The sequence below is a fragment of the Natator depressus genome, chromosome 3 (assembly GCF_965152275.1).
Source record: "Natator depressus isolate rNatDep1 chromosome 3, rNatDep2.hap1, whole genome shotgun sequence".
In the NCBI taxonomy this organism is placed as follows: domain Eukaryota; kingdom Metazoa; phylum Chordata; order Testudines; family Cheloniidae; genus Natator; species Natator depressus.
The window spans coordinates 206,372,663-206,655,156 of record NC_134236.1 but is presented as its reverse complement, the minus strand read 5'-3'; the positions used below and the strand labels follow the sequence as shown (position 1 = coordinate 206,655,156).

The 282,494-nt window shown below is 52.9% G+C and overlaps 3 protein-coding genes across 5 annotated transcripts; all 3 read left to right on the top strand.

The window, feature by feature from the left end:
* The first annotated feature begins 5,410 nt into the window (after positions 1–5,410).
* On the top strand, positions 5,411–40,923 carry SRF (serum response factor). The gene is made up of 8 exons (XM_074949771.1): positions 5,411–5,935; positions 12,254–12,520; positions 23,236–23,497; positions 23,830–24,009; positions 27,056–27,175; positions 37,079–37,270; positions 38,498–38,574; positions 39,150–40,923. Exons 1-8 carry the CDS (start codon positions 5,411–5,413, stop codon positions 39,246–39,248), a joined length of 1,722 nt encoding a protein of 573 aa, XP_074805872.1. The 3' UTR covers positions 39,249–40,923.
* A 7,051-nt stretch (positions 40,924–47,974) lies between these two features.
* Positions 47,975–112,804, top strand: LOC141985543 (cullin-9-like). The gene is made up of 41 exons (XM_074949770.1): positions 47,975–48,075; positions 51,053–51,659; positions 56,481–56,635; positions 57,250–57,783; positions 67,641–67,779; positions 72,734–72,924; positions 73,492–73,852; positions 74,086–74,275; positions 75,499–75,706; positions 75,899–76,092; positions 76,276–76,502; positions 76,904–77,138; positions 77,707–77,812; positions 78,302–78,529; positions 80,210–80,300; positions 80,399–80,570; positions 81,223–81,328; positions 82,973–83,068; positions 84,385–84,560; positions 84,832–84,965; positions 85,048–85,233; positions 86,013–86,128; positions 87,230–87,412; positions 87,883–88,040; positions 88,365–88,578; positions 88,831–89,002; positions 89,476–89,624; positions 90,275–90,392; positions 90,859–91,055; positions 91,134–91,393; positions 91,477–91,840; positions 92,141–92,281; positions 98,752–98,916; positions 99,011–99,174; positions 103,977–104,070; positions 104,272–104,346; positions 105,137–105,247; positions 109,076–109,193; positions 109,812–109,945; positions 110,138–110,229; positions 111,571–112,804. Exons 2-41 carry the CDS (start codon positions 51,065–51,067, stop codon positions 111,779–111,781), a joined length of 7,560 nt encoding a protein of 2,519 aa, XP_074805871.1. The 5' UTR covers positions 47,975–48,075; positions 51,053–51,064; the 3' UTR covers positions 111,782–112,804.
* Positions 112,805–161,017: 48,213 nt separating this feature from the next.
* TTBK1 (tau tubulin kinase 1) lies at positions 161,018–282,056 on the top strand. Of its 3 annotated transcripts, none has more exons than XM_074949767.1 (14): positions 161,018–161,176; positions 184,017–184,164; positions 197,864–197,937; positions 204,148–204,288; positions 206,300–206,440; positions 222,406–222,471; positions 225,717–225,809; positions 226,802–226,927; positions 230,528–230,682; positions 232,261–232,480; positions 237,143–237,318; positions 244,539–245,097; positions 277,283–278,874; positions 281,298–282,056. In XM_074949767.1, the coding sequence occupies exons 1-14, from the start codon at positions 161,069–161,071 to the stop codon at positions 281,686–281,688; spliced, it is 3,990 nt and encodes a 1,329-aa protein (XP_074805868.1). In that variant the 5' UTR covers positions 161,018–161,068; the 3' UTR covers positions 281,689–282,056. The 3 variants fall into 3 exon arrangements, with proteins under 3 accessions (XP_074805868.1, XP_074805869.1, XP_074805870.1); XM_074949768.1 differs by having other exon boundaries at positions 161,019–161,176; positions 206,300–206,404; positions 281,298–282,054; XM_074949769.1 differs by lacking the exons at positions 161,018–161,176; positions 184,017–184,164; positions 197,864–197,937; positions 204,148–204,288; positions 206,300–206,440 and adding an exon at positions 215,795–215,817 and having other exon boundaries at positions 281,298–282,049.
* Positions 282,057–282,494: the final 438 nt, after the last annotated feature.

Below are 282,494 nucleotides of genomic sequence, written 5' to 3'. Positions count from 1 at the left end.
GCTCAGGGCAGGAGGGCTGGGTGTGTTACTGCTGGCCCAGAGGCCAGCCTTGGCTCCCGGGCAGAGGGCCTGGGGAATGGGAGCCAGCAAAGAAGTCTGGGGGAAGTGTGTGTGTGTCCTGGTGAGTGTGATGGAGCTCAGCCAGCCTCCCTCCGAAAACAAGGGTGGTGGGTGCTGTGATTCCCTCTGATGTTATTGGGGTGGCAGCAGCAGGGTCAGATGCTGGAGCAGGTAAGAGCCTGTTACAAGCTCAAACTAGGGAGTCGGACAGTCCATCCTCTCTCTGTGTCCCCCGCCCCCATTGAACTCTCCTGGCCTCTCTTGGGAAGCAGCATCTCTGTTGCAGTCTCTCTTGTATCTGACCTGTTCCCTGTGGCCCACCCCTGGGGGAGGGCTGGCTTGTTCCCTTCCTCTGGTCTCTGTACCCTCTGCAGTCCCAGCCCTTGTCCCTAGAGTGGCTGAGAGTTATCCCACTCCTGCTCCTAGCATGAATGATACATATGCTGGCTGTCCCCTCCCACTGGGGCCCCTAGCTTAGGTTCTGTTGTGGAGCTTCCCATCCTATAGCACCTCTCCCTTGGGATACCCCTCCTCTCCCTGCCCCCCTCCCCTGACTGACCGTGGGAAGCCAGCCCCTCCTATTCTTCCCCTTCCTGTGCTAGAAAAAGGATGCAATATGGGGGTGACTGGTTCTGCTGAGTGGGGGAGGAATGGGACAGAGAGTTGGGGCCCCTACTTCCCCACCCCAAAGATAGCTGCCATCCTTGAGGATGCTGGGGGAAAGGGAACGGGGCCCCTTTTTTTGCTGTCTTTAGCTGGTTGTAGGGTAACCACTTAAGTCTCAAAGAAATAAAAGGACCTTGTGTGAAACACATGGGATACGTGGGTTCTAGCTCCCCACTATTTTTAGGCAGGATATGAAGCCAGACTTTTGTATCTAGCTGTATAAGCCTTGGCATAGGAACTGCCAGGCTGGGTCAGAGCCAGGGCCCAGCTACTCTGATAGCCTGTCTCCACCAGTGGTCAGGATCAGCTGCTTCACAGGAAGGTGGGAGAACCCTGAGAGTGGACAGCTTCAGAATAAGCTGCCCACCCGGGGAATTTCTCCCGGCCCCCATCAGTTTGTGGCTGCCTTCTGCCCTGAAATGAGCGTTTATGGCCCTTATTTTCATGTTGTCTATGGTGACTGTGGATGTTCCTGTGCATATTAATGTCCAGTTCTTTGCTGAACCCGTGTATGCTCCTGGCCTTAGTGATATCTTGTGGTACTGAGTTCCACAGGCTAATCAAACATTAAACCTTGGCATGACTTGGTGAAACAGGGATGTGAGAGATTGCTGGACAATCGGAAGAGGAGGGCAGTGGCTGCTTTCAGCTCCGCTGATGGGCTCATGGCAGGTCTTTAGTACTGGAAAGTGCTGGCCCAACCCCCTAGGCATCCACTGGGATGGAGGCAGTGTTTTCCCCAAGAATGGAAATTGGGGGAGGGTGTTCAAATTTACAGGGGGGCGGTCAGGGCCGATGAGGGGTGAGACCGTGAGAGTGAAGATGGGCTGTATGGCACCATAGTAAAAACTGAAAAATGTTTCATGACCATTTTATTAGATTTTAAAATCATCACACAAATTAAAGTTGGCTACTCAAGCCTTCTATGAAGCACGACATCTTCATCCTTCTTGGTTTCTTGTTATAATTTTGCACAAGTTGTTAATAAACTTCTTGAATGCAATGCGTTCACCTTTGGTGGCTTCTCGTGTGTCCGGTACTTCCAGTCCTTCAACTGATCTGCCTGATCATGTGAATGAACTAATGGGCATAAAACGACTTCTTTCAAAACACAAAATTCTATTCAATGATGAAAAAGAACGCTCGACTATAGCTGTTGTGACTGGGAGCAGCGAGAGATGAATTCCTACTTCTGTCAGCCCAGGAAACAGAGCACAAAGATCGGGTCGAGCCACTAGCGATGATAAAAAAAAAAAAAGAAGTTGAAGTCAAATCTTCATTCATTCGTCGTATGATATTCCACTCTGAGTTCAAATTCTCTATTCTGGCCCGAGCACACGGCAGCCCCATGGCTGCTCGTGCCTCACTCCACTCAACTGTCGGTGTTTTATAGGACAGGGGTCTGTAAAAGCTACGTAGCGGTTGAGTAGAATCTAGAAGTTGCTGCTGTAGATTTTTAAGAATCAAGTCGGTGTACTTTTTCAGTTGTCTTAACAAACACTTCTTGTCCTCTTCACTTAAGGATTCAATATAAATGCCTTCATTAGTCAACTTCTGGGCTGAAGTCTTTGCTTCTTCCAGTACTTTTTCAATGGATAGCTCTCGGATTGATCCAAATGTAGCTTCTGGACAAGCTTTGCTGGACAGAGATCTACTACTGTTGTAGCAGATGCCCGGATGGCATTGTTTAATGACCCAAGTGGTTTCAACAGTAGACTTACAAGAGAGAGAACGGCAATAGTCTTCTCTGAATGTAGTAGCAAAAGTAATCCACCAGCCTCACTACTTAGATCCATCCCATCTTGGTAGATACTTTCCAAAGCCAGTAATAATGGCTGGAGTAATTTTTAGACAACAGCCAAGGATGGCTCATGAGAAAGCCAGAGGGTTTTTCCAGGTAGGACTAATTTGAACTTCAGTCCCAGTGTATCTTCGATGTTTTCGAAGATATTCAGTCTTTTTGGACTCTCTTTGAAAAAAGAACATAATGAAGACATTACATTTATAGCTTTTTAAATGTCTTTTGAAGAGTCTGTGGCTCGTACTAGCGCTAGTTGGAGTAGATGGCCTCTGCAGTGTGTATAGGAGAGATTAGGGTTACACTTTTCTCTGAGCAAAGCTTGTACTCCACCATGTCTTCCAGAGAAGTCTGCAGCTCCATCAAATGCACAAGCAGCCATCTCTTTGGGATCCAACTGACAAGCATTTAACTCTTCTAAGATGTGGGTTGTCACAGATGCAGCCAATCCATCTTCTATAACTTGAACATCTAGAAATGCATCTACTGGCCTACCCCTGACATCAAGATAACGTACACAATGATTGAGTACTTGGTGACCATTTGCATTGGTGCATTCATCAGCCACGTATGCAATTTTTTTGAATGTGGTGAGAGAGTTATTCACTTTTTCAATTGTTGAGTCTTTCACTGTTGCACCGCATGTGTCTAGCCAGTCAGTTGAGTTTCTTGCAGAAAGACGGTGAGCATTTGCTGGTCTTGTTTGGAACCAGTGTTCAACTTCAGGATGAACAAGTGACAATGCACTTACCATTGGCCTCCAGTTCGTAGTGTGTGGTGTCTCTTGCTGAAACAGAAAGTAGGATGCCACAGCCATGTTTATTTGCATGAACTGTGTTGTGTCTCCAGCATTCTTAACAGCCCCATTAACACCCACCGGTGTTGTCCTTGGTCAGTGGAGACTCAGAGTTCAGAGGTGCTTTCACGTGCGTTCACCTCCCAGGTGGGGGCAAGAAGGCCCCTTGCTCGTTCCTCCAGCTGCTCACTGTTCACTCTGGCCACTGCTGTTCGTTGTGCCACCGTTCACTCCACTGCTCTGTTGCCAATGGCCCTGCGCCGTCACCTTCTGCTGCCACTGTGCCCCCTGTGAGCTGGTCTCTTGAGGCTCTACCCAGCTCTCAGTGATTTCAGCTGAGCTCTCCGTGGGGGAACCGCGCTGCTAGTGCAGACTGGGCCGTCGCTTCCACAGAAACCCTGTCCCACAGCAGGTCTAAGCGCTTAGACCTGATCATCAGTGATTTCAGCTGTAGTGGTCACTTAAAACCAAGACGATCTATGGAGCCTAATCAGCGCTGTCTTTAAACAGAAAAAAGAAAAGGAGTACTTGTGGCACCTTAGAGACTAACCAGTTTATTTGAGCATGAGCTTTCGTGAGCTACAGCTCACTTCATCGGATGCATAGCTATGCATCCGATGAAGTGAGCTGTAGCTCACGAAAGCTCATGCTCAAATAAACTGGTTAGTCTCTAAGGTGCCACAAGTACTCCTTTTCTTTTTTCTTTTTACGAATACAGACTAACACGGCTGTTACTCTGAAACCTGTCTTTAAACAGTGGAGACTCAGGTAGACTATCAAGCAAAACACTCTGTCCCCACCCTCTCTCTTGATGCCTTCAATCAGCAGAGGCTAAGTACAGTTCTACTGCCCTTACTCCAACAATAAGACCAACAACATTTCATTATGCCCCCTTCCCCCCACGTTCAAGTAATTTGTAACCCAACCCTAGCCAAAATCTATCACTTGGGCAACACAGCTCTGTTTGCTGGATACCTAGGTAGATTACGTGTGAATGTAAATACAACCTGGCCCTGAAGCCTTTCCGGTCCCTCACTAGCAGTTCGGGAGAGCTCCTTTAGACTTTGCTTACAAATTATAATTTGAAATTATTAGGGTGGCCAACATCACTGAAATGAATGCACTGACATGGTCATAAACAGCGGTACAAGGAAGCTAGTCTATGTTTCAAATCTATGATACTTTTTCAGATACACGTATGTTATCATACCCTGTATATGCTTTTAAAGTTTGTATTAATGTTTCAATTCAAATGTACAAACAATCACTAAATTGGCAACACTGCATGTAACTAGTTCACAAAACTGGGGGGGGGTGTTAGGGAAATTTGGGGGGTTTAAACACCCCCATAGTGGGGGTGTAGGGAAATCCCTGGGGGGAAGTGTGAGCGGGGTGGCTCCCAAGGCCAGAAGCCTTCACCAACCACTGGTGAGGCTGGGCAATAAACGGGGCCAAATCCCCTGCTGTCCGGATCCCGGGCCAGGGACTAGGAATAACCCAGGGCAGAGGCCTCCAGCCCCATTGCGCCTGGCCTGAGCTCCCCCCGCCCCCTCCTGCGCGACCCCAGCCTCTCCTCGCTCCGTTTCCGGCCTGGCCCGGCTCTGTCCCAGGCCAGGCCCGCGCTACCGCCCCGCATGCGTTCATGGGGCTCTGGCCCTTTAAGAGCCTCCCTCTGTCCTCGGCCCCTCCGGCTGACGTCGAGCGTGAGCACAGCTCCCCAGGAATGTATGCAAATCAAGCCCCGCCCCCCTGGGCCAATGGGCAGCGCCGCGCGGCCCCCCCGCCCTCGCCCAATGCCGAGCGAGGCCCGCCAGAGGGCGGCCAATGGGCGGGAGGCGCCGGCGCGCGCCATATAAGGAGCGGCTTCGCCATAAAAGGCAACATTGTATCGCTTTATATGGGGGGCCAGCGGCGCGCGGGCGGCGGGCCGGAGCGGATCCCTCTGTAGCGGGAGCGAGCGAGCGAGCGGGGCCAGGCCGGGAGGCGGAGGCGGAGGCGGGGGCCGGGCCGGAGCAGCCGGCGCGGGGCCCATGGCAGCGCCGGCCTGACCCGCCCTCGCTGTCCCTGCGCGGCTCGCTCTCCGCGGCACCATGTTACCCAGCCAGGCCGGGGCCGGCAACGGCGCGGCCGCCCTGGCCCGCGGCTCCGGCATGGCCCTGGCCCGGGCCGCCTCGGGCCGGCCGGGGGCCGGGGCGCCGCGCGGCGCGAACGGCGGCGGCGGCGGCGGGGCGGGGGGCCGCGGCCCTGGCAACGGCGCGGGGCTGGCGGGGGCCCGCTTCGAGCGGGAGCGGGACCGGGACGCGGCGGCGGCGGGGGCCGGGCCGCTCTACAGCGGCAGCGAGGGCGACTCGGAGTCGGCGGAAGAGGACGAGCTGGGCAGCGGCGAGCGGCGCGGCCTGAAGCGGAGCCTGGGGGACGTGGAGCTGGGGGTGGTGGTGGGGCCCGAGGCGGCGGCGGCGGCGGCCGCGGGCTACGGTGGGGTGAGCGGGGCCGTGAGCGGGGCCAAGCCCGGCAAGAAGACCCGGGGCCGGGTCAAGATCAAGATGGAATTTATCGACAACAAGCTGCGGCGCTACACCACGTTCAGCAAGCGGAAGACCGGCATCATGAAGAAGGTACCGGGCCGGGGGGCTCGGGGGGGCCGGGATCCGGGGGCCGGGGCGCGCCCGCAGCTCCCAGGCGGAAGGTGGGGCCGGGCGAGGAGGCCCGGGCCTTTGCGGAAGAAGGGGCTCCCGCAGCCGCCGGGGGGGAGAGGCTGGGGGTGAGGGGGGTCCCCTCGTGGGGTCACAGCGGAGGGTGGGGTCGGGGGCGGCTCGGGACACGGGGGGGGGCTGTGCGCCCCCTACCTGGCGTGCGAAGGCGTGTCTGGAGGAAGGTGGGGGCCCCGAGGGACCCCGTTGCGAGCCCCCGGGCCTGGAGCTGCGGCTTGTAAAGGTGCTGAGGGGGATCCCCTGGGAGTATCGCCCCCCGCACCCCAGGGAGCCGGCCCCCGGGGTCAGATCGGGTTCCGGGCTAGGGAGCCCCCCGGGGAGGAGTGGGAAAGGGGCACCGGGGTGGCTGTCTTCAGTGACAGCTGGGACTTGTTACCTCTCCCCCTTCTGAAGCAGGGACCAGAAAATGACTTCCCCTCTAAGGCTTTGCTGAGCGGGGTCTGTTGGGCCAGATAAGGTCCTGGCATGGCTTTAAACCTGCGTGGGAGCTAGACTGAGGCTGGCACGCTGGTTGGTGGGGTGGAAGGGGGTGCAGAGTCACCCTTGTGGGATGGAGGCTAAGCCCAGTGTAGGGTTAATAGGAGGGGGTGGCTTTAGTGTGCTGAGATGGGACCACTGAAAATACTTAGAGAGATACTTGGGTGACCAGATATACTGATGAGCCAGCTTGGGTGGCCCTTAGGCCCTACTGTAGTCGACATGATTGATGATGATAGTCTCTTGCCTCAAGGAGACCAGTCATATCACAGCTGGGCCAAGTATTGGCCGGGTATTAAACTGCCAACGTGCAGCGCCTAGGGAAACGTGTGTTAACTGTTGGTGATGTTTCAGGGCTTTCCCCAGATCATGAGGAAGGAAGATGTTTTTAAAGGTGTCTAAATCCTGCTTACACACAAGGGGCTAAGTAATATTCAAAACATTGTCTAAGAAGGATTTGCGAACAGGATGTAAATCCTCACCAATTTTCCTATTCTAGACTAGCTGTGCGCATGGGGTTCAGTGCTAACTGAAACCTTCTGAGAAAGGGAGGGTCTGTATCCCGTGAGAGGGGGTATGCTTGCCATACACACCCTAGTGCTCTACCCAATGTAAACGCTGACTGACCCAGCTGGGGAGAGCATTCTAGAGTCCTGACCATTGCAGAGTTCATCTCGATATTTGGCCCAACTGGTCTCTTAGCATGTCCCTAGGAGTGACCGGATGGAGTTTTGTACTGTCCTAATAGATCCCCTCCCTCTGAGTTCGCACCCCCCACCACACTGACTTATGCTTTGCTGCCCCCCCCCCCCCACACACACACACACAAGTTTTCGCCTAGCCACACTGGGCACATCTCTAGCTCCCTTCCTTGGAAGTCAGTCCCTCTTGCCCATGAATCCGCTTGCCGGTTTCCAAACTCTTGACGTATTTTTGGTACTGAAGTCCAGAACAGAACATGTTGTTCCAGATGCGTTTCTACCAGAGCTGCAGGAGCAGGTCTGTTATTGTCTTGCCTTCACTTGATGCTCTTACATGTGATCTGTCCTACTCAGCAGACTTGCTTCCTCGCCTCGAGATCTTGACAGTAGCGAGACGGGGGAGAACAACCCAAAAACGCAGTATTGGTACTAAGGCGGTGGCCTGGCCTCTCTTGGAGAGGTACAGGGCAGACTTGGGAAGATGGGCTGTTGCTCTGAACATAATGGTGTGACCTAAGGGATTTAGGAGCTGTTCATCCAAACTGAGGAGTGAAGCACAGAGTGGGTCCCCCTCCATCAGCTGTCTAGCATATCCACTTGTGCACGTGAAGGTGTGGCCAGCCAAGAGTTAGAGAAGCCTTAGGAGCTGGGATGAGAAGCTCTACACCAACCCTGGTTGGCTAGCGACTCAAGGGCTCTGCTTAATGCAGGTCTGTGGCCAGCCCCAGGAAGGTCGTTGGTGAGCTGGTGTTACTGAATGGGTGTAAGGTATCACCTGAGCATAGCCATCTCAGCCAGTCGGGCAGACAGTGTGCCGAGGGGCTGTGCTCATCAGGACTCCAGTGTGAATCCCAATTTACAGACGATACTGGGAAACATCAGCTTGGATCAAGGGCTCTTTGGCATCATCTCCTCTATCTCAAGGGCTGAGCTGAGCCAGTTGGGGTTTGAACGATTATTGATTTGAGCTGGGAAAGGGGGGTGAGCAGGGATGTCGCAGGTTTGCAGAGGAGACCCAGTTATTTAGGCTAGTCGGGACCAGAGGAGCTTCAGAGAGCCTGTGGCAGGCTGGGAGAACGGGCAAACAGACTCCAGTGTCAGGAAATGCGAAGTCCTGGACGTTAGAGGGGGAAACTTGACCTGTTCGTACAGGTTACTGGGCTCTCCTATCAAGTGAGGAGCGGGACCTGGGCATCGTTGTGGGGAGCTCTCAAAACAGTCTAAAAATCGGACCAGATAGCTGAGGAAAGGGATGGAAGATGATGCCATTGTATAGGTCAGTGGTGCAGCCCCACATGGGCTGCGTCTCACCCGGGAGGTCACAGGACGGAGCAGTTTAGAGAATGGTCAAGGGCCAGGAGGGCTCCTCTCTGAAGAGTGATTTGTTACTGCAGGGAGATGATGAATTAGAGAGGGTGTGATAAAAGTCGATAAACAATGAGTGGGGCAGAGAAGGGAGACCCTTGGCTTACCCAGGTTCAAAAGGGGATTGGGCATCTCTCTGGCTACCGCGAATACCCAGGGTTGTCCCGATAGATCCCTTCCAGAACTTTAAACCTTCTGCCTCAGGGCTTATGCCAGTCTCTGGATGTGACTGTTCCCTGCTGTGTGCCGATGTGTCCTGAGAAACGCTGTCTGTGCAGGGCGCCTCTGGGCCAGTACAGTGTGATTCCCCCCTGGGTAGAGGGGGAAGCTGCTGGAAGAGGGTCCTGGCAGTGGATGGGGGCAGAGAGCTGCCTGTGAGGGGCTGCCGTGCTGTGCCGTGGGTGTTGGGGGGTGTCTGGGAAACCTCTGCCGGGCCTGTAACAAACCGGGAAGAATCTGGAGCTGTGGCAGGTTGCCCCTGAGAACAGGGCGGTACCTTGCTGGGTGAGGAGAGTGGCCGGGGGCTGTACCTTCGGAAGGCAGCTGCTTTGATTCTGTAACCCTGATGCATGCGATGATGATGCTGGGGATGGTCTGGGGTGGTGCACCTGACCTCTGAGTACCTTCTGACAGCACCCCCTTCTCTTCCCTGGCTGTGGCCAGTGCCAGCAGGTGCTCCTCCCTGCATGTCACCATGCAGGGCACACGGGCAGGTGATGCCATCAGAGGGGTGGGGAAGGCAGAGTTGGCAGGGTCAGTGGAAGCAGAGCCAGCTGCTGATGTGACCTCCTTGAAGTGCTGCTGAACTGTGCTTTGCCCCCATGGGTGCCTTGCCGGGACCCCGGCATGGTCTCCTCCAGCTGGGGCTGCTCTGCACGGCTGGGGCTGTGCCGTATGTTGCTCTGTACTTGGCAGTGTCCGGGGGGGGCTACCTCCTGCAGCACGGTGTTTCTTCCCCGCTAGCCTGGTGTGGCAGTCGCGCCGGTGTAACTGATCTGCCTGGCATGGATTTGTCGCTGCTCCCTGTGAGGCTGCACCAGGGATTGCCCTGGTTTGACCTGTTCTGAAGGCTGGGCAGCGGCTGCCTCTGGCTTATGGGCTGGGCTGCCCCCTGGATCCTTGGGTGCTTGTGGGCCTGAGACAGCGCTGCTGCCCCCGGGGCGCTCTGGCGGGGCGGGCTGCTCCCCTCTGCAGGCTGTGGGTGCTGGGGGTGGGACAGGCCCTGTTCCTCTGGCCGTGACTGCGCGAGTGGCTTTCTGTCCCCTTCCCCGCTCTTGCCTGAGTGCTCTGAGCACGGTGGGGAAGGCCAGTGGCCAGCCTGTGCTCCCACCGGCTGGGTCCAGGCTAGCGCAAAGGCAGAGCATAGGGCCGGCCGCTGCAGTCCCTCTGGGGAAAGCTCTGCCTGCCCGAGTGTTGCCAAAGCACCAGGAGCAGCAATCTGCCGGTTCACCCGGGGGTCAGTGTGCCCACTAGACCAGGTGGGCACCTGTCTGGTCCTTGCTCCGCATGCTGGGGCGGTGAGTTGAACTGTCCCTTGTCTGTCTCGCCCACTCCCTTCGCCCACTTCGGAGGCCGCCTGGGGGAGCAGGGGTCAATGCTGGGCCTGGCCTGACGCTTCCGTGCCCTGGCAGGGTGCTGGTGCCAGGAGCCGATAAGATCGACCGGGGAGCTGCAAACCCCAGCTAGGTCAGGGGAGTAACACAGGCCCCTGCCCGCGTGGCTGGGAATGGGGACATGCAGCTAGTGTGTTCGGATGGTGTTCCCTGGATCCTCTGCGGCAGGGAGGTGCTATTGGCCAGGTGACGAGTGCTGTACCCAGAGCAGCTGGGCAGCGAGGGGGCGGTGGTCAGCAAACGACATGGGGCTCTGTGCTGTTTCTGCTCTGGCCTGCTGACCTGGAGGAGGGATGGGCCCCAGCAGCTGTGTCTGGCTTGTGCTGGGTTTGGTGCGACAGTCTCTGCCTATAAACGCTTACTGTCCGGGATTAGTGTTGGGAGCTCATTTGTGTGTACGCCGATGCACTTGCTCGTGGGACACTAGCTGAGAACTGCTCTGTCCCGCTGGCCCCTCGGCCGTGCCCTTGCCCCGCTGACTGACTTCCATGGCAGCAGGATTTGAGGTGCAGGGCATGGCGGGAAGTTGTCTTGGCCCCAGGGTGGCAGGACTGCATACCTGCTCGCTCTTGGGCCCCTTGTTACCAGAGACAATCCCACCCTCGGCCAGGAGAGATGCAGGCCAGACCCCCGCAGGTCACTGTAGGCCAGAACCCTGCTCGCCTCCATCCCTGGAGAAGTGAAGGGCAAGAAGATTGATAGCAGACATCCCTGGCAGCCCCGGCCCCGTGCTGTTGGGCTTTGGGAGTTTCCCAGGGGAAGTGCAGGGAGCCTGTGCCCCGTGTGCTGAAAAATCAGACAGGACCCGCCCTGGGTGCGGGTCCTGCCCTGGGGGACAAGGGGCTGTCTCTCCCGGGAGTGTTGGTGCTGGCCCTCACAGCGGGGCAGCCCGCTTCCTGCCTGAGCGGGGCTGACTGCCCTGCTCCCTCTCTGAGGCTGCCGGAGCTCTGGCTTTGCTGGGCAGGGCGGATCCCCCGGCGGCCAGCTGCAGCAGGAGGATTGGCTGGGGGCACTTGCGGCCTGGGGGGGGTCTGGCTGGCTCGCGCGGTGTGGGTGGAGGGGAGGGTTTGAAGCCAGGCAGCTCTGGTGGAGCCTAGTTCTCTGTTGCTGGGGCTGTGCGCAGCCATGGGCAGGGGGCATTGGCTTGTTGCTGGTTAGGGCTGTGTGGGGGAGCCCAGAGGCCTCATAGGGCTGGTGCTGTTCAAACCCAGGGAGAGACGGGCACTGCCCAAGATCCTGGTAGCAATCTGGCAGTGGGGAAGAAATGGGGGCGAGGTTTGGACGAGCTCTGCCCATGGCCAAGCCTCAGGCTGGGGGGGGGGGGGGGGGGGCGTGTAGAACACTGCGAAGGCTTTGGCAGGAGCAGACAAGCAGTCGAGGCTGGTTGGGGATGCTGTGACAAGAGAGATAAGCGTGGTGGGGCGGTGCTGGGAAGGGTCCTGATACAGAGGAAGCCAGTAGGGTGGTTAGGGTGGAACAGCTGGCCTGAGCGATGGTTTGGGGGGCAGTACCGACATCCATGTGGCCTGGAGGGGGGCGAGGTGGGGCTGTCCAGCTGAGTTCAGCAGTGTATGGCTCGCAGGCGTGGGAGGAAGCAGTGGGGCAGGCTGGAGTTGGCCAAGGACTGGTCATGGCAGTGAGGACAAAGGGGACATGGTGGAGGGTTCGGGGGTTTCAGTGGCACCTCAAGACCTGGACCCTGGTGGGGACCCCGTTGTGCCGGGTGCCATGCAGGGACATAGCTCCAAGGAGCTGGAAGGGGGCATGGGGATGGAGAGGAAGTGACCTGCCCAAGCTCACCCTGCAGCCCCATGGCAGGGCTGGGTCTCCAGTGTCCCAGTCCTGTGCCCTGCCCATTAGCCAGGCTGCCTGCCTGGGCTCGGGGGAAGCTCTGGGAGAGGGTGAGGGTGCCTAGAAGGGGCAGAGAAGGCCAAGGCGTGGGATGCAGGGGGAAGGCAGAGGCAAGTAACGCTGGCGTCCCCAGTGGGGGCAGCGCTAGCCCCGGCCTGTGGCTGGGCCCCACGTCGGGTGTCCATGACTGACCGGTGCTCTCTGCTGCCTTGCAGGCCTATGAGCTCTCCACGCTGACGGGCACTCAGGTACTGCTGCTGGTTGCCAGCGAGACGGGCCACGTGTACACGTTTGCCACGCGGAAGCTGCAGCCCATGATCACCAGCGAGACTGGGAAGGCGCTGATCCAGACGTGCCTGAACTCCCCGGACTCGCCCCCCAGGTCCGACCCCACCACCGACCAGCGCATGAGTGCCACGGGCTTTGAGGAGACCGACCTCACCTACCAGGTGTCGGAGTCCGACAGCAGCGGCGAGACAAAGGTAGCCCACTCTCCTCTGCGCCCCCGGGCAGGGCCTGCCTGTTCTCTGCCCGGCACAGGGACCACCCTACTGCAGGGGTCAGCTCGAAGGCTCCTCCCCGGCCACCCAGACTGGAGAGCTTGCAGGGCCAACATGGGGCTGCCTGCTAGATCTTGCGGGGAGGCTCACCCCTGCAGTTCCCTGGCATAGTATCCTAGGCCCTAGTCTGCTGGCCTGGGTGCTGGACCCCCTCCTTCACTCCCCGGCCTGGGCTGCCGCTGGCCCTGCCCCTGTGAGCTGGGTCCCCCTCCCTGTGGTGGGGCTGTGCCTCAGTTTACCTGGGAGCAGGAGCACCAGGCTCCAGAGGGTAGTTTCCTGGCCTGGGCTGTGTTAAGCTCAGTGCTGCGGTCCCCTGCCCACCTGGGGCTCACTGGCTAGGAGCTACAGAGCCACTCTCATCTCAGTGGGGGTGGGGGCAGCTCGGAGAGGGCGGGGGGTGGGTGACAGGTGTCACTGCCCCTGCAGGCCCCCCCGCTCCCCCTCAGCCCCTCGCCCTGTTATCTCTCCTTCGGCGTCTCCATGCTCTCACTCTCATTGATAAAAATTTGATTCTGCCTCCATGGCCATATAAGGCCTGGTTTCCCTCGCCAGAGTCCCTGGCAGGGCCCCTCACATTCCTTATAAGCTGCAGCTGTCTCTTGCTTTGGTGCCGGTTTGGAAGGGGGCAGGGAGGACATGGGGAATGGAAACATTTGGCTGCCCGGGCTGCTCCTGCTCTGCTGGCTCGGGCTCTCGCTAGCCCTGCTGCTGGTGGTGTGCCGAGAACGTGGGGCCGTTGCTTTGCCCCTGGGGGCTCCGAGGGGCCTGCTTGCTGGCTGTCTCCCTCCTGGCTTCACGCGCTCCCCTGTGCCGTCCCCGTCTCCCTGCTGGGAAAGGCTCTGTTGTGGGGGGTTGCAGCACGGGGAGATGAGACATCTGGGGACATAGGCCCCAAGCAAGGGACCACGTGGTGTGGGCGGGGAGGGGGCTGGGCAGGCTGTGGCGGCGGCTGCCAGACCCTGTTGCAGGGAGATTGCCACCCTCTCTTTGGCCCCAGTGTCCCCACTCCTCCAGTACTGGTGGGGGTCTCGGGTCTGTGGTGTCTCTGCCAGCGGATCAGACCCCAGTGAGACCAGCAGCGGGGCGTTCGTCACACCCAAATGGCTGCGCCCTGGGCTCGGTGGCCTCCAGCTCCATGGTGGGAAGGAGCAGGCAGGCTGTGAGGGCCCAGTGGGGTGCTGCAGATGGACAGGCTCTTATGCTGAAAGGACCTGGGGGGCGGGGGCGTAGCTACCCCCTGCTGTGCACTGGCTGAGCCCCAGGGGGGCGGTGGGTTCGGTGGGGAAGCTCTGTGCTGCATTGGGAGACTCCTGGCCCCCTCTCTGTGGCACTGGGGGGTTGGGGGCAGCACACAGGGCTCGCTGGCCCCGGAGCCTTGGGCATCCTCTGCTGGGGTGGGAGGGGCTATTGGCACCGTCCTGAGCCGCGGCCACCCCGTTTCCAGCTGTCCCGTCTGCTCCCCTGGAGTCGGTGGCTTCCTGGCTCTACCAGCCACCCATGGGGGGTTCCAGGGCTCTCTGGACACTACAGCCTGGAAAGTCGGAGGAATGGGGCAGCAGAAGGGGGGACCCTGCAGCTGAGCCCCTAGTGTGGGTGGCCTGGGCCCTTGCTTGGCTGGCAGGCTGAGGTGGGAAGGAAATGGAGCATCCGCTGGGATCTGCTAGCACTGGCAGAAAGGGGGGCTGCTGCAGCACCCCGGCTCGGGGTTGGGGCAGAACACAGCCTGTTGGCGTGCCGACCCACCATCTGCGGCACGGGGCAGCCCCCGCGCACCCCAGTGCTTGCTTCGTCTCACGCCTCGTGTTCTGCAGCCTGGGATCCTTCCCCGCTTGTCTCTCGGCCCCTGCCCCTGCCGGCAGGGTGCCCCGCGCATGGCAGGCAGGGTGACGGAGCCGCACAGCGTGCCCAGCACGACTCCCCAGGAAGCTGAGCTGGGACCGGAGTCCTGACGCCCTGCACCGCTGCCTCAGGGCTGAGTCTCAATGGCCTTACGGTCCCTCGGCAGCTGAACTGCTGGCGCCAGAGGGGTACTGGCAAGCTGCAGCTGCCCAGCCCTGGAAAAGCAGAAGCGCGTCTGTTGCGAGCGCTCGCGCTGCAGAGCTCGCGCAGTTCCGAGAGCCCAAGGCCAGAAGGGCCAATTGTGCTCATCCCTCCTGACCACCTGTAAAGCACAGGCCAGGCAGCCTCCCCCAGCGACTCTGGCGTGCGGCCCAGAACGTCTGTTGGCGCTCGAGCCGGTCTCTGCCGAAGAGATCCAGTCGCGATGTAAAGTCTCCAAGTGTCGGAGAATCCACGTGCCCAGGGTTAATGATCTTCGCTGTTAGAAGTTGACGTCTTTTTTTCCGATCTGAATGTGTCTAGTGTCCGCTTCCAGCTGTGGGATCTTTTCTGCTGGCAGGGTGGTCCAATCCCGCAAACACAGGCATCTCTTCCCCATCTGCACACTTGTAGATAAACTACCTAGCTGGGCCTCCTTCAGTCTCTGGCTGTGAGAGGTGTTTTCAGACCACTCTCCTCCATGCGCCGTGTTGCAGAACCCCCTCCAATTTGTCCACATCTTTTTTTTCATTTGACGGGTGGACCCAGCATCCGGTAACAATCTCCCCAGTGCTGTACATGGTGATGACCCCCATGCTTCCTCCTTCTGCTTGATATTCCCCTGCTTTGCAGCCAAGGATCTGTCACCCTCTTTCCTACAGCGTCCTGGCAGTGGGAGCTGGCGTTCAGCCGATTACCAGCCGTGACCCACCCATAAGTCCCGTTCAGAGGCGCTGCATTCTGGAATAAAAGCCTCCATCCTGGGGCTTTGCTCCTCACACGTCTGACCTGGTGTTGGGCTGCATTAACATCCATGTCAATGGAGTCGCTTTACCAAGCGATCCCGAACGCCGAGTATGCCATTGCCGATTACCACCCACCAAGTTCTGTCGACTGCCACGTGTTTCCGACAAGGACGTCGGATTTTCTTCCGGACTATTGATAAAGACGTAGAATAGCGCTGAGCTGGGTACAGAGCCCCATGGGTCCCACTGGGAACATCCCCAGCTAGTTATTTTCTGAGCGCCATCAGGAAGCTGGGTCTGTGGGCTGCATGGAGGGTTGCGTTGGCTTCTGCCAGTCGTGTGGCGCTGGGTCTGCGGACGGGATGTTCGCTTATCACCTGGCCTTGTGATCTCATCGGAAACGACAGCTGGCTTGTTTCCCACATGATCCTGTTGACTGGCATTAATTAAGCTGCCCCCCTTCAATTCTCTGCTGATTGCTCCCAGCTCCAGCTTTGCAAGGAGTTTGCCCAGGATTGATGCCAGGCTAACCAGCTTTATAGAGCCCTGGGTTCACCCAGTTTGCCCTGGTATAATGTTGGCGCCAATTCTCTGGCACACCCCAGAGTTCCTGACCAGTCAGCGTTCCTGGGTGCAGCGCAGGCCAGCCTCCAGCGGCAAGCGTGGGGGAGATTTGTGTGCTCTTTTAGTCTCCAGCCCCTCACTGCCCCCAGCGGTGGGCCAGCTTGAGTGCAGGTCGCAGCGGAGGCTGAGATGCTCCCAGGAGGCAGGGATGCTCTGTGGCAGCCAGCTCCATGCTTGTGGCTACACAGACCCTGGGGGGGCTGATGGAAAGCCCCAGCCTGGAGTGCGTCCTGGGGCTCTCTGCAGTCACAGGCCCTCCGGGGAGCTTGGCTCCTTCTCAGCACCTTTCTGTGCTGTTGCTGGTGTGGCAGCGCCCTGGGAGTGGCGGTGGGGACAGGCGCTGCAGTACAGCGCAGGGAATGGCCGAGCCCTCGCAAGCACTGGGCTGGCGTATTCATGCCAAAGCGAAGCAGGGAGTGGGGTCGGTTAGTGTGGCAGAGGTCGGAGAGGGGGGCAGGGGCAGTGCCCTGGGGTGCTCGGGCTGTGGGGAGGGTGCTGGGACTCCTAGCCGGGGGCCGCTCAGGCAGCTCCAGGAGTCTCTGGCTATCGGCTGACTGACCGGGGAGGCCAGTCTCTGCAGCCTGACCACTCCCTCCACCGGGTGCCCGGCTGCACTGAGGGGTGGTGGGTCCCTGCTGCTCTCCCCCTTCGCCAGCCTCCACTGCCTCTGGCAGTGGGCAGACTGGAGAGAGTCCACCAGAGAACGGTTAGAAACCCTGAGCAAGGAGGGAAGGTTACCGAACTGGGCAGGTACTGAGCCTCAAGAAGAGAAGGCTGCGGGGGGACCTGATAAAGACAGGAGGGTGATCTTGTTCTCTCTGCCCACTGAAGGGAGGACATGCAGTAACCAGCTTCATGCACCACAGGGAGATTTAGGCGAGATATTAGGAAAACTTCTTGTCGGGGTGGTTAAGCTCTGGGCCAGGCTGCCCAGGGAAGCAGTGCAATCCCCGTCACTGGGGGGGGTCTCTAAGCCCAGCATGGGCAACCCCTTGGCAGGCATGATCTGGGGTTACTTGGCCCTGCCTCAGTGCAATCTCCCAAGCCTCTTCCTGGCCATGGGGAGCGTCTGGCCCAGCAGGGGCGTGTACCCGGGCATGTCTCCAAGCCCTGTGTGCTGGCTAGGACCACACTACTTTTTGGGGGGAGCGGGGCGTCTGGGTTTATTTCCTACCTGCGTCCCTCGCCTCTCTCCCAGCGCTGCTGTGCGTACAGCATGTCCCAGCCGGTGCTGTGGGTTATGTTCTCCTTAGATCTCCTAAATTAAGCCTGATGGGGCCTGGCCGGCGCTTGGCTGGGGAGCGGGGGAGTCGTCCTGCTTGTGTATCTTTTCTTACCTGGCTGATCCCTGGGCTGGCCCGTCTGAGAGGCCTGGAGCCAGGCACCGAGCCATGTGCTGCAGCCTGGTGTGCCCCTGGACGCTGTCCGGGCTGCCAGCTGTTTGATGAGGGCTCTGCTGCGTGGGAGCTGGCTGAGAGCAGCTGCTAGAGGGGGGCCGCCAGGCTATTGCTGAGCCCTGGGTGTTTGGGGCTGCCAGCGCCTGCAGCAGAGAGGGAAGGTCTGGCGTGGGCAGCCCTTTCCCCACCAGGAACACCTAGCCTTAGGCAGCACCATGGGGTTGAGGAGCTCCAGCAGCATGTCAAGTCCTGTCCCTTGTGTCCCGCACCCGGCCACCGCTGCCTGGGGGTGAGCTGAGAGCGCCCGTGCTTTGACCAGGGCAGTGTAAATGCGGCCCTGGCTGTGGGAGGGACTGTGCTAGGCAGCAGGCTGTTAGCGGCTCGCTACCGGCTTCTAGGAACGGTGGCCAGGAGCCAGGCTGTGTCCTGTGTTCCTGGTGTACAGATGCTGGAGTGAAGATTCCCATGGCATTTGGGGGGCTGCGAGCAGGCCTGAGAACCTCCCCGAGTCCTGCATGCAAACATGTCACGGGCGGCCGTCCAGGAATCCCCAGCCGCAGGTGGGTTGGGAAGAGTCCCCCGGTTAGTTCCCCTGGCTGTTAGCAATGGGCGTCATGTCTCTGGCATGCAGCATGCGACCTGCAGCGTGGCATGTGGCGCATGCAGGGGGTAGGTGCTGGGCGGGCTGGACCATCTCTCCTGGGGCGCTGTCCAGCATGGTGCCCCAGGCAGAGCATTTGATCCCTGCAGCAGTGGCAGGCAGCTGGTGATGGGGCTGGGGCTCGGCCTGGCCGGGGCGTGGGTGGCCTGGCCGGGTGCTTAGCCCAGCAGGGCCTGCATGGTGAAGCTGCTGAGGTTCGCAATGTGAGGCCTGCTCCTCACTGATGTGGCCAGGGACCAGCTTGGTGCCTTGAGCTACGCAGGCCCCCGCAGGTGCCTCCCACCCTTGCTAGAGGGCTGTCTGTGCGCAGGTCCTGGTGCAGCTCAGTGGCAGGAGATTTGGCTTGATTCAGCCACGCCTGATGCCGGCACACCCCACTGCACGGTCACCTGGGGCAGACAGTGGCACTGAGCTCTGCCTTGGCCCTTCTCCTCCCCCATAGCTCTGTCCCTCTGGGCTTGGCTCAGCTTGCCACAGGGCCCCCCTTCCTCTCCTGCAGCCTGGCGCCCGCCAGCGAGGGCTGCGCTGGGGTATGTGTGGGCAGGAGGCTCCTGGTCACTGCCGGCCCAAGGGAAGGACACTGGCCTAGGGGACAGTACAGCTGCACCCCCAGGGAGGGTAGGCAGCTGGGAGCGGGAGGTGGCGTGAGCCTCCCTGCTCTTGTCACCCCCCCTGACAGAGCGGGTGGCTGCAGCCAGGGGCAGGGAGGCAGCCCCCCATCCCAGCCAGCCTCCTGCGAGCACTGGGGGCTGGGTCAGCCTGCGGGTTCCCTTAGAGCAGGTGGGAGCTGAGTGCTCTGCTCTATGCCGCTGGCCTGATTCCTCCTGGGCCTGGCACGGGCAAGCCAGCCGTCTCACGTCTGTCCAGGCCAGGCTGCCAGTACCCCATAACTTCTCTGGGCCTCCGGCCCCACCTGCTCAGTGGGCATGACAGCCCTCTCCTGCCCCACGGGGTTAGGAGGGGAAATAGGGTAACGGTTGTGAGGCCTGATAATTCCCTGCTAGCTATGGCTCTGCTTCACCCTGCCCTGGGAAAGGGGGCACGGGGGCGGGGAGTGCTGAGCCTACTGCAAATGGGTGTGGGATGTGACCCTCCTCGCCCAGCTGCCCCACTGTCCCTGACCTGGGTGCATGTTGCCCCCCAGGGACCCTGCTGCAGAGCAGGGCGGGCACGCTCCAGCTGGGAGCTCCCCCACTGCTCCCCGTGCAGGGGGTGCCTGGGAGGCTCGCTAGCCATTGCTCCAGGCTCTGTGTCAGCAGCTGGCGGGGCTCCCCTGCGGGATGGGCCTGGCCTGGGAGAGCTGTAAGTTGGCTGTGGAGAGCAAGGGGGCAGAGAAGAGGCCTCTGGGTGAGCCCCAGGGGAGGGAGCTGATGGTTTCCTGGTTCTCTGCTGCTCTGGGGGGAGGTTGGCTCCCTGTGGTGGTGAGTGGGGCCAGGATGGGCCTGGCCCCCTTCCTCCTGCTCTGGCCGGCCAGGCGCCACTTGTGTGCTGACAAAGGGAACAGCTGCAGTGGCCGAGGGGCTGGAATGTGGCTGGGCAGCAGGTGTGGGGGAGAGGCCGGACATCCCGGAAGTGGCATTGGTTTGGGGCGGCCCCTCCCCTGCTTTGCAACTGACCCGGGGCTCACATCTCTCACCTGCCGTGTGGGGACGTCAGATTTTGGATCTCCGGCGCCCCTTCTCCGGGACACTTCCAGAGCGCACTGCTGGCAGGGGGCAGGCGGGCCGTGCCCGGCACACGGCTGTGGGAGCCTTCCCAGAGACACAAGGACAAGCTGGCCCCTTCCTCTGTAGCGTGGGGGGCTGCTCACTTGCCTGGGTAGAGCTCACTTAAATGTCTCCCCTCCATTTCAGCGGGCGGGGCCCTGGTGCACCTGGGTCCCTCCTGTTCTCTGCCAAGGGCACGTGCCGGGTTCTAGGCAGGTCAGGCTGGCACGAGGAGTTGCTGCTTCCTTCTGGCCTTGGACTCCATGATTCTCCAGTGCGGCAGGGACCTCAGGGTGATTGTGCAGAGCTCTGCCCCCCTCAGAATAACATGGGGCCTGGCCCATTGCTCATTCATCCCTGGTCGCTCCAAACAGCCCCAGCTGCTGCCCGGTTCCCCTGCCGCGCGGGTTGGTGACGTGCAGCATGCTGCCAGTGGGCCAACGTGCCCCGCCGGGGCGGAGAGTGAGCCTAGGGAATGGGGGCTGCTCTGACTTGAGCTGTTCTGCTGTGGGCCCCCAGGGGCTGTGCATCTGCTGGGGTAAGTGGCATGCAGCACATGCCAGCTGTGTGCCCCGGGGACTGCAGCGGGGGTAGAAGAGCCAGGGACACTCCCCGCAGAAGGTAGCGGGAGGCGCACGGGTTGTGAAGGGAAGGGTTTGGAGTTAGCACCGGAAGTTGATCTGTGTGCACGGGGCTGGAAAGCTAGCCGCAGTGGCAGGCTCTTAGCAAAGCAGGGAACCTGCCCCCAGAGCCTCGCGTGGCCCACAACCTCTCTTTGGAAATAAATTTGCTTGGCCCCTGGATTCCCCTGCCCAAGAGGGCTGGGAACCACTGACCTGTGCCCAGCTGGGGTCCCTGCAGAGCTGGCTTTTGGGGGCGGGGGCTGCCTTGGCCCGGATTCCCCTCACAGCACCTGCAGTGGGCAGCAGGGGATTGTGGGAATGAGGCTGCCCAGGCCAGCAGGGATAGCCCTGCCCCAGGGAGCTGCCAGGCTGGGCAGGGGGACACCTGGGCTTGCCTGCCCCAATGGGTCGAAATCCTGAGGCCAGCCCCTCCCGCTTGAGACTTCAAATAATAAAGGTTGAGTTTTCTCACTTTGTCCTCTGGGGGGGTGGGTGGGTGTGTAAGGGAATCAGTGCTGGCACCTCTGGGTGTGTGCTTGCGGGGGGGGGGGGGGGCACTCGCAGCTCAGTGTGCGCACGCTTGCTGGGGGGGCACTGGCAGGGGGGTGGGGGCGCTGGCAGCTCTGTGTGCACACGTAATGTCTATGCAGTACCATAAGTCTAGGTTACTAGGACTCGAGTCAGCTGACCCATGTCAGGGAGCCCTGGGCTTGAGCATCTGCCCTGCATTTGAACCCCGGTGAAGGATTTTCTGGCCTGTGCTTGGACCTAGGGCTCCTCGTGTCCACGCTGCCAGGCCTGGGCCTGAGTGAAACCCACCGTATCCCCAGTGCCTAGCACCCCCCATCCTCCGCCCCGTCCACTCCTGCCCTAGGAGCGTGGGGCAGCATGGACAAACTCTGCTCCCCACCCTGGTCCCCGCCCATAGGCGCGGCTGCTGCTGGCACTCTGGAGCCCAGACGCCGTGTGCCGAGCTGCTCTGGGGGCTGTTGCGGCCGCGGGGCTGCGCTGAGGAGCCCTGGGCTCTGGCCCGCTGGCAGGACCATGTCCAGGGGCCCCATGCGGAGCATAAACAGGACACGAGTCTCCAGGGCCGTCCAACTATTCAAATGAAACTTGGCAACTCTCAGTGTTTTGAAACAAGGGGGGGGCTGGTGGGCTGGGTTTTTTGTTTTGTTTTTGGGTTTTTTGGTCCGTTTGTTTTGAAGTTTAGTTTCGGAGAGAAAACACACCTCTCTCCTCTTCTTCCCCGCCCAAGCTTGGGCGCTGCAGAGCGGTGACGTACATCCCCACGGCTTGGGGTGCAGTGTGCCCTGCCCCTGCCGCATCCCAGGAGACAGACGGGTAGGGGATCCCCAGAAGACGGTGGGGGAGTTTTGGGGCTGGCTCTCACTGCCCTGACAGAGCAGAGTGGGGACCGAGCCCGGGGGGGGGCTGAGATGTGCCGTGGGAGCGGGTGGAGGGGAAGCCCCCTGGGTGGCGTGAGTTGTGGGCGTTGCTGACAGCGAGCGCCCGGGGGGTGCGATACCCAGGGTGCACTGCTGTCAGTGTCAGGCAGTGGGGACGGCCCGCCCAGCCAGCTGCTATTGAATCGCTGGCTGATCCCCTGGGAGTATCAGCAGCAGCAAGGCGGGCTGGGTGGCTGGGGTCACTCTCTCTTGCCCTCCCAGTGAGGGGCTGGGGCCAGTGACTTTCTGTGAGTGCCGCACGCCCCCACTCCCAGCCCCTACACGTGGGGACAGGAGACTGCCGCTGAGATAATGGAAAGTGAATTTGCCTGGCTCCGCTCCGTTATCACATGCTCGTTCTAATTCCGACTGCAGGGAATCTCAGTGCCCCGGCAAGCGGGGATCTGCCACCCAGCCCTCCCCTCCCCTGGGGGAGACAGGCAGGGCGCTCTGGATTGGCTGGGCCTGTCCAAAATGGGCTGCCTTCCCTTTTTTAGCAGTTAGGCAGGCTGTGAATTCCTGCTTTTTGGCAGCATGACAGGGTGGCCGCAGCACGTGGGAGCTCTGGGCCTGCCAGGCTGCCCTCGCTGTGCAGTCCTCCAAACACAAGCTCTGTAATCCTTGGCAGCTGGGTGGCGCTGTCAGTCCAAGGAGGCTGGCGCCCTGAGGGCGGGGGCCCCCGCTGGCGTGTGGCTCGCTGCTCCTCCCGACCTGTGCACGGGTCGGTTTGTTCCGGAGCAAGCTGTGATCCATGCTGGGGCCAAGGCAGACAGACAGGATCTCTTTCTGCCCAGCGTGGGTCCCTGTCAGGTCTGGCTAATTTCCGTCCCCATCTTTGGTGCAGCTGATCTCAAGGTTCCTGTGTAGCAGTGATTCCTTTGCCTCCTGCCCGGGGCTGGCCCCCTGTCCGTCCCTTGTACTGGGCGGTCACGCATCTCTGGAACAAGAGCAGGATAGTTGGTGTTTCCTTTGAGTGTGGTTTGGTTGGTGATTGATTCCCTCTCTGCAGGCTGGCCGCTAAGTACCCGGCCATAGAACAAAGCTGGGTGTGGGGGGAGAACCCTGTGCGTGCTGAGGCAGGGTGTGCCCGGAGCCCCGGGGGTATGCCCAGAGCAGCGGGGTGTGGCAGCATAGTGTGGATTTTTGGTCAGTGTGTTTCAGGGAGTTTGGTCCAATCCCCAGTTCTCACATGGGCCTGCCCCTGGCTCCCAGCAGCTCCCTTTCACCCAGGGGTTTGGCCGATCCCCGACATCTGGTTGGGGGTGGGGTGTGGATGGGGCTCAAGACCTGGTTTGGTTTGGGGGTTTAGTAGAGCCCTGAGGTCTGGTTGGGGGTGGGGCACGGATGGGGCCCAGGACCTGGTTTGGCTCTCCCTCACCTGCCCGTCTCTCGTAGGACTCGCTGAAGCCTGCGTTCACAGTTACCAATTTGCCGGGGACGACGTCGACCATCCAGACCGTGCCCACCACCTCCACGTCCATGCAGGTCAGCAGTGGCCCCTCCTTCCCGATCACCAACTACCTAGCGCCAGTCTCTGCCAGCGTCAGCCCCAACACTGTCACCAGCGCCAATGGGACTGTGCTCAAAACCACGGGCACCAGTGCCGTGGCCTCCGGAGGGCTCATGCAGCTCCCCAGCGGCTTCACTCTCATGCCAGGTGAGTGCACGCCAGGGGTGGGGGGCTCTCGGGGACTGGCACCAGGCCGATGGGTTGTGGGTGAAGTGAACAGGGCTGCCTTGCCCACAGCGATGCTGGCTGGGCCTGCTCTCTGCCCACTATCCCTGCTGCCAGGCCCTTGCCTCGGGGGCGAGCGGGGATGGGCTCTTGCTGCCTCCATGCCTGTGGTGGGGAGTGCAGGGATCCAAGCTGGGTCCGTGCGGCTGTGTCCAGGCCTGCCCCTGGGAGGAAGCTCAGCACAAGCTCTGGGGCTGGAGGAGGTAAAAAGAGCTGATCGTGATGAAGCCTTTCTTTCCCCCTCCTTTCGGCAGGTGCTTCGCTCCCTCCTGGGACCCCTACCATTCCTCTCACTCAGTTACAGTCGCACTCGCTGGCCCTCTCCAGCCAGCAGGGCCAGGCGGTTGCGGGCACAGCTGGACAGCTGCAGCAGACACAGCAGACAGTCTTCCGCTTCCCTGCCACAGCCGGAGGGCAGATTGTGTCTCTGACAGGTCAGCGCTCGCTACTCCTCGGCTTGCTCGTGGGAGGGGGGAGGCATGGCCCATGCCAGGCTGAAGGGCAGGAGAGGCTAAGCCTAGGGCGCTCTGGAGGGCAGCGCTTGCCTGCTGGCTGGCAGGGGGGCGGTATCCTAGACAAGGGCGGCGCGGGCTGCAGGGACGCTGTGGTCCGTGCTGAATTGATCCGTCCAGCTGGGCTCACGCCGCTCTGCAAGGCCTCCCCAGGCAGGGGGCTGGGCACAGCCCCCTGGCTGGAGGGGGACGTCAGCCTGGCAGACTGTGTAGGCTGAGTTTGACCGTGGAGACGGGGCCCTGGCAGCTGTGGAAGTTGGTGCAGGAGGAAGGGTGTCTCGGCAGATTGCTGGCCACCCAGGTGCCTCTCTCCAGCCTTGGCGGCGGAGCTGTGTTGATTTCGGGGAGCTGGGAGCTGTGGAGGGGAAGCCAATTGTCTCACTGGGGTGACTGAACCCTTTTTAAAAGAACAGAGACAGCTGCCCCACCAAAGGGGCGTTACAGGAGGTGATCTGCTAATAGGGCGTCAGGTTAGAGGCAGTGGAGGGTCCCTGAACTCCCCTCAGCAGGTAATAGAGGTGAGGCGGGGTCCGAAGTGGAGCAGGAATATACTGAGGGTTACAGAGCAGTGAGGCCACTGGACATGCCTGGACATTGGTCTCGTTCCAGATCAGCAGCCGAGAGCAGAAGGCTCCGGAACCTACCGGGCAGGGGCAGAAGGAGCTCCCCGGCTGGGCGCTGGAGTTGAGGAGTTCAAACTGGCAATAGGGTTTACTTGTCAGCAGCCAGGGGGATTTGCCATTAGGAGTCAAGGTGGGGCGTCCAGCTAAAAGCCATGCTCCGGTGTCCAGGCGGGATGCAGGAATGCCCGGGCGATGTCCTCGGGCCTGGGCTGTGCGTTTACAGTTGTCCTTTGAGCTGTTCTAGCACCTCTGTGCTTTGAAACAGGGACAAGGGAGTAGTCCTGGGGCTGGAGAGGTGCCTTTTGCTGCCCCTGTGACCATTCGCCCAGATTCAGTGGAGTTGTAGTTCTCTGAAAATTCCCTTTGCACCTGCTCCGGACAGATTTGTTAGAGGCTCAACAACAACCATCTCCAAACACTCTGTCTGCTCTGAACATGCTCCAGCCCCAGGCCACAGGCTGAGCCGGGCTTTCCCTGGAATTGCTGGGGACCAGACTGAGCAGAGCCGGTCTCTCCTGTGCCCTCAGTGCCCCCCCGCTGGTGCCCAGGAAGTCCGGAGAGGGAAGAGGAAGCAATTGCATTGCATTGACCCACATGCAATTGGGGGAGGATGGGAATAGAGCAAGTTAGGAGGAGAAGGGGACATGCTGTAGAAATGGTTGGGCAGGGACAGGAAAGGTCTGTGCCCACATGAGCACACGTCCCTCCAGAGCCTGGTACCGGTCCCAGGATCCCTAAGTCCCATCACTCCTCTGCTGTCAGCCCCGCTGGCAAAGCGTGACTCTCCCTGGCGTAGAAGATAGCTTCAGTTACTCCGTGTGCTGGAGGTCTGTGCTGTGGATCGAAGGTTCTGCCCCTGGAGATGACCCAGGCAGGGCTCAGCGAGGTTCCTGTTGTTTGTGTTTGCTTTTTAAAAACACTGGAAGTCACATAAAACCCGGCGTGAAAAGAATGGGAGCGAAGCAGAGTCGCGCACTCCAGCCCTGCCGAGTGCACTGCGGCACGTGCTGTGTGGGGCCACACGTCGAATGATGAGGACACAAGGAAATCGTGAATCGATTCACCCCTTCCCAGGACGCACAAGGGCCGAGTTCGGGTTGCGTAGGCAGCTGGAGAGCTGGCATTTCCCAGCGTCTTGACTTGGCAAGCGGAACGTTCTGCCAGGGTTGGTGTGTGCAAGGGGCCATGTGTGTCCTCGTGGTTCCAGGTAGAAGCCAGTCGCTAACTGGCAGGGTTCAGAACATCCGTACCTGCCCGTTTTTGGTGTCCTGCCCTCTCTCTGGACTAGCTGGTCCTGGCTCGTGTCAGAGATGGGACCCTGGGCTGCTCTGAGCTGCTCTGAGTGTGTATCTTGCACAAACCGCACATGGCTCCCTTGGGGCCCTGCAGGTTAGACTGGAGGCCTTGTGCTGTGTCACACGGCTGCTCCCAGGAGCATCGGGCATCTCCTTTAGCATCCGGAGGAGCTACGGGGAGAGCCGGCTTCGTAGCTCTGTCCCCCTCACGTCCAGGGCTGCAGCGAGCTTCTCCAGGCTCTCTGCGCTCCAGTGGGGGAAGCTCGCTGCGTGAGGCTCGCCTGTGGCCCTCGCCTGGCTTAGGTCAGATGTGGCACCTGCGTGTTGTTCGGCTAGCGCGTCTCTGGGTGGTGGGTTTCGGCTCCGGCTCAGCACACCCCGGGCTGTGGCCCGTGGCAGGAGGTTCCTACCCCCACCCCAGCTCGTTTCCTGATTGAGGCAGGGGCTGGGATTGCTGCCATGGGGGCCTGGACCAGGAGCCTTTGAGGTAGCCTAGAGAGTAGAGTCCCAGTTGTGAGGGGGTCTTCCAAATCCTGCCGGGGTGGGCAGGGCAGGGGGCAGAGCACACGGCTGCTGGCTAGGCTCCCTCTTGGCCTCTCTGTTGTCTGGGGTAGGCAAGGGCTGCATGCCAAGTGGGGAGGGCAGTGAAGGAGAGGCCCTGACGCGCCCCGTCTGCGTGGCTGGCTCCAGGCTGTAATGCCTTGGGGGGGTCGCTGACATCAGTCTCCAGGGCTGCTGAGCCCAGCCAGGGAGCGGGCAGAAATCCAGTCAGGAGGTCGGCCTTTCCTCCGGCGGGCAGGCGCTATCAGGTGCATGCAGAGAGCAGCCTCTGCCACTCCCCGTCTGGGGGCAGGTCTCCTCCCTTTACTGTGTGAACATGCCCCGGCCCACCGAGTGGGGCCTAAACGCTCTGCTCCCCTTTCCTCCTGCCCTAGGCCTGCAGGCGCAGGGGGGCGGGGGTGTGACGCGGGGCTGGCAGGTCCCTGCGTTGCCTTTGGATGGCAGCGGCCGGGTGAGCGGGCGGTGAAGGGCTCTCCTCTCTCCTCCCAGGAGGCACTGTGACGCAGCAGGTTCCCGTGCAGGCCATCCAGGTGCATCAGGCCCCACAGCAAACGTCTCCATCCAGCGACAGCAGCACCGACCTTGTCCAGACCTCTTCCAGTGGAACAGGTAACCTGCTCCTCGGCGGCTGGCTCGCCGCTCCCAGCCACTAGGCCTGGCTGTGGTTCCCTAGCCATGGAGGGCTGGTCTGCACCCTTCTCAGGGTGTGAGGAAGTATGTCACAAAAAGTGTTGTAGCCAACACGAGGGAGTTCTTTATTATTCTTTGTCCTAACACAGAGAGGTACTGATCACAGAACTAAAAATGAAGGGTCTCTTAAGTCCAAGTGATCGTCACTTAATCACATTTATAATGTGCAAGCAGAATAAAATACAGACCAGTAATATATATTCTGGGTGCTTTAAAAGAGCCAACTTTACAAAGCTGTTTACGATCCACATCAGCTGGTCGGAAGAATTTTATTGGACCCATGTGAATGATCATTGGGAATCATTTAAGAACGCATTACTAGATGCCCAAAAAGTCTCTGTTCTTTTTCAAGTGCTTGTTCATGTCCATTCCAATCAGGTGTGTGCGTGCAGCTGGAAGATTTTTCCCCTAGCAGCATCCGGAGGGTCAGCCTGGGCGCCCCCTGGAGTCACGACTTCATGGCGCCCAATATAGGGCCCTGCTGAACCCCCACCCCCTCAGTTCCTTCTTACCACCGGTGACGGCTAGCTGGAACGTCCCTCGCTCTTGTTTCTGCAAGTGCCTTTAGCAGTGAACTATATACAAAATACCACAGTAGTTTTTGTCTTAAGGTAGTAGTAGGCTAAGTTTTCGTTGTGGGGGTTTCCCCCACTGCCGGGGCATGCCTCGGTCGCTGGGGTTCAAACTATGTGAAGTCTGCAGAAAGTTGATGCCAAAAAGTGACTCACACACTTCTTGTTTGAAGTACCTTGGCGAGAGTCCCCAAAAGGACAAGTGCCGCGTTTGTAAAGGGTTTTGGCCAAGGACCCTTAAGGATTGCGAGCAGAGACTGAGGCTTAGCCTCATGCAGGTAGCCCTCCGCCCGCAATCTGATCTCCGCCTGCAATCGGCGGAGCCTGTGCCAAGCGCCGGCTCCTAGAAAGGAGACTAAGGACTCCCGGCACCGACACGGTGCTGAACAGAAGACTCTTGGCAGGTGCTGATCTGTATCCCCAATGCCCCAGAATTGAGAGACAGGTGAGGGAGCGCTGCCCCCCTTCTAAGCCTAAGGAGACAGTGGCAGGGAGACCTCAGCCTACTTCGGGCCCAGCGCCTCCCAGGGGCTCGTCGACTCCTGCCCCACAAAGGGTCCAGTCGAGTCTGGCCCACTGTCATGGCTGGGACATTCAACCGCCCTCCACTCCGGAGACTTTTGAGGCGGCACGGGACCTTATTCGCCTGACGGCTTCGCCTTCCCCAAGGAGGGATGAGGCACCGATGTCAGCCAGGCCACCTGTTCCATCTAGGGGCAAGCCAGCGATGATGTCACGCTGGTCCCCATCTCCAGCGCACCACTCGCCGGTGCCGACCACCCATGGGTGGGGTGGGGAACCACATCAGTCCCCAGAGGCCTGGCAGCGCTCTTCGGCACCGGCCAGTATTGCTCCTCCGTGGTCTACTTTTTCGGCGTCTGAGGCAGAGTCCTATCACTCGGACAGGTCCAGCAGCAGGAGGTCTAGATCTAGGTGACACTGCCAGCCCCCTTCAGCGCCGTGGCCACCTCAATGGCAACCCCACCAACTCAGGTCCCGGGAGTTTGAAAGGGCCACTATCGTCAGGCCCAGGGTCCAAGCCAGGCGTCGAGATCCAGATTGGCATCAATCACACTGGCATCCGTCCCCCCCTTTGCAGCAAATGGCACTGGGTCTATCTCCGGCGACAAATCCCACACTCCTGCCTGCCACTTTGAGCTCCTCACTGACGATCCCAGTGCCATCGGCACACTAGCCCCACGAGCGCTGCGACCCCCTGGGTGCCAAGGGCAGTGACCAGGGCCATGGGCCGGTGTTTTCGTCCTCGTCCTCCCCAGATGAGGCTGTTGCGGGCATGTCAACGGCTCCAGCCTTGGAGGGGAGTAGGGTCCTGCAACGGTTGTTGTGCACGGTGGCCCAGAACATGGAGATCCAGGCAGAGGCGGTGGTAGAGGATGCGGATCCCATGGTGGACGTCCTCTCCCCATCTGGACCCTTGCGTATCGTGCTGCCACTTATTAAAACTATAAATGAAACCACAAATGCTTTGTGGCAGACTCCAGCCTCCTTGCCTCCCACAGCGAGGAGAAATGAAAAACACTATTTCGTCCCCTCCAAGGGGTATGAGTACTTGTACATTCACTCCCCACCCAACTCCCTGGTGGTGGGTGCTGTGAACCAAAGGGAGCGCCAGGGGTTCCAGGGACCCTCCCCTAAAAACCAGGAGGCCAAAAAGCTTGACTTATTCGGGAGGAAAGTCTACTCCACCAGTGGTCTGCAGCTCCAGATTGCAAACTAACAGGCCATTGTAAGCAGATACTCCTTTAACACCTGCGGAGTGATGGCCAAGTCTGTTGAGCTGATGCCACCAGACTCCCGTTCCAAATTTAAGGCCTTGGTGGAGGAAGGCAAATTCATTTCTAGGCCCTCCTTGCAGGCGGCTCTTGAGGGTGTGGATGGTGCTGCCCGTACCATGGCTACGGGGGTGGCCATGAGGAGGTCCTCTTGGCTTCAGGTCTCTGGACTACCTCATGAAGTCCAACAGACCATCCAGGACCTACCCTTTGAAGATCAGGCATTGTTTTCTGAAAAGACAGAAGACTGCACAGTTTAAAAAACTCGAGGGCTTCCGTCAAGTCCCTGGGTATACACATCCGCCACACAACGCAGGCATTTAAGGATGCAACCTGCTCCGTGATTTTATCAGCAAAACTGACAGGATGGCTCCCAGAGGAGGAATAAGAGTGGCAGGAAGAGGCCACACCCATCCTTAGGCCAGGGCTCTGGCCAGACCAAGCCTTCTGGGGGCCAGAAACAGGCCTTTTGGAGGTGCGCACAAGGACAGCGTACCAGATCAAGAACTGGATCTACCCCACCTTACTTTCTCGTCCCGACTATCCCCTTTCTACCGTGCATGGTCCCGTATCACTTCAGACCGCTGAGTGCGCCACACAGTAGAAAGGGGATATTCCGTCCAATTGTGTGCCCTCCCACTCTTCCATCCCCCTTCCCCTTCCCCCTCCCTCTTCAGGGACCCCTCTCACGAGCAACTCCTTACCCAGGAGGTACACTTACCCCTCTGAGTAGGGGCATTGGAAGAGGTTCCTCAGGACTAGAAGGGTAAGGGCTTCTACTCCCAGTATTTCCTAATACTGAAAGCCAAGGGTGGGCTCAGACCCATCCTAGGCTTGTGAGAACACAACAAGTTTGTGAAGAAACTCAAACTCGTCGGCCTCCATCATCCCTTCATTGGTACGCCACCCTCAACTTGAAGGACACGTACTTTCACATAATGATAACTGTCCCACAGAAAATACCTCAGGTTTGTGGTGAACAGCACCCACTATCAGTTCACGGTCCTCCCGACTGGCCTGTCAACGGCACCTCAAGTATTCACCAAGTGCCTGGCATGGTGGCCGCATTCCTGTGCACGCAGCAGGTACGGGTGTTTCCGTACCTCGACGACTGGCTGATCAAGGGCTGATCCAGGGCTCAGGTAGAGAGGAAGTTGCCTTCATAAGAGCATCTTTCGATGAACTGGGACTGCTACCGAATGAGGGGAAATCAAAGCTGTCCCTGGTTCAGAGGATAGGATTTGTAGGGGTGGTACTGGATTCGACACATGCCAGGGCGTTCCTTCCAGAAGCGAGATTTCTCGCCCTGGGTTACATTGTTCAAGGTCTCAGACAATTCCCCACCACCACAGCACGGAACTGCCTGAAACTTCAAGGACGCATGGTTGCATGTACCTACGTAATACAGTATGCCAGACTCAGACTTTGACCCCTTCAGTCATGGCTAGCGTCAGTGTATCTGCAAGTCTGGGACAGTTTGGACAGGATTGTAACCCTGCCTCGGCCGGTACTCAACTCCCTCCTGTGGTGGCTCGACCCGCAGGTAGTAGGTGCAGGGTCCCCTTCACCAGCCCTCAGCCGTCCCTCTCGCTAGTGACAGACGTGTCAGACTTAGGCTGGGGGGCACATTTGGGAGACCTCAGAACCCAAGGCCTCTGGTCCCAGGCGGATCTTGCTCTACACATCAGTGTCAGAAAGCTGAGAGCGGTGCACCTGGCATGCCAGACTTTCCGAGCCCACCTAGCAGAGAGCTGTGTATCAGTCAGGACAGACAACCCCACGGTGATGTTTTATATCAGTGAACGGGGGGTGCACGCTCCTCTCCCCTGTGCCAGGAAGCCCTCATGCTGTGGGACGTCTGTGTAGAGCACTCGCTACACCTGCAAGCGTCGTACCTCCCTGGAGTACTGAACGAGCTGGCGGACCATCTCAGCAGGGTGTTCCACGGCCACGAGTGGTCCCTTCACCCGGACGTCGTGACCTCAATCTTCCATCGGTGGGGCTTTCCCCCCATAGACCTGTTCGCCACGCAACGCAACAGGAAGTGTCAGCGATTCTGCTCCTTCCTGAGTGACAGCCTGGGCTCCATCGCGAATGCGTTCCTCCTCCCATGGAGAGACCATCTCCTGTACGCGTTTCTGCCTACCCCTCTCACTCACAAGGTGCTCCTCAAGTTTCGGAGGGAAGAAGCTTCAGTTATATTGATAGCTCCAGCTTGGACCCGCCAGCACTAGTACACATCACTCCTGGAAATGTCCGTGAAAACCCCAGTCACCCTGCCGCTCTTCCCGGACTTACTAACTCAGGATCACGGCTGTCTCCAACATCTGAACCTCGAGTCACTCCACTTCACAGCGTGGAAGCTCCATGACTGAACCTGATGGAGCTTTCTTGCTCTGGTGAAGGCAGACAAGTTCTCCTTGGCAGCAGGAAACCCTCCAGGAGAGTCACCTACCTTGCCAAGTGGAAGAGATTTTCAGTCTGGTTGGTGCAGCACCATTTGTCCCCGACACTCGCCTTTATGCCACTTTATACTGGATTATCTTCTCCACCTCAAGCAGCAGGGACAGTCTAAGTCGTCAATAAGAGTTCACTTGGCCGCCATCTCCGCCTTCCATCCAGGCGCAGAGGGACGGTCGGTCTTTGCCAACCTGTTGGTCAGCCGTTTCCCTAAAGGTCTCGACAGGCTATATCCACAGGTCCGACAGCCAGCCCTGTCTTGGGACCAAATTGAGGTCCCATCCAGACTTATGGGGCCGCCATTAGAGCAGGGAGCATGTCACCAAGGGCTCAATCTCTTATACAAGGTGGCGTTTCTGATAGGGCCCTCCTACCTGAGGTTATCGCTAACATCAGAGCCTCCTTACGCTGTGTTCCATAAGGACAAGGTTTAGCTCAGGCCTCATCCTGCTCTCCTCCCGAAGGTCGTCTCCCAGTTTCACATCAACCAAGGATATCATCGTCCTTCCTGTATGCTACTCTAAGCCTCATTCCAGTGTCAGGGAGCAGAAGCTTCACTCATTGGATGTCCGCAGGGCACTAGCCTTCTATATCGAGAAAATGAAGCCATTCCGAAAGTCCGTCCAGTTATTCGTGGCAGTGGTGGACAGAATGAAAGGTCTTCCTGTCTCCTCTCAATGGATTTTGTCATGGATCACGTCCTGCAGCCGGGAGTGCTACAACTGGACGGGGTGCCTGCTCCTTTGATCACTGCACACTCTACCAGGGCTCAGGCCTCTTCAACTGCATTCCTGGCACAGGTTCCCACCCAGGAAATCTGCAGAGCAGTGACATGGTCCTCCATACGCACTTTCACTGCACATTATGCAATCACCCAGCGGGCCAGAGACGCTGCGACCTTTGGAAGAGCAGTGCTCCAATCGGTGGACGACCCCAGCTCCTGAATTTGGGTTTGGGAGTCAGTCACCTGATTGGATTTGACATGAACAAACCCTTGAAGAAAAACCAGTTACTCACCTTCTCGTGACTATTGTTCTGCGAGATGTGGTGTTCACGTCCATTCCAGTACCTGCCTTCCTCCCTCTCTGTCGGAGTAGCCAGTAAGAAGGAAGTGGGGGGTGGAGGGTCGGCAGGGCCCTATGTGGGGTGCCATGAAGGTGCAACTCCAGGGGGCACCCAGACCGACCCAACAGATGCTGCTAGGGGAAAAATCTTCCAGCTGTCGTGCATGCGACATGCACGCACCTGATTGGAATGGACATGAACAACAGTTAAAAGAAGGCGAGTAACCGTTTTTTCCCCAATCGGGGGAAAAGGGCCAGACTGGTTAAAAAAAACTGATCTGACTTAGATGGGAATGAAGGCAGCTGGTTTTTTTTTTTTTTTTTTTTTTTTTTTTAATTATATTTGACACGTTTGGTCACAGAGATCCCCTTGGGACCGTCACCTGATGTGCTGAAATTACTTCTGAGCCCCTTTTCCCTGCCAGCCTGGGACTTCAGTACCCTGCCTGCTGCAACACAGACCTGCCAGCCTGCTGCAACACAGACCCAGGGTCTGGGCCACGCCCCCAAAGCTGCAGACTTGAACTAAAAACAGCTCAGCAGGTCACCTATCTCCAGCACCCAGATACTCAGCTCCCAATGGGATCCAAACCCCAAATAAATCCATTTTACTCTGTATAAAGCTTATATAGGGTAAATTAGTAAATTATCCGTCCTCTATATCACTGCTAGAGAGAGATGCACAGCTGTTTGCTCCCCTAGGTATTAATCACTTACTCTTGGTTTAAGTATAAAAAGTAGGATTTAAGTGGTTTCATAGAATATCAGGGTTAGAAGGGACCTCAGGAGATCATTTAGTCCAATCCCCTGCTCAAAGCAGGACTAATCCCCAATTTTTGCCCCAAATCCCTAAATGGCTTCCTCAAGGGTTGAACTCATAACCCTGGGTTTAGCAGGCCAATGCTCAAACCACTGAGCTATCCCTTCAAGTAATACCAGACAGAACAAAGTAAGGCACCAAGCAAAATAAAGCAAAAATACACAAGTCTAAGTCTAGTACATTTAAAACACTGATTGCAGATAATATCTCACCCTCAAAGATGTTCCAATAAGCTGCTTTCACAGACTAGACTCCTTCCTAGTTTGGGCCCAGTCCTTTCCCCGGTACAGTCTGTTAGATCCAGCAGACATCTCAGGTGGCAAGCAGGGGTTTTCTGATGACTGGCGGCCCCCATTGTCCTGCTCCACCCCCTTTTATAGCTTTGGCACAAGGCAGGAATCTTTTGTCTCTCCTGGTCCCCACCCTTCCTGCTAAATGGAAAAGTACCAGATTTAAGATGGATTCTATTATCCTGTGCCGTGGTCACATGTCACTGTAAGACCCCGAGTCTCCATTCCCCATGGGCTGGCCCACAGGTACACAGGAAGGTTTGCAGGTAAATAAACCATTTACAACCAATTGTCCTAGTCAGTGGGAGCCATCACGATTCTAAACCACCATTAATGGCCTACACTTTGCATAATTACAATAGGATCTCAGAGTTATACTTCATATTTCTAGCTTCAGATACAGAATGATACATGCATACAAGTAGGAGGAACGTAGTCAGTAGGTTATAACCTTTGTTATGATACCTTACAAGAGACTTTTTGCATAAAGCATATTCCAGTTACATCCTATTTACACTCATCAGCATATTTCCATAAAACATATGGAATGCAACATCACGTGTATATTTTCATTTATAAAAAAAATAAATGGAAGAAAGGGGAAGTTGATAGAAATGTATATAAATGAGGAATTATAGAAAATTGGTAAGGGAAGCAAAGGGACGCAGAAATCTGTAGCAGAGATAAGGACAATAAGGAGTTTTTAAAATATATTAGAAACAAAAGGAATCCTGATAATGGTATTGGTCTGTTACTAGATGGAAATGGTACAGTTATCAAAAAATAACACAGAAGCCAGAAGTGCTCAATAAATATTTGTTCAGTATTTGGGGAATAAACAGATGATATAGTCTCATCATCTAGGGATAACACACTTTCCATTTCACTAGTATCTCTGGAGGTATTAAATAAAAAACTACTAAACTCAAGACATTTTGAAATCAGCAGGTCCAGATAACTTGCATTCAAGAGTTTTAAAAGAGCTGGCGGAGAAGCTTGCTGGACCATTAATGTTAATTTCCAATAAGTCTTGCAGCTCTGCGAAATTTCCAGAAGACTGGAAGAAAGCTAATGTTGTGCCAGTTTTTAATAAGGGTAAATGGGATGACCCTGATAATTATAGGCCTGTCAGCCTGACTTCTATTCCAAGCAAGATAATGGAGCAGCTGATATGGGACTTGATTAATAAAGAACTAAAGGAGGGTAATGTAATTAGTGCAAATCAGCATGGGTTATGGAAAGTAGATCCTGTCAAACTAACTTGATATATATATATAAGATTTCAAGTTTGATTGATAAATGTAATCGTGTTGATATAATGTACATAGACTTCTGTCAGGGGGTTGACTTGGTATCTCATGGCATTTTGATTAAAAAACTAAGAATGATATAAAATGAACATGGCATACATGACATGGACTAAAAACTGGCTAACTGATAGGTCACAAAAATAACTGTAAACAGGGACTCCTCGAGTGGGTGTGTTTCCAATGGGGCCCACAGGGATTGGTTCTTGGCCCTAGGTTATTTAACATTTTTATCCATGACCTGAAAGAAAACATAAAATCAGTCCTGATAGAGTCTGCGGATAACACAAAGCTTGGGGGAGGGGTAAATAATGAAAAGGAAGGTTATTGACTCGGCATGATCTGGATCACTTGGTAAGCTGGGCGGCAGCAAACTGTATGTGTTTTGATATGGCTAATCATAAATGCATATCTCTGGGAACAAAGAATGCAGGCCACACTTCCAGGATAGGGGCCTCTATCCTGGGAAGCTGCGACTCTGAAAAAGATGTGGGGTGGGGTGGGTAATCAGCTGACCATGAACTCCTTGAGTGACGCTCTGGCCAAAAGAGCAAACGGGAACTGGGGATGCATAGACGGGAATCCTGCGTAGGAGCAGAGAGGTTGTTTTATCTCTGTCTGGCACTGGTGTGACCGCTGCTGGAATCCGGTGTCCAGTTCTGGTGCCTACAGTTCAGTAAGGATTTGATAAATTGGGGAGGATCAGAGAAGAGCCACAAGAACGATTAAAGGATTAGAAAACCTGCCTTAGAGTGATAGACTCAAGGAGCTCAATCTGTTTAGCTTAAAGAGAAAGTTAAGGGGTGACTTGATGACAATCTACAAGAACCTTCATGGGGAACAAATATTTAACAGTGGGCTCTTCAGCCTAGCAGGCAAAGATCTAACATGATCCGATGGCTGGAAGTTGAAGCTAGACAAATTCAGACTGGAAATGAGGCGAACGACTCACCTAGGGTCGTGCTAGATTCCCCAGCACTGGTGATTCTTCAGTCAAGTTTGGGTGTTTTTCTAAAAGCTCTGCTCCGGGAATGATTGGGGCCGGTCTCTGGCCTGTGCTCTCCAGGGGGTCAGACAAGGTGATCCCAGTAGGCCCTCCTGGCCCTGGAATCCAGGATCCCCAAACCCGCAAACACCAAGCGAAGGTCACACGTAGAAGAAATCCCAGCCTGGGAACGCCCGACTGATGCACCCAGCCAACCTGCCCTCTGCTCCGGAGTGACAGCAGGAGCAGATTGTGAAGTCTCTTAGAAATCCCTGAAATCTAATGCAGGCAATTCACAGCTGGGCATGAATCCTCATGGGCCAGCTACTCCAGGGGTGCAGGGTAGGCCCTGCTGGGGCAGGGGGCGTGGGGGCTCTGGGGTGCAGTGCTTGTCCTGCTTAAGGAGTGCTGTGGAGGGACACTGTTGGTGCAGTGCAGTGTGGGGGCCCTGTGGGGACAGTGCGGGGGGGCTGCAGTTCATGGTCTCCTCTCCCGTTCCCCTGACTAGCACTTGCTCTGTTTTCCTGCCAGTGACGCTGCCAGCAACGATCATGACTTCGTCTGTGCCAACCACGGTGGGAGGCCACATGATGTACCCCAGCCCTCACGCCGTGATGTATGCGCCCACCTCAGGCCTGGCGGACGGGGGGCTGACCGTCCTCAATGCCTTCTCCCAGGCATCCTCGGCGATGCAGGTTTCCCACGGGCAGGTCCAGGATCAGGGTAAGAGGGTTGCTCCATGTGGTGCGCTCAGCTTCCCTTGTGCATGGCCCCCCACCCCCTCCCCCGTGCATCCAGCCCCCGCCCTGGGGGCACAGAGGGGCGTTCCTGAGAACTTTCTGGGAAATGTGGTCTCTTGATTCTGGGTTTAAATGAATTAAAAAGCAGGACCATAAAGCAGCATCTCGAGATGATCCTCTAGGCGGGCATTGTCTGGCTACGTGTGGCTTGGCAGAGCTGGGCATTTCCTGCAGAGACACATGGACGTGAATGGGCCGTTTCCTTGTATGCGTCCCAACCAAAGGGTGCCCTGCAGAGAGACACCAAGAACTGCCCCTTTTAAAAATGGCCACCTTCCCCATTGCTCCCACGGGGAGGCAGGCTGCCCTTAGCAAACATGGCCCCTGTCTCCATTGCCCTGTTCCTTTCTGCCTGCTGGCAGCAGCGGGATCGCCCTCTTCCCTAGCGGTGGGGGCTGGATGTGCCAAGAGCCACCTGTGACCCCAGGGCCATTGAGAAGGGTTGGGGAGGGCAGCCATTTTGAAAGAGGGCAGCTGTTGAGTGGGGTTGGGTGAAGATTTTTTTACCTCAGCCTCTGCTGCAGGAGCAACGTTCAGGCAGGCAGAGCAACAGCAAAAACTGACCCTCAGCCCTAAGAGACATTGTCAGAACCGACCCATTGCCCCAGGCCTGCTCAGCAGGGATGGGAGGTGGGGGTGGGAACGCGGGGGGCAGGAGCGGGATTTGGGGAGAACACGGGGGGCAGGCAGGAGGGGGAGGGAGACTTGAGGGATGCATGCCGTGGCACAGGAGGGGCATTTGGGGGGTGCGTGTGGGGGCAGGAGGGAGAGGGATTTTGGGGAGCGCATTTGGGGGTGGGAAGGGGATTCAGGGAGGGTGCGCAGGTGACATGGGGAACAGGAAAGGAGGGGGGATTTGGGGGTGTATGTGGGGGGAGGTGAGAAACAGGAGGGAAGAGAGTTTGGGGGGGCACAGGCGACTTGGGGTGGACACTGGCTCCTTTGTGCTGCCTTGGCGATGGAGAGCAGCAGGAAGCCCTGCTGAGCTGGCCTGTGTGTTGTGGCCACTTGGTCTGGTGTGGAGCGGGGTGACGCAGCCGGTGTGCGTGGCCGAACCGCCTCTCAAAGGCTCGACGGCTGGTGTTCCATGTGGCCCAGCCTGCCACGGCATCCTGGGGCGGAGGATCTAAGCGCTGACTCTGTGTGGCAGGTGCTGTCCCCCAGGTGTTCCTGACGGCCCCATCGGGCACCGTTCAGATTCCGGTCTCAGCCGTCCAGCTTCACCAGGTAGGCACAGAGCAGTTCGGTGGGTACCTCGCCCGCGCCTCCCACCCGGCCTCTTCCCCACACCAGCCCTGTGGATGCGTGCAGGCTGCTTCCCCTCCCCCCGGCCGCAGGGATCCCCAGGGGTCACTGGTAACGGGGTGTCCCAGCCCTGCCCTGCTGGAGGGAGGACATGAGAGAAGGCACTGTGCCTGGTGAGCTCTGACCCTGGGACGGCAGGTGCTCTGAACGCAGTCAGCCTCTGCTCTGCAGCGCCCCCAGCCTGTGGGGGAGACGGCCGCAGCCTAGGTGCCAGGCCGCAGAGGCAGAGGACCACAGCCTGGGCCGCTTGGTGGCAGCAGGGGTGGGGGAGTTGCTCTTTCTCCCTGCTGTTCGCAGCCAGGGTTCCCCATCCCAGCCCCGAAGCATTGCTCTGCCTCCTGGGGAGGCCTGGCATTGGCCCCCGGTGCAGTGGGTGGAGCTGGCAGGCTGGCTCTCCGGGTTGGCCTGTCCCCCAGGGCCCTGGCTGCATTCTGGGGTGACCCTAGAGCCGCAGGCCCCGTGACGCTCCCCGGTGCTCTCCTCCCTTCTCTCTCCAGATGGCCGTCATTGGCCAGCAGTCCAGCAGCAGCAGCAGTAACTTGACAGAGCTGCAGGTGGTGAACTTGGACACGTCACACAGCGCCAAGAGTGACTGAGAGGCCCTGTGGTGCCCCGGCCTGGGAACTGCGGCAGCTGCTGCCCGCCGGGTGCCGTCTCTGGCCTGTGGGCTGCGGAGCGTCTCGCCGGCCCCGGGATCGGCAGCGATTCCCTCTCGTATGGACTGCGTCACTTATTTATTGTTGCCTTTTCACGTTTCCTTCACACACACACACGCACGCACACACGGGGCGCGGGGTGGAACTGAGCCGGGGCTGGGCTGCGTTCGGACGCTGCGTTTCCTGTGCTTTTCTCACTCCAGCCAAAGAAACTCGCCTCTCGAGGGGAGGGCTCGCCCCGCCATGTCAATAAACAGCCTGCTGTCTGCCCTGGCTCCTTGCTGTCCAACCGGGCGTCTCCAGCTGCTGTTTGCCGGGAGTATTAGCACCGAGCTAGGCACCGGCCCAGCGACGTGACGGGAGCAGCCCCCACCGAAGGAGCTCTCTTCCTAGGTCCAGTTCTCACTCCCCTCTGCCCAGATGCCAGGGAGGGGTAGGGCAGGTCCAGGCAGCTTGCCTTCAGCATGGCCCAGCAGCAGGCTCCCTCCTGTAGACGGCAAGCTGCTCCAGGGGGTGCCCCAGGCTGAGCCTGCTCCCCTGCCAAGAGGGATGCAGGGGCATCAGCATCTTCCCCAGCTGCTCTCCTGCTGGCAGGGTGGGCTGGCCAGGACCTTCCCTGGCCCAGGTGGCAGCCCCAGGCCCGGCCTGCGTGGCAGAAAGCCCCCCAGCGGCGGTAGTGCCACGTCGTGGGCAAGATACTGCCCTTGCCTGTAGCCCTGGCACTGCTGGGACACAGGAAAGTGAGCTCTTGGCGCAGTCACTACAGCCCCACCGGCCCCGTGCAATGCCTCCTTGGCCTGGCGGGTGTCCCCGGGGGCCAGGGCGCTGTCCCAGCACCGTCCGCGAGGAGTGGGGCTGGAGGGGCGCTGCTTGGGGTTGATGCTGAGAGGAACCGAGCTGGAAGCAAATGGCGGTTTGCATTTCCCGTGATAAATGTCTCTTGTTCCACCTGGCCAAGGCAGTTGCTTTTGTGCCCCCTGGACACTAGCGAGCTGCCTGGGAGCAAGGTAACCTGGGCGTGGGTCCCTGCCCTTCCTTCTCAGAAAGCCCTGCAGCCCGTGGACGTAAATCATCTCTGCTGGCTCAGCCGGGGGCCAGCATGTGCTCTCGTTCGGGTGCCAGGGCTGGGAAGACCCAGGGATGTGGCGGCAGGATTGCTGTCTGTGCACCGCAGTGCTGCCTTGCTTTGGCCGGGGGCGCTGTCTGTGGCCGGGCACCGTTCCTGCCGTGGTTAGTGCTTTCCAAAGCACCATTTCAACAGGAGATGGAGAAACCAACTGGAACGTTAAAGGGAAAAACAGGGCCCCGGAGCTGCCGCGCAGCCTGGCCCAGGAGGCAAAAAGGGGGCGGCGCGGATTCCTTCAGGCCTCCGGGAGGGGATGTGGGGCGCCCCAGAGGGAGGTGCTTGGGTGGTGTGGACGCCGCAGGAGGGGGGCGGCTTCGCTCGGAGGGAGCGTCCTGTCCTGCTGGGGAGCAGAGAACGTAGGTTGCAGTGAGCGGCTCTTTGGGGCGAGAGGAGGCTGCTGACTCCTTCGGGAACCAAGCCGCTACTGTAACTTTTTTAAATTAAAGACAAGAAGCCTTGAAAAAAAAAAAGACTTTATTTTTCTAAGTGTTAAACTCAGTATTTATGTAATTCTCCAAGGAATTAAAGTCCAGCTCCTGTACAGTTTTCATGGGGTTTGTACCACGGTGGGGGGTGGGGGGTAGGGACAGGAAGGGGCCTTGCTTTTTAATTTGTATTGTAACCTTGGACATGGTTCCTCCAGCATTAGCGTTTAAGCTGCCCCCGCGACGTGCCCACCGGTGCTAGGCGTTGAATGGGGGCCAGCTCAGCCATTCCTGCCGGGTCTGAGCGCGCCTGCGTCCTTTGTACCAGTCTGGCCACGCTGCTGCCCTGGCGTGGCCTGCGTGGCGGGCAACAGTCTAGCCTCTGGCCCCCAGAGAGCAGGGAGGGGCTGCCGGGCTGGCTCCTGCTGAGATGGGTGCAGGGAGGTGGGGGAGGACGGGGCAGAGAGTTCACACCCCAGTGGGGGAAAAGGGGAGAGGCTGGTGTGAGGCGCCCCAGCCCTTGAGGGCCCTGTCTGGTGTCGGCTGGGGCATGCCTCGCTGCACAGCTGGAATTGGAACGGTGCCCTCAGAGCTGAGGAGGGGACAGGGCCTAAGGGGGTGTCTGCCCCTGGCACCCCACTCCCTAAAGCTGCTGTCAGTCTGGGAAACAAGTGCCTCCAGCAATGTGTTTTGAGACCGCTCTGGGAGAAGTTTCCAATGTCCCTGCGAAGCCTTAATTCTCCCTGAGCTGGGCAAGAGGCCAGCACCCAGGCCTGGGTGGGCAAGACGCCTGAGTTTCAGGCTGCTGGCTCTCCTGTGCCCCCGGGGCCGTTCTCTGCCCCTGGCACCCCTCCCGGTAACACTGGCAGATATGGCTCTCTCTCCCTCTCGCCTGCCGCTTTGAGGAGTGGGGTCGGCCTCTCGCCAGCTCTCTCCTCGTGCTGTTCCCTGGTGAGCAGGGCAGGTCCCCTGGGCAGTGTGGACATGCTAGGACCAGTCATTCCTCTTAGCGCTGGGGAGCTCCCCGGAGCCTTTCCTCTGATCCAGGCTCTCCGCTCCCCTCTGTCTGCACAGCTCCTGGCTCCAAGCAGCGCCTGACCCATTGTGGGGCCGTGTAACGGGGCGGGGGGTGCACAGAGCCCAGCCATGGCTTAGGAGGATATGCCCAGGTCTCTCTGTGGTACAGGGCCACTTTTCCAGGCAGCAGCTTCCCCCTGGTGTTGCTAACCAGGAGTCAGCACAGGGCAGGGAGGGAGTCTGGAGCTGTTGTCTGGCCTTTCCCCCCTGTTTTTCTCGGGCTGGCGCTGTGAAACTGACCCCCTGGCCAGAGCTGGAATGAGTTGGATTAAAGCCCCCGTGCAAGGTCAGGAAATGCTCCCCCTGCCCTCCAAAGGAAATGCAGGTTAAACGCTAATGTTGCATTTTATTTAAAGTGCGGACTTGTCAGAACACTTGTGTATCAGGGATGAAATGGCATTTATTGTGTGGTGACCTTTTTAGTTCCTTTTATTGATTGTTTTGGGGTTTGTGTGTGCAAGCGTGTGCTTGGTTGTGTGTGTGTGTGTGCGTGCGTCCGTGTGTGTGGTGGTTGTGGGGTTTTTTTTTGTTTTGTTTTTTTTAAAATGTTTCCAGGGTTGTGTTTCTGGAAGGATGTGGAAGTAATCACAGTACTATGTACAGAGCTTTCTTTTGTATTAAAAAATACTCTTTCAATAAATGTATCATTTGTGCACAGATTGGGTGGTCGTGAGTCTGCTTCTAGGCACTGGGTGCTTAAAGGAGAACAACCCAGGGGAGGGGCTGAGACGTGCATGGTGTATGTCGTTCCCAGTTGTAAGTGACTTCACACAAGCAGAAATGGCTTGATTATAAGTTAAAGAAACAAACTGGGTGCCCAGGCCAGATGGCAAAGGCTGACTCGCTAACACAGCTCTCTGAAAGCCAATCAGCCAACCACAGATTCAACGCCAGCCTCTTCCACGTGTTCTGCTGACCTGACCTGACAAGTGAACATCTGGGGGGGAAAAAGGTTTAGGGTTGGTTGCCAATGATTTGAAGGTCTGCTCTATGTCCCTTGGGAGCATGATCTTGGGGTTTCTTGGGTAGGGCTTTTGTGTAGAATTTTTAATAACAAAGCAAGGACGTTCCAAGACACACAACCTCCTTGAAATGGAGTGAAGGCTGGGCGTATTAGTAACGTAAGAGTAAACCGGGAGGTTGTAATTCATACTAACCCAAGCACTATGCACCCAGGAAACTCAGAGATGAGGCTGCAGACTTTTTAACTCAAACTTGTAATGCTCTGGGAAGGCACCCAAACAACCTGGACTCTGCCCCCAAGTCAGGCCATTCAATAACTGCCATTGTGATTAAGCTTTTTCGTGACTGAGGTTCCAAGTTAGACTAAACTGATTTTTATGGTGACAGTAGAGTTTTTTTCCTGCCATGAGATCACTGCAGGGCAGAGTTGTAAATTTGGCATTTCCTGACTTTTGAGTGCTGGCCTTTGCTCCACATTCTGAACGGAGCAGTTTTTTGTATATAATTTCCAAGGGTCTTTTAAAAGAAACTCTAATGCCCTCACCCCACCATGATCCTGATTAAACCCAGGCCCTTCAACGTGGCAGCACAGCCCCTGCCCACGTGAGTGAAAGATTAGGTGTAGTAGCTGCCGGCGCGTGTCGGCTGTTACTCTCGGTGGCCCAGCCACGGGGGAGCGTCTAGCACGCTGAAACAGCAAGGTACAGCGGCAGGAGGAGCCTTGTTTTAAAGACAGCAAAGCTGGGTCTGTAGCCACACTACCTCTCAGAAAGACGCTGCCACAGCTAAGTGGTTGTCTCACCCATATTAATCACCTGGGGTCTGTTCCCACTGTGGCCAAGTGTGAGGGCTACGAGCGACAGACGTTACCTCAGGTTTACGCTAGGCCAAGACCACTGAGTAGGAAAGTTCAGGAATAAATAATTACCGATGCAGTCAGAAGACATGAGCTGTGAAACCGTAGTCCCCCGTCTGGTGCACTGTTCCTGAACCCCACGGGTAGCTAAGTGGCTGAGGAGCCATTTTGTCTGTGTCCTGACTGGAAGAGAGCCATGTGGGCTGGTGCTTGTGAAGTACTCATTGAATGTTCAGGGTTTTTGACAGCAGGCTGCAGTCAGCAAGTCACAGATGGGAAATGAGAATTTCCAGCTGCTCCTAATTGCCAGATCTGAACTGAGTTACATGGGGCCGGCAAAAGGCTTTTCCCTGACCCCAGTACGTCCCTCTTGCTAAACTATGGAGTCCTGCCGCATATTGTGGAGGAACTAGAGGTCTTCAAAAAGCAGTCTGAAGAATGGTAATGGAAAGCGTACGGTAACTTAATATAGCAGTCTCTACCACCCTACCGTTCTCTGGGTGGAGAACTAGAACAAATTCCTGAGCGTGGCTTGTGGTACAGTGATTACACACACACTTTCTCAGCATGCTAACAGATACGACAATTGCTACTCTCACGTAAAGACCATGGCTCAGACCTCGTGTGTGACAGCGTTACGTTATGTACATGTGCTAGATGTTAGGTCTTCTGTTTCTAACTGGGTGTGTAGAATTATTTTGTTCATTGGGAAGATTGCTATTTGGATGTGCTTGCGCACTACAGTGAGGAATGCAAGACACCGCTCACTGGGTAGCTAGATGGGCTGGATGCTATTTAGAGCCCTGAGGAACCTCCAGAAGAGGAGTGGACAAAAGGCACATGAGGACTGGTCACAGAGGTAAGATGAAAACCAGAAAAGAGGGTATGAAATCAAGGGGTAAATAGAATTGTAGAGAGCAATCAAGGGTAGTGGAGAAGTCAAGGTGGATGAGGACAAAGTGAAGGCTCTGAGATTTAGACAAGTCTCTGGAGACTTTGGGAAGAGCAGTTCCGGTGGAGACCGCATTGGCTGAATCGAAATGTAAATAGAGGGGAGGAAGGCAATGGCCAGTCCTCTATGCGGCCAGAGGGTGGAGGGAGACAGTTGGGTAGATGGAGAGACAAGCAAGGTTAAGGGTAGGTTTTTCAGGATGGGGGGAAACGGAGCAGACAGAGCTGGACAGGCCAGGGCCCAGGTGGAGTACTGAAAGTGGAGAATAGGCCATTAACCTGTGTCAGACCCCGTCAATAGCCTCTCTGAAGAGCAAGGTCTCCCAAGTGCCCATGAACAGCATGATGCCTTCAAACGCTGTTGTCCAACAACTTTCCACCCGTTCCCTATTTTCTGTTGTGTTACACTGCCCTGAATCAGGGACCCCAGGGAGCTCAGTTCAGTCCCCATCCAGGCCCATGGGGGCTGAGATGTTAGTGGGAGTGTGAACTGTACACTTCAGTGTTTGCAGGATGGGGGATGACTTACAGAAATAAGGAGATTTAATACATTTTCAATTACGGAAGGGAGTAGGGGAGGGGGGAAATCACATGTTACCAAAAGATCAAACTGAATGCTACAGGAGTGTACAAGCATTTTAGGTATAGGATTCTTTGAGAGGGCTGAACCCTAAAGGCTCAGAAACTAACATAGCAAATTAAAAAAAAAAATTTTTCTTAATGTAATGACTTTTGGGTGAATAACTAATGATTTTTGAATGCTTGTCCTTGTCAGTCTATCTTGGGTTGAATATCTGTATTTAGCAAAAATTACAGTATGACTTTGTGCCCTTAAGGCCAGTTTTGTTAAAGGTATTAATTTAGGCAGCTAGTGGGATTTCAAAACCACCTAGTTACATTCAATCTTTAACTCCTGTGAGCCCACAGAATAAACTGGTTTCTTTTTTTCATAACAGAGAGCAACCACTGACCATTGGAAAACTAAGTTGTGATAGTGCAGTACAACCAGGAAGTGTTACACTAGGAGTGACAGCAGAAGGCTGGTGTGCAGTGTGTGTGTGTGTGTGTGGGGGGTCCTAACGTGTCTCGTGACATTCCCAGCAACTGTACATATTTTCAATAATTACAGACTATTAAACTAGACATGAAACAGCACACCGCCATCCAGCTGCACACTGTTAACACGGGTCAGTGACGAAGTGCTAAAAGGAATAAAAACAGTGTAAAAGTAAACAACGTAAAGGTGTGAAATGCAGTTATGGTGGCATACCACAAAAAAACAGGCCCAATCAGGCAGCCAGAATCCCCCTAAGTCTCAGCGACTTGCTATGAGGCTTTATGCAGACATACACGCTGACAAGGGATTCTGCATGCATCCGATGCAGTGAGCTGTAGCCCATGACAGCTTATACTCAAATAAATGTGTTAGTCTCTAAGGGGCCACAAGTCCTCCTGTTCTTTTTGCAGGCAGTGTTGTTGTAACCAGGTCAGTCCCGCGATATTAGAAAGATGCGGGGAGAGGGAATATATTTTATTGGACCAGCTTCTGCTGGGGAGAGAGACAAGCTTTCCAGATGACACAGATTCTTTGAAACAGTACAAAGCACAGGTGCTGGAACTAGGGGTGCTTGAGGTGGGCGGCTGCCGCACCCCCCTGGCTTGAAATGGTTTCTATCATACACAGGGTTTCCAGTTTGGTTCAATGGCTCTCAGCACCCCACTATAAAAATTGTTCCAGCCCCCCTGCTACAAAAATGAATGACTATGGTAATGGGGGGGGCTGTATGGGGAAGATTGGGGTCTGCACGGGATATGTTGGGGGGCTGTATGGGAAATGGGGGGCTGTATGGAGAAGATTGGGGTCTGCACAGGAACTTTTGGGGGGCTGTATGGGAAATGGGGCTGTATGGGGAAGATTGGGATCTGCAGGGGAACTGTTGGAGGCTATAAGAGAGTGGGGTCTGCTTGGGAACTGTTGGGGGGCTGTGTGGGGAAGATTGGGGGGCTGTATGGGGAAGATTGGGGTCTGCACGGGAACTGTTGGGGGGCCATGTGGGGAAGATTGGTGGCTGTATGGGGAAGATTGGGGTCTGCTTGGGAACTGTTGGGGGGCTGTGTGGGGAAGATTGGGGGGCGGTATGGGGAAGATTGGGGTCTGCACGGGAACTGTTGGGGGGCCATATGGGGAAGATTGGGGTGTGTGTGGGGAAGATTGGGGGCTGCACAGGAACTGTTGGGGGGCTGTGTGGGAAATGGGGGGCTGTATGAGGAAGATTGGGGGCTGCATGGGAACTGTTGGGGGGCTGTGTGGGGAAGATTGGGGTGTGTGTGGGGAAGATGGGGGTCTCCACGGGAACTGTTGGGGGGCTGTATGGGGAAGATGGGGGGCTGCACGGCAACTGTTGGGGGGCCGTGTGGGGAAGATTGGGAGTGTGTGGGGAAGATTGGGGGCTGCATGGGAACAGTTGGGGGGCTGTGTGGGGAAGATTGGGGGCTGCACGGGAACTGTTGGGGGGCTGTGTGGGGAAGATGGGGGGCTGCACGGGAACTGTTGGGGGGCAGATTAGGGGCTGCACGGGAATTGTTGGGGGGCTGTATGGGGAAGATTGGGGGTGTGTGGGGAAGATGGGGGGCTGCACGGGACCTGTTGGGGGGCTGTATGGGGAAGATTGGGGGGGTGTGGGGAAGATGGGGGTCTCCACGGGAACTGTTGGGGGGCTGTGTGGGGAAGATTGGGGGTGTGTGGGGAAGATGGGGGTCTCCACGGGAACTGTTGGGGGGCTGTGTGGGGAAGATTGGGGGTGTGTGGGGAAGATGGGGGTCTCCACGGGAACTGTTGGGGGGCTGTGTGGGGAAGATTGGGGGTGTGTGGGGAAGATGGGGGTCTGCACGGGACCTGTTGGGGGGCTGTATGGGGAAGATTGGGGGGTGTGTGGGGAAGATGGGGGTCTCCACGGGAACTGTTGGGGGCCTGTGTGGGAAATGGGGGGCTGTGTGGGGAAGATTGGGGGTGTGTGGGGAAGGTGGGGGGCTGCACGGGACCTGTTGGGGGGCTGTGTGGGGAAGATGGGGGGGTGTACGGGGAAGATTTCTCTGCAGCTGCAGGCACGCAGTCGGCCTGGGGCTGCCCTCCCCGGGCAGAGCACGGTCCCGGGCGGGGCTGGCCCGAGCCGCCCCCTGCAGGCAGAGGGGACCAGCCCCTCGCCTCCCCACCCGCGGCAAGCAGCAGCCCCGGCTACCCAAGCGCCCCCGCGCTCGCCTTGTCCCTCGCTCCGACCCGTAAGCTCGGCGCGCGCCGCGCATGCGCTGCCCTACCCGGAAGCGGGGAGCGGCCGAGGCGAGGACGGGAGCGCGGCGCTGACTGGACAGGTGCCGGGCTCGGGACGCGCCCCTCCCCCCGCGCGGCTGGGTCCGGCCCGAGGGCTGCGGGGGGCGGGTCCGGCCGGGCCGCGCGCTCTGGGGTGTCCGGGCCGGGAGCCCGGCTGCGGCGGGGAGGGGCCGGAGGGAGGCCGAGGCCGGGCCCCCGCCGGCCGCAGCGCCGGCCGGGCACCGCACAGGGCCTGGGCTGCGGCCCGGGGGCGGGATCGCGGGGGGCGGGGCCGCCGGGACCGGCCCGCGGCAGAGCCTGGAGCTGGGTGGCGAGCCCGGGGGCGGGGCCGCGGCCCCGAGGTGCTTCTCGGGGGGGGGCCGCCCCGGGAATGCCGGGGGTGATTTATCTCCGGGGGGAGACGGGCGGCAGCAGGCGCGCTCGCCCGGCTCCCCGCAGGGAGAAGCCCTGCGCCGCTGCCGCTGGGGAAGGTCCCGGGTGCGGTTCCCAGCTTGCGGGGAGAGGGGCAGGCTGGGTCTCTGAACCTCTCTCCGGCAGGGGTTTCTGTGGGCTCCCTCGTGCGGTGTCGGAAGCACCCTGGAAGGTCTAACTGATTTATTTGGTTTCAGAGTAACAGCCGTGTTAGTCTGTATTCGCAAAAAGAAAAGGAGGACTTGTGGCACCTTAGAGACTAACCAATTTATTTGGGCATGAGCTTTCGTGGGTATCTGTATGAAGCGGGTTTATAGCCCACGGAAGCTTATGCTCAAATACATTGGTTAGTCTCTAAACCTGGAAGGTCTGTTGCTGATCAGTGAACTTAGGGTACTTCAGGAGCGGGGAGGTGGATGTTAATAGGGACAGTTGGCTAAAGCAGCAGGTGGGAGCGAATTGGTAATGGACTTGGAGGGGCACATGTCAAATTGGATTGAAAACAATTTGGTTGGAGAGTCCAGTGAGCCGAGGGTGGTGCGGCAGGCTTGCTTCCTGAAGGGCGCAGCAGCGTGGCGTTGTGCTCTCCACAGCTGCAGAGTCCGCGCTTTGGCTCGGAGCTGTGCACCGGGTTCTAAGTGCTCATTACAGTAAGAGTCACTGTGTGTTTGTGAAGACATCCTTGCAAATGTGAACTGAGTGTAACCAGTGCAATGGTTTGAGTCCATAGACGGCCTGAGGAGCTGCCCTGTTCATCTCACTGCCCCGTTACTCTGAAACCTCATGGTATTTCCTATTTCACTGCTGAGACCTGCAGTAAACCACTCAGCTATTGAACTTATCACACAACCCTAAAATGCCTGCTGAGGTGCCTAAACCCCCAGCTGTTCCCTACCCAGCTGCCAAAACATCCAGCTTCACCTGACAACTTTTGTGAGGCAGTTACCCATTGCCCGCACAAAACTCGGTGGCACATTGTGAATGCTGAAAATGTGAGGACAGTGAAGTGAGTGCAATGTAAGATCAGAGTAAATGACATGGGAGCTGTTGTGTATGATTTCTTTCCCTGTTTCATTCAGTTTCTATTCTGTGTAAGCTATTTGGGGCTAGCGCCTTCTTTTTGTTGTGTATTTATACAGTATGAGGCACAAGGGGATCCTGGCCCAGGCCTGGAGCTCCTGGGTGCTACCACAATATATGTATAGAATATGTAGTGTCATCCACTGTTTAATTCAGAGGAAGCACCCACAGAATCCCAGCTCTTCTGTACCAGAGTGCTGTGGAATCCAGGGACCGTGCTACAGGATTTGGGTCTGGCTGTGCCCTCCCTCTGCATCTAGAGAGGAGTCGTGTCTCAGTGTAGCCCTCCTTTGCATGCAGAGGCCTCCCTCTAGTTGTAGAAAGGGTGATCATTTCCTTGTGTGATGTCTGCTTGTTGACAGTGACTCAGAGAACTGATCCAGATCAAGCTTAAGCTGCACAATGTTTCTCCTTATTACCAGCTCCCTTGGCCATGAGGGTAAATGATTCAGGCATCATCTATTCATTTCTCCCCATTGTCTGCCACGTGGACTCCATTAACCGTTCTCTCAGTGTAAATAATGTAACTTAACACCATGAGTAGTATAGATAGGTGCTTTACATGCAGCCTAGTCACCAGGATCTTTGAGAACAGTGCTATGCACAGCGCATGTCCTTAGAACCTCTGTTCATACTGATAGGAAGTTTCCTGCTGACAGGCTGGTCGCTGGCCCCCAGCCATAAATAAGGCTGCAAGCCGGAGAGGAGCTTGAAATGCAGAAATGGCAACAGAAAAGCAAACTGAGTTTCTTGGTCTGCATGTGCCAAGGTTTCATGTCCATGGTACCTGCCTCAATGTGAGGTGATAGTTTCTTAGTCTCGCTCTGGTGAACCTTCCTGTTCAGTACCAGGAAAACTCAGACTCGCATGCAGTTTAGGGAATGACTGGGTCAGTGGGAATTGATTTATTCAATGAGATTAATTTACTGTATGTGTATTGAACCTAGGAAATTCTGTTAATGACTTTTCCCCTTGGGAAATGATGGCAGATGTTGAGCTATTTGCTGTACAAACACACACTGAGTGGCAATCTCTGCCCTGAAGAACTTACAGTCCAAACGCACAAGACAGATCAAGTGTGGGAGGGAAAACAGAGGTGGTGACTTGCCTAAGGTGACACAGTGAGTCGGTGGCAGGGCTGGGGGCAGAACCCGGTCTCCTAAGTCTCAGGCCAGTGCCCTGTCCATTTGACTGTGCTGCTTCCTGTGGGATGGCCTAGCTGGGCTTTTCCATCCACCGGGATGGCTTTGCCAGCGATCTGGCACCCTCTGGCTCTCCCAGTAACCCGGGGCCCAGCCCTCATAGGAGATTTAGGTTTGCATGTGGAGCTCTTGCTCATCTCCTGGCGGGGATGTTGTCTACAGAGCTCTGATCTGGGGTGCAGAATACCAGGAGGCCTGACATGCAGAGATCTCCATCTCTAGCTCCCTCTCCTACCAGCTAGGTCCCAGAGGCTCTTCCCTGGAGGGCTCTCAACTGGGGTTCCTAGGTAGCTCATAACCTGCTCCTGCCTCTCTCTCTGCGCAGACGTTCCCCGTCATGGTGGGCGAGAGGAGGAACGGAAACCTGCTCGTGCACCTGGGGCCCAAGCTGCAGGCCCACCCCGAGGAGCTGATCCGGCAGCGCCGGGGCCACGATGGCCACACCGAGTACCTGATTCGCTGGAGCATCGTCAGCTTGGAGGAGGGCCCAGGGAGCAGCGCCAATGCCTCTTCGGCGGAGAGCAAAGCGGAGAACATCCTGATGTGGATGTCGGCAGAGGAGGTTTATGCCAACTGCCCGACGCTGCTGGGCAAGAGGAAGCCCGAGGGGCAACGGGTAAAGGAAGAGAAGGCACCCAGCACGTTCCCTCCGGATGTCACGCTGGACGAGGCCTCGCTGCTGGAGATGAAGGCTGACGTCAGGAACCTGGTGCAGCGGGCTGGCCGGCAGATGGCTGGGCCCACAGGCCCGGAGTCCTCCATCCTCAACACCATCCACGTGCTGAGCGCCTACGCCAGCATTGGCTCGCTGACGGGCGTCTTCAAGGAGACCGGGGCCCTGGACCTGCTGATGAAGATGCTGTGTAATGAGGAGAAGCAAATCCGCCGCAGCGCTGGCAAGATGCTGAGGGCCCTGGCTTCCCACGATGCAGGTGAGATCTTCTGGCCAGGAGCCCCAGAGAAGGGCTGGGCCAGGCCCAGCTGCTGAGCATGGTGTACTGGGGGGATCCTGGAGCTCTCCGGGAAGGGGAAAAGATTGGAGCTGGGTTCCCCCAGGCAGCAGGATCTTCTTGGGGACCCTGTTCTCTTCTGCATGCCTGGGGAGGAGTTGGGACTGGGTACTGTTTCTAGTATGTGGGCTCGAGTACTCTGACAATCTGACTGGCTGATGAGGGCCTGACTTGCTCATCTCATGGTTGCTCAGCAGAATGTAGAAATCAAAGGCCTGAATGTGTTTCAAGGTGCCTCCTAGGGAGGGAGAAGTCCTGTAATTGATCTCCACACGCTTCCAAGGCCAGCAAACTCAGCAGAATTTCTTGGGAGGAATGAGGCCAAGCAGTGAGCAGAGTGAGATGCTGAGGACAAGGCATTGGGACTGCACTGCTGTGGGAGACCTGGGTTTAGTTCCAGTCTTCTTTCGTCTGCTGGGGGTACTGAAGAGGTCAGACCACATGCTCATCTACGGTGCTGCCCCGGGCAGACTAGAGCAGCATTCTGGACTCTGAAGCCCATGTTGCTGTGTTATCTGGTGCTCCTTGGAGAATCCCAGTGGAATTTGGGAGCTTACAGAGAATCTTCATTTCCTGCTTGCTATTGTATCCTATTTTATAAGATAAAACTTGGTGCTAAAAACATTTCCAAGCCTCTTGTTAGCGCGTGGCTCAGGGACGTGGATTTTCTGTGTGCTCCTTGGAAGAGCCTGGTGGTTTCCCCATCTGCCCCTCTTCCTTGGAAGGATTTTTTGGCTCATCCTGCCTCCCTTTCCCCGAGGACAGTTGTTCTTGCTGGCAGTGACTAAGGCCAGGTCTACACTGTAGACCTACGTCCACACCCTGGAGCGACTTTATACCGACCTAACCCCCGTGTAGACAGCGCTATGTCGATGGGGCAGCTACTGCCTCTAGGGGAGGTGGATTACACTGACGGGAGCGTTCTCTCCTGTCGGTGTAGAAGAGTCTTCACTTAAACACTGCAGTGGCACGGCAGCATTGGTGCAGCTGTGCTGATGCAGCATTTTAAGTGCAGACCTGCCCTCGGGCTGTGTGGGATTGTTAACCCAGCAGCAGAGCTTCCTTCATGCCCCGCCCCAGCTCTGTCCGAAGAGCTCCGGTGTTCCTAACAAAGCATCAAGCAGCAGGAGAGCTCCCACCCTACAGAGTTCCTTACCTTTCGTTCCTCCTGCCTGTTTTCCTTCCCCTTCTTTCCATAGACTTTAATTTTTGTGGCACATTTGGTCTGTCTCTGGGCATGAGAACAGCTAATAAACTGGTCCAATCAAAGATACTATCTCACCCACTTAGCAGCTAATATGTCTGGCTTGGCTCCAGAAGGACTGAGGGAGGAGGTGTCCTTCAGGCCAGGAGATCTTGCAGTCCTGGCTAGAGGGAGAGCTGGGCCCTGTTTCCAGATGTCCTCCCCTCCACTTCTCTTCAGTTCACTTGCAGCCACCCCTATTTTGTCAGGAGATAGCAGAGCCTTCCCATCTGTCCATCCCTACGTCCTCTCAGTGGCTTGCTTGAGCTGCAGTGTGGCACCACCTTTCCAGCCGCAGTCCCTTGAGAACTCAGCCCTGGCAAGTGGACCTGTTCTTGTAGCCACAGCCAGCCTGTCACTGTCTCTCTCTCCCATTCTTCTGTGACCCCTCCAGCCAAGTGGGGGAGACAGTTAGCTCCGTGGGAGGACAATGTCTGGTCCTGTGCAGTTTGATCTGGCCAGGGTACAGTAATAGTACTGAACAGGCAGGTGGAGAAAGACTCTGACCCTCTCACACAGGGTTCACGGGCGATAAGAGCTTAAGCAGCTACACTGCAGCAAAACAAGCCCCTTCTCCTAGTTCTGAGTGATCCTCCCAAGAGGGGAGGGCAGGCTGGTTCTGAGCAGGAGACCCAGGAGAGGCTGCTGCCGCGTGAGGGCTTTGAGCCGAAAGCTCTGGAATTAGACTGAGCAGGGGAAACCTCCTAGGCTACAAGACAAGTGTTTCCCCAGAGATGCTCAGGCGGAGCTGGTTAAATGGAAATTCCACATGCAGGGCAGGAGTTTAAGTAGACCAGCTCTGATGGGTTACCCAAGACAAGCTGCAGTACGTCCAGGTCCTAGAACTAGACGGTCTCTTTCCAAAGGGTCAGGGATGCAAAAGATCAGAGTCTCCAAGCAAAAATTTTGAAGCACTGACCTCATCCATACAAACCTCTCTCTCTTCAGAGCTATCACAGCCTGGTGCAGTGTCATCATGGATGGGCTGAAGTTAAATCCACTGTAAAGTTAAATCCACTGTAAAAACTGTAAAGACAGTTTTCCTAACGGCTCACTGATGGCTGCAGTAAAATTCTCAGTGAGGTCTCTGCCTCCCAAAGCTGTAGTTTGCGGCCAGCTGTGGCTCTGTGAACGGGAAGGGGGCTCCTACATCAGGTCAGCTGTGACCTCTAAAATCTCAGGGCAATAAACTGTCCGAGGTCACCTTTGTGAGCTGGAGCAGACCTGCAGAGCAGGTGAAATGCCTGCTTCTAGCACCCAAGCCCCCACAAAAGAGAGAGGGCTCCTTTCCCAGAGGGAATAATTTCTCCTGCCCTACAACTAGTAGCAGGTGTTGTAGGCACAGGATGGGCAGGGCACCCATTGACGTGGTATCTGGACACCAATGCATAGGCACAGAAAAGAGGTAGGTGGCTGGCATGGTAATGCAGTGGGTATTGACAGTACTGTTTCAAGGGGATGCTTCAGAACTAGCCAAGGTTTCCCACTTTTGCTTCATCCCAGTCTCCAGCTTCCAGGGGTCCCCGAAGGCAAATGAACATAGTGGGGAGCAATCTTCCACCTACTCCATCTCGGTGCCGGTCAATATATCTGTGAAACTCCATCAGAGCTGTGCCCGATGCTCTAAAGACAATGAAGCAGTAAGAGTTCCCTGCCCAATGAGTTTCCAGTCTGATGTGCTGACTAGATGTACAAAGACGTGGCACTATGCAGGGCCATGTGTGGTGCGGGTGAGAGCTGCTTGGCTGTGGCTACAAATATATTGGTACAGATCTATGCAAATTCTGTAGAGCAGCTCTCCAGGATATGCTTGTTTATACCACCACTCCCACTAACCCTACCCTCTTGATATACAGGTCTGTGTCTCGCTTCTGTGTCTGGGAGGCAACCTTGCAGCTGCCTGGTTAGCAGCAGGGAGTGGTGGTGCTCATAGCTGGGACAGAACCGAGTGGACACAGCCTTGATGAGGTTGTTCCGGGGCTTGCAACTGCATGACAGGGAATGGGCCTGGTATGGAGAGGCCAAGGGTGGTGAGTGATGGAGTTGGGGAAAAGCCACACGGGTGTCCTTCAGCTCAGTTCAGTGAGAGTTTATTAGCGTAACAAGCTCTGTCAGTGTAAGATATAGCCAGACCCCTCAGATCTAACCTGGCTCCCACTGATATCAGTGGAAACAAGTGTGGCTCTTTAATTAGCCACTTTGGGGGGATTTTGCAGTGTGCTTCAATTGGGATCCCCCCTCCGTCCTGCGCTATCCAGGGGCAGTGGAGACCCCAGTTGTGCAGGCAGGGAGCAATACTGGTGCTGCATCAGACCATCTCGAATCCTTACGTCTGCCAAGATGATATCTGGATAGCTTAAACCAGTCTGACTTTTCTACCATGCCAAAGGGGCGACCCCACAAGAGGGGTCACACCTGTAATCTGCCTTTTCTGTCTTGGGTTATTAGTGAGAAAAGACAACCTGCATGTGCTGAGCCCTTCCTCACCAGCTGCAGGAAGTGCCAAGCGTGGCACGCGGCCGCTCCAAAGGAGACTGGTCAGAAAGTTACAGGCCTATCAATATAGGGTGATAAAATCCCAACATCACCTGCAAGGTGACCTGCAAAGGGTTTTAAAAAGTGCTTGTGCCTTTTTGGTTGTGTCTCATGTCAAAAGAGGCCTGAAAGGGCTTTTTCCAAAACCAGGGGTTTCCTGTGGCTTGTTTTATTTTCTCCTTACCATGCGAGGAGTGTACATTTTGTTTTTTCCAGAGGAGCTGCTGGGGGTCTGAGAGCTTGTGGAGGGTGAGCTCTCTCAATGGAGAGGCAGGGACGTTGAATCTTTAGCAGGCAGGGTTCTCCACAATGCTCCTCGTCATGCATGTGAAACTTTTCAGGGAGCTTGAATAGCAATGCTGTTTCCCTCTCTCGACCACTCCCGAGTCCCCATTTCACTCATTCTCCAGTCAGCCCCGCAGCTGACAGGGCCGGGCTCCCTCATGCCAAACCTGAGGGGGACAGGCTGTTTTGGGAGAGAGGAGCGGAAGGGTCAGGCTTCTTTCGCTGTCAGAAAGCAGCAAAATAAAAGCCCAAGTTTTTTATTTGACTTGGCAAGGTCACCGGCAGGATGGGCAGGTGCTCCCGGCTCGTGGGTGCAGTCTCGCTTTTGTTGATGGCTTTTTGTTTCGTTGGTGGTTTCGCTTTGGCGGGTGGGGAGCAGTAAACTCCATGGCTCTCACTGACTCTTCTCCATGGGCGGGGACTTGGGAAAAGCCTGGAGTACTGCAGGCCTTGGGATCTCTACCGGGCAGTGATAGCCCCACATGTTGGTTGGTTGGTTAGTGGCCAGGTAGTGGTTGGAAGGTCCGTGGAGGGTGTCAGATTTGAGTCGTCCAAGGGGGATAGGTGGTCATAGGGGTGTTGTTCATCCTTGTGTGGATGATTCCCCTTTCTGGGGCAGAGACGCTCCTGAGGGGCAGGTGGGAGGGAAAGCATTCAGCTGGTGTGTGTCGCGGCTGCAGGGAGTCGGGCCTACGTTCTCCTGTCCCTGAGCCAGCAGGACGGCATTGAGCAGCACATGGACTTCGACAGTCGCTACACCCTCCTGGAGCTGTTTGCGGAGACCACGTCCTCCGAAGAGCACTGCATGTCCTTCGAGGGGATCCACCTGCCCCAGGTACCCGCGGGGCTGGCTAGCTCGGGGGGAGGGGCACAGGAGCAGGGGGCTTCACTGGGCCGGGGGCTTGGAGGCCTGTCTGGTATGGAGATGGACGGTGTGGTGACAGGATAGAGCTCAGAGGCCTATTGGGGATGGGAGGGATGGCTCAGGGTGGGCAGGATGAGGGGAAGTTGGGGGGAGGGTTGGCTCAGAGGCCTGTTAGGGATGGGGGAGGGGAGGGTTGGCTCAGGATGGACAGGATGTGGGGAGGGTTGGCTCAGGGTGGATGGGCAGGCTGGTGGAGGCCTGTTGGGGGTGGGTGGCGATGCCCCAGGACGGCCAGGCGGCCTATCCAGGACAGCGGGGCGAGTGGGGGTGGCTCAGGGTGGGCAGGACGGGGGAGAGGGTTGGTAGAATGCCAGGGGGTAGGTGGCGATGCCCCAGGATGGGTGGGCAGGCAGGGGTGGGGGTGGCTCGGGGTGGGCAGGCTGGTGGAGGCCTGTTAGGAGCGGGAAGCGATGCCCCAGGATGGCCAGGTGGCCTATCCAGGGTGGGTGTGGGTGGCTCAGGGCAGGCTGGGGGTCTGGCTGGGGAGCTCTCGTACCGTGGCTCTGATGCCGTGTCTGTTGCAGATCCCCGGGAAGCTGCTGTTCTCGCTGGTGAAGCGGTATCTGTGCGTCACCTCTCTCGTGGACAAGCTCAACAGCAGCACGGAGCTGGGCGGGGAGCGGCAGGACTGCGCCGTGCCCTGCGCCCACATCGGGGAGAGGAGTCGCATGCAGCGGGAGTTCGAGTTCAGCATGGCCATGGCCAATCTCATCTCCGAGCTGGTGCGGGTGATGGGCTGGGACCGCAGCCAGAGGATGGAGCTGCTGTCCCTGCAGGAGGGGCAGCCGCGGGTCGTCCGCTCCATCTTCCAGCCCAAGGCTCCCGCCTGCGCCGCCGTCCAGGTCCCTCTGGTCACGCCAAAGCCCTCGCCGCGCAAAAAGCAGGGCCCCGGGTTCTTGACTTTGTCCGACTTTGCCAGGCGCAGCAGCTACGTGGAGTACGTTCAGGAGAGCCTCAAGCCGGGGATGATGGTGCGGATGATGGAAGACTACGAGGAGATCAGTGCTGGGGATGAGGGCGAGTTCCGCCAGAGCAATAACGGGATGCCCCCCGTGCAGGTGAGTGCCTGAGGAACAGAGGAGAGTGGGACTGGCAGGGAGGAGGGTGAAACACTGCGAGTGGCGTTGGTTCCCATCCTTCCTGGTAAAACGTCCCTGCCCCTGAGAGCTCGGGTCCCAGGTGTGTTTGGCTTGGACTCTCTGTAGCTGGCTTCCTTTGATCCACAAACAGGCTGTGCTCCTCTGGCCAGGGGTGAACAGGTTCTTCATCCACACTCTTCCCCTTTAGGAGAGCCGGCTGCAAGTGAGAGTCCGGTCTGAGGGGCTCCCTTCGCACTATGCGTGTGCGGAGCAGCATGGGCTTGGTGCAAGGTCAGAGCTGCAGACAGCCCACCTGGAAGAGGGGCCCATGGCCTGGTTTACCTTCTGCACCGCCAGAGTTGCTTGCTAAATTCCAGTTACGTACCCTCAGTGCCTTCAGCTCCTGCCCTGACACCTGTGCCCGTTCAGCACAGGCTAATCGTGTTGCACAGGAGTCCTTACGGAGGGCATTGTTTGAAGACAATGTTTGGGTCCCCTGGTTACACGTCCACCCAGGGGACCTATGACCACAAAGGCCTGTTCCCTTGAGTGGTCGGCTGGGCTGGGCTGGGCCGGGCCCACCACCTCTGCTCTTTGGGTGGGCTCAGCCCCCCCGCTCCTTGTCTTCAGCCAGGTCCAAAGGGAGCACTTGGTTCTTCTCTGCTCGCGGCTGAATCTTTGTTTTGAGGGACCTGCTGTTGATACTGCCCCAGCAGAGTGTGGATGGTGGGACAGCAGCAAGGGCCTTCCGGAGTCCCTGTGGGGATGCAGTTGGCAGAGAGACCCCAGAGCGGTGGGTTTTAGAGGACAGCCTATTAGGATGAATGAGAGGACTCTCACCTCTAGAGCCAGGACTGGATTGAGGCATTCCATGGCCATATGCGTGTCATGATGTGAGGGGGGAGCAGGGGCAGGCACGGCTCCTCCCCTGCACTGTGGCCCTGTCCTCCAAGTTGAGTAGCAAGGAACCCCTTCGTCCCCCTGAAGAGGCAGGGGCAGCAGCACAGGGTCCCTTCTCTCCCTGCCCGCTGGACTGGCAGGGGTGGCAGCTAGGGTGCCTCTGCAGGAGTGGGTGAACTGGGTTCATTGCACTCTGCTTCCCCCTCTGCTTGGAGCTTGCTGCTGGGGTCATGTTGGGGGCAGGGGGAGAGCAGTGGGGCTGGCGTTTTCCCCCCTTAGGATGTGTGGAGCAAGCTCTCTGCAGATGCAGGCAGGTGTTGCTGCATCAGTCCCACTCAGGTCACGTTTTTAAACTTTGCCTCGCATCCATGAAGGCTGGAAAGATTTTAAAAGGAGAGCTGAGGATTGTGCTTTAATCACATCACTCCTGGATCTGGTGCCCTCGGCATGAGCTTACAGTGCCTCTGCCTTATTCTGTCCCTGCTTGGAGCTTTTGTTTCAGGCTGTCCCTGCACTGATTACTCAAGCCATGTCTTTGAGCTTTTCTTCCCAACCCCAAGGGCTAGTGCTAACTTTTTTCCAGATCAGGGTTTGACTGTGCTGTCGTTGTGTGGTCCATGAGCCAGGGATCTAGGCACTTGCTTGTTGTGTTTCTGCCTTAATGGAGTCCAGGATTGCACAGCTTATACCTGAGGGCGTAACGGTGGTGATGCATAAATTCGAAATTCTGTCTTGGCTGTTGGATGCCCAAAGGAAGAGTGTGCAACTGTCCTTTAGAAAAATAACATATGAACAAACTGAGCACAGTTGATCCTGAAATCAGATGCAAATATGAAGTCTTGGGGCTAGTTTAGTCACTTCAGGTTTGAATGGTCTCTTTGGTCTGGGCTGGACGCATGGGGGCCTTGCCCACGTGAGGCTCCCTTCTGTAACTGTATAGGCCTCTGGCTGTCTCTGGTCACACAGTCTGCAGCCTTTGGGGAAATGCCCTTTGTCAGTTACTGTGCCATGGGGTGTTTTAGTGGCTCACGTTACTGAGCTGTCTCCTGAAGCATCCCCATTTACCTCTTCCTATCGTTACATTTCCCCTGGCCTCCTGGGGTCTGACTTACATTTTCTGTAAGGCTTGTCTTGCAGCTTTATGAATTATTTCCTTTTCTGTCAGTAACGATGGTTCCCTCTTTTGTGATGCCCTGAGCTGGATGAGTGAGTTCCAGGTGCTGATGGCTAATCCATCACTTCCTGGATAAAATGGCACCTCATCTGCCCTTGCAGATTCACCCCAAAACTGTCAGTGGCATGGTCATCGGTTTCCCTTCTATGTGCTTCCGGTATGGCAACTTACGCCAGTTAAGGACAAAACCTTCTCGGTTGCTGTCTTGCCTCTTGTCGCCCAAGGGACTCTGTTGTTGTGCACAGGTGGCTGAAGTGTTTAGTGCTTTGAAGCCTGCTGCAAGGAGGGTCAGGTTGGGGCCTATTCCACGACTTCGTTGTCGCTGTGTAAAGGCCTGATCTGTGCCCTAAGGGAGCTTGCAGTCTGACTTGGACACCTGGGGTCCTTAGTGGATGCCACACCTAGCGTTGGTGGGAGGCTTTGAAAAAGGGTGTTTTGGAAGTGTGTCTGATTCTGAAACCTGCCGTGCGGTTTCTGGTGCTCCTTGTGTCCCTTATAAGCAAGGCTCTGTGCACTCTGGTGTGAGCTGGACACACAATCTGTAGTCAGACCTCCGCGCTGTGTGATGCGTCGGTGCAGCACGTTGGATGTTCTGTGGCAGCCTCAGAGAAATTCCATCATGAACGGTTTCACTGAATGGAAGATTCACAGATTCAGAGTATCTGCCTTACTTAATTTCCTCTTTGGGGACTGTCACCTTGTTGTGTTGAAGGGGCTTGCATGTTCCAGTGATCCTCAGAGCTAAGTTGTCGGGAGCTTCATGTTCCTGGTAGAGTCTCTCAAGACGAACAGGTCTGAGAGGAGGTCCCAGACAAAGCACAGTCCAATCCCCTAAGTCCTCAATGGTGGATCAGGCGTAAGAGGGTCCTCGGATCTCAACAGGTGTGAAAGCAGATGAAGGCTGCAACAAGTTGGAGATCTCCAGTCATCTCGGACTTTCCCTGCCACTGAGCCCTAGACCTCCAGCTTGTCATGATCATGAGGTTGCTGTAGGCCCACCAGCCTCCCCATGTTAAAAGAAATCAGATGCAGGCTTCTATCACGGGAAATAACATCTTTCCAACTTTCCAAGCCCTGCGGTGACGGACTAATGGTGACGGAGACAGTATTAGTGAATCTGGCAGTCCCTAGCCATGAATCTGCACATAGGCGGTGGTAGTTAAATGGTCGTCTGGCACCTGGACTGAGACGGATGCAATTCAGCAGCTACTAACGTGACTGAGCAGTCCTCTTTAGGATCCCCTCTGCTCACCCCGCATGGTTAGAAAAGGTGCCCTAAACTTAGGCTGTCTTATATGCTCCTGGTTGGATTACTGCAGCAGGTGGGATCACTCTGCCTGTGTTCGAAGCTATAAAAAGACAGTGACTTTTTCAACATGGAATGTTCACACCTTGACGGATAACAAAGATAATGTGTGGCCGGAAGAAGAACTGCTATTGTCGCCATGGAACCTGCAAGATACACCATCGACGTCGCAGCCCTGAGTGAGACAAGGTGCCCAGGTGAAGGTCAACTGAGAGAAGGTGAAGGCTACACCTTTTCTGGAAAGGGAAATCTGCAGAGGGCAGGCACATTCATGGTGTCGATTTTGCAGGTAGGAATAAATGTGTCAGTCAGCTTACAGAGTTTCCTGTAGGAATCAATAAATGTCTTGTGACTCTTCGTCTTGAGCTCAGCAACAACCAGTCTGCTGCTGTCATCAGTGCATATGCCCCAACACTTGATTCTATGGAGGATATCAAGGAACAATTCTATACAGATCTTAACAGAGTCTTGACCAGCATTCCCAAGGAGGACAAGATCATTCTCCTCAAAGATTTTAACGCTAGAGTCGGGCTGGAGTCAGATCTTTGGAATGGCACTATCGGAAAAGGAGTAGGAAAGGCTATCTCCAACGGCATCTCTTCCTGAGCAAATGCATAGAACATGGCCTGGTCATCACAGACACCCTCTTTAGACAAAGTGAGAAATATAAGACCACCTGAAGACACCCTCGCTCCAGGCATTGGCACCTTCTTGACTATGTTATTGTTAGAGCTTGAGATCGGAAGGATGTCCGCATCACAAGAGCCATTCATGGAACCGATGACTGTTGAACAGATGTTAGATCAATCATGAATTTCCAGATCGCCTCAAGGCATCACAAGCTGGCAAAATCAGTACGAAAGAAATGCAATGTTAAGTCCCTTGAAGATATAGTGACTCAGAAGAAACTTAAGCAGTGTCTCCAAGAGAAGTTTGCCACTATGCCTACAGCTGCTGCTGCTGATGAAAATTTCTGGGATTCAAGACTGCCATTTTCTCGGCATGTGCTGAGTCCACTGGCTATGTCACCCACCATCACCAAGATTGGTTTGATGAGAACTATGCTGAGATTCAGGGCCTGCTTGATGAGAAGAGAAAAGCTCATTGCATGTGGCAAAACGACATATTACACCAGCAGAAGAAAGTCATACAAGCAACTCCAGGCTGAAGCTCTAAGGAAAATCCGTGTCATCAAAAATACATGGTAGTGAGAAAAGGCCAAGGAGATTGAGCTTTACACTGATAAACATGACATGAGGAGTTTTTTTCAGGCAGTAAGGGCCATGTATGGTCCATGCTCCCATGGACCCACACCACTCCGAGGCCAAGACGGGTCAACATATTTTAAGGAGATCAAAGCCAAATGAAAGGAGCATTTTGAGTTACTCCTGAACCATGAGTCAACTGTCTCTGATGCCACTATCGAATCTATACCTCAAAGACATGAAAGAGACTCTCTTGCTGATCCTCCCTCTCCCCCCGAAGAAGTAATATGAGCCATCATGCAAACTAAGAACAACAAGGCAGCAGGGCCTGAAGTCTACAAGTTTGGAGGTGAAGAACTGGTAGGGAAGCTCCACAAACTTTTTCTTCATAAGTGGTATAATGAGAAGATTCCAGAAGACTTGAGAAACGCTAACATTGTTACAATCTTTAAGAAAGGAGATAAGTTGGAGTGTGGAAACTATCGAGGCATTGTCTTGCTATCTACAGCAGGGAAAATTCTTGTCTGTATCCTCTTAAACCCATTACTTTCCCTTGCTGAGGAAATATTGCCAGAATCTCAGTGTGGTTTTAGACCATCCTGCGGGACAACCGACATGATCTTTGTTGCCTGCCAAATCCAGGAAAAGTCTCAAGAGCAAAATCAGAACTTGTACATGGCTTTCATCAATTTGACAAAGGCCTTTGACTCTGTCAATCGCGAAGCCCTATGAAAGGTGCTGGCCAGATTTGGCTGCCCTCCAAAATTTATTAAGGTTGTAAGGCTTCTCCGTGATCAAATGACTGCCACAGTTCTCTGTTATGGCCTTGAGACGGAACCTTTCGTCATCAAAACTGGAGTTAAGCAAGGTTGCATTATTACCCCAACCCTGTTCTCCATCTATTTAGCGGTCATTTTGGTTAAAGATCACCTCCCCAATGGAGCTGACATTCAATACAGAATGGACGGGCGGCTCTTTAATCTTCAACGTCTCTGCTCGAAGTCAAAGGTCTTCAGGGCATCCATTACTGATCTTCAGCATGCTGATGACTGTGTCATCCTCACACACACTGAGAATGACCTTCAGTCCATACTGGATTTTCTTGCACAAGCTTACCGAAGCCTAGGACTCTCTCTCACTATCTCACTCAGCCTGCCTCAGGCCTTGCACGTATCCCACCACAAATCACCATCGAGGGACAGGCTTTGGAGACAGCTGAGCACTTTTGCTACCTTGGTAGCCCACTTTCTCGAAACTCAAAAATCGACACTAAGATCCAGCACAGGATCTAGTGGGAAATTGCTCCATTGTGTTTTCATGGACCGTGACCTACGGCAGGACACCAAGATCCAGGTCTAGAAGACAATTGTTGTTCCTACACTCCTCTATGGATACAAAACCTGGGTGACCTATCGACAGCACCTCAAGAGCTTGGAGAGGTACCACCAGCAATGCCTCCGGAAGATCCTTCGCATCAAATGGCGAGATCGCTGTATTAACGCCAGCATCCCCACTGAAGCCAATGTCACCAGCACTGAAGCAATGATCCTCATGCACCAGCTTTCCTGAGCTAGACATTGTGTGTGGATGCCAGACTCTCGCCTTCCAAAACAAGCCCTCTACTCTCAGCTCGCCCATGATCAGAGATCCTGTGGTGGTCAGAGGAAACACTACAAAGACACTCTGAAAGCACGTCTTAAGAAAACTGATGTGGCTATCACAAGCTGGCAGGAGCAAGCCACTAACTGATCCCAATGGTGCCATTTCCTCCATCAGGCAGTGGCGCGCTTCGAGGACAAGCGCCTTTCCCTCAAAGCTGAAAAGAGAGAGAAGGAAGGAAAAAGAAATAACTTTCTCCCAGCAGGCAAGTGGCCTGCCACGAAATGTCTGTACCTACTGTTGGCGGATTTGCAGGTCCAGGATCAGACTCTCGAGTCATCTCAGGACCCATATGTAATTTCGTGATAGAGATCATCCTTGAATCGAGGGATCACTTACTTAGTTTGTTAGTAAATTCAGTTTATGTGCTGATGCCCTGAAGGAGATAATGGTTGAGGCAAAGGGGGGGTCAAGGGCGGGGAGTTTAAGGTGGAAGAGACTAAAGCATGCTTGTCCTGGGAGGGGAATGAGCCGGAGGTGAGGGGGGATCAGGGTGGGATAGGGTCACGGGAGCTGGGTAGAGGGGCTGTAGGAAGAGAGAAGATGAGCTCTTGGGTTCAGTGACTGGGGCCATGAGAGGGGGTGGTGGTGAGAGGCAGAGGGGGAAGGGAAGTGGGGACTGGGGGGCAGAGGGATGGAGTTCCACTTAGATCTTGTGAGTTTACTTCCCGCAGAAGTTAGGTGGATCCCGGGAGGAGGGGGACGTGAGGGAGGGATTAAGGAGGGAGTTGAAGGTGGCCGGGCGGCATAGTGCTGCTGGCTAGGGGCAGAGCCATAGAAGGAGAGGGGATTTGCAGTGGAGCAAGTCCTCCTGGGGCTGGGACATGTGCTAGAGGCCTTCCACTGTGCAGCAGCAGGAGTTGAGGAAGTGGATGGTGGGGCTGGAGTGGAGTGGGGACCTTTCAGCTGGGTGAGCGTGGAGAGTTAGTGACTGTCACTGGAGAGCAGAGAAGTCCTGGCAGTGCTGGGGGAAGTCACAGACCGCCGGCAAGGAGAGGGTGCAGCAGGCTGTGTGGGAGCTGAGACACTGGCCAGGCACAGGGATCTCAGTGAGGGAAGGAACCGAGGGGAGCAGATCAGGTGGGTGGGAGAGCTGATCCTCGGCTGTGGTCAGAGGAGGACGTGGGTGGTTAGAGGTCAGAGGGGTGGGATTGTGGCACGCAAAGAGGAGGTGCTAGGAGTCCAAGCCAGAAAGGAAAGTGGCTGAAATGTTCCCGTGGGCAGTTGATGCCAGCACCATGGAGGGAGAGGAGAACAAAGTCAGATGCAGTGTTGGTCTCATTCATTCTCTGTGTTTGAAGAGGGGTGGGGGGTGTTGGGAGAGGAAGGCTGGCACCCTCGCTGTGCTCCTTAGCAGGGGAAGCCGGGCTCTGGGAGTGGGGAAGGAAGGAGTGACTGCAGTGTTGCGGGAAGTGCAGGTTTCAGTGAGAGCTGGGAGTTGCAGGGAGACAGGGTCCTGAATGGCTGTGATCTGTCTGGAGATTGACCAGACCGTACCCCTGTTAAATAGGGTACAGAATAGCCAGCACCGTATGCTTTTCCCTTCAGACTGGAGGGGCTGGGGGTGAAGAGGATTTTCGCCTGGGCCAGTGGGTGTTGGGAAACTTTGAGCCCTGACCACACCCGCTTCCGTTCCATGCTTCTCCATGGATTTCCTGGCCATGCTCCCTACCAGACTCTCCCTTTTCCCTGCCATAGATCGGTCAGCTCTCTCCGCCCTGTGCGATGACTGCCCTGTGGGTTATGTGCTTATTCAGGATGTTCATTGCTCTGCTTGCCATCTGGGGTTTGTCTGAACATTTCATGTGTCTCTCTTGTGCTGTAGCATTGCACGCTCACTTGTCTGCTGGGCAGACCATATTCCCTCACACCCAGTATTGCGTTTACAGCCTAGCCCTCCCTGTCCCAGACTGCACTTGTAATCAATATTCTGTGACCACTCTTCACGCTCCCTTTTCCCATTCAGTTCTGCAGTGGTTTCCCTCTCTGAGGCCACGTCCTCACTTGGCCTTGGACCATATTTAGGAATAGTGTTTGGATGTGGTTCCAGTTAGCAAGAGTTCACTTGATTTGCCCAGCCCTGTTCCGGTGTTCTGGCTTAGGTCCCAGAGTAGACTAGAATGTGTTGCAAAGCATGGTGTGTCTGCAGCCAAACAGGGTTAGCGAGAAGTGCTTAAACATGCTTTCCACTGTGTTTAGGAACCAAAAGCCATGGTGTCATGCTGTCTGGAGTAGATCACGAGTGAGAATAGCAGCCACAGGGCACAAACCCCAAACTGGTTATGAGTTGTGTAATTGGATTTCACCATCCAAGTAACAAGTGTAAACTTCGCAGGTACTGTAACAACCTTACCATGGGGCATTCCAATCTATCTCGTTACCCAGGCAAGCTTGCCTCTGTGATAGTTACTGGAGGACAGGGCGGCTCTAGTGATCTGGGAGTTCTCCCTCTGCTTTCAGCTAGTTCCTTTCACAGCTGATCATGAAAATCTTCACTTGTGGGGCCCAGGCCTGTGCTTTGTTAGATGTTGTTTGTGAAGCAGGTTTTTCCGCTCAGGTCTTTAAGAAGTTCCTAGGCTCTGACTCATCCTGCTTTTGTTATCTTTCTTCGGAAGGGTTTTAAGAAGTCTGCAGCCTAGGAGGGCTGATAATGTGAGTGTGACGAAGGCCCTGTACTTTCACAGCTGTGCTCAGACTTGTGGACATGATGCCAGCTTTGTCAAAGCACGATCCTGTGCTTGAAAACTTGGCCAGTACCGATCTCTGTTGAGGGCTCAGGCCTTCTCTTGGCTTGAAAGACTCTGCTACGATGGGACAAGCTGGAGAGCGCCTGCAGAGCATGTACAGCAGAAAATGTCCCTAGCAGTGCACTTAGTATTAGGTGTGCGCGCGCTCTCTCACACACAGACACACACACTCATCTGGTAGACGAGCAGCTTTTAACTTCTATAAGCTGAGGCTGTTTCTACACTGCAGCTGAGAGCATGCTTCCTGGCACTGGTAGACACATGCACGGCCCCTGCTCTAGCTGGCACTAAAAATAGCAAGGTTGCATGGGCAGTGGCTTAGGCTAGGGGGCCGCGAATGTGCCCAGGAGGCTGGGTGGCTTTGCACTCGGCAGCTAAACTGAGTTGCTGCCCCGCTCTCCCGGGCAATGCTGCTGTTTGTGGTGTCCCGGCTCGAGCAGAGCTGGTGTGAGTCTGTCGACCTGTGCTGGGAAGCTCATTCCCAGCTGCAGCGTGGACATACCCTGAATAACTCGAGAGCAAGGAGTTTCTAAGCAGCACAAGCAAAGCTGGTAGAACTTATGTAAGTAGTCCCTGATGCTGTTTTTGAAAAAGAACTTAGGAAACAGATGCAAAAGACCTTGTTAATGCAGTATTAAGTTTGCCCGTTTAAAATCAGGAAACGCAAAGGTTCCAATATCAATATTGACTAAGCCACATTCGGTGTCCTGGATACCACAGAACGTGCCCACGTTTATACAGCTTAGTGGGTGAGATGGGTGGTGGGCATATTCCCTTATCTATTTATAGAACGTGGGCACTGGGGAAGTGGCAGGTCTGATCACACAGGTCTGTTTCACCCACAGGTTTTGTGGCAATCTACAGGCCGAACTTACTGGGTGCACTGGCACATGGTGGAGATTATTGGTGCTGGAGAGCAGCCTGAAGAAGAAGCTGCCAAGGAAAAGGTATCCAGTCTGACCGAGAACTTGAAACTAACCACAGGTGAGGTTATGTGTACTGTATGTACATGTGCATTCTCTGCCTATTGCTCCCACGTGCTTTGGGGTGCGCTTTGGGGCTGGTCACGTTTCCTTTCCAGTATGGAGTGATTTAAATTTCTTCTAGGGATTTTCCTAAAGAGAAAAGTCACTCTGCATGCTCTGTATGAGGGGTGACAGCTTGTCAGTCAGTGATATGACTTAGAGCTGCATGGGACACATGTTCAAATAACAATAGGTGTAAAATGTCATTTAATACATTGACGTTACTCCAGAATATGCACATAAACTCTAGTTAGAATTAAACTGAACTAACTGCTACAATCAGCATGTTATGATATTTTGGCACTTGCTGAAAATGAAACCACCTGAAATTTGGTCCATATAAAATCAAGAGGAATGAATAAAACGACGTAGGTTCATAAGTTGTAAAAGCACCGATGTGCTTTTTTTGGAGTTTGATAGGCTAAGGTTTTAAAAGCTGTTTAGTAATTTTGGGTGTCTGCATTTCTGGGGGTTCATCTTGAAACACCTTTAAAGGTCTGGTTTTGCAAGCCAGGGTACTCAATTTCTGAAAATCACATCCCTTTAAGGTGTTTTGAGTTGAACACCCCAAAATCGAGGCACCTAAAATTTAGTCACTTTTGAAAATCTTTTTCATAGTTCATCTGGTCTGACCTCCTGCGTAACACAGGACCGAGAATTGCCCTAGTAATTCCTGCATCACACCCAACAACTCATTGAACTAAGATGTATCTTTTAGACAGACATCCAGTCCTGATTTAAAGACTCCAAGTGGCAGAGAGTAAGCTGTTTCAGTGGTCAGTCACCCTCTCTGTTAGAAAAGCATGCTTCTATTTCCCATTTGGCTTTTTCCATCACTGACTCCCAGCCACTGGACCTTGTGATGTCTCTATCTGTTAAGCTTTGCCTGAACACCAGCTTGCTTTGGCTTAATTCAAAACTGGTTTAGTTAAACAGCTGCAAACCCCTGTAGGGATGCTCTTATTTCAATTTACATATAGTTTAATTCAGTTTAGCTTATATCTATTCCTAGTCAAGTTAGTTTACCTGAAATAAACCTGGAGTAAGTGTGTCCCCACAGCTTTGGCAATGGTTTAAATACATTTTTTTAAAATCACACCTGTATCCTGTGCAACTCTACATGTAGGCGAGCCCTTCTGTTACCCCGCTCTCCAGTGCTGAGACCTTCTCCCTGTGTAGGAACTTACGGACCATGATTAGGGCTCCTTTTATCCTTCCTTTCAATAAGCTAAATAGATGTAGGGTATGTCTACACTTGCCATTTAAAGTGGAAAAAGTCCCTTTTTTGTGCAAAAACCGTGGGAGCGTCTACACTTGCTAATGACTTTTTGCAGTGAAACTCAGAAGTTTCACCGCAAAAAGAAAACCACCTCCACGAGAGGCATACAGCTCTTACCGGTGATGCTTTTGCGGTGATGTGCAAGTGAAGACTTGTTTTTCCTGTTTACAGAGCTTTTAGCCTCTGGAGGATATCCCACAGTGCCTAGGTCAGGGGTTCTCAAACTGGGGGTCGGGACACCTGAGGGGGTCGTGAGGTTATTATGTGGGGGGTCGCGAGCTGTCAGCCTCCACCCCAAACCCCGCTTTGCCTCCAGCATTTATAATGGTGTCAAATATATAAAATAGTGTTTTTAATTTATACGGAGGGAAGGGGGGGTTGCACTCAGAGGCTTCCTATGTGAAAGGGGTCACCAGTACAAAAATTAGAGAATCACTGGCCTAGGTGACCACTTTGGCCAGCCCCTCTGCTGCTCTAATGCCAGTAAACAGACGTTCACCCCTCCCCCTGTAAAGGCCCAGGAAGTTTGAAACTCCCCTTCCTGTTTTCTTGGCAAGTGCTCACTTATCTGGCCAGGTGACAATGGCTGCTCCACAGGGCAAATGATCCCCTGCTTGGAGCAATGCTGAGCTCCTGGAGCTGACCAGTGTTTGGGGAGAGGAGGCTGTGCAGGGACCCAGGATGCCCTGCGATCACCCCCCCACCCTTCCCTCAAGACCTATCGTCAAAACGGAGAGAGCTGCGGGGATGGAAGAACTGCAAATGTAAACACACTCTGACACCTGTGGAAGTGCGTGAGCACACAGACCAGCGCTTTACTTTCACGCTCCCACGGTTTCACCCGTTCCCTATCACCGGTGAAACTGACAGCGCAAAAACTCTGCAAGTATAGACATAGCCTAAGCTCTTTAAGAGTCTTGCATGTTTTCCAGGCTGTTGATCATTCTTATGGCTCTTCTCTGACTTCTTTATTTTTGCAGTATCCTTCTTAACATGTGAACGCTGGAAGTGGAAATGGTATTCTAGTAACGCGTCATAGCATTTAAGGGCAGAAGGGAATGACTAGATCATCTAGTCCAGTGGCTCTCAACCTTTCTAGACTACTGGACCCCTTACAGGAGTCTGATTTGCCTTGTGTACCCCCAATTTCACCTCACTTAAAATCAACTTTCTTACAAAATCAGACATAGAAATACAAAAGTGTCACAGCACACTATTACTGAAAAATTGCTGACTTTCTCATTTTTACTACAGACTTATTAAAATAAATCAACTGGAATATAAATATTGTCCTTACATTTCAGTGTATAGTAGATTGAGCTGTATAAACAAGTCATTGTATGAAATTTTTGCTTGTACTGACTTTGCTAGAGCTTTTTCTGTAGCCTGTTGTAAAACTAGGCAAATATCTAGATGAGTAGATGTAACCCCTGGAAGACCTCTGCGTTCACCCGGCTGAGAACCACTGCTCTAGTCTGACCTCCTGTGTAACACAGGCCAGAGAATTTCACCAAGTTGACCCCAATATTGAGTTTAATAGATTAGGTTTGGCTAAAGCAACGTCTAGAAAGGGATCTCATCTTGCTTTGAAGAGATAGAGAATCCACCACTTCCCTTGGTAGTATGATCATCTTCACTGTTCAAAATCTGGGCCTTACTTCTAATCTGAATTTGTCTGGCTTCAGCTTCCAAACGGTGGTTCTTGTTCTGCCTTTCTCTGTGGGATTAAAGAGCCCTTTAGTACACGGTATTTTGTCCCCATGGAGGTACTTATACACCACAATTGAGTCACCCCGCAGTCTCCTTTTTGATCAGCTAAACAGACTGAGTGCTTTAAGTCTCTCACTGTGAGGCATTTTCTCCAAGCCTCTTGTTTTTATGGCTCTTCTCTGTCCCCTCTCCAATTTTTCAACCTTCTTTTTAAAATGTGGACCCCAGAACTGGACGCCATATTCCAGCATCAGTCTCAGTAGGGCTGTATATGGAGTCAGATCACATCCCCGCTCCTGTTCCCTCCTCCCCAGTTTATACCTCCTGGGGTCGCATTAGCCCTTTTTGGAGCTCACCTTGAGTTGTTGGTCCATTGTGATCCCTAAATCCTTTTCAAAGGGGCACTGTGGGGAAAAAAACAGCATGTGGTCACGTGATTAAAGACTGTGTCGTAATGCAAACACACAAGGTGGCTGAGTGAAGGTTGCACAGGGAACCTTAATTCTCGTGTTTCCTAACTTCTGTGTGCTTGGCTTTACGATATGTTCTTTCAGTGTAGTTTTGTTGTGTGTAAATTGCTAGGTTTTTAAACCTAGATTGAAAGGCAAGCTGAAAATGCTATTCAGTCTCCTCTAGTATTCACAACTTTGAAAGGGAATTGTTTTGATTTTTAGGTGCTTAATAAAAGATTTACATTGTTGTTAATTATTCATAGTATCCAGAGCCTAGGAGCCCAGCGGGGAGGGACCAGTTTTGTCATGATGGTTACCACAGGGTCTAAGCCTTGTCTATACACACAAGTCGTACTGCTTTAACTATACTGACAGAGTTAAATTGCTATGATCCCTGGCGTGGATGCAGTTATACCAGGATAAACGTGTATGCCGATACCGCTTATTCCTGCCTGGGAAGAGGACCACGCTATACCAGTATAAGGCACACTTATACCAGTATAATCGTCTAAACTATATTGGTAGAAATCACCCCCAGTATAAAATCTGGGCCTAAATCAGGCCTACACAAAACTAAGATCTCTGAGTACTCAAATCCCAAGCCACATCTGCTCACTACTGTGACTCTGAGCCCAGGACCCTCACCCCAGTTAATACAACAATGAACAAATGGGGCCTTTTACGGTTGCTGTTTTGGTGTGCGTGAAATCTCTCTACCTAGGTACTTGTCCGGCCCGGGACTAGTTTCTGAGCACCAAAAGCATGTGCTTCTACTGAGCAAATATTTGTTCTCTTCAGGTCCTTCTTTATTTTTCAGTCCTCACTGGCGTTCTCTGCTCCCCTGAGCAGAGCACAGCCTGCTGGTTAATATGCTGCTTACACCCTTCTTCCAGATGTTAGGGAGGCTGTTAAGTAAGACTTAGCCCTGATCTCCACAGGACCCGCTAGATGTCCTCCATTTCCTGCCCCCTTTCCTTTGTTGACAGTCCTGTAGACAATGGTCAGTCTTTGTGATGGTGTCGTGTCCCCAAAATGACAATTGTGACTGTAATACTTCTCCCCTTGCTACGCCACACTGGCCACCTGGCGTCTGTAGATTGAACTGAGCAGCTGGCTCTGACTAGCGAGCTCAGATTTCAATCGGTTTAAATGGAAATCCTTCTGTTTATAATCACTGCTGGAGCGCCCCTCTCCATCGCTTCGCGTCTCTAAGCAGGAAGGTGGTGGTTGGTTCTGCCAGCCACCCAGTGTTCTCTGCTCTTGCTTCATGCGCTCGCTCTGTTTGCCAGTAGATGGCAGGCTGGGAATCCGGCCAGCCTGTTGAGACTGAATTCCCTTTGAATCCTGGCCTTTGGCTGCCTGGCTAGCCCAGGCCAGCTGTCCCCTCCTGGCTCAGGTGGCTCTGCAGCAGGGTAACTGTCCTGCTGAGGCGCTCAGGGTTTGTCTCTCTGCCTTGCTGTGCCCCCCTGCAGTGACCCAGACGTTTTACTGCAAGCCCCTTGGGGGGCTGTACTCCCTGCCCTACCTGATGGACCGGCTGAGCGAGGACTCGGAGGCCCTGAGCCGGGCCGAGTGGTGGGAGCTGCTCTTCTTCGTGAAGAAGCTAGAACCGCACGAGCAGCAGGAGATCGCCCAGCTCATCTGGCAGCACCAGGAGGAGCAGGTGCGGGACAGGGGTGGTGCAGGGGAGGGAGAAGGACCTGCGAGGAATAGGGAACTGGAAGGTGAGAGATACCGTGGAGTGCAGTGGGAGAACAGGTGAGAGGGGAGTGAGGGGAGATGGAAGTGGATGGGAGCAGCAGGGATGGAGTGGAACAGGGAACTGGGGAGCCTTGGGAAGAGCGGGGCAAACTGGGAGGGGAGATTGAAACGGGGGAGTAAGGGGGAACGGTGGGGGTGCAGGTGAGGGGAGGACCAAGGAGTGCGGATGGAACAGAGGGAGGGAACGAAAGAGGAGACCAGCTCGGCCCAGGTAGAGAAACTCTGTCCAACAGACTCTGGATGGGCAGGTCACAGGCATGGGGAGATGCTGTCAGCAGCCACTGAGACATCGATCTAGGACAAGAGAATTGGACTTGTTTGGTTCTGGCTGGCCTGGGGATATCGCAGTTGGACTAGCCCGGTGTCGGCTCGGTTCCGGCTGGCCTGGGGACCTCCCCGTGTCGGCTCGGTTCCGGCTGGCCTGGGGACATCGGGCTGCTGAGAATTAACCCCGGCCCTGCATTTCCAGCTGTCGGAGCTGGATGAAGAAGCCCTGATCCAGCTGTCGGTACCGGTGGAGCTGGCCCAGCAAGTGTTGCGGGTGCTGAGCAAGCAGTGCCAGGGCTGCACCCTGAGTGACCTGCACAGCTCCCATGTCTACAGCAAGTACTTCCTCCGCCCAGGGGGGGCGCAGCCGGGTGGCCTGGGGCTGGACGCAGCCCCCTCGGAGTGCGCCGAATCCCTGATGTCCAAGAAACCAAAGAAAGACCCTCCTGCTGCCAGAGTGCCTGCCCCAGCCCCCCCGGAGAAATCCGACTGCCAGCTGTTCACCGAGCTGCTGCGAGCGGAGGGGCTGCCCTGCCCGGAGATGGCGGAGGAGAAAGCCAAGGGTACATGCCGGCCGGGGAGGGAGCCGTGCGCGGCAGTGGCTGGGTGCTGGGCTCTAGCTAAAGCGGGTCCCTGCTGGCTAAGGGGGATCTAGACAGGGGAGACCCAGCGATTGGCTCGGGGAGAGGTCGGGAAGAGGGGCGATCCGTGGGGGGTGGGGAAGCGCCGTGGGGAGGGGCTGGCTGGAGGGCTCGTGGGGCAGCCTCAGGTTGACGGGTGTTATGGTCCCGGCCAGTGTTGTGCAGCGCGAAGGGGTCGGGGAAGAAGAGCTCGTTGGAGCGGATTGCAGAGGTGGTGGAACTGATCCAGAGGTCCAGCTCCGAGGTGGGGCTGCAGCTAGCTGGGCTCAGGTTCATTATCAAGACTCTGGAGGAGGAGGCCGGGCGAGAGCGGCAGGTCATCAAACCTGAGGGACTCACCATCAGGTCAGTTCTCTGGTGGGTCCTCTGGGCGCGCCCAGACCTGGAGATGGCAGGCCCATGCCTCCCTGGAGAGACAGGGCAGGAAAACCAGCTGCTCCTGTCTGCAGGGGCCGGCTGCTGGCCAGCGTCTGTCTCTGGCGCGGGCATTACCCCTGGGTGATGTTTCTATTAGAGTAGTGCCGGGGGATGCCAGTCAGGGCTGGGTGTCTGGGCTGGGCTCACGATCCTGGCTCCAGACGCTTACGGTCTAGCTACAGCAACGTACAAAGGATTTGGGCAGGAGGGCGACAGATACACGTCACCGGTTGTGCAGCCAGCAGGGACCATTGGCTGGTCTGATCCTGTGCGTCGCGCAGGCCAGAGAGCGTCACCCGGTGACTCCTGCACAGGTCTGAAGTCTCCTGGGAAAGTGGCACCATGGAGCCCCGTCAGTGGTGGGTGAGCTGCAGGGTGGGCTTCGGGCAGGTGGCCCCTCCCAGCGTAGCGACCGCAAGCGGTGGAAGACTTGCCCCATCCCTGGGACGCTGTTCCCATGGCCGGTCACCCTCCCTGGTAAACAGGTCTCTGATTTCCCGTTTGAGCTTCGCTGTGGCTCTCCTCCCCCTCTGCCTGCTGGACCCAAGAGCCCCCGTGTCAGCAGCGTTCTCCCTGGGCAGGTGCCTACAGACTGCGAGTAGGTCTCCTCACCCTTCATCCGAGGAGCTGCCAGGATCCAGCTTCTTTAGTCGCTTGCTGTGAGGCTGGTTTTCCAGCCCTGGGTGCTTGTAGCTCGTTTCTGACCGCTGTCCGGTTTCCCAATACCTTGTGTGGACGCCTGGCAACCAAGGGGTGACTTGTTCATGATGTGCAAGGACCTTCCTGGGGGGAAAACGTGAGTGTTAATGGGCCCGTTAGTCTAGCAGAGATGGGCAGAACCAGAACTGGTGGCTGGAGCTGAAGCCAGACACGTGCCTGTGAGATGTAAGGCCCAGATGTTTACCAGGGAGGGTGATGAGCTGGAACAAACTTCCAGGGCAGGGGTGGATTCTGCACCTCTGGATAGCTGGAAATCAAACCTGGCTGCCCTGCGGGGACTCCTGTGACAGTTTGGGGAGTGAGGGGGTGGGAGGCCCGTGGGGGGCCGGGGGATCTGGTTTCTGGGCCAGAGCTGACCAGGAGCCACGCAGCAGGTCAGTCCCCGGTTGCCCAAGCCCGGCTCCTGAGCCGCCCGCCGTTGCTCCCCGCAGGGAGAAGCTGGTGAAGATGCTGGTGGAACTGCTCACCAACCAGGTGAAGGAGAAGCTGCTGGCGGTGCTGGCACTGCGCCTGCTCTGTGTGCTGATGGCCAAGTACGACTGGCGCGTGCTCTTCGCCACGGAGGGCGGGGTGCGTGCCGTGCTGGCCTGCATGCAGGAGTACGCCCCCTCGGCGCTGGTCCAGCAGGCCGGCCTGGCGGTGAGTGCGGCTCACGGGGGAGGTGGTGGCTGTCGTGGGCTCGGGGGTGGGGCATGCCGGGATCGTGGGTGGGAGAGGGCGGGGACCAGGTGGCCAGTGCCGGGATCCCAGGGGGCATTGGCAGCCTCGTGGTCTCGGCCTGGGGCTGGCGCTGCCAGCTCTCCGCCCTGACCGGCTCCCCTGGCCTCCCAGGCGCTGAAGGTGCTGGTGGGCGCGGGGACCTGCGAGCCGCTGGGTGCCAGCGAGAAGCCCTGTCCCCTGAACCACGCCGATGCCCAGGTGATGTGGGAGATCTTCGCCAGCATCGGCTCCGCCTCCAGCAAGGACTCGGACAGCCTGCTCTGCGCCCTCCCTGCCGCCATCCGCACCATGCAGGGCACCGCCGGGTATGGGGGCTGAGCGGGGTCCTTGCTGTGGGGGCAGTGTTGGGGGGCAGCTCCCTGGAGGGTCTGGGGGTGCCTGGCGGGAGGGCCCCCTGGCTGGCAGGAGGTGCCGTTGCCCCACAGACCCGTTGGGAAGGAGCAGCGGCTGGTGCCCGCGGGCACTCACCCTGGCGCTCTGCCCCGCAGGGCCTCGTCGGCCGTGCAGAACGGCCTGCTGGTGGCCAGCATGCTGATCGACAGCCACCGGGGCCTGGCCGAGCAGCTGGCGAGCTGTGACATCCACTCGGCCCTGCAGAGCTGCTGCCAGGGGGGCCAGGACCCCGCCGCCCCCAGCCACGCCAACGAGACGCTGGCCCGGATCGTGCTCAGCCGCCTGGCAGAGCACAAGCTCCCCATGAACCTAGAGACGACAGGTATGGACTCCCTTGCCCCCGCCACAGCCCCATCTGAGGATGTGGGGATGGCAGGTACAGAGTTCCCTGCTCCCCACCCAGCCCCTGCCCACCCGCAGCCCCTGTCTGAGAGCTGGGGGATGCAGGTATGGAGCCCACCCCACCCCCACAGCCCCTGCCCCCCAACCCCACCTACAAGTCTGGGGACAGCTCGTACGCAGCGCTGCCCCACATACACAGCTCCCTCCCCCATCCCGCCTGTCTGAGAGCCTGGGGACGGCAGGTACGGAGCCCCCTGCCCCCCACCCACAGCCCCGTCTGAGAGCCTGGGGACGGGTACAGGGCACCTGGCGCCCCAGCGAGCGTGCAGCCGGCGGCACGCAGTGCCCTGCCCCGGCCCCACGGCTCTCTCCCTGTGGCAGAGGTGGGCTCAGCCCTGGATCTGAAGGACGTGGACGTGCAGACGCTGCTGGGCCGCCTGCAGGAGGGCAGCCTCTCCAAGGAGCTGGTGCTGGCCCTGGAGCGCTGCCTCTGCGAGGAGGCCGGCCCCGAGAGCGAGGGGGCCGAGGCCCTGCGGGACCGCCAGCACTTCCTGCTGCTGCTGCGCAGCCTGGAGCAGCTGGGGGCCGAGAAGGCCGTGCAGCTGGGGATCCTCCGGTGAGTGCAGGGCGCGGCCGGGTCCTCGGTGACACGGGGGGGGGGGGTGTGACCTTTGCTGGGGATCCTCGGGTGACACTGGGCGAGGGGGGCAGCCGGGGATCCTCGGGTGTCACCGGGCGAGGGGGACCTTGGCCGGGGATCCATACGTTGTACTGCGAGAGTGTGGCTGGGATGTCCCAGATGGGAATGGGAGCCAGCACGGGGGCGTGTCTGGTTGGGGCTGTCCTGGGGGTGGATTGAGGCAGGGTTTGTTGGCACTGTGCTGGGGGGCGTTGGTTGGGGCTGTCCTGGGGCTGGAAGTGGCTGTTTTTGGGGTGTCAGGGTTGGTTGGGGCTGTCCCAAGGGGTGTGTGTGTGTGGTCAGTTGGGGTGTCCCGAGGTGGGGGTGGGGGCTGTCCCAAGGCAGTGGGGAGGGCTGGGGTGAGGGGCTGTCATGGAGGGGCGGGGGCAGGCACGGCAGTGAAGGTGGCTTGTGCGGCCAGAGGGCCGGGCACACGTGGGGGCTCAGGGCACTGGCAGCCGCTGGCCTCTCCCCTCAGTCCCCACCTTCCCCCTCTCTTGTGCAGGATTTTGAACAAGCTCCTGGACAGTTACCAGGAGGAGGGGCTGCCCTGGCACGAATGCATCGAGCCCTGTCTGTCCTCCATGAGCGCCCCCAGCAACGAGCGGGAGGTGAGGAGCCACGGGGGGTCCCATTTACCTGTCGGGGGTGGGGAATCTGGGAGCAGGAGGCAGGGAGGGGCTCCTAGCTCAACCCCAGTTATGAGCTCGCGGCAGGAATTGCTGGTGAAGTCTCTGCCCGGTGCCTTGGCTCATAACAGCCCTCATCTGCCCCAGGCCTGTCCCAGGGAAGCTGGACCTGTGCCCCCTGGTATCACCCCTTTACCCAGCGCCCCCCAGCCAGGGCTGGGGCCTCTCTCTGTTCTGTCTGGCCGTGCCTGGAGACTCCAGCCTGGGCACGGCAGGAGCTGAGAGCCGCCCTGCCCCAGGGAGCTGCGCGCTCCATGCCCCAGGCGGACCGGGGCGGAGGGGACTGGCCCAGGGAGAGCGGGGACTCACCCCAGCCCCCTGGCGGGTCAGTGGCAGAGGCGGGACTAGAAGCAGGTCTCCTGGCCCCCAGGCCGGTGCCCCAATCCCCAGGCCGCGCTGCTCCCTCTGCAGGTCGTGCAGGAGTTCGTTCGCTTCCTCCACCGCCTGGCCACCGCCACCAAGGACTGTGCCGTGGTGATGTGCCGTCTGGGCACCAAGGAGGCCCTGTCCAAAGCCCTGGACAAGCACAACTCCAACTTGTTGCTGGGTCCGGAGCTGCGGGACCTGGTGACCGACTGTGAGAAGTATGCCAGCCTCTATCAGAAGCTGACGACCAGCATCCTGGCCGGCTGCATCCAGGTGAGCCGGGGCACGTGCTCGGTGTGGGGTGTGCGTCCTGACCCCGCCCAGGTGAGCAGGGGTTCTGCCATGGGGGAGGCCTCCCCCCACCGCCTGGGGCAGTCTGCCTGGCGGGTGGGAGGAACCTCTGCAGCATGCCAGGGCGCTGATCCGGGTCGAGATCACCCGGGGGTCCCAGGCGCTGGCTGGGGGCTGGCTGTCCCTGAAGGGAGGGGAGGGAGGAGGGCAGGTTGTTTGTCTGTGGGGAGGGGTTGGTGGTCTTTGCAGAGATTGGCCTGGCGGGAGGGAGGGCGTGACTTTCCTCCGGGTGCAGTCTGGACTGCTGAGTCCCCTTAGCTCTCCCGCCTGGGGTGCCTTTTACACCGCTTTGCTGGGAACAGCGACCCGTCCAAGCTCTGCTTACTCCCAGCCCCCAGGATGCAGCCGAGTACGTGAGGCTGTGCCCAGCTGTCCATGCGTTACGTAGAGGGTAACACCCGCAGAGCCCCAGCCCCAGCCCTGCTCCCCTCCTGCACTGCGCCCAGCCCTCCCGGACAGCGGAAGCTCCTCGCTAGTCATTCCAGCCCTGGGAGGGGTTACGGGCCCGCCTTTCTCGTCTCGGGTAGAGGTTTCCCAAACACGTCAGTCAAACGCACTGGCTTAGGCAGAACTGCGAAAGAAGTTTATTAACCAGAGAAGGGTGGATTTTAAGGGATCACAGGTGGGAAGGCATAACAGTCGGAATTGGTCATAAAAGGATAAACATGCCAGCAAATTCCTAAACTGTACCAGGACTAATAGGTGTAATAGCAAAAGAAGGAATTTTTCTCACCAGCAGCTGTGATACAATTCACAGGCTGTGTCTTTTCCCAGCCTGGGACCGCTCCCCCCTTTGTTCAGTTCCTTGTGCGTCGTCGTTGTCATGAGTGGAGACGGACGGAGGAGAGGGGTGGCTAGGGACGTTTTCCCCCCTTCTTATCCTCCCGCCCTTTGTGCTGGAAAAATCCTTGCTGGGTCCTGGGGTCGGGCAGTGCTGTTGTGTATGTGAGCTCCAAACTGCCCTCATGATGAATGGTAACTTTCTCGTTTCCCTCCCCCAGCCCCTGCTGGTGAATGTCTGATGTAGTATGTAATGGCTCTTTGGTACTTTGCTGGCATGCTAGGGTGTCTTTGTCTCTGAAAAATTAGTTTGTGGGCATTACCCAAAACAGTACCATAGTTCAGTAACAATCATGCAGTAAAATCTCATAGCTTTACACACAGTGTTGTTACACACATCTTAACAGCACAATGATGTTCAGCAGTTTATGAATTTTCAAATGATACCTCACAAGGCTTACTTTGTACAAAATATAACATAACCATATAAAAGTGGTGAACATGGAGTACAGGGTGTCATGTGGGGTACAGTGTGTCACAGAGGTTGGTGGTATCTGGAAGGGGTGACCAGGGAGTGGCCTGCAGGCAGGGGGAGGGGTTGGTGGTCACTGGAAGGGGGTGGGCAGGGAGGGAATGGCCGTGGGGGGAGTGGCCATGGGGCAGAGGCTCTCTCTGGAGCCAGTTCACTCAGCTTCCCCCACCCCACCTGTGGGGCTGCATTCCTCAGGGGCTGGTTGCTGCCCAGAGTCCAGCGATCGGGCAGTGGCGAAGGGGTGTCAGGTGGCTCCCCCCATTGACGCTTTGCACCCCCCTCTCTTCCAGATGGTGCTGGGTCAGATTGAGGAGCACAGACGGAGTCACCAGCCCATCAACATCCCCTTCTTCGACGTCTTCCTGCGCAACCTCTGCCAGGGTCAGTGCTGGGGCGGTCGCCCGGGGCCCCTCTGCCCCAGCTGTGCCCCGCCCAGGTGGCCCCCCAGGTCCCTTCAGCGCTGTCCCCTCTCCCTGCAGGCTCCAGCGTGGAAGTGAAGGAGGACAAATGCTGGGAGAAGCTGGAGGTTTCCTCTAACCCCCACCGAGCCAACAAGCTGACGGACAGGAACCCCAAGAGCTACTGGGAGTCCAACGGCAGCACCGGCTCGCACTACATCAACATCTACATGCACCGCGGCGTGGTGGTCAGGTGGGGCGGGGGCTGTGGGTACTGGCCCCCCGGGGCAGGGGTGTGGCTCTGTGTGCTGGGTGGCAAAGAGCGTGTCCCAGTGGTGGGGGAGGGATCAGGTAGCCATGGGAGGGGGTTGGGCCCGGGTAACGATTTGGCGAGGAGTGGCAAGGTGCCCGGGGTGGCAAAGGGGTGTTCCCGGGGATGGGGGTGGGATCAGGTGGGTAGGGGGGTGGGTGGCTGGCTGCCCAGGGTGTCGAAGGAGTGTCCCGGGGATGGGGGCGGCATCAGGTGGACAGGGCAGGTAACAATTTGGCAAAGGGTAGCCGGGTGCCGGAGGCGGCACAGGGAGACTGCACATGCCGGTTCCCTGGCTCAGGCTGGGGTGGGTTCCCTTTCCAGTAGCCAGCCATGCAGGGACTTGTCTGTGTCCCCAGGCGCCATGCTCCCTGCTGGAATGTCTGGAGGCACTGTGGGCCCAGAGCCATGAAGCGCCAGGTGCAGCCCCCAGGAGCTGGGCCGGGGGGCTCAGGGGCTCCCGTTAGGACCGGCGGCCATGTGAGGCTCTGACCCGCTGGCGGACATGCCCCTCGGGATGGGCACCCTAGGCTCAGGCTGGAGCACAACCCCAGAAATGGGCCAGTGCCGACGCTGTGGCTCTCCCTGGCTACAGGCAGATGAGCCTGGTGGTGGCCAGCGAGGATTCCAGCTACATGCCAGCCCGGATCGTGGTCATGGGAGGAGAGAACCCGGCCAACATCAGCACTGAGCTCAATACGGTGAGTGTGGCCCAGGCCGCCCCGGACAGAAAAGGGGGAGCTGCAGGGAGTGGGGGTCCTGTGGCTTGGGGGCTCCCTAGCAGGGTGGGTGCAGGCTGAGAGCTTCGCACCTGACAGCACCCATCTCTGCTGTTCAGTGGAGCTGGGACAGCCCGGCCCAGGCTGCGGGGGGACGACTGCCGTGGAATTGGGGGGCAGCCAGCACCCGAGGCGCAGGGAGTCGCCAGCCCCAGGCCTGTAGGCCCTATCCTGGCGGGCACGTCACCAGCGCTCTCCTAGGAGGGGAGGAGCAGGGCAGGGCCCCGAGCTCAGGGTCCGTCTCCAGCGCTGGCCAGGATCAGCTGCTCCAGTGGGAGGATCAAGACACCCCAGTGACCAAGTCCCGGCTTCCCCTCCTGTCCTGCTCCTCATCCGCCCCATGCAGGCCTGGCACAGCCTGCCGTGTCCTAGCTGCTCCCGTTTCTGCTGCTAGACCCTGCCGCCCTCCCGCCCTCTGCTTCCTCAGACCCGAGTGAGCTGCCCTGGGAAACCTCTACCCAGAACCCAGCGGCGCTGTCTGCGCCGGGCCGTCTGCCTAGCTTAGGGTGTGCCAGGGTCTCCGCTGCATGTGGCTGTAGAGCAGAAGAGGGACCGAGAGGAGCTGGGGAGCCGCCTTCTGGCCCCTGAGGCAGCATTGAGTCCCAGGAAGTCACTGGGGAAGGGCAGGGGGGTGGGCGGGGCAGAGAGGCAGCCCTGCGCGTTCCTAGTGGGAGCAGCATGTACATCCGTGCCAGCAGCCAGCCGGGTGCGCGGGGCACTAACAGTGACGGTGCTGGTGCCGGCTCTCGGCACGGCTGGTCTGTTCCTTCAAGCCGTGGCTCCTGGGGGCCGGTGATTCCATGAGAATCCTGCCTGTCACTTCCCAGGCGAGGCTCCCCCCTGCCCCGCTGCAGAGAAAAGCTGGAAATTGGGACACCCCCCTGCCCCCCCAGCTCCAAACCAGTGGATGAGCCTGATCTGGGTGCTGGGAGTGGGGCGTGACGCTGGCTCAGTAGCACCACTTGGGCTGGGAGCCCAAGGGGCACAGCGGGAAATCTGCGTCTCTCTCGGACGCCTCTGGCACTAGGTGCCGGGTGCCCGCAGGGCTCGCTGGGCCACTGGTCGGTGACTGTCAGCCAGTTCCCGTGCCCGGCGACACCCCTCGATCCCCGTTGGCTGTGGTCTCTGCGGCTGCTCCCGGCGGGTTGACAGCAGCTCCGGAGCACGGTGGAGCTCCCAGGGGCTGGTCTCCCAGGGGCCATGCCGGGAGGGGGCAGCAGGAAGTGGTGGAGAGGGCTGGCGCGTCTCACTGCTCCAGCAGAGCCATGGTTTCTCTGATCTCCCCAGGTGTGGCTGGGGGGGGCCCTGGGGCTGCCTGACGGAGCGGCAGAGGCTTTGCTGGCCAGTCCAACCCCCGCTGGGAAGCTGCCACTTACGTCCCAGCTGCTGGTCGTCTCCTCGCCCGTCCCTTTGGGGCCCATGTTCCTGCACGCCGCTAATCCCACGGCTTTGCCTCACGTGGCTCTGGGGGCTGGGCCTGGACAACACTCCTGCGGGGCGGGGTGGGATCTCTCACAGTCTCGCCATTTCCGTGTCTGAGGGATGCGGCTCTCCCTGCCTCCCCAGGTGAATGTCATGCCCTCGGCCAGCAGAGTGATCCTCCTGGAGAACCTGACCCGCTTCTGGCCCATCATCCAAATCAAGATCAAGCGCTGCCAGCAGGTGGGTGCACTGGCGGGCCCCCTGTGATGAGTTCGGTCACAGAGACCCCCTTGGGACTGTCCCCTGATGTGCTGAAATTACCTCTGAGCCCCTTTTCCCTGCCAGCTTGGGACTCCAGAACCCTGCCTTGTTGAGCCAGACACACTAGCCTGCTGCAACACAGACCCAGGGTCTGGGCCGCTCCTCCAAAGCTTCAGGCTTTAACTGAAAACCACGCAGCAGGTACTCCTGTCTCCAGCACTCAGATGTCCAGCTCCCAATGGGATCGAAACCCCGAATGAATCCGTTTTACTTTGTATAAAGCTTATACAGGGTAAACTCATAAATTGTCCGCTCTTTGCATCACTGATAGAGAGATATGTATGGCTGTTTGCTCTCCCAGGTATTAATCATTTACTCTGGGTTTATCAATAAACAAAAGTGATTTTATTAAGTATAAAAAGTAGGATTTAAGTACTAATACGTTAAGCCTAATACGTTAAGCAACTGATTACAGGTAATATCTCATCCTTAGAGGTGTTCCAAAAAGCTTCTTTCACAGACTAGACTCCTTCCTGGTCTGGGCCCAATCCTTTCCCCGGTACAGTCCTTGTTAATTCCAGCAGACATCTTAGGTGATAACTAGGGGTTTTTTTGTGACTGGCAGCCCCTTTTGTCCTGCTCCACCCCCTTTTCTAGCTTTGGACAAGGCGGGAATCTTTTGTCTCTCTGGGTCCCCACCCCTCCTTCTTAATGGAAAAGCAACAGATTTAAGATGGATTCCAGTATCATGTGACATGGTCACATGTCACTGTAAGATCCCCTAGTCTCCATTCCCCATGGGCTGGCCCACAGTTACACGGGAAGGTTTGCAGGTAAATAAACCATTTACAACCAATTGTCCTAGTCAGTGGGAGCCATCACGATTCTAAACCACCATTAATGGCCCACAACTTTGCATAATTACAGTAGGACCTCAGAGTTATACTTCATATTTCTAGCTTCAGATACACGAATGATACATGCATACAAGTAGGAGGAACATAGTCAGTAGGTTATAATCTTTGTTATGATACCTTACAAGAGACCTTTTGCATAAAGCATATCCCAGTTACATCATAGTCACACTGACAAGCATATTTCCATGAAGCACATGGTGTGCAACATCACACCCCCGTCCCTGTGTGCAGCCGAGCCGGTCCCTGGCCTCCCTCCCCCCCCGCAGGGGCTCTACGGGCAGCGAGAGGCCTGGCCCAGGGGCACCCCGTGGGAGTCGCTCGGTCAGCTCCAGGCCTGGCGGGCCCACGTCTAACCAGGGAGGTTTGTGCCCCCTGCAGGGTGGTATTGACACGCGTGTGCGTGGCATCGAGATCCTGGGGCCCAAGCCCACCTTCTGGCCCATCTTCAAGGAGCAGCTGTGCCGGCGCACGTACCTCTTCTACACTACCCAGGCACACACGTGGTGCCAGGAGATCGCGGACGAGCGCATGCAGCTGCTGCAGCTCTTCAACAGGTGAGGCCTGTCCCCAGGGTCCTCCCCGAGCACTGACCAGAGCCCCGGGCAGTGCCTTGCCCCTTGTGTCTGTGCCCGGGGTCCCCCATGGGCAGTGCCCTGCCCTGAGTGTGGCTGTACCTGGGGCTGTACCCCTCTTCTCCTTCCAGCGCTGGCCATGGCCCTTGGCAGTGCCCTGCCCTGTGTGTCTGTACCCCGGATCTGCCCCCCCTGTGCTGACAAGGCCCCAGGGCCCCGCCAGTGACTGGTGTGGGTGTCTCTGCTGTTGCAGGCTGAACTGCGCCCTGCGGCACGAGCAGGTGTTCGCCGATCGCTTCCTTCCCGATGACGAGGCGGCCCAGGCTCTGGGCAGGACCTGCTGGGAGGCCCTAATCAATCCCTTGGTGCAGAGCATCACCAGCCCAGGTACCGTTTCCCCCTGCCCGGTTCCCCGCTGCCCCCAGCCTGCCCGGCCCGACTGGCTCAGCCTCCCCCTCTGGCCTTGCAGATCCCAGCGGCGTCAGCCCCCTGGCCTGGCTCCTGAGCGAGTACCTGGAGAACCTGGAGACGGCCCGACGCGCCAAGAGCCGCGCCACCATCTTCAATTCCCGCGTGCGGCGCCTGAGCCACCTGCTGGTGCACGTGGACCCCGGCAGCCCGGAGCCCGAGGAGCTGAGAGCCCCGGTCAAAGCCAGTAAGGGCCCCTCCCCCAGCGGGGCTTTGGGGCCAGGCAGGGAGTGGGCCGGGTCCCAGGGTGGGGCTGGGGGAGGAGGCCCTGGGGTGCTGCCCGAGGCTGGGTGGGGAGAGGGGTCCCTACGGGTAAGGACTCTCTGGGCTGCCTTTGGCACGTCCTGCTGCCAGGGCCGGGCACTGGCGCTGCAGCTCGGCACGACCCTGTGTGTGCCTGGCGCCCGAGGGCGGGGTGACGTGGGAGAGGGCTCTGCGGGGCTGGCAGGCAGCCCCTGGGCCTGGCGCGGCAGAGGCTGGTCCTCAAGGCCCTGGGCGGCTGGCTCAGCGGAGCCGGCTGGGTGTAGGAGACAGAGACATGGGGGCCTAGCCCAGCCCTCAGATCCGTGGGTCTGGTGCCCACAGGCAGAGCCGGCAGGGGCCAGCCCTGTTGTAGGGGGCAGGATCCTGGCCGGGGGTGGCTACTCCGCTGCCCCGGGGTCTGCGCACCAGGGTGCCCGGGACTGGCTGGCTGCTACGCGCCCTGAGCTCCAGGCTTGGCCCCTGCAGCCCCCGCACACACACACACTCAGTGACCATGTGGGGCTGAGCCGGGCCCATGTGGACAGGGGGCTCCCAGCCACCCCTGCCAACTGCCAGCGAGCTGCCCTCTCCGTGGGAGCGCTGGGAGGGTCGGGCCCAGCCCACGCCCCACAGGCAGCTTTGGGGTGGGGGAGGCTGCTCGTGCTGGCGCTGCCCCCGCCCTGCCCCCCGGGCGTTGCCCTCACGTCGGCTTCCCCTTGGCAGATGGGAAGAACGGGAAGAACAAGGAGACGAGCTCCGGGGCCGCCAAGGTGTCGGGGAAGAAGCCCAGCAGCCTTACGGGGATTACGCAGTGCTGGAGGGGCGTGGTGCAGCAGCAGGTGTGCGGGGGGCGACGGGGGGGGGGGCTGGTGCAGCAGGAGGTGTGTGGGGGGGTGATGGGGGGTGTGGTGCAGCAGCAGGTGTGGGGGGGCGACAAGGGGGGGCTGGTGCAGCAGCGGGGGGGCGACGGGGGAGGGGGGCTGGTGCAGCAGGAAGTGTGCGGGGGGGTGACGGGGGAGGGGGCGTGGTGCAGCAGGAGGTGTGTGGGGGGCGAGGTGCAGCAGCAGGGGTGGGGGGGCGATGGGGGGCGTGGTGCAGCAGCAGGTGTGCGGGGGGCGACGGGGGAGGGGGCGTGGTGCAGCAGCAGGTGTGGGGGGGGCGACGGGGGAGGGGGGTGGGGGGGCTGATGGGGGGCGTGGTGCAGCAGCAGGTGTGGGGGGGGCGACGGGGGAGGGGGGCTGGGGCAGCAGCAGGTGTGGGGGGGCTGATGGGGGGCGTGGTGCAGCAGCAGATGTGGGGGGGGCGACGAGGGGGGCTGGTGCAGCAGCAGGTGTGCGGGGGGTGACGGGGGAGGGGGGCTGGTGCAGCAGGAGGTGTGTGGGGGGGCGACAAGGGGGGGGCTGGTGCAGCAGCGGGGGGGCGACGGGGGAGGGGGGCTGGTGCAGCAGGAGGTGTGTGGGGGGCGAGGTGCAGCAGCAGGGGTGGGGGGAGCATTGTGCTGTGTGTATCTGCTGCCCATCCCCCACCCCACCCTGCATGGGGGGAGCAGGGCCCCATCCACCTCTGTCTCTGCGGCTCCTGCCCCAGGCCCATGAAGCCCGTGGGACACTAGACGCGGAGGGCCCTCCCCATGCCTGGCCCGTCCTGTCCCCCTGGGACCCTCCCCACCCTCGGGGCTGCCCCCATGCCCGGCCTACCCTCTACCCCCTGTGGCTGGTCAGCCCATCCCCCCGGGCCACTCCCTGTGTCTGTCATGTCCCATCCCCCCCGCACACCCATCCTGCCCCCCACAGACACCCCAGCCTGTCCCCTCCCGGCGCTCAGCCCAGCCTGGACCCCCTTGGGTCCCTCCCCACGCCCGTCCCGGCCTGTACTCCCCCCAGGGCTCCCCCAGGGCCCTCCCCGCCGGCCTGTAACCGTGGGCTGCCTGCCCCGCACAGGTGAAGCGGTTCCTGGAGTCGGCGTGGCAGGGGCCGGACTTCGTGGAGCGGTACTGCCGTCTCTACCTGGGCCTGCGCCGCGCCATGGAGGAGCTGTTCGGGCAGCAGACGGCCTTCACGCTGGCCCTGCGGCAGGGCTTCTCCGGGGGCCTGCTGCAGCTCTCCTTCCTGACGGCCATGCACGTGAGTGGGGGGGCTGCCGTGGGGCTGGCCTGGCCCTGCGGGACGAGCCTGGGGCCCAGCAGAGCTGCCAGGCTGGTCGGCCTGGTGCCAGGTGTGAGGGGGCCCAGGTGCGTGGGGGTCTCTGCCGGTTACCCCTGCTGTCTTGAGGCCGTCTAGTCCGCTCCTGCTCCAACAGCCCTGGGCCCTGAGAGGGAGCGAGCCCCTCGCGCCCCCTTGCCCACCGCCCAGACACGCAGCTCCCACGGCCCCACCTCCCCCATTCTACCTCCCTGTCTCCACGGGTGGGGTGACCCCTGGGAATGACCCCAGCTCCTAGGGAGTGGCCCCTCCCCCTCTGCAGGACTGTTCCCTCCCCTGGAGCCCCCCCATCACCCCTCTCCATGTGAGTGTCCCCTGAGCCTCCATGGGGACTCCCTGCCGTGGGGAGCCACCCCGAGAAGGCCCCTGGCAGCTGGCGCTCTCCCCTGCAGGTGAGTGAGCAGTTTGCTCGCTACATCGACCAGCGGATCCAGGAGAGCCAGAGGGACACGGCCAACGTGGAGTCGCTGCACCGGCTACAGCAGAGCCTGGAGCCCATCCTCTTCCTCTCCAGCCTGGAGCTCGCCAACACCTTTGAGCACTTCTACCGGTGAGCGGCCCCAGCCGGGGGAGTGGGGCGCTAGGCCCCACGCCCGGCCTGGGCTCTGTCTTGGGCCTGCCAAGTCTGCGAGTGCTGGTGCCTGGCTTGTCATGGGGGCTCTGGCTCGGCTCGGGCCGTGGGCTCCCCAAAGTCCCGCCAGACTCCGATCAGCAGCCCCAGAGCCCTGCTCCAGGCCATAGCAAAGGCAGGGAGGGTCCCGGGGGGGTTCCGGGATGGGAATTGGGGGTGGCTCCAGGTCTAGGGGCCGGGGTGGGTTTGTGGGGAGGCAGTCGGGGGCTCTGGGCCCCGCCCTGACGCCGGCGGCCGTTGCAGGTATTACCTGGGCGACCGGCTCCTGGCCCAGGGGAACGTGTGGCTGGAACGGGCCGTCGTGGAGCAGATCGGGCTCTGCTTCCCCAATCGCTTCCCCCAGCAGATGCTGAAGAGTCTGAGCGAGTCGGAGGAGCTGCAGCAGCAATTCCACCTCTTCCAGCTGCAGCAGCTCGACAAGCGCCTGCTGGAGCTGGACGCGGGCCAGGAGGACGCGGTGAGCCCCCAGGCGGGGCGGGGTCTGCCCGGGGCCCCTTTCCTTCCCAGGGGGGCGGGGGGAAGCAGTGAAATGCCCTGGCGGGGCAGGGTCTGCCCAGTGCCCTCTCTGTTCCCAAGGGGCGGGGGGATGCGGTGGGCCCCCAAGCAGGGTGGGGTGGGGTCTGCGCGGTGCCCCCTCCGTTCCCAGGGGGTGCTGCAGACGAGCCCCTGGCGGGAGCCTGGTCCCTGACACCCCTGCTCCCGTCCCCAGGCGATGGCGGAGGAGCCGGCCGCGCTGGAGGAGGAGCTGGAGGTGAAGGTGCTGGCCCTGTCCCCGCGCTGCTGGACCGTCTCCCCGCTCTGCTACCTGGAGGATCCCAGCAGATGTTTCCCGCGGCCCCTTGGGGGCTACTTGGCACGGTTTGCCGACTTCTACACCAACAGTGAGTCTGGGTGCTGGGGTGGGGCCGATTAGGCCGAGCAGGGGCTTGGGGGGGCTGTCACTGTGCCCCATGGTGGTGGCGGAGAGCACCGGGGGCGGGGCAGGGCTGTTCGGGTCGCTCCGCAGGGGATGGGGGGCAGGGCTCTAGGGTCACTGCACTGGGCTGGAGGTTGTGGGGGGGGGGGGGGGGTGTCAGACGCAGCAGTGAAACCCCTGGCCGTGGCCGTGGCCGTGACTCCTGGGGCAGCTGCTGGTGCTGGGCCAGGCTGGCGAGCAATGGGGTGAGCTCCAGCCCCGCCTGGGGGCGTGTGGCTGGGGTTGGGCAGGCTGGCGTTGGGCAGGCTGGCAATCCGTGGGGTAAGCTGCAGCCCTGCCTAGGGGCGTGTGGCTAGGGGGGCACAGCCCCGGCTGGCTGAGGACCCCGGGGGCCCAGCCCTCTGGTGGCTCTGCTGGGACTGGCCACGTCTCTTGCAGGTCAGAGCCGGTTTGGCCTGGAGCACACGAAGCCACGGCGGCTGCAGTGGACGTGGCTGGGCCACGCGGAGCTCCGGTTCGCGGGCAGCACCACCCTGCACGTCTCCACCCTGCAGATGTACATTCTGCTGGGCTTCAACAGCGCCCAGGTGGGACCCCCCTCTCCTCCCCCGGCGTCCTGGAGCTGCCCCCAGCTCCCCCCTGGGGGTGGGAACCCCCAACCTGGCCGCAGACCCCTCCTGTCTTCGCAACACAGGGAGAACTTCCCCCCAGCTCATCCATATGGGGCAGAGACCCCCTGTCCTCCCCCCTGCACAGATACCCCCCTTCCCTCTGTCCCTCCCCCCCCAGGCAGTGACCCCCGAGCCCCTGGACTCTTTTTTCTCCACAGCCCGGTCCCTGCCCCCCTGTGACCCAGGAGCCGCTGCAAAGCAGCCGCAGTGTCCCGTGTGGCTTGTGCCAGAGGAATCGGTGCTGTTCTCTCTCCCCTTTGCCCCTCAGTCCCCCAATGCGGTACCACAGCCCCTTGGCTGGCACCCCCCCACAAACCTCCTATCGCCCCAGCCTCTGATGCCCCCCCCCCCATTGCCACGGCCCTGGCACCTTCCCCCATCACCATGGACCCCAGCGACCTCGCCCCAGTGCAATCACTCCGGCCCCTCCCTCACAGCCCCCAGCAACCTTGCCCCGTGGCCCCAAGACACCTGGCCCACTTGCCCTGTCCCGGCCCCCAGAGCTGTTGCCCCATCACCATGGCCCTGCCCCTGCGTATTCACTTCCTGTCTCCTTTGCTCCGCAGGAAGTTGCTGTGGAGACCCTGGCCCAGGCCACAGGGCTGTCTCCTGTCCTGCTGAGCCATGCGCTGAAACCTCTGACGGGAGAGGCCGGGATCCTGACCCAGAGCCTGCCTCAGGAGGGTGCATATGGGGAGACTGGGGAGGGGCAGTTGAGCCCTGTCCCTGGGTGGTTCCTGAAGAAGGGGACCACAGATGGGGATGGAGCCCCTATGCTGGGCCTGGTTGGGGGGTATGGAGGGTTGGCCGGGCTGGGCTGGTCCCAGAGCAGATGCCAGGGAGCAGGGGTTTGTCTGTGAACCGGAAGGGGGTTTGCATCTGGAGTGGCCAGTCCCTAAGCAGGGTTGGCTGGGGGGAGGGGAGAATTGGGCTGGTGTCTGTGTGTGGGGTGGGGGGGTTGGGGGTGGTCCCCAAGAAGGGCCAGGGGTTGGGTACATGGGAGGGGCTGGGGCTGGTCCCCAAGCAGGTCCAGGGGGGTAGATGGAAGGGGCTGGGGCTGGTCCCCAAGCAGGGCTGCCGGGGGGGTACATGGGAGGGGCTGGAGGAGCCGCTCCCTGGGCGTGGCTGAGCGCGGCTGTGTCCGTCCCAGGCGTCCTGCGGCTGAACGAGGCGGCCCTGGCGCGGGCGGCTGGCCAGCGCCTGTGGCTGCTCCCGCAGCAGACGTACCTGAACGTGGAGGATGACGAGGGAAGCACCCTGGAGAGGAAGAGGAACATCATCTGCTGCCTCATCATCCAGATCCTGAAAGGGGAGAAGGAGCTGCACATCGATAACCTGGTGTTCAGGGTACGGGTCCTGGCGGGGGAGCGGCCGCGCGGCTCTGTGCCCAGGCAGCGTCGGGGTAACTCTGCCCTCTCCCTCCAGGTGATCGACGCCTGTCAGCAATGGGAGTCCGGCCCTGCCCTGCAGTTCCTCAGCTTTTGCTGCAGCAGCACGGACGTGCTTTCCTGCATCCTGCACCTGCTGAGCCAGGGCTACCTGCGGCGCCAGGAGGAGAACCCCCAGCTGCTGGCGTATGTCTCCGCGGAGCCCACGACACCTCACCGGGGCCAGGCCCAGATTGTTTTCCGGAGCACAGAGTGCCGGAGGGGGCAGGACAAGGGCAGCAAGTTCTCCCCATTCAGGTAGGGGAGAGTCTCAGGTGGGGCTGGAGGGGGCCATCACCGGGAGCTCTCCAGACGGGTGACGGGCGTTTGCTCTCTGCCAGGCTGGATGCCCGTGGAGTCGGCCCAGAGGCGGTCCTGATGGAGACCCTGCTGCTGCCTATGGGGCGCACCATGAGTCAGGAGGAGGTGCAGGCGCTCATGAACCAGACGGTGCAGCAGGTCCTGGACACCCTGAGTGTCTCAGCCGATAGAGCCCAGCACCTGCTCATTCACTGCAAGTGGAACGTGGACCTGCTAATCCAGCGCTACACCGAGGACCCCGAACTGCTGCTGATTTCCTCAGGGCTGCAAGTGCAGAATCCCCAGCCACCCCCGAGCCCCATCACCCACTGTCCGGTGTGCGTGAACCAGCTGTGCCCGGACGACAGCCCTCCCACCCTCTGCTGCATGCACTACTGCTGCAAGGTGAGGGGCCTGGGGGCTGGCAGCGTCTGTGACCGTGAGGGGAGGACCCTGCTCCCAGGAAGGGGGACGCAGCTGTCAGGGGAGGGTCCCGGGGGCACAACATCACCCCTCTTTCCCTGGCTTTCTCGTGTTCCTGGGCTCGCTCCCTGTTTTCAGGTGTGGCATGATCCTGGTGCCACTCCACCTGCAAGGCAAATTCCTGAGTTTGTCTGGAGCTGGGAGACGGGCCCTGACAAAAGGAGGAGGCTCATCAGGAGGTTCTGTGCATTCTCTAGATCTGATCTTGTTCCCCCTCCCCAGTCCTGCTGGAATAAATACCTGACGACTTGCATCGAGCAGAACTTGGTTCAGAACTGCACTTGTCCCATCCCTGACTGCCCTGCACAGCCCACCACGGACTTCATCCGCTCCATCATCTCCTCCCAGGAGGTCATTGCCAAGGTGGGTGAGGTCACTGACGGACGTGGGGCCATGTGTAGTCCACCCTGAGTGGGTGTGTTAGGGAACACGCTTTGTTTCTAGGCCACCGCCTTTCCCTCTTCCTGTTTTGGAGAGTGGTGGGGCTGAGAGCTACCCAGGAGAAACCTGGTGCCTTTGAATGAATGAATCCTCCCCTGTGCCGACTGGCTGTTTTGCTCCCCTGTCTTATCTCACACTCTTCGCACCCCCCTCCCTGCCCTCGTCCCTCCCTTTGCACCCCGCTGCCTCCGTTCCTGTTGCTCTGTGTATCTAATCCCCTTCCACCCCAGACCAGAAACCAGCCACGAGAGAACGATGGCACTCCCCGTGCAGAAACAAAAATAGCTCCTCTTCCCCAGGGCACATCAATCTAAACAGTATGTGGCTAGAGTGTCTCTGTGTTACGAACATGAGCCCCCAGTTCTCAGACACCCCCTCTGCCCAGTTTCCTCCCCCCACCTTGGAGAGCCATTCCACCCTTGGACGAAGCCCTCAGCAGGAGATACCAAGGTGGCAAAGAGGGAGGAGTCAAGGTCAGGCTCCCAGTGGAAGGCTTGTCTCAACATTAACATCTTTTCAGAACTGGGCTTTCCTTCCTCTTCCAGAAATGACTGGTGGCCTTGTGGGAACCCCTTCCCCATCTACAGAATTATCAAACACCCGCCCACGTCCCTGTTGTCCAAGGAAGTATGGCATGGCTAGATTTGCGGAGAGCTATTTTAGTTTCTGCACAATTTCTGTGGGAGTTCCTAGTGGAGAGCTCCTGGAGGCGAGGGTCGCTGGGCCTGGAGCAGAAAGGGGTGACTAAGGTACTGCTGTTTGAGTCTTAGCTGGGGGAAACTTGGGATCTGCTAACTCAGCCCTTTGGGAGGCATTTCTTGCTTGGATTTCCTTTGACATCCGGGCAGCTGCTGTTGGTGGCCCGACTGGTGCCCAGATGTTTCTCTCCATGCTGACTTTCTCTCAGGGAGTGAGTACTGTCCTTGTTATGATTGGGAGCAAGAGAAGAAGTTCCTTATTTGCACGGAGGGAGAGGTTTCTATTCCTGCTACTTCTGGATTCCCAAAAAGAGAGGCGGTCTGTGACCCATTCAGGACTTAAGAATGTTCAAAGAAATGTTGTCAAGAAAACGAAGTTCAGGATGACCACCCTTCTGTTATCCCTTGCCTGGAGAGAGGTATCCTGCAGGTTGAGGGCAGCATACCATCTTTCATGTGGCAATACAGCTGGACCACAGGAAGCTTTTTTCAATTCATAGTACACAGTACGCACTGCCAGTATACAGTCCTGCACTTGGTCTAGCCTCAGCCCCGTGGGGATTCACAAAGCACAAGAAGATAGTTGTGGCCCATCCATGCCATCTTGGAATTCAGATATTTCCTTACCTGAATGATTGGCTATTCCAGGAAGATTGAGGTCACGCATCCAGAACAGCCTTCTTGTCATCAGATGTCTGTTCTCTGGTCTAGAACTGGACATAGAAAACTGGACATAGAAAAATCAATTTTACGGCCTCGAAAGAGAATACATTTCATGGGGATGGGCCTTGCTAACACGTCTGCCATGGCTTATCTTCCAATGAGTATAGTCTCTACAGCTGAGAGTCTCGCGTCCACTCTGTGAGCAACAGTGTGTGAGAATCTGCAGCTCTTGGGACACATGGCCTCATGCACGTACATGCCATCCTTTACTTGAGATGTCTGCAAACCTGGTTTCATACAGTATATCCCCCAAACTGACATTTCCTGGGCATGTGTACCTGCATGAGTGCTTCCGTCTCTTAATTGGTGGATAGAGCCTTAGAACGTATGCAGAGGAGTTCCATTCCTGCCATCAGAACCCACTGTGACGTCCCTGAACGGGTGAGCTGCGAGGTCACTCCAATCCTCGACTCTGGGAGACAGCCTTACCCTGCTCTGCTGTGAGAACCCCCACTCCCGGACTGTTCACGCACAGCCTCTGGCATGTAAGCTGCTCCCAGTTACGTGAGTGATCACTTTTGGCCAGCCACTGCTTGGATTGTGCAACCGAATGACACTAGCCAATATCTCCGGTCCCTGACACAACCCTAGGAACCTCCATCTTGCAGTGTCCAGTTATCCCTGCTGGACACTGCACACTTATATGAGTTTGTCAATTTAACAAAGAAACTGATATGTACTAGACTTGTTATCCCAAGGGGAGTCTCTGACACGCTTCAAACCAAATGCACTGCTTCAGGTAGACTAAACAAACAAATGTATTAACTACAAAAGATAGATTTTACGTGATTATAAGTTAAAGCATAACAAGTCAGATTTGGTCAAATGAAATAAAAGCAAAACGCATTCTAAGCTGAACTTAATACTTTCAATGTCCTTAAAACTTAGATGCTTCTCATCACAGGCTGGCTGGTTGCCCTTCAGCCAGGTCCTCCCCTTTGATCAGCGCTTCATTCGCTTGTTGTGTTGTCTGTAGATGTAGGTGGAAGAGAGAGAGAACATTGCAACAACTCTCCCTTTTATCATGTCCTTTCTTCCCTCTTGGCTTTGCCCCCCCCCCCCCCCCCCCCCGAGAGTCAGGTGAGCATTACCTCATCGTAGTCCCAAACTGACTAAGGGAAGGAGGGTGTCTCACTTGAGAGTCCAGCAGATCCTTTGTTGCTGCCTAGGCCAGTGTCCTTTGTTCCTGTGAGGATGGCCTGGGTTTGTCCCATACGTGCCATGATGAGGCGTGAACTGCCCCTCTGCTCTTGGAGAGTTTTTGCCTGGACTTGTTTTAAGCCATGAGGACACATTTTCTGCCTCATAACTATATACATGAAATTACAACCTATAACATTACTATAACAATAATGCTCAGTGCATCATGAGCCTTCTGAAGACACCCGACATGACAAACTTTGCACTGGATATCACACAATCATAAGGATGAACATGGAGGTACAGGGTTTTCCCCCGAGGTACACCCACCTTAAACAATAGTCTATAAGGACAAAATCTCACTCCAGCTACACCAAAATTTCATATAAACCTGTCAGTTCACTTACCTGTGTCTTTTCCAAAGCCGCATGCATCTAGCAAGAAAAGGAGACTTTGTTTGCTTGACATGAGATGAGCCCTGGCATTGTACCTTCCGAGAACAGACCTGAACAGAAAGCCATCTAGACTTACTGCTGCGATAGCAGAATGAGTATGAGGACATGAGTACGAGCTGTATCCTCTCAGAGAATATCGAAGTGGATCTCTGGCTGTATCCTGTTATCAGATGGCACAGCTGGGAGTAAGGGCTCCACGTGGGTGTAAGGACTCCCTCTGCAGGATCGCAAGCAGCCTCAGCAGCATCACCTCAAGAGGTGCCCCTTGCTATTTGCAGGTGAGCTACATGGAGTTCCATCTACACATTCCTGAGACATTTCCCCTTGGTCCAAGATTCCTCAGCTGACGTCCTTTGGCACCGGGGCTCTCCAAGCAGCCATACCTTCTTCTTGAGTAGTGTCCCAATGGGTGCGCCGCTTCAGATGGGCGCGCGTCCTGTGCACCTTAGATTGGAGATCCCCGCTTTAGGTAGCCGTGCCCATTGGGTCCGCACATGCACTCTACTCTGCCTCGTGCTCTGCGCCATGGCTACATAGAGCTCCACGGGCGACCCGCCCTCAGTTCCTTCTCAGCCGAGACTGAGCCTCGGCAGCATCCCAGTGGAGCTGAGCCCAACTGTACTTTTTAGTTTTGTTTTTTTTCTCCTAGCTTTACTTAGCTTAGTTAGCTTCAGTAGTTAAATCGTTACACAACCCGCAAGATTTATTGTAAGGCCTGTTGTCCTTTCAGTTTTTTCCCTGAGGGGAACTTTGGAGTGCTGGGAGGTATGTCCGGCTCTCCGGGTTTTAAACATTGCCTTTCATGCCAGGATGCTCTCCCAGTGAGCGGCGGGCATTCCTGGTGTTTCTGTTGCCGTGGGGAGTCACACACACACACACACACACACACACACACACACACACACACACACCCCGAATGTAATTTTTGCCTGGCTGTAAAATTGAGACAGAAAGAACCAGGAGATTAAATTGCGCCTCCATCTGGCTTCTGACCCAGGCCACTGGACCACCCCCCCATGCACCAGTCTCCAAGCAAGTCTCAACCACATCAGTACCACGCTCCTCAAGAGCTTCTAAGAGGAACTCAAGAATCCTCTCAAAGAGACACTAGGAAACAGAGCTTGGGTTCCCCCGGTAGGGAATCTATCTCAAAGAAACCCTGATCACCGATCAAGACAACTGCTTCAGCACCCACTGGTTCCCAACTCTGTACCCACAAGGCTGCAGTTTTCTCAGGTACTGTGAGCACCATTAAACCCAAAGAATGTAAGGGTCCCAGCTCTGGGAGATGATCAGTACCACTGGCGTTTGAAGTGACAAGAAGACTACTCTAAGTTGGTACCAGTAGAATCAGCCAAGCCGTTGGTACCACCGTAGACCAGACTGTCATCTAGCAGACACTCCTTGGAGCTCATAAAACTTACGGCACTGTCAGCTTCCTGTCCCACAGTAACATCTGCCCAGGCTGCTGTCTTGGTACCAACCACTTGGGTACTGCACAAGTTTAGATTTTCATGAGACCTTGTGGCAACAGAGATGCCTGACTCCCCTTTGCTTGGTATCGATGTGTTCCAAGACATGCATAGATCCCTGGACATTCAACCAGTACCAACAGGGTCACCACCTTTTTCTACCAGTGCTCTTTCAAGAGACTGTCTAAAGCAGGAAATAGACTCTCTCCTGAACTGAGTTGCACCCCTCTAGGATTCTGTATTGGTGAAGGAACCAAGGACCAGCTTATCTCTTTATGCCCTGGGGTGAGGGGACGTGAGGTCCTTAGGGTGTAGGCATGGCCGCAGCGAACATTGCTGGCTGAAGTACTCTGTTCATCTGAAAGAGCCACCGTTACTGTAAGGGAAATAACATTCCTGCAGGGACTTTGTTCGTTCTAGGTGTGTCAAACAGAAGCCATTCAACCCTGACACACAAGAGGGTCTCTCCTTGTTTGCAGAAGTAGAACACTGTCCAGCAGTAAGTGCCCCTTGCTTTCTGCCTTTGTATCTAGATTCCTGTCTGCCTCACTCTGCCTGGACATTGAGCCAACCCCCCCCGGGCAGATGGGTCTGTTCCGTCCGTAGCCTATGGCGCTGATGGGTAACGAGTGGCTGCTGCTGAATGTCTGTTTCATATATCCTGTTTCTTGGTGCTTTGGGTTGTGTTCTCTGTGCATCCCTGCAACTGTCCTCTCTGTGCTGGACCCTGCTCTGCCTCCTGTGCAAAGTCAGAAGCTCACTGAGCCCCTCAGCCGTCGCCCATTCCCCTCTCCAGTTTGCCAACTCCATTTTTCTTTCCCTGAGAGGATTTGACAGGACCATCCCTGTTCTCAAGACAGACAGCTTCTCTCCAGGATGGCATCGTTTAAAAACTCCAGCGTGTTTGGTGCTGGGGAGAGGTGATGGCTTGAAAGCTCTAGGGAATCAAGTCTTCTGGTCTCAGAAGCTGTCCAGCGTGGCCAGCGACATGGCAGGTTTTCCGCACGCTCTGCTCTTCACCAGTGCGCCTCTTCCTAGCCACGAGAGTGGCTCATTCAACCCGTGGCTCCTCTGCTCAGATGGCCAGGCTGCATCAGCTGGGCAGACGGTTTTGGCGACGTGTCGCAGGGGCACTAACTAATGGCCATAGCCTGTTCCTTCTGCGCTGGGCTGCCCTAGAGGGGAAACCCATGGCACTTTCCCCTGAGCCAGCCAGCCCTTCGGGGCTCTTTGGGGATCTTCTGCTGGTTTGACCTGCCTGTTGAATTATGCTGAAGCCTTTATTACGCTCCATCCTCCACTCGGCCCTGGGTGCCCTTTCTTCTACAGCTGACTCTCAGGTAGTGTCTCTGTACTGCTTAATCCTCCTCCTGTATCTGCAGTAAGTGTGTGAATATTGCAAGATCCCTTGGGGCTATATTGTTTCCCACCCTTGTGAACCTAGTCCGCACCATGGTGGGTATTTTGCACGGCCCTTACTCCAGAGAAACCTACCTATCAAGGCAGAATGAGAGCAGAACTGCCATGTGCTCCATGGCTGCCCCACCAGCAGTCCTAGGGCCTTTGCCAGGAAGCTTGTTGCTTTCTATTTGTATGACGGTAGTGTCAGCCAAAATTGGGTCCCTTTGTGCTAGGCCTAGTGCGAGTCAGGGATGTCCCGGCGAGCTTACGACAATCTAAACAGACATGACAGATGCAGCGTGGGAGAAAGGAAGCAGCATTGTCCCTATTTTATGGCTGGGGGCTAAGCCGCAGAGGAGGGATGTGACGTGCCCACGGTCACGCAGTGAGTTGGTGGCAGGGGTGGGAATTGAACCCACAGCTTGTGAGTCCCAGTCCAGTGCCTTAACCACAAGATAATCCTTCCTCCTCCTGCACCTCTGCCCTCGTTTCTCTCTCTGCAGTACGAGAAAGCTCTTCTGCGAGGCTATGTGGAGTGCTGCTCCAACTTGACCTGGTGCACTAACCCCCAGGGCTGCGATCAGGTCCTTTGTAAGGAGGGACTCGGCTGCGGAGAGGCCTGCTCCAAGTGCTGCTGGATATCCTGCTTCAACTGCAACTTCCCGGAGGTATGGCTGAGGTTTGCTTGGCCGCGGGCCTGTCTTCATGCTGGCTCGCTACTGCCTTCCCGCTCCCCCATGACTGATGTTCTGTCCCTTGCAGGCTCATTACCCGGCCAGCTGCAGCCACATGTCCCAGTGGATGGATGACGGAGGGTACTATGAAGGGATGACGGTGGAAGCCCAGAGCAAACACCTGGCCAAACTCATCTCTAAGCGTTGCCCAAGCTGCCAGGCTCAGATAGAGAAAAACGAGGGCTGTCTACAGTGAGTATCTTTCCCCATTTGGGGGCTGGGCCAGGAGGAGAGGGGAGGGATCCAGGCAGGTTTCTGGGGCACTTAAGAACAGCCACACTGGGTCAGACCAAAGGTCCATCTAGCCCAATGTCCTGTCTTCTGACAGTGGCCAATGCCAGGTGCCCCAGAGGGAATGAACAGAACAGGGAACCCTCAAGTGATCCATCCCGTCGCCCATTCCCGGCTTCTGGCAAACAGCAGCTAGAGACACCATTCCTGCCCATCCTGGCTGGTAGCTGTTGATAGACTGATCCTCCATTAATTCCTTGAGTTTCTGTTTTTTCTGGTCCTGGCTTGGCTTCAAGGAGATGAGCTTCTGTGCTGTTGTCTTGTTACCCTGTTGGATGGCTGAGCTGCTCTGGTTCATGGGCTTTGCGGAGCCGGTTTGCTGATCCTAGGTCCTCAATGGCCAGAATGAAATCCCCCCCGATGGCTCTGCAGTGCTGTACGTGATATAAGTTGGTGGGTCTTGGTCTGTTTTTCAGTGGACAGTTGCCCACTTCACCACTACAACTGGGACATGGCCTGGGCTGCATGCTGGAGCACAGGAGATGCTCAGCTCTGCCACTGTTCTGTTCAAGTGACTTGCTCCAGATCACCCGAATTCTGTGCTTGCTTGTCCTTCTGAATGATCGGGAGAGCAGTGTTATGGCAATGGGTGCAAGTGGCTTATACAATAGGGGGGTCATTGACGTCTGAGCAGAGAGGATGAAACTTCCCATGGGAAGAGCGAAAGGTGCCATGTAGTAATGGCACCTGTGAAGGTTGCTGAGGGGTTAAAGCACTGTCTGATAGCAGAAGTGCTGAGGATCACCTGTCCAGGCCATGCGATCTCAAGCGAGCAGCCTTGGGCAAGGGGTTTGCAAGGCAGAGTGCTGAGGGCGGACGAGGAGACAGTGAGACTTGTGAGCAACACAGGCCCCAGAGAGCTGCCTCTGTGGACAGGGCAGTGCTTTGAGGTTCTGCAGGATAGAGTTGTTCACACCATTTTTTCACCACCCCGTCCAAAGCTCTGTGTTCATCACAAATTACACAAAGAAAGTGCCCGACTCTACCTCACCCATTTCTGCTCCAAATGGGAAACCAACCCGCAGAGCCTGGAAATCGTCGGTACTACTAGGCACAGGGGCGACTGGTGTTCTCCTTCCAGTACTTTCAGTGCAGATCCCTGCTCTGTGCACCACCAAAAGCACGGAGCCCTCTGGAGAGCTTTGACCTTTGGGGACCATGTGGCCTTTGCCTGGAGCTGTGGAGCGCTCCTTGGTAAGCTATGTCCCTGCCTCCCTTGTTCCTTCCCATACCAGACTAGCAAGTTGAAACTTCCTCTGGTTTCTCAACTTCTTACTCGGACACTTCTTATGTTTGCGCCTTAATTAGGAGCTAGCTTCAGTGTAAACTGTGTTAGCACAGCGATAGAACTAGTATGTGGCGTGGGTATGTTTTAGGAGTTCAGTGTTTCTTGATTCTGACTCACTCGCCCTCTCTGGCCTTTTTGAGGTAGTTTTGGTGTTTTTGCTGTAGGGGCAAATAAGGAAAACTCCAGGTTTCAGGACTGATTTTCTTGCAGGGACAAGAAGTCCACAATAGACCCCCCTACTGTTTAATTCTGGGCCCTACGTCTAGGAACAAAGAATAGTAGATCCCCATACAGCATTGGGAGACTGTCTTCTGGAAAGCAGCGAGTCTGGAAAGGACTTGAGGGTCATGGAGGAAATCAACCGTATACAACCCTAGCGTGATGCTGTGGCAAAAAGTCTGTGGGTCCTTCCATGTATAAATGGGAACATGGAGGAGGAGTAGGGAGGTGGCATCACATGTGACTAGGGTGCATCGGAGACCATTCCTGGAAGCTGTTCGTTGTCCATTTCTGGTGTCTACACTTTAAAAGGAGGTTGACAAAAGAGCTGCCAGAGCTATTTGAGGCCTGGAAAACCTGCCTCCCCATGAGAGACAAAAGCAGTTCAGTCTGCGTGTAGAGGTTTAGGGGAGGAGAGAGAGAGCCTACAAGTACCTGCCTGCAGAGATGATTTCTGATGCTAGCGGGCTCTTTAATTCAGCAGAAGGCAGCACAAGATCCGGTGGCTGGACGTTGACGCTCAAAGCAAAACATTTAAATGGGAGATAAAAGTATCCTTTTTTGTGGGTAGTTAACCCTTGGGACCAAAGGCTGGATTCTCCATCACTTGGCATCATGCCATCATGATTGGGTGTCTTCTAGAAGTCATGCTCTAGCTCCGTCGCAGTTCAGGGGGCAAAGCTTTTCTTTGAGAGTCTGTGTATTCCCACTTACAAGAATGGTTTCCTTGACTCTACAGAGCCCTTTTCAGACATTGTCCGTTGGGCTGCACACTCTCTTCAGTGGGATTGAGCATTCAACACCCAACATTACTTGAGCGCATGCAGCCCTCAGCTGCCTCAGTTCCTTCGCAGCCACTGCAGAGAGCTCAGAAAACCCGTCCCGGATAAATAAACCTGCCAGTCCCCTGGCCTGTGGGTAGCTTTTAGTGGCTTTGCCATGGTTCCACACTGAGGGCCGGAACTGAGCCCCCTGAGGGATTCAGAGGACATGCTACTTGTCCAGCCCTTGAAGCTTGATGCATGTGTTGGGAGCCTGGTATGTCCGAGGGAAGTGCACTCCCTGGCATACTCTGTCTGCTGAGCATTCACTTCTGGAGCATCGTGAGATAGTCTCTGGGGCTTCAGCCTTATTGTACCAACAAGGTGTTAAAAGGTCTGGGCTCCAAACAATAGCCAGAACAACCCTCATCAACTCCTAGACCCACTGTGACTAAGTGGGCAAAGCTATCACCTCTGCATTCAGATATGGTCTCCCAAGGCCCATTCCTTCCTCCGGATTCAGCCTGGCTTCAGCTGACAGCCTGGTTATTGAAAGGAAGGCCTTAGCAATGCTCCGTCGATCTGCCAGAGTCATCCAGACTTTGCTAGCACCCAAGAGAGCCTCAACTCAAAAGGTGTACTCCTCCATCTGGTCCAGGTCCAGCGGCTGGTGCCAAGAGCATGGGGCAGACCTCAGGAAACTGGAGATTTCAGCCATTTTGGACATTCTCCAGGAAGGCCTAGACAAGGGCCTTCAATCCAGCACCACAGCTCACCAAGTTTCTGCTTTTAGGAGCATCTTTTTTATGGGGTCTGCAGGATCCTTGGCAGAGAACCCCCAGACCTCTAGGTTCCTCAGAGCAGTCAGGCCAGTTTTCCCAAAATGGGATCTGCCGCAGGTTTTGAAGGCTGTAATAGATCATCCCTTCAAGCCCCTGATTTCAGTGTCCATAAAAATCTATTTTTTTTTTATCGCTATCGCATCTGCTAGATGGGTATCAGAGCTGGCGTTATTGTCTGTGCAGGCAACAAAGTGGTGCGAAGAACTAGAGTCCTTTCTTCATGAAGTAAATTCTCCCTTCTGTAGTTCCCAAGAAGCTGTCCGTCTTAGTTCTGTCTGAAGCTGGAAGATCTGGTAAAGGAGTGGCATATCCCAGAGCTGAGGAAAGTGATGGACATCTACATCGAGCGCATGGAATCCACAATGAGGTCAGGTGCCCTGTTTGTGTCCTTCCAGCCTAAATGTCAAGAACTCAATTTCCAAGTCATCTATCGCTAGGCGGCTTCGGCTCTGTATCGTTGAGGCCGACAAGGCATCAGAAACCTGTTTCTGGAGGGTATCAGCACACTTCATGGGAGCTCTATCTGCCTCGTGGGTGGAACGAACGAGATCTTCCACATGGAAGATCTGCAGAGCAGCCACCTGTTTGCCAGCCAGCACCTTCATCAGTCACAAGCAGGTGGACTTTCTGTCCTCAGCAGAGGCTTCCTTCGGCAGGCAGGTGCTGCGGGCGGTGGCCCACAAATGATGTTGCCCTTTGAGCAATTCTTACAAAAAAGGGTGGTCCCCTTTTTTTCCACTTCTCGTTGCTGGATTTCTTGCCTTCCCCTCCCAACCTCCATTCGCTGCTTGCTACTTCCCTGACATCTCAGAATTGTGGGAGATGCTGGGCTGCAGAATGGAAGATTTTTTAATTTTTTTTTTTTTTTTTTTTTACTGATAACATCCTTTCTGCTGGCAGCGTCTCCGACAGTTCCACCCATCCAGGACGGCGTTATGCCAAAGGGTCAGGTATTTTCTTTGTGCTGGATCAGTACGATGCAGGCCATATGCTGGTTCTCCAGAGCTGCTGTGCTCCCTGGAAGTTGCGGATCTCTTTCTACAAGTTCTGTACAGCTTTGGAATGACTCATTTGGCAGCAAGCAAGAGCAGGGGGGGTGGCCAGTGCTTGTCAGGCTGCCACTTTGGACTGCCTCTGTGAACAGCGGCACGGAGAGGAGCAGCCTAAGTGTCGCAGAGTTGTGAGAGAGGCTGCTAGCAGAAAGGAGATTATCATAAAGAAATCTTCCAATTCCTTGTCCTCCTTCCCCTTCACTGCACGCGCTTATTTGTTACACTCTTTCGCTTTAGTCTAAACTGTAAACTCTTTGGGACAGGTTCTGTCTCTATTTTTGTACAGCACCCAGCACCCTGGGTTCCCTGATCTTGTTTGGGGCTTCTGAGCAACCGTGATAGAATAAAAATAATAGTGGTTTGTGTGTGAGGGAAGCGTGCAGAGCTGAGCACGTGAGACTCAGCCACCCCCATACGCCAGCACTGCAGCCACATTCCAATACCCAGGGACTGGGCGGGTGTCTGCAGGGATTGGGACTGTTTGCTACTGCACCTTGCATCAGGCCAACTCCAGCTCCCCTTACCTCTTCTTCCTGTGCAGTATGACCTGTGCCAAATGCAACCACGGATTTTGCTGGCGTTGTCTCAAGCCCTGGAAGCCAACGCACAAGGATTATTACAATTGCTCTGCCATGGTGAGTATTTGCTGCATGTGGGCAGTTTGGATACTCCTTGGGGTGAGGACAAACTTCGGGACTCTGGGGATCTCCTCTCGTGCTAGGCCTTGGTGCGGAGCCGGGCTGTGGCATTTGGTGGTCGTGGGCCATGCATGTTCTGGCCCTCTTGTGTTGACCCCCTTGGGGAGATCTCCGGGTAACTGCTGTCTTTCCTTGCAGGTGAGCAAAGCAGCTCGGCAGGAGAAGCGTTTCCAGGACTACAATGAGAGGTGCACTTTCCATCATCAAGCAAGGGTAAGGGCTCTTCCTGCCACACTCCGGGCACAGGCCCTGCCTCCTAATCCCAGGCACCCATGGCAAGCGATTCAGAATCCAGTGGGACTGCAGTTGAGGACTGGGCTGCAGATCTGTGTGGTGGAGTTGAGCATGTCACCCTCCCCCGTGGCGTGATATAAAATTCTCTCGTAGTATGCTCCTCTCTGCCGACTCTGATTGGGAGCCTGGTTTTTGGATTTCACACAGTGAGCGTGGGGATGAGGCTGGTGGGGTGGCAGAGAACAAGTCAGGTGCAATAAGGACTTGTAGACTTCTGTGCAGGCCACTGGTAGGGGATAGAAGCTGCTGGAACTTTGCTGCCACTGCTCCTCAAAGACCTTGCCAAGAAAAAGGACAGGATCGGCCTGGTAGCTGCCTGCCAACAATGTATAAGCTCATGGGGCATTAGCTCTTCATTAGACTTTACCAGCTGTGAGGGGTGGAAGTCAATTTTCCTAGGTGGAAATTCCCCAGCAATTCTACGTGCAGATTCCATCACAGCAGCTGAGATGGAGACAGGTGGTGTCACTGGAGGCACCTCGGTCTCAGCAAGGCACAATCGGTCACAAGCAGACTCAGGTTCGCTCAGCCCAGCTCACCAAATAGAATAGCTGGACTGGTGGTGTGATCGTAGCAGAGGGACGAGGCACGGGGAGCTCAGTCCTTCGTAGAGAAGAGGAGAGGAGGTTGAGCCCTTCTGGCTGGGGGAGTGATCTGGAAGCCGGTGGAGGGGGAAGCTGGGAGATGACTTTGCTCTTGGTGGTTGTAGGAATTTGCTATGAACCTGAGAAACAGAGTTTCTGCCATCAGCGAGGTGCCGCAGATTCGGACCTTGACCTTTGTTGTGGATGCCTGCAAAGTCCTGGAACAGGCGCGGAAGGTAAGTGCGTGAGGAGCCGGAGACTGATTGATTGGCTTTATTTCAGGGTATTACAGCAGTGCTCAGCGACCCCAGCTGATGGGGGCCCCATGGTGCTGGGCACCATACAAGCATGTACTAAGAGACGGTCCCTGCCCTAAAGAGCTTGCAGGCCAAATAGCTAAGATGGACACAGGCTTGGAGGGGGAACGGAGGCACAGAGAGGGGAGTGATTGGTCCAGGGTCACGCAGCAGGGTCAGGACTAGAATCCAGGTCTCCCGAGTCCTGGTTGGTGTCTTAACTACTAGACCATGCTGCCTCCCCAGGCTGACCTGTCATTGAGCCATAGACACTGGAGAGGGGAAAATCCTATTAAATGACCTAGTCCATGCCCTGGTGTCAGTGCAGGGGTGTACCTAATAGCCTTCACCCCTGTCCACTTTGAAATGTCCCAAACGACTTCCCCAACCTCCCTTGGGAGACCTTTCTAGAGGCTAACATGCCTCACTGTCAGGTCGTGTCTCCTGATTTTCAGTCTGTAATTCTCCTTGCTTCTTTCTACCTCAGAATTCCTAAATCCACTCCCTCCTTGGTATCCACCTCTCCCATACCTGGGGACTGGTGCCATGCTCTCAGGTTAGGCATCAACTATGCCAGACATATGGAGCCCTTTGAATTTTGCTGTGCAATCCCTCTAGCCCCCAGATAATTTCTGTGACTCTTTCTGCACTGCCTCCCACTGGTTCCTGTAGGTAGGTAATGTGCCCAGAAAAATGCAGCATTCCAGAGGTGGACTCTTACTTCCCTGCTCCATGACATGACGCCCCGTCTTGCTGCAAAGCTGTATGTGATTAGCTTTCCTCCACCTGTGGGTGTTTCTCGGCTATTCCTGCTTTCCAAGTTTCTCCCTTCCATGGAGTGCCTGGGTTTTGGATACTTTTCCCTAGAGGCAAGCTGCAATGTCTCATACAGAGAACTCTCTCGTTGGGGGAGTAACTTCTGGGTGCACCGTGCACCTGAGACCAGAGGCAGCTGATTGTAAAAGCTCTCGGTGCCAGCACTGCTCACCCTATAGCAATCTGGGAAGTGTCACAATCCTGGTCTGCTGCCTATGTGTCACAAGAACTACTCCTGGGGGAATTCTGCACCAAAAAAAATTTAACATTCTGCGCACAATATTTTAAAATTATGCAAAATTATGCATTTTTATAACACAATATAATTTCACCAGTTTCAATTATTTTTGGTCATTTATTTCAAAATACCTGTCAGCAAGTATGTCTGTAACACTACAGACAACAAAAAAGATTCAGGAAATGTTTTCTGACAAATAGATTCCTTACTAGGCATGTTAATACAGAACTCTGAGTAATAATTCATTTAAACTACAATATAGAATCATATTTCCCACACCCCTCAGAAGCTTGGGGGAGTCAGGGGTAACGGAGTTCCTAAGGGAGAGGGAAGTAAATTTCTGGGAAATAGCCTAGGTGTGAACTTGGAGGGTTGTTGGGTATAGGTGGGAAAAGTATGGAACAGGTTTTTTTTGGTGGGGGGGCAGGGAGGGATTGTTAGGGAGCTTCCCCCATGCAGACCCTGGCTGAACCCAAGCCTCTCCCATTCAGTCTTGCACATCTGCCCCTGTCCCCATGTGTCCTTGTACCCCTGTCCACATGTGTCCCTCCACCCCCACTCAGGCACCCACTCCCCCCATCCCCAGGGGTGTCTGTGCCCCCATCTAGCCACCCCCTGTCCCCATGTAGCTCTGCACCCCGTTCCCCATCACCATGTGGCCCTGCACCTCCACTCCCATTCAGTCCCTGCCCCAGCCTGTCCTCCCCCACTAGCCCTTATGAGCCCCTGTCTGACCCACCCCCCCAGCACCCCACATTGTCTGTCTCCCCATAGCCCCTGTCTCCTAACCTGGCCCACTGCGAAGAAGGCGGTCTCTTTCTCTTCCCTCGCTGGCTTTCTATCACCACAGCACCCTCTGGTGGGCCAAAAGCAGAACTGCAACAACATTTTGGCAGAAGCTTTTTTCTGCACAAAAAATGAAAACTATGTGGGGCTCATTAATTATGCATGCGCACAGTAGCACAGAATTCCCCCAGGAGTAAAGAACATCTCTGTGCATCTCTGTTCTGAGCTCTCGGGAAAGGTAACGGGCCCTGTGGCAGCTCTTCTGTGCTTCTCTTCTTTTTTATTCCGTTCCTGCTCTAAAAGTTGGTACCTCCTTTGTTTTCTGCACTTGCCTGGTGCCACCCACATTCTGCATGGTTTTTCAGAAATATTTCAGTGGTTGGTTAGCTGTGTTAGCTATTTCCCGCAGGTCTAAACAGGCTAACGTGTCTGCATTCATGCTTTCCTGATAGAGAAGGCAATTTACCCAAGGGTTTTGCTTGGCACCTGAGCCCTTGGGTAGCATCACATTGTCCAAACTTGTCTTGTCTTGTCTGTCACGTGTAAATGGCAGCTGAGTATATCTGCCATTAATGGTGCTGTTCTTCCTCTCCCTGCTAGTGTGCCTGTCTTCAGTTCTTCTCTCGGGGCCTTAAGAGCGCCCTTGAGTATAATGAACTCTGCTTCATGCTGTCATTTGTTATCTACGCATAACAATCCAAGAATGGCTCCTTCTGGCCCCGTCTCCTGGTCAGTGGTTGGAAATGCGTCTCAATCTGTGACTGTATTTTTGATTGTCATTTCATTGGTCAGTGAACCAAGGGGAAAGGAATGTACCCCTGAGACTGGCAGAACAGAGCCGGCATCTGGGCAGTGCTCCCTGGGCCTGGGAAATGCCCACAACTTTCAAACCTAAAAGTCACAAAGGGCAGTCTAATGCTGGAGAGAGTGGATTGGAAACCTGGCTGCCTGACATGGACACTTTCCATCACTCCTAGTAAACCATAAACTCCCTGCAAGAGCTACCGCTTTGATCCAGCGTCCTCTGTGGACGGAGGAGTTCTACAGAGATCCTGCTATTCTTAGCTAGACAGGTCCAGAGTTTGGAGCTCTGCAGCTCACTGTCTCGATGGCACATGCAGCCACGTCCCGTCAGAGAGGAGAGAATGTCTGCCGTTCAGGAACTGGCCTTAGATGTTGTGAGCTGGGTGTGAATATGAGGGCTCATGCTGCTGTTGCTCTCCATCTGGCTTGGCTACCTGGGGGTCTGATGTTTCAGGTGCCGTTCGAGCCCTTCTGTCATTCTGTTCCATTCCCAGTTCCTGTCCTCTGTTGTCGCTGTAGCATGTGCAACCACCATAGAAACCAGCTTCTGCGAGTCACACGGGGAGCTCTCCTGGCCTCAGTGCTTAAGGGGGACCACTGATCGGGTTCTCCTGTGGACGTCTGTGGAACCTGCAAGAGGCGTTTGCGATAGGGAATGCCTGTGGGAACGTGTTTGTGCTGAGATGCTGTGGAACCCCACAAAGCCCCACTTGCCCTCTCCCATCTGCTGCTAGGCTGCGTTTTCTTACACTCCCACCTCAGCTAGTTCCTGCCTTGATTTAACTCGGCGCGTCCGTGAATCTCGTGACTGTGCTCACGTCTAGTTTGGGCGTCCCTGCGAGCCTATACGCTTGCCTTGCTCAGCGCCGTTTGTGCCAACCCTGACTGCTGTTTGCTCACCCCGTGGGGCCAGTTCACATGCTGTCCACACTTTGACGTTGGATGGTTACCCCCGGGTCAGAGCTGGGACTGCCAAAGCCCACCCAGCGCACTGCAGCAGTTGGTGGGTCAGGGTGTTCCCGTTAGTGCCAGGTGAAGTCAGAAATGAACTTCCAGCTTAGAGCCCCCGGCTGTTCCGTCCGTGCTGGCCCTGGGCGCTGACAGCAGGCTCTGTGCTGTTCCAGGTGCTGGCTTACTCCGCCGTCTACAGCTACTACAACCAGGATACCGAGAAGATGGATGTCATGGAGCAGCAGACCGAGAACCTGGAGCTACACACCAATGCTCTGCAGATCCTCCTGGGTGAGGGGATGGCACTGCTGCCTGGGGGTGGGCGGCTGGGCAGTGAGGGATGCATGCCCACCGACTCCTTAGCTCTGTCCTAGGATTGGGTTGGAGGTGTCCCATCCAGGAGCTGCTCTGGCCTGGTTCTGCTTAGCTTATCTGACTGGATCCAGTCCAAAGGAATCAGATGCAGCTTTTTAACAGGGAGGGTAATTAACCACTGGGACAATTTACTGAGGGTTGTCCTGGATTTTCCATCTGTGCTAATCTTTAACCCGTGGTTGGGTGGGTTTCTAAGTTTGCTGCTCTAGTTCAAACGGGAGTTTGTGCAGGGAAGTTCTGTGCCCTGTGCTATACAGGAGGTCTGACTCCATCAGAGTGGTTCCTTCTGGCCTTGGAACCTGGGAACCTGATCTGGCTGTTGGCAAGCCAAGGCAGAGCAAGAGGGTGTCTCCATCACTCCCTCCTCCCCAGCCCTGCCGAAAGGAAGGTTGCTGCGAGCAGGCCACCTAGCGAGTGCGCTGTGACTGTGGCCTGGGGGGATGGACCCGTTCACTTGGCCGGCAGCCGCTCTCGCTTCTGGTGACGGGTCCCTGAGTAGGGACGCTGTGTAATGCTGCCTCTCTTGTGTTCCAGAGGAGACTCTGCTGCAGTGTCAAGACCTGGCCTCCTCCATTCGGCTGCTCAAAGCCGAGCATTTTAACACTGGCCTGGAGCTGGTGCGCAGGATCCAGGAGCGGCTCCTCGCGATCCTGCAGCACTCCACTCAGGTACCAGCTGCAGGAGCCTCGCCATTTCAGCTGGGGGATGTGGTGGGTGGAATGGGAGGGAAGGGCAGACTTTGTCCCCTAGGCTGTGCCATGGAGTGTGAGTGGGGGAGGGAAAGGGGTGTGCAGGGGGTGAAGCCTTGTCCAAGTGCCCCACCTCCGTCTCTTGTTCTGACTGCTCTTCTGTCCTGGCAGGATTTCCGCGTCGGCTTCCAGGCCCGGCCAGGCTCCGACCAGAGGGAGATGAAGTTGTCAAATGTGCCTAATGCAGTCCCGCCTTACAAAGAGTGAGTTTCCTTCCTGGGGGGGACGCTGGGGTGGGGGGGTGGGGTGGGGAAGGAGCAGGATGCTAGCGTTTCCGACTGTGCTCGCTGAAGTGTACACTGTCGCCACGGGAGAGGAACCAGACACCCCGGCAGGCAGGGCAGTGCACCTCCGTTCAGTGCGCAGCTGTAATCAAAGCAACCAATAAAGAATGGGAAGGAGAATAACACAATAGATGGTAATGCCACTAGAGAAATCCCGGAGGTAGCCTCCCCTGGAGCCTGCATGTAGTGCTGGCCACCCCATCTCACCCAGGATCGTGCAGAACTAGAGGGGGGCAGAGGAGGGCGATGAGAACGGCCAGGGGCCTGCAAAGCTCTCCTGTGAAGACGGACTGAGAAGCCTGGGACTGTTCACTTTAGAGACGAGACCAAAGGGCAGGCGGTAAAAGTCTGTGAAGTGAAGACGGGCGGGGAAAGCAGCTGAGGCACTTTGGTTCTCCCTGTCTCCTAGCTTGAGAACAAGGGAAATTCAAACCCATCAACATGGGTGAAAGGAAAGCCTCTGTCAGACGTGATCACGCTGCAGACTTGCTGCCACCGGCTGTCTGAGGCCAGAAATGTAGCAGGAGTCAGCAGGGGAATGGCCACGTTTTCTGGCTAGCAAGAGGAGAGCTATCGTAGCTGATGGTAGCGACGTTTGGAAAGGATAGCAAAGCTCCTGCTCAGGGCTGGACAGTCTCTAATCAGGAGGGATCAGGAGATCACCAGATGCAGGGGGCCATTTCTCACCCCTGCCTACTGCCAGGTTTTTACCCCTTTTCCCTGGAGCACCAGCTGCTGGCCTCAATGTCGGAGACAGGAAACTGGCACCCAGGTCTGATCCAGTCTGCTCGTTGCTGTGGGCCTAGTAACCCAGGCTGGTGGATCTGTGGGCTCAGTGAAAGGCAACCAGAGCGGGTCTCCCCGCTCTCCAAGGGCAGAATTCTTGAATTCTTGAATCTTGAATTCTTTCCAGAGACCTGGCTCTAGGCATTGCCAGAGCTGGTGTGTCAGACTTTGTGATTGGCCTGGCAGGAGATAGGCTGTCCCGGGAGCAGCCTGCGCTGTGCTGATGCAGAGGGCCCTGATCACCTGACTCCTAGGGGATGCTGCAGTCTGTGACTGCGGGCCGGGGTCACTGCTGTGGCCGTGGCTGGGGAGCCAGACAACGCCCCTGATGGCCCATGAGTGCGGGTGGAGGGGACGGTCGTCAGGCCCATCTCTGAGCTCAGTTCTGCATCGCAGACCTGCCCGCCTGCCTGAGGCTCGGCTCGGGCAGGAAACGCCTGGCGTGCGCCGACTCTCTTTGTTGCTTCTATGCAGGCTGAAGTTTGATGGGGCATCCGACTCCCCTGACACAGACGAGGGGGCCAAAGAGGAGGAGGAGGAGGAAGATGAGGAGTATGTCCCGGAGTGGCAGGAGGAGTACGATGATGAAGACCTTGATGATGACAACTTTTCCTATGACGACGAATCGGAGAATCTAGAGCGCGATTCCTTCTTCTTTGACGACGAGGATGAAGCTTATGACTAGAGGTGGCCCCCGTGCCGCTGAGCCCATCTTAGAGCCTAATGTGACACCACCTCTCCTCTGCCAGCCAGCTCTGAGACACCACCACGCCCTGCTCTGCCCCAGCCATGGTCGGGGCCCCCCAGACACCAGTCGGGGCTGTTCGTTAGTTTCCAATAAAGGGAAGTTTCCTTTTAGGGCTGGTTGCTCTATGACTCAGTTGAACTTCCTGGGCCCAGGTCCCACAATGCCCTTACCAGCCCTGGCAAGAGGGGACGACCTGTTACCGCTGCTCCTTTTCTGGCGCTTACCCTCAAGGCATACGGCAGGCCCCAGTGGATCTCAGCAGAGCAGCAGCTGGCAGCCTGCAATCGGGGCAGCTGTTCCTTGAAGGCCTGGCCCCTGGGGAGGGTGGACAGACCCAGTCAGCTGTGTGAAGGGATGTGCTTTGTCCACCGCCCCATCCCTTCCCCTGTAACAGTGTGTTCCCACCTGCCTGGCTCCTGCCATCTCAGCCCGGCGTGCCCGGAAATAGCATTTCCCAGCCTGGGGGAAGGGGGGCGGATCCCACACGCTGACTCCTGGTGCCAGCAGTGCCTCTGGAAGTAATGTGTCTGCCAGGGCCTGTCCCCCTGCCTCTGGCCCTGGGTGAACTCCCTGTCACACTCGGTGAGTGAGAATTTTAGAGTGCGGGGCTGCTCCCATCCGCTGCACTGCATCTTCCAGAATGGTGGCAGGCCTGGCAGGGCAGTGCACATGGCAGCAGCGGGGTGTGGGGACGGTTCTCAAACTGAGTGTCCAAACTGGAGCCAGAGTGCCCCCCTGGAGCTGCCTGGGGGCTGGGCGTGTTCCGGGCCTGGAGGGGCACGTTGGCTGTAACTGCATTTTTGCTCGTTTGCCAGTGGAGCTGTGGCCTTCTCTGCCTTGAAGGGGGGTCCTGCGGGAAGCAGGCAACTTGCCGGGCCGTATAGATAGTATAAATATATATATATGTGCAGAAGCTGTCATTGTTCACAGATTATGCTTTATCTTTCTGGAAAAGAAAAACCCTACAGATACAACTTCCGTTTATGAAATAAACGGATTTTCTTCTAGCAATGGCCTCCGTGTCCTCCTGTGGGGCTGGGCGGGGGACCCCCAGAAGAGCCCGGCCCGTCAGGCAGAACAACCTGACATGGCCCTGTTTCTTCACGAAGGTGCCCCGTTTTATGGAGAGGCAGTGGCTGGGCCACGGTCATCCAGGGGGTTAGTGGTGGAATGAGGAGAAAAGCCATCTCCTGACTGTCTTTTCTCCAGGCCCTGGACCATGCTGCGTGCTCTGAGCCATAGACTCAGAGCCGGCCTCTGTCCAGCCGGGCAGTAGCTGGGAACTTGTCAGGATACGGCAAAGAATCTCCACCCCGTCCCGGCCCGTGTGGGAAAGAAACGACTTCTCAGCGGGAATCTGCCCCTTGGCCCATGTAATCACCAGCTCTCTCTAGATGTTCCTGTTCCTTTGGCTTGTGCTCTAGCGATCCTGCTGCACTCCTCCGTCTCCCTCAGCCACTGATTTGGGTCCACCTCTTACCTGCAGGGCCAGGGGCCTGTGCTGGTTAGAGCAGTCAGTGCCAGCGGGCGGTGGGCCCACCCTCTGCTCTGCATTCAGGGTCATTCTGGGAACAGAGACCCCAGGGGGACCCTGGCGTCCTACAGGCTCTTTCTCCCCTCTCTCTGGGTGTGTCTCAAGCTTTCCACTCCTGGCTGTGAACACTGGCCCTGCCCATCCTGTCTTGGGCGGGTGTTTCTGTCTGAGCGCCAGGTAGAGCGTGTGCGCGATCCTGCTGCCCCTTCACTCTCACGCGTGGGGCAGCTTTGCTAAAGCTGGCTTGGCCGGGCCGCCGGGGAGGGGCAGCAGCTAGGGCGTGTGGATTGTGCGGAGACCCCGGAGGAAGGGCCAGTGTTCCCTGCAGGAAGTGTACTCCCAGAGCTGGGCGTCTCCCTGCTCCAGCTGGGGCAATGCGGCTGCTGGCGCGCACCTGAGAGAGGTGGCTGCCTGGGAACGAGGCTAGTGTGGATACAGCCGTGTATCCCAGCAATGCGCGAGCTTGCGTGCTTCTGACTCCGCCAGCTCGACATGACGTACTTCAGAATAACTACCTCATTCGGGTGTGAAAAATCCACCCCCCGGAGCAACGCAGTTAAACTGGCCTAGCCCCTGGTGTAGACAGTGGTGTGTCGCTGGGCGGGATAGCTGGATTAATTACACCGATGGGAGGAGCTCTCGTTAGTAAGGTCACTGAAGCGCTATGGCAGCTGCAGTGTTTTAAGCACAGGCCTGTCCTCCCTCACCTCTGTAAGCAGCACGGGCCTCCATGGGCCACGGCCGGGCTGATTGGGGCAGAAGGCACCCCGCCCTCGGTCAAGGCCATGGCAATTTCTCTTCCAGGTGGATGTTTGGCGCGCTCTGAGGTGCACGGGCAGAGTCTGGCTAGTTTCAAAAGTGCGGTGCCTGCGGCCAGGGCAGAGCGCGCCGGCCCCGGCAGCAGGTGGGTTGCAAAGGCATTCTGGTTCGCAGGCAGCCAGACGCAAGCTGGCTTTGAAAACTGGGGTGTGCTTGTTGATTTTTCCTGAAGCTCCCGCTCCTTCCCCCTGTGCCTCCGTTTATGACCTGTTGGCACACGCTCCTCTGACATGTCAGGGCCTAAAAAAAACCCCAAACCGTCAACAAAAATCTTTGTTCCAGTTAGCTGTGGTGCCTTGTGCCCTTCTGAAACTGACCCAGCCAGCAAGCGGGCGCGCCCTGTAACCAAACACCATAAACCCCAGCAAAGCCGGCACTGCAGAATGGTAGCCCCCTCCCCGATTTTGCCCCCCGTGTGACGCTAACCCTAAGACATCCCTCCCTAGGCTGTAGTGAGCGGCAGGGCAGGTGAAGCAGAGCACCGGTAAGGAACTTGTGAATGGAGCCGGGGGCCGGGTCTGAGCAGGGCAGGGATTGCTGATATGAAAGGAAAAGAACTTGTTAGTTCTGAGCTAGATTTGGAGCATTTAATGGATGGGCTGGGAAGACACCGCTGAGTACAGGCAGGTTGTCTAACCTTTCCCTCCCGGTTCCCCAGCACAGCCCCACTCTCTCATGAGCAACAGCGATTCCTGTTGTATTGAGCTTAAGAGCCAACACGTGAAAGGCGTGTGAAGTGTTTTCGCTGTCCACCATTAAAACCGAGCCGAGGTGGGTGAGGGAATATGAACGAAGACGTTCAGAGAAGGGCTCTGCGTGTCTCCTCACCACAAGTTAGTGCAATAAACCCTCCCTCACCGTCTTGCTCTGAGATCCTGGGACCAACACGGCTACGGTGACACCATAGACAACGTTAAAACAGTCATACAAAAGGGGGGGTGGGGGGGTTCCTACAGAACCCCCAGCTTACTTGGTTTCTTGGCAAACACCCAAAAACATTCGTTCTGAGGTTGCAAGTTTATTGAGCAAACACAAGGAAGAACAAGAAATCATTCTAAATGGCCCTGGGCTGGGTTGAAAGGGAAGGGCCGGCCTTGCAGTTTGTGGTGGAGCAGGCTGAGCCCCCTGGAAAAGCTAGGGGGTTAATGGGGGCGGGGCGGGGGGGAGAGACAGGAAGTCTGGTATGACACCACCACCCGTCACTAGGTCACATGGGACTGGGGGGCATGGGCTGGGACGTATTCCTCTAGGCCAGGATAAGCTCTTAGTTGCTGGGCATGGCCCTGAGGCTTTTAGGCCCCCCGAGTGAGGGACCCCGTCACTCCAGATGTCCCAGGCGTTGGCGTAGCCATGATGGGAGAATCTGCAGCTGATGGTGTCCAGCCAGTTGGGAGGGACTGGGGGCCTCCAGCCTGGTGCTGTCATAGAGCAGGGGGGACATGGGACACTGCACTTGACTCAGGTGAACCCCTGAGCAGCCCTGTAGGCACACGGGACCGTTCTCTCCAGGGAGTCTGGCCCTGCACCGCTGGGCAAGTGGGGGTCACTCACCTGGGCTGCTCCCCTTCCCAGGGATGGTGGCGCTGGACCTCTGCTAGGAAGCTGAAGCCATGCTGGCTTTGGGAATGATCAGCCACCGTGCAGCGCAGGCTGGTCCCCAAACCCAACGGCCCCATTAGCTCTGCATGGGAGAGAGGCGGCTCTGTGCCCCCTAGAAACCCCAGGCCTCCTGCAGATGGAGGGCTGGACCCGCCTCCCCGTCACTGTGGGCTCCTGCACTCGGCCTACCTGCATGTTCACCACTGCCAGGAGCCAGCCTGCATTTCCTGTCCCCCTGGGGGAGCTCGGCCCAGGGCTGAGCGCGTTCTCCCAGGCCTGCCTTGCGGACGTGGCTGCGCTCTGCCCCTTGCGCCAGGCCGGCCGAGAGCAGAGACGCGGCCGGGGAGGGGTTAGTTTGGCAGCTGTGGGTAAAGGCGAGGGTGGAAGTATCTGGCCAGTGGCCTTGCTGCCCCGCTTGGTTGCCACTTTCCCTGCTCGTTCCCCACCTCTCTTCCATGAGATTTCTGGTCCGAACCCACCCCTGCAGGAGGTTGGACTAAATGGCCTCCTGAGGTCCCTTCCCGCCCTCATCTTCTCTGATTCTATGAATGGAGGCAGCGGAGGGGACCTTGGGGTTGGGCCTGGCGGGCGGCAGGAGGGGTCCTCTCAGAGATGGGCTGATGCCCTGGCTCTTTGCAGGCCTGCTGCTGCCCCATTGCGGGGCCCTGCGAGCGTCGCAGAGGCTCTGGGAAGCTCTGTGTTATCCGTGGTGGCCCTGGAAGCGCTTTCTACTCCCTGTTGGCGTCCCCTCGGGACCTAGCTCCTCTGGAACCGAAAGATGCTAGTCCCAGGAGACAGGACAGCCCGGTGGGATCCTGCCGGCTGCCTCTGACACCAGCTGCAGCGTGTGCACCATGCCCTGCCCATGAGGAATGGGAGCCGCCTGCCGGCGTGATGACCGGAACCTGGGTCAGGCTGGCCGCTGATGGGCCAGCTGCCCCGGTGTGCGGCCGGTGTAGGGGGCTGTAGGGTAACTGCATAGCCTGCTGCTGCACCCCACCCCACAACCAGGTCTGCAGGTGGCTGGGGGGTATTCTAGCCTCTGGGTGAATTGAGCTCTGACTCATGGCTGCTTGGAGCAGCTCCCCACTTCCGTGGTACCCCAGGAGTACAGACCTGACTCCTTATATCCCCAATAGGCAAGTCAAGCGATACCTGTCTACCCTTTCACTTGGCATGGGCAGCATTTTCCATTGCATTTCCATCTGACTTCTGTCACCCCTCTCGGCCCATCGATCCCCAGTTACTCCTCCCTCTTCCTGGGCATTGGGAGGTCGTGCTGGGGTTGGACTAGTGATGCTGAGAAATACTGAAGTTGTTCTACAGAACGTAAAATAACGGGGTGTTTTAATGGCGAGAGAACCACCAAGGGCTCAGCAGCGAAAAAAACCCAGGTAAAGCAGGAGGCAAACAGACAACACCCGGTGAGGCAGATTTGTAGTAGAACAATTGTGCAGACAAATCCCGGCACCCCGGGAGGTAGATTTCTGAAATGGAAAGGAAGTAACTTGTGCAGAAGCAGCTCATTAATTACAAGGACAAAACAGCAATTTCGAGGAGACACAGGCATGCCGCAGACAGCTGGCTGGCAGGGAAACTCGACGATGTTTATCAACTGCCTGCCATCCTTTGGCTTCCAGCATTCAAACTCTTATCGGCAGACATTTGGGCCTTGTCTAAGTTACGCGGTTTTGTTGGCAAAAGCTGCCTTTTGCCGACAAAACAGGGAGCTGAACACGCTAGAAAGCTACTTCTGGTGGCCAGACAAAACCGCCCGGAGGAGAGGCGCAGAACTTTTTGCAGCAAAGTTAAAGCGACAAAGCGTCGGTGTAGCCGCTGCTGTTTGTTCTATCCACGTAACTGGCCTTCCCCAGTATCCCACAATGCCCCCGTGACCGCTCTGCTCACTGTTTTGAACCCGGCTCGCCCCTCCCCTTTCAAAGCTCCCGGAAGCTTTGACAGTCCTCAGCGCGGAGAGCTCAGAAGCATTAATGCGGAGTCCTGCTCTCCCGGCAGGCAGGCAGCGTGGGCTGCTGCTGGGGGTGTGGAGACACTGCTCCAGCTGCTGTCTGAACGTAAAGAGACAGCGTGCTGACACACTCCCCCCCGTTTCTGTGTCTCCCCCACCATGTTTCAGGTGAAAAGCAGCTGGCAATCATAGAAGATTAGGGTTGGAAGGGACCTCAGGAGGTATCTAGTCCAACCCCCTGCTCAAAGCAGGACCAACCCCAACTAAATCATCCCAGCCAGGGCTTTGTCAAGCCTGGTCTTAAAAACCTCTAAGGATGGAGATTCCACCACCTCCCCAGGTAACCCATTCCAGTGCTTCACCACCCTGCTAGTGAAATAGTGTTTCCTAACATCCAACCTAGACCTCCCCCACTGCAACTTGAGACCATTGCTCCTTGTTCTGTCATCTGCCACCACTGAGAACAGTTGAGCTCCATCCTCTTTGGAGCCCCCCTTCAGGTAGTTGAAGGCTGCTATCAAATCCCCCCTCACTCTTCTCTTCTGCAGACTAAATAGCCCCAGTTCCTTCAGCCTCTCCTCTTCAGCCATGAGCCACAGCCCCCTAATAATTTTTGTTGCCCTCCACTGGATTCTCTCCAATTTGTCCACATCCTTTCTGTAGTGGGGGGCCCAAAAGTGGATGCAATACTCCAGGTCTGGCCTCACCAATGCCGAATAGAGGGGAATAATCACTTCCCTCGTTCTGCTGTCAATGCTCCTACTAATACAGCCCAATATGCCATTGGCCTTCTTGGCAACAAGGGCACACTGCTGACTCATATCCAGCTTCTCGTCCACTGTATTCCCCAGGTTCTTTTCTGCAGAACTGCCGCTTAGCCAGTCGGTCCCCAGCCTGTAGCAGCGCATGGGATTCTTCCGTCCTAAGTGCAGGGCTCTGCACTTGTCCTTGTTGAACCTCATCAGATTTCTTTTAGCGCAATCCTCTCATTTGTCTAGGTCACTCTGGACCCTATCCCTACCCTCCAGCATATCTCCCTCTCCCCTGAGCTTAGTGTCATCCACAAACTTGCTGAGGGTGCAATCTGTCCCATCATCCAGATCATTAATGAAGATGTTGAACAAAACCGGCCCCAGGACAACCCCTGGGGCACTCCGCTTGCTACCAGCTGCCAACTAGACATTGAGCCGTTGATCACTACCCATTGAGCCCGATGATCTAGCCAGTTTTCTATCCATCTCATAGTCCATTCATCTAATCCATACTTTTTTAACTTGCTGGCAAGAATACTGTGGGAGACTGTATCTAAATCTTTGCTAAAGTCAAGGTATATCATGTCCACTGCTTTCCCCATATCCACAGAGCCAGTTATCTCATCAGAGAAGGCAATCAGGTTGGTCAGGCACGACTAATCTAATAGGACGCCCATGGAACAATGCGATTGAGAAACCTGCATCATGTGATGCTGTACCTGCCCCATGAGGCATTGCAGACCCTTCCGAAAGCACCCTGTGGCCAGTTGCACAGTGGGATAGTTACCCACTATGCACTGCTCTCTGGGTCGATGCAAGAGCTGCTCGTGTGGACGCGCTCTGCCGACACAAGGAGCGTAGTGTGGACACACAACAGCAGTTTAATGAGAGCAGCTTAACTTTTGTTGACAAAAATCTGTAGTGTAGACATAGCCTGGGTCATCAGCTCTGAAGTCATTAGCTGGCAAACAATGACCTATTAACACGTCACTGTAATTGAAAACAACAGTCAACACCGTGCACTGGAGTTGATGAAACGCTAGGGACGCCATATGAGCTGCTGGAAGAGCGGCATGGTGGTGTTGCTATCAAGGAGAAGCTTTCTAGGAGAAGTGGTTGTGAACGCTTCCCAGTGCTAAAGAGCGTAGTACTGGCTTTTCAGGTGGCCCAGCCAGGGCAGGCAAACGCATAGCACAGCCTGTCCCTGTTTCGGAAATGCAGTGCTAGGCCTGCGCTATTGAGCGCTCCTAAGGGTGAGCTGGAATTGGGTTCCTTCGTACGTGTGGTAGATTCAGGAGGTGAGGAGGTGCTCTCAAGCCGAGGAGCTGGATGCCGGTCCTACCTGACGTCTTTGGTTTTGTTGGCTTTTTATTCCATTCTTTATGCAGGAACGAGATTCAGTCAGTCACTTGTAAAGTTGTTGGTTTTTGTTAAAGGAAATAAGTCCCTGTGCGTTTCTCCTGATCTTTGGGGCTTGCATAACTTGGGCTCAGTTTTAACGTACAATTAAAATCCATGCGGGGCTGTGTCATGAGCTTCCCTCTTTTTCCCTTGCTCCTTCTCTCTCTTTCCTTTACCCGCCGTCGCCAGCAGAGGGTGAAACGGATTGCAGAGCCCATGGGGGTCTGAACTCCTTCCACCCTGTAGAGGGCAGCGCCTGCAAGTTCGAACAGGCAAAGCTGCTAACAGTAGCTGTTACTGGTGTGTAAACTGCAGGGCTGGCTGAAAAACGACAAGTCACGATGTTGGCAACATATTTGTGAAACCCGTATCCTCTTTGACGAATTCTAACGAGCAAGTGTGTATACACACGGCATCTAGTGTGTCACGCCTCTTCAAAAATCTTCAGTGCCTGCTGTGAAGCTGAATCATGGGCATGTGCTAAATATCAGAACCAACCTGTTTAGTCATGACAGACGCAAGGGGGGCGCTTGGGAAAAGAGGAGTTACCTGTCTGGGGAGGAGAACAGCAGGCCCCATTTCTCTCCAACTGCGTGGCTATGCCGTTACCCCCCGAATGAGCCTGGTTTTCTTGAGGACAGAGCTGAGGTTCTCCCTGAGGAACGTGTTCACGATGTCCCCAGGAAATAGTATCCCCAGTCAAATGTCGCTTGTCTTAAAAGCAGATGGTTTATGGTAAAAACAAGGAAACGATGAAATGACAGGTAATGCAAAAAAGGCTGTGAAATGTGTCCAGTGACCAGACCATGGGCCCTCCATCAATCTCTTCTTTGAGGACAGGACCAAAAAACGGCCATCAATATTAGTCTATTTGATACAGGCTCTTATACTGTGCTCATCACTGGAGTATCTGAACACCTTCCAGCAGTGTGTGAGGCAACGCCCGTCACGGGTTGTCTGTTCTCCCCTCCCCTGTCCAGGGGTAGAAGCAAGTGCAGTTGAGTGACTTGTTTTGGTAGCGTGTGGATATTTTGTTAGATGAATACACCGGCTCTGCACTTGCCTTCTCTAATGTAGGTCACATAAATGTGCCTTGCACTTGGAGCAGGCAGTGGTGGGGTTTGTGCTGGCCCTTCGTTCTTGGGGGCCTTCATTCCACAGTCTCAGACCGCCCCGGAGAAGGGTCCGTCCCCTGCACAGATGAACTTCACTCCTCTTGCTGAGAGTTCCGTTGTGCCAGACGGGCAGAGCTGTCGACCATGGTCTTCATCCCTGAGTATTCGATGGTCTTCGAGGTACCCTGGGCCCAGGCCAGGGCGTGCTTTGGAAGATAAAGACGGAGACCTTGTATTTGACTTGCTATTCTCTGGGAAGCCAGTGTCAAGAGCAGAGGAGAGGTGAGATGTGTTCACAGCAGTATGTAGCTGGGGTGATGGGCTGCAGCATTCTGCGCCCATTGGAGTTGCCTGAGTGCTGAAGGCTTCATGCCCAGGTATGTCATGTGGCTGTAGCCCCGCTGAGAGGTGATGATGGCATGAATAAATGAGGCCAGGTCTTTGTCCACCAGGACGGGTGAGAGTCTTCTAGCCAACCAGAGGTAGTAGAAAAAGTTACTCGCAGCTGCATGGGAGCTCAGCCTTGGCAAGGAATCCAAAAGTGCTCCTAGAATCCAAAAGTGCAGGAGAACAGGGAGCTGGGGGATGCACTTGGGGTATGTCTCCTCTGCATTTAAGCCCTCACGGCTGGCCTAGCTCAGCTGACTTGGGCTGCGGGGCTGTAAAATTGCTGTGTAGATGTTCAGGCTCGAGCTGGAGCCTGAGCTTTGGGACCCTCCACCCCAGGGGGTCCCAGAGCTTGGGCTTCAGCCAGAGGTGCTGGAACAGGGAGGGCCAGGGGGCCAAGGCTCCCCCACTTTTTACTGGCCTTAAGGGCAAGCGATGGGGGGAAGGGGTGGAGGGGGCAGGGTCTTGGGGGGAAGAGGCAGCGCAGGCACAGACTTTCCAATGTGCCAGGGGGTGCTCGCCCCCTGGCTCTGCCCCAGGCCCCGCCCCCACTCCACCCCTTCCCCCAAGGCTCCACCCCCGCCCCGCCTCTTCCTGCCCTGTTCTGCCCCCTCCCCCGAGCGCATTGCATCCTCGCTCCTCCCCTCTCTCCCCCAGAGCCTCCTGCATGCCGCGAAACAGCTGATTGGGGTGGACGGGAGACCGGAGCGGGAGGTGCTGATTGGCAGGACCAGCCGGTGGGCAGGAGGCGCTGGGGGGAGGTTCTGATGGGGGGCCTCCAGCTCCAGAGCACCCACGGTGTCGGCGCCTGTGAGAGGCGGTGTGGGACTAGGGCTTGGGGGAAGAAGCGGGGCGGGGTCTTGGGTGGAAGGGATGGCGCAGGAGTGGTGCCTTGATGGGGCAGGGCCACGGTCTGGGTGCCTGTGGCCGTCTATTTTTAGGGTACTTCCGCCACTCCTGTCTTCAGCCGGAGCCCGAATGTCCACACTGCAATTGTTAGCCGCGCAGCCCAAGCCCTGCGAGCCCAAGTCAGCTGAGCTGGGCCAGCCACGGCCGTGCTGTGGACCTCTCTGATTCCAGTGTGTTTTGTGTGGCGGCTGCAAACCTAGCTCCATTGGCCGAGTCGCTCTGTCTGCTTTGTGCGGCTCCACAGTAGGGCAAAGCAGCAGGAACGTACCAGTGACTCTGGGAAGAAAGGCTAAAAATACACGTTTCATAACATGGCTTCGGGTCATTAGAAATATCGCCTGGTAAGATTCTCTTGCGATACTTGCGTACTGTTCAGGGATGAATACTGATTTGAAAAAAACAAACCGATGAAATGCCCACAGCAAAGGGACGTTAAGATGTGGCTAAAGTTGAGAGAACCTGTTGGTAACTTAGAGCAAAGGACAGGACAGGAATGTTGCCATTTTCCAAACACAAAGCCTGTCCCCGCTTCCCCTGAGAATCTCCTTCCATTTCCTTTTCCTCAGGACACCCATTATTCCCTGTTGTCGTAACGGCTCAGCCCCACCCCAGGAAATTCCTCTCCAACCACGGGGAGAACATCTTCCTCCACAAAAGCCTCTGGCAGGGGCACAATCCCTGTCACTTCCGTACAGCACACACAGACAAGGGGGAAGACATCTACATACCAGTAAGCCTCACAAAGTCAGGGGGCTGCGACTCAGCACACTAAGTTACTCACGAAAGATCGTGGTGTTTCTCAGACTAACCCCCGTCGCAGCCACCCCTTTCCCGTGCAGCCCATGTCAGGAGGCACAGGATCTGAGGGACCCCCGCCCAGGAGGGAGGTGACGCAGCAGTGGGAAAGGGAAGCGTCGCATCCATTACAAACCGGTTATTTCTACTTCTTTTCCCATTTCTTCCATCCCTCTGGCCCGTCTACGAGGACACGTTCACATCACGGGGCCCATGCGGAGGCCAGCTCGGATTCCAAGAGCGTTATCTGCGTCCCAGCAGGGCAGGGCTTTGGTGTGAGCTTAGTGATATAGCGCAGCAGCAAACGGTCCGCGGCAGAGTGACTAATAGCAGATGCCTTTGCTCTGCCGAGCAGCTTGTGAGCTAGCCAGGCACGTTTTCTCATGGCAATACAGGAGAACACCCGAACGGCCATGCTGGGTCAGACCAAAGATCCATCTAGCCCGGTGTCCTGTCTTCCAATAGTGGCCAATGCCAGATGCTTCAGAGGGAATGAACAGAACAGGGCAATTATCGAGTGATCCATCCCATCGTCCAGTCCCAGCTTCTGGCAGTCAGAGGTTTAGGGAGACACAGAGCATGGGGTTGCATGCCTGACCACCTTGGGTAATAGCCACTGATGGACCTATCCTCCAGGAATGTATCTAATTCTTGTATTTGTTTTAAACCTGCTGCCTATTAGCGTCATTGGGTGACCCCTTGTTCGTGTGTTACGTGAAGGGATAAATAGCACTTCCCCATTCACTTTCTCCACTCCCTTCCTGATTTTATAGACCTCTCTCCTATCCCCCTCTCTAGCTCTTTTCTAAAATGAATGACCCCACTCTTTTTAATCTCTCCTCATACAGAAGCTGTTCCATCCCCCTCATCATTTTTAATTGCCTTTCTCTGTAACTTTTCCATTTCTGAGATCGGATGACCAGAACTGCACATAATATTCAAGGTGTGGGCGTACCATGGATTTATATAGAGACATTATGATATTTTCTGTCTTCTTATCTGTCTCTTTCCTAATGGTTCCTAACATTCTGTTTGCTTTTTTGACGGCCGCTGCACATTGAGTGGATGTTTTCAGAGCATTATCCACAGTGATTCCAAGATCTCTTTCTTGAGTGGTAACAGCTAATTTAGACCCCATCGTTTTATATGTGTTGTTGGGATTATGTTTTCCAAGGTGCATTACTTTGCACTTACCAACTTTCAATTTAATCTGCCATTTTGTTGCCCAGTCACCCAGTTTTGTGAGATCTCTTTGCAGTCATCTTTGGATTTAACTATCTTGAGTAGTTTTGTAATGTCTGCAAACTTTGCCACCTCACGATTTACCCCCTTTCCTAAATCATTTAATAATATGTTTAACAGTACAGGTCCAGTACAGATCCTTGGGGGACCATTATTTACCTCTTTTCATTGTGAAAACTGACCGTTTATTCCTACCCTTTGTTTCCTGTCTTTTAACCAGTTACTGATCCATAAGAGAACCTTCCCTCTTAGCCCATGATTGCTGCCTTTGCTTAAGACCCTTTGGTGTGAGACCTTGTCAAACCAAGGCTTTCTGAAAGTCGAAGTACGCTATAGCAACTGGATCACTCTTGTCTTGTTGAGGCCCTCAAAGAATTCTACTAGACTGGTGAGGCATGATTTCCCTTGACAAAAGATGTGTTGACTATTCCCCAACAAATCGTGTTCCTCTATGTTCCTGATAATTCTGTTCTTAACTATAGTTTCAACCTATTTGCCTGGCACTGAAGTTAGACCTACCAGCCTGTAATTTCCAGATTTGCCTTTGGAGCCTCTTTTTCAGAAAATAGACTTTACATCAGCTTACCCTCCATCTGGTACAGAGGGTAACTTAAGCAATAGGTTAAGTATCCCAATTAGTCGTTTTGCAGTTTCACATTTGAGTTCCTTCAGAATTCTTGGGTGAATCCCACCTGGTCTTGGTGACCTATTACTGTTAAATTTATCAATTTGTTCCCAAAGCACCTCTACTGACCCCTCCATCTGGGACAGCTCCTCAGATTTGTCACCTAAAAATAATGGCTCAGTGTGGGAGTCTCCCTCACAGCCTCAGCCGTGAAGACTGATGTGCAGAATTCATTTAGCTTCTCCGCAACAGCCTTGTCTTCTTTGAGTGCTTCTTTAGTCTCTAGATTGTCCAGTGGCTCCACTGATTGTCTGGCAGGCTTCCTGCTTCTGATGTACTTGAAAAATATTTGCTGTTTCATTTCTGTCTCTTGCTAGCGGCTCTTCAGATTCTTTTTTTGGGCTACCTGCTTATATTTTTACATTTGACTTGCCAGACTTTATGCTCCTTTCTATTTTCCTCAGTAGGATTTGACTTCCAATTTTTGAAGGATGCCTTTTTGCCTCTAACCACTTATTTTACTCTTCTGTTTAGCGATGGTGACATTTCTTTGGTCCTCTTACTGTTGTTTTTATTTGGGGCTATACATTTAGTTTGTGCCTCTATTATGGTGTTTTAAAAAAAGTTTCCCTGCAGCTTGCAGGCATTTCACCCTTTTGACTGTTCTTTTTAATTTCAGTTTAACTCACTTCCTCATTTTTGCGTAATCCCCCTTTTTGAAATGCTGTTGTGGTGGGTTTCTGTGGTATTTTCTCCCCACAAAGATTTTAAATTTAATTTTATTATGGTCATTATTATCAAGCCGTTCAGCTATATTCACCTCTTGGACAACAGCCTGTGCTCCACAGTAGGACTAAGTTGAGAATGGCCTCTTCCCTTGTCAGTTCCATGACTAGCTGCTCCAAGAACAGTCATTAACAGTATCTAGAAATTTTATCTCTGCCTCCCATCTTGAGGTGACATGTTCCCAGTCAATATGGGGATAGCTGAAATCTCCCATCATTTACTGGGCTTTCTGTTTTTGTAGTTGCTCTAATCTCACTGAGCATTTCACAGTCACCATCACTATCCTGGTCGGATGGTCGATGGTATATTCCTACTGCTTTACTCTTATTGTCCAAGCCTGGAATTTCTCTCCATAAAGATTCTATGGGTCTGTTTGAGTGACTTGCAATAAAAATTGTATTTGACTCTACGCTTTCTTTCACGTATAGCGCCACTTCCCCGCCAGCACGACCTGTTCTGTCCTTCCTGTTTATTTTATACCGTGTCCCATGGATTAGCCTCTTTCCACCAAGTTTCCGTGATTCCTATTATATCAATATCCTCATTTAATACCAGGCACTCTAGTTCACCCCTCTTAGTATTTAGACTTCTAGCATTTTGTATAGAAGCACTTTTATAAAACGTGTCAATATTTAATTGTCTGCCTTCATGTGACGTAATTGTGAATGGAACTCCTTTTCATCTGTTTCTCTTCAATTCCTGCCTGTACTTTGTCAGCTTCTATTCTCTCCTCGTTACTAGGCTGTTGAGTATCCCGTTTAATAAATCCTCCCCTAAGGGATGTCTGTGTCCAAACCGTGTGCACCTGAGAATCTCTTTACATTTCATTTGTCTCATTACATCCCATTATTCTCTGTTATCATCACTCCCCAGCCTCACCCTAGGAAATTCCTCTACAGAAGTCACTACAAGGGGCACAGTTCCCAGGAGTGCCAATGCAGCACAAACAGACCATCCCACCCCCTAGACCAGGGGTGGGCAAACTACGGCCCAGGGATCACATTCAGCCCTTCAGATGTTTTAATCCAGCCCTCGAGCTCCTGCCGGGAAGCAGGGTCCGGGGCTTGCCCAGCTCTGTGCGTGCTGTGGCTCCGCGCGGCTCCCGGAAGCAACAGCATGTTCCCCCTCCAGCTCCTATGCATAGGGTCAGCCAAGGGGCTCCGCAGCTCCCATTGGCCAGGAGCCATGACCAATGTGAGCTGCAGGGGTGGCACCTGTGGACAGGGCAGCACGCAGAGCTACCTGGCCACGCCTCTGCATAGGAGCCGTAGGGGGGACATGCTGCTGCTTCCGGGAGCTGCTTGAGGTAAGTGCCATCTGGAGCCTGCACCCCTGACACTCTCCCATGACTCAAGACCCTACCCCTGCCCTGATCCCCCTCCCACCCTCCAAAGCAACCTCCTGCACCCCCAACCCCTCATCCCTAGCCCCACCCCAGAGCCTGTACCCCCATCCAGAGCCCTCACCCCCCTCCGCACTCCAACCCCCTGCCCCAGCCCAGAGCCCCCTCCCGCACCTTGAACTCCTCATTTCTGGCCCCACCCCAGAGCCCGCACCCTCAGCCAGAGCCCTCAGCCCTCCCGCACCCCAACCCCCAATTTCATCAGAATTCATGGCCCGCCATGCAATTTCCATACCCAGATGTGACCCTCGGTCCAAAAAGTTTGCCCACCCCTGTCCTAGACCATAGGGAAGTGACATCCCTTCAATTAAGCCTCACAAACGCAAGGGGCTGCAACTCCGTGGAAACCGCGAAGAAAGCTAATCAGAAATAAGTTACCAATGAAACACTGGGTTGTGTCTCAAACTAACCAGCTGCTGCAGCCGCTCCTTTCCCAGCAAGACCACCCTAGAGCTCCAGGGGACCCCTCCCAGGGGGGAGGTGATGCAGCAGTGGGAAAGGGAGGCATCAAAAGCTGTTACAGAAAGACAATTTCTACTTCTTCCCCCATTTCTTCCTTTAAGAACAATGGCCCCTGTCTGTTGTCACTTGCCTGTTATGACATTCCCTTGCATACAAGCTGAATTGATCCTGCTTGCCCGGAGGCTGTTTTCAGCATTTCAGATTAGGGACGGGCCTCTGTCCAAATCCCCAACCCAAATACCCCCAAACCTTGGATGTGGCATTGCGTATTTCTAACGATAATTGAGGTACATTTTTGGGGCCATAAAGTTTGCCTAGGTCCTTTTTTCACAGCTAAACTGTCTTCCTAATGGCTTTAAAATCTCACGTCTCCTTCGCCAATCGGATTTGCAGAGAACAAAGCACTGCAACAAATATTGGGCTTTTAAAGTCATTATATTGATACAGTTAGCGGTAACTTGGTTCTCATCTCCCTTATTTAAAGCATCTGGATGTTAGGTGATGAACCCTAGCGGAGTGTTTTGTTAGTCCACTCTTGTTTTTTATCTGAAAAATTAAAGCATTACTAATGCCATTTTTAATACATACGATTCTCTACATAAACTAGCTGAACTGGTCTGTCTCTAAAGTAAGGTTTAACGTGCCCAGTGCTTTGGCTTCCGGTTGTTCCACACTCCCAAGGTTAAGGGAGGTTGTGACACAGCATTTTAAGGGCTCTTTACTTGCCTTGAAACATTGCTAACTTTGGAACCGGGCAGTCTTTTATCCGGTCCAGGTGTTCATTAGCCAATTAGCTGCTAACCAACCACATACACAGCTAGATACTTCCGGGTGGGCCAAGATGAGCTCATTCTCCTTCAGGAAACCTGTCACAGGTAGAATGGACCCTCCCTCCCCTTACAGGGGCCAGCGCTCCTGGTGACAGTGTTTAAGTTTGCCAACTTTCTACTTGCACAAAATTGAACACCCTTCCCCCACCCCCTGCTCCACCCCTCCTCTGAGGCCCTGTCCCTCCTCCGAGTTCCTGCCCCCCACTCACTCCATCCCCCCCCCTCTGTTGCTCACTCTCCCCACCCTCACTCACTTGCTCATTTTCACTGGGCTGGCTCAGGGGGTTGGGGTGCTGGAGGGGGTGTGGGCCCTGGGGATGAGGGGTTTGGAATGTAGGAGGGTGCTCTGGGCTGGGATCAAAGGGTTCAGAGGGTGGGAGGGGGATCAGGACTGGGGCAGGGAGTTGGGGCACAGGAAGAGGTGCAGGCTCCGGGTGGCGCTTACCTCAGGCAGCTTCCGGAAGGAGCGGCATGTCCCCCCTACGGTTCCTATGCAGAGGCATGGCCAGGTAGCTCTGTGTGCTGCCCTGTCCACAGGTGCCGCCCCTGCAGCTCCCATTGGCCACGGTTCCTGGCCAATGGGAGCTGCAGAGCTGGTGCTTGGGGCGGGGGCAGCGTGCAAAGCCTCCTGGCTGCCCCTGTTCCTAGAAGCCAGAGGGGGGACATGCTGCGCTGACCGGAGCTGCCAGGGTCCCTTTTCGACCGGGTACCTGCGAACCCTTAGTGTCATACTGACCGTAAAACTGTACATTGTTAACCACTCTTGACTTTTCCGGGCGCGTTCCCCAGATGTGCCAGAGCAGCGCGAAGGAGCCAGAGCATCCCAGCTAGCACAGCTGGATTTACAGCTGCTTTGTATTGCCAGAGTAGCAGGAAGCAGCCAGAGCTCACGGGAGAGTCTGGCCGCTTTACTCTGCAAGTGGCCGGCTGGTTTTTAGGGGGCTGTGCTAGTGAGACTGGAGATGTGTGCAAGCAGGAGTCGGGGGAGCCCAGAGCCTGGGTCCCAACGTCTCTGTGCTCATCCATGCTCCTGCCTCAGTTCCCCTGCCTGCGTGCCCTGGACCCAGTAGTGCCAGGGGGAGGGCGGGGGAGCCACGGAAGAGTGAACGAGCACTGACAATTGGACCCCACGATCCACCAGTGGGAACTCTTGCAACCTGTGTCCACCCAGTCTCCCTTCCGCCCACTGATTCATGACAACCAATAGAATTGTTGCATACAAATTAGCTGTGGAGGAAGAGTGGTGATTGGCTGATTTCCCGGAGGTTACAATGGTTCTCCTTCGGAGGTGCCTGAGCTGTTGATCTGATGCTCTTCGTCTCTGTAGCCTACATGTCCACAGTGATTAGATACAGTTGTTAATAACTTAGGCTTTGAAGAAATTATTTTGTAAAAGCTATGTACACAACTGCAGTTAATTTTGACTATAGTGTATGGAAAGTTGGACACATCTGTCACTCCACTTTTAAGATTCTTTGAGACAGACTGATACAGAAGCTGCATTTCTTAATGGACCCAGTCTTTAATTAATTTTAATTCTAACTAACTGATTTACTTGTAAAGGCTCAGAAAATCCATTCTTTACCCAAAGAGTAAGTGCTTGAATTTGTATAGAAAAACGGAGAGGTTGAATCCCAGCTTTCAATGCAAAACAAAACAGTCTAATCATAACAATTATTTTACTGTTTCTATGTTGTAATTTTTTTAGTAAAATGACCCCATTATGACATTGGGTAAGATATTTGCACAATGCTTTATTTATATAAGTGTAATGATGAACTTAATATTCAAGCAGAATTTTGTTTCGTGACTTACATAATGTATTTATTTACTTATTTTTACAAAATTACATTAATTTGTTTCCTTCTGTTACTTGTCTAGATATTCCCAGTTGGGGTTTCTGATTCACAACCTTTCCCCTACGTAAAGGGCGAAGGGGCTGAAAATAAGACACATTTACAAAGCTGAAGAGGAAGTTCTGAGGAAGCTTGCAGGCAGGATTGTAAAGGCTTACACTGAGTGTCTTGACTGGGCAGGAGACAGGAAATCCCATGCAATGAAAGAGATGGGGAAAACTGGAGCAGTAGTTAGAGGCAGGATGAGGTTAAGGGTTATTTTTTTCAGAGTAGCAGCCGTGTTAGTTTGTATCCGCAAAAAGAACAGGAGGACTTGTAGCACCGTAGAGACTAACAAATTGATTTGAGCATAAGCTTTTGTGAGCTACAGCTCACTTCGTGTGTGTGTGTGTGTGTGTGCGCGCGTGCAAGGGCCACATGCACCTCTGCAGATGTATGAGGGTGCAAGGAGGTTGGTGTAGGGGAGCAAGGGGTTGGACTAGATGACCTCCTGAGGTCCCTTCCAACCCTGATAGTCTATGATTCTATGACTGCATACACTCTGCAGGTGCATGGGAGGGTGGGGGCTGTGTACACAACTGAGGCAGGGGGTGTATGGGGCAGGTGCACATCAGCTGCAGGTGGATGGAGTTGCAGGGGCTGTGTGCACAACTGCAGGTGCCTGGGGGATGTGCAAATCTGCAGTAGCAGGGGCTGTGCAAATCTGTAGGTGTCTGGAGTGTGTGTGTGGGGGGGTGGTGTACACATCTGCAGGTTCATGGTGGGGCTGCAGGGGCAGAGTGCACATTTGGAGGTGTGTGGGCAGGGGGGGACATGGTGCAGTGCTGCAGGTGCGTAGGGGGGCTGCAGGGGCTGAGTGCACATTTGGAGGTGTGTGGCGGGGGGGGACATGGTGCAGCGCTGCAGGTGCGTGGGGGGGGCTGCGGGGGCTGAGTGCACATTTGGAGGTGTGTGGCGGGGGGGGACATGGTGCACCGCTGCAGGTGCGTGGGGGGCGCTGCAGGGGCTGAGTGCACATTTGGAGGTGTGTGGGGGGGACGGTGCAGCTCTGCAGGTACATGGGGGGGCTGCAGGGGCTGAGTGCACATTTGGAGGTGTGGGGAGGCATGTGCAGCGCTGCCGGTGCGTGGGGGGGCTGCGGGGCTGAGTGCACGTTTGGAGGTGGGGGTGGCGGCGGGGGCCATGGTGCAGCGCTGCCGGCGCGCGGGGCGTTGCAGGGGCCGTCGGGCCCAGCGGCAGGTGGGGGCTGCTGCCGGCCGCGGCGCAGTGCGCGCGGGCAGCGGGCGGGGGCGGGGCCAGGGCCGGGCGGGGCGCGCGCGCGGGGGGCGGTGCCGCGGGTGATGTCAGGCCGATGCTCTGGAGCCGCGCGCGGTGCAGTGTGGGCGAATCCCGCTGCCTGCGCCGCCTCCTGCCGCCGCGGATCCCCAGGCCGGCGCGGGAGGATGCTCCCGGGGGGGGCCCCGCAGCAGCAGCGCCCGGGGCAGGCGGCGGCGCGGAGCCCGGCGGGGCCGCAGTGAGGGCCGCGGGGGGATGCGCCGGCCGCAGAGCGGGGCGGCGGCGGGGACCAGGTGAGAGCCGGGGCCGGGCCGAGGCGGGGGAAGGGGGCGCGGCGAGCCTGAGGACCGGGGCGGGGGCGCACTGCGGGCCGAGGCGCCTCAGCGCGGGGCGCCCGGGGCACGGCGGGAGTTGTAGTTTCGCCCTGCTCCCAGGCTGCGCTCTGGGCGGGGCCGGCTCGGCGCGGGGACTCGCAGTCCCAGCAGGCCCCGGGGCAGGGCGGGACAAGGCGAAGTGAGGGGCGGCGCAGCCAATCAGGAGCGGGGACGGGCCGACTGCTTGCTGGGCCCCTTGGGGAGCGTGAACGTGCCTGAAGCGGTTGGAGGGGGCGGGGCCAGCCGCGGAGGGGCGGGGCCTAGGGAGGCGGGACTCGGGCTTCGCACCTCGCCTGGCTGTCAGCATGAGGGGAGGGTGGGTCCCCGAGGCGGCAGCTGGGAGGGGGAGCAGGGACTCTTCAGGCTGCAGCAGGGAGGGGGTGCCCCCCTTAGGGGAGCGGGGTTCCCTGGGGTGATGCTGGGAGGGGGTAACCGCAGGAGCGGGGTTCCCTGGGGTGATGCTGGGAGGGGGTAACCGCAGGAGCGGGGTTCCCGGGGGGCGAGGCTGGGAAAGGGGAAACCACAGGAGCGGGGTTCCCTGGGGTGATGCTGGGAGGGGGTAATTGCAGGAGCGGGGTTCCCTGGGGTGATGCTGGGAGGGGGTAACTGCAGGAGTGGGGTTCCCGGGGGGCAAAGCTGGGAGGGGGTAACCCCTGCGCAGGAGCAAGGTTCCCTGGGGTGATGCTGGGAGGGGGTAATTGCAGGAGCGGGGTTCCCTGGGGTGATGCTGGGAGGGGGTAACTGCAGGAGTGGGGTTCCCGGGGGGCAAAGCTGGGAGGGGGTAACCCCTGCGCAGGAGCAAGGTTCCCTGGGGTGATGCTGGGAGGGGGCAACCCCTGCGCAGGAGCAAGGTTCCCTGGGGTGATGCTGGGAGGGGGTAACCCCTGCGCAGGAGCAAGGTTCCCTGGGGTGATGCTGGGAGGGGGCAACCCCTGCGCAGGAGCGGTTGCCTGGGGTGATGCTGGGAGGGGGTAACCGCAGGAGCGGGGTTCCCTGGGGGCAAAGCTGGGAGGGGGTAACCCCTGCGCAGGAGCGGGGTTCCCGGGGGGCGAAGCTGGGAGGGGGTAACCCCTGCGCAGGAGCGGGGTTCCCTGGAGGTGAAGCTGGAACGGCATATTCTGGGGCAGGAGCCAGTTCCCCTGGTGGTGAAGCTGGGAGGGGGTGTCCCTTGTGCTGTAGCAAGGTTCCTTGGGAGGTTAAGGCTGGGAAGGGGTATCCCCAGTGGGTTCCTCTGGGCTCATAGCTGTAGGGCATATCCTGAGGCAGGAGCCAGTTTCCTTAGTGTTGTAGCTGTGCGGGGCAGTGGATTACACTGGGGCATAGCTGGTTGTATCTGGGGGAGCATCACTGGGGTGTGACTCATAGGAGTGGGTTCCGTTGGAGTGTAGCTTGGAGTGTGTATCTCTAGGGAGGTGAACAGGTTCCCCAGGGCTTTAGGGAGAGGGGTATTTGTGGGGGAGGGAAGCTGGTCAGCATGCGATGTAGATGGAAGAGAATATCCCCAGGGGGTGGGGAGAGGGTTCCCATGGCGCATAGCTGGGAGGGGGGGTATTCCCAAGAGTGGTAGTGGGTTCCTTTGGGCAGTAGCTGGAAGGGAGTCCCTGGGGAAAGTTGAGTGGGTTCCCTGGGTACTGTAGCTGGGAGGGAATATTTATGGGAGAGGGCACCTTCCTGTGGAGACATAACTGAGAGGTTTTTCTCTTGGGGAGGAGAATGGGTTCCCCTGGAGTGGTAGATAGGGGTATTCTATGATGGTGGTGGGAAGGAGATCCAGGGGGAGTAGCTGGGATGGGGTATCCCGGGAAGGAGGAGGAGCAGATTTCCCTGGGATGTAGCTGAGCAGGGAATGGTTCGCCTATGGTATAGCTGGGAACCAGCTTCCTCTCTCTCTCCCCCACCAGCAGATTCCTGTAGGGTTAGCTGGAAGGGGTGTATCCCTGGGGGAGGTGGGGCGGCTTCTCCTAGGGTAGTAGCTGGTCGTGGGTATATCCCAGGGGGTGGTACGGCTGGTTCCCTTAGGGTAGTAGTTGGAAGGGGGTTAATTTGCTAGGTGAGGTGGGCGAGTTTAGTGTCAGTTTGGGGTAGGGCGGTGTGTCCCACTTATGGTGAATATGGGAGGAGTTATCCCTGGAGGCAGGGGAGGAGGTGGTTCCCTTCAGGATGGCATCTGTGTGGATGGTAACCTTGAGGGCCCTATTGGGCGTGTGTTTGGAAGAGAGGAGTTCCCGCCACCAAGGAAGCTGCTGCTTCTTGGGGACCCCTAGGCTGGTGTCTCTCGTTGCGGGAGCATAGTGTCCTCTTTATAGACTTGCCCTTGACACCCTTTCAGTGTGTGTTGACTGAGCCCAATGCTGGCCTTTGAGCCTGTGTATGGCAGTATGGAAGGCTTGAGGCCTGTGGGACTCCACAGGTGAAGGCTGTCAATGTGGAGAAGCAGCTACTCTGTTCCCCTATCTTGGACTAGGCCCCGTGGGTCCTGCTGCGTTGTGCACGCAGGGGTTGGCGCTGTCACTGGCAGCACATGGATCACAGTAGGGAGCCTGGAAGCCTCATCACTGAGCATAGCTATGAGGAGATCATCACGAGTCCAGCGCGGCAGCCTCTGCCCTGTTGCTTGAGGCCCAGGACTCTGGGGGAAGTTGGATTCTGCTGGAGAAGGGTTGCCACTCCCTTCTCGGTGACCAGGAACAGTGTGAGAGGCTGGGTGTTTGCTAGGCAGGTGGGTGGAATGCCCTCAGTGTGTTTGTGGCATTTGGTCGGGCTCTGGCATGCTTCAGAGCCCAGGCATCATGGAGGGTCTTGCCCAGAGTTCTCAGCTAGCTTCTACCAGCTGGCAAGATCCCTCAGTCCTTTCAGAGGTTCCTTCTGTGTCATCAGTCTGATGCTAGATGGGGTGGCATGGGGCTTTGCGCTGTGCTGATGAGGCCTCTTGGGGTTTTCTTTTCTCAGGGAAGTATAATTAGAGCTCTGCACAGCTTATGATGCTTGGGTCTGATGCTGGCAGTCTGGGTTAGCTAGCATTCTGAGGAGTGGGATTTTTTTCTTTTCTATGCTGTAATAGGCTTTCCGGTTCCTTTTCAGAGGTTTTGCATAGGTTTTTATGAATTATGTACATGAGCTCAGCTATCGAAGAAGGTCTTAGTCAAACAGAAAGAGAGGTGGTCTTTCATGTAACCTAGTTCAGCGAGAGCTCTGTTGATTAGCGCCATGACCTTGAATTGGACCAGTACTTAGTTGGGGAGCCAGTGTACTGATGGAAGCCCTGGGGCGATATGCTCCTGTCCGCCAATGTTTCTGAACAACTGTAGACCAGTTGAATTTTTTTCAGGGTTTGCTTACTCATTCCCAGTACAGTGTTTTGCAGTGATCCAGCCTGGCTGTAGTTTATATGCTCCTTATTTATTAATTTCCTCAGGCTTGAAATGGGAAGTATAGGCAATTTGGTAAATAGAAGGAAAGGTCATCTAGTTTCACTGCAGCACATGTGAGTACCTTTGCATTCTCTGTTAAAGTGCTTCCTTTCTGTGTCTGGCTACAAACTCCTCACTGGATCACAGTGGAGATTCTTGAGCCTCCTACAATAACACTGCATTAGGGAACTTGGTGTCTCCCCCCCCCCCCGCTTGAAACATGACAATGGGACGTGTTACACCTGGGGTAGGATGCACTATCTTGTACTGTCGTCACGCTAACAGCTGTAGGTCCTGCACATAAAGAGCAGACCTACAATGTGCATTACTGCTGTCTTTGGTAGACTTCTTTAGATAAAAAAAAAAAGATAAATTCTAATCTCTGTCTATGTTAGGGTTGTTCTTTGAGTTTTATGTCCCCGTGGATCTCTTCCTTGGTGCACCGGTCCAATGCATGAGAGATCGGAATTTTTTGGGCAAAAGTGTCTGTTGGGACCGACTGTGCCCTGCATGTCCCTGTGCAACACCCCCCACCCCCAACTCAAGAGCATGAAGGGCCGAGTGACTGCAGCTGTCCATCAGCTGCAGCTGGCCGTAGCAATGAGATGGAGTGTGGTGGTACACACCTGCTCCCCAGTAGCACACTGTCTCTCTTTAGCGAGATAGCAGTTTGGGGCTTCCATTCAATTAGCAGACCCCCTTTAGTTCTTAAATTTTCTTTAATAAAATAAAATCCTTCTTTTATCCTTTTTTTTTTTCCTTGTTAGGCACCTAGTGCCATTATTCTTTCCTCAGCCTGGTGGTGGAATCAACCTCTTCAGGTTTTAAGTCATGTCCGTTGTGTGATGGTTTCATTCTCCTTATGGATGGGCATAGTTGGTGTCTCTTCTGCTTGGGTGAGAGCCGTCTCTGAGTGATGTTTGGTTTGTCGGTCGTTTCCCACCAGGTCTTGTCCCAGGGACACTTGGCTAAATTCTTCCTCTTGGAACACTCCGTAAGAGGAGCACTGGATCCCATAGGATGGCTTTCTGACTCATAATTGACTCTCTTCCCAGAGGTCCCATTCAGTTAGTGCCCCTGGGAGTAGGGACCGTTCTCCTAAACTCCCATGAGTGACGAAGGGCGCATAGCCCTCCTTGCCGACCAGCCTCAGTCCCCTAAACCGAGTTTGGCACCAGCCAAGAGCTTGGCACTAAAGCATGGTATCACCTCTGCACTGAGGAGGGCAGACTGGACCTCCACTGCAAGGGAGACTCGGTGCCAACTGACCTTCCCGGAACAGGAGAGGCCAGAGCAACTCAAGAAGAGCCATAGTTCTTCTGTCTCTTTCAGGTATTCAGCCCTTGGGCCAAGCCATGCCAAGCAGGCTAAAGAGGCTGAAACCTTGAGTTACCCAGCTCTGTTGGGAACCAGGTTTACCCTAGCTCTGAAGCCTGGTACTGAGGAACTCTCCCTGGTGCTGAAGCTGCTGGTACCAGAGTTGGCTCAGGTAAAGGAACCCTTCACAGTCCCAGGAGAGTTGCTGCTGTGTGCTGCTGCGTCAGATTATCGCACAGAGCCCTTGGCACTGACTCCAGCACAAATGCTGAAGGTGCTGCAGACCCCTGCACTGGTCCTGACAACTTCCCACCCTCCCTTAAAGAGCTCAGTTCCAGCTTTAGAGCATGAGTACTCCTCCTCCTTGTCCCCTGCCCATCCTTGTTCCCTTGAACGAAACCCTCTCCAGTTCCTCTGGATTCTCTTCTCCTCGACCTAGGTCAACCTCTTGATCTCCAACCCCTGACAGACGCCCCCCAGACTACCTGTTATATAGAGCACTACTCCACGGCAGTCTTCTCTGTGGGTCCACCTCCTCATGTTGTCGAATCTTATTGTTAACCTCCCCAAGGGCTTCTATTACTTTGTATGGCTCTTGCCATCTGGCTCAGAGCTTGCTTTCTGCTGTAGGCACCTGCACCATTGCTTGATCCCCTGCCTGGAATTTCCAAACCTTTGCTTGACAATTGTAATAGGTCTGATGGCTCTCTTGTGCTTTTTCCATGTGTTCTCGCTCTAGGGGGGTAATTTGGGCTACTCTGTCCCGCATCCGCATTGCGTATTCAATGATCTTACTTCCCTGAGTAGGCTGTTCTTCTCAGCCCTCCTTGGCAGTGTCTAATATGCCATGGGGGTGATGACCATATAGCAGCTCGAAGGGGGTAAACCTGGTGGAAGCCTGGGGAACCTCCCTTATAGCAAATATCAGGTAGGTTAGCAAAGTATCCAGATTTCTACTGTCTTTGACTCACTACTTTCCATATCATCCTCTTCAGTGTTCTGTTAAAGCGTCTGATGAGCCTGTCAGTCTGTGGATGGTTACTGAGGTTTGTAGGGCCTATGTTTAGAGCATTGCACATGAAGGGGATCCTGTGATCTGTCAGAATCTCCTTGGGTATTATTCCTACCTCGAAAAAAATGGGATGAACTCCTTTGCTATCGTTTTGGACGCTGTGTTTCACAGAGTGTGGCCTCCAGGTACCATGTAGCGTAGTCCGGAACCACAAACGCACAATGAGCTCAGGCCCACTTCTCCAGTGGGCCTCTCAGGTCCATCGCTATCCTCTCAAATGGACTTCAATAATCAGTAGGGGTACTGAAGGGGTCCTTACGTGAGGTTTGGGCCGTGCAGTTGGCATTTCGGGCAGGAGGCCAAATAGCATCAGACCTCCAGATAGACTCCTGGCCTAAAGAACCTCCATAGGATTCTATCTAGAGTTTTATCCATCCCTCAGTGTCCCCCGAACAAATGATTATGGGCTAGGTCTAATATTGCCCTTTGGTGTCCTGTCTGGCTTTCAAGATATCAAGAGAGGGAGATTCCACCACTTCCCTTGGGAGTTTGTTCCAGTCATTAATTACTTTCACTGTTAAAATTTGTTCCTACTTTCTAATGTGTTTTGTCTGGCTTCATCTTTCAGCCGTTGGTTCATTACACCTTCCTCTGTTTAGATTAAATACCCATTTAGTACCTAGTATTTTCTCCCCATGAAGGTATTAATACACTGTAATAAAGTCACTCTTTGATCTTTTTGATGAACTTAACAGACTGAACTCTTTAAGCCTGTCACTTCAGCCCTGGAATAATTTTTGTGGCTCTTTGCTGCACCCTCTCCAGTTGTTCGACATCCTTTTCAAAATGTGGTACCAGAACTATGCTCAGTATTCCAGTCTCAATCTCACCGATGCCGTATACAGAGGTTAAATCTCTTACTCACTCCAATCTCCAATCTCTTGCTCACTATTCTCCTGTTTATTTTGCCTCAGCATCACACTGGGAGCTAATAGTGAGTTGCTTATTCATAATGACCCCTAAATCCTTTTCAGAATCACTGCTTTCCAGGATACAGTTCCCTATTCTGAATGTATGCCACACATTCCTTGTTCCTAGATGTATGACTTTGCATTTGGCTGTGTTAAAACACAGTTTGTTTGAACGGTCCTTTGTCTCTTCTGTATCTGAAAAGAAGCAGGCTGATGTACTTATATCATATGTGGAGAATTTTACAGTCTGTTAGGACCCCAAGAGGATGTCAACATCTACTAGGGATGAACATTTTTAAATTGGCAGGTCTGGTGAACTTGCATCTAGGAGTCCTAAAAGAGCTGGCTGAGGAGATTTGATGCCCACTGATGTTAATTTTAATAAATCTTGGCATACTGGGCATATTCCAGAAGACTGGAAGAGTGCTAATGTTGTGCCAGTATTCAAAAGGGGCAAGTGGGATGACCCAGGTAACTATAGGCTGGTTAGTCTGATGTCAGTCCCAGGCAAAATAATGGGAACGCTGATATGGAATTAATTCAACGAAGAATTAAAGGATGGGAATATAAATAATGCCAGTCAATATGGTTTTATGGAAAATAGGTCTTGTCAAACGAACTTGATTTAATTCGATGATGAGATTATAAGGTTGGTTGATAAAGGTAACTCCACAGAGGTATATATTGAGACTTTTGTAAGGCGTTTGACTTAGTTCTGCGTGACATTCTGACTAAACTCTTAGTGCCATAATACCAATAAAGCACACGATAAATGGATTGAGAACTGGCTAACTGACAAGTTTCAAAAAGTGGGGATCGTCACTGAATGGGGGCGGTGGCACCCCCACCTGTGTTCTTGTTACGCACGATGCATACCATTGGCAGGGGCACCAACGCATCAGCACTGCGCCCTCCCAGTGGCAGTGGTGAGGAGGAGCAGCAAGGGCCACGCCACAGCTCACTTAGGCGTGGCTCTGCAGCCCCTCTGTCATGATGGGGGGTGGTGGGGCCAAAATTGAGTGAGTGGTGTTGCAACGTGGTGCATGGAGGTCTCAATAGCATTTTAGGTTTGGTCTTGTCACCCTCCCTGTAATGCAGGAAAGGCGGTGGGGTTATGCCTTGAGCCATCTGTGTTATCTGCACACTCTAGGGCACCCCACCATGGGGCCCACGCTGAGTGGCCTGTGGGGTGGCCGTCACTGCTCCTCCTCACTGCTGCTGCGTGGTAGCTCCTGTGCCAGAGCTGTCCCTGGCAGCCTGCCCGGCATCACCCTTACCAGCAGCTCACTGTCACGGCCAGGATGTGGGCAGACTGACCTAATGGTCTGAGTATGACTCGGGAGCCAGGAGCCAGGCCAGGTTGGATACAAGGTGGACAGAGTCTGAGACGGGCCAGAGAGCAGACGGAGAGTGAGATGTCAGGAGACAGGAACGGTTGGATACCAGGAGATCAGAGTCAGGCAGCAGTAGCAGGTAGCACAGTAGAGGCCAGACTAAGCAGGGGAAACCCAGATACATTGAAAATTTCCTGTTCCTTTGCTTGGCTTAAATAAAAGCAGGGAATCAATCTGGATCCTGGAGCTCTGCCAGTCAGAGTCCAGCACTGGCAGCTGTTAGCAGGTCATTGGGTGGCAGGTTGCGACTTACTAGTGCCGAAGACCCCTGTAGGCCAGGGTTTGAGGCCTGTGGTTCCTGAGATCCACGTTCCCTCTGCACTGCCCACAGGACTCACTCAGCCCTAGCCTCAAGAGCTGCAGCGAGTGCCTGCCCTGCATAATGGAGTGGGCTGGTGGGGCGGCCTGGGGCATACCATGTGAAAAATCTCTTGCGGGGGGGGGACACACACCCTGAATTGGATGTTTCTAGTGGGGTTTTGCAGGGATCAGTTCTAGTGCTGATGCTATTCTACATTTTCCTCAGTGATCTGGCAGTATAAAAACACTGCTGAGAAAGTCTGCGGGTGACCCAAAGATGGGCAGAGTGGTGAATAATGCTGAGAATAGGACAGTCATACCGAGCGGCCTGGATCAGCTGGTAAGGTGGGCCTATTCCAACCCAATGTGTTTTAACACAGCCATGGGGAAAGTCGCCCATCTAGGGACATGGAATGCAGGCCGTCCCTACAGCATGGACGGTGTTCTCGAAAGCAGCGACTCTGAAAAGAATGTAGTGGTCAGAGCGGAGAGACAATTGAACGCGAGCTCCCAGTGCAATCATATGGCCAAAAGGGCTAATGTGATCCTTGGACATACCAACATGGGAGTAGTGAGAAAGCTAACGAGCCCCATCAGTACAAAGGAGACTGAAAGGCGACGTGATTCAGCATATAAATACCTTCCCAGGGAGAAACAATAGCGATAGCGTGGATTCTAGTATCCCGCAGGTGAGAGCCGCTGGAGAGGAACTTCTGGAGCATGGTAGTGCTGGGCCATCTACAGCCATGATGTAGCCAGTCCAGCAGCATGGAGAGCTTACCTGTGCCTGTGGCCCCGAAGAGGCTGTCTTTTAGTGCCTCTAGCGCTGACTCCGTGCTGTGCCGTGATTGTGGGGCAAGCTTGATGCTGGCTGATTTCACAGGTTGTTGGAACTTGGTGGTTACTCGGGTGAGTTGAAAGCCTAAGGAGTCTTCAAGGGCAGGCCAGCTTTGGTTGCATGCTGCCCTGGTGGGTTGGTGGGACGACTCTAACCTCTGCTTGGACGAGGTGGCGATCATACCAGGAGAGTGGCGTGTTGGTAACCTCTCCAGTGTCCATGTGTAGGCTGAAGATCCGATTCAGCAGAGGGGCCGACTTTCTAATGTGCTGGGAGGTGCTTGACCTTTGCTCTGTCCCAGGCCCCGGCCCCACTGCACCCCTTCCCCCAAGGCCCCGCCCCGCCTCTTCCTGCCCGGTTCTGTCCCCTCCCCCAAGTGCCCCTGCCCTCGCCCCTCCCACCCCCCCCAGCGCTTCCTGCACGTTGCTGAACTGCTGATCCGTGGCGGGCAGGAGGTGGTGGGAGGGAGGGGGAGGATCTGATCTGGGGGGCTGCTGATGGGTGCTTAGCACCCGCCATTTTTTTCCTGTGGGTGCTCCAACCCCGGAGAACCCATGGAGTCGGTACCTACGTTATCCAGCATGTGCCTGGCTGCATGTGTGGGTCCAGGAACTGTCTGGAGAATCCAGTGGTTTCTGTGTGGACTGTGAGAATGTGTGTGCTGCTATACCGTTTGTATTCTCTGTGTGGGGCTGAGCTCATCGAGGGCCAGAAACCTGGGGGATTCTAGGAGCATCGTGGGCAGCAGCGCCATCACTTCTGCCAGGAAGTTGACAGAATTTCCATCTGGACATCTCTTCACCACAAAGAGTCCTAGATTTCACCTGTCCTTCGACTCACAGATCATATATGGATGCACTTGAATGTTTTACTTTCTGGGGTTGTCTTCTGCCTCAGAGGCTGGAAGGGAACAGCGTGGCTACCCAGCTGCCTCTTTGATTTTTCTGGTTCTTTCCAGGGTCTGTCTGGGCTTGTGGCATACAGAGCATCCTGTGGGGCTAGAGGTACTAGGGAGGTGGCATTGGACCACATTTCAGGGATGCAAGCAAGAAGTGAGGACAGGTGCTTCATCCAAAATGAAATTGTGGAAGGTGCAGGCTTGGTGAGGACTGGTCTTGCATTCGGCAGCAGAAGCTTCAGTCTGTTGTCGTCGTCTTGATTTTGCTGATCCAGGGACTAGCTTTGAGTGTGTTTAGGGTTATCCTAGTGTGCAGTGCTCTTGGAGGATGTCTCTTCAACCCAGTGAAGGTCAAGAGTTGGGAGAGTGGGGGGTATTTGGGTCACAGGCCTTGTGGTTAATCTCTCTGTTGCTGTAGTATCTGCTGTCTATCTACGTTCTTTCAGGTGAGTCGCCAGCCAGGCCCCGTTTGAGGTCTTTCTAAGGGTAGCTGAAGATTTGTTAAATTTCAGGAAGTCAAAGCTTATATGGAATCTGGATTTCTTCTCTGCAGCTTGAAGCTTTTAGGGAGCTGTCTGGTGATTGATTTCTGATTTCTTTCAGAGTTTTGACATTTTAGGTGCAAGTACAGCTATTTAGTAGAGTGAGAGTGTCTTTTTAGTTCTGCTGTTTATTTTTATGAACGAGATGAGAAGATTATTTCTCCATTGGGTAAACTAGGCTGGACCTGAGGAAGCAATTCTGCTTGCAGAAAGATATTCAAAATGCTATTGTGTAACAAACTTACTCTGGCACTATTAAACAGAATGAGGCTATGCTCTGGATAATTAGTGAAGTTTGGGTTAAATCATCTTGCAAAATTATCGTGAACATTTGCTAACCCAGGTACAAAATCTCTTTTTTATTACTTTACTACAATTACGATTAAAATGAAAAACCTTAAATCCTATTTCTCTGGCAAATAAAAATCTTTAGATAGATAGTAACATGACACGCTTTATTGGCGGCTTTTCCACCCAATTGAATTTTGTGCATCTCTGCTCTTTAATAGGGGTACTTTGAGGATTGTGTCACCCACTAGAGCTACCACAGATAAAGTGCCAAAATACATCTGCAAGATGAAACAGTGAATTGCCCCTCAGCAGCAAACTGCATGAAAACTAAATGAAGTGAAATTATATTCAAGGGGCTTTTCTGTCAGTGGAGGGGTAAATGAAAAGGTCCTGTGTGATGCTTTGAAAGATTTGATGGCATAATTAGAAGATACATGCTTGAGTAATAGAGCCTTCTGAACTTCTTTTGGTGTGTTTTTGTGTCTGGTGAGTTTTTCAGAGACTTAGGGATGAAAAATAGACTTATCTAGGTACGGTCTTATATCATACTTATTGCAATCTGCCAAGTTTTCGGTTGTACTCAGATCTGTTTTGTATCAGCTACAGACTGGATGTCCAAACTTTGCAACACAGGGATCTGCACATAATTTGATAATGCATATAGGTATTTACTATTAACAAATGTACGCAAACAGCTCTAATGTTTACTCCTACTTCTAGATCAGTGGTTCCCAAACTTTACAACCTGTGAACCCTTTTCACTAAAATGTCAAGTCTCGCAAACCCCCTCCTAAAAATGAATATTTCCAGGGATTTTCTCCTTTACCTGAGTATAAAGTATAAAAGCAGTGATCTTGGAAATATAAAATTTGTTTTTATGACATGCTTATTACACACTATTTATTATTAATTATTATTTATCATTACAGTATTTTTATTACATTATGAAAACGGCAACACTCTTCCAAGATCTCACTTTTGTAGCTTGTATCACTTTGAATAAGCCTGTTATAGGACAAAGCGCCTATGTTTCATCAAGGAGTATCAGATGTGAAACAGCATGAAAGTATTTAAGAAGCCACTCAAAGAGTTCCTCCTACACAAGCATTCAGGTCTTGAGCAATCCAGTACAACAAAGCTTAAACTTGTTCTTCATAATAATTTTAAAAACAATATTAACTGCCAATTTAATTTTAAAAACAGCAAAAAATATCCACCTCCCTTTCCATTTCTTATAAGGAGTCTTGAAGATTAAGTCTCCTCAGTGTGATAGATATGATTGCTTTGATCTGCTAAGCTCTTGGAAGTCCAGGGGCTCCATGCTGCTGGCCCCATGCTGCCTGGGGTCCCTACAGACAGCTCTGTCCGCCATTAGGGAATTTTTCCCTGAGAACCTCCTATAACATTTTGTGAACCCCCAGGGGTTCACGAACCCCGTTTGGGAACCACTGTTCTAGATTAATAGACGTTGTTTGTAGCTGACGTGTGAGGATACGTGTGCACAGCAAAAGGTGGATTTAAGCTAGCGTAGGCAAGCTAGCTTGAATCCACCTAGCAGAAGTAACTGTAGTAGGGAAAGCAGCAAAGAGTCCTGTGGCACCTTATAGACTAACATTCGTCGGATTACGACGAAGTGGGTATTCACCCACGAAAGCTCATGCTCCCATACGTCTGTTAGTCTATAAGGTGCCACAGGACTCTTTGCCGCTTTTACAGATCCAGACTAACACGGCTACCCCTCTGATACTATAGCAGGGAAGACACCACAGTGTGGGTTTCAGTGCAGGTAGGGACCCTGGGTACATACTCAGCTCACTAGCACACGCACACCCTGAAGCCCACACTGAGCTGTCTTCACTGCGGTTGTTACCTACAGTAACAGCCCTTTCTGGGTAGAGACACCCTGAAAAAGAAGTAGATCTCCTGAGGCCTATTCTGATCTCTCTTACTCTGGTGGAAATCAGGAGTAACTCTGACAAAGCCATTCAGCCTGGTCTTCCCTGGGTTTTCCCCCCTGAAATTCCCCATCCTTTTTACTATGGATTCAGTTCCGCCCCTGGTGGCAGCAATGGGAGGAGAGGGGCAGTGGTTCAGACAAGGTGCCATCAGTACTCGCTTTTTAAGCACTGTATTGTTCAGATCCGCTCCGAGCATGGTTAGACAAGGTGGTGGTTAAAACACCAGTGGGTGCCTGACACCCATCTACAGCAGGGCTCCTTCCATTGCTTCAACTGGTGGAGCTGCACTGGTGATAGCGACGGTAGGAGAATAAGGCTACAGCAGCCACAGCTGTCTAGGCTCACTCGACTTGTGTCTCCATTGCTTGTACCTTCTAGGGTCATCTCCAGCTGTGCCAGGGGTGTCCAGGGCCACTGCCTGTGTAAGCCAATGGAGAATTCTGCTTTGCTGGTGTTTACACCACTCCCTTTGCACAGGTGTAAAGCACCCTCAGACTGCACCTGGAACATCAGTTAACTCTTGGATCTACTCTCAGTTTTGAACTAAACCGTTTGGGTTTCTGCTCATACCAATGCTTTTCAGAAAAAGTAAATTGCAGATAATTCCCCAAATGTGGATCTGCTTTGGGGTCTTGCCACAAGCTAACTTTTGGTTAACAAATGGTACAAGACTCAGTCCATAAAGAACTAAAGGATGGTAGATGCCAATCAATATGGCTGTGTGGAAAATAGGTCTAGTCCCGCAAACTTGATATTGGTTTTTTGATGAGATCACAAGTTTGGTTGATACAGATAGCTGTATTGATGTAATATAGGTAGAATTCTATAAGGTGATTGGCTTAGTACCTCACAGAATTCCGATTAAAAAATGAGCACTAGACAAAATCAATGTAGCACATATTAAATAGATTAAAAACTGTAACTAATTGATCTCAAAACATCAGTGTTGGTGAGGAATCATTTAGTAGGAGTGTTTCTGGCGGGGTCCGGGAGAGATCAATTCCCAGGTGTAATAGGGCGGCCTGCCCCTTTAAAGGTCAGGAGGTCTTTCAGTTAGCCGGTGATGGGATGTACTGACCCCACACTGGGCCTGAAGGGGTTAAAGAGCAGTACTGGGCCCAGGTATCCCCGCCCCTCCAGCCCTGCAGGGCATGCTCCAACTGAAGAAGGGGTTGAAAAGGGAGCAACCCAACTCAGAAGGGGGAAGGCTGGGGAGGAGGTCAGACCTACCCTGAAGGCTCCTGAAGTGGAGAAGCTTCCTTGAGGGGAGAAGGCTGCATGCTGAGTGTGGTTGGTGTTGCTGGTTTGGTTGCTGTTTCTTTTTGCCTTATATCAGACTGGAAGCTGGTGGAGAAAGGCAGACGATAGGAAGTGACCTGGGGAGGGTAACTTGGAAGGCACTGTTGGGGGCCAGACACTGTTGCCCCTCCTAGGGCCCTGGGTTGGAGCCCGGTGGAGTACATGGGCCCGGGCTCCCCTGCCAACTGCCCTACTAGAAGAGGGACATAGGCCGGCCTGCCTGCCCCGCCACACCTCTGATTAAGAGAGAAACTGGTCTGCAAACCCTACCCACAGGGAGCTGGCATCAAGGACACTAAGCAGTTAGGCCACGTGACTCACTGAGGATTCTGGTACATAGCCCCAGCCCAAAACATCTACACTGGGTGTGGAAGTGGGACTTAAAAGGAGCTCATGTGGGATCCAGTAAAGGCTTCAGTTAGGTAGGGCTGGGACGGCCAGGAAGGACAGAGATGAGGGAAGCTGCAGCAGGCTTGAGGGAGCAGCTACAGGTGAGCGCTAAAGGGAGAAAAACCGGCTGCCGCAGGGCATAAAGAAACTGAATCCAGCTCCAGGAAGATGGCTGGGGACCCCTGACTCAAGGGGTTTCTCTACATGGGAGCTGGAAGGGGTAAATTCCTGCTCAAGGAGATGCACCTGCACTAGCCTTGATCGAGCTGGCACGCTAAAAATAGCAGTGTAGCCACTGTGGTGCGAGCAGTGGGAGGGGCTAGCTGCACTGAGTATGTACCTAGTGTCTTGGACTTGTGCATGCTAGCTCCTGTCACCACTCACGTCGCTGTGGCTACACTCCATTTTTAGCACACTATCTCTCTCAGGGCTGTGGATATGTCTCCTCAAGCTGGAATGTACACCTTCCAGCATCAGGATAGACATAGCCAAGGAGAGAGAGAGAGAGAGAGACTGAATTGAACCCAGTTCCAGGAAGGAGGGCTGGGGATTCCTGACTCAAGGGGAGAGAGACAATGAACTGGGGTTGGGATCTGGCGGGTCAGTGTGTGTAAGGACTAAATAAACTGGACCCCAGAGGGGAGTGTTTTAATGACTGTTGGACTGTGATGCTGAGTTATTGAGAAGCCCAGGGAGGAAAGGGAAACTGAAGCAAAGCACCACAGAGCCACTCCTGGCTACCTGGAGCCTCCCAGGAGGTGGCTGGCCCTGTTACACTGGTTCAGTATTCAATATCTTTATCAGTGATCTGGAAGAAAATATAAAATCAGTGCTGAAAGTTGGCAAATGACACAAAGCCTGGTAATAACTAGAGACGGGGCCAGGTTACTTATGCAGAATGCTTGGAAAGCTGGGAGTGAACAAACATGAGGTTTAATACAGCCTAATGCAAGGTCATACATCTAGGAACAAATAATGCGGGTCACACGTGCAGGATGCAGGACTGTATCCTAGAAAATAGCAGTTTTAGAGGTGATTCTAGTCTATTCTATTCTGTTTTATTCTATTCTATACAGGTTCTTATGCCACCCTCATGACCGCAGTATTGGAGCACTTTCCAGTGGTGCATCAGCAACATGACTGAGCGCTGTCGTATGTGGCTAACTAGTAGAAGATGGGCTCCCAATGTGATCTTTGGACGTATAAATGGGGATATTGAGTAGGAGTAAGGAAATGGTATTTCCTCCATGTGTAGCACTGGTGGGACCATTGCTGGATATTGTGTTCAGTTCAGGCATCCACACTCTGAAAAGGATGTTGAAAAATAGGAGTGAGTCCAGAGAAGAGCCATAGCAATGTTTCAGGAATGCTGAGCTCAGTCTATTTAGTTTATCCATGAGATGATGACTTGATCAAGTCTGTAAGTACCTACACGGGAAGGAGAATTCTGATAGCACAGGGCTATTTAATTTAGCACACAGAGGTGTAATGGTGCAGATCTAGAACCCAAGGGTACAGGTCTAGAACCTGGGGCTGTGGGGGCCCTGGATTGCTGACACTCCTTTGTCACTACCCAGGGAGATGGGTGAAGCAGCCTCTCATTAAACCTGAATGGTCAGGCCCCACAGGAAGTTTTGTCAGAGTACCCAAGACCTGTGGCCGCCTGATTGTCTCACACCTGCTACTTAAGCCAGGCAGTGAGCTGAGTGGCTGTCTGAGCAATTGTGCAGACTTCCTATTGCTGCCACATTGGCCTTTGCTCTTGACTGGCACCTGCAATCCAGATCCAACCCTGTCCTGATTCCCGACCTGTTCCTCGTTCCTAGCTCCTGCCCTGTGCCTGATCCTTGCTACTCTTTGGTTCCTGCCCTTTCACCTTGCTCCTGACCATCAGCTACCAGTTGTGGCTCTGACCCCAGGCTCTGACGTCTGATTCTGGCTCAACCCTTGGCCCTGGCACATAGTACCTGACCCTGGCTCTGATCCTCAGCTTTGGTTCCTGGTCCTGACTCTGGTGCGACTCCCTGGCTCTGGTTGTTGGCCATTGACTCTGGCTCTGATCCCTGCTTCTGTTCCCTGGCCTAGATGCCTGCTCTGCTCACTAGACCTGAGGCTGGCTCTGGCCCTATGCCAGACCACCTACATCCCAGTTCCTAACACATAACGTGATCTAACAGCTGCAAGCTGGAGCTTAACAAATTCAAACAAGAAAGAAATGTACATTTTTAACAGCGAGGGCGATTAGCCACTGGAACAATTTCGTAAAGGTTCATGGTGGATTCTCCATCACTGGCAATTTTGAAATCAAGATTGGATGTATTTCTGAAAGATCTAGTCTAGCACAACAAGAAGTTACTGGGCTCAATGCGGGAATCACTGCATGAAATTCTCTGGCCTGTGCTGTGCAGGACGTCAGACAGGTTATCATCATGGTCCCTTCCAGCCTTGGAATCTGTGGTTCCATGAAAATCCGACCCTGGAAGCTCTGCAGCCCTGGTTTACATGCTGATGTAGGTGGTGCTGTAAAGTGTAACAAAAGAGAGGTTCTTTCTCAAGACGGGCTTTTTGCAATCTGGTGACTTGCTCCTGGCTTCTCTCTGCTCTGGCCAGGGAAACTATATTAGCATCTCATGAGTGCACATGCTTAAAGCGTACTACAGAGGCACTAACATTATTTTCCTGGCCTAAGTGAAATGTAACTGCTTTACAAAACCAAGTCTTGACTACACTGGGAATGTTACAAACATTTCCCACTGGTGCTAAGTGTGGTCCAGTGGAGCAGTTGGGAGTTCCTGTGGGTATTGTTTTGTAGAGTTCTTAGTGTACAGCTGGCCGAGCTTGGTTCACTGAAGGAACCTTCTTGGCAGAGAGACTGGACACAACATTTCTACAGCCTGTAAGTGCTGGTTGCAGTCTGGCAGGGAGAGTGATACTTGGCACTCCTACCACTGGTAAGCTGCATATGCAACCACTTTTGTTTTTTGAACTCTGCAAGCCATTCTGAGGGACTTTAGCTTTGAGAGCTGAGTTGGACCTCCCACATGGTCATGTCAGTCACAAGACAGGCCCAAGAATGTTTCTATTAAAGGAAAAGGACTAACACTGATATCTTTTGGTGATGTTTTTGCCAGGATAACTTTTCCTCTTGTTCTTTCTTTCTCTTTTTTAGCTTGCTGTCCATCCTTATTGCTTCCTCCTTCTCCTCCTCCTCATTAGTTCTGGTTTAGTTTGTTACCAGTATTTCTGTGGCACGATCGCTCAGTCTCTGAGTGCCTGATGTTGTTAATTCAGTCTCTGGCTATATGAAGTTGGGGTGTTTAGCTGTAGGGGATGCCTCTCTCCAAATCACCATAGGGATTTTGCTTATTTGTGAATGATGGTTTGCAGAGCAAACCCTGCAGAGACGCAAACCAACTTCCCATCGGTTGGCACATGCTCTGTTTGGATCAGTGGGCCATACCCTGGCCTGTCTATGGCCCCTTTATGCTGCTCTGCCAGCGCAAAGGGGCCATAAAGCTGTCTTGACCAGCCCTGTGAGGATTTCTTCCCCAAAGGGGGAATCCCTTGGGGAGTTGGAGCTGTGGTAGTGGCTCTGTGCCCCTCCTGACTCCTGCTGTATGAGATGTGGCTGGGGAAAGAGGCATGCCCACAGCACCATGGCACTCTGGCTATTCTCAGAACAGCCTCTTAGGAGCCATCTGGAGCTTAGGGCAACCAGCATAAGTCTTTTCTCAGTTGTGCTGGGGGCCAAACTGGGTCCAGCTGACTCCCAAATTGGGGAGCCACAAAGTGGTGTAAAGCCACCTTTGCCACGCCTTGCCTCCAGCTATGTTCTTGCGCTGAGCACAGGCCAATCTTCGCAGAGGAGAGGTCCCTGCATCTCCAGGTCGTAAGGGTTGCTTTTGTTATGGTCACACCGTTATGAATTCTTAATGACTCAGGAAGTTCAGACCTTCCAGATATTCCCCCAGATCCGTCAGCCTGACGTTTTGATGTTCCAGAAAGTGTCGGAATGCTGTGTATCATTGGTGCAGAGTGTCTAAGCCAGTGGTCCCCAGACTTTTTTATCTATGCCCCCCTCCCCTGTATCTGGTCTGCACTCCCGTGGGAGCCAAGGGTGGGAGTGGGGCCATGGTTGGGGTGGGTCCGGAGCAGAGCTGGGGGCAGAGCAGGGCTGGGTGGCACTCCCTCCCCGCCCTCCTCTGTAGCAGTTGGTCCATGCCCTGCTATGCCCCCCTGAATGTTTCTCCACGCCCCCCTAGGGAGGTGCGCCCCCCAGTTTGGGGACCACTGTTCTAAGGCATGGAAAATAACTTCCCCACAGGCCAATGAGATGAGTGCATTCCAGAGCAGGGGAGTCCAAGGCACAGGTAGCAGCTGGGCCTGCTGCCTAAACAGCATCCACCAGAGCACAAACAAAGTAATACAGAAATATTTGTGGCTAAAAGCCGCCATTCGTCACCTTTCAGACTCCTGCTGTCATATGCCTTAATAGCACATGACTGGTTATTTTGTAATTGCTGTGTCCAATTGTGCAGAAAGGACGCTATATGGTTGAAACACATTAGGTCAGTGCAGTGTACTGTATTGATCACCTCGTTTCCTGCACTATCATACCATGCTCATTACATGCTCTTCACATTTTTCCTGTGATATTCTTGGGCTGTTGGGCAGCTGTGGGATTTTTTTTATGCAGAGACTTTAGCATGGTTTTAATACTTTTAAAACTGATTTTGTTGAACGTTAAAAGTAGAAACATCTCCTTGGAAGTGCATGAGGGGCTTAGTCCTGAGAGATACTGAGCATTGTCAGTTCCCATTGACGTTTGTAGATCCCAATAGATGCTGGTTGGTCACGTATGGGTTCTTGATTTCTGACTGCCCACAAACCTTTTTGTTGTTTTTTCCTATTTTGCCCTTGTCCTTTCAGTTTCTGTGCAGCCCTGTCCCAGTGCAGCTGGCTTCACAGTGTATTTTAGGTGGATTTACGTAGGGGAAAGGCTTTGAGTCATGCTTTAATTCTCTTTACAACTCTCTTCTCTTCCTCTCCTTCAAGTTTTAAGGGGGAGACTGCATTCCAGAAATCCACTCATCTTGCTCATCTCGCTTCTGTAGATACACAACCAGGTTTGTGCTTTTTGTCTTGCCTGTTGTAAAAGTTGTAGTTCTTATGGGTTTTTTAAAACACTACTAGGACCTAATATTAAGATGGATCCTTCCTTTATTGGGGAAACTTTGGTAAAGTGGAAAGGATCCTGGAGTCCAACAGCCTAAATAAACATTGCCTGTTCTAACTTTTCTAATTTATAGGCTTCCAGGGGTGAGGATGTGCCCTGAAATAAAAAGGGATATTGCAATTCTTCAGCAGTGAGCTTAACACACTTAAGTGTTTCCAGGACCTTTGGTAAAATGGTGAGAGACAGACTTCCCTAGCTTCGTTCTGCTGTATGAAGACAAAAGTGCATTTGATGAGATTTCAGATTGTTACTGTTTACTTTTTGGCTGTGTCTGAGCAAATGCTGCTGCAGCGAACCTGAACGGAATGATACTTAATATAGGAGAGCGGTCTGTTGTACAACACAGAGATTTCAACAAGGAAAATTGTGTATTTAAAGTTTTTATTTTGACAGCATTGAGATCCCATAACATTTGTTTAAGTGGTTTTAGGGGGAAAAACAATCCAAAAATGTTACTTCAAATGAAGGGCTCATTTGAACTGTCCAGTGCATATAATCAGACTGCCTATACATTACTTCCCAACTGGCTGTGCATTAATTGGTCTAAATCACTATAGAGTGCAGGGATTCCTGCTAGTTATTTACTGATGAGGGGATATGCGCTATACCTCTTAGCATGCCCACCTATACAAAAACTGCCACATCATCTGATTGCCATAGTACTCCTATTGGAAAATCATTCTCTCCAAGGCTTTTTATCTGAGCTTCTTTCCTGCTGCCTATCCCAGACTGCCTGCCTGTTCGAGCCACGTCTCTGTGTGTGTAGATTTCCAAATCCATACGCAGAGAGTCATCAGCTGCTGCTGGTTTACAGTAATTGTCTTAGTTTTCTTGAAAGTCGAACTGAAAAATAGGTCCACAGCATTAGCACTTGAGTGCTGTTACCTAGTGCGGGATGGATGTAATGTAAGAGGAGCAGCTAGACAGAACGGTACTTCAGATCTAATTGAGCCCATAATGCCAAGGGCAGCAGGAGAAGCACTGTCGCTTGACTGAGTATAAGTAAAATAAAGCAAAGTTTCTGCACCGTGAGGTTCTGCAATACATGCTGGAGGAGGCATGGTGAGGTTGGAGCTGGGTGGATTCTACCCTTCTTCAGGCTGGAGTTGCTCAAGGACGGGGTTTACCCTCTCATGCTCTCGTTTCTTTCTCCCCATCCGACTCTCCATTCTGGTCACCAGGAAAATGATCACACAATAGCCTAACACTGGATTTGAATGCAGCATCTCTCCCAACCTTGGCATCTCTTTGTGGGAGTAAACCAGTCACTTCCTGTCAAGGTGGTCCTTTCTCAGGGGGACCCTTCCTGCTTGTAACAGGGAGGCAGGAAGTTCTGTCTTTTTTGTGTGGACAACATGCTATACAATATCGTGATTTTATGTAGTGTCCTCATGTCTTTCATATACACTCCAAATGCCCCCAAATGCTTGAGCGAGCTCATACCTCAGTCACTGTTCAAATCCTGCATTTCTCTGAGGGTGAAATTCACCCTGGGTGGAGGCCCAGCACAAGGCCTACATACTGTTCACGTCTTACTTTAGCCATGTTTTAAAGAGATGCATAGATCCTCAGCCCAGGGTAAATTTCACTCATGTCCACCATCTCCCCAGGGCAGTATGGAGACTTTTGTTGTGACTACGTAATAGCATAGGTGTGCGTGACACTTCCGACATACTGCTCCAAGGAGCCTTCATTCCATGGCTCTGACCCTGCTCCTGCAGTAATAAGTGCGGTATGGGCCAAATTCTCTAGCTCACCAGGGCTGCTGTGTACTGCTCCAGTGATACGAAGCAGCCATAAACTTGGCTCAGCTGGTGGCTAAACTGGGCTTACAGTGGCTCAGCGTCCCCATACAGTAATACAAGGCAGCCAGAGTATATGGGTGATTCTTGCTCGACGTTTTCCCATCACCATAGAAAGATTAATTAATTAATTGACATTAGTGATTCATTGTAATACCCCATGAGGTAGGCAGTTAGCATTAGCCTCATTTTACAGATGGGAAGCAGGACTCAGATTCTCCCCACCCTGGAGGTTTTGTTCTGTTTCAAAGCATATGACTTATAAAACTTTCCAGTGTTTTTAATTTTCAGTGACAGTTCAGGAAACAGACAAATATGCTCTGCACCATTTGCAACTCAGCACGACAACACTGAGAACTGTGAGGAAAGGAATACTGCTCAGGCAGTTTACTTCACTTAGCGGGTTTGTCCAGCCCAGCTTTTAAAGGCCATATCAGTGTTATGCTACCTCTCTTCTCCACATTCACTTCTTTTGGTCAGTTTATCACTACTGATTTCTGCCCTAAAGCCTGCCATTTAAAAATCCCACCCGGTCCAAGCGAAACATTGAAAAAGTAACAAACAAGATGCATACAAGAGAAAATGGATATGATCTACGGTCCTTGTAAACGGCTGGGGGAGGGCGGGGGGGAAATCTAAAATGGTACTTAGGTGCTTCATTGTTCAGCATTGCAGCACCTAACTTCTAGGTGCCTAAAAGATCACAGGGACAACACTGCGATCCACAGAACCTGAGTTAAGCACCGAGACTCTATACAATGAAGGGGGAGAGAGAGAAGCGCTTTAGACTGCAGTCCACAAAAGCCAGCATGGTAGGTGAGGAGTTGCCTAAACTAATTGATGGGAGGTGCGTAGGAGAGGGAGGTTCTAAGCACTGCCCCTCACTTGGAGATTGGTGCCTTCCTGCAATCTGGCTTTAGGTGCCTATCTCTGCTTAGTGATCCATGAATGGGAATCTGCCTCCTTAGGTGCCTAAATTGTTTCTTGTGAGATGAGTGGATGATGGAGGGAAGGAGAGAGGAGGCTGAAGGGAAACCTCAAGACTTGCAGATGCAAGTTGGACAAGAGTACTGTGAGGGTAGACTTATGGATCAAGGAAGTGGCCCATAGAAGCAGGTGACTGTGAGAACCAGGCAGAGGAAAAGTCTGGCTAGCAATGGAGAAATAGAGCTGAGGAACAAGTTCACTGAGTTGGAAACTGAAAAGAAGAGGCAGGCAGTAACAGAAGATGGGAGAACAAAAAAGAAAAGAATAGCTAGCCCTACAAGGATAGGGGAAGAGTCAATGGACATAGCCAGAGTTTGGAGTCTGGGATGACTCATAGATTGCAAGGGAGAACAAAACACAAGAGGACTTGTAGCCAGAAAGAACAGAAGGAGGAAGGCCAGAGAATTGCACCAACACCAGGAAGAGGTAGGTCTGCTTGAATGAGGACTCACTACTAAGAAGAACAGACAGGACTGTCACCAAAGCTGATCTGGAGAACAGAAAGGTGTGTTGTCTACCAGGAGTGGATGGGACTGAGGCGGAACAGGATCCTCATGGGAGTGGGAAAGAATCTACTGTTTGTCCTTCTCATGAGAACAAATGATACAGCTGAATTCTCACTGAAACATATCAAAGGAGACTACGCCAGGCCGGGGAAGATGTTTGAAGAAATGGAGGCTCAGGTGACCTTCATTGGGATTCTGCCTGTCCCTAGACTAGAGGAGGAGGGCAAAGGCGAGAGAGATTGTGATGATCAACAGATGGCTCATGCAGTGGTGCTATAAGGAAGGCTTTGGGATGACCACTGGGAGGCATTCATGGGCTGAGGACTGTTCCCGTGGGATGGGCTCCACCTGAGCAGGGAGGGAAATAGATTTCTGGGATGGAGGCTGGCACAACTGATTAAAAGAGCTTTAAACTAGGAAATCAGAGGAGGCGGTTGGGAGGTCTGAGATAGTCTCCACACCTGATTCGAATAATGCGTGGGAGGAAAATCAAGTGAAAGAGGATACATCAGTGGAGCAAGGAACACGGGCAGGAGAATGGACAACAAGAGGACGGGTAGTGCCAATACCAATGACACTAAATCAGGTAGTTGATGCTGGCAGCGGAATGACTGCACATCATTGGGTGAGGAATGTGGGCGAAGCCGAGCAGAAACAACTAAGATGTCTGTACACCAATGCAAAGAGCCTGACACACAAGCCTAACAAATGGAGGAACTAGAACCACTGGTGCAGGAAGTGAAACCAGATGCTATGGGGTAATGGAAACATGGTGGAATAATCATCATGACAGGAGTACCGGAAGGACAGAAAGAAAGGTAAAGGTGGTGGAGTAGCATTGTATATTAATGACGCGCTAGACTGTAAAGAAATTAGAAGTGATGGAACGTATCAAATGGAATCTCTTGGGGCCAAAATCACTTTGGAGAAGAAAGGTAACAGAGGCTCCAATGGGACAGTTCTGGAGTCTGTGACACCCCCCATCCCAGGATCCGATCGGGATATGGATACAGACCTCTTTAACATTTTAATGAAATAAATGCTACTGGGAATTGTGTGATTATGGGAGACTTTAATTTCCCAGATGTTGATTGGAGGACAAACGCTACTAATAAAGGCAGGGCCCAGACATTCCTGGATGTGATGGCTAAGAGATTTCTTCACCAAATAGTCCCCGAACCAACAAGAGGCAATGCCATTTTAGATTTAGTATCAGTAAATAGCAATGACTTCATAGAAGAACTTGTTGAATGTAGAGGACAGCCTTGATTCGAGTGATCGTGAATTCAAACTAAGTGGAAGGATAAACAAAAATAGGGCTGCAACTAGAATCCTTGATTTCAGAAGGGCAAACTTAAAAAAAAATTAAGGGATTTAATTAGGGAAGTGGGCTGGAGTGAAGAACTCAAGGATCTGAATGTGGAGGAGGCTTGGAACTGCTTTAAGTCAAAGTTGCAGAAACTATATGGAGCCTGCATCTCAAGCAAGGGGGAAAAAATCATAGGGAAGGGTTGGAGGCCAAACTGGATGAACAGGCATCTCAAACAGGTGATTAAGAGAAATCAGAAAGCCTACAAGGAATGGAAGAAGGGATGGATCAGCAAGGAAAGCTACCTCTTGGAGGTCAGAAAGTGCAGGGATAAAGTGAGAACTGCCAAAAGCCGAGCAGAGCTGGACCTTGCAAAGGAAATTAAAAACCCATAGTAAAAGGTTCTTTCGCCATATAAATAAAAAGAAAAAAAGGAAAGAAGAAGTGGGACCACTAAGCATCGAGTATGCCAAAGAGTAACTGGGATAAAAACACTGTTTTACTAATGGTAGGTCGTGCCAGACTAACTTGATCACTCTTTGAGGAGATAACTGATTATCTAGATAAAGGAAATGCAGTAGATATGATCTACCTGTAAGCATTTGAGACAGTTCCACATGGGAAATTATTAGTTTTCACTGGAGAAGATGTGGTTTAATACAAGAATTGAAAGATGCTTAAGGAACTGGATGAAGTGGAGACAACAATGGGTCATGCTGAAAAGTGAACTGTCAGGCTGTAGGGAGATTACTAGTGGAATTCCTCAAGACTTGGTCTTGGGAGCAATCCTATTTGACATTTTCATTAGTGAGGTTGGCACAAAGAGTGGGAGTGTGCTAATGAAATTTGTGGATGACACCAAGTTGGGAGGTACTGCCAATACAGAGGAGGACCAGAATATCATACAAGAAGATTCGGACAATCTTGGAAACTGGAGTAAATAGAAATGGGATGAAATTTAATAGTGCAAAGTGCAAGGTCAAGCACTTAGGGACTAACAACAAGAATATTTGCTAGAAGCTGGGGACGTATCAGTTAGAAGCAACAGAGGAGGAGAAAGACCTAGGTGTATTGGACCATCACTGGATGACTATAAGCCCCTAATGTAATGTGGCTGTGAAAAAGACTAATGTAATCCTAGGATGGATCAGGTGATGTATTTCCAGTAGAGACAGGGAAGTGTTAGTACCACCATACAAGGCATCTGGAATACTCTGTGCAATTCTGGTCTCCCAGGTTTAAGAAAGATGAATCCAAACTGGAACAGGTGCAGAGAAGGGCTACTGGGATGATCAGAGGAATGGAAAACTAACCTTATGAGAGGAGACATAAGGAGCTTGGCTTGTTTACTGTAACCAAACGAAGGCTTAGGGGAGATACAATTGCTCTCTGTAAATACATCAGAGGGATAATCGCGAGGAAGGGGAGGAGTTATTTAAGTTAAGGGCCAATATTAGCACAAAACCAAAGGGCTATAAACTGGCCATCAATAAGTTAAGGCTTGAGATTAGGCGAAGGTTTCTAACTATCAGAGGAATCAAGTTCTGGAACAGCCTCCCCAGGGGAGTAATGAGGTAAAAAAACCTAACTTGTGTCAAAACTGAGCTGATAAATTTATGGAAGTGTTGGTATGATGAGACAGCCTATAACAGTATATGGCCCATCCGTGACTGCTATTAGCAAATATCTCCAATGGACAGAGATGCAAAACTAGATGGAGAGAGCTCTGAGTTATTACAGATAATTATTTCCTGGGTGTCTAGCTGGTGGGTATTGCCCACGTGCTCAGGGTCTAACTGATCACCATATTTGGGGTCAGGAAGGAATCCTCCCGGGTCAGATTGGTAGAGACCCTGGGGGGTTTCACCTTCCTCTGCAGTGTGGGGCATGAGTCACTTGCTGGTTTGAACTAGAGTAAATGGTGGATTCTCTGTAACTTGAAGTTTTTCAATCAAGATTTGAGGACTTCAGTAACTCAAATTATAGGCCTATTACAGGAGTGGGCGGGTGAGGGTCTGTGGCCTGCAATGTGCAGGATGTCAGACTAGATGATTATGATGGTTTCTTCTGGCCTTAAACTTAGTGAGCCTGAGACTACAGAGTTACTTTCTGTCTCTCGGCCCAATGACTATTTAAATGTTTATCCACCTCCTCCAGCTGGATTTTGAATGGGAACTGATCTGGTAGGCAGCCTCTGAGCATGCCTACTGGATCAGGCCCCACATGCAACTTCAGCGGACAACTGCCTACCTTCCCCCCAGTTCATGAATCTCTCTGGGGCTTAGGTGGGAGATAGTATCTGGCAGTCCAGAGTGACCCAGCAGTGCACATGCCCAGAGGCAGAGGGAACTTTTACCCTGAACTTAGGCCCCAAGTGAGTTTAGGCACCCACAGGTTTTAGCAGGAGTTTTGTGGATCACAGTGGAGCCGAAACTGGGATTCAGGCATCTAAACCCCAGACTTAGGTGCCTATGTCTGGGGTTTAGGCACCTAAGTAGCTTTGTGAATCCCACCTCTACTCCCTTCCCGTTACTCTGTGTTGCTGCCACCCTTCCAAGGCCAAGATCCTCAGCTCCCTTTGCACTCCCTGGATACAGGGCCTGCAGTGTAGTGTGCCTGTCCCCTGTGAGTTGTGCTGCTGCCCAATCATGCACCTTATAAGGGCTGCAGGAGGGATCTTCTCTCTTGTGCCACTCTAAGAGATGTGCAGCGAATAAGGGAAGGGTGCCACAGGCATCACTCAGCCCCTGGGGTGCATACTGGGCCACGTTCATACCTGGAGTAACTTCATTCGGTCCAGTTGAGGTACACCAACTCCTCATTAGGTTCTCACACTGCAGCGCTCCTGGACATGCTGGCTGGGGAGAAGGAGCCTGGGATGGAGCCCAGACTGCCTCCAGCAATGCAGAGCACTAGCACTATGAGTCCATGAAGCAGACCTCTTGCTGGTTCTCACTGAACAGAACTGAAACTTGGCCTGATGTCCACTGCCCTTTCCTGGATGTCAGAAGAGCTGCTGTCCCGTAGTCCACTCTTCATGTGTCCCTGCATCTATGAGAAACTCCAGACCCCTTTGGCAGCACGTTCTTCTGCTACACTTCTAAAATATTTCTTTTGCCTCTCTCCTCTGTTTAATGATTGGTTTGTATTCTAGCTTATATCATTGGGTGGAGTGGTTTGCAGTCTCCTTTCCCAGTGGCATACAGTTGCCCTCTTTTTCTCCTAATCCTTTCCTGCATTCCTTGCATGTATTGTCTCTTTGTTTTAGAGCACGACTCTCTCTCCTTTGAGATGCTAGTTGCATTTTTATTTGGTGATCTTCACGTGACATCTTCACATCCTGCCCACTTTGTGGCACTAACTCCCTCTGCGGAACTCACACATGCATGTCAAACCACAGGTCTGAGCCTTCCAGCTGCCCTTAGGGAACGACCACCTCTTCTCTCTGATACACAGCTCGCTATTTTCTGATTATTATTCCAGCCTGGAGAAGCCTAATGGTCGAATGACCAACTCTAACCTTACTTTCTTATTCAGCATGTACGTGGTTAGCTGTATTTGATCTCTGCAGAAGAACTCGTTTTATATCCAGAAAGGGCATATGGGCTATATACCAGGGAAAAGGGGGCAGAGCTACCAAGAAACCTGTGAATCAAAGGATTGTGGGCTCTGAGGCCAGAAAATAGCCTATAGCAGCAGGCGAGATAACCACTAAGGTTCCTTTAAATGAATAAGATTAGCACTGATATGAAGCTGAGAGTCACCTTTATGGAGGGATTCTAACCAAAAATTCAAGAAAAAAACTGGCTACAGAATCAGGTAATCTGGATCTCATGGATGAGTGAGAGCACCTCGCCCTGGAGACAGGGAGAGAAAGGAGGGGGAAAGGAAAGTTGATATTCTATCTGTCTCTGTGCTTGAATTTAACATTTTTAGCAAGGCTTGTGTCTTACAAGGACTAATCTATATGTGGCTGAAACCCCTTCTAACTGTGCCCTTCTTCTCTGCCTGGCTGTTAGCAGTGTTTGTGACCCTGGCGCTCTAGAGGCCACCCTAGCCCCCTTTGGCTTCCAGAGCATAGTACCTGGCAAGTCTTGGGGATGGGAGTGTTGTATATGGTCAGCTAGAAACCAAAATAACAGAAAATGAATCAGCTGCTCTGTTTTTTTATTTTTTTTTTTTTATTTTTTTTTTTGCCTGGTACAATTACGGCTTTCTTCGTTGTTCCCACCCTGATACTCAGGCTGTATGCAAGGATTTGGCATTGGCCCATCTTTGAGTTGCTGGCTATGAGGCCCAAGAGCACTAGGACCCTGCATGGTGTAGCCAGTAACTTGTCATCTCTTCAGTTGGTGCTGTGGACTTGGGGCCTGGTTGCTTCTGCCAGGTTTGTGCATGGAGAGAGCTGAGGAATTTGTAAAGCAGGGTGTTGCTTGCTGTGCTCCGAGGTGAGTTTGCCTTCTTCCCAGAGATGCTGTTTCTGATTGGCTCTAAACCAGAGCTGTTGAGATGTAGTTTCAACAGCATCAATGCAATGACCTGCACTAACCCTCCTTTTCTCCCTTTTGTTTTTCTTCTCAGATAAATGGCTCATTTAAATTGGGAGCTACTAAAATACTTTCTGGCTGGCAAATGCAGTGCCTAGTAGCAGCTATCAGGGAGGAACCAAACATGAGTGGGGGAGGGGAACAGGTCGACATTCTGCCGGCCAACTACGTGGTCAAGGACCGTTGGAAAGTGGTGAGTAGCTCTGACTCTGAATTTCCACTACTGGCCCAAAAGGCTCTTCTCTGTGATGCTGTAAAAGTGCTTCTTGCTGGTCCCAGGACTGATCAGACGGCACTGACTGAGGGAATCTGGGTCAGGGCATGAAAGAAGGTGATAAATATTACACCAGTTTTTTGAGACAGCTGATGTTTTAGAACAGCAAACCTGCCAGGGATTTCTGGGTAGGATGAACTGCTGCTGGTGACCTGATGAGCAAAGCTCTCAGACTCTGAGATACTACATTGCCAGTTTTCACGTCCTTGCTCTAGAACCCAGCGGTGCTGGAATGTTTCAATCAAATGTTTGTAATCATGTTTTAACGCTGGTAAACACAATGTATTTTACCTTAACCCCATCCTCAGAAACAGCAGATCCAATGTAGGTGAAACTTTCCAAAATCAGTCAGCTGAAGGTAGACGTTCGGCAAGAAAAATATTGGCTTGAACAGTTTGTTTGGCAAAGTTATAAGCAGCTGAACACAGGGAATCAAAATGGAAAGTGTCATTCAGCCTTAACTATGGACGTTGCTACCAGCTCTGCCTATAATAAATTAATGAGCCGAGGAAGTTGCTCTGTCCCTGTCAGCAATAATTGACTCTGGTTGTTGTAGAAATAATAATACTCAGCATTTAAAATGCTTTACTCACACTAATCCTCACAACAATCCTTTGAGGTTAGTAAATATTACCTCCAGTTTACCATTCAGGAAACTGAAGCCAAAGGAAGTGACGTGCCTTCCTCAAAGCCATAGAAAAAGGTGATGGGAACTTTGGAGGTTCTGATTCCCAGCTGTGGGCTCAAAGTGCTGGACCACACACAATCTGAGTTGTGCACTGAGGGCCCAGAGATTGGAGTAGCAAGCAGATTTATTTTGGCAGTCCTGGGTTCACACAGGACACAAGCTTTACCAACGCTAGTAAATCTCATAGATGCGCTCTCACGCATTTATCTGTATGAAACCCCTTAGCAGCCTTAGCTTGTCCCTACTAGATGTAATGGATGAATATTGCTTACAATTAATCTGAAAGCTTTGTTGAGCTCACTGGGAATGTTCAACAGCTGGCTAAGTGTGGGGCATAGAATTAATCATGTACCTTTCTTGTGTTGTGGAAGGTGCCTTGTTGCAGAAAGACCTATTTAAATGAAGAATAAATTAACTGAATTTCTTTCAGGTAGGGAGGCTAGCCTACTCCGGTGCTGTGTTAATTATGTCCCCTCTCACCCTTTGCCTGTCTTGTCTATTTAGATTGTAAACTCTTAAGGGCAGGGATTGTCTCTTACCAGTGTTTGTGTTTGTACAGTGCCTAGCACAATGGGGCTCTGATCTCACTTGGGACCTCTGGGCACTACCATAATATGAAATATAAATACAAAAAAGAGAAATTAAATGAGCTGGAGTCTGTGTTGTAGATGTGGCTTTATTTTGAGGTTCTGGTCGTATACTTTTCTAGTTTGCTGGAAGAAGTGTAATAGTAGCTGTCCTTACTTTTCCTCTGCATTGTTTAATACTGCTTCAGCACATCCCATCTACAGATTAGGGCACTGGTAGTTGATGATCTCCATGTGTACTGTGTCCCAAGGCAGCTGGTAGGCAGATGGCATGTGTCACAAGGATTCACTATGCCTAGTCACTGGCAAGTGCTTGCACTGGGTTAATTTCTTTTGTAAAGCTTTTCGGTCTGCATTAGTTGTGGCCAGACCATGACACCATGATACATTGTGTGGCAGAATCTTGCAGCTTTTTATGATTACGGTTTGGATGGGAGGAAAGAATACTTTAAAAAGAATGCGAAGGACAGCATGGCATTCCTGCTAGTCAAAGGAATGCATTCAAAGTTATCCTGCTGTGGGGTGTGTTGGGGTACTAGCTTCTCTAAGTACTTAGCAGTTATCATTTCCAAGGCCTAGTGCACCCAAATATTGCACTGGTTTAGCTAAAATCAGTTTTTAATCTGATTTAATTAAGATGGTGCAGCCCCTTGCATGGATGAACTTAAATCAGTTTACAACTGGTTTATAGCTAGGCTTGGAAGGATTAGATTTGTATCATTAAAATGTAGATAAACGTCAATTTCACTGTATAGCCACAAACTGACAAAATATTTCCATTGATAATTGAAATTTACAGATAGGCCAAAAAAGAGAAAAATGCTGCTTAAGAACTTAGTTTGATTTAAGGATATTGACAGTACATTTTGACGTGATGTTGACAATTTGTGTTTTAATGGTTATAAAGCTTTAACATTTTGAATATCAACAACTACTGTCTCTAAATAATTGTCTGACCTCCCCTCTATAATTTCCTGCAACTGTGAAAACTTAAATTGATAAGAATAGGGGGGAAATATTTAAACCACATAATTTTGGGCGAATTTGAAAATTTGAATAGATAAAAATTGAAAAAAATGCTTAAAAATAAATTTATATTGTCCATCAAAACTATTAAAAAAACAGATTCTGCCAAACCTTCCTGTAGTGATTTGGTGCTACATTAATATAGGTCAGTTGTAAACCGAGTGAAGACTGAGTAAATGTCACCTTGGAGTGTGATGCAGAGATAAAATTTCTACACACCATCAATGACTGCTTCTTGGAACAGCTAGCCCTGGAACCCACAAGAGGAGAGGCAATTCTTGTTTTAGTCCTAAATGGAGCACAAGATTTGGTCCAAGAGGTGAATATAGCTGAACCACGCAGTAATAGTGACCATAATGTGGGGGGGATAATACCAACCCCCTCCCAAAAAACCCCAACTGCAGTAATATTTAACTTCAAAAGGGAAACTACACAAAATGAGGGGCTATTTAAAAACACCATAATAGAGGCTCAGAGTAAATGTGTACCCCACATCAGAAAAAAACAATAAGAGGACTAAAAGAATGCCACCATGGCTAAACAGCAGAGTAATGGAGGCTGTTAGAGACAAAAAGACATCCTTTAAAATTTGGAAGATGCATCCTAATCAGGATAATAGGAAGGTGCCTCACCAAAGGCTTCAAGGAAAATAGGTGACCCTAGGATCAGAGGGAAGTTTCTCTCATGTAACTGGTTAAAAGATTAGAAACAAAGGGTAGGGATAAATGGTCAGTTTTCACAATTAAATGGAGAGAGGCAAACAGAGGGGTCCCCTAAAGATCCGTACCGGGACCTGTGCTTTGCAACATATTCATTATCTGGAACAGGGAGTGAACCGAGAAGTGGCAAAATTGGAGATGATACAAAATTGTTAAAGATAGTTAAGTCCAAAGCTGACTGTGAAGAGTTAAAAAGGGATCTCACAAAACTGGGTGACTGGGCAACAAAACAGCAGATGGAAATTCAACCTGGATAAGTGTGGTGTAAGGCATGTTGGAAAAAATAATTCCAACTACACATCTATAATGATAGATTTTAAATTAGCTGTTACCACCCAAGAACAAGATCTTGGATTCTCTGTGGATAGTTCTGTGAAAACTTCAACTCAGTACACCACAGCAGTCAAAGAGACAAATAGGATTTTAGGAACTATTAGGAAAGGGGTAGCAAACATCATAATGCCAGTATATAAATCCATGGTGCGCCCACACCCTGAATACTATATCCAGTTCTGGTCGCCCATCTGAGACAAGATAAAGTAAAACTGGAAAAGACAGCGGGGAGACAGCAGGAGCTGGTGAAAAAGTGCTCAGCACTAGGACAGCATGGCAAGGAACGTGGCAAGTTTGACCATTTTAGCAATGTGTGCAAGAGCAGAGCAGAGTCCCAGAAAGATTCAGTCAGACTTGTACAAGAGGAGAGGGGGATGGCACGTCAAACAGCATAAGGTGACATACACTGGATATCTACTCACAGCAGAGGGACTGAAAGCAGATCCCAGCAGAGACAGGCCAGCTCCACTGGATGTGAAAGGGGCACAGCACTTCACCGGAAGGATACATTTTCTGTCTGTGTTCTGTCACTCCTGGCTGCGGAACCGGAACCCAGACGTCTGCTCGCAAGGCAGGATGTGTTGTAGGACTGGGCAGATCCCCAACAGCAAGCATTGACACACACAAACAAATTATAACGGATGCTCCTGTCCTGATGTACTACTGTGGTAAGCCTCACCCCGGTACTAGCACCTGCTGCAGCTGTGATGCAGCAGCACAGAATGCTGCCCTGGGGAGAGAGATGGCCAGTGGGAGGGCAGCTTGAGCTGGGGTGGGCTTAGAATCCACCCGAAGGGGCAACTGAGGAAGGAGAAGGAGAAGAAGCGAGATGCTGAGCTAGTGGATGAACCAGACCCTGGGTAGGAGGTGAGGGGATAGAATAAAAGTGGGGAACTGAGGAGGAGAAAAAGAAGGAAAATAGGAAAGGTTTCAGATCAGAAGAAGCAGAAAAAAAGTAGACCTAGGTATGTGAGCAGACACTATTAGAGAAGGGGAGTAGAGGGAAATAAAATCTACAGATGTACTGGAGAGAGGGTATCAAAGACAAAAAATGAAAGGAAATCAAATTGGTGAAAAGGGGAGCTGATGAGAAAGCTGTGTTAGATGAAAACAGATCCTGAAAATAGTGAACAAGAAGCCCACCCACAAAGGACCTAAACATAGAGAGTGACTGTTTGGACATCTATTGATGGAAGACAGTTCAAAGGTGCCTAATGGACAAGTGAGGGCACACTTGATGAGGAAACCCACTTGTGGATAAACTCAGTGAAAAGAGATACAGCCACAGAAACACTGAATCAAAGGAGCACTGCAGGCTGAAGAGAAGCAAAGGACAGGACAGCAAGAGCGGTGCTAGACTCCAGCCAAGGAGGGGAAAAGTTGATTCTTCTCTGAAGTGGCACTGTATGTTGCAGCGTAATCTCTCTGTTCTTGTTAATAACAACGCATTTGATACTAATTGCACAGCGTGTACAAGTTCACAAAAGTTAATGTGTTGGTATCCTGTAGTTTTATTATTATAAGGAGTAAGTGTTTGGTAATCTTCTGTATTATTTATGCTCCTGGTGCAGTGTTGGACCTTTTCCTTATAAAGTTCTAAAGATTTTAAATCATCCCTTTTTTGCTTTGGTTTTCCTCTGCCTTTCCTCACAGTTAGCCTAGCCTAGCTGGGTCCCCACACTGCCAGCCAGCAGGCCACTGACACTCCAGTGTGATGCATCGGAGAAAGGATTGGGTCTAGGTCTTTGACAGGAGCAGCCGGTTGCTCTGTGTCACTATCCCATAACAAATAGTACGCTGTTAATTCCATGGTAAATAACTGACTCCTGTGATGCATCCAGGTAATTAACAAATCCTGCTTGTTCTCCTTTGGGTGCTCTGGGCTCCAACCCTAAACACGGGCCTCAAGATGTGATCAATTTGATTTCCTTTCATTTTTTGTCTTTGATACCCTCTCTCCAGTACATCTGTAGATTTTATTTCCCTCTACTCCCCTTCTCTAATAGTGTCTGCTCACATACCTAGGTCTACTTTTTTTCTGCTTCTTCTGATCTGAAACCTTTCCTATTTTCCTTCTTTTTCTCCTCCTCAGTTCCCCACTTTTATTCTATCACCTCACCTCCTACCCAGGGTCCGGTTCATCCACTAGCTCAGCATCTCGCTTCTTCTCCTTCTCCTTCCTCAGTTGCCCCTTCGGGTGGATTCAAGTTGCATCTGATGAAGTGAGCTGTAGCTTACGAAAGCTTATGCTCAAATAAATTTGTTAGTCTCTAAGGTGCCACAAGTCCTCCTTTTCTTTTTGCGGATACAGACTAACACGGCTGCTACTCTGAAAGATGTGACCTGACTCCTGGTGGACTACAAAGCTCATTGGCAACAAAGGCAATGATTGCTGAGGGCCTCTAGGTGTCCTTGGCAGGATATGGGGAATGTTGCTGCTGATGCGGGGTGGATAGGTGAAGGCATGCCAGAGAGAAAAGCATTCCAGAAGAGATGACAATGAATTAGGGGGAAAGAGCTGGAGGGATTATGTACAGGATGGGTGAGGCTGTTGCTCAGAGCGTTATATATAAAAACGAACTCCAGATTTAGGGAACAAATCTAGAAATTATTTAATCTTCCAGGATCCCTTTGATAGCTCCTGAATCCTCCAGGCAGCATCCAAACCCACCTCTTTGGTTAACTTGGAGCGGTAATCACTTCTTTTAAACATTGTACTTTTCTGTATAATAAGATTCCAGGAGAGTCACTGTGAAGCCACGAATGTCTGTAGAGTCAGTGTGAAGTGATGGAAATTGCTACGCGCATGGCTGAAAGCTCTTTTTGGTCATAATTTCACCAGATTCAATCACCAGTGGGATTCGTGGTCTGTTACTGGCCAGTTTTTAAGATCTCAGCCATTTTGACTTTACGAATTGCACACATGCTGAATACAGCTAGAGTAAGGCATGTATCAAGGCCATGCCAAGAGACCTAGATAGCTGAGGTAACTGAGCCAATCGTCATTTTTACTGTACAGATAATTTGCATGCAACAGTTTCATTGGTTGTATGAGGGAGACTGCACAGATGGGGGATTACTTGGCCCAACTGCGACATCCAGGTGACTGCGCAGGCTTTCAGCTACTAGTTATTCTTTGTACTGCTCTATTGCCTGGGGCCTAGTCAGAGACCAGGAGCCCATTGTGCCATTTATCTCAGTAGTTAAACCCTTCATGTCTCACCACACACCTCTGCTCTGTTGCACTGGTCTCCTGGTTTTCATTTCTGTGCTTCATTGTAGCTGCCATCTATGATCCTTCAGATTTAACTCTCATATGGTGTGTGTATGTGTGTGTGTGTACAAGTTAATATATTAAAGGTAGGAGTTAATAAAACCCATGGCATGAGGGTCTTTACACTCTTTGTCTGTGGATATGCAGAAAGCCTTCTCCTGATCATAGGAACATAGGAATGGCCAGACAGGACCAGGCCAGGAGTTCACGTTGGCTAGGGTCTCATCTTTGTCAGTGGCCAGCACCAACTGCTTCAGGGGAAGGTGGAAGAACTATTCAATAGGCTCTGTGATGGGGTGTCCACCTCACACAAGCCCTGAGCAGGTTATTGTGGGCCAGAAGCAGCCAGTTAACATAAGATTCTGCACCTGGAGTGGAAGCAGGGATAGACAGGGCCTAATGGCAGATTCATCCCAGCTGGAGGAGAAACTGGGCTAGGAGTATAGAACAGGACATGAGCACAGGAAGGGGCTTCGGGGGCAGCTCTTCAGTCACTCTCCAGGGAGAAAGAGAGTTTGCTAGGGACAAGGAGAAGTTCTGGAGAGGAGAGTAAACCCTGGGATTTAGCCCTGGATTAGAAGCTGAGACGGGGGAGTAGCCACTGAGAGCAGATGAATCTCGGGCTCGTAATCGCAGAGGTGGGCCAGGAGCTAGAGAAGCGAGGTAGGAAGGAGCCCAGGGAAAACAGGATCTGAGATTGAGCATATTGTGGTTGCTAGACACAAGATCCCTGGGCTGGAACATGGAGTTGGGGGTGGGCCCAGGTTCCCTTCCAGCCCCGTGGCACTGAACCAGAAGACTGACTGATGGCATATGACCAACCTGTCCAGTGGGACTCTGACACCCTGGAAGGGGAGGACTAAATAGGATGAAGAAAGGAGCATGCATGTCCCAGAGTAAGAGAGGGGCTGCTGTGCAAGCAACAGACAGAAAGGGGCGCTAGATGGGCTGAGAGCTAATCCTCAGACCCAGCCACAAGGAGGTGGCCCAGCAGTGAGCGTTTACAGTGAGCGTTTACCCCATTACAGGCAGTTATGAGACAACCTGCCCCCAGGAAAGCTCCTGCTAACCCTCAATTGTTAGAAGTTGACTTGTGCCCTGAAAGGGTTTTTAAAAACCTTTTCTTCCTGTTAATTTTCTAGTGGTGTTTACTATGAGAATGCTGGAGTTTCTTGATATCCATACCAATGTCCAATCTCCTTTTGAATCCTGCTAGGCTCTTGGCCTCAGCAGCATCCTGTGGCAGTGAGTTCCAAAAACTTGTTACACATTGCGTGAAAAAGTATTTCCTTTCATCAGTTTTGAATTTGCTACTTTCCTTTTCACCGAAGTTCCCTTTTTCCTGTTCTATGAGACAGCAAGCTTTGTCTATCTCCCTTTCCTCAGCCAGTCATTTCTTTATATACAGTTCATCTCTTTTCTATGGTGAACTGTCCCAATGTTTCTAGGCCTCAGAGCATTCTTGTTGCCCTTCTCTGGACCCCCTCTGATGCTGCTACGTACTTGCATTTCAGCAGTGAATCAAGATATCCACTGAAAACTTGTACAGTTTTCATATTCTGAGTGATATGGTTACAGTGAATCCTCCTTACGATTTCCTTTACTGGCAAGGAATTCACATAAGAAATTAAGCAGAGGAGAGGGGAAGATCTGAAAGAGTGTGTGCTTGAGAATTTTGTTTTTGTTAAGTGTAATTAAAAGTTTGTCCTCATACCCTGATAATTCAAAGTTAGCCGACTTCGACAGACTTTGTTACATAAGCAAACCTGCTAATACGGTGAGCTAATTGCTGGGGGAAGCTCATGAAATCTTTGGGGACATGATGTGAGTGAGAGGAAGAGCCTTTGCAGCCTCTCTGTTTGGTGCTAATTATAGAGACAAGGTGGATGAGGTAATATCTTTTATTGGACTAACTTCTGTTGGTGAGAGAGACAAGCTTTGGGCATGGCTACACTTGCAGATGTAGAGTGCTTTGAGTTAAACCAGCCTTCGTAGAGCACAGTAGGGAAAGCGCTGCAGTCTGTCCATACTGACAGCTACAAGGGCACTGGTGTGGCCACATTAGCAGCTCTTGCAAGGGCCACAGAGAGCAGTGCATTGTGATAGCTATCCCAGCATGCAAGTGGCTGCAACATGCTTTTCAAATGGAGGTGGGTGGCGTGGAGTGTGACAGGGAGTGTGTTGTGTGTATGTGGGGGGAGAGAGAGTGGGTTTTTTGGGGGGGCTGGGAGCATGTCAGCATGCTGTCTTGTAAGTTCAGACAGCAGCAGACCTCCCCTCCCTCCCGCCCGCCTCTCTCTCTCACACACAGCATTCCACAGTAATGGTTGCTTTGTCTTGGAGCAGATAAGCATGCCGGCTGTCAGAAACGGAGCTTTCAAAGGGCATATCCGCATTCCTGCAGCCATTCCAAAACAATGAGAAGAGTAGCCGCTTGTCTTAAGGGGATTATGGGACGTTTCCGGAGGCTGATCAGAGCGCAGTAATACAACACCTCATTCACACCGACACCCGGGCGTTTCAGCCAAGGCGCAACAAGCGTTAATCTTCTCACCGAGGTGGAGTACCAGGAGCGGTCTAGCCATGGAGTCAGAGTGCTCTACGTGCCTTGCCAGTGTGGACGGGTAGTGAGCTAGGGCGTCCGGGGCTGCTTTAAATGCTCTCTAACTCGCAAGTGTAGCCAAGCCCTTTCTTTCTAGCCACATGGAGTTCTTTTTTAGGTCTGGGAAAGGTTCTCCCAGCATCACACCTAAATGTAAGATGGAACAGATTTAGTATAAGTAGTTAGCACATATTGTAAGGGAACATTCAAGATAGAATGGCCTGTTAACACCTCTGCAGTGATAGGACAAAAACAGGGGATTAGTGGGTTACAGATTGTTATAATAAACCATAAAGCCAGTGTCTCTGTTCAGTCCATGATTTTTAGTGTCTAGCATAGTTATGAGTTAAGGCCATGTCTACACTGTGTACCATACAGCGGCACAGCTGTGCTGCTACAGAAGTGCAGCTGGAAGGTACACTCTCAGGTTGGGTGCCAGCAAGTCAGATACACTTTGTTATCTCAAGCAATTGCACAGAGAGAGGGAGTGCACTAGGACACATGGTTTCCCCCACCTAGGCAGGTCGCTCAAAGATAAACAATTAGAGCAAGTATTTATACCTTTATTACAGACAATAATAAGCAACAAGGGCATATTGTTTTTACATATTCCTTCATGATATCTTATTTTTCTTACCATTTCTCTTATAGTCAGCATTCTATTCTTATCTAATGCAAGGTCACAACAGCCTCTTTCACAGTTGTTTTCCACTCGCTTCACCCTATCCCCGCTTCTACAAATCTCACGTTATTAAAGCTAGAGTTAGCCTCACTTCTGCTCAATATAGAGGCCTGCATCAAATTCCCTTTATCTGCTTCCACACTGTTTTCCTGCATGAGTTCATTTGAGAGCATCGTGATTGTCTGGTCCAGTAGAAGAACTTACCTCACCCGCCTTGTCTCTCTAATATCCTGGGTCCGACATGGCTACACCTGCACTGGTGCTAATTATGTCACACTCCATGTCTGATGTTCTTCCTCCACAACTCTCTCTGCCCCTTTACCCACGTTTCCCCCTATCCATGGAACACACCCTGTCCTCATCACATCCCTCCCTGAGACTCAGCTGAAGTGAGTCAGTAAAGATGTTCACCTATTTTTTGGTTTATTTAACAAGCCCAAACCTGCTGCGCATTTGCCTGGCTCCGTGCCTGTGTAAACCCGGCCTTCTTGCCCACTGGTTTATTCTGCCTTCCCTGCCGTTGTGCCGGAAATGAGGCTGTCAGCGTGGGGCAGGGAGCGTGCGTTTATCTGCACTGTGGTGCTTCCAGCACACTTTGGGAGCTGTGAAAGAAAGAAATAACAATTAATTTGCAAACTGGACACCATTAAATTAGGCTTGAATAAAGACTGGGAGTGGATGTGTCATTACACAAAGTAAAACTATTTCCCCATGGTTATTCCCCTCCCCCCCCCCCCCCCCTGTTCCTCACACGTTCTTGTCAACTGCTGGAAATGGCCCTCCTTGGTTATCAGTACAAAAGGTTTTTTTTCTTTCCTGCTGGTAATAGCTCACCTTACCTGATCATTCATTACAGTGTGTATGGTAACACCCATTGTTTCATGTTCTCTGTGTGTATAAAATCCCCCTACTGTATTTTCCACTGCATGCATCCGATGAAGTGAGCTGTAGCTCACGAAAGCTTATGGTCAAATAAATGTGTTAGTCTCTAAGGTGCCACAAGTCCTCCTGTTCTTTTTGCAGATACAGACTAACATGGCTGCTACTCTGAAACCTGTAACAATGATTATGTGGCTGCAGCCTGCAGCATTGTGCTGGTAGCTGATGCCTGACTTCTGCTTCAGCGGATGGTCAGGACGGTGCTTCTCTCTTTATCCTCAGTAAACTTGCTGACTGCAGCCAGAAGCCCTTTTTTGCCTACCAGTCAACTTCTCCCTCAGACACCCTCACCTGTTCACCCATGCTGTAAGGTCTACATGGGAAAAACTCCCAAACAAAACAGAAACAGCCACTGCTCTCCTTCTTCAGATCCCTCTGTGAGCCTGACCTAGGCTGGTCTGCCTGCAGAGCATCCCCAGGCAGGGGGTGAGCTGTCACTACTGTTCACTATGAGGAACAGGCTGGTTTCACTGTTTCCTCCTCTTTCCCCACCTATCCGTTTGTTGTATTCATCAACCTTGTTAGCTTTCTGGACACCACCCAAATACAAATAATAACTTCACACAGAAAACTGATCAAAGAGCGTGAAGGTCATAAAGTCAAGCACTTAAATTTTAGGAAACGCCAGTATTACGGTTGCCTGTGCAACCGAATTTGCCTGACTTGGGCATATGTGTCATGATATGGTCTTTAATCATCACTTTAGTATCTGTGGACTTCACAAAGATTAATTGATTTATCTTCTCAACACTGGGGAGATGAACAGGTGGTGTTATTGAATAGGAAACTGACACATAGAGACATTAAAGTCAAAAGTGTCCACTAATTTTTGGTGCCCAATTTGAGACCCATAGGATCTGATTTTTCAGAGTACTTAACATTATATAGCACTCGATGTGTTCAAAGCATAGTTCTTAGTGAATTCAGTGCAACTGTGAGTGCTCAGTGTTTCTGCAAATCAAACCCCAGGGTTTTAAGTCAGACACCCAGAGAATGAGAGACACACAACTAGTGGCCATGTGTGAAATGCTGAAGTGACTTTCCCGGCATCACACAGGAACTCTGTGGCATTGGCAAGGATAGACTCCAGTTCTCAAGGGCAGCATTCAATTGCCTTAACCATGAGGCCATTCTTTCACTTCCTGCAATCCCCTCCCTCATTGCATATTTTCCAGTTTCTTCAGCAAATGAGGCTGGGACCTTAAAGACAACAGCCCTGAATCATCCCCAGAGCAGATCTGTTCTGTGCACTGAATGAGGCAGGGGTCTTGTGGAAAATATAGTATGCGATCACATAACTACAAATGGTATATAATGCATACGTACAAGGGGACCAAATTAAGGTTACCCAGGCTGACTTAATTCTGACATTTCCTAACTTTTGAGTGCTTGACTTTGCAACCTTAATTTTCTTTCAATATAGTTTTCTGTATGTAATTTCCTAGGTTTTAAAAAAGCAAATTCCATCATGTGGAATCATATTGCTATCCATGTGGTTCATCAGCAAGGTTGTAACCTTTAGATCCACCATACAGACTTCCACTTCCAGACTTCCACAGACTAGCCACTTGAGCTAATGATGTAACTGGAGCAATGGTAGGTTGTCATCCTCTGCGCATACCAGCCATTAGAAAGGGATGGGATACATGCTTTGCCCGCGGGTTTCACAGGTATTTGCTGACAGCAGAGGAATGCTGAGAATTAGGAATTCTGGGTTCCATTCCAGGCTCTGTAAGGGAGTGTGCTCTACTGGTCACAGACTCTTCTACCAGTTTGCCCCCAAAGCCTGTGCCAGTCCTATCTTTTTACCCATGGCTTCTCGTGTGAGACTCTCCATCCCTAGCTCTTGATCCCCATCTCCTTGCCCAGACAGTTCCAGTCCTCCTGCACCAGCTCCCCATCCCCTCCTGCTCTAGCTTACAGTCCCCGTCTCCCCCCTGCTCCTTGTCTAAACCTACTCCCTCTGCCTCCCCCTCCCTGGTCCAGCTTATTTTGGGAAGTCTCAGCCCAAATAGTTAAAGTTATAAGCAAATGAAAACAGTCTTACAGTGGATAGCGTTGCCTTCATAATAGCCACCATTGCAACCTGTACCACTTAGAACCATAACAAACATTCAGCTGTAGTCAGACCATGGTCTCTAACATGATCTTGTCGGTTTCCAGCTTTGTCTTTCTTAGTAATTCCAGTTAAAATCTTCTTCTTTTACAAGTCATTTGTCTGTCAGCACCCCAGCCGAGGGTGCAGATTTCAAATATGGCAGACCCACGTCTTAGCCACTCAGCCAGGCTGCTCTTCAGATCGAATGTGCCCAAACCATGTGATGTAGTTATTGCGCCGTACTGGGGCTTACCCAGACCAGTGAGGGGTCCTGTCACCACCTGCCTGATAACTTTGAGGGCCTTAATGCTCTGCTGCTGTGGCTCAGAGCCCTGACACCAGGAGCCAGCCCACAAGCACAAAGGTTTCACTGGGTTGCCATCAGGCCAGTTACTCCTTGCAGGATGACCTCAGCAATGTCCTCCAGTCCCAAATCCCCCCGAATCTGTCTCCCCACGTTCTTAACTACCAGACACTTGGAATTTTCCCTTCTGGTTCAGCACCCCTGAAGGAGTGAAACCTGCCCCAATTATCAGCTCACTCTGGGGAACACAGTTTGCACACCAGAGACCTACTTGGGGTAAAAATAAATGAAGGTTTATTTAATAGAAAAAAATCACAGATTGGAAGATGAACTTGTCAGGGGAAGCAAACATTTACAAGTTACACAGGAAATAAACACAGAGACGCAATCTCAGGCTTTCACACATCTGTGTTTGCTCAATTCCCTTTTCTGTAAGTTATCGCAGGACTCTGACCAGTTTCCCAGCATGCCCTCTGTCTTGGAGGGGATCTCGCATTCCAGCATAGCTGGTGTCCTCAGTTTGTGGATAACAATTCTCAAACCCAAGCCTGTTTTTAATTTTTTTCTCTCTTTTTTCCCTCCTCTCCCCCCCCTTTCTCCTGGCATAAAGACTCATGGTTATTGGAGGGGGGAAAACTCCCTTCTTTCTTTGTTTTCCAAGACTTGGGTTTGCTTTTCTTATCAATGTCTTTCCATGTTGAACTTTGATGGTTCAATATTGTGTTTTTCTGGCTGGACAAGGGATGGGTATTGTGTAAACAACTAGCCTGGGAGGTGCCTCCCCCCCCCGGCCTGATTACTTCACCCCCTTTTGTGAGGCAATGCTGTAGTCGCACCGCAGTTACAATTACAAATCTCTAGACATGCAGATATTCATAGCCATAACCTGTATGCATATTTCTTACTGAACATCAAGTTTGGAGCATGACAAGCTTTCATAAAACACCGGACTTGACATATTTATACACAATCACATGGTATAAGCCTGTTGATTCAATTGCTTGTTCTTTGGGGTTCAGAACCCCTCTTTTCCCCTTAGGGTGTCTGGACTCTGGTTGTCACAGTTATCCTGTCTCTAGCCACTAGACAGACTCCCTCCTCAGACCCAAGGATTCATAGATTCACATTTAAAGCCAGAAGGGACCATCAAGTCTGATTTCTTGTACAGCATGAGCCAGAAAACCTCATCCAATGAATCCAGCAATCCAGCCCATCAGTAAAAGACAGAGCTCAGAATTCCTAATCTCCAACATCCTACATAGATATATAGAGAGAGGTCATACATAGATATATAGAGAGAGGTTGTAAACCGCCCAGCAAAGTCCTCTAGCCTCACGGGCTAGTTCCTAGGTAGTAGTGGGGATGTGAAGCTTCAAGCCCTGCTGATGACCCATCTTAGGGGGTTCCTCAGCTGTACACAATAGAATTGGTTCTCCAATTTTCTTTCTTTTTTTTAAAAATGGTTTATTTAATGCTCTCAGTGCCGTTCCTACTGCTAAAATGAACAGGACAGTGGTGTAAGCAGACTTCCAAAAGGAGGAACTGCAGGCACTGAACCCAGTTGAACCAACTGGGTAAGCATGTTTGAGCCACAGGGTGCTGGAGCCCAGGGCTCAGCTGAGATTGGGAGAGTTGCATAATTCCACCCAGGAAGGTACTGGCCTGATGCCCGAGGGCCCCTCCAACTGACGCCAGGGAGAGGAGCAGTGAGCCGTGAGCACCATCCTTTCACCTCCAACTCGTAACCCATCCTGGCTGCAGGGATAGTCAGTGCATACTGCTGATGTCGGTACAGTGTTCAGGGTTGCTTTGCAATTCACCTCCTGCTGGTAACTACTGGTTCCAGCCTGGTGGCCTCCTAAGAGTGCAGCGTGCTGAATTCACGCCCTGAACCAGTAGAGCAGTGTCAGGAAGAAGTTCTCCAGTCCTGTCCCCTGTCCCTCTTCCCATCCCTGGCTGATTCACGGAGCAAGGCTGACCAGCTCTGGGGACTAGTAGGGAGCTAAAGAGAAAAGATCTTGAGGGGCTTTCTCCCCAAGCTAGTACATAATAAGAAGCTGGTGGTTTGCAGGTGTGCCTGTAACTGATGCATGTTGAAGCTTAGACTTCTTTAGCACTGTGTTTAACTCAGCCAGAATTGCTTCAGATCTGCTGCTCCTGTTGAGATTAATGGTGCTCTTGTTTTCTATCCAAAGACCTTGAAACCTTCATTTAGTCAAAGATACAGGCTGCAGGTAGTGCTTGGACACTGCTGCACCTTTGATGGAGAGTGGCTGAGAGCTTTCTGAAATCTGAAGCTGAAATGGATCTTTTAAAAGACCTCCCCAGACAGCTTTGCATCTTGTAGAATACAGCCCTGGTTGGAGTGGGTATTCGGTTACTTTTATACTTGGGATCGGCTGAGTGAGATGCAGATGTCAGTGGTTTAGGCTGCTGGAGACTTTAATCCCAGGCACTTTCCTAGCATTTCTGTGCAGAGATGGGAAAGAAAATGAAGCTGTTACTCTGCCACACGTTAGATACATAGAAACAGGTCGGGGCCAATACCTCATTCCCTTGAACGATCTTTGCCTTGAATTTTAAGCACAAATGGATTTCCCTTGTGCTGCTGCTGCTGTTGCCTTGTCTCACAATAATCGTAACAGGCCATGAAGTGCAAGAATGATTTTGGCGTCTCTCGCAGGGACCTTGCTGACCTAAAGGACATTGTCAGTTGCTTTTTAATGTATGTATCTTTTTAACCATCTGTTGTTTGTGAAACCCTCCCTTCCTTTCTTCTGCTCCAGATTATTTTTCCTTCTTTGTCTTCGGGTCTTGCTCTGGTTCCGGCCAGGGCCTCCTGAGCCAATTTGCTTGTCTCTCTCTATGCCAGGGGTGTCAAACTCATGCGGTGAATAGGGCTCAATTCCCTGTTAACTTACTGTCTGTAGGGGTGCCAACTGTCAAATCGCACAAACCCAAACACCATTGCCCTGCCCCTTCCCCAAGGCCACACCCCTTCCCACCCCTTCACCAAGGCCCCACCCACACTCATTCTCCCCCACCCTCACTCACTTTCACCGGGCTGCGGCAGGGGTTTGGGGTGTAGGAGGGGGTGCCAGCTCTGGGCTTGGGGGCTGGGGCTGAGGGGTTCGGAGTGTGGGAGGTGGCTCTGGGCTGAGCCTGGGGCAGGGGGTTGGGGTGCAGGAGGGGGTGAGGGCTCTGGGAGAGAGTTTGGGTGCAGGAGGGTACTCAGGGCTGGGGCAGGGGGTTGGGGTTGGGGTGCAGGAGAGGGTGCTGGCTCTGGGACGGAGTTTGGGTGCGGGAGGGAGCGAGGGGGGCGGCGCTTACCTTGGGTGGCTCCAGAAAGAGACCAGCATGTCCCTCTAGCAGCAGCCCCAGGGGTCTCTGCACGCTGCCCCTGCCTGCAGGCCCCGCCCCCCACAGCTCCCATTGGCTGCAGTTCCTGGCCAATGGGAGACATAGAGTCGACACTCAAGGCGGGGGTAGTATGTGGGGAGCCCCCGGTCCCCGCCCAGAGACCGCAGATATGTGCTGGCTGCTTCTCCGAGCGGCGCAGGGCCAGGGCAGGGAGGAAGCCTGCCTTAGCCCCACTGCGCCGCCGGACTTTTAGCACCTAAAGTCTCCCGGTTTGGCATCAGTAGCCTCCGGGAGATAGGACTTGATTCCGGGAGACTCCCAGCGAAACCGGGAGGGTTGGCAACCCTAATAGTCTGTGAGGCACAGTATGAAATCAGGATTGCACCCCCCTCGTTCCACAGAGGATACTCCCAAGTCCCTTCCCACCCAGTTCCAACATGTGATTTGCACAAAGATCCGGGGAGAATACAGTCTCTGAAGTAAACTTCATTATTTATTATTCAGCATTTTATTGTCCTACTCAGCATTGCTCAGTGCGGGAGTATCCTGCCCGTTTGGTCCTCGCTGTCTTAGCTGTTTGCTCTTCCTTTGCCATCCTCCTCTCTGTTTGTCTCCCCCTTTCCTGGTTGTGTCTCCTCTGTGTCCACTTCCCTTCAACTACTCCTAATCCCCCCCGCCCCTCCACACCAGGGGCTTCCCCCCTCCTCCCTTCCCCAGGGCCTCACTAAAATGATCAGCAATTAGTGAAGGCTGATCATCAAATGTCTTCATTAGGCTCTAGCATTAACACTCCAGTGAGATTAATGGAAGGGCCGAAGAGTTCATGCCCCTTAGAGTTCTTGTTCCAGGTTTTCCACAGGCTCAGTCAGACATCACTGTATTGGGGACTCTCAGGTCACATGTGGAAGGTTTGCTTTGTAGGAGGACTAGAAGTACATGCAGACCTGATGCTTTACGGCCTTGGCCTACACATTAGGACCATGACATGCTGATATTTGCTCAGGGAACCTACTTCTGTGCTAGTGAGCAGCTGTCTCCTCTGTCTAGAAAGACCCAGGGTTAGCTACTTATAGGGGCACATGCATCTTTGACACCTTTGGATTTATTTGATACTGTCTGTTTTTTTTATATCCTGTTAAAATCTTGAAAATAAAACTTTCCCCCCTCACTGACTGTCTTTTTCCAGTTCTGACCAGCCCTGGTTTTAATATCATGTGTCGAATGGGGCAGAAATGGACGTACCTGTTTACCTGTTTACTTTGTGTACCTCCATTTATTCTGTATATTGTTTTGGCACCAGCACTGCACGTTGTGGGTCACTGCGAACTGCTGCTCTGCAGGTATTCAGTGGAGGACACAGCCGTGGCATTGGGATGTTTTGTTTTAGTGCTTTGTCAGAAAGGACTTTAAATAAATACCTTCGGTGCAACAAATTGGTGATGCAACAATAAGGTTGAGATGTTATGTGCGCTCAAGTTAGAAAATTTAAAATTACGTTTCCTTTAGCAGGCATAAACTGGCCCCTTGTGCATTGTACGAAATGCTTTGTATTACTGCATCCGGTGAGACTTAAAGGTGACCTACAGTGGGGAAGGAATTATTGTTGTCCTTTTTTCCTTCTGTCTGCTTTTTTCTGCAACTTTTTTACATAGTAAATGTAGGTCTTGACTAACCTGCTTTTGCCAGAAGAGTGGGGATAATTGGAGAACTAGCATGGTCGTGACATCACAGAGAGTGAGGAAGTGAAATCTGAGCAATCGGAGGGAAAGATTTTCAGTTAAATTTCAAATGCTTTTTATTTATTTAGCCGCTATCTAATAGAATAATATAAGTAAACCATGGGGAAGAGTGATGTCTTTGTTAAAGATCCAGCAGCCTTGGCCTGTCAGCTCAGAGCAAGGTCTCTGTCCAGTTGTCTGGTCCTACAAGAAGACGTCCAGCACAGACAGGGAGGGCAAGACTTGAGAGTCCTGATATTTCCAAAGCAGATACAAACTGAAAAAAACCCTAACCCCATCAAACCCCAATTCCCTTTCAGGGCTTCTCTACTCATTGTGAAGAAGCAAAAGGGGCCTGAATCCAAATTGTGTTCTCCTTTGCAGATAACCCGTCAAAATAAGGGGTGTTTTCAAAAATCCTTTTTCTTCTCTGCCAGTTCTATGGGGCTCAATCATGCAATTTTTACTTATCACCCCTTTGAATGGGAGTCCTGTCTGAGTAAGGATGGCAGGATTGGGCCCGTAGGGAGGAAGAACCAAAAGGAAAAGGAAGTGCAATATATTTCAATTTCATTTTGCTTATGGTCTTTCATACAAAACTGTCTTTCCAGGTGCTCTGCCAGCTACAACATTAAATAGAAAGGCCAGGTGGGGAGCAATTAAAAGGGGCTGCCGTTAGAGAGTAAGTGCGTGTTCAGCACAGCTTTGAAATGAGGCGGAGAGGCAGTTCCAGCCCTCCCGTGGATGCTGACCAGCTGGGTGGAGAGCTGCGCGTGGAAGTGGAACCAGAGGATAGGAGACTGAGTGGAGAACAGAGCTCAGAAAAGGAGGGCAGGGAGCTGGCAGCAGTGTGTGTATGTTTGCAGGGGTGATAACGAATGCACTGGTGTGTACGTTTCTTTAGCACCCAGGGCACCGGGGTGGTTTTTTTCCTGCTTATTGGCATTCTGCTGGGAACAGCAGAATCCCTTAATGGTGCAAGGAAATGACTTAAGTGACCGAGGTAGTGTAAGGTTCCCTATGCCCATGTGCCATGCCTCACCGTGGCTCTGGAGGGAGCACCTTTAGGGTGCAGCCAGTTCTGTCCCTATCATAGCCAGTATTTTGAGCTCTTTCTGGGCTGGGTTGTCTCAACTATTTTTATGTCCATGGGGAATTCTCCATAAAAATAGATAGAGAGATATGGCCCTTGGGAAGGCCAACAGCTTATTATGATGGCTGTAGTTTTAAAAAAAAAAAAACTCAAAGGTAATATTGGGACTCAGTTGAGAGTCTCAGCTTCTTCCTTCAGTAGCAAAAATGAGATTAAAGTTATTCTTTGGTACAGCATGTGGATAAAAGTGAAATCTGCCTGTAGTAGCCATCAGAGCAAGGAGATCAAACACATGGCCACAGGCTGTTTCCCGTTGGCTTGATGTGTTTGTGACCCATTGTCACCATCCCAGGTTTCTCTCCAGTCTCAAAGCATGCACTGCCTCGCCCGGTCCTTTTCCAGGAGGTGTATTTTCTTAACAGAGGTTAGCAAACAAACAGAAAAAAACAGACTTTTAACTCATTCCTTAGCCCTGGGCTTCAGGACCTCTTCTCCCTGGGGTCTCTGGCATGCCTGCTCCTGGCAGATTCCCAGTTTCAGTCAGCTCTTCTCCCTTCCTGGAGCAGCTCAGGGCTGCTTCTCTGAGGCCCTGGCCCCTTGTTCCACTCTAGTGTGGCTTCCCCTTCCCAGGGCACAATCTGTCTCGATCCATCTCCCACTCTGACTGCCCACTAGCAGCCCTTTATAGGTGTAGCTCAGCCCTCTTAAATTGGCTGGCTTGGATTCACCTGCTCTGGTCCAGGGGCACTGGGCTTAGTCTATCCACAGAGACTGGCTACCCTGAGAGATCCACATGACACATTCAGACTGTACAGAATCTAAGCTTTTACTTCTTAAAAATCAGTGTCTAGCCCTCATGGTTGCAAAGAAAATCCTTCCACATGTGAACTGGAAATGTAATCAATGCAGAGAGGTTTTACTGTATGTGCAGATATGTTGAAATAATGACTGAGATGTGGACACCTCCCCCCACCCCTCTAATGTTGTTGGCGTGTCCACAATGACACTTCAGTGTTGATACGAACTATTTCATTCCTGATCGTTTTCATGGATGGAATGCCAGAGGGAGTGCAAATGAAGCCTGGTAGCCATCGGAGGAGTGAGGCTCTGGAACAGCCTCCCCCTAGGAGGAGTGGGGGCAAACCACCTAACCAGCCTTAAGATGGATCTTGATAAGTTACGGTTTGGGTTATCTGACAGGGCTGCCTACGAGAGCAGGGACTGGACTGGTGATTGCTGGCAGGATAGTATTGTGACTTTTTTACGCTTGGCATCCAGGGCAGAGCTCTAAGCATTGGGTGTGATTGTGAGGGTGTCCAGCAGCAGAATGGGTTGGTTCTTGTTGCAGGCTGAAATACAAACTCTATCCAGACAGCAGCAAGGTTGCTCGTGTTTTATTCTTGTGACTGGCAATGCTAATGATCGCTCGGAATGAACAGCCTCAGGATTTAAAGAGCCTGTTTCAAAGGAGCCCAGGGGAGTATTTTTCAAGGGTTGTGTGTTACCAGGCCTTGTTTCTACAGAGGTGCTTTCCTCTCCCATTACTGTCTGTGAAACAAGGAAGCAGCATTGATGGCTAGGCCTGTTAGCTCTACAGTCTTCTCCCCTTAGTGATGTCTAACAAGACTAGGCTAGCTAGAGAGGGAAAAGATTCTCCTGTCTAGGATCTCATCCATTTATTCTGGTAGGAGAGGTGGCCTAAGTGCAGGACACAAACTTGAGCTATGGAGTCTATGCCTTCCCTTATCTTACAAGGTACAGAAGAATGAGAATAACATGAGGAGTCATGATATCTTGGGTGCTGTTCCCCATTGTGCCACTGACTTACTAGATAGTCTCGGGCAAGTCATTTAGCCCCTGAAAGCCTGCCTTAGTTTCCCCATCTGTAAAATGAGGATACCATGAACCTTCCTCCCAAGGCATTGGTGAGGTTTAATCAGATAGTCTTGGGAAGTGTGATATATGTGTTAAGTATTATTAATATGGGATGTGGCCTAGAAAGGCTGATCCCAGCATGCCCTGCTCACTCTTGATCCTCACACTTTCAGTGATGGTGTTGGAGAGCTAGGGAAGCTCCCGTGTGAACAGCTATTTCCTTTCCATTGAATAGAGTGGAGCTGAAAGGAACTGGCAGTCCCAGGCCAGATGGTTCTCACTGGAGTCTGCGTCCCGTCTGCTAGTAATGTTGGTGTTATGTATTGCTCCAGTATATGGCCTGCAAATTGCCTTCTCTTCACCATGTCCAGGGAAAATGGGGTACCCCCAAATGTTGAATGGATGGGGCCATGGGCAGCTGGCATAAGTTAGAGCAGACTTAAGTCTGTTCTTACTTGTGCTGGGTCTGGCCTGACACAAATCAGCCCAAGACTGAGGGAACACAAAGATGGCTAAAAGCCACCTTTTCCTTCTCCACTCTTGCTCATAACAGACAGACTGGGAAGCTGGGCAAATACTTCCCTGTGCTTTGATGGGGTGGTCACATCGCAGAGAGGCTGGGAAGCTGGGCTGTTACCTCTCTGGGCAGAGAACGGGTGGTATCAGGGACCATGGGTCTTGGACCCACATCCACAGGACTCTTAGGAGCAATACGCTCCAATCTGCTACCTGCTAACAGCTGCTAAGACAGCAGCTGAACCTCGACAGAGGACTCCAGTCCTGGCACCAGATTGGCAGAATGCTGGGGGTCCTGATTGGTCCACAGCTTCCATATAAGCACAGGAACAGGAAGTTGTCCATACAGCTGGGATCTGCTTTGCTCTGGGAGAACTGTGTTGCTTGTGCTCCTGCTCCCGTGTCTCGACTCCCTTGTATCCCAACCCAGCCTGACTCTGGTTGTCATTAAGAACATAAGAACGGCCACACTGTGTCAGACCAAAGATCCACCTAGCCCAGTATCTTGTCTTCCGAGAGTGGCCAATGCCAGGTGCCCCAGAGGGAATGAACGGAACAGGGAATCATCAAATGATCCATCCTCTGTGACCCATTCCCAGCTTCTGGCAAACGGAAACCACAGTTCTGTGGTTCAGCTCTCAAGTTTGTGTCCTGGTTCTGATCTCCTGGTAGCCTGCCTCCAGGCGCTCAATTCTCGGTTTGTCCTCTGGTCTCCTGGTATCCGACCCGGCCTGACTCTCCTAACTCCTGCTTTAACCACTAGCTCAGACCACCCATGTCCTGATTGTGACACGTGGTCACGTCGCAGGCAGCCTGGGGAGCGGGCCCAGTACCTCCTTGCACAGTGAAGGGGCTGGTGCCCTGCTCCTTCCTGCTGTGAGATGGTAAATGGACAGACGTGGTCTTGCCTATTTGTGCTAAGCCCTGCTTTTGTGTTCTGTTTAGCTGAAGAAGATTGGTGGTGGTGGTTTTGGTGAGATTTATGAGGCAATGGATCTCCTGACCCGTGAGAACGTGGCCCTGAAAGTGGAGTCAGCCCAGCAGCCCAAACAGGTCCTCAAGATGGAGGTGGCTGTCCTGAAGAAGCTGCAAGGTAAGATGGAAATGAGTTGGTAATCAACTGCTCTTTTCTCCAGCAGCTGTGTGTGATCTTACACTTGCCCTGCCATGGCCAGGGTTGGAGGCCAAGTTTGCTCATACTCTCTCTAACCTTCTCCTTCAGCCTAGCTTAGAGTGTGTTTGTGACATTCAACTTTTCAGCACAGAGGTCTGTTAATGCTCTGCATAGCCTTGGGCTTCCAAAGTCTGAGATCTCTTCCATTCGGCTTATCCAGAGCACCGTGTCCAGTTCTGGGAGAACATTTCTTCCAGTTCTCTGAAATCCAGACTTGTCACTGAGGTTTCTTCATGGGCATTTCATGAAGCTATACCTGAGGTGAGCAGGCTCAGGTGTGGCAGGGTGGGTTAGGGTGAACCACAAGTACAAACCAAAGTACATAATTATAAATCCAATTATATACCTAGTCTAAAATGGACTAACACACGAGCATTACATTCTACATTGTATCACGTGCTTTATGATTGGCTTACTGATTTTATGAACCAATCCCTGTATAGATCATGAGCTGTCCGTACGCTACAAGATGTGCTAGTTAGCAAAGCTGCAAGCTGGTCACACATGACTCTTCTGCTTACTTTTTATTTACTAGCTACAGATTATTTATAAGGCCACTTGTGAATTTATGCTTTGTGCATTGTTAAGCGCTGTTTCCTTCCTTCTGTTTTCTTTCATTGTTCACACAAGGCCTGCATTTCCACTCCTTTTTTTTTCTTTTTTAGTACAGCAGTGTTGGTTACTAATTGTACAGCCATTAAAAGTACACTGACTATCTCAATTACATACAGGGTGGAGGCTTCCTACTCTTCATAGCCAACAAAGGGTTAACTGCTCCTACAATGATGGTGCCTATCTCATTATTTTGGTTGGTTATGAGCTGGGTGGTGGGTACCAACTGTTCCAAAGTGTGTTTTACTAACCCCTTGTTTTAGTTCTTCTGTTCCCTAAGCCAGATGAATTACAAGTTCATTACTGAATATATCACGTTCAGTAGCCTTGACTACCTAGCTATTACAAATAGGGATTTTAAGATCCAGGCTTAAGGGAGGAATACTGCTTTTAAATAGGGTGACCAGATGTCCCGTTTTAAAAGGGACAGTCCCGTATTTAAGCCCTCCTGCAGGTGTCCCAACTGTTTCTTAGAAACAGGCCAATTGTCCAGTATTTTCTGTCTCCCCTCCATCAGTACTGGCGGGTCCTGCTGCTGACCGGATCCCTGCTCGCCAGCCGCCCACCCGCCAGCAGTGAGTGGCGGGGCGCCAGTGGTCGATGATGAGGGTGGGTGTGTAAGGCTGGTGGTGGGGTGAAGATGCAGCACGTGGGGACAGCCACTCCCCCTGCTGGTGCATCAGCGCAGCCCCTGTTGCATGCTGGCTCTTGGCCAGCAGGGCCCTGCCTCCCTTCCCATTTCCGGCTGGTGATGGCTGATGAGTGTGGGTAGGTGCCACACAGCGGCCATTTACGTGCTCCCCCTCTCACTGTCCTCTCCCTGCTTTGCCCCTTCACCCCCCCTAACCCGGCTGCTCCTCCATATCCCCCCCGGCAGGGCGTGTCCCTCTCCCAGCGCTGTGCAGAGAACCAGCTCCTGGTCAGAGCGCTCAGCTAACCAGCAGCCTGGCTGGCAGGCTCCTTCCTTCCCCCACTGCCTCTGGCTGGGCAGGCACCCCGGGAAAGCCCAAGACCCTCTGGCCCGGGGCACTGGCCAGGAGGAGCCAAGCCCTGCGTGTGCCAAAGCCCCGCATGGTACTGGGACGGGGAAGCCTCTCCACCCCTCAGCTAATCTCTGGAGTGGCGGGAAGCGATTTCCAACCTGGCCATGCTCCGAACCTGCAGCTTCACAGCAGCTCCCCAGACAGGGGTTTAGCACCCTCTTCACCCCACACCCCTTGGGTCCTGCCCCCACAGAGCATGGGGCTGCTCCCTCCCCTAGGCAGCCTCCCCTGCCGAGCCACGTCTCCAGCTGGGCTCACTGAAGTCCCTGCAGTCAGGTTCCCTGGGCCCTGGTGCACAATGCATCCTTAGGGCTTAACCACTTCTTGCCCACACTATAGCCAAGGGGGACAGGAGGTGGCTTGGTTATGTCAGTGGCCAGCAGGAGCCTGGAGGTGTTAGCTACCTTTCGACACTGTGTGGGCAGGAAAGGACAAGCTGCTTCCAGCCACAGGGGAGTGAGGGGGAAGAGATGAGCTCTGCAAAGACTCAGGCCAGGTCATCCCACCCCCTTCCCTGTGTGTGTGTGGGGAGGTGGGGCGTGCATGTCACCTCTCCCTGTGTGAACCCTAAAGCCTTAAAGATAAGAGGGCAAATAAAAACAATCCAACTATGCAGTATTTCTTTTTAACGGGGGCTCAATCAACTTGATGTTAATTTGAACGTTTGTACTGCATAGTTCTGATTGATTGGACTCGCTTGAATACGAGTAATTTTACCAGGTGTCCCGTATTCAGCATAGGGAAATATGGCCACCCTACTTTTAAAGCATCCTTCTACAGTTTTAACTTTCCCTATATTTTAGTTACTTTATCCCCTAACAGTGTGTATATTGTGTTTTTATCTATCACCACAACAAATTCAGCACATTCCCTGGGTCCATACCGGAAGTGTTCCCCATCAGCCACCATACAACACTTGCCATTCCCAGCATAGGTAGTTTTTACTCCACCAGCTTCCCAGCATCTCAACCATACTGTGCAATTTGTAGACTGTGCCCGGCAGCGTGAACCCACGTGCTGGCGACTCTGTCTCTAAGGCATGATACCTGTTAGTGTCTCTCAGGTTCAAACAGCAGAACAAGTCTTGCGCTTTCCAGACCTTGTCATTAGTTTGCAACAATATTTGAGGAGGCAAAACAAACTCCTTCTGCACCATACAGGTTGCAATGACTTAAGTTTTAACTTCATGGTATTGGACCCTTGTTAATTTCCTTATCCCGAACCGACTGGTGTCATCTCTCTTGTTCTACATTTTTAACTTTTCTGTGGAAATAAAAGAGGGCAAGTTTTCTTGCTCCATATTACTTCAGGCTGGTTTTACTTTGTATAGCATGTATCCCCCATGCTGCACGTTATTATTGGAGCACAGTGATTTAATCCTGTACTTCCTTAAAATAAATTACAATATCATTTATATTATATACAGATAACAAAGCTTAATGAATTCTTGGTTTTGCTCATTCAATGGATGTGAGATGTTTGCTGCTATCTTCTGTTGAAAATGCTTGGCCACATTCCCACAGCATCTTTGTGTCAGCTTGGTTTCAGAGTGACATGTCAATTGGAAACAGTCCAGTTCTTGTGACAGTCTTATTAAGTTTCTTTTGTTGTAGTTGCTGCTCCCCCTTGGAAGTTTTACACCATTCTAAAGTAGACATTTGTATTCAGAAAGTCCTTTCAACAGTTCTTAATTATATTGTCCCAACCGTCAGTGAGAACAATCCTTTAGGTAACTGCTAATTGGTAAAATTGAATAACACTGACACATAGTGAAATTGAACATTTCTGTACAATATTTCCCCCGGTAGATTTTAACCCTAAACTATGGACCTGTTTGCAGTCTAAAACACTTTAATCTTTTTTGTTTTCTTTTGTTTGTTCTGACTTACAAAACTCTACCATATAATTCTTGTGTTTATTCCCTTAGTGGCATTTATTTTACACCACAGTTAAACAAAACTTTTGAATAGAATTTTCAACAGGAAATGTTGCCATGTTTGTGAATGGGAAGGGCATTATTCAAAGTTGCTCCATCATCCATAATTAGTAACCTATTAAAAGAAAACAGAATTTGGGTGGCACTTTCCAATGGTGATTGGGCTTCACTGCTTATATTGACGGATTTTCCTTGGCGCTGGGTTGGTTTCTCCTGTCAAAGCACACAGCTATCTGAAAAAGAAAATACAACCTATCGGAAGTAACACATTCACATTTCTTTTACCCCTTTCACTGTGTACACTGCATGTTCCATAGGAATGCACACTGCTTTCATAAGTAATTTCCATTTTTCACTTGCCATAACATTATATTAGCGATGTCAATTTACTTATATATACATATAATACATTATTAATATTTTTTCTGCAACTGTTTCAGCTGTTGCTTTGTTACTGAAAAAGGGATCCAGCGTCTATCCTTGTTCTGGCCACCCTTTGAGTCCCTATTTTCATTTACTAATTTCCAGTTAACATTTATAACCTAATTTTTTTAAAAATGTTTAACCATTGTAAAAGCATTGAGGTGCCCAACATGTTAACAAAGTTAAGGCTGCCAGGAGATGTTGGCTGCTGCCCCAACAGAGTTTGGGTCAGCATTGCAACTCTGAATGAAAGATTTGGCTAGATTTGTAGTGGAATCTTTTAAAAGCCAATGTATTTCATGCTTACGTTTTACATTTCCTTTTTAAACAGTTTAAAAAAAAATCTGCAGTCCCTTGCTGTGCTGCAAACAGTTTGAGACCAAATAAATATTTTACATTTGCTTGGCTTAGCCTAGCCAGCTGAGCCTCTGAACCTCCTTCTTTCCTAAAATGGTTTTACACTCCTGATGTCTTCCCTTTGTAAATGGCAGATGCCACATTTAAGTTGCTCACATTTCTAACCGGCAGTTTTATTTTTATATTTAAGACTTTGCACAGGCGAACTCTTTTGGCCGGGGCTCTGATAATTGCTGTACCCTAGCCATGTTTTATTTTGTGGGTTTTATTCCCTTATTTTCCTTCCCTGGCTCAGCTATCTGAGACTTTAGTGAGCTAATTGTAACACTTTCCATTTTTCTTTTTCTGACTGGCAGTATTACTACGTGTTTTCCCCCCTTTTTTCCCTTACAATCTGTTCTTTGAGCTGATCACCTCCCCTTGTGTTGCTCTGAATTATTTTTCTACACAACCATACCCAGGTTACATCCGCTCTAGTACACTCAGAAGCAGTGAAGCCGTATAGAAATCCCTATTTCGTTTTTGGTGATTTTGACTAAATCGTCCATAGTCAGATGAGCTTGTCTGTCTGCCTGCAGCAGTCATTTATACTTTATTATTTACAGACCATTACTTTGAGAAAAGGGTTCATTTTCCTTCAGAGTGGCTGTTAAAGGCTCCTGGAGACAAAAACCTAGCAGTAATCACCACCTGACCTCCTTGTATCACTTCACTGAGGGTTCCACCAGTCGTGACTATCCAGAGTTGTATGGATATAATGGGGTTTTATTATTAAACCAAGCTTTTAACACTTCTACTTCCTCTTTGTAACACCTCCACAACCCCACCGGTTTAGTTCCCTCCGAGCTATGCAGTGTTAAATGGTGCAACCCTTCCTTTATAACTGCCCATACCTTTTCCTTAAATCACTTACTTATCTCCCAAAGTGACACGTTTCTCAGCGATTTTTCTTGCTGGCTTTGAGCTTATCTTTGTGGGGTTTTTGCACATATTCTTTAGCTACAATTACTGTTCCTCCAGGGTCGTCCATGGGTCTTATTCTTTAAAGCTCCAGTGACATTCAAGAGATCTTTTCTGTGTCCTGCCAATAATTCTTTTCCATTGATATCCAAATAACCCCCCCTATTTCTCTTACGTTACGGAATTTTTCTTAGGAGAGAACATGGTTTTTTCCTTCTTATTTTTTTAAAATGTTGCTCCACTTACTGGAGTTCCTTTTTTCCACCCAGTCCCAGTTTTCTGTCACTTTTCTGGGGAGTCCAAAGGGTCTGCCGTTGGATTTAATCCAACCCTCCAGCGAGGTACTGGCTTCCTCATACTTTTAACGCTTTCAGTTCCACTTCCCTTATTGTGAGGGTTTCTGCCTAACATTAAGGGGTGTATTACCAGACGCGGAGATCTCAGTGATACTCATCACTGAAGGTATTTTACCTGCTTTAGACAAGAGGGTCCTGGGTTCTGGCACCAAAATGTTGGGATTCCCTCACACCTTTTCCACTCAGCTTATCCAGAGTGCCTTGTCCAGTTCTGGGAGAACATTTTCTGCAGTTCTCTCGAATCCAAAAACTCGGCTGGAATCGAGACTCGTCACTGAGGTTTCTTTATTGCATTTCATGAAGCTACACGGGATGTGATCAGGCTCAGGTGGGGCATGGTGAATTAGGGTGCACCTCAACACCGAAGTACATCACTGTAAATCAGAGGATAGGTCTCTTCTAAACAGACTAACACATGCGCATCACATTCTACATTGTATCGCACGCTTGATGATTGGCTTATTGATTTTGTGACCCAATCCCTGTATAGATCATGAACTATCCCTATGCTACAGTATGTACTGGTAAGCAAAGGTGCATCTGTGAGTTTATCACACATGACCTTGTTTATCATTTATCTACTAGCTACGTATTAGTTACAAGGCCACTTGTGAATTCATGCTTTGTGCACTGTTAATCTCTGTTTTCTTACTTCTGTTTTCTTTCGTTGTTCATGAAAAGCCTACACATAGGGTATGTCTATGCAGCAAAAAAAACCTACAGCTGGCCCATGCCAGCCGGTTTGGGCTGCTGGACTATTTTCATTGCTGTGTAGACTTCTGAGCTCAGGCTGGAGCCTGGGCTCTGGGACCCTCCCACCTCTCAAGGTCCTGGGTTTCAGCTCATGCCTCTGAGGGTGACCCCCCTTATACATTAAAAAGGGGGGTGTTAATTTAATTTAATGGGTGCTCAGGGCTATCAGCTCTAACCACGGGGCTACGGGATAGTCCGATGGGGGGCTCCTCATGAAGTGTTTCACTTTGGATAAATAATTAGCGAGACACTGGAGCAGGGAGACTGGGCCCTTGGGCTCCCACCTCACAGGTGCCTGGCCTAGCCCTACCAGCCTAAAGAGTAATTCCCTCAGTCACGCTCTCCCCCCACACACTCAGCCCAGCCCAGCCTAGCCCATCCTCTGTGTGCTCAGAGATTATGTTTTCTGCTACAAAGGCATGATTTGCAAACTGAAAACAAACCACTGTTCAGGAGCTTTGGGAGACAGCAGCCCAGTCTTCTCTCTCTACCTTGGTCACATATATTAGGCCTCATTCCTCACAGTGTAATCAGGGTCACCTGCCTCCTCCACCTTTCAGGTTCACCCCTTTCCCTGCTGTTCTCACAGCCTGCTGGGGCACATTAACCCTCAGTGCCTAAAATCAGCTCATCTACGTGTCAGAAAGCTCCCAGGGGTGCATGTTCAGTGAGCAAGATAGTGGCCACTGTGGTTATGCCTATACAGCAACTAGACATCACAGCTGGCCCGTGGCAACTGACCCGAGCTCGTAGGGCTCGGGCTGTAGGGCTGTTTCATTGCTGTGTAGACTTCTGGGCATGACATGGAGCTGAAAGCTTGCAACCCCAAAGTAACCACTTTGCGACCCCCTGAGGGGTCAGACCCCGCAGTTTGAGAACACCTGCGTGAGTGTGTCTGCAGCAACGTTGTATGTGAAGTTATAAGATTCCCCTGCATGGTGTTATAAACTCATGTTCCAGCCCTGCCCAAAGAGAGGTTGGCATACAGGTCTGTCCTAAACAAAGGAAGGTGTGTTCTGCTTAATTGGCATTTAAGCAGTAAACAGAGTCCTCAAGCAGGAAGTAAAGACAAAGAAAGTTCCAACAGGTGACAAGAACCCAGCAGGGAACATCCTTCCACATAGACTCTTTGGCGCCTGGTTCTCAGGAAATGTTTTTCAGGAGAAGGACTGAAACTATAAAAAGGAGGGACAAACACCCCAAGACACCCCTCTCTCTCTCCCTGCCCATTGCTTTCACAGCACTTGAAGAGACAAAGGAAGCAACTATTGGACTCAGGGAGGGGTCTGGCCTAAAGAATTTAATGTAATTTGTCAAGTTAGGCATCAGTAAACGTTTTATCTTTATTTTTGGCTTTTACGCCTCATTACTTTTGCTCATTTCATATCTCTCTCTTTGTAGCTAATAAATTTGTTTCCTTGTTTTATCTAATCCAGTGTGTTCAAGTTAAAGTGTCTGGGTAACTCTATTTGGGGTAGCAAGTTGTTACCATATTATTCCTTTAAAGGAAAAACAGATTTAGTCCATACTGTCCTGGAGAGGGCTGGGCAGAACAGGACAAATGCTCCTGGGGGGAAATCTGGGACTGGGAGTGTTTGGGGTCATTTTTAAGGCTGGTAAGAGCCAAGGTGTGGCTGGCTGGCTGCAGCACACAGAGACCTAGCTGGGAGTGACTTACAGGTTGGAGGCTATTTGTGAGCAGCGAGGCATTGTAAAGGGTACCCCAGGTCACAGGGCAGGGTTGACACAGCTACTCATTAGTCTGGATCGTACCTCAGTATGGCACAGGCATGCATATTGCTTTACAGGACCAGGCTTCTGCCCGGCGAATATTAGTCGGTGTTAGACACAGATGGCAATCAGCCATGCGTAGGGAAGGGCATGGAGAAGTCCAGAGTCACCTCTTGCGCTCCCCTTGCTAGTTCCTTTCCCCCCATGTGCACAGAGCCTGGCTCTGGGGAGTGGGTCAGGGTGAGTGTCCTGCCCCTGGATCAGGGAATGGTCACAGTGATGCTGCCCTCCAGAGTTTGCAGTGGGCACGTATAATGAAGGAAAGGAAGGAGCAGAGTTTTCTTTTTCTCATTTGGCAGGAAGGCCCCTGTGATTACGAGAGAAGTTGTCTTTCCTCATTTCCTGAGCCTCTGCACCTGCTTTGGAATGCTGGCAGAGGGAGACATGGCTGCTCGGTGTCATGAGACTTGGGTGTCACTTTCCAGAGCAGATGGGACACTTATAAAATAGCAGCATTTGTTATGGAAGGTTACAATACTGAGTCCCTTGGGGCGTTCCTGCAGGGGCAGAGTTAAGGTTGTTTGAGGGGAGTTGTGTGAGAAGCATTACCCTTAACTCTGTTTCCTGACTTTTTTAAGTGTCTGGGGTTTGTTGTTGTAACGTTAATGCTCTGTTTAGGGTTTGCACATGGCTCGAGGAACTGGGACTCTCGTCCACGTGTCTTGAGTACCTGTGGCTTAATCTGACCCTGGTGGCAGCAATCTTCACTTCACTTTAGCTATGTGCCATGCGTAAACCCAATGGATTTATCCCCTTTGCCCTTCTCTGTGCTCCTGCGGGGAGGAGCTGCTGCAAACTGTTGGATCAAGCACTATGCTGTATGCTGAGCCGTTGCTGGGTGGGGCCCTGCTGCAGTGGAGACAGTCACTCTAAGAAGATCCCTTTGTAAAATGTTGCTCTGTCATCCTTTGTGCAGTGATAAGGAAAGCATCTGACCCTCCCTGGGACTGCGGCTCAGGGATTCTGAGGGGGTGTTGCTCAGGGCTCCGGGCTTGCTCTGTCGGAAGAGGTGGGATGGCTGTGCAGCGAGAGCCGGGGGCAGGAGCCTACATGTCTGTGCATGCCGTGTGCTGCATTCCCTGTCTGCTAGTTCTACCGCAGAGCTGCTGTTCTGCCGCAGACTGCAGCCGTGTGAAGCTGGGAGCCATGTGCGCTCCTCCTCGACCTCACTCTGCAGGACGCCTGCTCCCATATTTACAAGCTCCTGGAGTTCACTGTGGCATTTCCCCGTCCATTCCTTTGGCTCAGTTTAACAATCTCATTACGTAGGCCTCTGATCAGTTTTACTCTGCAATGCAGGGATCTGCTGAATATTGAACAGTTGTGTGAGGTGCCGACTGTCTGTCATAGCCATGCTGTGGTCTGATTGCATCATGATCGGATCACAGCAGGCACCGAGCGGTGGTGCATTGCCTGCTCCCTGCTCACTGCAGGGGGAGGCAGAGGTGGGGATGTCCTGACACAGGAGGGCCTTTCCACGCTTTGCCCATTTGTTCCCAGATAGCTGTCCAGTAGCTATTCGCAATGCCGTTCCCTGGCATACCTGTGTTGCTTTCATTAGTGGAGACTGCTGCAGCCTTGGCTCCATGTAATTCCGGTCTCATCTCCTTGCAGAGGCTTTTCGTGTGGCCGAATAAATCTGTGTCCTCACCAAGCGTGTGCTGTATGTCCCTGGTGTCGAAGCGGGTGGGCGAGGGATGGAAGGAAGGGGATTCAGAATGAGCCGCGCTGACTCGCTCCGTTTACCGCTGTCTGCCATGGTCTGCGGGGGAGTTGGCAGGTACCTTCTCTACCAGGAAAATGGCTCAGGGGCAGCCCCATGGCAGACGCTCTCTGACAAAACAAAGGCACCTGCTAACTTTCTGGAGCCTTCTTCCCTTCTGCTCTAAAATGTGTTTGGCTCCTCTCCTGCTCTGATCTCCAGGGTGGGGTCTTTCTCCCCAGCCTCAGAGGAGAGCATGACAGTCTCCCTGGCTGGACATCATCTTCCTGGCCATGGAGAGAGAAGATCCTGCGGTCCCCAACTAAGTTCCCTCTAAGCTGTGCGGCCGTGCAGCAGGCTATTAAGGGCCGTGCAGATGGGGAGAGGTGCCCCTCCCCCAGCCTTGGAGCCGCCACGGCCAGGATGAGGCGCTTCTCCCTGGACTGCTGCAGCAAGAGAGAGCTGGGGGGAGTCCTTTCTCCCTGCCGCAGCCCCGGGGCAGCCTGCACCCCAAACCCCTCAACCCCAGCCCCACCCCAGAGCCTGCACCCCCAGCCAGAGGCCTCATCCCCCCACACCCCAACCCTCTGCCCCATCCCTGAACCCCAAACCCCTCATACCTTGCCCCGCCCCAGAGCCCACACCCCCAGCAGGAGCCCGCACCCCCCCCACCCCAATCCTCTGCACTACCACTGAACCTCCTCCTGCACCACAAACCCCTCATCCCTGGCCCCACCCCAGAACCTGCACCCCCAGCCAGAGCCCTCAGCCCCCCCCACCCTCTGGCCCTGAGCCCCCTCCCCCACCCCAAACCCCTCATCCCTGGCCCCACCCCAGAGCCTGCACCCCCAGCCAGAGCCCTCACCCCCACCCCAATCCTCTGCCCCAGCCCTGAACCTCCTCATGCACCCCAAACCCCTTGGCCCTACCCCCACCACACATCACCTCCATATTGATGCACATAACAAAATTCATTCCACATATGGACCTAAAAAATTAGAGGGAACATTGGTGCCCACCAGGGTTGTATTCGTGCTGCTCTGGAATTCTGATAGTCTGAGGGGCAGCGTAGTTGCCCACGTCCCAAGCCGTGCCTGCTGTAGCCCTTGCTCCCACCAAGCACACAGCGCGCTGTCTGGCCAAGCACTGGCGCCATGCCTTTCCTAGGGGCTTCTCCTTTACAGAAAACAGTCTGTCTATCTGGTGCCTGCTGGAGTTGAAAAGTGAGAAGATAATAAGACAGAAAATATCATATTGCCGCTATATAAATCCATGGTACGCCCACACCTTGAACATTGTGTGCAAAATGTGATTGCCCCATCTCAAAAAAGATCTATTGGAATTGGAAAAGGTTCAGGAAAGGGCAACAAAAATTATTAGGGGTATGGAACGGCTGCCGTAGGAGGAGAGATTAATAAGACTGGGACTTTTCAGCTTGGAAAAGAGACAGCTAAGGGAGGGTAGGATAGAGGTCTATAAAATCATGACTGGTGTGGAGAAAGTAAATGAGGAAGTGTTATTTACTCCTTCTCATAACACAAGAACAAGGGGTCACCAAATGACATTAATAGGCAGCAGGTTTAAAACAAACAAAAGGAAGTGTTTCTTCACACAACGTACAGTCAGTCTGTGGAACTCTTTGCCGGAGGATGTTGTGAAGGCCAAGACTATAACAGGGTTCAAAAAAGAACTAGATAAATTCATGGAGGATAGGTCCATCGATGGCTGTTAGCCAGGATGGGCAGGGATGGTGTCCCTAGCCTCTATTTGCCAGACGCTGGGATTGGACAACAGGGGATGGATCACTCGATGATTCCCTGTTCTGTTCATTCCCTCTGGAGCACCTGCCATTGGCCTCTGCTGGAATACAGGATACTGGGCTAGATGGACCTTTGTTCTGACCCAGTATGGCCAGTCTTATGTTCTTATAAGAACCCATGGGAAAAAAAACTAAGGGTATGTCTACACTGTAATTAAAAACCCGCAGCTGCCCTATACCAGCTGTCTCGGGCTTGAGGGGCTCTGGCTAAGGGGCTGTTTAGCTGCAGTGTAGACCTTCGGGCTTGGCCTGAGCTCTGGGACCCTCCCTTCTCACAGGAAATTATAGACCAATCAGCCTAACTTCAGTACCTGGAATGATACTGGAACACATTATTAATCAGTTTGTAAGCACCTGGAGGATAATAGGGCTATAAGGAATAGCCAGCATGGATTTATAAAAAAACAAATCATGCCAAACCAATCGGATTTCCTTCTTTGACAGGGTTAGTGGATGGGGGGAAGCACTATTTTGATTTTAATAAGGCTTTTGACACAGCCCCACTTGACATTCTCATAAGCAAACTAGGGAAATCTGGTCTAGACGAAATTACTATTAGGTGGATGCACAACTGGTTGAACTTGAAAGACCGTACTCAACAGGTGGTTATCAATGGTTCGTTGTCAAACTAGAAGGGTGTATGTGGTGGGTCCCGCAGGAGTCAGGAGTCAGCTGGGAGGGTGTGATGGGGTAGTCTCCCCTTAAGGGTAATAGAGCCTAATGGTCAGCCCACCCCATCAGGTGGCCTGGCCCTTTAAAAGTTTGAAAAGTCTGACTATATATACAAAGATCTGGGAATGGCTGGGAAAGAGGAAGCCATCCAGGGAGTAAGAGGTGTTTGGGAAGAAATGCTGTTACTGTTTCTTTAAGGGCCTGGGGCCAGGAGCCTTGCAGATAGGGCAGGGCAGGACTCCTCTCTTGCCCGGCCAGCTGGGAGAAGGAGCCCAGCATAAAGGCTGCCTCCTCCCTCATGGCAGAGCAGACACCAGGAGGCGTCAGCAGGGCAAGGGTGACTTGTTAAGCACCCTGAAAGCCAGCCAGCTAGTTAAAGAGAAGAGTCCAGCTGAGGAAGAAGTTGGTGAAGGTTGCAAGCTGGCTAACCCACAACTCAGCTCCTAAGAGGAGCTGGGGCTTCTGCTTCAGAAGGACCAGAGGATGTGATCAGCAGAACCCAGCTCCAGCTGGGAGAGCTGGAGAGACTCCTGTCTAGAGCGTGAGGGACTAACAAATACAGCTCAGCTTCAAAAAGGAGTTTTGGGCATGCCTGCTTGAAGAAGCCTGAAAGGAGTAACTCAGGGAAGGAACTGGGAAGGATTCCAGAAACAGACTGTTTACAGGTGAGAAAAGTCTCTTGATGGGAGGAGCCAGAGATTGCTAGTTGGACTGAGCTTAAGATGACAGATGTCCCTGGGTGTATCTGAGTAAGCGCCTCCTTATGGTTATGGGACACAGGGCCGTGGGGTTGAGTGGGTGGCTAGCAGCTTTGGCCTTGAAGATTTAATTTGGAGTATTTACTATTCTAATTCTAGCTATCGTCGTTGTTAGACCAATGTCTGTTCCTATATGACTCCTGCTGAGCTCTTGACTTCAGTGGTATCCAGTGGCTGTGAGTTCCAGAGGCTAAGTACATGGGGTGGGAAATTTGAGACTCTTCAGTTTCATTGACTGACTGGCAGAATCAACCTTCCCTAATATCATTTCTTCTTCTTACTATGTAAACCTCTATTGGGTTTACATTTATTCCTCTTGTAAGATAAACGGTCCAGTCTTTTCAGGCTGACTAGATGTTGGCTGTGAAGCTCTTTCTCTGCAGAAGCTGGGTCTGGTTTCTTATATTATATTCTGTGTGTTTGTATTTCCCTGCAGGGAAAGACCATGTTTGCAGATTTATCGGCTGTGGAAGGAATGAGAAATTTAATTATGTGGTCATGCAGCTTCAGGTGAGTTCTTCTGTTCCTTGTCTCAGAGACACCTGGGCTTTGCCGTTGTTCCCAGTCAGCAGGAGAGTGAGGATGAGAGTTGGGGTGGAGGCTGGCTGGATGAGGGAGGGGGATCTTTTGTTGCCTTTCAGATCCCTGTGTGGCTCAGCTTGAGACTCTCCCCTTCTGTATAGTCAGCACCTCCAAGAGCCTACAGAGCTACTGGGGCTCTGTGTAGGGCCCATAACAAAAGCAGCTGTCCCCCACAACAGGCCTTTGCAGGTGAAGAGATGAAATCACTGGCTGGGATTGCTGCAAGGGGAGAGACAGCTGATGGAAGGCCTCCTGGGGGAGGGGAATAACCTCTAGTGAATGGAGATTTAAAGCAACACCTTCATCTTGGTAGTGAGCCAGTTTCAAACAGTGAGTTAAAAGCAGATTTATATTTGATGCCTGCCCCAGAGTGTCTCTTGGCCAGTGTTGGGGGTTTTATTATCACATTTGCCTGTCGATTATTATTTATTGTATTGTTTGTGTGACAGTAGCACCCAGAAGCGCCGACTGTCCTCAGGGCTCCATTGCGCCTGGCTCTGTATAGCCATAAAATAAAAGACCCTCTCTGCTCAAGAGTTTACAACCGAACCAGGCATGATGTGACAGATGGGTGCAGAACACTGTGAATGGAAGGTGAGGGTGACGGTAACAAGTAATAGGAAGTCAAAGTCTCATCTACTAGCGAAGGGTACAGTTTCTCTCATTCACTCATATTATTTAATTTAAATTAAATTATCTTTATATTATCTTTAAATAATAAAAGTGAATGAGAGAAACGGGTAGATCACTAACCGAGCACTGCCTAGCTGGTAACGTTTGACAGCTTTTCAGTGGGCATTGCAGCAGAGGTGGGTGAAGAAGGGAACTGAAGGGTTAGAGGAAGAGGCTGTGTGAATTAATTAGGGGAGGGTGTTCCATGCGTAGGGGGCAGCATGGAAGAGGTGCCAAGGTACTTGGGGGTGGGGAAGCAGAGAAGCAAGTGATGGTGGCTGCCCTGGTTTATGGAGCAAAGAGGCTGCTGAGATGTGCCATATACCAAGTACTGTCAAATACCCAGAGCAAGCAAGTTTTGGCAGATAGAAAAGTAGCATTTCCACCAGGGATCTTATGTGGCATAGGTAAAGATAATAGGTAAATGCTATTCAGAGAGAATTTGTGACTTTTTTGTTATCTTGACCGTGCCCCTTCAAAATAAACTTCTCATTCTTTCTTTTAAAGTGTACTTCTTACCTGAGGGCTTGTCCCCTGTGTCTTCCTCTTGGTGCCGGATGCAGTCGGCACCTCTTCTGTCTAGGGGAATCTTGCATCACTCAGAATGCAGTGGGTGCAAGGCCTTTTCAAAAGGACAGTGAAATCCATGGAGGCCAGGCTGAAAATGTACCTCCTTGGCTGCTCCATGGGCCCCATTGGACCCTCCTGGAACAGCCGACAACAGGTTCTGAAGAGTGGGCCAAAAAAACCCAGCACCTTCTAACTTCTCTTGTCTGTTCCTGCGGACCTCCAAAGTCGTTCCTGCTGCTTTTAGTGGTAGCAATTTTAACCTTCCAACCCGTGCTAGCCCTGCAGAGCCAACACAGCTGTACAAGAGTAACTGCGGCCTGAGCGCCTCTACAGAATTCTCTTAAGATGTAATTGCAAGACCCAATTCTGCCCCACTTCCACCTGTACAAGCCCCCAAAGACAATGGGACATGGGGTAACTTTTAGTCCCAGAAGTTTCTCCATTGCTTGTCAAAATCAACTCTCATGGGGCTGCTCCAGAGCTGCTGTCTCACTGCCTTTCCTGGGATGCTCTGCAGGACCCCCAATTCCCTGGCACTGCAGGGGACTTTCTCGTTAGTCCAGCAATACTCAGGCTCTCCTTCTGACTGTTGCTACTTTGGAGCAATGCTCCTTGCAGCTGCTTCTCGACCAGTTCGGTGTTGCTGATATAATCAGGGCACTTCAGTTTCACTGCTGCCTCCCAGACTTTTGCAGAGCTGCTCCTGTTTTCTAGCTTCCTTTGAGGCCATCCTGGACCACCATGGCTTTCCATGCCCCTGGGTAGCTTTATTGACCTGAGACCATGCCTTTGTCTCCCTCACCTGCCATGGGAGGATTGTGGATCAACAAGGCAGCATTCTATGTGTGCAGTTTTTTTTGGCTTTTTCTTAAAAAGATCCCCCATGATTCCAGTAGCATAAAATGAGGTCACGAAAGGCCCCAGAAACAACATCCTGGCAACAGGACAGCTCTGGCTGCACTCCACAAAGCCAGAACATTCGGAGTGGATAAAAAGCTGTGCTCCCTGTTCTTAACTCACACAGACAGAGAAAAAGAAAAGGCTAGAAAGCCAGGTGCAGCCAAACCCTTAATGCTTCCTTAGTGACTTGGTTCTGGGAGGGGCATGGATGGAGATCCAGGGTGTTTCATTGGGTTTGGGTGTGATCTGTAGGGAGCCTGTAGGCACAAGTCCCCAGGAAGCACCTGCAATCCTTTCTAGCCCCATTCCTTTGTGAACTTGGCTTGACTCATCCTTTCTATGTCCGTGACATTTCATATGTTTCTGAGGGGTAGAGATAACAGGGTTCTATAATACAGTGTTATCAGCACACTGCAAATAATTCCTGTGTTTATCGTAGGTCCTCCGAACGTTTTCAATAACACAGTTTGGCCTTCTGCCAAAGGAATTCTTTTCCTAGGTGCTTTTGATTAGTTGATAGCCTTCCCTGATGCTGAAGATTACCAGGAGAGTGCTTCATCAAAAGGATTACACATCTCAAAATCCACTTTCTGTTTGACAGTCAAAAAAGGCATAGGCAGAGTTCAGAAGACAAGGATAAACAGAACCCTGTGATTTGGATACATAGTCCATCCTTAGCTTTCATTAAATTGTCTTTAAAGCTATTCATGAGGATTAGAACAGGGCCCCTGAATGACTTGTGGTTTTATATCTGTAAAAAAGCTCACATAATGACAGTATGTAACAGGAGAGGAAGCAGTTACAAAAGGTTCTGAGAGGGAAATTTCATACTTAAGGTAGCATTCCCAGAGAAAAAATACATGTTGAAGGTGATATGTATGCCCCTAAACTCTACCTTAGCCAGCAAGTGAGAGGATGTAACTTTCCAGAGAGCAATTGTATCTGCCCCAAATCAAAACAGCAACAAGTAGTCAGTTGCACCTAGTATATTTCAACTCCTAAAAACAGGGTTTACTTTATTAGGCAGTTTACCTTGCAATCTTTAGTCTCCTTCGGTCTTTTTCAAGAACAGCGTCTACTTCCAATCCACTCCTGGTCTAGCACTTGCAGAGAACTCTATCTATGTCGGCGCTGACTCGGGTAGCGTAAAGAGAAAAAGGGATGAGACAACATCAGCCATTAGGGCTCAAATGGAAAAGTAAAAGAGAGCAGGTGTCCCAAAGGAGCGTGGCTGCAGTTCAGATCCGCACCCCTTCCTGGCTCCTAGAGCCTGGAGGAGGTTTTGGCTGGGGAGCTGTGCTCCTGTAGAGCCCCTGCCTTGCGGTGCACTCATTGCTATTTGAATTTTTGCTGTGGGAGCCCTGAGAAGGAAAGAAGCTGTGTGTTTGCTATGGGGCACTCATGGACTGCCAGGACTACCGCAGTGAGGAGATGCAATCAGCCGACAGAGTTGCCAGCTCTTAGGATTTGATCAAGTCACACGGTAGCTGCTCTCCTTTTAAAGCTGCCCCTGATTTTTCCCGCTGACTTCTTGTGAATCGCTGCCCCTGTTAAAAATGGACACTGGTCTCATTACGGCCCGTGGGACTGAAGTTAGGGCATGCTCTGAGTCAAAATAGCTGCCACAGCCCTGTGCAGTTTGCAGGTGGAAGTGATGCAGCCCCTAGTAAAGATGGCCACTATTTCCCATAGATTCAGTGGGATTGAAGCCAGCCTTCCCTTTGGGAAGATGGCCAGCTCCTGAATTCTGTGGTTAGGAAATGGTGAAGAGGCAGGAGAATATGGCATGCAGGAGGGAGACTTCGGGGGTGGAAGGGATCTTGGGAAGAGACAGAAGGCTGTGTGGAGGTTAGAGGGAGAGTGGGGCCATAAAGAGGAAGATTAGGTGTAAGTGGGGGAATGATAAAGGTGCAGAGGAGTGTGGGGCAGAGCAGGAGAATGTAAGGGGTAGAAGCTATAGGGGCAGGTAAATAAAGAGGGTGGGGGGGGGAATAGGATGTTGTGGGGGAGGATATGAGTGAGGCAGGACACTGGATGGAGCAGGGAAGGTGGCTGGGTGGGGGATAGGATGGCAGCTCCCTTAACCCAGGGGATATGAGAGGAGAAGGGCAGTCATTTGAGTGTGCGGTGAGGGTGAATTGTGAACCTGAAATGATCACGCACAAACTGGGAATGGTGGCCTCCCGACAGCACTGAGAGCATGGCGTGCTTCCTTCTTGTTTGAAAACCTCATGACTTTTAAGCCCATCTTATGGTTTTTATATATATATATTTTTTTATCCCCTGGGGTCTGACTCGTGATTTTTAACCACTCGGGGCGAGATTTGCTGTTGGTTTTTAAAAAAAAAAAAAAAAAAAAAGGGCAAAGGTTAGAAATGTGGGTGACAAATGCTGAGATATAGCCAGGAATCGTACACCTAATCTCTAAGGGAAAACAATCCAGAACGCAGGTAACAGGCGAAGCTGGTGGGTGGGCGCTTGCATTGCATTATGGCAGGGAAAGGGTACTGGTGAGTTTAGGTTCCATGTGCAAAGGACCAGGTCACAGAACAGAAAGAGGCAAAACCAAACACCAATCATGCAGCCTGGCAGCACATTCCTGAAACTGGGGCTTGGGGCAATGCCAACAAGCCGGGCTGCAGTGCCTGCTCCACACGGCAGCACCAGCAGGGTTAACACCAGTTAGTCCTCCATGTGGGGGAATGTTCCCTGTGTGGACAGGCATGCTGAGGGGTGACTAGACTGCGGGGTGGAATTTCTGGCCAGAAGGGACCATTCTGGTCAGCTAGTCTGGACATGGGCAGGGGCCATAGGTTTGCTGCAAAGAGTGGTATGGAGGCAGATCTGCAGCTTGCCATGTCTGTGCTGGGATTTTACAGTGCATTAGTGATTCCATCTGAAAACAGCTGTTTCTCCTAGTTTGGACATGGTCATGGAGTGAAGGTGGGGGAAGCAGTTCAGGGGACGCAACTGTGGTGGAGTGGGGAAATGAGGGATGTGGATGGGGAGATGGGACGGCAGTGGAGTGGACACAGATGGGGGGGACATGACTTTGGTGGAATGAAGGCAACTGTTGCTGGGTGCGGAGTGAAGCGGGAGGTGAGTCTATAAGAGGAAAGGCGAGGGAATGCATGAATGAAGGCAGGGCAGAGGGAGAAGGGGCGGAGTGGGAAAGCCTGTGCGTTTGGTTTCTGGCACACAAGAAGAAAGCTCATCATTTCTGGGGGCTCATTGAGGCCTGTGACCTGGTTCTCACATGTGTGCTTACATGAATTTAATGTAGTGGTCATAGTTCAGTATTCTGCTGAACTGATAGCCTTTACTTAGACTCTGAAATGAACTGAGGAAAAGGTTAAATTACCACTTACTCATGAGGAAAAAAATAATCTCGCCAGGAAAAATTGCACTCTAGCAACTCTGTATCTGGCCTGCTTCTTAATACAAGAGCATTGCTGTGCTTGGACTTGCATGAAAATACTTACATGAAGCTCACACCCAGAGGAGTGGGTGTCTTGTGGGGGGCTCCTAATGGAATTGGTTCCAAAAGGCGTTAACAGCCAATGGGCGCTTAGCTCATTGACCACCCTTGTGACTGGCTGACTCTCTGGCCTTTCTGCTGAGCTTCCAGCCCAGGGCTGAATAGGTTGGGACACTGAAATGGGAACCATCTGTATTCAGCACTGTATCTCGGTCTGTGTGAAGTCTGCCCTACTACTATCCTTCCCAGGCCTGGTGTGAAGACAGGTAAATGGGGTTCTTCAGCTTCCAGAGCTGTCAGTCTGGCACCTTTTTATCAGCAAGTAATTCACTGGAAAATGAAATCCAAGAAACAACTCAGACCTAGGTGTGCGCACATCTCTGATTGGGTGGGGATGGGGAGGGGAGTGTGTGTGTGTTAAGCCTTGGTGCTGTAAAGCATTCTCTGTCTGGGTGTGGATTAAATGTAGCAAATGGTGCGTGGAGGTGTTGGGGTACACGCCGTATTAATTGTTTCAGGGCCGGAACCTTGCAGACCTCAGAAGAAGCCAGCCTCGGGGGACTTTTACGCTGAGCACAACCCTGCGATTGGGCAAGCAGATTCTAGAATCCATAGAAGCCATTCACTCTGTGGGATTCCTGCACCGGGATATCAAGCCGGTAGGTAGTTTTCAAAGAGTTTGTAAACTTTAAGATTGAGTCAACAGTCACCCCGATGGCTGGGACAGTGGGAAGTCTTGGCAGAGACTACTGTGTAGCCCCAGTCGACATGCAAGAGAGGAGTAGAGTGACGTACTCCCCAGCCACCCCTCTCTAGAAGAGGCCACTTCACAGTGGGTCTGTGGCTCTGGTGTCATGCTGCCCCCCAGTCAGGTCAGATTTTGGGGGAACGCTGCCTCCAAGTATTATTCTGGAATCCAGCCCATCACTGCTAAGCAGCTGTTACATAGATTCAGAAAGGTCACATCATGCATTTGTCTTTGCTAAAGTAAACCCCCTTTCCGGAGCCATTATTTCACAAGCAGGGGTATCTGCATGTCCTGGCAAACAGACCAGAGGTGCAGGGGACCCTGTGTTGGCTTCTGGGGAGCTCTCTGTGCCGAGTGCAAGCAGAAGGCGAAAAGACAATAGCCTGGCTCCTCCGCCCAGGGAGGAGTGACGCCCCACCCAGAGTCAGGGTCAGCCCTCTTCTTAGGACTTCAGCGGGTAACACGCATTCCATATCCACACTCCCTTCCCCTAACCTGAGGCCTTCTGCAGGGGCTGTCTGTTCCCTACAAGTTTCTACTCTATAGACCACTTGCCTGAGAATCAGAGCCTGCTCCAGAACCTCCTGTAGGAGCCAAGCTGTTTCCTGTAGCTCTCCCCACCTTGACCTTGGGACTTCCTGCCAAGGCCTCTCTGCTCCTGGCTGCTTTCTCCCTAGCCGATCCATCTCAGCTGGGAGGTGTGACAGGGCAGAATTCTCAGCTGGTGTAGGTCAGTGTCCCGCCATTGACTTGCTGTGCCTGTTTACTCCAGCTGAGAATCAGACCCAGCATGGCAGAGTTATGTGCAGCATAGTGTGCTCTAGTAACTATAACATAGTAATCGCAGGCTGAATGGGGATGCTCCTTGTTCACTACAGAGCTCAGGATGTGGAGTATATATATTTCCCATAGCTGCCAAAGTTTTGCTGAGATAATAAAACCAGAGTGCGTGTTATCTGGATAATCCGTAGCCACTGTGACAGGGTCAGGCCAGATGGCTACAGGAGAGTGAAAGAAGGCAGATATATTAGCCCCAGATTAAGTAGGTCCCTTTTCCCTGGGTAAGGTAACAGGGGAGGTTCCAGAGCAATCGGGAACCTTCTGGAGACAATTAAGACAGACAGGCTGATTAGAACACCTGCAGCCAATCAAGAAGCTGCTAAAATCAATTAAGGCAGGCTAATCAGGGCACCTGGGTTTTAAAAAGGAGCTCAATTCAGTTTGTGGTGTGCGTGTGAGGAGCTGGCAGCAAGAGGCACTAGGAGCTGAGAGTGAGAACGCGGACTGTTGGAGGATTGAGGAGTACAAGCATTATCAGACACCAGGAGGAAGGTCCTATGGTGAGGATAAAGAAGGTGTTGGGAGGAGGCCGTGGGGAAGTAGCCCAGGGAGTTGTAGCTGTCGCACAGCTGTTCCAGGAGGCACTCTAGACAGCTGCATTTCACAGGGCCCTGGGCTGGAACCCAGGGTAGAGGGTGGGCCCGGATTCCCCCCAAACCTCCCAACTCCTGGTCAGACACAGGAGGAGTTGACCTGGACTGTGGGTTCACAAAAACGGTCAAACTGAGGGCTACTGTGAAGCTCCAAGGCGAGCAAATCCGTCAATAAGCGCAAGACCCACCAAGGTAGAGGTGTCACACCACCTGTCTTCAAACTGAATTTTAGGTGGGGGAGCCTTGAACCCCGTTCACTGCAGGGTTGCTTCTCTACTCCTTGGGACTCACTTTGAGCCTCTGACTTTCTCTGCCTGGGGGAACCAAACATGTTAGCAAATAAACTGGGAACTCATGGTGCTGCCTTGACATGCACTGTGTTCCTGCCTGAGGCATCTTTCGGTGGGGTGGTCGGGAGAGTACTGAGTTTTGTGTGATAATGGCTGCTGCTGTCCAAACTGATTATTTTATTCTTTTCCTTTTGGCCAGTCCAACTTTGCCATGGGTCGCCTGCCTTCAACCTACAGGAAATGCTACATGTTAGACTTTGGTCTGGCCCGGCAGTACACCAACACCAACGGCGAAGTCCGGCCAGTAAGTGACACCTTTTCCAACTCTGCTTCCACTCAGGCAAGGAAAGGGGTTTTGTTGTTTTTGTTTTGCTATGACATATATTGGGACTGCTTCTCAGGCTGGGTGGGGGTGGGGACGGATTGTGTTTGAGCAGGGAATGGAGGCATCTTGCTATTGTCTGAGAAATGTGGGTTTTTTCCATGCTAACGGTTTTCCACGATGCGCTTGGGCCAAGCAGGCGGGAGGCCAGAGCTGTCTGAGCTGGTGGCCTCCCTCCCCGCCCAGTAGAACAATCCCATTCATGTCTTTGTCTGGCCTAGTCTGGGGAATAGAGCTGGGCGTATTCTTTAGAGTTGTTTGTTCGCACGGCAGCGGGTGTCTGAAGAGGACATTGTTCTCCCAATACACTGAGTGTGATGTAAAAAGAAAAAAAAAAGGAGTACTTGTGGCACCTTAGAGACTAACCAGTTTATTTGAGCATGAGCTTTCGTGAGCTACAGCTCACTTCATCGGATGCATAGCATATCGTGGAAACTGCAGAAGACATTATATACACACAGAGACCATGAAACAAAACTTCCTCCCACCCCACTGTCCTGCTGCTAACAGCTTATCTAAAGTGATCATCAAGGAAGGCCATTTCCAGCACAAATCCAGGTTTTCTCACCCTTTTCCCCCCCCCCCCACACAGACACACATACAAACTCACAGAGTGAGTTTGTATGTGTGTCGGGGGGGGGGGGGAAGGGTGAGAAAACCTGGATTTGTGCTGGAAATGGCCTTCCTTGATGATCACTTTAGATAAGCTGTTAGCAGCAGGACAGTGGGGTGGGAGGAAGTTTTGTTTCATGGTCTCTGTGTGTATATAATGTCTTCTGCAGTTTCCACGATATGCTATGCATCCGATGAAGTGAGCTGTAGCTCACGAAAGCTCATGCTCAAATAAACTGGTTAGTCTCTAAGGTGCCACAAGTACTCCTTTTCTTTTTTCTTTTTACGAATACAGACTAACACGGCTGTTACTCTGAAACCTGAGTGTGATGTGGTTCACCAAGACGCTGGGCTGTCACCCCTGCCAGGAGCGTTGTTCCTTCCCCTGCCTGGCTTTGTCTCTGTGCATATTGTCCCTTTCATATTTTTGAGTAGGGGGCTGAGAGTGGTTGCTCAGAGTCGGGGAGAGGGGAAGTAACTTGCTCTCCTCGATGTGTGTGGCATATCCAGCCCTCTTGCTTAGTAATGCATTGTTTGGGCTCAGCCATGAGTGCAGAGCAAGCTCCAGAGATGTACGTTCCACCTAGATCCCTTTAAGCTTCTGGCTGAGCACTCCCGGCTTTGCCATTGAATAGGTTGCTCGCTCTCCCAGGACCAGGCCTTGGCGAGCTCCAATAATCTGTTTGGCTGGCTGCCCAGTGTCGCACCTTTTTGGCTTCAGAGCCTCTTATATCCATGCACACTGGCAGCCATGCTGCCTCTCCACAGAACCCCAGCCTAACTCATCCTGAAAGTCCCAGGCTTTGGCCCAAAGTGCTTCTACCCTGGAGGTGGGGTGGAGCCTGCTGGGCTCAGGGCCTGAAAGCCTGAGAGCCCAAGCTGTGGTTCAGTGAGTGGCTTCCCCACTGCTTTGGGCCAGTCTGGCTAAGCAGACTATGGGCAGCAGCTAGGTCCCACCAGTCACTACTGCAGAGAAGGCAGAACTGGGGCAGTTGTGGGGATACTTCTCCCTTATCTGATACGCCCCCCCCCTCCCCCGGCTCCAACCATGTCCTGCCTGGAGGGGGGGCTCCAGCAGCCCCTATGGACTCTGCATTCAGGAGTTTCTATTAGGTGTGTGTGTCAGGTGGTGGGGAATTACCCAGCGTAGAAATCTACACAGAGACTTCCCTCATGGTATTCATTGTTATAGCCTGTACCAGTGCTGGTGGCGTCAGTGAAGTGTGTTAGAAAATCAAACCAAAGCAGCACAGAATAAAATCCTGTTTAACGTAAGGGCACAGATATGGCTGAGCCACGTCAAATTGCCAGGGAGTCACCCTTGGTATGAACACTCTGCGCTTATGCCAGCTATTAGACTGGAGCATGTTTATCATGGGTCTCTGCACCATGGTGGCTGTACTGATATTTGAGCAGGGCTGGACATTCCCTTGGTAACAAGACTATCCAGAGTTAGCGCAGCGAATGTTACCAGTATTTCTGGGAAGGAGATTGATCGTCTATTCAATTTCTAACCATTAGAGACGAAGATGAGACCTTCCTGGGGTGAGATTATCCAGCTGTTCCTGTGGGGCTTCTTGCACCTTCCAGTTGGGTTTAAGATATCACACTGCCGCCCATCTCCATAGTATCTGGTCATCTTCCATGTAAAACCAATAGCAACAGCGAAGTCCCCAGGGGCCTCCATGGAGACTCTGGCCCTCCCCCTTTTTTGGGGTCAAAGCTGTGCTTGGATAGGGGGTTTGAGCTGGTTGGCTGACTTGTTATTGTGGGGCAGTTTGGGTTGATTGCTGAGGGTGGCCACTGCCCGAGACAAAAGAGTGACTTCATGGAGCTCAGGTCTGATCCGATCTGACAACTCCTGTTCTGTTTCACTGACAGCCACCATTTTCAGATACAAGCTCTCAATTTTTCTGACCCCCTCCCCCTCAGATCACAGCACTTCAAGGACCCCATGAGGTGGAGAAGTGTCCCCTCGCCCCACATGGTCTTTTCCGGCCAACCACTTGATGAGACTGACATCTGTCTGTGTGTTCCGTCCCCCTACAAAAGCTTTGGCTGTCTTCTCAAGCCAGTCATTCTGCTTTGGTCCTACTCTCACCACGCACACCTCCCGTCACACCAACTCACCCAAACAGCCCTTGTCCCCCACTCTCTAACTGCCCAAGTCGGCCACCGGGAAGGAAATTTGTCTTGTGAACCGAACAGCAGCAACACCACACTGGCTCTGTGGAGAGGCTGTGCCAGCAAGATGCTTTGAGCTGGAATATGACTTTAAGGCATGTCCATTCTGGGGCCTGCCTGCCTTCACTGAGACCCCATTAATAACCACAGGCAGCCCCTAACACATTCAGACAAACTGATAAGAGTTTGCATTATTCTATTATAATCCCATTGAATTCAACTGATTTTCCCCTAATCCCCCTCTGTCCAAGCTTTTTGACTGAGAGTGAGTTGGTGGTGTAGTTTCCAGGAAGGCTTCACCCTTCAGCCCCTCTCCTTTTGAGGTTATGGGGTTCCTGTCTCCTTGGGGGTGCCTGCAGGGAGTTACCCAGACAGCAACAAACACAGGATTGAATAGCTAAAAACATGGAGATGGAATGAAAACAAAAGACAGGGTTTGCGTAACCACAGTAGACTGACACTCCTCCTATGTGAATCAGAGATGGCGTTTTCTGCTTCAAGGAAAACAAGCAAAGGGAATATGTGCCTTGACGACTGTCCCATCTCAGGCCATTAGTGCAATAATTGGGTGTCAAAGCCAGTTCCTCAGAGTAAATTTCATTATCTAGTGCTTGAAAGTAGACTGTGCCAAACAGGATGCAGGAGGAAGTATCAGAGAGTCTGGTGCTGGGGAATGACATGAAAGGAAATGGAGACCAATATTTATTTAGTTTTTAGTATTTTATGTTCATTATATGCCCCCCCCCCCCAGCATCATGGTGGGCTGTGGAAGGGGAGTTAAATGGAAGTTTACTACACTATTCTTTCTTTCTGTGGACGGATAGAGTCCTCAGAATGCTCACGCTGGTTAGACTGCAAACCTCCTGGGGTTCCCCTTTATCCTGAACAAAACCAAACCTTATCTAAGCTTTCCCCAGAGCTGCCTGTTTCCAGAGTCTTCCTGCAAGACATCCAATCCCTCTCCTGCTTTGGAGACTCTCCACCTTTCAGCCACCAGAGCTGGAGCTAGTGAGACCCAGCTGCTATGACTATCTGACTGCCAGGGTGAGTCAGCAGAATAGCCCTGCATTTTCCTGCCGAGTCCTAGAACCTGCCATCCTGTCACATGCCCCTTAAACAACATCAGCACAGGTAGCTATTTTCTGCAAAATGCATACACACTAAAGACGTACCTGAAGGGCCTTTTGCTCTTAGAGCTGGCAAAACTGATTGTAGCTCAGCTTCCAAAGGTGTGGGCCAGGAGTACAACACTCAACTTAATTTCTCAAAATGCTGGAAAGGTTGTTTTAAAGTGAGATGATTGAGAGGTAAAGAGAGAGAACCCACAGCAAGAACTACCTGGCAAAATGACCTTTACGTTACACTAAAAAAAAAAAAAAAAAAAAAAGAGAGACTGTGACAGGTTCGGTCACAGAGATCCCCTTGGGACTGTCATCTGATGTGCTGCAATTACCTCTGAGCCTGTTTCTGGGCCTCAATTTCCTTGTCTTAATTCCATCTGCCTTTTGTGTTCATTTTCCTTCTCAGCAATCTCTGCACTTCTAGCTTCTTCTGAGCTTCACTCTCACTCATTTTGCTTACTTTTCCGTCCCTATTTCCCTTACCCAAAATAAGCAAACAGAAAATAACAAATCAGTAACCACTTTGTCTGTTCTCCAGCCACCACACTTAAAACTCACTTAAAATCACTACCAGCGTCTCGGAACAATCAGCCGTGCACATATCCTGCCGACTACGCCACTGTGACGGGTTCGGTCACAGAGATCCCTTGGGACTCTCACCTGACGTGCTGAGAAATTACCTCTGAGCCAGTTTTTCCTGCCAGCTTGGAACTCCAGAACCCTGCTTTGTTGAGCCAGATATGCTAGCCTGCTGCAGCACAGACCCAGGGTCTGCGCCACACCCCCAAAGCTGCAGGCTTTAACTAAAAACAGCTCAGCAGTCACCTATCTCCAGCACCCAGACACCCAGTTCCCAATGGGATCCAAACCCCAAATCGTTTAACGCTGTATAAAGCTTATACAGAATAAATTCATAAATTGTCCTCCCTCTATAACACTGAGAGAGATATGCACAGCTGTTTGCTCTCCCAGGTATTAATCACTTACTCTGGGTTTATCAATAAACAAAAGTGATTTTATTAAGTATAAAAAGTAGGATTTAAGTGGTTTCAAGTAATAACAGACAGAACAAAGTAAGTCATCAAGCAAAATGTGGGAAAAACGCGCAAGTGTAAGCCTAATACATTAAGAAACTGATTACAGGTAATATCTCACCCTCAGAGATGTTCCAATAAGCTTCTTTCACAGACTAGACTCCTTCCTGGTCTGGGCCCAATCCTTTCCCCTGGTACAGTCCTTGATAGTTCCAGCAGACATCTCAGGTGGCAAGCAGGGATTTTCTCATGACTGGCTGCCTCCTTTGTCCTGCTCCACCCCCTTTTATAGCTTTGGCACAAGGCAGGAATCTTTTGTCTCTCCTGGTCCCCACCCCTCCTTCTAAATGGAAAAGTACCAGATTTAAGATGGATTTCAGTATCATGTGACATGGTCACATGTCACTGTAAGACCCCCTAGTCTCCATTCCCCATGGGCTGGCCCACAGGTACATAGGAAGGTTTGTAGGTCAATAAACCGTTTACAACCAATTGTCCTAGTCAATGGGAGCCATCACAATTCTAAACCACCATTAATGGCCCACACTTTGCACAATTACAATAGGACCTCAGAGTTATACTTCATATTTCTAGCTTCAGATACATGAATGATACGTGCATACAAGTAGGAGGAATATATTCAGTAGGTTATAACCTTTGTTATGATACCTTACAAGAGATCTTTTGCATAAAGCATATTCCAGTTACATCATATTCACATTCATAAGCATATTTCCATAAAACACATGGCGTGCAACGTCACAGAGACTATTGTTGAGCGAATGGGAAACAAATGATGGACAGAAGAATACAGTGTGTTCAGTGTGGGGCAATCCGCGCGGACAGCCAAAACTCTAATTTCATGAAGGAAGTTCCAGGCATGGTTTGAGGCCTGGGTGCATGCAGAATTCTGGCCAGGGCCCAGTGAAACAGTGGAGGGATTACACTGCCTCACAGTGAGAGACCAACCACTCAGGGCTTGTACACGCTACCACTTATGTCGGTATAACTTATGTCACTCAGGGGTGGGCGTAAACCACCCCCCTGAATGACGTAAGTGAGACCGACCCAAGTGCTGGGGTGGACAGCATTATGTTGGCGGGAGAGCCCAAAGCAGGCAGTGAACATTATAGCATGAACTGAATCATACAGACAAGAGGCATAGCAGAATGGAGAACATAGGCTCACTTGTGTAAAGGAGCCAGCCTGTCCTCCTTATTAGGCATTTTTGTCTTTCATGTCAGGGCCCGCAGAGTGTTCTCGGTTTGTGGATAATAATGCATTAGCCCTTGATGACTCCTTCAGTTCTGCTGTGCGTTGTCACATCAGCATGTCTGGCGAGTGCTCCCCCTCCTCAGGAAGCTGGGCTTCATATAGCGCACATTTCCTGTAGCCGCTTTTGAAGCCAACACGCTCCTGTCGTTTCAGGTGCTTTTCTCCAGGATGCATCCTTGCCCTCCCAGGCCGCCAAGTCCAGATTTCGATTTGCAGGCCTGTAGTCCCAAAATGGCTAGGCGGATTTAATTTCAGTGTGAGAGAGATTCCTTCTGCCCTCAGCTCTTCAGGGTCACAGTTCAGCCTGGAGTAAATAGTGACATCCTAGATAAAATCCTCTAAAAAGAGGAAGACCTACAGGAGAGGCTAATGCCAGCTAAATGGGGATGGTGTAACACGTGGGCAGCCTAGCGTGCCGTCATTACCATACCCTAACAGGATTTGTAAGTAAACTCTGGGAGAGGAGCTTTGCAGTTATTTAGCATGCTGAACTGCAGGTTTTCAAGGCTGCATTCGCACCCTGTGTGCTCTCTATAGAAACCTGGCTCAGTACTGTTGGTAATTGTGTTCATTTGCGCCTGGTGCCTACGTCCTTTTTAATATAATCGCAACAAGCTGTGGATTCTTTGCATTTTCAAAAATATATTCACTGAAAATTTTCCAAATGAGCTGTTATTTCACCAGCTCAGTGCAGTCATTTATTGGCCACCAAGGGAAAGGTGGTCTTCTTTCTGGGATGTAGCTCTCCTGTTTGTCTGAACTGGCAATGTGCTATTGTGCTCTGCAAGCTACTCTGTTTTTTTTTCTTAGTCAGCTGCAGTCCATTGATTAGATCTGTCTCCTTGTGATTCAGACTGCACTGCAGTAGTTTCCAGTGCCTTGCTGAAGATACTATATACATGTGCGAGTGACGGTCTGTCTATTGCAGAAGGAAAACATTTTAGGCAGAATGGTACTTAGCCTCTTTAGATGAACATGGTCAGTATTGCAGGACAAGGTAACAAAGAAGAGTTTAATTTTCTGACATTAGTTTTCCGTCTAAATCTATGCTTGCACTTTGGTGCAAACTGTTAAGAGCCTTTTGTTACTGCAGTGAAAAGCAGACTAGAAATGCACCTAGGTAAAGAAGAAATGGTATTTCCTACAACTGGAGCAGATTTTCTTTCACTTGGAAAGAATGAACTGTAGAGAAAGACTGTGCATAGAATAGATTGTATCCTTCCTGAGACCTGAAATACTTAAATCCAAGCCCAGTGGGTTTGTGCTGCCCACCTTTCACCTGAGACCTATCATATGTAAAAGAGTTAGGTCAGACATCAGTATTAGTGATTGTATTGTAGTAGCATCAGTCAGACTCAGGGGGGACCCTAGTTTTTGCTAGGTACTGCACATGACACTCATAAAAGACACTGTCCCTGCCCTGAGAACTTCACAGTCTAAAGAAATGAAAACAGACAAAGGGCACAGGAAAGGGATGCAAAATCCAGGCACAATGCAGGGAGCGATGGGCACGGGATTTGGTAGTTTCAGGACTTTTTCAAAAAAAGTTTGTATTCATACTATAAAAGCGTAGGATTTTGTGGGGGAGTGGGTTGGTACTAGAAATGACGTGGAGGAGAAGAGGAGATTATTATTGTCTTATCTGTAACAAAGGTGAATAACTGGACACCTGGCAATTATAAAACTCTACCTCGGAGGGGACAAGTTAAAGCAGCTGAGTACAGCAGTGTGGGGGAGTTGAATAGTGCACGTACAGCTACAGCAGTAAGCCCAAACCGATGTAAATAAACATTGTATTCTCACAAAGGTTACGTTCATAGCAAGATGTGTTTGGTTTGTACCCTGCTGCTGTCGGACACATCACAGCTTCCATGTCACCATGAGTCTAAATGGTAGAATTGTGAATCATGCTGGAGAACTTGGAGGGTAAGCTAAATTGGGGCAGGATTTGTCTTTTTGTTCTGTGTTTGTACAATGCCTAGAACAGTGGGGTCCTGGATGCCACTGCACCACACTACAACAACCTAAGTAGATTCATGACATTCACTTCCAGGTGATTTTATTGAATCAAATGCAATAATACCTCCCTGCGTTAAATTTGTCACAGAGCTTATTGAATTGTTTATTAGTGCTGATTTATAATGTAAGCCCATATCTGCAATCTTACACGCTTTTAAAACAGACAACACAATAATTCACAGTCTATGTACCATATAATGGACAGTGCAAACGAGCTGTCATGTTTGTCCTCGTTATGGTGAACCCTTAACAATCCCTTCTACGGCCACACTCTGACCTTCAACATACTCCCTTCCCAACCCCGGTGCAGAGCCCCAAGGCCACAAGTGTATGGCACTAGCCAGCCTGTAGTCACAAGGAGGGAGGAGATAGGGCCTGTGGCCCAGCGAGATGGTGGGGCCTGGAAGTGGCTCATGTGACCTGGTGAAGGGCAAGGCAGCAGCTGGCAGTGTGGAGGGGTTTTCAGCAGCAGGGGAGCAGAGCTGGGGTTTGGGTCAGGTGGGGAAGGGAGAGTAGATTTGTCTGTGGGAGCGGGAGGAGCCCCAGAGGGTTGATTTAGTCAATTTATTTCATTTGAGTGGGAGAATCAGAAACACTTGCCTCAGGGAGGGCAGGACTGAAGCTCCCACCACAGCACTTTGGGCATCAGCCACCACTGCTCTGCGTTTTATGCCTTGTGTTAGAAACAGCGAGTGAGGAGAAGCTGGTCTCGGGAGAGACCCCAGTCCCTCTGGCGGAGAGCTCATGGTGCTTGACAGGCAGTTCACAAATTATGGGTCCTTGTCCCAAAGGGCTGGCTATGTCAATGAGCCCCCACACAGCCAGGGGAGACGCTCCTGTCAGTGCTGGGGAGTGAGCATGGGGGCTGACAGCAGCAGCTGAGGAGGAGATGCGTGCATTGGGAGGGACGCAATATTGCTTTGATTTTTAATTCATTTCTATTTAATTTTTTCTCCATTTTGTGTTTTTTTTTATCATGGTTTTCTTTGGGTTTCTCTCTGTTTTACAGTTCTTTTGGGCTCTTCTTTTGAGGCTGTGTTTGATGCGTTGGCTTCCCATCCGCTGCTCGTAACCATCTCTGCCATGAGTTGTGAGTGAGCCATCACCATGCTTCTGGGTTTCATTTTGTTTTATGCTTTTGTTCTCGATGAAGTTCAGAATTAAGTCTGTTTTTGTTTTCCCTTCATGATATGTTTCTGTTTTTCAGCAGGATTTTGAGATCCACCTAATCTGATGCAGAAGCCCAAAGCTGTTGGGGTTTTGGCCCCAGGAGTGCTTGGGCACTCTGGGGGTTCCAGTCTCAGGGACCTGGTTGTCACTCTTGGGGGTCTGGTGTCAGGGGCAGGGCTTTTCCTCCTGGGTATTGTTGCATTTTGAGTCTGGTTTTCCGTATTCATTCCTTCCCAACTCCACATGAGGATAAAAGATGCTGCTGTCGTCAAGGGTTGTACAAAACACTGCCGTTTAAAAGGGACATCGCTAAATCTCACGGGACAGAGAGTTTGTCTCTGATGGGGCCTTCAGCACAACCGCAGCAGAGACTAGGAGATCAGTGCCCCTCACCCAGGTCACCAGGGCAGCCTGCCTGTCGCACGGATCGAAATTGGAAGTTCCGATTATTGAGTTTAAGTTGCTTTATTTACTTGTTTGTTTAGTTGAGCTTCACTTCCTGTCCCACCTTTTGCAGTAAGCCCTTACAACCAGGACCTATTGCCAACCACTGCCAGAGAGCTGGGGGACTCCTCGGTTCTCCAGGGGCCCTGTCCATGTTTCCCTGGAAATCCCTTCTGGGTTTCCATCCCGTGTACACACTTTGGAGGAGAAAGGGTTCTCCTTGTTTAGTCTGAAGTGTAAATATCAGAATTTAGTAACATCTGCAAAAAGCTCCTGTCACAAGTGAAGAGAAGTCACCATTTCATAGAGGTCATTGGATAATCCGAGATCCCACTTCCAAGTCCTGTTAATTATTTTTCTCTAAAATAAAACTGTGCCCTGCCTTTTCCAGCAGATGACACCCCCACCTTGTATTCGCTACATTAAAACCTTATTTCCCTGCCATGAGATTGGCTTTACAGATCTCTACTCCTGGAGCTCCTTGTTGAATTGTAGCTGACCAGTACCTAAAGAAGTCAGATGTGAGGAGTGTCCATCACAGACCACCATAGCTTGGGGCATTTGTCTGGGATTGTAGCTTACATCCCTGTTCAATCCCTGGGGCCTTTATCAGTAAGAACCTCTCTCCAGGTGCTTCCCCTTGAATGTACTTTGGCAGAGGGTGTTGGGTGCACGCCATCTCCCCACCATGCAGCTTCAGTTTTGACTTCATTGACCCCAGATTTGGCTCAGGTAGGAACATCTTCCTCAATGCCATCAGAGGAGCTGGAAAAGAGTTTCCTGGCACCGTCTGGCATTGCGAAGGGGCTGGAGATGCTCTACCAGGCCTGGGGACTTTGAGGCGGCTTCTCACCTCTACCAGAAGCAATGCAGCTCGAGGGCTTAACGCGGTGTCAGTGAATTCTGCGTGTACCTCGTCCACTTGGCTATTCTCAATGCACAGAGATGAACACCTATCCAATAGACTAGGATCATTCGCCTGTAGGGTGCGAATCTAATACCGTCCCCCAAAATAAAGCTCCTTATAAACAAAGCATACTTCACGTGCTGTACATTTCCTCTGGGTGCTTTGTATTTTTATTGTTAAGGCTGCGAGTTTATCACGGAGGTCACGGATTCTGTGACTTTCCAGAACCTCTGTGCCTTCTGCAACGGCCGGTGTGGCTGGTTCCAGGGCTGCCCGAGCAGCTCAGGCACCCTCTGGGCCAGCCACATCAGCCACTGCTGGGGCAGTCTTGGGCCATCGTGCCTCCCCTCCCCCAGCAGCAGTAGGAGTTTGGGTGGGGGAGCTCTGGGCTGGGGGTTGGGGCGCAGGAGGGGGTGAGGGCTCTGGTCTGTGCTTACCTAGGGGGGGCTCCCCTGAAGTGGCGACATGTCCCTCCCTCAGCTCCTAGGCAGAAGCTGTGTGCTGCCTCTGTCCACAGGCACTGCCCCTACAGCTCCCATTGGCCACGGTTCCCGGCCAATGGGAGCTGGGGAGCCGGCGCTCGGGGCCATCTGGCCACGCCTCCACCTAGAATCTGAGGGAGGGACACATTGATGCTTCTGGGGAGCCATGCGGAGCCAGGTTAGGGTAGGGAGCCTGCCAGCCCCGCCAAACTCCCCCAGCACCTGTTGGGGTCCCGGGCCGCCCGCCGCCACGTGCACCCCCTCAGCACAAATGGGTGTCCCGGGCTGCTCCCCCTAGAGCAGGGATTCTCAAACTGGGGGCTGGGACCCCTGAGGGAGTCGTGAGGTTATTACATGGGGGGTCACGAGCTGTCAGCCTCCACCCCAAAGCCCGCTTGCCTCCAGCATTTATAATGGTCTTAAATATATTAAACAGTGTGTTTAATTTATTAGGGGGGGTCACACTCAGAGACTTGCTGTGTGAAAGGGGTTGCCAGGAAAAAAGTTTGAGACCCACTGCCCTAGAGCACCTGAGGCACCCCTGGGCTGCCCCTCCCCCAAGATTTAGTCAGGCTTGTATAATACAAGTCATGAACAGGTTATGGGCCATGAATTTTTGTTTACTGCCCATGACCTGTCCATGACTTTTACTAAAAATACCCGTGACTAAAATCTAGTCTTATTTATTGTCTGTACTCTGGCAGTTGTCCCCAATGTGCTAGGCATGTCTACACAAGGAGAAAGACACATCCTTTGACCTGAACAACAGAATGTATAGAAATCCTAAAGTTTACCAAATGAATCAAATATTTATAATTTAAATCAGATTTTTATTTACCATTTGCTAGTTCTTTACTGTCTTCTCATTTGATAGTTTTAAATGGCTGAAGTGGATATTTTGTGCTTTTGTCTTCAATTAGAATTTCCTAATTGTTTGTAGCATTTCAGATTTTACATGGAATTTTTTTCTACTAAGAAATTTCACACTTAGAAAAATGCACACTTAAAAAAAGTGATGCCCTAGGGCTTTTTTAACGTCTTTTGTATCTGAAACACAAAATTGATAAGCAAATGGCCTGTGGTATTTTTGCAAGCACCACCTTCTGATCCCTCGAATATCCACAAGTCAAAAAAAACGAAAGGCTTTGACTAGACCATATTCTTCCTTCAGGGTTTGCAACTGATGGCCATTTCCTGAATAAAGTGTTTCAAGAGGAGAAAACCATGTGTTTTCATAACCTGTCTGGAGAGCACATGTATCCTGAGTACAGATGGGAGGTGTGACATTCATAGCAAACCTATTGTATATGGGACAGCAACTACTGAGGGAGGGACTTTTTGTGTGTGACAAGCTAGACATCTCCAGTTACTCCTGTTCTTCCAAACATCTGACCACAATTGCTAGTGATACAATCAAAATATGTGAGAGAACACTAAGCGCCAGGCCACTGATTTTGTGATAGACAATGCAGCCAATGAGGCTAAGAGGAGAAGGGGAGCCTTGCAAGAAAAAGATGACCTTGGTGAGTAAAGTCTGGCTGTTCTGCACATACTGTACAATTCCTGCTAGAAGCCTTGGAAGGAAAGACTGGCAAGGACCATGGTATTGAAGGCCAGTCTGATCCTGCGATGTGGTGCGTGAGTCTGGATCCCTGTACCAGTGTGGAGCTCCATTGACTTCTGTAGGGCTCAGGGGGTTAGCCATGTGGATTCAGTTGCAGGAGCAGGGGCTGTGTGAAGAGTTCTTGCCCAATAACCGCTTTGCAAAGACAAGCATAGAGATCGCCATGTATTTGTGATGCCTTGAGAAGAAAAGTGGAATCTGCATTTGCAGATTGCCTAGAAGCTTGTTTCAGAATGGCCCAAATTAATGAAAATCTGTGAAGAGCAGAGACATGATATAGACTCTGTTTCCCAGAAAGTAACAAATATTGGCCTGAAGAGGTTTGCTGAGAAATTGCTCCAGATATTGAAGGCAGCATTGTTGGGACTTGATTCTGAACAGATTCAACAAATTCAGCCATAGCTGATGAAGTGTGAAAGAAGACAGAAAAATATCTTGTGCTGAACTGCAATGAGAGAACTGCAGAACGCATATTCGGAAAGCATTATGACTTGTAAAGCATGAAAGCACAGGTTTAACACCATATCACTTTCCAGCTTATGAAATATTCCCGTGTGTGCCAGCTTCCACTCACAATTTAGGAATCAACACTTGCTCTTGAATACGTAGAAGAGGCTTATGCTGGTAGTTGAGTTCCAGCTACAGTAATTCAACCGCAGGCCAAATCTACGTTTCAGAAAGTCATGTTCTCCAATGAAGTACTGAAAAATGTAACAGCCGCTCACTGGGGGAGGTCTCAAGTAAATACTCTGGGAGGAACAAGGCTGGATCATGAAAGCAGCATCACAGCTGTTAATTGCTACAGCTTCTTTTGTTGGTGCTGAATGAGTATTTTCATCACTTGGGCTGGTGTGCTCCAGGATTACAAACCTCAGGGAACAGGTGATGCATCCATGTTGGTTTTCCTTCTCAAGGATTTTAATTCTGAAAGCCTTGAAATCACCCTCAGTGAATTGGAATAATGGGACTTGGGCATAATAGACTTGTGACTTTTGATCATGGATTTTAGTTATGGTTTCAAATGCCGCATTATACATTCAGTCTGGATAAATCAATAACACAGGGTTTGCGAGAATAGATGTATAAAAAAATTCACCATTTTGAACTTTGATAATGTACTGAAAAGCTAGGCAGATACTCAGTGTTAACATTGAAGTAAATTTGTGGTGAGAAAAATCCAAATAGGCATTAAGAGAACATTTTAATATAAAAATACAATCTTAGGTCCTGATCCTGCAAGTACTTATACATATGCATAACTTTAAACATAGGAGCAAAGAGTCCTGTGGCACCTTATAGACTAACAGACGTATTGGAGCATAAGCTTTTGTGGGTGAATACCCAGTTCGTCGGATGCATGTAGTGGAAATTTCCAGAGGCAGATATAAATATGCAAGCTTTCATGTATGAACTCCACTGAACTGCCCGTCAGCCAGTCCATCCCTGAGCCTTGAGGACTCTCACATTCTTCCCCTGCTTCAGGCCCCGCTCTCACAGCTCTGCAATTCTAGCCCCTCTCCAGGCTGGCCAGGAGGACTGAATAGAATCTTCTTCAGACCAGTCAGCACTGAAGGGAAGTTTGTATCGAGGTATGCAACTGAGTCCTCAGGGCCAACTGCTGCCTCCCAAGTGATGAGAGAATTGAACTGGCATCTCCTTGCACTGCACTGCCAAGTGCTCCGACCTCTAAGCATCTGGGCCTGTCTGGAGTTTTTAGGGAGGGATTTTCAAAAGTGCTTGCCCTGGGCTGAACTCTGAGCCCATTTGGGCCATTGCCAACATCCCCCGGTCTAACTCTGCCTCTTGAAAATCCCGCCTGTACCCATTATCTTTTTTACATCTGTGAAGCTCCCCATAATCACTTGCCATGTTTCATTATTCTACATAGAATTAGTTCAGAATGATCACGTCTTCCACAGGTGAAATTGTGCAGACATGAGAGATCTCTGGAAGCAGCACTCTCAGCCCCGTCAGCAGTGAGAATAACCTCCTGTGATGGATGCAAGGAGCAGTACTGACTTGGTCTCAAGACAGCTGTATCCATCTTCTGGGGTGGGGAAGGGCACTTGAGGGGTGAGAGTAAAGAAAGGGAGAACAAAGGCTCCAAGGGGGACTCGGAGGAGCCTGGGAAAATAGGTGAACATTAGAAGGTTTTCCACTTGTTAACTCTTAGCGTGTAGCTTCCATGTTGGTACCTGTTCAGAGGTAGGGGAGAGGTTTTGACAGCACCTGCCTTGGGTGTGGGGAATAGGTAGGGAACTGGGAAGTTCTCAGACACCATGGAGATGGGAACTATACAAGTCCCTGGAGGGGTGAAATGAGCAGTTTGAGCACTGGAAGCAGGGCAGGACTGAGATATTAGAGATGAGTGTGACCTCGTGGGTCCAGTGCAGTCCATTGTGTGGGGGCCAGAGCAGGATGCTCTAGTGCGTGACCCCATCACGTGTTCCAGTGGGGCCTGCTTGTCTTCAGGAGATGGAGGAATCGGGCAGCTGGCAGGTAGCATTGGGTGGGGTCTAAGAGGGGTTTGCAGGAGGGTTGTGCATGGGAGGGGGGATTGGAGAGGATCCTGCAGGGAGGTAACAGGCAGGATCAGCACCTGCATCTATCCAGCGGCAGTATCAGAATAGCAAACCACTGGGCTGGCCCTCAGGTACTGCCTTGGATTTAGCTTACCCACACTGCCCCATTATCAGTTTGTACTCAAAGGAAGGATTGCTTCTGGGCTCCTGCACTCACTTTCTGCTCAAACTAGAATTTAGTTATGAAGGTACAAACCTGGGTGATGCTGACAGTTTTGCTGCCCGGAGCGACTTTACTGATCACTGTCCCCTTAGCGCAGAAGGAGTTTTTCAGGGAAATGTAGGACTAAGGCACATGTTGTCTGTTTATATGGCCACTTGATCACAGGGAAGGGCATTAAGAAGAGATCTGCAGCTTTCAGGTTTGTATGGCCCCAGGGTAGAGCTGGGAAGTCTTTAGGAATTTGCTGCACTCTGGCTTCTCCAACACCCTGCTTTGTTTCTGAGATTATTTATTGTCTCCCATCAGCCTCGCAATGTTGCTGGGTTTCGGGGAACAGTCCGCTATGCTTCCGTGAATGCACACAAAAACCGAGTGAGTATCTCCATTTCTTAGGGGTTAAAAGAGAAGGGTTTTTTCCACCCCTGCAGCCACGAAGGGTATGTCTACACTACAATAAAAGATCAGTGGCATGGTCATGGCTGGCCCGAGGCAGCTGACTCTGGCTGTGGGGCTCAAAATTGCAGTGCAGACATTTGGCTCAGGCTGGAGTGCAGACTTTGAAACCCCACGAGGGGGGTGTATGGCAGAGCCCGGACTCCAGCTCGAGCCCAACTGTCTACACAGCAATTTTTAGCCCTGCATCACGAATCTGAGACAACTGACCTGGGCTCTGAGACTCGATGCTGTGGGCTTTTTATTGCCATGTAGACATAGAGTAGCTCTGTAGCTGTGGGAGGGGTTGGCTGATGTGAGTTGCTTGTTGCCTACAGCAAGCTGATGTGTCAAATAACTCCAGTGGAGGTGGAAGGCTATTGATTGTATGTGTAAAAATATGAGCTAGTCATTGGCTTTTCTCTAATCGCCTGTCTAATATTTGGCAGTTACCATATTTGTTGCTGCTATTAAGAAAAAATAAAATACAAAATACAAGAGAAACGGAAAGCCATGTTCCTGTGTGGCTCCTTGCCGTGGGCCCACCGCCCCAGGGCCCTAGCAGCATGCTGGCCGTGGGAAGGCTGTGTCTCATGGCAGCCTAGCCCTGGTGACATGGGTAACTCAGAACAAATCTTAGATTTTTTTTCCTCTGAAGAGGGATGTTACTTCTGCAAAATATTTGGCCTGTTTTGCCCCAGTCTCCCCAGATGTCTGGCCTTCCCCCTCTCATCCAATATTTGTAAATATGTAAGCAGTGTTTCCTGTCTGTATGGTAAAGTTCTTCTGATGCTTAGGTTATGGAACTAAAGTTCCTGCCAGAAGAAAAGGTTTTATGAGCTCTGGCCCTTCACTCCCCTCTGCCCAATCTCATCCTTCCCTCCAGCCTTTTTGCATCCCAAGTGATGTGGCTTTTACGAGGTGATTTGGAAATGCATATGTGTAATTACTGTAAGTGGTAAAACATTGATAGTCACTTTTAATCTTCACTGGGCTTCCCAGACAGCTAATTAGCCCCAACTGGTCGCCCTAAAAATAGGCAGATCAGTGTTACCCTCTCTTACAAATGAGAATGCTGACACTCGAGAGGCTAAGTGGCTAGCTCAAGGTCACATAAAGAGTCAGTGTCAGAAATGGGATTAGTAATCAGACTTCTAGGCCGGGAGGTGCATCGTGTTTTGCAGATCCCCAGCAAATGACCTGCAGATGGCTGATGGTCGAGAGGCCCCAGTTTGGGAACTCCTGCACTAGAGCACGCTTCCCTCCAGACCTTTATTTCTAGATCCACTGCTAGTTTATATTGTGCGTGATGAGTAAGGCTAAGATTCAGTCATGGGTATTTTTAGTAAAAGTCATGGACAGGTCACGGGCAATAAACAAAAATTCACAGCCCGTGACCTGTTCATGACTTTTACTATAAATACCCCTGAGTAAATCTTAGATGCTCTGGGGGCCCTCCGGGAGCCAATCGGTGGTCCCTGCTCTGGCGGTGGGGGCTGACTACCCCCGGCCACCAGCTGCTCCAAGGTCCCCTGGGCCACTGCTCCGATGGCCTCCAGAATGGCCCCCGGGACTGCTGCTCCGGAGCTGCCCCTGGAATCGCTGCTGCTTTGGCGGCCTCCAGGGCCAGCCACATTGGCCACTGTTTGGGCGGTCCCGGGGCCAGCTGCCTGGTGCCACCCAACCAACTGCCGGTGCAGCTGGCTCTGGGGCCGCCCCAGTGGCTGGCTCTGGGGCCACCCCAGCAACAGCCGGTGCCAGCTGCTGGGGCAGCCCTGGGGTCAGCCGCACCAGCCGCTGTAGCTGCGGAAGTCATGGAATCCGTTACAGACTCGCAGCCGTAATGATGAGAAGTGCTTCTAATGGTGGCCATTTTCAGCCCCCGGTGCTGAAAGCAGTGGGTAGGGATTTCTTTAGACAGTGAAGTCCCCTTAGTGGTTAACATTTGAGTTCCCATCAAACACGGTATATTGATCCCCCTGGATTATAGTTATCCTCTAGGGAATTCTTCTCTCAATGCTTATTACAGCTGGCGCTGGCTGTGCTGGCTGTAGCTAAGTTTGCCTGACACATTCTATTACAAGATCCTGGTTCCAGTTATTTGTGCCTTTGCCAGACTAACTGTTTGGGCTGAAATTTTCCATGGCTGCCTCAGTTTGAGCTTTGGAGCACGGACCTGAAATTTGGCAGAGCGGGCCTCCTGGGTGTCAGAAATGTGCCCTTTGCCATCCCTGTGCAGATCTGTCTAAATTTGGGCTCATTCAGGATGACTTGATCCCAGGATGGCTGGTGCTCTGGGGGTGGATTAGGGCTGTGTCTGTCAGACCACTGTCCCATGTGTTGCGGAAGTTTGAAAGTGTGTGGTAAGTGGAGCAGTTGAATGCCACACTGGACTCTCTCCCTGTTTTCTGGGTACACGCCTAGGGTCAGATTTACACGAGCACTGAGCACTCTCAGCTGAAGTCATTGGGAGCAGTGCTTGAATATATAAAGTACTGTGCAATGCAAAATGCTCAGACCAATCAGCCCTAGGCATCTCATACTGGGCACCCAAAATTAATGGGCACATTTGACAATTTTGGCTTTAAACCCCATGCCTCAGTTCCCCCTCTGTAAAATGAGCATAACCCTGCCTCACCTTCAGGGAGATGTGAGGATAAATGCATTAACCATTTGGGAAGCGCTTAGTTACTGTAGTAATGAGTGTTGCAGACAAGCCCCTGAGGGAATTAATTCTGCATTCAGAGCAAGGTTTGAATAGTGTGGGGTGAACAAGGGTGGGATCCACACCCTGAAGAATGGGGGAAAAAGAAGTATTGAGCAGCTCCCCATGCAGTGAGCATCATCCATTCTGTGCACTGCCTGAGGCAGGGTCATGTGGAAAAAATAGTCTATGATTGCGTAATTACATGCATACGCACAAGGGGTACACAAGTTAAGCTTGCATGGACAACCTTATTCCCTGATGTCTGGGCGCTTGACTGTACAACCTGAATAATAGTTACCCTAGTTTCTGGAAGTGTCCTGAGAATGGAAGTGACACGTTCCCAGGGTGGTGTTCACTCCGCTTGACACGCCGTGGTGTCTCCGCACATGCGCCATCTCCCACACAGCAGAAAAGACGCTGTTTGGCTGTTAGGGCTTGGAGCCTCGTATCTGCTTTACTTTGTCTTCCTTTTCTCCAGGAGATGGGTCGACATGATGACCTGTGGTCCCTCTTTTACATGTTAGTGGAGTTTGCAGTGGGTCAGCTGCCATGGCGCAAGATCAAAGATAAGGTAGGAAACATGGTGACTAAGGTGTAGTGGGTGACGGGGGTAAACTCTGTCCAGCAGCTGTTCCACTCCCCTTTCCTGCACCTCAGCACAGATCAGAGGCTGTTTCCCAGGGCTTTTCAGAAAGCAGTAGGCAGAGTCAAGCCCCTGGGCTGTTGCACTGAAACCTTGGGTCTAGGTGTCAGGAAGAACTTTCTGCCTGTCTCAAAGAGAGCGCACCCCCCACAGCTGCTGAGTAAACGAACATTTACATTGAATGCACGCTCCACCTCACTGCAGCAATGTTTGGAATACTCTTAAATCCTGTTCAAACCTAGGCTGCTAACTAGTAAATCTACCAGTGTATTCCCACAGCGCCTCCTGCCGCTTCCCTAGCTACGTGCGTGGGATGAAAGCTGCCTTGTAACATCAGCATCGCCAGTTCGGCTGTACTTTAGCGCACACAAAAATACTTCCTTCCCCCCCCTCTGATCTCCTTTCGGAGATGATTTTCTCAGTCTGTAACGTCGCCTAAAATGCAGTGTGTGTCACCTGGATTGCTTCCGCGCTGGAAATGAATGGTGCCATCTCAGCTTGTCTGCCTTCACAGACCACCTCAGCCCTGTCTGCTGGCCCATCGTGTCTGTCCTGTGTTGATGAACTGACTGGTTCCTTCCTGCCAGCCAGCTTCCCAGGAAGTGTTAAATGGGAGCGTTGGCCAGCAAGTCAGATTGAGTCCACGGGAGTAAAACAGACCATCCAGGTGTTCCTGAAAGATCCCCCTGGGGGAGGGAAGAGCCAGAGAGCAGCCGCCCCTACTTCCAGGAGTCTCCACTGAAGGGGCAGCTCCCAAGAGGTGTCCAAGCTTCCCTGCATCAGCAGATCAGCCTCACTTTGCTAGGGAGTGTGTGTAAGCCAGACCCTGAGGGCCCCCTGCAGATGGGCTACTGCTGAGGGGTTAGGAGGGTGCAGCCAGGAGAGCGATGGTGGGATCTGGTGTATTTCCCTTTCTACAGGAGCAAGTTGGCATGATCAAAGAGAAGTATGAACATCGAATGCTGCTAAAACACATGCCATCTGAATTCCACCTCTTCCTGGATCACATTGCGAACCTGGACTACTTCACCAAGCCCGATTATCAGGTAAGAGACTGGCCTTGTGGAGGGCCTGATGCATGTCATTGGAGAGGGATGCTTTGATTTCATAGGTGGAGAGGCCATTCCTGTGAAGCCAGAGAGAGGCCGAGCCATAGGGTGGTTTGTCAGTTTCAAGTTCTTTCCTCTCTCCCCCTCACCCCACCCCATCAAACAAAAAGCCCCGACCTCTGATGCAGACAGACCCATCGCTATGAACCTTGGTGGCGTGAGAGTTGTTTGAACTTTCTCAGCAGTCTTTTAAAGGCAATTAAAACATCCCTTCTACATGGCATAGTTAGAGTTGGGCCCGTAGGGTGCATAATCACCCTGGAAATCACCCTCTTGGAAAATCCAGGTTATGTTCCTCAAGCAGCTGTGTCTGAGCTAAGCATGTTCACATGTCTGCTGCCAGTAGCTGGCTACCCTGCATATGCGTGTCTTCCTTCTGAGTCCCATGGGCCCGGCCTGCAGAATGAGCCCCACTGCACAATCCTGCCGGGCAGTTATGCACACATCTGGTCTGCAGGAGAGCTGAACTCCAGGTTCTAGGGATGCAGCAGCAAACAAGCTGCATGGTTTAATTTAAAACATGCACCCTTTCTTTTTGTAGCTTTTAAGACCTTTTAGGCAGCCGGTGGGGACAGGGACGGCTTTGGGAAGCAATGTCTGATGCTCTCTCTGTAACATTTATTTCCTGTTCTTGGCACCATTCTTAGAAAGTAAGGGAAAACTAATCTGTCGTTTAGGCCTTGGCTACATTGGAAAGTTGTACCAGTTTAACTTAAATCATTTTTGAAGCTTATTTAATTAAACCAAAGCAAACCCCTCGGTTTAGCTTAATCCTGTTCCCAACCAGCTTAACCTAAACCAGAAAAGGCCACTCGTTATGGAAATGAGCGCAGCCACACAGGGGATTGCACCAATTTAACTAAATTGGTTTAAATTCAGGTTAAATTGGTGCAACTTGCCCATATGGACAGGGCCTTGTTGAAGTTTCCCAGATAGTGGCAGAGTGCAGGAGGCACCCTCTGTTAAGAGACTTGTCCGTCAGAAGTAATTTAGCAATGAGAAGTCCTGGTAACCTGAAATGGTTTGCAGATTTCCACAGAGCTTGTGATTATAGCTGCTTGAAAACCAAGAGTGGTTTCGTGGCACAGCTAGTCCTAAACCTCCAATTATATGAGTTCAGCGCAGCTATGCTTCTATCAGAAAAAAGAGAGGAAAGAAAGTGAGGAGAAGCCGTAGCCTGCTAGCATGGTGGAACAGGAGCCACTGAAAAGTCACATGCTGCATCAACAACACATACTGATGACAGCATTATGGCACAGCTCAGGAGTCCAGCTGTGAGAGAGGTGGTTAGAGTCTCCGTAGCAAAGCTACACAGAACTGGTGGAGATGCCTCAGGAAGCTGTGAAGGTTTCCTAAGTGACCGATGCAAGGGCATGGACTGGTGGACTGTAGAGATCCTTTCTAACGCCACTCTCCGTGACCTGGCACTTGTCCAGCTCCTCAGTCTGGCCGGTTTTAATGCTTCCTACGTACAGCCCCTTCCACGTTCTGTCTTCATCAGAACTTTGTTCTGTCGATATTTACAAAGCACCTACCACTGACGTGCCGAGTGAGCTACCAGACTCGCGTGTGTGCTGCCTGCTTGCACGCTGCTTTCAGTCACGAAGAGTGCTCCGTTCTGTGGCAGAAGCTGCAGAGGAATATTGCTAACGTGGCACTTCACCCCCATGTCCTCTTGGACCTACTGGCTTGTGTCAAGAAGGTCCCAGTAGGAGCTCCTCTCCGGTTAAGGTGAATTCGCATGCAATAAGCCTTGGTAGCATGGAGTGAAGGCAGCAGGTATTTAGCTCTGCCCTCCCCTCCAGAGATGGGGATGCTAAATCCCTGAACTCCAATGGTGCAAAACCTCACCAACTTGACCCTGCCCCTCTGGTCCCTACCCTCAGGTGTCCCCTGGGGGACTGGCAGGACCTTACCCCTCCCTCAGCCTCGCTGCCCTGGGTGTTCTGTGAGAAGCAGCAACAAGCCCTGCATAGAGCACAGGTGGGCTGTGTGGACGGGGTGCAGAGCTGGAGCTGTGCTGGGCACAGAGAGGGTGGCAGGTCTGTTTAGGGATACTGTGATGTCCCCAGTTGCTATTTCCATCCCCACAGGGGCAGAGTTAAGGGGGTAATGGTTGGTGCTGGCAGACCCAGGGATTGAACCGAGTCCTCATCCAGAGTGTTAATTGCAGTCCATCCTGGTGCTCTGGCAGCGGGTGGGCTCCCCACACTGACCACAGACTGCTGAGTGCCCCCAGCCCCTGTAGTGTAATTGACTCACCCAGCACCAGGTGAGCAGGCTGTGGCAGAGCCCAGACCAAACCCCAGGTGTCCAGGCCTCCATCCATTGCCTTACAGAGACCATCCTTCCCCCTCCTGCAGCTACTGTCTCACTCCCTGCACTGAGCTGCCATCATGGGTGACTTCTTGCTAGGGCAATTCAGCATTGTGTCTCACCTGCTGTGGGCAGCAGAATCAGCGACGTGCATTCAGCCCCCTTACTTCCATAGGCAGGGCAGCTGAGTGACTGCGCCTTGGGCTGCTGTATGGGAGACCTGGGGTCTCGGCCCAGCTCTGCCAGCAAGCGCGTTTTCTTTTCGATGAGCTGAGAATGAGGGATTTTCCCCCTTGGAGGGTAGGGCTGAAGGTCTTGGTTAATATTAAGCGTACAGCAGTACTAACACCAGTCAGCGGAAGAGAAGACTTGCACTCATATCTGTCTAGCTCCTAGGCCAGGTCACTTTCCCCTAGGTGACTGGATAGGTTGTATGGCAGGGCTCTCTCTCAAGGGTCTGTACTCCGTGCTGGTGTTCCATGCATTGCTCCTCCGCAGCCCGCCATACCACTCCAGAGAATCACCTACAAAGTCCAGGAACTTTGGAATGATCAAGTTCTGGAGCTGGTTCTTGCTGCTAGGCACTAGATCTCAGCTGGGGCATCCCCACGATATTAGTTTTATATGGCTCTTACCCATTATTTTCCCCTATCTCCGCTCAAAAAAGCATTATAAAAAGTTACAATTTGTAAAAAGGTCATGTTTGTCAGAGCTGTGTCTGATGAGATACTGTACCAAATGACCCCATATGTGCCCCATAAACTCCACCTGGGGCCCTAACTGGGCATTCCCATTTCCAGGCTGATCTGAGAGGGGACGTGGCTTTTAGAACAGGCTGAAAGTTCAGCTTTCACGAGATAGGCTGATAGAACCTTAGCTACGGTGCAGCTACGCGAAGCCCCGTGATACGGGAGAAAGAGGTATCCACTGGAGCTGGTCAGAAGATTTTCGTCAACAGTTTTCTGGCAGAAAATGTTTGACAAATGCAGAATTTTTAATAAAATCATTTCCTCTGTGTGTGGGGGAGGGAAGGTGGGCGAGAGAAATAAAAAAAATAGTTTCCAAAAGGCAATTCCAAAACACATTTCAAAATGTCAGAAATCCTCATGAAATGGAAATTGTGAGTTTGGACAAGCTCCGTGCTTCAGGCATTCTTTAAGGCAGCTGGCAGCTGTTACAGATCCTCTACCTCCCTCCTTGTTGCTACGTTTATTCTTCTAGCTGATCATGTCGGTGTTTGAGAACAGCATGAAGGAACGAGGCATTACTGAGAACGAGGCCTTCGACTGGGAAAAAGCTGGAACGGACATTTTATTGTCTACAAGCACCTCCACACCACCACAGCAGAACACCAGGCAGACAGCAGCCATGTTTGGGTGAGTGTTATGGTCACACCTGTCATGCTGTCAGCAGGTGCTGGGCCAAGGGAGAGTCACTGGGAGGGACACTGGCCGTGATTGCCCTGGACAATAGGATTAGGTACAGAAGTGTTGTTCATTTCGCTGTAGAGATGAAGTGTGTGTAATACCGTGTGCCTAAGTCACTGGATTGCACCTGGATCCTGAGCATTTGTCTTCTTGTTGTCACCTTGTATGTTCTACTGGGAACGTTCCCCTGCTTACGCTTTTACATCAGGAGGGTGCTGCACATGACGTGGTGCACGGTCCCTGGTGCTCGCCGGCGGGGTCCACGCGCCAGTGCGCGTTACACGGTCCCTGGTGCTCGCCAGCGGGGTCCACGCGCCAGTGCGCGTTACACGGTCCCTGGTGCTCGCTGGCGGGGTCCACGTGCTGATACACATTACGTGGTATCTGGCTTTCTCCAGTGGGGTCCGTGACCCTGGGGCAAAGAGCTATTTAGATATTTAAAAATGGCCTGGAAAATCTCCTCTGACAGGAGATTGAAAAGATTGGGATTGCCTGTTTTAGCGAGGTGGTGAATCAGAGGGGCTGTGACAACAGTCGACAGAGCAATGAAGGGCTCAGAAAAGGGAGAGTGTGACATTCTCTTCTCCCTGCCTCACAGCGTTAGGATAGGGGACAGTCAGTGAAATTGAAAGGTGGCAAATTCATGACGGATAAAAGGAAATGTTTTTTCACAGGATGTGTGATTAACCTCGAACTCCTCCTCACAGGAAGTCGCAGAGGTTGGAAGATTGTCAGATGATGAAAGAGAATCCAATCTCTTTCATCACCTGGGTGGCAAGAGTATCTAGCGTTCTAACAGCGAGTGCTAACATGTTCTGGCAGGGATATTAAATCTTGTATTCCAGGGTTTAAACCAATCTCTACCTGTTAGAGATCAGGATAAAACCTAATGTGGGGGTAGATTAACCCACATCTGCCTCTTCAGGATTCCTTCGCCTTCTGCTGGATCATCGGTAGCAACCCACGTCCAAGATAGGAGACTGGAGTAGGGGACCCTGAGTCCGTCCTGTCTGACACTTGCGTGGAATAGACATGTGCGGGTGGGATGTTTAGAATCTTCTGAGTGGTTTAGCAGAACAATCCAAGGGGAGGCAACTGGAATTTTCTCTGAAGTCGCCTAGGTGCTTGTGAGAGTCCTGGCATAAATGGATGATGAGCACGTGCTCTTTCCCACTGGGTAGGACAACACGGGTAAAGTTTATGGAGCCCTGTCAGCTTAGGGCTAGGTGGACTCTTCCCCTACAGTCGGCTCTTCCCTAATTGTCCAGCACCTTCTCTGAAGCAGGGGTTGTCAGCCTGGAGGTCTGTGGGACGCCCTTCCTTTGTTTGTGGCTAGAGGGGAAGAGGTTTGTGAACTTGTTGGGGCATGGGCTGCTGGCCTGGGAAAGGTTGCGACCCCTGATGCAGTCAGCCTGGCAGCTCCTACATATGGCGGGGGTGCTGAGGCAGGTCCATGGTGCAGGATATATAAGGGTCCTGGTTCTCTATGTGATCAGTATTGTTGTCCTGTCTTGATGTCCCCCTTAGGGTGGTTAACATCACTCCAGTTCCTGGGGATTTGCTGCGTGAGAACACTGAAGATGTCCTGCAGGGTGAACACTTGAGCGACCAAGAGAATGCTCCTCCGATCCTGCCAGGCCGGCCAGTGGAAGGGCTGGGCCAGCCTCCTAACATTGCCTTCAACGAGACCGAGGTTTGGGAAGAGACAGACGTGAACCGCAACAAACTCAGGATCAGCATCAGCAAAGTAAGGAACCTTCCTCTTGTCTGGCAGTGAGGTGTGCGTGCCCAACTCAGGCTGTAGATTTAAAACCAGAAGGGACCATTGTGACCATCTAGTCTGACCTCCTGTGTAACACAGGCCAGAGAACCTCACCCAGTGTCTGCTGCGCTGAGGGAGTTCTTTCTCCTTGCTACAGGAGTGATGCTGTCCAGCTCAAAAACTTGTGGTTGAACTAATGTGTGTCTTTGAGCCATCCCAGCTCAATATAAGGACTCTAAGCTTTGGAAGATTTGCCCCATCCCTTGGGAAGCTGCTTTAGTATGAGACATCTTCTTCCTATGTAGGTACTTATAAACCAAGATCAAATCACCTCTTTATCTTCTCTTGGATAAGGTACAAGGCTTGAGCTCCATAAGTTTCTCACTGCTAGGCAGGTTTTCCACACCTCAAATCTTCCTTGTAGCTCCTCTCTGAATTGCATTTTGAATTTTTCAGCATCCCTTTTGATGTGTGGAAACCGGAAATAGGCACCGTTTCTGGCAATGGTCTCACCAGTGACTTATATGGAGGTAATATCGCCTCCCTACTTGCACCCAATATTTCTTCATGTTAGCCTTATGCCACAGCATTGCACTGGGAACTCATGTCCACTTGGTTTTCCCCAGGATCCCGAAGACCTTTAATCACTGCTTCCCCAGACAGAGCCCCTATCCAGTAAATGTGACCTGCATTCACTGCTTCTAGATGAATGACCTCAAATTTGGTTGTTTAAAAACACTTATTACTTGATAGCTGCCATCTCATAGATTCATAGATATTAAGGTCAGAAGGGACCATTATGATCATCTAGTCCAACCTCCTGCACCATGCAGGCCACAGAATCTCACCCACCCACTCCTGCGATAAACCTCTCACCTATGTCTGAGCTATTGAAGTCCTCAAATCATGGTTTAAAGACTTCAAGGAGCAGAGAATCCTCCAGCAAGTGATTCGTGCCCCATGCACAGAGGAAGGTGAAAAACCTCCAGGGCCTCTTCCCATCTGCCCTGGAGGAAAATTCCTTCCCAACCCCAAATATGGCGATCAGCTAAACCTTGAGCATATGGGCAAGATTCACCAGCCAGATACCCAGGAAAGAATTCTCTGTAGTAACTCAGATCCCACCCCATCTCATCAAGTGGTCCAGATCACTCTGTGTCAGTGACCTGTTCCCATCATGATTTACCAACCCACCAATCTTTCGTCATCTGTTCATCACCAAGGTTTTTATATTTTCTTCCAGATCATTAATAAAAATGCCAAATATTTTTGGATCAAGGACCAAGAACTGCAGGACCCCACTAGAAACACTCTCATTGGATGATGATTCCACATTAAGAGTTAGGTTTGAGACCTGTCAGCCAGTTTGAAACCCATTTCACATGTGCCATACTGATTTTTAGTGCTAATTTTTTAATCGGAGCGTCATGTGGTACTAAGTCCAAGTGTATAACATCAAAATGGTTATCTTTATCAACTGGACTTGTGATCTTGTCAAAGAATGATATCAAGTTCATTTGACAAGTCCTATTTTCCATGAAGGCCTGTTGATTGACATGGACTATATTCCCATCCTTTAGGTCTTTGTGGATTGAGACTTATATCAACCTTTTCATGGCTCTGACTGGAATCAGTGGCAGGCTAACCACCCTGTCGATACCCGGGTCATTCCGTGCATGCCTTTTATATATTGGCATGGCATTAGCATTCTTCCAGGCCTCTGGAGCTACTTAGTATTCCAGGATTTATTAAAAATTAACATCACTAGTCTGGAGAGCATCACAGCCAACTCATTTTAAACTCTTGGATGCAAGTATTGTATGCTGGCATGTTCCCTTTAGAGACTGGTGTGTAGCAGAGACAGGATCATACACTAGAATGGGGAAGCTTTGTTTCCATCCTGTCTCACATTCTTACTTCCATGTTGTGAAAACCATATTCCGCAAAAATCGGTAACTCCTGGTTCTAAAAGTCACCTCAGCTTTTTCTGTTCTTGAGAGCCACCAAATATACTGCAGCTTCTCCTTCAGGCCTGAGATACCCCTTAGAGACCCTGGCACAGAAAATCCACTTGGTGGTTTTCCTTGCAGGTGCTCATTTTGGCTCATGCAGGAGTTATGTCATATTGTTAGTGTTGGAGCAAGTGCTGCCAGTCTCATTTCCCTCTCTGGTCTGCTCCAGTTGGCAGCCATAGACATTCCTTCCCAATGGTTTCTTTTACTCGTCATTCTCTGTATTCCCCCTGGATGGTACATACAAGGTACTGGGCCTGGGAAACTCGGCTTCCCTATCATGCCAGTCTGGTTTCCTTCAGAGATAGATGTGAGTTACACCAGGAGCCTTCATGTCAGAGAGGGCATTCAGACCTCCTTTCTGCACAGTATTGGTCCATCTCGACAGTGCTGAATGCCAGGGCACTGGTGAGCTATGCCATAAGGTCACCCACAGATAAGAGAGGTCTCTTCAGGAGCCACAGTCTGACCAGGGTGACCCTCCCTCTGTCTGAGAGGGCTGTTGCTTCTTGCCAGTTTCCAGGAGAAGCAGCTGAGGGCCTCCTGCAGGTGCTGAGCATCTGGCGCTCCCAGGGACTTCAACAAAAATTGTGGTTGCTTGGCACCAAGCCGGGTTGGGGGCTTAGCATCCCGCCCCGGGAAACTCCGGCCTCTCCTTTTTTTTTCTGTCTGAGAACTTAAGAGCGGCCACACTGGGTCAGGCCAAAGTCCGGTAGCCCATTGAGCCCAGTCTCCTGTCTTCCGACAGTGGCCAAGGCCAGGTGCCCCAGAGGGAATGAACAGAACAGGGAATCACCAAGTGATCCATCCCATTCCAGAGGCTGTAGCTATATGCTGCATGTTTTCAGATAAAAGGACACCGCAGCAGAGCTGCAGCGAATCCCGCTTGGCAGATGAGTCCTGGTCAGCCCCCGGGCCGGAGGAGCTGCTGCCGCTCCGTATAAGGAAGCTCCCTGCTCTGTGTACCTGCTTCCAGCCTCAGTCCCAGCCTCCTGTGCTGCTTCAGCACCAGACTGACCGCTGAAAGCTCTCCTTTCTCCATCGCTGGCCTGCATCACTGCTGACCCCACCACCGTGCTCTTGGGCACCCTGTCCTGCAGACCTGGGGCTGCTCGGACTTCCCACTCTTGTCCCCCCCCCCAAGTTAAGGCAGCAGCCAGACCGTGCCACTGTTCTCCACATCTCTCAGATCCAACCCTTTCTCTCTCTCCCAGCGAAACCCGCTGCAGCTCCCCGCTTCACTACTGCAGCCACCTGCCTCTGGCCTCCCTGCTCCCTTCCAGTCTGTGCAAAACCCTGGGCTGAGATCTGCTTCCCGGCTGGCCGTTATTCTGACCAAAGCCTCCCATTGGCCTCGCTTTCTCTGCTGCATCAGGCTCGTTGGCCTACAGCCCTTCACTACTCTGCCCCTCTCTAATTATCTGCTCTTGTGTCCACTTCCCTGCACCAGCCAAGGATGCCAGTGCTCTGCTTCTCTCTCAAACACCTTCACGCATTCTACCTTGCCGCCCCTTGTGCAGAGAGCTGCCTCGTGGGCTAGTCCACGAAATCACTGCCCTCTCCTCCAGACCTACTTCTCCTGTGATCGCTGCAGGAAATTGCCAGCTGATCCTGGGCAAATGCTCAGCAGGGATGGCGGGTTCGTTATTTGGCTATTCGTTTCACGCACCGTCTAAATGATTTCTATCCCATGGCATATGCCCATGGTCAGTCCTGGCTCTGCACACAGAGTTTGTACCACTATGTCTCTTAGGGGGCTGATTTGTCACTGATGGGGTATACCAGTCCCACCTCAACTGTGGATGCAGTTACGCCGCTAAAAAGGTGCCTTATCCCGATCTGGCTTATTCCCATTCCTCTACAGAAATAGCGACACCATGTATAAAACATCATTACTCAGGGTAGCTGCATCCACTCTAGGCGGGGCATTATCTGCTGTACAGTTACAGTAGTACGACCTTCATACTACTCTTGTCCTCCCTCCCCAGTTCCCTCCTGCTTGTTACACTCACGTCTTGTGTCGATGGTAAATTCTGTGGGGCAGGGACCATCTCCTGCTGCCAACACAACAGGGCCCAGGTCAGGCATGGGCCCCTGAGCACGGCCAGAAGACCAGGGACTACATAACACCCAGCCCCTGCCAGAAAAGCAGCCCTGGCACAGGAGCAGGCTCTGGGCAGCCACGCCGGGGTCCAGAGCAGGCTGTGTGACAGAGATGATTCTCCCTTGCCCACCTCCACTCCCTTAGCTGCTGCAAGAATTTTTTTTTAAAAGCAAGTTCACCCCAAATACACAAATAGATTAGGTTGAGGAGGTAAATGAAGCTCAGCCAGAAAAGACCCTCTTATTCTGAAGTAAGAGGGTCCACACACGGTGTTATTCCAGTACAGCTGTTCTGCTTTAGATTCACACCCTTCCTTCATGTGGAATAGCTTCCATGTGTGGACAAGCCCCTACGTTCCTCTGAGCACAGCTAGCACAGGCCATGAGAGGACAGCTGGGACTGTATTGTTCTGGAAGGAAGAGACAGGAGAGATTCAAACCCAGAGCGAGCGTCCCAGCTGGTGGGCCATGCTGGGTTCTCCCCCGTGTCTGCCATCAGCTCCTGACGTTCTCTGTGTTTTCCCCCATACAGACCCAGTGCATGGTGGAAGAGGAACAAAGAAGTGGTGTCTGCCCTAGCTCCCCTATACGGGCGCCTCCAGACTCCCCTACCACTCAAGTGCGCTCTCTGAGATACCGTCGTGTGAACAGCCCTGAGTCGGAGCGCCTTTCCACTGCCGATGGCAAAGCAGATCTCCACGAGAGAAGGTTTGCTCACACACCACAGCATCCCTTTCTGCTTTGCCCTGGGAAATGAAGGGCAAGCGAGCCCAGTGGCGTCCTGCCCTGCAAGGGGTGTGGCTGGATTTGTTACACATTGTAAAGTACTTTTCTTCAGCCTCAGTTTGTCTCTCGCTTTTGGTACGGTTATTGGCATGACAGGCTCTGCCGGGACTGCCGACGTAGGCTCCTCCTCTTCTTCGCCCCTCTATAAAACCGCCAAGTCTCTCTAGTGAAGCCTGGAGATGTTTGTGCGGAGGATGCCTGGCTGGTTTGCTAGCTGGTATCTTGCTGTCATTGAGAAACACGCCCTGGGTGATGTCAGCTCTTTTACTCTCAGCATGCTGCTGCTCTCCCAGCTGGAAACTCAGTGGGTCCGAAGGGCTGGCAATCTAGGGCCATGCCATTCTTGAGAGTCACAGTAGGAGGATGGCTTCGGGGGGAGAGGTTAGAAGCTCTGGGATGGCAGGACAGGTGTGCAGAGGGGTTGCTGGGGGTTTGGGAACAGGAAGTGGGGATCGGGGTCAGTCGCTGGTGTGGGCAGGGAGTCACAGCTGGAAGGGAAGGAGGTTTGTTTGAAGGAGGCAAAGGTGAGTCCAGCAACTGGAGCGTGTTCACAGCACGTGGATGGCAGCAGGAGGGAGGTGGGAGTGGACCACTATCCACACAAATATGCCCCACCACTCTGAGATTTAAATGGGACGCACCTAGACTGGGGTTTACCTTGCTGTCCCTGAACATGCTCGTTTCACCAGTTCACCTCCTGACTGTGGGAGCACAGAGAAGCGTGCTTGTGTGTACGCACAGCGCACTGGCAATCTGGAGAGCAAGCCCTGACTTCAAGTGGCAAAGGCCACAGGAAAACCTTGTCTGAGATCCGTCGGGGCTCATAGGAAATGAACCGTACAGGCCACAATGAGGAAGGGGAGCAGCTTAGGGTAGAGAGGAGTAGGAAACGAGCATTCCACAAAGCTCAGCACTGGGGCCGTTCTGGTGTGGCTTGGATAGAAATTTGAACCCACTGATGATGCAGGGAGGTGTGTCAGACACAGGGCAGAACCAGCAGGCTCCAACACTGGCAAATTCACAACTCTCTGGTCTGCAATAGTGGAGGCTGCAGCCTGGACAGGGCCCTGGGGCGGGGATCTGACTGCTGTGCTAACCAGACCCACAAAGCTCCAGGAGCCCCTGAGACTCAGTGTCCTGGCATCCCCTGTGCAAACCTGGGATTGCATTGCAGCCCAGTTGCCTTCTCTCAGCAGCTCTGCTTCATGGAGGGAGCTAGGCTGCAGGCCTTGGTGGTGGCATGCCCTTCCTCCTCCCTCTGCTCTTCCTCTTCCCCACTGGTGCTCTGGGCCCAGATTGTGACTTCATGGTCAGTGGTGTGGCCAAGCCCCAAACGCTGGGCCCAATCAGGTTCACCCCCAAATGGCAGGGACTTGCCATGCTCATCAGAGGTCCGCATGGATTGGGGAGACAGCTCATGTAGCTGCACTGAAAGACTGAAGCCGGCTCCTCACCGTGTCCTGTGCAGCCAATCATTCCAATACCTCCTCCTTGGTCAGAAAGGGCACTGCGGTGTTCATATTCCTAGCTGGGGCTATGAAACCACCTCCATGAAGCTGTCATGACCGGTGCCTACTCTTCTGAAGGTGCCCTGGCCAGGCCCAGTGCCGTGAACTAGGCTTGCAAGGGGGATTCTGAGGAGGATGAGCTCATCTGGCTATCCACATTTTCCTTCCTCTAGGCCTCCCTGCTGCCCCCGTCACATCCTGCCAGCCTAGAGCGAGTGGTTCTAATGACTCTGCTTTTTAATCCCTTGCGGAGCAGCTGCACTCTGCTGGTGCGGGGTCAGGGAGGTTAGTGAGCCTCAGCCTGCGCAGTATGTCTGGGATGGAGCGTCCCCCTTGGGACCACCTCCTGCTAGAGCCTGCTCTTCGAAGGAAGCTTGGCTCAGCCTATGCTGCTCCTGGAGCAGCCATTGTCTCTCATCCCCTCTGGCTTGTGTGTCAAGGACTAAAGCCCTGAACCTGTCCCACAAAGGGGAATTTGGGCTGTCTGGCACTCTCCGTTGAGAGTGTCCTCATTCACAGGTACTAAAGATTTAGGCCCACGTAAACCACCTCAGCAAGAGAAAGTGGCGTGAAGGAGAACAGCTCCGTCAGTCCTAGTGCTGGTTCCGACGTGCACACCTAAAGACAGACATCCACCGCTGTTCCCTTCGGCATCCAGATCAGATGATGATATCGTCACTGCCCCAGAGGGATCCATCTTCTACAGTGACCAGGGAAGCACCAGGTCCAAGAGTCCCACCAACTGAGCCACTCCGCACACCAGGGCAGTGTGAGACCTACATCTCTCCAGAGGACATTTTTGCTCTCCCTTATCCCCACTCCCCCATCCTTTCGGGTACGTCTTTATTCAGAGACATCATTACTCCAGAGGAGGAAGCTATACAGAGCATCCAGAGCCTCTCTCCTCTCCCACCCATGAGCCTGGGCACACAACCATCAGTTCCGCTGGTGGTTCAGGATCCAGCTCTTTCATCCAATGAGTTGGAGGTTCCAGAAGAGGCCCTACCCTACCACACAGGAACAGGCCTAGATAGAAGCCCTACGAGGTCAGGGTTCTGTTCTCTGACCAGATATGACTTTCCAAGAGACAGGTGGTACCCTGTGCCTTGGGGTCCTCCTCAGCTGGCTGATCCCTCACACTAGCATTATTGGGGCTCTTGGGATCCCTATTCTAGGCCTGGAATCAATACATGAGCCTCACTTGCAATCTCCTGGCCAACACTAACTGGCTCCATCAGTATATACAGAAGACAAAGTTGAACCAGATCCAAAGGTTCTGGCAGCAGTTTTGTCCTCTTCCCCAGATGAGTTGGTTACCCCATCTTCACATGTCTACCTGATGACTACAAGAGCTCCTACAAAGGGTGACATTTGAGCTCCAGATACAGCATGAATAGGTTCAGGACCCTCAATGTAGATTGCTGGACATCCCGCAACCCTCGGGTCCCAGTCAAGTGGCACTCCTGATCAATGAGACCATCATGGATCCAGCTACAACAGTGTGGCACCATTCCTGCTTCTTGTGCTCCCACCCTGACGAGGGCTGGTAAGCACTACTTGGCTTCATCTAAGGGGGCTGAGTTTCTGTTCTTTCATCCGCTGCCCGTCTCTCTGATGCTACAGGCAGCCACCGAAAGATCCAGGCTGCAAGGCCTCAAAACTACACGCTTGGACAAGGTGCCAGACAACTTGGCCTCCTAGGGAGAAAGGTCTCCTGTCTCTTTCCAGTTTAGAATTTCAAAGTATCAGGCCCTTCTACCTACATATGACTTCACTAATTATGCAGAGTTGTTGGGTTTTAAGAACAAGATCCCTCAGGAAGATAGCGCTCAGTTGATGAAGGCAAATGATTGTCCAAAACCACTCTGCAGGCTGCAGTAGATACTGCGGATGCTGCATCCAGAGGTTTCAGAGTAGCAGCTGTGTTAGTCTGTATTCGCAAAAAGAAAAGGAGTACTAGTGGCACCTTAGAGACTAACCAGAGGGATATGTATGGCCATTGTCATGAGGAGAGATTCCTTGTTGCAATCCTCAGGTTTCCCTAGAGAGATGCAGAGTACCATTCAAAATCTGCCTTTGATACAGCTAACACATTCAACGAAGACGGATGAATCTCTCCATTCTCCTAAGGACAATGCTTCGTTCTCTGGGTATCTGTACCCCTGCCCCTATGAGGAAGCATCACAACTGGGGTATAGCGTAAGACCACCTCCTCAATCATTTTACCACCAACGCTCCCAGGTACTCAGCTCCCGTGACATCCACTGCCACACCTCACTCTAACCCACAGCCAAAGAATTACTTATGACAGGACCCTCAGGGCCTGCATCCCTTTACTGATGTCACATCATCCTTCCACTTAGTTTTTTGAAGGCTGCCTTACCCAATTTGCCCTCAGCTGGAGGGCTTTAATAGTAGACAAATAAGTGCTGGAAATGATTCACTGTTCACTAACTGACCAAGTTTCTGTCCACTTTTACCCACAAAATCCCTTCCTGGGCCCTTTTCAGGGATCAGCCTCCTGCGGAAATGTTGCATCGAGAAGTGGACTCCCTTCTCCACCAGGGAGCCATAGAAAGAATTCCACCTCAACATCAAGGGAAAGCATTCTACCCCCTGTACTTCTAGTTCCCAAAAAGATTGGGGGATGGAGACAGATTCTCGACCTACACAGACTAAATATATTCATCCAAAAATTAAAATTCTGCCTAGTCACATTGGCATCAATATTTTGCTCTCTGGAAGAGGGCACATGGTTTGTGACTCTCAGTGTGGAAGGTGCTCAAATGCACATTCACCCAGGCCACAGAAGATTCCTCAGGTTCTTCATTGGTCATGACCATTACCAATTCAGAGTCCTTCCATTCGGGCTAGCTATGGCACCCAGGTTCTTTACAAGGGTCTTTTCAGTGGTGGCAGTGGGTTGACTGTCTTCCCATACCTCGATGACTGGCTTCTGACAGGCAGATCATACAAGGAAGTCCAAATGGCAACCCGATTACTCCTCAATCTACTACCTCCCCGGGAATTGTGTCAGTGGACAAAAAGTCCACTTTAACCCCCCGCACTAGGTCCATAAATTTCATAGGAGTGACCTTGGACTTGACTGCAGCAAGAGCCTATGTATCTAACAAAAGATTCCATGCCAAGGAGACCCTATAAACCAGGTCACCCTCAGACCGTGAACTACAGTCAAAGCTTGCCTCTCCTTCCTTGGCCACAAGGTCTCGTGCACACACATGACGCCATTTGCTAGGCTCCATCCCGTTGCTGGCAAACCTGGCTTCAGTCCGTCTACTCACCAGAAAGTCAGCATCGTTGCCTAAGTAATAATTCTGTCAAGAGTTCTAGCCTCTCTTGTCTGGCGGACAAAGCCCGTAGAAAGTTTGAGTGCGGACTCCTTTCCTCACACCTACATCCTGAAGGGACTACTTAGATCCTTCCCACCATTGGTGAAGCCAACCCCTCAATGGGACCTCAACCTCATTCATTCATCTCTCACCAGACCTCCCATTGAACCTTTAGCCACATGCTCTTATGTCCCACCTCTCAGTGAAAGTTGCCTTCCTAATTGCCATCACATCAGCCAGAAGAATCAGTGAACTAGGAGCACTCATGGCAGACGTACCCTATATACCTTTCATAAAGGAAAGACATCTCTTCACTCCCACCTGGAATTCATCCCTAATGTAATTTCAGAGTTGCACATGAGAGAAAGAACCCACTTACCAATCTTTTTTCCCCAAAACTGCATGAGTCTGATAAGGAAAGGCCAATTCATTCTTTAGATGTCTGAAGAGTGCTGGCCTTTTATCTACAAAGAACAAAAGCACTTGGAAAGATGCCTACACTTTGTGTGTCAATAGCAGAGAAATCAAGGGGTCAAGCTCTATTTGCACAGAGACTTTCTAAATGGATCTCTGGCTGCATTATCCTTTGCTACCAACTAGGTCGCATCCCTCTCCTGGAGGGAGTGAGGTCCCATTCCTTCAGAGCACAAGCAACCTCTGCTAAATGTCTGAGAGAGGTACCTCTGCTGGAGATATGTTGGGCAGCTACCTGGAGCTCCTTGCTCATCACGCTTTGGTCCAGTCTTCTACTACAGACACAGCTGTGGGGATGGCAGTATTACAGTCAGCTGTCACATCTGTGCCCTCGCACCCACCTTATGTTTGACCATTGCTTGCAAATCTCCCATGTGTGAACTCGACATAGGGACCAACGGACACTGCTACTAAAAATCTCCAGACTCAGGCTCGTGGTGCGCATGCGGACTCACATGTGAAAGATGGATAGGGAGCACGCATCTTGAAGAACCTCCAGTTACAGATAAGTAACCTCCATTTACTTACCCAGCACAGTACCTGGAGTTCTTTGAGATGTGTGCCCCTGTGGGTGCTCCACTACCCACCCTCCTTTCCCTCTGCTTTAGAGTTTCCTCTGAGGGACTTTGCGGTGGAGAAAGAACTGAGGGCAATTCACCCATGCAGCCCTATATAGCCTCGGTGTAGGGCATGAGGATGTGTGGGGTGAATATGAGGGCCAAATGAGCACTGCTCCTGAAAATCTCTGCTCAAAGGTGCATGGGGCACGTGTGCACTGAAGTCAAACCCTCATAGACTTTAAGATCAGAAGGGACCATTGTGATCATCTAGTCTGACCTCCTGCACATTGCAGGCCACAGAACCTTGCCCATCCACTGCTGTAATAGACCATAACCTCTGGCTGAGTTACTGAAGTCCTCAAATCATGGTTTAAAGACTTCAAGGTTCAGAGAATTCTCCATTTACACTAGTTTAAACCTGCAAGTGACCCGTGCCCCATAGTGCAGAGAATGGCAGAAATCCTGGCGGGTTTTTTTTGCCTATCTGACCCTGGGGAAAATTCCTTCCTGACCCCAAATATGGCAATCAGTTAGACCCTGAGCATGTGGGCAAGACCTGCCAGGCAGATATCTGGAAAAGAATTCTCTGTAATAACTCAGAGCCCTGCCTATCCAGTGTCCCGTCTTCAGTTGGTGGAGATTTTTGCTACTGGCAGTTGCAGATGGGCACATGCCATTGTAGACAGTCCCATCAGGTCATCCCCTCCATAAACTTATAAAGCTCAGTCTTGAAGCCAGTTGGGTTTTTTTTTTTTTTTGCCCCACTGCTCCTCTGGGAAGGCTGTAAAAAACCCTGATATGAAATGAGCATCCAGTATTCCCTCTGTCTTCAAGGCACTTTTGTAGCCTGAGTTAGAGGACTGGTCATCAGGTTACAGGAAGCCTGGTGCCAGCGACACTACAGTGCTACTGTAAACAGGCCGACCAGAAGGAGAGCGGCCTGAAGGAGTGTTTCCCAGTGGTGTGTAACTCCCATAGTCTCCTTGTAGTCATTTAAAAGGAAAAGACATGAAGTTGGCCCTAATCCTGAAGCAATTCGGAGGGGATTTCTTTTTATCATTGAAGGTTCTAGTTACATATTTTCGGTTAAGCTGGGTGATATATTACTTGGGTGTATGGCAGAGGATTGGGAAGGGATCACATGGGTTTTCTGAGAGACCATGTGGGTTTTGTGTTGGCTCCTAATGTCCTTGTGATCCTAAATCTTGGCTCAGATCTTGGTTTCTAAGGGTTCTTTGTCTTGTTTTCAGATCTCGTGTAGATTTACCTTGTTCCCCTTCCCGGCTGGTGTGTTCCTCCCAACCAGCACAGATGCTGTCCATCGACACTGGCCAAGTAGACCGTCAGGCGAGCGGCAGGATGGATGTGTCTGCTTCTGTGGAGCACGAGGCCCTCAGCAATGCTTTCCGCTCCGTGCCGCTGGCAGAGGAGGAGGACTTTGATAGCAAGGAGTGGGTTATCATTGATAAAGAGACGGAGCTGAAGGACTTTCATCCAGGTGCTGAGCCGAGCACTTCTGGAACTACAGACGAAGAGCCCGAGGAGCTTAGGCCGATTGACGAGGGCGAGGAGAGGAGGCGATTGGGAGCGGAAGCTGCAGTCCGGCCAAAGATCCACGATGGGAGAACATGGGGGATGCAGCCTGTGACTGAGGAGGACAGTTCACACAGGCATGAAGGACACTGTCAAACGGTATCTGACAGCAAACCTGAACAGCAGCCAGGAAGCGCGGCCCAGTCACCGTTACACTCAGCACCAGCTCTCCGACAGCGCAGACGGGAATCCGAACCAATCGGTCCTCAGAGACAGGTAAGACATGCAAATGAACCGCAGCTCACCCACTGCGCTGGTCTCCTTCTCTGCTCCGTACCCTCTTGGTCTAGCTTAGGAAAGGCGCCATCTGGGCAAGCCCCTGCTACACTCGGGAATTTTGCTGATCCCAGCACTGGTGCCTTTGTAAACTCGTCCTGTCCAGGCTGACACGTCAGAGGTGCTCCCCGTACTGGTCAGATCACACCAGTGCTTGGCATGTCTTGTGACCATCTCCACCTGCTCTGGGTCCGTTTGAGCAGTGTCAGGGCAAGGGTGGGCGGAGGGCAAGGCGCTCGTCATGGCACCTGGGTGCGTCAGTGAGAGCAGGCAGGGTCATCTCTCAGTCCTCCGCCCTGGATCTAGGCAGGCCAGAGGACAGCAGCGGTGGTGCTCAGAGGGTCTCGGATCTGACCCAGTGCCATCTTGGGGCAGGCCCTGGCTGGTGCAGGTCACAAAGCAGCTCTTCGAAAATGAAACTTGGTTAAGAACACGGAAGTGTGTACGGGTCAGTCAGGAACTCTCCTCCCCCCGGTAATCATCATCTGTCTGAACAAACACACGCATGCACATACACCCCGCAAAGCGGACGCTCAGACCCGTTGTTGTTAGGGGTGGGTTGTTTGCAGGAGTGCTCGGTAGGTGCTCTGTCTCCCGAAGGCATTCAGGAAACGACTATCCTCATGCCAGGGAGAGTACAATGTTAGGGATGGATGTGCGCTTCTGCCAGGGGCTGGCATTTGCATGGCCGTGAGGCTCCCCAAGCAACAAACTGACCCAGGGATGGTCCCAAAGACATGCACAGGACATAGTAAGGCCACGCCTTGCCCCATGGGACCCTCCCTGGGGCCAGTGAGCAGTCCCAGGTGGCCCATCTCCTCCCAACACCTCTGCAGAAATGTGTGCCGCTGTGTGGGGCTGTAGCCACTGTGGGCAGGCTGGAACCACTGGAAACAATCACTGGACAAACCGTGTCAGGGTGACAGGGCCAGGCGCCCCTCTGGGTTCTGTTCCCGTAGAACCTGCGTCAGCTGTAAGGCCCCACAAGGGCTTAGAGACATGCAGCCAATACACAGAACCCTGGCAACATCCTGTCTGCTGTGCATCCGCTCCCGGGAGCTGGGCCTACAGTTATGGGCAAGGGGTCGCTGGGGACAGATACAGCAGTAGCAGGAGACCCGGAGACAATGGGCTTGTGGGTGACTTGCTTCTAATGTGCCAAGCGGCCCCAGTCTCCAGCAGGCTGTCAGATGCAGGCTTCTCCCATGTTCCTTGTGCACCAAATTGCCCCTTCCTAGCTGCTCCTTGAGTGCCCGGGCTTGGATCCAGGTGCGTGGCTGCTCAGCGCTGCCGGCCAGTGCCAGGTTTGGTTGAATGGTTGGTTTTCCCTCTAACTTACAGCCATGCTTAGATCATACAACTGCCTCTCAGTGCACAGCACAGCTCTGAGGGGAGGAGTGTGCACTGGGCAGTCACGCAGCCATCTACGGACTCCTGCGTGAGACGTGAATGGGTGGGGAGGAGGAAGGCAGCTGGGAGGAAAGCTCTCCGAGCCAGCCTGGTGGTGGAGGAAAGGAGCTGTGGAGAGCCAGAGTAGAGCTAAGGGCCCTGACCCCCACATGCTTTTATCCAGCCCTCACTCATAAACATCTGGTGGGACTTGGCTTGTGCCAGCTTGGCAGCTGACTGTTCTAACAGTCCCGGCAGCGCTTGGTGAGTGGAGGGGCTCCGTCAGCCCAGTATGGCCTGCGTACCATGAGCTAACTCAGAGGAGAACTCCAGGAATCCTGTGAATCTGTTAAAGCTCTGACCAGACATTGTGCATGCGAGTGAATTGTGCTGAGCCATGCAGGGTGTCTGAGGAGGTGCAGCTCACTGCAGTACCAGCTGGCAATAGCCACAGGTGGTGTTGTGTAGATACAGGACCCACTCCTGGTCCCACTGAACTCCCTTGGACCTCTGTGAGCCTGGCCTCCAGTTCTATTTGGTACTTACACGTGAGATTAGCTGCAATCCTGTCTCCTTACAGCAGTACCTTCCTGGAGTTATCCATTCATCTGTCGCGCTACCGTCCTGTCCCAGCATCTCCCAGGTGCTGGAAAGGATGGCAGTCTCTCACTCCTCCTTACCAAGAGGATTAGACTGCCCTTATGAATGACTGAATTTATTAGAATGCGGTTGCTGCTAGTGTGTGTGCGTGTGTGAGTGTGTGTGCGTGCACACAAGTGCTACTTTGTGTGTTTGTGTGCCTGGCTTTCTGTTACTGAAGCAGGAAGGAGCCTTTATCCAAACCCAGATAACAGACTCCAAAAGTAAAAAGCAGCAGGTTAAATTCATGGACAGTGACTGACTACAGCCTTCCAGTTGCTGCCCAGGATAGAAACACAAATGCATGTGCGCTCCAGGATTTTGGCTATCGGTCCCCTCTGAAAACCTTTGCACACTTTGGCATTTCTTGTAGCATGTTCCTCATTCTTGCCAGCGTGCCAGGAGCTGTACATGAAGCAGATAAAAACAATCCCTGTCTGAGGAACTGACACAGAGAGGAGAAGACACTCTGCATAGCCCATGGTGCTGTTAGCTGTTCTTCTTCATCTTCATCTTCATCTTTCCCAGATACACGTCACTGAGTTGGAGAGGGATTTTTCATGACCTGTGTCTCTGGGTTTCATGGCAGAATTGATTCTTTAGGACAGGTTTGAATGAGCAAGAGGCCTGGTGCAGTAGAACTGGGAGTTTGGTCCGTGCACAAGGAGCGTGATGAAAGGAGGCACAAAGCCATGGGTAGGAGAAGGAAGAAGGGGGATAAAATCATTGACACTCCAAAGAGTACAAGGTAGGACGTGACAGTAGATGCAGGCAAAGCTGTGCATCGCCTAGGGGGAGAGGATGAGCCGCTGAGCTTGATGCTCAAGGCAAGGGGGAGTCATAGGAGGGATTCAAAGAGGAGAGTGATGAGGGAATTGGGATGGGGGAGGAAGCTGCAGTAATCACAGTGAGATATGTCCAGGGCAGGGACATGCCTGAGCTGCTGGGATGGAAGGGAAGGGTCCTGGAGGGAGAAACAGCAAAGCTAATAATAGCTAGGGTGTGAGGAAGGAGCTGAAAATGCTCTGAAGCTCCTGGCCCTGCGAGATGGCGAGGAGAGTGGTGACATGGCCGAGGAGAGGGGCAGAAGTGGGGAGTAGGTTGTGGAGGATAAGGAGCCCTGTTTTGGCCGTGTTGAGTGTAGCCTGGCCGTGAGCTACTCAGGTGTTGTCAGAGAGACGGGCACAGGGCTGGGCAGAGGCAAACACGTGGGTGATTGAATCCTCAGCACCGATATGGTACCATGGCTGAATCCATGCAAGCAGATGAAGCCACTCCAGAGTAAGATGTGCAGCTAGAAGATCAGGGGACCAAGGACAAACCCGACAGGGAGCAGAGACAGGACCTACTAAGGGATGCTGGAAGTGCAGTCGAAGAGGTGAGAGGAGAACCAAGAGCCAGCAGAGCCATGAAAGCACTATGCAGTGTTGTGTGCACTGTTAACAGCAGCCAACCTTCACCCTAGAGGTGGCCGCAGTCAAGCATTTGACAGGTGGGAAGTGCCAGGTTTATGGTGGTTTGTGCAACCTTAATTCTGCCCCTTTGTGTGCCTGTGCTGTGCACTGAGTGAGGCATGGTCCTGGGGGAAAATAGTAGGTGCTTATGTAATTGAAGGCCGTCTCCTAGTGCGTGCACACAAGGGGCCAGAACTGAGATTGCACAGGCAGCTCTATATCTGGCATGTCACGAGTTTCAAGTGCTCGGCTCTGCAGCCTGGCTATCATTCTTTTGACACCCCCCTTTTTCTGGAATGTCCTGGGTTATCTGTAAATGGTAAAAATAAACCCCATTGTATGCAACTGAAACAGAGCAGGGTTTGAGCCCCAGTCCTTGAGGCCCCAGCACAGGCCGCTGTCAGTGGAGCTACAGGGCTAGCGGCATGAGACGGCTGCTTTCCCAGGAGGAGGATGGGCCTCTGGTGCCCCGTGGTGTGTCTGGGGCATAGCCAAGAGGATCCCAGTGCAGCAGTGAGAGACTCTTGCCCCACATGGTGGCACCAGAGTGAGGTATGGACTGTTGGAGCCATGTGCTGGCTCCAGAGGGATGGCTGGAGGGAGCCCCGCTCAGCTCTCTCTTCCCTCTGCCCCTGGGATCGGAGGACTTCCTGCCCCTTGTGGTGCTCTCAGAATGGGGCATGGGCTGCTGGGCCATGGACCAAGTCCAGTGTGGTCAGGTGCAGGGGAACATGGTACAGGTCTCTCTGTCCCACCCCTGCCGCTGCAGTAGTTGTGACAGCTCCCAGGCATTCCCAGTGTGTGCTAGGCATCCTAAATACCGGAGCCCCGGCTGGCTCGCCATATGTCCCTGCATATCTATATAGACAGACTGCACACACCCATGAATCACGACACTGCTGAAATGCAGTCACAGCCAGGGCAGTGAAACAGGAAAGCTGTTTAACATGCCTGGAAACAGCAGGCATCGGTTTAGGACAGGAAGTGAAGGGATACCAGGGGCAGCTAGAACCGCAGGGGGAAGTGAGGATGGGAGAATATAATTACCCTATTTGGAGATTTGTCAGGGCCGTGGGGTGCCACCCAACTCTTGTGAAATGTGTCGCAAGACCCTGTAACGACCACACTGAGAAAAGAGAGGAACGAAGGAAATGGTGGGTAATGCCATGCGAGCAGGAAGAGACTTGGGTAGGGGCTTCTCTTGTGAGAAGGACTCTGCACATTCTCCGGCTTTCCTCTGACCTGCATTTGGGTGGATTTTCCTTGGTGAGTTATTTTCAGATGTTCGTCAACACATTCAACATACCTAGTTAGCCAGCCCCTCCGCCTGCTGTCTCTGTCCAGACCCCAAGAGATTTACCTTCTTTCTATTCACTTGCACTGAGCTGAGCTAGCCAGATAGTCTTCACTGTAAACCGTGGCCATGGGGCAGAGGCAAGACAGGCCCCACCAGGGCTGGAGGGGCCACTGCGGCGCCTCCTCCCCCTCCTGTCCCTCTTGCCCCCATTCAAAATAAGTGTCCACTGCCTCTGACATGGGCCACTCTTTGCTTGTCTGCCTCAGTAGGTCTGATAAAGACTTTTCCTGCAGAGCCTCTGCTGCAACTGTCCTGTTCTTTGCTAGTCCTGCAGCCGTTTGTTTGCCTGTGGCTGTCGGGCTGGGGACATCATGCCTGGTGCATCATGGAGAACGGTAAGCCAGGGCTAAACAATGTAGAAAAAGCAACTTTTTAACAACATGCCTGGTGAACAGTGCTGAGGAGCTGATGTGTGGCTGGCATAGGGGGAGAGGGGGCTCGTGCCTCCTAGCCCCAGGGCTGCTGGGCCCAGTTCAGCCCAGCCCACAGTGCAGGCTACATGGAGTTTCTATACAGCCCTGAGGGCTGCCCAAACTTGTGCCTTTGGGTGATCGCAGCAGCTCAGAGCAGCCAGGGCACAGGAATGTCCTGACTGCCCCCACCCCCTGCCTCTGGGGGTGCCCACCCAAAGGGCTTCCTGCTCCTAAGGAAGGTGCAGAGCCAGCTCTCTACTCCCACAATGGACCTCCCGCAGCAGGGCTGTTCCCTGAGAGGGAGGGGACTCATGGACTTTGGCACACTGCTTGGGCTGGCACAAAGGAGCCGTGATACAGAGGTGTTTCCCTGGGCTTCCTTGGTGGGTAGCAAAGGTACTAACGAGGTGGATTGCGGCTGTGAGTTGGGGTCTGGGAGTGAATTCCCATTTCTAGACATGGATGTGTGAGTCTCCTGGCACTTACATGCTTTAAACCCACCAGAGTCACAGCTTGGAAAGCAGGGGGGCCCCAGCCCAAGTGCACGGGGAACCCAAGTGCACGGGGAACCCCAGTGCTCACAGCCAGCCCCAGCTCTCTGACAGTGCTTCACAGTTGCTCTCTACAGGTCTCCTTCTCACCAGAGTAAGCTCCCATCTGCTCCCTGACACCAATCCCCAGAGACAGCCTGGGAGAATGGACGACTAACAGTTTGCCCTAAAGCTCCCCAAATCCGGGCTCTGCCAAACCACAGCTAAGGAACCCTCCTGCAGATAACCCTGCCTACTGAGATCTTTCCACTGAGAGATCATTGCTGAGAGATCACTGGGGGCTGTTCGCTCCCAAACTGTGATGACCATAACCACAGTGGCATCACGTAGGGAAGGGGGTGTCTCTCAGGTAGCCAGGACCTCAGTCATTTAGGGCTTTATTGTTCACAATCAGCACCTTAAACGTCACCAAGAAATCATCTGGTATCCAGACAAATTGTGGGCTGCCCTGGAGTCCCCGCTGCAGAACCTGGACACCACTTTCTGCATTAGCTGCAACAGCAGCAATCGGAGCTTGCTGGGACTAAGAGGTGGATAAAGGGCCACGCTTCCAGAAAAGGCACGCTGCTCCCTCATTAGACACAGCTCAGAAGCTCGTGACACTGAAAGTACCGAAGGGCAGGCGCAATCCATCCGTTGGGGGTGCTGAGATAACTTTGTCCTGTTCCACTTACTTCTCCCCTCCTATAGGCATTAAAACTGTCCTGGTTAGCTTGGGCTCCTTTGGGCACCGAGGTATTCCACCAGCAGGATCAGGCATCAGCTAGAACTGTGTGCCACCAGCATACAGAAGACCTCACATTCACCTTCTTGACAACCCCATCCACATGTTAACCAGAGGGGAGAAGACAGAACCGTCCGGTGCTTTGCTAGGGTCTGCGAGCATGGCAGCACACCTCACGCACAGTGGCAGTGAAGACAGCTGGTAGTCTGGAAAGAACTGGCATGGACATGTTTATCTTCATCTGCCACTGGCAGGAAGTTATCAGCTAATTCCCTAGCAGAGTTCCTGTACGATACCCACCGCTACCACCCAGCTCTGTGTGTAGGTATATGGGTGTTGGAGTGTGGAGTATGTTGAGGGGATTACAAACTGGGGTTAGCTCAGGGGCTCTCTCTGCGGCCTCTGCCTATGGATGCTGGTGGAACAGGGCTGGTGCATAAATAATGATGCCCACACCTTGAACACTGCGTGGTCGTCCCATCTCAAAAAAGCTCTATTGGAATTGGAAGAGGTTCAGAAAAGGGCAACAAAAATGATTATGGGTATGGAACGGCTTCTATGTGAGGAGAGATTAATAAGACTGGGTCTCTTCAGCTTGGAAAAGAGACAACTAAGGGGGGGATAGGATAAAGGTCTATAAAATCATGACTGGTGTGGAGAAAGTAAATAAGGAAGTGTTATTTACTCCTTCTCATAACATAAGAACTAGGCATCACCAAATGAAATTAATAGGCAGCAAGTTTAAAACAAACAAAAGGAAGTATTTCTTCACACAACACACAGTCAACCTGTGGAACTCCTTGCCAGAGGATGTTGTGAAGGCCAGGACTATAACGGTTCAAAAAAGAACTAGATAAGTTCATGGAGGATAGCTCCATCAATGGCTATTAGCCAGGATGGGCAGGGATGGTGTCCCAAGCCGCTGTTTGCCAGAAGCTGGGAATGGGTGACAAGGGATGGATCACTTGAGGATTCCCTGTTCTGTTCATTCCCTCTGGGGTAGCTGGCATTGGCCACTGTCAGAAGACAGGACACTGGGCTAGATGGACATTGGTCTGACCCAGTATGTCCGTCCTTATGTTGTTTTTCTTTTTCAAGCTTGTTTTCTGGAGCGTTTGTTCTTCTGGGTGTGGTTGAGAGCTGAACGTGGTGTGTGTTGTACCTGCAGAGCAGGGGCAGTGCCTCTTTGCCCCCCCCTCCGCCCCCCCCCACTCCCCTTGCCCTCGTGGTTCCTAAAAGTCCCCTGACCCTACCTCATGCTCTCACTACTTTGCATCCTCTCTATAACTCTTGTGTCATGCAGCAGGTGCCTGGGAAGTGGGGTGTATGAAGCAGGCGTGTAGGGGCGCTGACTTTCTGTCTGAGTTGCTGTGCAGACACGTCTGCAACTGGTTCTGTCCTGTCGAGTGTAGGTTTGAGCACCTTGTAGTGCAGGCTGTGAACACACACTGGCTGGTGGGTTTTTTGTTTTTAGCTGCCTGGGTTGGTTCATTGGAATCTCAGACCCCGCTCTGGAACAACATTCCTGAGAGACTAAAATTGAGTCACCAAAGAAAAACACCCAGGCCTGACTCTGAGCCCTAGTGCTGCCCAGTCTGGAACCGCAGTGTGGCTTCCCTGGAAAGGCTGGGTGGTGCTGGTGCCGTATCTGGTTGATCCACCACGTCTGGCCGTGCACAGCTATGAACGCCGAATCTAGCCAGAGCAAATCACCTTTACTGCTAATGCTCCAAAGCTCCCCAGCCCTCTCCCGCCGACAGAGCTCTCGACAGGTACTGCGGGTAGCATGGGTGAGAGACCCAGGTGTGAGCTTTCCCTACTTCTGCTTTCTGCATGGTCTGGCCTGATTGACTTGTGGGGGTACCTGGTGTGGCACTGCCTGCCAGGGGCTGCAGCCCAAAGCAACTCTGTCCACCATACACGGAGAGGTGCAGGGGCTGAGAAGGACTTTCCCTGCATTGCTCGGCCCTGTGTCAGGGGGCCTCTGTGGCTGCAGGCACCAGAACTGTGAGCAGGGAGACTGACAAAGCTCCCGCTGCTGGCAGCCCAGCTGTATGGAGGAGGGAGCTGTCCTCCTGGGACAGAGGGGGGAGAGAGGCTAAGGGTGACAGGGGCAGGTAGGGTGGGGGTCTGGGCGGGGGTCAGGGCCTGGCCGAGGATGACAGGCTGCAGGGGGCAGGGACAGAAGGGGACAGGTTGGAAGGGGGCTGGGCAGTACTAAGGGAACAGAGCAGAAGAAGGGAGTATAGGATGCAGGGGCAAAATGGAAGAGGCTGCCTCAGACTCTCCTGCCCCTGCCCCCCTTCCCCGCTCCAAAAGACCATGGGTGCTCTGTCCCCCACCACCTGCCCCTCTGGTCCCTAATATCTTCCTCTGGGTCCCCAGTCACCCCAGGTCCCCCACACTCCCCTGCTGCTACTGTCTCTGACGGAGGGGCTGGTGCCTTCACCCAGGCCTGCCCCCGCCCCTGCCCAGGGGCACACCATGGGGGCCTAGGAAACCATTCCCCACTGGTGAGAGACGGGCCATGCTGTGCGTAGATCCTGTTCAGTAGATGGGAAGTGGGATGTACCCACGCTGCCCCAACTTGTGTAAGTGCCATCAAGCTGGACTAAAGTCGTGGAGTGGAGAGACTGAAAGCTGTGTCTGGGTGGGTGCCAGCTTACACAGAGAGAGAGAGAGAATATTTCTTCCAAGAGATCATGCCTGTAGAATATCATAGAATATAAGGGTTGAAAGGGACCTCAGGAGGTCATCTAGTCCAGCCCCCTGCTCAAAGCAGGACTAATCCCCCATAGTTGCCCCAGATCCCTAAATGGCCCCCTCAAGGATTGAACTCACAACCCTGGGTTTAGCAGGCCAATGCTCAAACAACTGAGCTATCCCTCCCCCCGTGAGAAGAAGCTCTTTGGATTCTGGGCTCTATACGTGGAACCAAATGGCCTTTGCAGTCGGAGGGTCAGGGAAGAAAGACAGCAATTTACATAAAGTATAGCTCGTTTACATGTATTAACTAGAGCTCCGGCTCATGGCAATCCAGACTGACAGTTCAGTAGTAGTTACCCAACTACTGGATTCTGCCTCCTCCCTGCCCCTCCGTGAGCGGCATACTGCACACAGGTCTGCCCAGAACAGAATTATATGACAAGTCCTAGTGCCAAGTGACAGGCAATGAGAGGCCGTGCCAAACAGATACCAATGAGACGAGGTAGGAGCGCCTTCCCATCCATTAACACCAGCATAAATTCCATAAACATATTGAGTCCTTGGTTCCTCAGTGCTTTGGCAGTAGAGTTCAGGCATTAGTGAGTCATCCAATTAAAGGAGACGCTGCTGTACTCCCCAGACAGTCCCAGCCCACCCCAAAAGGCAGCCATACCTCACCGTGCTTGATGGGTATAGAAGGGTACCTTGGACACCTTTTATGGGCTGGAGGGAGGAGTCCCTGGGTGAGGGTCCTTGGCCTGTGTTATGCAGGAGCTCAGACTAGATGATCTAATGGTGCCCTGAGAAGCACTTATAAGCCTAAACACGCTCCCTCGCTGGCAGGGAAGGGACTCTGAGTCTGCCAAGTGCAGAAAGCAGGAGTCGGAGCAGGAGTCTGCCAAGTGCAGAAAGCAGGAGTCGGAGCACTAGGGTCAGCTAAACCAAATGAAGGACATGCACAGTCATCTGAACTTTTACAGCAAGTACCCAAATGGGAGGTTGGTGCCTGGGTGAGACAAGTGTGTGTGCTGGCTGGGATTTGTCGGTCTTGGCATAGAGATAAGGTCCCGTCCTCGAGAACTGACCATATACCTACCAAAGGGATATGGGAGGGGATACTGGAAGGCCATGTGATCAGGTGAGGGGGCTCAGCTGCTGTCTACGTGTGCTTGTTTGCGCCAGGAGGACAGGCTTGGCGTGGGACAAGACGCAGCTGAACTTCCCCACCAAGTCACGGTACCCTCCCACACCCCTTTGCTCGGATTGTACTGTCAGCTCTCCAGGGGAGCGCCGAGTCCTTCTCCGAGACGTGTCTGTCCAGGAGGGGCACGAAGGAGGAGAGGATAGAGCCTTTACTGGGAAGGATGCTGCTTTGGGGGAAAGGTGCCTCCTGCCCGCTGGAGACCTGACAGCTCTGTGAGTGGACTTGAGAGACAAGCATGCTCCTCGGGGCTCAGGCAGACAGCTGTGGAAAGGGGAGGAGCAGGTTAGCATTCCCAAGTCCCCTGAAGCTAAAGAACCAGGGAACGTGGCTGGAAAGCCTCCATTTCCCTCAGCACCTAGGGAAGGCTGGGCGCTGTTCCTGAAGGGATGTGTCAGTTTCCATAGCAGTCAGTGGTGTGCTGAGGTCCCGCCCTTATAAAGCAACATATTGTCATGGGTGAGTGGGGGCATGGGGGCAGGAAGAGGCCTGTTGGGGGTGGACTGGGGCAGGGTGGAGTGATGGCAAACCCGAGCGTATCTTAGAGCCCCCAGGCTCCTGGCCTGCCCAGGGTCAGAGAAGGGGCTTACAGCTCCCTCCTCCCTGGGCTCCACTCTGGACAGGCCCTTTAACGTCCTTTGAGAAATGGCTGCAGTGGTCACTCCGCACTGACTGCCTTTCAGGCAGCCCCTGATTGTCCACGTGCCCAGGGTCGGTGCCCCAAGCCTGCGCCTGTTGGGGAGAAGGGCAGAGGCGGCGCACTGTGATTTCAGTGGCACAGGCAAGAGAAAGGACTGATCAGTCCACTCGCAGGAGGGTTCACTGGCGAATCCCAGGGCGAGCCGTCAAGCCCCAGGAAGGAGCCTGCCACCAGACCTGGCTAGTCAGGGAATGTGATGGTATCAGCTGTGAGGGTTTCCTCTGTCCTAGCAGAGAGTTTCCGCCAGTGCCCAGCTGCTGGCTGTTACCTGTACGTAAGGTGTCTGAATGGCCCAGCTGCAGTGCCAAGATGAAAGGTGCAGAGAAGCAGGTGATGGAGGTGGCTTGAGGAGCCAGTGCCTGCCAGCGGGGGCAGGGGACTGGGGTGCAGGAGTCCTACACTCCCTCTCTCCGTCACGCTCCCACGTCACTGGGATGCCCTGATGCAATCTGAGTGCAGGTGGTAGTTGCCCCGTAGGGTCTCCAGGCAGCCTGACACAGGTTACAAAGGCAGAGCAGTCGGTGAGGTCAGCCAAGAGCGAAAGCACTTGCCACCCGCCAGCGAAGATGTCTGCAGCATGCACAGCACAAACCAGGAGCGAGTCAAGTCTTTGCCTGACACCTTTCCCTCCACTCTTCTTGGTCTTTTTCAGTTGGAGGAGGACAGGCATTCTCAGCACTCCCTCCCGAGGTACAGCCCCCTCAGAAGACTGGCGTCCTCCGTTTTCTCCTCCTCAGCCCTGGAGACAGAACACTACCCTCAGCTCGGTGGCACTTTCATACAGCGCAGCCGGTCAGCGGAGAGCAGCCCCGTGCGCATGCCCCACCGCAGGCACATGCCCCTCACGGCAGGAAACCACAGACTCATGCCTTCTGTCCTCCGCATTTCCAGGTCCCAGCTCCAGCAGGTGTGGGCCCGCTTCACCCATAAAACATAGCCCATACGGAGGAGCAGCAGCCTCCGTAATGCAATAATAATGCCCACCTCCCCACAGTGCGTCACCACTTAATGCAATACTGAATCCCAGACAACATGGCCTAAGGTACTGTAACTTCCAACGCCCCCTCAGCCAGACCCAGGCAAGAGCAAACCCAGACTGAGAACACCTGCCTCTCCAGCCATCCAACACGCCGGGCGAGGCTGCATCCCGGCTGAAGATGGATGGGAATAGCCCCGGTGAATGTCATGTATTAGAGGGCTGGCTCCGGAGCTCCTCTGCTGGGCTCCGTGGTGGTATCGTGCAACCACGGGGTTGTGAGTTCCCGGCTGCCTCACGGAACACGGGCACACGCCAAACACGTCTTCAGGTTAGGCCCGGAGTGGAGAGGCAGTGCAAGTTCAGAGAGCGCCCACTCCAGTAAAATCCAGGTCAGGTTTGTCATCATTAGTCTGTTACACTGGGCCAAATCTGGGGGCCATCTGACTCAGCCTGGATTCAGGTAGAGGCCCCCTGGACATTTGGCTGAGTTAGTCCCTCAGGATTTGTCTCTCTGTGTGTAGTCCTGGTCACCGTTGCTCTGAAATCCCAGAACGTTTGTTGCAGTCTGTTTTTCACACGGTGACCACACCTTTCTGTCCCCTGTGACTGTGTCTCTGGTGTGTGACATTGAGCCTGTTTGTTCTCCCCTCCTACAGCTGCTCCAAACCTACCTGCCTTGCCCCGGGAATGCTGCCAAGTGTAGTGGGCTAGTAAGGGTTTCCTTACCGGCCCAGCTGTAGATCGCTGTATTGAAAAATCCCTGAAGCTTTAGGCACCTCTGGCTTTTCATAGGCGAACCAGCACAGCCGCCTTGCCATGTCCATTCTTGTGATAGCTCTGATTTTGCTTTGGTGTGTTTTGGCAATGAGCTGGTGAGCATACTGAGTCCCAGGATAGCTGTTCTCAGCTGTCACATGAGGAAAAGAGGAAAGTAACTTCCAGGAATTCTAAGTACTATTTTGCTGCTTCTCTAGAGACCCTGCTGCCTGGCACACGCTCCTGGTGCCCCAGGAGAGCCAATATCCCAAGGCCTGCCAGTTTTCTTTCTCTTACTAGTTAGATCAGGTTTCTTGTGGGACTTGGACCTCAGCACCCGCTGCACAGAGCCCCAGGACACCCTGTCTGAAACAGTGCCTGGAGTCGGAGGGGCTCAGGAACGTCAGGGGTGATTGAAATTGTCACCAGAACCCTGGTGTCATCTGTCAATGTTCTCTGCGGAATATTGCGCCTCCCAGTGTAGCTGCAGTGTGAGGACAGGCTTGGATTACAGCCCACTGTAGCTAAGTGAATGCAGTATTTCTCTTCTCTTGAACTGAGCCTTTGGTCTGTTCTTCTGAGAGAAGATGGGTTGTGACGATGCAAGTGAGTGCTGGTCTATAAAAGGAGAGGGGCACTGGTGAGGCTTAGGGGTTTAGAGGGATGTGAGCCCAGAGGAGAGGATTCTGGAGAAGGAACTGAGCCCAGGGTGCTGACGACAAAGTTATGGTGAGCTCAGCCAGCAGAGAATGTGCTGGTGTGACCAGGCAGGACAGAGCTGGGTGTTAAGAGAGAGATACTGAATTCTAATACTGACCTTGTACGGCATCAGAGGGCTGTTTCAGACTGAATCACCAGGAATGCTTCCTTCTCAGTTCTGGTCCATGCATGTCCCCATGGGAGTCCTCCATTCATCTCTTTGGATTTGTGATGTGTGCAGCCTTTTTGTGTTAGTTCAGAAACTTCAACTGCAGTTTGGGGTTTAGTCCTATCATCAGAAAGTCATTGGTCACTGCCAGAGGGGGAAAACCAGACTAGATGGACCAATGTTAGGTGTAGAAACCAGGGGAGAACAAGCTTTCGCTCCCCTCGAGAATAATGTTCTGGGAGATGGTTTCTGAAGGACTGATCAGCTCTGATTTTTTTTCTTTGTATGTTCATAACATTTGCTTTTACTGGACAGCATGTTCTTGGGCCTACAGCATTACTAAAGCTACACATGTGAAAATCAGCCACATTGGAGAACTCGCACCCAAGAGTTTTAAAGGAGTTGGCCAAAGACCTGTCCAGACAGCTGATGTGAATTTTTAACAGTCATGGAAAATTAGAGTAGTTCCAGAGGATTGGAAGAACCCAATGTTCTGCCAGTTAATAAATGAGATGGCTAGCATAATTACAAGCCTTTAATTATCAGGGAAGGATGCTGCTTTAATTATCAGGGCCAGATTAAACTTTTCTGGGCCTGGCGCCAAACATATTTGTGGGCCCCCATGGGGGCAAAGGATCATGGTGTGGGGAGGTCGGTGCCCAGAGCAAGGGGCCAGCCAGGGGCATTGGGGCATAGCATGGAGGGGCCAGCTCCGCTCCACCCCGCCCACTGCAAGGGCACTGTATACAAACTGGCGGTTGCCAGACACACACTGGCCCGCCCAGCCCTGTGCTGCCAGTGTGCCCCTTCCCTTCAGGGTGGGCCCATGCCGTGCCACACAGCCCCCAACTCCATATGCCCAGCGTTCCCGGGAACTGCTATGCCCAGCATTCCTCCGCCCCCCCATAGATCCTCCACCACAAATGCACAGCGGCCTGCACACTACCACCCCTGCCCAGCACGCCCCCACAGCCACACCAGTACTGCCCAGTGCACTTCCCCACAGCCCACCACCACAACTACACAGCACCCCACTCAGACCCCCCCACTGCCCAGCATCCCAACACACAGACCTCCCCCACCGCCCCCCAAGAGACCTCCCACTGGCCAGCAGGCCCCCCCACACCTCCAGAGGCCTCCCTCACACCCTGCCCCCTGCCACACTCACTGGCCCTGCTGGAAGGTGATGGTGTCTGCCAGGCTGGGCTGGCAGCGCGGCCGGGGCCGGTTCAGTGCCAGGGCAGGGAATCACTCCAGCCTCTTGAGAGTGGCGCAATTAGCCAGGCCAGGGTCTGCCCCTGCCCCAGCCGGGCTCTCTCAGGACCCACTTGCCTGGCGAGAGAGTGACCATACGTCCCCGTTTGGCCGGGACAGTTCCCTTATTAAGCTCTGTCTTTTTTGACAAAAACAGGCATTTATCCTGTTTGCTCTTGACAACTGATCAGCTGGCAAGAGCAAACAGACAAATGCCCAGTTTACCAAGAAAGTCCAGTGCGCCCCCCTAGCGGGGCATGGAGGAACGTGTGTGTGGGGCGGGTGGCGATGCGAGGTGTCAGGCAGTGGGGCTTGGGGGGATCAGCCCCAGTCCCAGGTAGAATAGAACTTGGGGGGGGGTTAGTGGCTAGCCACAGCCCCTGGCAGTGTTGCGGGGAGCTGGGGATGAGGAGGGGTCAGCCCTAGTCCTGGTGGGGGCATGCAGAGCTCGGGGGCAGCGGGAGGGTCAGCCCCTGGCTGCAGTGTGGGAAGCTGTGGGGGAGGGGTCAGCCCCTGGCCATGGCACGGGGAGCTCAGGGAGGGGAGGAAGGATCAGCCACTGGCAGCGCGGAGCCTGGGGGGATCAGCAGCCCCTGCCAGGTGGCACAGGGCTCCAGCTCTCTCAGCCCCAGCTGCCACCGGGGGCAGAGAGGAGCCCTCGACTGGCCTGCGATCCAACAGGAGAGGGCAGGGGGCAGAGAAGAGCTGGCGGGGCCTTGGAGTGCAGCCCAAGCAGAGCGGGCCAGGCCGGGGCCCCTTTGGAGCCTGGGCCTGGCGCCGTGGTGCCATGGTAAACCCGGTACTGTTAATTATCAGTCCCAGACAAAATAATGGAATGGCTGACATATGACTCGTCCAGAAAGATTACAGAACTGTAATAGAACTAACGCCAGTCACTGTGGTTTCATGTAAAACAGGTCTTGTCAAAGAACCTGGGTACTGTTCTTTGACAGGATCACCAGGCTGGATGATAAAAGTAGCTGCACTGACATGATATATTTAGACTCTTCTAAGGCATTTGACCTAATACTGCAATAGTCTGATTAAAAAATTAATTAATAGATTGAAAACTGGCTAATGCAGCTCTCAAATGTATTTGTAAATGGGAATCATCGACAAATGGGCGTGGTTCTCGTTGGGACCCCCAGGATCTGATCGTAGCCAATGCCATTCAGAATTTTACCAGTGATCTGGAAAAAAATATAAAATCTTTGTGGGTAAAGTTTGCAGGTGACACAGATTGGTGGGATGGTAAATAATGATAAGGACCAGGCTGTCATACTGAGCGGTCGGGATCACTTGGTAAGCTGAGTGAAGTCAAACAAACATGCACTTTAGTACAGCCAAAAGCAAGGCCAGGCATCAAGGTGCAAAGAGTGTAGGTCAAACCGATAGGATGGGGATGCGTATCCAGGAAAGCAAGGACTTGACAAGGATTTGGGAGTTGTGACAGTTAACCAAGTGAATGTGAGCTCCCAGTGGGAAGCTGGGGCAGAAAGAGCGCAATGCGATTCTGGGGTGTATAAGCAGAGGGATGCTGAGCAGGAGCCAGGAGGCGGTGTTACTTTGCGTACGGTACCAGGGAGACCATTACTGGATACTGTGTCCAGTTCTGGTGTCTATACTTTTAAAATGGTGTTGGAAAATTGGAAGAGGGTCAGAAAAGAGTTATAAGCATTATTTGAGGTCTGGAAAACCTGCCTTGTATGAGACTGAAGGCACTCAGTTGATTTAGCTCATCAAAGACAAGGTTAAGAGGCGACAGATCACAGTCTCTGAGTACCTCCCTGGAGAGATCCTGGAGGGCTTGTTAATTCAGCAGATGGGCAGAAGGAGATCCAATGGCTGGACATTGAAGTCAGCAAAGTTCAAACTGGAAATAAGATGCACATTGTTAATGTTTTTAATTTGTCAGCTGTAGATAACCATTGGACCGGCTTACCAAGGGATGCCGGGAAGGTGCCAGCATTTACACTGGGATTGGATTGGGGCACAAAAAGGTCTACGAAAGTGGGGGGAAGCAACCAAAACAAGCCATATCTGAGTGGTGCAGCACCCAGTCCATCAGGTCCCAGCGTCACCCACTCCAATTTGGTCCAGCCACCCCTCGGTCACGCCAGCAGGGGAAAGGCCTCTGCTGTTATGCCCCCCACACTTGCTCAGGGGCTATGGAGGGGCTGCCCCCCATTCAGCCCCTTCTGAGTTCAGGTTCTCAAAAATGAGTGAGCACAGCCCGCCTGTTTAAAGAGTTGTGAGGAGGGGAGTGGTCCTTTGCCCACCCCACCCGATCGCCGGCACCTGTGGATTGGATGCCTTTGTAAGGGACAGGCTGTCGCTCCACTACAGGCTATTGGCTGGCTGCAGGAGTGGGCGAGGGTCTCTGGCCTGTGCTGTACAGGAGGTCAGACGAGTGGTCAGAATGGTCCGTTCTGGTCCTGAAAACGTAGAGACTGACCAGGCAGGTGCTAACTGGGGGGCTCTTGCTGTTACAGGGACATGAGGTGCGGTTTTGGGTTTGTTTGGTCAGATTATTATTTACTCACAGACTCAACAAAGCACAGGGAGCAGCACTGGGGGGTCCCCAGTTGTAGGGAGAGGGGGTGGCAGAGATGGTGGCGGCCAAGAATTTTCAAGTAGCAACTTTTTCATTACAGGATTCTAAAAAAAACCTTACCAGCTGTGTGAGCGGGCAGGCCCCTAACGCCTCCCAGGTTCGTGCGTTGCAGCAGTTCTCAGACCGAGGGCTGGGACCCCAAAGTGGGTCAGGACCCATTTTAATAGGGTCACCACGGCTGGCTTAGACTTGCGGGAGCCCGGGGCTCAAGCCCGAGTCCCACTGCCCGGGGCCAAAGCTGAAACCCAAGGGCTTCAGCCCTGGGCAGCGAAGCTCAGATTGCAGGCCCCCCGGCCCAGGGCTGAAGCCCCTGGGCTTGGGTTTTGGACCCCTGCCTGGGGAGGTGGGGCTCAGGCGGGCTCAGGCTTAGGTCCCCCTCCTGGGGTCATGTTGTAATTTTTGTTGTCAGAAGGGGGTCGTGGTGCATTGAAGTTTGAGAAGCCTGGTGTATTGTAATCACAGATGCAAATGTTTAAATGAGCAATTGACAAATATTAAACTTCAAACCTCAGAAAAAAGTGAGTTGCAGCCAGGGTGTGTGTAAGGAGTTTGTTGTCTGAGTCAGATTTTCCCAGGTGCCTGCTACCTCTCAGAATTAACTTGCCGGCTGCAGCCAGTGGAAGAAAACTCGCTCTTCGTGAAGTCAGACTCTGGTGCCTTCTATCCCTGTGCGTTAGCCAGGGGTGCTTGTTTCCTGAATGAGCAGCGTTCTGTTGTTGTTGGCCTGTGCCCCATTCTGCACAGCACGTGTTCCCTGTCGGTATTTACCACTCTTATTCAAAATAAGCCCCACTAACCTTGCGAGGACACAGTGGGGTAGGATCCAGTGCAGATCAAATTGTACGTATCTGCAGAAACCCATCTATCTTATAACCTGGTTTCCATGTGTGGGCTGGGCCCCCTCAGTTCCTTCTTTTCTATGCCCAACACCCATAGTCTTCCATCCCTTCGTCCCATAGCAAAGAGCTGATGAGACCTTGACTTTTAATCCCGCTCTGTGAAAATGGTGCTATAAATGCTTGAGTGAAGCTAATTTAGGACGCTCTAGGCAAAGGCCTCCAATCTCCCTCCTCCATTGTCTGGATCACACCATCCTTGGTGAGTCATTAGCCCTCGTTTGAGTTGGTGCATTAGTCTCCTTCAAAGACCTTATAGAGCGCAGGGGAAGGCTCTGAGCGCTGTCACGGGAAGCTCTCTCCCAGCCCTTGCCTGCTGCACTTAGACCCACATGGACTCTGCTGCTGGGGAAGTTAATCTTTGGTGGCCTGCGTCCGAAGCAGGTAAACAAAAGCCAGCAGCCAAAGAGGCTTGGCAAGGAAGAGAATATCAGCCCTTCTTCTGCAAATGTGGCCCGTTTGGGGTGCTTCCCACCACCTTCTGCCCAGGCTGCGTGGTGTATAAGCAGGGGGCTGTGCTGCTGCCCTGCTGCTTTCATCCCTTGCCCAAGTCCCTTTTAGCGGCACGGCTGCTAGGGTGCAGGAGAGGAGCCCGTGGTGGTAGTGCGGTGAATGGAACCCCCCCCACGCACACAACGAGTGTCTCTCACTCTGTCACCCTTCTCTGCCCACGGGGTAGGACCAAATGACAAGATGTTGCCCGAGGCTGCTGCCAGGGGTGTTCTGAAAGGGGCAGGCCTCGTCAGTTTTCCTGTGTGGGGCAGGGGAGGGCCGGGCCCCCTGGATATGGTGAGTTCCAGACGCAGCTGCAGCCTTCCTCCCAGCATCCCCTTAAAGCTGTCTCTCCTGGCAGGGGGGCACCAGGCCAGAGGCATCTGCCTAGCCTAGCCCTGCTGCCAGCCTAGCTAAGGCACCATCAGTGCATTGCCTTGTCCGTGACCAGAGGGATGGGCAAGGCATTTTCCTGCCAAGCTGACACTAGTCCAAAGATTCAGACAGATCCCTCTGGCTATAGCTATGGATCCAGGCATAGACTAGAGAGTTATTTGCCTTCTGGTTTGTGAACTTGGTGTCCAGGGTGGGTGTGAGTAATTCAGGGTCAAAATTCAATCCGAAATGCACATGCAAAAATGCAGCTTCCATGCTGGCTACAGGGCAGGGCTCCCTGTGCTCCATCCCTCTCCCTTATCACTGGCCTGTCTCCCTCCCTAGCCCGCTCAGTCACCTCCCCAGATGACATTCCCTCCTTGGTGCTCCCTGGTTTCCTGTCCTCACCCCACAGATTCACCTGGCCCTGCACAATTCTTATCTGCTATCCCCACATCCCCCTGCATCCCCCCAGTCTGCCCCTGTCCCCCACAGCCTGCCCCCCCACCCCCATATTCCCCTACACCCCCTCAGCCTGTCTCCTGCCCCCCACATTCCCCTGCACACCTCAGAGTCTGAGTTCGGGGGTGGGGGGTTTAGGAGACTGGCTTTATGCTTTGCAAACTTGCTCCCTTCCCTTGCTGAAGTGGAGAAGCTCTGTTTAAATGGCATTTTCGCAGCTGGCACCTCGCTGGGGAGGAATGTCTCTTAACACTGGCGGGGTGAGGGGAGAAGCACAGCTCCTCCGAGCCACTTCACTGCTTTGCTGACACCGCCCACGACGCTGCAGCTGCAGGGTGATGGGGTTCCTGCCGCTGAGCTGATTCAAAGGCCTGTTAATAATCCTCATTTCAAAGGGTTGTGACTGACAGCTGCGATACGGGGAAACAAAACTAAAGCTCCAGGCTGTATTTGCTCTGTGCCTCAAACTAACCAAACCACTTCATCCAAAAGGGCGCTGCCCGACTCCGTTCCCCTGCGCTGCCATGTGCTGGTGGCCTTGAGGATTTGACCTGTCCATTGTCTTTGGTTGCACAGAGCAGTTGTCTGGCAGGACATGGCAGTGGCAGTCACCTGCTCTGAGAGCCGGGGGCCTTTGTTTCAGAGGTGAGGCTTTCTAGTTAGACTAGGGGCAAGAAGTGACCCTCACCACTTTAGCCTTTTCTCCATTGCACGGGTTTCCTCAGGGAATCGGGGTGCAGGGACTGGGGCACTGCACTTTTCAGACAGTTTGTAACAGAGCAAAGCCATTTAGAGACGGGGAACTGGAGAGCTCTTCCTGTCTGATTGACAGGTAGTTCTCAGAGCTCCAGAGAAAAATTGGAAGTCTTTCCATTGTCTGAGCTTTAAAAAGCCCATTTCAGAGTTTATTCAGTAATAGTAGAGTGTTTTACCTTTCGGTAGCACATCCCATCCCAAATGATCCCAAAGCACTTTACAAAGTGTATAGATATGTGATAGGAATCACTTCTCCTCCCATTTAAATGCCCGCATCCCAGGAGATCCTGACCGAAGAAAGAATTTGACACTGCAGGGAGAATTTCAGGAGGCAGAGTGTAATTACCCATGTTGGAAGAAACTAGGCTGGGACTCGGGGGCTAATATCTGGACTATCCCAAAAAGCATCCCTGGGTTTCACTGGTCGCAAGTGGTCAGGATCGCCGGTGTGTGTCTCATACAGAAATGTACTACCCTGAATCCAGAGCCATGATCTTGGGGAAAGGAATGAGTGAAAGAAGAAATCATTTATATTTTAGATTCTTTGACGTTGAACAGCTGAATAATAAACAGGCTACCCGCCAGCATCTCTGAAACTAGCACTGAAATCAATGCCCGGTCTTTTCCCTCCTGCATCGTCATTTTCTGACATGCTTCCTCCACATGTTATTAGCATTTAGTTCACTTTGACCTGTGTGTTCTGCATTTAAGTGCTCACTGGTGGCACAAGAGAACTCTAGCAAGGCTAGGGTAGGGTTTCTATTGCTCACGAACATGGCCTGGGGAGGAGATCCATCACATAAAGTCATTCGGCCCAGTGAAACTGGCATCTCTTCAGTGGGATAGAGGGAATCTCTCCACTCCCCGGCCACATGAGCTGTACTGTGTTAGGACTGTATCGTTAACCCATAACGCTTTCTCTGCTAGATAATAGGAGGTGTAGCGGAGAGCCTTGACCTGCCCCAATCAGATCTTTACCTTGAGCTGAGGCACTTTCTAAGTAGCTTGCACTGCATAGTTGGAAGCCCTCTTATCCTAGTGCGTTCAAGGTGGAAATCTCTTTGGTGATCAATGATGTGGAGATAATTGCTGGCCAAACTCTAGCGTTGCTCAGGGCTAAGGGACAGAGCTGCCTGCCAGGGTATGTCTCGGCGGCAAGAAATACCCTGCAGCTGCAAGCCTCGGCGCCTGAGTCAGCTGACCCGGGTTCGTGCAGTGGGGCTGAAAATGGCCGTGTAGTTGTTCCCGCTCGGGCTGGAGCCCAGGCTCGGGGCCCAGGCAGGAATGTCTACTCTGCTATGTTTAGCCCTGTAGCAGGAGCCCCAGGAGCCCCTGTCAGTTGCCCTGATGGGTTCTGAGACTCGCTGCAGCGGGAGTGGGTTTTTGTGGTGTAGACGTGCCTTGAGAGGCTTGCTGATAAAAGCGGGATTGTGTTTTCTGCCGGACAAGGTCTGAAGCCCTGAAAATCCCTAAACGCCTCTTTCTGCTTCTAGTAAACAAACAACCCCAAATACTTCTCAACTTGAAAACGTGGGGTGCCTTTCTTCCTAGCTTGGCTGCCCTCCATCTGCCCTCCCTCCAAGCACGGATAGGCGGGTACGTCCGGGTCACTGGAGAGGCTGGCCAATATAAGCCAAATATGCTCCCCCCCCCCCCTTGCCCCCGTGGTGATGGTGGGTTTTTTTGCTGGAGCTTCCGTTGCTGATTGTGTGGCAGTACTGCCCGTGTCTCTGAGCCTGCGTGGAGTGCGATGGGCCAGGTCTATCACAGCGGCGTAACACGGGCTTTCTGCTCTGGCAGTGCCAGTGGCCTGTGTACATCAATGCAAGTACCCCAAGGGCTATTGCAAGGGGAGAACCTCAGTGAAACAAAGGGCCATACCCTTGTCATGTCTGGTTTTGAGTGGATTATCTGGCCGTATGTGTGTATGCAGATTAGAGCAAAGGGCCTGGAGCCTAGTCAATCCCTTGTTTAGTACAGTGTCTCATAGCACGTTTATGTCTCCAGTGACAGAATGCTGTGAAGGGGAGGGGGTGTTGTCACTTGGGACCAGTTGGGGTTGAGTCCATGAGAACGTTTTTTGTGTACTGTTCAATTATTATATACAAAGAGTAAAGGCTGATCGGTGTGCTAGTTCCTTCCCTTGCTGCATTCTCGTACCATGTGCTCTTTGTCTGGGTCACTGTAACGTAGAGATCTGCATTGGCAGTTCCACACGACAGCACAAAGATTCATTTATAGGAAATGTTTCTAACTCTCACTTGATGTATTGAAATTCCTTCTTTGTACCACAAAAACCATTGTGGGAAATGATCTTGCAATGAATGTACATTTTTTAACAAGCTGCTAAACCACATAAGGTGGGGGTGAAACTAACCTCCACGCTACAGTCACCTGCATGTATCTGAACATTCAGAGAGAAACTCGCTGTGTGTTGGGAGGCTTTATTTTTTTAGTATGCAAGGCATTTCATGTTGGCTCCTGTCACTCAGCGAACCTGGCTTATATCTTCCTTACAAGCACTCCTAGAGCTTCCTCATCATCAGCTTCATCACAAGCGCAGGCGGGTGATAGGCCGACATGAAACACGCTAATTGCAAAATCTGTTCCATGCTCCCAGGTGAATAAAGGGGCTGCTCATGGGATGCCTGCCCCTTCAGCTTGGTCCTTCCCGAGAAAACCACGGCAGGCTCCTGTCCAGCCCTGCTAATTTACATGGGCTGTTACTGCTTGGGGAAGGGATTGGCCTTGCAGGCTTTTTCCTTCTTCCTCTTTCTTGCTGCTATCAAGTTGCTTTTGCAGTTGGGGACTAGAACACGTTTTGCATTGTTTTCCTTCCACTTTGCTCAGTGGATAGTGAAAACAGTCCTTCCGCATTGGTGCGTGTTCTCAAGCAGAGAGCCGGAGGCAGACTCTCCCAGGGATGGGTAATCGCGGGAGAAGTAGGGAGTTCTGTGGCAGGGGGATTAGCTTCACAGGTCTAGCACGTCTTGCCAAGATGTTGAGGAAGGGGTGTGAAGCAAAGAGCACACAGTGAGAAGCAGGGCACGCAGCTAGCATAGCGATGGGTGTGGCATATGCACCTCTAAAGATCAACAGAAGGACAGCGTAGCTTCCGGTGGTAAAACACTGGGAAAGGAGATCATCTCCATGAGACTGGTGCTGCCAAATCTTGGAATAGCAGGCTTCTGCAGACTAGCGTCATAGTTCTACGGGATTGTATTCAGTGAGGGCACCTGCTCCGTGTTATCCCCTGGGGCAGCTGGCTTGGAAGGAATCAGGCACTCAGATTTTGGCTTTCCCCCTCACTGTAGTAAATTCTGCCAAGTCTCCCAGTCCCCAGTGAGCTCAGTCGCTGCTGGCAGAGCATAATGTCACTTCCAGGATATGCTGAGGCCCCAACAGGATCCAGTTGGAAGCTGTTACAGGGAAGACTGGACTAAAACTCTTGCTGTCTATTTGCTATCTGCATTTCTCAGGATTAAGGCCTCTTCCCGTTCCCAATGCAGTGCTCTGAGTCGCGTTGGGAACTTGCTTTCTGTTTTTGGACCTTCCAGCTCCCATGAAAAGATGCAGGGACCAGCATATCCTTCCTTTGCATTATCTCCCACAGCCAGTGGCTCACTGCTGTGCTTCTGTCACTGCAAAGCCAGCTTGAGTCCAAATCATACATTCGCTGCAAGACGGCTAAGGTGCAGGGGTGTGTGTCTGTAGCTGTTGCTTCTGTTTCAAGCAGACAGAGTTCGATGATGCTGATGTACTTACGGCATGCAATTAGCCTGGACACAGGTGTGCAGAGTGTGGATGAGCTTCCTGGTTTGCTGTGGAAAGTTCATCTTGGGGGTCTTGTGTTTGCACAAGGAGCTGGTTCTTGAGAAAGTCCCCTTTATGCAACCCTCCAGGCTAGTGTCATCTCGGAAGCACATTAGACAGACTCACGTGGGTCTGACAGCAGGTCTCATCTGTTGTTGCATTCAGAGAAGTTCTGGAAGCCCATTTCAGTGGGGGAACTGTCTGCTGTAGCTTAAAAGGTAATGAGGGATTGGTTTGGAAGGACCAAGTTGTCTGAAGGGGTCCAAAGCTTGTTTTTCCCTGAGCCTTTTTATTCTTCCTGTGTCTAATCCCTTTAGAGCCTAAGGTAAACCCCTCGGCCTTTTTGTACTGCAATAACACTGTATTATATGCTTGCACTATTCTGGGCAGACCAAGCATGCAAGAAATAATTTAAAGCTTTTTTTCAGAAGAAAAGCACTGTATTATTGTGTATATAGAGATCCTGAGAGAGAATTTGAATTCTAACTCTTGTATAAAAGCATGCACTGAATACCTGTATGTAGAACACGCTGTAAATGCTGCTGAGTACTGTAAGATCCTACACTTGAAACCACAACAAATGAGCAACTTCATCTAAAAAACAAAACAGAAGCTGTGCAATGGATTCTGTGCCTTTTTTAAATCCATGTATGTTAATCCAGACAATCGGAAAAAGCTTGTATACTACCAAAACCTTATTAAAGACTCAAAGGCACAACCCTGGTGATGGTGTTTTCTTTCACCCCTTCTCCTTTAAATCTGTTGGAAGATCCTTCTGTGATGTGTCACGCTGACCCTTAGCAACAAGTGGAAGAGCTCAGTTGTTAGACAGACAGGGCTTACCCCTTTTCCAGAGCTTCTCTGTGAACCGCAGGCAAGCTGGGCTGGACTGCCACCCAGCTGAATGCACTCTGTTTTCCCAGTAGACCCAAATGTTCAGACCTCTTTGGTTCCCAGGGATGCAGCGCTGACAGCTGTTTGTGTTGCTGGTGCCGCAGCGGTGTCAGCGCAGCTGTTCTCGGAGCTCCGGCGTCAGCTGAATGAGCAGAGAACGCAGCCAGCTGATTCAGCAGACCTCGAGTTACTCATCAGGGAAGCCCACAGGCTCAGTTCAGTGGCCAAGGTGCTCGGCCAGGTTCATTGTTGCCGAAGCACCGTGCTGGTGCCCCAGAGGAGCTACAGATCCACTAACATGTATGCCTGTGAGAAGGTACCAGTTCTGTCCCCTAGATCAGTACAAAGATACCCCTCCTTCCGCTCTCCTTTTATGCATCGAGACAAACAAGTTAACGTAGTACATTCCCTACGCTTTTCGTTGTCAGCCTGTAGCTTGTATCTGCAAGTTCAAACCAAACATTCTCATCCATTATCCTGCCATCCCCTGCTTCTCTTACGGGGGTCAGTGCATCCCTGTACCATCTCTTGGGAGTTTGTTTATGTAGTTACTCTGGGTGTTCTTGGTCCATCCTCGCAGGTCAGGAATGTGCTTAGATAATACCTAGTGTGTGACTGTTCTGCCAAGGCCAGGCCTGCTTTGGTTCACCCGTCAGCTGTGCCTGGGGCTCCAGCAAGGCCTAGGCCAGCTTTAGGTTCGTTTAACTAGTGAGCTAGGGCTGTGAGCATCTCCCCGCTCCAGGAGCTCGCTGGGATGTCAGAGACAGCCAATGTTTCATTCAGATTTGCGATCAATTCTCAGCAGGCCCGAAGGGATCAGGGTTGTTGACTTTCAGCTGATAACCTCAGGCAGTCTTGCCATGATGTGAAGTGTTTGGAGAAGACAAGACAAGAAAGATTCTGCTCCCAGTACTGTGGGGAAGGTGTGCTTACCTACCAGACCAGAGGCTGATTTCTAATACCACTCTTCCCCTGATGGCTGCAAATACCTCCTCTACTTCATAACCTGTATTGTGAGCCAAGGTGTCACTGCTGCCTTGGCAAGGGAAAGGTCGCTCACCAATATGACATGTGAGAATTTGTACCAAGTCACCGCAGGCAGAGCTGGGCGTAGATCCAAGGTCTCTACTCTGACAGTGCATCCCATGGCTCCTGGTTTACCGCTCAGGGTACCTTCCCCTCATGCATGGTAGGGAAGATATCTCTCACACATAATGAATATTTTACCAGCGGGGCAGGAATCTGTGACTAACCTGCACAAAGCATGTGTTCCTTGCTGGAAGTGTGATGCTTGGCAGGTCTGTTGGACACTGTGTTGTATCTCCCCTCTATGGGCTGGTCTACATAGAGGATAAGAGCGTTCTTTTCCTCTGGCTAGCGGCTCCTATCCTATAGCTGAAGTGAATGCAGTCTGTCCCATAAAGCTGCAGGCTGTGGGTTCATAACCTGGGGGGGGGGGGAAGGTTGATACAAAGCTCCATTGTGTTTTCATGGGTTAAAAAGGTCCTAACTTGGCATGTTTCTCTGAAGGACTGTGTGTCAATGTGTACGAGACTTGGCTGGTCTATTAGAGAACCCAGTTCTGTCCCAGCTCTGTATAAAGTGACCTCTTGTCAGCTCTGTTACCTGTGAAAGGGGTGAATGCTAAACTGTCCCCAAGGTGATAAGGCAGTGGTAAGCCGTGGGGGACAGATCTGGGTCTGGAACGTGTGGTCTCTGGGCTTGCAGTGCAGTGTGGGAGTCGATCCCTCTGATTTTGCCTCCCCGGGATTGCTCGAAGGCCGGAAGTTTTTGGACCATTGTGAGAGTGCCTGCAGCAGGGGCTGTGTCACTCGTGGTGACTTGGTTGTGTGCAGTGTGTGTCTGGGCAGTGCGGGGGAGGGGTTTATGCAGATCTGTGGCTTTACACTGTATTTCCTAGGTTTGTCTGGCTTTGAGTCTCTTAGCAGCCTGATCTGTCCCTCACAAAGTATTTCCTAAAGATTGAATTCCCTGTGGTTTCCAACAGTTTAAATCAAAGAGATTGAAAGGAGGGTACGGCCTGCGGCCCCAGGGAGACTCAGCCAGGCTTCTGGCATGGAGCATCTCCCCCACGCCGGGGAATCCTCCCCGCACAGAATCTCCCAGCACAGGGCACTTTCTGGAGCTGAGCAGAGGCTGGAGGAGGCATAACAAAGACAGCCCTGCACCCTGGTAATTCTTTATTGCTGTACTGCCCAGAGGGACTCTGGCAGCAGGGTGTGCAAGCCAGGCAGCCTTCAGGCTGCTCTAATCTATGTCTGGGGCTGATCCATCCTCCTTCGGCCCCAGCAGCGAGAAGGTGCAAAGCCTCCCCTCCCAGTCCCAATCCTGAGCCCTCTCTTCCCCTCAGCATACTGTAGAAAATCCAGACCCTTTCAGTTCCATCACCCTTCTTTGCCGAGGAGACCTGGGCTCCCCGGTTCAGGTGCCCCCGGGCTGCAGTATGTTTCACAGAGCAGCGGGGATGCTGTGCCATGCGTGGGCTCTGAGGAGTCTGCCTTTTGCCCAAAGGGGGTTCTGATGAAAGGTGAGACTCCCCAGCCTGAAAATCTGGAAGAAGGGATTTTTGGAAGCACTGTAACTCAACAGCTACTGTTGGAATCAAAGGTGTCTTTGAAAATTCAAACAAGCTCAGATTTCTCATTCCAAGTACTTTTTCTCAAAACAATAGAACTCAAAGATTGCAATGGTCCCCTGGAAACAGAGTTAAAAAATTGCAGTGGTCCCGTTGAAAGGAATCTTTGGTGCAATCTCTGGCCTGGTCTGCACTAAAGGGTGAGCTTGACATAGCTACATTGATGAGGAGTGTGAAAACCCGTCTCTGGCAACAAACCCTGCCAGTGTAGACACAGCTGTGTGGATGGAAGAATGCTTCCCTCAACGTAGCTACGGTCACTTGGGGAGGGGCTGCAGACTGTGTCTGTCTTACAGGGCTATGCCAGCATAGCTACGCTGGTATAGTCATGGTAGTGTAGACATACCCTGAACGACGGAGCTGCCATCAGCACCTCCTGCACGGAGCAGTCTCCCTTCCTAGAACTCAAAGGGCTTTGCAAAGGCGGGTCAGTATCATTAGCCCTGCTTTCTAGATGGGCAGAGTGAGGAGAAATGAACCACCCAGGGTGCCAGAGGCTGCTGCAGGTTTGGAAGCCAGGTCTTGGTCCTATGCCGTGTTAGGGCTTGCCGTCACAGCCAAGCTAACTCACGCGGTTACTAACGCCCCTTTCAGCTGAGTTACATGGTGCGTTCAGCCTAGGCCGTGGAGCTGGAACACTCTGAATAGTGGGGATGCTGAAAGCCAGCTCCCTTCCCCTGTCCACCCCCGGCCAGAGCTGGGGCTGGGAGCAGGGCCGTGTCTCCGCGAGGCAGTGGAGACCCAGACAGGGGTAAGGGGGCCAAGGCTGGGGCCTCAGCTGGGACCGGGTGCGGGGCTGGCAGCCGGGACCCCAGGCGGTGGGCCGGCAGCCAGGACCCCGGGGGTGGGGGGCAGTGGATCCCCACATAAAACCTGGCAGTGCTGCAGCACCCCCCTGCACCCCTAGTTCCCTAGTTCCTATGAGCCCAGGCTGGCTGGGGGGGGGTGGGTGGGTTAGAACTTGAGTGCTGCTTTCATGCAGTCTGGAACCCCCCTGCTTTGCAGTGAGGATGCAGGCTAACTCACTCTAATGCCTGTAATCTTCCGGTGCCTTCCCACCATCCCCCGTGTGCCCAGGCAGACAGAGGAGTTTTCCAACAATTCAGTGGGAGAGAATTGTGGAGGAGCTCAGCTGTCTGCAGCGCTAAGAGCCATGGGATTGCTCCAAAAGTCCTAGCACCACACCCAGGGGAGCACAGCACCAGTGCAGACACGGTAACTCGGGTGGGGCTTTGCCGTGTGGGTGCTCTGCCCTGGACTAGGCTAACCTGGCTGCTCAGAGCTGGGGGCCAAACACCCAAGTTAACCCTGCAGTGAAGAGACACCCTCAGACCACGATTCCTTTGGGATGTCTTTCTTTTAACAAGTCCAGGGAGTGTGAGTAACACAGGTAAGGAGATGGGTGTGCTAAAAGGATGTCTCACCACACTGTCACTGCAACCAATTCTCTTTGGGCCAGGTTTGCTGGCAGCTGATGCTGAGCACCGTTTCTTTTGGCCCAGTTCTCTCGCTGTCAGATATTTGTACTTCTTGGGGTTCTCTGCAGCAGGCATTTGAAAGGGGAAGCCAGGAAAGCACACAGGCCGCCCAGAATGGTGAGGAACACAACATAACCGTGAGCTGGACGTAGAAGGTTTCATAACCCACCCTAGCAGTCAGTTCTTGCAGGGGAAGCCATCTCTCGACTGCAGTCAGGGTGGGAAGTCAGGGAAGGGGCATGAGCCGAATGTGCAGGGTAAGAGGAAGGTCCCAGTCTGGAGAGGACACCACCCATACTGTGTGGTGTGACTGTCGGCCACGCGTGCAGCCAGACCCGCAAGGAAGCAGAGGTTAAACGAAAGGGCTGAGGCATGTTTCGGCAACAGCAAGGCCGAAACTTAGAAGAGAGGGAAGGAATTGTTATTTTTCGTGCTACCGTCGCACCTTGAGATCCAAATCTGGGTCGGTACCCCACTGGGCTAGGGGCTGTCCACGCAGCCCCGAGGGCTGCTTGGCTAATCCCAGAGAGGGCTGTAATGAACAGCAGGAAGGAGCTGATGGGGAGCATGGATCAGTGGGAACGTGTGCTGATCCAGGCTGGAGCATGCGCGGCTAGATTTGTTTTTAAGTACAAAGGTGATGAGGCGGAGTTGTTTTTAAGTACAAAGGTGATGAGATATTAGGTACTAGCAGAGAATGAGAGAAATACCAGAGGTCTCTAGAATTGGGACCTGCGGCTGAGGAGAGAGGCTAATGCTGCCCAGCAAAAGAGTGAGCTAGAGCATTAATATCCAGCCCCATCCCTGGCCCCACTGCAGCAGGGCAGTGTGCGCAGGCCCCATGGGAGGTAGAGTGCTGGGGCATTGCAATAATCCCTCCGGCCCATACAGGAGCAGCTCCAGAGAGGTGCACCCAGCTCTCTTCGACAGAAGGCTGGTGGCCACGATGCAGGCCTTTGAGGGCAGAGGTTTAAAGAGGGAACTGGGGGATCGTCCAGCCAACAAAAGGGAAGTGGATGATCGTCCGCCACTACAACCACCCACCCCCAGATCAGAGGAAATGGAACGGGGCTGGAGCAGGTGGACGTCCACAGAAATGTTTCTGGGAACAGTGTCTCTTCTCTGTGGGGAACCCAACGCCCTGGGCAGGCTGCCAGGGCTCCTGCCCTGAGGGCCTGATGCACAGCCCTGCAAAGTCACTGGAAAGACCCCTGGTGAATGCTGTTTGCACTGCAGGCCCTGTGCTTGGGAGAGCCCGCTTCAGCAAGCGAATGGAACACAGCCCTGGGCCGCAGAGCCGGCCTGGACACACATCTGCGAGGCGGTCCTCGGGCAGGAGAGCTGTCTGGGTGCATCGCCCTGTGCAGTGCGTTCAGTTCAGCAGCCGAGGCTGAGCTGGCTAAGCGGTGATGGGACAGGGAGAGGGAGACGGGTCCGCATGCAAAGGTGTCCGCTAGAGTCACGCTACAATTGGACCGGCCTGCAGAGCCTGGGGCCTGAGAAATAACGCAGGAGAAGTGAAGCAGAGAGTCCAGAGGGCACAGAAAAGCGGGTAGGCCAGGCCAGCCGCAGGGGAGGTAGATGGGGAAAAAATGAGGAGGCCAAGTCAAAAAAAAAAAAAAAAAAGATACCAAAGCTTTTCCTGGGTAACAAAAATTGATAGTTGAGAGGCAAACACTCCGGACGCACTGGAGAAGGAGCTCCCCATGGCTGTGCTGGGAGTGGCTTCCCTGCAGTCTGGAACCAACGTGGAGTCTGCTTCAGATGTCTCAGGTGCACAAAAGGGCGAAGGGTGTTTCCATTCAAGGCACGTTTAGTTATTCTGTGCAGAGCCGCTGCCTGTTTGCCGGTTGGGAAGGAATTTGAGATTGTATTGTTCACGTCAACAGCTATCTGGACACTTGTCCCCGTGAAACAACCAGGAGAGATCCTTGACTCTAGCTTGATGAATGCAACTGGGTATTGCAGGCTCTTTCCAATGATTTAAACCGGGGTGTGTCAAAACAAATCAAAGCTTAAATCAAAGCAAAGCCCTCAGGGAGTGTTAACGGTAAAACCTAACAAAGACACTCCACAGGTCAGCCTTCACTAATTGCTGGTCATTTTAACAAGGGACTGGGGAAGGGAGGAGGGGGAGCCCATGGTGGCCGGAACTGGGAGTCACTGATGGGAAGGGGTCGCAGATAAGACAGCCAGGGAAGGGGGAGAGGAGGATGGGGATGGAAAAGCAAAAGGCCATGACAGCAGGGCCCTAACTGAGCAGTGCTGAGTGTGACAATAAGGTGCTGAACACAAATAATAGCTAAGTTTACTCCAGAGAGGCCATATTCTCTCTTTGCTCTTTGTGCAAACCTCACGTTGGAACCAGGGTTGGGGTGGCGAGGGGGAGTCCTCTAAGGAATGAAGGATGGGTGCAGTCCTAAATTTATACCGGGCTGTCATTCAGACTGGAGAACAAGTTTGATGCCCTAGGTGACACTGATGAGCAGGCGTACAGGAGACTGCCCGATGACAAGGAAATGGTTTTGGAGGGTTGCTTTGCCTCCCACCTGTGCCCTTTTCTAGGGAAGGCTGGTTCATGGGCATGAAGAGAGATATGTGCCACGTGACCCTTCCCGCCGTGATTGGTGTTGTGAGATTGATGCCCATGCTCTCCTGGATACTAAGTATTTTCTTTTTCACGTCTATCTTGTTCCAGGTGTTTACACTGAACCCTTTTGAAATGAATGGTCTGCCCAAGGCGGTGCCTTTAAATTTGCCTTATCAAGACTTTAAAAGGGATGTGTCAGACTCTAGGGAAAAGCCTAGGATCCTCCAGCGGATAAAGAAGGTCGACTTCTCAAACATTGTCTTGACCGCTCCTTGCAAACCACCGGAGCCCCATCTGGAACTGAATGGGGAGTGTGAGGAGGAAGAGGAGGAGGAGGAGGAGGAAGAAGAGGAAGAAGAGGAGGAGGAAGAAGACGAGGAAGCTGGTTATTTGGGAGAAGAGATTGACATGCACAGTAGCTCCAGCAGCGATGTGAGCCAGAAAAGCACAGAGCGCAGTCAGGAAGGGGCGCCATCCACTCTGCTGGCCGATGATCAGAAAGAGTCCAAGGGCCGAGCTTCCATGGCCGATGGCGATTTAGAACTGGAGGAAGGCTCCAAAACACTGGTGTTGTTTTCACCGGGTGACATGAAGAAGTCTCCACTCACCACCGACTTGGCGCCAGATGTCGATCTGGGGACACTTGCTGCTTTAACGCCTCAGAGCGAGAGGCCGCAGCCCCTGGGCAGCCAGCTGGATGTGTCGGAGCCCGGGACCCTGTCCTCTGTCCTTAAGTCAGAACCAAAGCCTCCAGCAGCAGTTTCCACGACGTCCTCCCCCTTTACCAAAGTCGAGCGCACATTTGTTCATATTGCTGAGAAGACCCATCTGAACGTCATGTCTTCCGGCGGCCAGCTGGTGAGGCATGAGGAGTACTGCCCTCCAGGCCAACTGGAGGAGATCATTCTTGAGGAGGAGCTGGAGGAGAACCTGGGGTTGGTAGAAAATGGGAGTGCGAATTCTGGTTTAGAAGGGGGAGAGATGGAAAGCTGCATGCTCTCGGTCAATCACATCGAAACCTCCTCTGAGACGGCAGGGGAGCCGCCGACACTTCCCAACGGTGTGGCCCAGTCCCCGGAGGAGAGGCTGGAGCTTAAAGGCAAAGCCGCACTCGCAATGGATTTGGAAGAAACTGACCGGCTGGTTTCAGGAGAGCCTAGCTTAGAAAAAACCATTCTGGCGACCGAACGCCTTACGCAAGCCGAGGCTGTCCTGGGAACGACGAAGCAGGGCCCTAGGAAACCTCTGAGTGCCAGATACAGAAGCCGGATTCCCATCTTGTTCTCCGAGGAGGACACCGGCTCAGACCAGTCGGCCTCGCTCTCGGCCAAAGAGAGGCTTCACAAGAGGGCCAAGCAGCCTGACTTGGTTCGCCTAGTGATGGAGAGAAGGCAAAGCCGCCTCCTCAGACTGGCCTCTGGGGCCTCCTCCTCAGCCTCCTCCAGCGACGAGCGGAGACGTGCCTCAGAGACCCTCTCGGCCACCGGCTCAGAGGAGGACACCCATGACTCAGACGACTCTGTCCCAAGGAGGACGGGGGAGGGGAAGGCGTCCCACCCAGGAAGAGAAGGGAAAACTTTAAGCACAAAGAGCAAAATCCCTCGGCCCATTGTGCCTGCGAGGACGTCGCCAGCAGCAGTGAAGTTCGGGAGCCCAGCAGCACCGGGCAGCTCGCCGCTTGATGCAGCTCTCACCGCCAGGTCAGTCACCGGCACGGCCCTCGCTCCTCGCCGTGCAGGTCTCCCATCCCCCATTCCCTCGGCCTGGCCGTGGGGTTCCCCCCGTCCCCTGTTCTCTCAGCCTGGCCATGGAGGGAACCAACTCCATGTTCTCTTGGCTTGGCCATGAGGTTCCCTCCACCAAACCTCCTTTCTCTTGGCATGGCGGTGGGGTCCCCCCCATCAATCCCCTGTTCCCTTGGCCTGGCCATGGGTGCCCCCTACCAGCCCCCCGTTCCCTTGGCCTGACCGTGGGGTTCCCGTCTCCACTTGTCTCCCTTCACATGTTCCATTTCTGTTTAGGGCAAACCCAGCTGTGTTTAGCTCTCAGTTCCCAGCAGCCTGGGCCTGGCCATGAAGCCCTGTGGGGCAGGGTGGCCTGGCCTGCCTACATAGAGTTGCCAGGTGTCCGGTTTTCGACTGGAACGCCCGGTCGAAAAGGGACCCTGGCGGCTCTGATTGGCACCACTGACTGGGCCATTAAAAATCCCGTCGGCAGCGCCACAGGGGCCCGGGCCACCTGCCCTAGCGCTACATGGCTCCCAGAAGTGGCCTCCAGGTCCCTGCAGCCCCTAGGAGCACGGGCGGCCAGGGAGGCACCACGCGCTGCCCCCGTCCCGAGGGCCGGCTCTGCAGCTCCCATTGGCTGGGAGCTGCGGGGGCAGCGCCTGTGGGCGCAAGGGCAGCGTGTGGAGCCTCCCTGGCCGCTCAGGCACCTAGGGGCTGCAGGGACCTGGCGGCCGCTTCCGGGAGCCACAGTAAGCACCACCAGGACCCTGCACCCCAAACCCCCTCCCATACCCCAACCCCCTGTCCCAGCCCAGAGTCCTCTTCTGCACCCAATCTCCCTCCCAGAGCCTGCACCCCCCCAAAACCCCAACCCCCTCCCCAGCCTCCTCCTGCACCCCAAACCCCACATCCCCAGCCCCACCCCAGAGCCCACACCCCCAGCTGGAGCCCTCACACCCCCACCCCGCACCCCAACCCCCTGCCCCCTGCCCCAGCCCGGAGCCCTTTCCTTCACCCCAAACCCCTCATCCCCGGCCCCATCCCAGAGCCCACACCCCCAGCTGGAGCCCTCACACACACACCCGCACCCCAACCCCCTGCCCCAGCCCGGAGCCCCTTCCTTCACCCCAAACCCCTCATTCCCAGCCCCACCCCAGAGTCCACACCCCCAGCCAGAGCCTGCACCCCCCCACTCGCTCCGAACCCCTCGGCCTCAGCCTGTAGCTCCCTCCTGCACACCCCTCATCCCTGGCCCCACTCCAGAGCTTGTTCCCCCAGCCCAGAGCCCACCCCTCCCCCAGCCTGGAGCCCTCTCCTGCACCCCCAACCGGAGCCCTCACCCTGCCCCTCCCCGCACCGCAACCCCCTGCCCCAGCCCAGTGAAAGTGAGTGATGGTGGGGGAGAGAGAGTGACAGAGGGAGGGGGGATGGAGCCTCTGAGGAGGGGCGGGGCCTCGGGCAGGGGGCGGGGCAGAGGTGTTCGGTTTTGTGGGATTAGAAAGTTGCCAACCCAATGCCTATAGTTACTAGAGGGCCGCATCCGCGAGGGCCCAGCACTCCCCTTGGAGCTACGTTCACAGGGCACTCCCTGTGCAGGGGGCCTGGAGCCGGGCCCGGAGCCCCGCACCCTGTGCTGGGCGCAGCTGAGGGGTAGAGACCAGACAGGGCAGATGGGGCGGCGCCCTCTTCTCTGATCAGCACTGGGCTGGTGCCCAAAGCGCCGTGGGGCTGGGCCCGGTTGTGCTGGCTGCCGCCTGAGGGAGGCCGGGTCTCTGCCCAGAGAGCTGGCAGCCTTAGGTGACGCGACCTGGGAAGGGCTGGGGAGAGCAGACACCAAGCGCAGTGGCATGGATGCAGAGGGCTCTTGTCATCACACGAGCAAGGATTGGCTTTGCTGCCTGCCCATCCCGCTACCGGCCCATTTCTCCCACCCCCCCATGGCCTGGCTTCCCCACCTGCCCTCCCACCCTGTGGCCCAGTTTCCCCACCTGCCCCTTAGCCCATTTTCCCACCCACCTACCCCACGGTCCATCTCCCCGTCTGCCCCTGGGCCTGGCCATGAGATGCTCGTGGGTTTCCTGCAGGGCTCAGCTTTGGCACAGGGTTTTCCTGCGCCCAGCCCTGGCTCTTAATCCCAGCCTGGCCCCTCCCCAGGCCGAGCCGGGAGCCCCGCAGCCAGCCTGGCCCCGGGAGCGGCTCGGCGTTAGGTCTGAGGCAGTTCAAGAGAGAAACGCCAGCGTGCGGATCGGGCCCGAGACACGGCAGCCAGCTCCAGGCAGAGGCTGCGCGTGCGGGTGAGAGCGCCAGGCTGCCAGGGGATTGCCTAGCACCAAAGAGCCCAGAGCCTTGAGTTTACCCCCCTCATCTCCCCTCCTGTCTCCTCTCTCTCCCTGCAGGCTTCAGAGGACAGCTGGGACTGCGCCCAGTGACTCCCCACTGAAACAGATCCAGAGCCGGCTCCCTTCCTCCCCGAGTCCGGCTCCTCCTCCTCCTCCCCCGTGGAGCTCTGCTCCCCCCTGGAGCCCCAGCCTGCCCCCACGCAACCTCAGTGCTTCCCCCAGACGGGAGAGTCCTTCGCCCTCCCGGCAGCATAGGCCAGGGTCTGCCCTGCAGCGAGTTCAACCGTCTCCCCGCCCTCAACCCCGCGTCCTGGCACGGGGGCTGCTGGGAGATCCCCCAGCCTCCCCAGGCCTGGCCAGAAAAGGACAAAGAGGGAAAACCCAGACTCAGAGCCCAGCAACCAAAGGAAGGCAAGTGGCCGCGGAAGGCAAGGCTACGGCCAGATAATGATCTTCTGCCGCTCACCCGTCAGGCTGGCTAACTCCGGCGTCTAGTGTAGACCGAGCTGCCGCCGCCCAGCCCTCCACGCCGGACCCACGAGCGGCTAGCAGCACGTCAGCGCTTCCCTCCCTCCCACGCCCACGCCGTCCGGAGCCAGCTGCCCCAGGGCGGAGCGCCTCTGCCCCGCCGAGGGCTCGGCCGCAGCGCACGCTTGCTATTGCAAACCACCAAGCAGAGCCTCAGGCAGCCTGCCTAGGGCCTGCCCCCCCGGGCCCCCGCCCGCGCTCCTTCTCCTGCTCCGTGAGCAACACCAGAGGCTCCAGTCCAGTGCGCTGCACTGCAGAGCGCAGCAGTCGAAGTCGGGGGAGAGGTGATGACCATGGGTGCTGCGCCCACTGGGAGGAGAGGGCTCTGGGGTTGTAGGGAGCTGTCCCCCCCTCTCCCCCCCCACCCCCGCGCCTCGGCTGCTGTACTCGCACTGACAGTGGTTACAACCCAGCGAGCCAGGGAGCAGCCCCTTGCAGTGCTCAGCCACCTCCATCGTGGCTAGCGAACTGTGCCCCAGGGAGACTATCGGTCCCAGCGTACAGCAGTGCAGCCGAGGGGTGGGGGCGGGGCCCATCCAGCCTTTCCTAGGGTTGCCAGCCGCAGCTCCACACTAAAGAGGTGGGTGTCACTGAATGCCTTTCGTGTGGGTGCCCTGGCACCGAAACACCTTGCGCTTTGCTGTCACGGTGCCAGGTGGCGGTGGGGGGGGCTGCACAGTGGCGTTAACACTGTGGGGTGGGGGGGCGGGAGAGACTGTTGTATAC

Coding starts and splice junctions, on each gene's coding strand:
- TTBK1 (XM_074949767.1), top strand. CDS start 161,069: ATGCAGTGCCTAGTAGCAGCTATCAGGGAGGAACCAAACATGAGTGGG. Junction 161,177..184,016: donor TCAAGGACCGTTGGAAAGTG/GTGAGTAGCTCT, acceptor TGTTCTGTTTAG/CTGAAGAAGATTGGTGGTGG. Junction 245,098..277,282: donor CAATCGGTCCTCAGAGACAG/GTAAGACATGCA, acceptor ATCTTGTTCCAG/GTGTTTACACTGAACCCTTT.
- LOC141985543 (XM_074949770.1), top strand. CDS start 51,065: ATGGTGGGCGAGAGGAGGAACGGAAACCTGCTCGTGCACCTGGGGCCC. Junction 76,503..76,903: donor CATGAACCTAGAGACGACAG/GTATGGACTCCC, acceptor TCCCTGTGGCAG/AGGTGGGCTCAGCCCTGGAT. Junction 91,394..91,476: donor AGCAAGTTCTCCCCATTCAG/GTAGGGGAGAGT, acceptor GCTCTCTGCCAG/GCTGGATGCCCGTGGAGTCG.
- SRF (XM_074949771.1), top strand. CDS start 5,411: ATGTTACCCAGCCAGGCCGGGGCCGGCAACGGCGCGGCCGCCCTGGCC. Junction 24,010..27,055: donor GCAGATTGTGTCTCTGACAG/GTCAGCGCTCGC, acceptor CTCTCCTCCCAG/GAGGCACTGTGACGCAGCAG. Junction 38,575..39,149: donor CAGCCGTCCAGCTTCACCAG/GTAGGCACAGAG, acceptor TTCTCTCTCCAG/ATGGCCGTCATTGGCCAGCA.